Here is a 286,039-nt window from a genome sequence, read left to right on the forward strand (position 1 = left end):
ACAAGATAGGCTCGGTCTGGGAAGGCTAAAACCTTTGAAAAAGTTATGCTGTAAGCTTCAGTGAAGTGCCCTAAATCCAAACCCACATTAGCAAATTTGGGTCAGAAGTACTCTAAGCATAGTTTATTCATGTTAAGAAATAGATATTAAAATCCTCTGAATTATCCTGGCTGCTTTCTACAAAGGCCCCGAATTCAAAATGCTATTATGGGAGCGTGTGCCAATTCCGTCCTTAATTAACCCATTAAGCCTTGTCCTGCCATCAATGGATTATATAAATATAACCAAGAGCAAACCTACCCTGCTGACAAGAGGAAGTCTTGCTACTATTACTCCACTCGTGTTCTGGTTTGGTGTTTCCACAGCCATTGCTCTCTTCTGGAAGACGAGCACTTCCTATGTTTATGACTTTGGGCTGGATCCTAAAGTAGTGAAAACTGTCATAAAGTCTGCTGATTCCAGTTGAGTTACAACCCTGATTTATAGGCAGCTCTGATTTATAGGCTATTGACCTTTTTGACTGGGAAATTAGGTCCCAAGTGTATCAGTTGAAAAATAGTATTAACAATTCTGTGAAATCAAGACCTGAAATAAAACTTCATCTTCCTAATCTCTTACAGAGAGCAGCATAATTCCAATTAAATGTCTCTGAAGAACTAAGAAATACTGTTTAAGGTTGCAAATGTCGTTTAATTGTGCTTTCTGTTCCTCTGGGAGAATTCCAGCTGAACAAGAGCCTTGTGAGAAAGCTCAAGCAACTGATCACTTTAACCGCATTATAACAAAATTGAGCATCTGAATGTCTCATTTCGTTGCATTGCTTCCCTTACAAATGCTTGTGTTTAAGATGTCAATGCTGCACCTAGACTATAAAGGGAGAGAGTTCTGAGATAAAACAAGAGTTTTAGGAAAGCAAAACAAAAGAGTCATTTATCTCTCAGATTGGGACCATTTGCCATGCTCCTGCTGCTATGAGAAACATTCTTCACACCAGGTCTTCTCATGAGATTATCCACAGGGAGAGGAAAGTGGTTCCCACGGTGCCAAAAAGTCAAAACATCCATCAAGCATCAAAACAACCCTCTCTGAGGCCTGTTGGGATGCCTTTCTTGGGAATCCCATGATGGTGAGAGTGAGGTTGGAGGGGAGGAGAAGGAGATGTGGAAAAGAAATTACTTTTTTCATAGAAAATCTCCTTTCTTGGAAGCATACATATAGAATGCAATATGCCATTCGTCCTAATGTTTACCTTTTTATCATAAAAGAAGCCTGATGCTTGCAGCCAGGAATTTTCAAATCTAAACACTATAGGCAAGCTGCTGAAGCAGCGCTGTGTGAGTAGCCTGCTGCTAGGGCTGCAGCTGCTGGAACTGATGCTTGGAGAACTCTTGAACGTGTGGCACTGTCTTTCTGTGCTTCCCCATGTGCCTGTTCAGCTTTGTGATGGCCAGCTAACTTTAGTATCACAAATCTACTTGTGGGTGTGTAACCTCAGTTACAGCTTTGTCTAAGATTTCATGTTGCCTTGGAAATGTTTAGCTTATGAAAATTGTAAGCGTGTTTCAGCAGGCAAAGTGGATTCCAGCACCTTAGGAGACATTTGACCTACCTCACCAGTTTTGCACTTGTGCTGCTCTTGTAAAAAGGCTGTTGGTAGGGTTATATTTACTATTCAGGTACCCGCAGTTGTACTGGAATTTTTACAGTCATACAAATGAATGAAGATTGAAATCCGTTTTCTTGGTGATCTCCTCTGTAAGCTCACAAGAGCTGAGATATCTTACTTGTTTGCCATAACGCAAAGGTCATGAAAAAAGCTCATGGTCTGTGTAAAGAAGTTGTACTATGTAGAAAAGGCTAATAAGGCCTAAGGGCTTGCTGCTCAGTGTGGAGTTCAGCCACCTGAGGTTTACAACACTGAGCTTAAGATACAAACTCCATATCCTGTACTGCAGCGCGATTGCTTGAATATCCCCCACTTTCATTCTCTTGAAGACTGCTTCTTGTTGCAAATGTGCTGTCATAGCTGGGAGCATTTAACCTTTATTTACTAGTAACAGACCTCACTACTTTGATTTGCATGTATGAATCATTACAGGATGAGCATTGCTCTGCTTGCCGCAAAGATCCCTTAAACCAGGCCTTCAGCTATAGCTGGTGCCAGCTGACTTAACTCCAGCATGAAGCTTCCCTTGAGCCTCATTCACTGAGGAGCTGGCCTCACCTGCTTTCTGCCACAGTAGACTATGGTTATGACTGCAATACCTTGATGAGAGGGAATTCTTTCTTGCTTCCAAATTATGCATCTGTGTTGTAAAAAAAGGTATGTGCCCAAGAGCACTTTTTTATTTTATTCGTGGAGGCTCCACAGAACAGTTATCAGCTGTACATTAAGGAAAAAAGTGATTTCTGCAAACAGTGCAGTGATGACTCTTATCTCCATGTTGTTAGAGAGAGGATTACTAGTGCCAAGATGCACCACTCACCTGTTTTAAATGTGTCTATGAACATGAGGTTCCTTTGTTTTGTATTACTCATTCCAGAAACAGAAATGGGATTACCCAAAAGGGACTTGATGCTCCAATGACTCTATAAAAAATTCCTTTCTCAGCTTGCAACTTCCTTGAAATGGTTGCTTTGCCAAATATTTTACAATCCCGAGTGCTCCACTACAATTTCCTTTGCAGCACGGTGCATTTCCACCCTGCTCAATACTAGAGATCTTATTGCACTACTACTCTATATTTGCGTTGTCTTCTTGTAGCAATGCTGTGTTGACCGTGGGAATCTTGCCGGAGCCCTGAGTGAGCTGAATGGACTTTGTAATATGACTGTGAATATCAATAATGTTAATAATCATGCAGATGCTGGCTTGGTCTCAGGCAGTGCAGAGAGGTGTCCCCACCTGCTTTGTGGAATGATGTTTACTGATTGATGCTTACTTTTGTCTGTGAGACTCAGCTGTTTCGTTGTGCCAGCTATAAAGCTGATGCTTACGCTGTTCTTCTCTTTAAAGAAATGATCATTAACAATACTTAAGATCCATAGCACTCTATTGTAAATGTTGATAGGTCTAGAGGTAATTTTCACTTCCTATTAATGTCAGGCATAAACCTGAGGAGTTCATTAACTGAATTTATGCAGTTTGCTGCTGATGACAAGAAAAATATTAAAGCTTTAGTTAACACCTTTTTTCATGGGTACAGAACAGGCTGAGCTTTTTTTGATTTGCTTATTTGAACTTTCAAGTCACTGCATATATATATATAAAGTTTGCGTGTGTGTATTATGTGGTCTTAATGAATATTAACAATGTTATTTTCTGTATATTTGGATTGACTTTAACTGTGAAAGGCAGAGAAGGCCTTGTTCTGAGTTTTGGCACTAGTTGCCAGATGCTTGTTAGACGAATTGTGAGAAGCTTCAGGTCCCAGTTCTGATACCTCAAGTATTCAAAAGTGCCAAAAGCCAAGCGCCGCACGGAGGGCAGAAGAATCCCCAGCAATACAAGCTGGGTACAGACTGGTTGTGGAGCATCTTTGCACTTCGAGAGCCCAGGTCTGGAGTGCCCTGGCAGCTAATGGCAGCCTGGGCAGCCCCTGCGAGCGCACATCCTGCAGGTCCAGCAAAGGAGTCATTCTCCTTTAGCAGGCACTTGTGAGGCCACAGCTGGAGCACTGTGTCCAGTTGGGGGCCCCTAGATGGGTTTGTTTACCCTTAAAGAGAAAACCACTGGGGAATCTAATTTCCATCTTCTACTACCAGAAGGGTCATCATAGAGAAGACTGAGCCATGCTTCCCTCAGAGGGACACAGCAAAAGGACAAGAAGCAATCCTCAAAAGCTACCGCATTGGAAACTCCAAATGGACAAAATGGGGGGGGGGGGGAATCCTGCTGAAGCTGGTCAAGCATCAAGCATTAGATCAGGCGTCCAGAGAAGTCATGGGATCTCCATCCTTGGAGATCTTCATAACTCAACCGGCAAAGGCCATGGGGAACCTGATCTAGTTTGGAAATTAGCCCTACTTTGAGCAGAGGGTTGGACTAGAGACTTCCATGTGTCCCTTCCAACTTCAATTTTTCTATGATTTTGTTGAGTGTCCAATTTCTAAGCAATTTCTTGGCATTTTCTGGACCTGCACAGAATGATGTACATGGCACTGGGATAAGACCCCTGGATGATGTTATAATTTCATCCCTCACTAGCAGCAGTAGTGATGCACCAGCAACACTAAACTGAAGAAAGATCATAAGAGCAATCTCAGCCCAGGGTAGTCAAGGATTTGTAAAAAAGGGTCTTGTCTTTCAACTACAGGTTTTCTTCTTCCTGCAATGCTGTGTTCTCTGAGCTTGACTTTGAACTTGCTATTCCTAAGGCAATTAACCAGCCTTTTGAGTTGTCCCCATTGTGTACGCCCAGTGTGGAAAGATAAAGGACAATAGCTTGAAATGAAATTTACTGATTTATATTAGCTTGAGGCCTTTTTCTCTGCAAACCTAATGCTGTTAGTAGGTCAAGGAGACAACAAGCAGTTGAAACTAAAGGCCATTTTATGTGGCCTAATCAGAGGATTATATTGGGAGAACACGCACTTGGCATGAAAATAAAACAGCAATTGGAGAATTTTGTCCCCGGAAAATTCCAAGCCTTCCATCTGAACCAATGCATTTTTGCATACATGATTTCCAGTATCATAAACATCTGGCGAATTGAGGCTTGCTCAGAATTCATCAGTATGGAAAATGCAAAGACTATCGCTGGTTTATTAAAAAAAAAAAAAAGTTAAAAATTCTAGAGTGATATTTCATTTGAAGGATTTGGGTGGGGGGGAATGCTCAGTAAATTATTTCTAACCCATTTTGGAAAATAAAATATTTTAATATTTTTTTAATTAAAACTATATTTTTCACTAAAAAATTGCCAGCTTTGATAGTTTTTTCCCTACGTTATTTGGGAGTTTAAAGCATTTTTTAAAATAAATTTTCAATTACATACTGTCTGCAAGCTCTCTCAAGAATACAAATCTTGTGCCATTTAATAAAGCACTAATACAGAATGTATTGAAATAAAATGTTTATTTACCTATAGCATCTGACAACAGAATTCACTTGGGTAAAATTTCAGTGCGATTTATCCCCTGAGCTTCAGTAAATATTGTTGCAGCTGCATGCTTTGGGCCATTGAACAGAAAAGAAGAGAGAGACATTAATTGTATCTTTTAACATGGCCAAGACACACATTTACTAGATTACAGTAATCAAATAGTGTACTACTTTTTTTTTCTTAAAAAAAAAAAAAGGAGGCTGTCTACCAAAAAATGCTTGGGTAGGGCATTGTGCACCAGATATTTTCCTTCTCAAAGACCTTGTCATCCTTTATACCAGTTGTCACACTGTCAGTTCTAAGATTTGACTAATGTGTAAGAAAATGGGGACAATAAGTAGCAGAAATAAATTCTGCACCCAGGTAATGACGTTTGGGGGGAGGGTTTTGGCCACAGATACAGTGAGGATTTCAGAAAGGGATGAATACTAATATGACTACATCTGCTTGTTTACATCCAGAATGTGTAGTTAAAGCAGGACTGATCAGACCTATTTTTCAGGAGCTAGCTGACTCAAACTAGTGGATTTGATGTAGTTTTGTCTTTGGCCATTTCTATAGCCATTTAATTTGGGAAGGTGATATCCCAAAACATTTCTACCTCTTTGAGCTCGCTCTTTGCCTGCTTGTAATTCTTTCCTTTAGTCATGTCCAGCTAAGGTAGTAGTGGCTGGAAGCCAGAGGAACAGATTAAATTACTTGGCATATTGACCAACGTTCAACATCTTTAAATATACAGACATTGTACGTTCTAATAACCTTCTGGCTTTGCCATAGTGCGATCCTAGTTTTTATCATTTGCTAGGCCTTTTCGCTGGTTTTATGTCACTTACTACAACAATGCAGAATTTATATTTAAAAAGTTAAGGAGTCTGGCTAATTCTTTGCTTCTTTCCTCCCTTTCACTTCAAAAGACAATCCTGAAAAAAAAAATAGTTGCTTTCTTCTCTGTGTCTGTGGCATGGTATTTGTGTTTAAAGATAATAGTTTCTGGATCCTCGGCTGGCAGCTGATGGTTAAATCTTCACCAGGGGAGGAACGGCTTGGCTGATGGGACTTTGTAGGTATGCATCATGCAGTGTTATCTGCTGGAGGGAAGGACTTGGGGAGATCAAACACTTTTCAAAGCATGCTTTCTAGAAACGTTTATAGCACTGGGACTTGTGCATATGTTCTTGCAAGGTTATAAAATATAAACTTTATAAGCTTGATTCTGCTGTCATTTATGGCACTGCACCACTGCTGACATCTTGGGGGAAAAACAGGTGCAAGCTGGCATGAATAAGAATAGAATCAGCTCCCATGTCTGTTCCCAAAGCTCTTGCCATTGTATATCTTGAAACTTTCTCAATGAACTAAGCCTCATGTTGTCTATTAGTACGTGCCTTGTCCACTTAAAGCTCAAATTTTCAGGAACTCTTCCTCTGTAAGGCAAAGAGGCACTCACCTGGGCTGGAAACTCTGAATATGAAAGGTGGTATTCAACTCTCCTAACTTTTGCCATCTAAAAGGTAGATGACAAATCATTGAGGCTTTCTCTGTGATGAAAATCATTGAGTGGCTTCCATACAAGGAACTACTTAGTAGCTTAGGATTCTTCAGCCTGGAAAATAGGACAGCTGGTTCAGCCTGAGACAGCTGATTGATGTGAGAGTAAATGTCCATAAAATCGCAGGCTGGGTGAGCACGGTTGATTGCTCAGTATCTTCCAACACACGACCTAGGGGGGCATCAAATGAAAAAACCAAGTGGCTGATTCAAAACAAACAGAAGAAGGTGGCTCTTCACAGCATGTGCGGTTAGCTGGGTAATTCTTTGCCACAGCAGTCGCGGTAGCTAAAAGTCAGCGTGGGTTCAAGAAGAGGATAAGTTTATGGAAGGAGAAATTTTACATATGTGTAAAACTACATTTTTCTCAGGTAATTTGTAGCTGCAAATTGTTGAAGGCTGAAACAGTATTTCAGAGAGTAGCATGTATAGGTTCCTTATTTTTATACTCTGAGTGTTTTCTTTTGGCCAGTATGGCAAATACAGTGGGGCTGGGTGGACCATTGGTCTGATGTTTTATGCCTGTGCTTGTATTCTTGACAGGGCTGTGGCCTGTTGTATTTACTACCAGTCAGATAGGTATGTTATAGTAGTCTCGTTACGAAGACACTGAGTCAGAGCTATCATACTCTTTTTCTCATCAGGTAAAGTAGATGGTGTATGAGCAAACATGCAATTGAACTTTTCTCTCCAGTCCTATTCTAAGATATTTAATCTACTTACTTATAAAAAAAGAAGTATTTGTTCATCCTTTATATACATGCCTGTATGATATAGTAAAGAACAGAATATATTTCCAAGGACTTGATGAGGCCTGATAATAGGAAGTTGATATAAGTGGAATTCAGATCACAAAAGAGGTAAGGGTTGGGGGGGGGGGCATAACTAAACAATTAAATGACTAACTTATAAATATATTGGATCTTCTATTAATTAAATTTTAAAATCAAGAGTGGACATTTTTTAAAAAGATGCACTGCTACTCAACTGGAAGTTAAATATTCGATGTAGGGGTTTTTTGTAATGCAGACTTCCTTGTGTGAGGGCAAAGAGATTCTTTGACTTCTGTCAGACCTTTTTTGGCTTTAAAAATCAATGAAACAAGTACTAAGAGGTAAAATTAATTTCAGTTCTCAGGAAGGAAATAGAGGCACAAGAAGATCAAGTGATGCATCCAAGTTTGTGTTGGGATGGAGACTAGCCTTCCTGACAGTTAACTTAGTGCTTTGATGGCTAGACTAGGTATCCTCTTGTGAAGAGCTTTACAATTCTATAAGTAGCTCTACAATGAAGACTTGACTAAAAAACTTATATTCAGCTCCTCAGAGAATATAAGTAAGCATAACATCCTCAGTACAGATGCACAGATTTATACCAACCAAAGAGCCAGTTTACAAAACCTGTCAAGGACAGTGTGGGGAAAAAAGAAGGCATACTTCTAAATCTTGTAATTGTTTCCTGTGTTAATTTGTAAGAAGGTGATGCACACAAGTAATCTAGCACTAAGCTGAGACAGCATTATCTCAGATTTTGTTAGCTAATCTCCCATCTGTAAAACATGCTTTGTTCGGATTATCTACAGGGTGCACATTTCTCAGTGAATTTGTTTTCTTTGGGTAATGGGAATATATTCAAGGAAATTAATTTGCAAACAGATACAGTCGCTGCCGGATGAATGGATTCTCTCTTGGCACTTGAGGTGTGGTGCTGTTGGTATCTGGACTGCTGGCATGCGCAGGAGTCTTTGGATTGCTTGCCAGAAATTCTCCTGTAATGTTCTCAGGAAACGTATGTGACAACTTTGTAGTCTGGAGAGTAGGTAGGAAACTTCTGCCTGCTACCTCGGAGCTTAACTAGTTTGAGTTAGAGGAGGGGGGAGAAAAAAATCACACAATAGCATGTTTCTTTTAATGCAACTGCAGGCAGTAGCATATGTGTGACTGCCAGCAGTGATTTGTCCCCATCGCGCTTCTCCCATTTCAAGTCTTTCCATGGTCCTGCTGCGGAAATGCACAGTAGAGCTGGTTATGACCCAGTTGTTTTTATTTGACAGCATTGGCTCCAGTATGGGGGGTTTTTTTCATGTTTATACTCTAGGCAAACTGGAGACTGTGCATCCCTCACAGTGTGGGGCTGAACACAAACAGTTGCCAGACATTTTGCTGCCTGAAGGAAGGAGTAAAAAGCCACCTCAGGATCCCAGAGATTCACATAGCTGTGACTTGTGTACAACATCAAAATAAAAATCAGAAGTGAAGTGGAAAAGGGGACAGTCTGTTACAGTTGTAGCAAGTAGGGAAGTAATACAAAGAATGAGATTAAAAAAAAAAAAAAAATCTTAGAAAAATGAAGGATTGGATACATTTATGAGCAGAAAAGTGACTCTAAAAACATGACTTCCTGAAGATCCTTTCTCTTGTTTTTTCAAGCTCTAGCTGTTCTTTTTACTGACTTATCTTTTTGGTTGTTGCTGTACTGGCGGAGAAGAGATTGGGAAGTTCATTCCTATTTTTAGCTCTGTGGAAGTGGTATTCCTGATGCAAAACAAAGAGCATCAGGGCTCTGGCTTCTGTCAGAAGGTTCTTGTTCTTGTTTAGGGCTCGGCTTTACTGAAGACAGGACTGAGAAAAGTTTGTCTCAGAGTAAGGGCCTGATGGCAGACTTGAGGGCAGGATTCCTCTTGCCCAGCTGAGGTGCCTTAAAAAATGTATCTAGGATAAGCTATTTATCCAAGCTCCCTCTGTGGTTGCTTCAGAGAGAAAGGCATCTCCAAAAGGCATTTATTTCCACCTTAAGATAAAGGTCTTGGTTAGCAAGATGACTAATTTCCAGAAAGTACCTATATCTGTCCTCTGGCAAAAATAGGAGGCCTGACAACTAGATTAAGCTAAATTAGTCTAGTTACTAGACTGCTAAGGTTAGGCGAGATGAATCCCACCATTAGCCAGAAGCATAGAGCATAACTCAATTTATAGCTCCCTGGTTTGGGGTTTTTTTTTTTCCTGTTGGGTAGACAGTAGCAAAACTTGTCTAATGAAAGAGTGAAGGCTTCTGAAATAGACGTATGGGTAGTCCTTTAATTTTTGTTTCAGCATCTTTTGTATAAGAGAAAAATAAAGATCTTGGACTCTATTTCTCAGCTGGGTCAGATGCTGAGGTGGTAGATGCCATGGAGAAGTCCCGAGTGGTCGTCATGTTGAGGCGCAGAGGCACCAGGAAGAACTGTCAAGTAAGACAGATTCCACTATGCTAGAGAGCAAAAGCCTGAGGCGGGGAGACCAGCTGGAGACACTATGGAAATCTGGAAAAAACTCTTATTAGAACAGATTCCTCAGAGTCCAAAGATGACAAATCCTCTCTACTAGGAACTAACAGAGCTAGGATATAGCCTAAGTTAAATCTTTTGGGTTTGTATACATATACTTATATAAATATGTTTGTTTCTATAGTTGTCTGAAGGTAAAGAACAAACATTAATCTTAAGGCTTAAGAAAAATTATTTTACCAAAAGACATTTTATTCTGTTTGGTTGGATAAAATGACCTTACCACCTAGTCTGGGGTCAATTTTTGAACTTGTATAAATCAACATACTTCAGTGAAAGTCATTCTTGCGCCTTCCTCCTTCATTTTCACAATTCTTTAGTCTCATACCAGTACTGAAAAAGGTAGAATGACATCTCATGTCCTTGAGAGATTTAAGGCCTTATGTTTAGCTATATCTAAAGAAAAATATATTCCAGGGGACCCAATTACAATATCTTTATCCCTGCAATACAATTAAAGCATGACTCCATTTCTGCCGTGTAGAAGGGACCTAAATTCTGCCTTCAACCATGCTAAAGCCTCTTTATTCAAGGTTATAGCATGGTTTGGGAATATGATTGAGGCTTTTTACACAGTAGAAAGGATTGTCCTTTAACTGTATTCAGGTCATGTTTGAAGCTGCCCACACAACAGAGTCTGTGACCTTCATGGGAGCACACTGGTAGGGTAGAGATCCCCTTTGACAAAACTGTTCTGTAATGTCATGGTTTAATTGCAAGGGTCACTTTGTTTGCCAATAAACTTGAAGGCCGATGGGGAGCCAGTGATGACGTGCTGTATGTGAGGTGACAATGAGTATAGCTCCTTGAACTGAGTCTGTTATAAAGATCTTGCAGCGTAATGTGAGTGATGAGGTTCAGGGACAAGCAAAAAGTTTGTAAATGTGTATCTAATTAACCAGCAGCCAAAAAAGAAAAGTTTGCGTAGTCTGAGCTCCTCTACAGAGGGAATGGATGTGGATTAGACAGTCAGGAGAACTGAAGTCTTTTATCTAGTAAGAGGCAGGCCTGTGCAAGTATGTTCATACTACAGAGTTTGAGGGCAAAACAATACAGATTTTGTGATGTTAAAACCTTTCATGAAGCTATACCAGTTGGGGTTTTATAAATTCTTCAATAGGGTGAAGAATACTTTAAAAGTATGGCAGATAATGAAGGAAGTTTTTGTTCTGACACTTTCTGAACAGTCTCATATTTTAAAAAGCTTTTTCCATGTTTTCCTTCAGTTCCATTAAAAAACTTATAAGTGTGTTTTAAATAGTGTAATATACGAGAGTGAGAGGAATGTATTGCCTCAAAATGAAAAATTTCATTTCACCTGAATACTCCTTAGCTCTTCTATTTGCCCCAAAATTAATTTAAATTGTAAAATTCCCAATCACATGCTTAAGCACATTATTTAAATTAAAGAAACTTTATTTGAATAACCCGCAACTGTATTTACTACAATTAATTAATTAAGTACATAGCCAGCAGCTATAGCTCTCACTTGAAGCATTCCTAGCCATCTTGACTGATCTGTCAGATTTCATACCTAATGCTGTGGGAAGTTTCATCAGTTTCTGTTTTTGAAGAAGAAGTAGAGTTACTTTCCTATAACACCAGTGTCACAGAAAATTGATTAGTTTACTTGAAAATGTGACCTCTCTAGCTTGTTAGTGGATTTCTTAGGAACTTCCCTAGCACAAGCAGCCAAAGATCAGGAGGTATGTTAGGATTGCCTGGGTCTTTCCACTTTGGTGCTGGCACATATATTCATTCACTTTTGTACATCACAGGTACGCACACAAAAATATCATTTAATTGAACAGAAAAGAAAAGGCTAATGCTCTTCAGCCCCTTCCACACAAAACTTATGTCCTGCTGCAACTTTATTCTTAAGCAAAGAATAAACAAAACTAAATGTACAATGCTACATCACTAAGATCATCTTAATGGTATCTGACAACCTGCCAAAAGGCAAGGAAGAGGGACAGGACAACAGACTGCAAAACTGCACAATAACTAGTGCTGATCTGCCAAAAAATATGTTCAGCCCTTCTGGGAAAAGGTTTGGATTAGCACAAAAGTGATGCTGTTGTGCTTTCCATGAGTTGTCTCCAGAGAGTTGGTGGGATTTGCATGTGATGAGAAATAGCCTCAGATTATCCTGCCAGGGAAGGAAAAAGGGATAGAAGGCTTGGCTGAAGTATTGAAAATTAATAAGGTCCCTGTAAAAATTAATCAGTCCTGCCTCTTCATTCTGTCTCCTAACATGAGGAATAAAGTACATTTTACTGAACTGCAGTACTGCAAATATAGGAGGCCAAACAGAGCTGAACAGTATTTAGCTGCATATGTCGGTCACCAAATATCATGATCAGGAAAGCTTGTCATATTAAATAATGGGGAAGGAGTTTCAGTAGAGCAACTTCATGAATTTTATAGTAAATATTTATGCCAGTGCAAGCGGAATTGGTAAGAACAGTAACCCTCAGTGCCAGGCTGAGCAAAGATCAGGGTGTGCTGAACAAAGAAGCCCTCGGCCTGCTTCGTCTCGCCCATGTGGAGTCAGTAGCCCCTGGCTATGGTGGTCACACCAGCCCACTGCTCTGCCTCTGCTCTCCACATGCTCTGCGCTCCCTGCCAGCAGCCAGGAAAGCCTGTGAGGCTGCCCCGATGGTCACAGAGATCTCTGCTTTCCCCAGCTCCCACTTTTCCGTGCTAAAATGTGAAGCAGATAATGGACTTGTGTAGTGGCAGAGCTTTCACTGCAGCTGATGAATATACTCCTGCTCCCAGGAAGGAGAACGCTGAGCGGGGCTGGTTCCTGTCAGAGGTGAACACTACAGAACATTTTTTCAGTATTGCTTTCCTTCAAGAAACATACAGTGATTCTCACATGCTAACTGCTAAACTACATCTTAAAAAAAAAAAAAACAAAACCAAAAAAACCAAAAAAACACTACACACACACAAAAAAAAAAAACAACAAAGAAACAAAAAAAACCCCACCCAACAAACAAATTAAAACTATTAATAATATTTATTTCTTCTCCAGGATGAGACAGGAGGGGGGAAAGGGGGAAGGGATGAAGGGTTGGTGGGTTTTTTTCCTTTAAGGTACTGTGAACAGCAAGGAATGGAGCTATTTACAATCTTAAATGAATGTGCAGCTGTGTACAGTAGTAACTGGTAATAGACAAGAGACTATAAAGGGTGATGGGCTGGGGAAGGTGATGAGGGAAGAGAGCTTGGAGCATTGTGAGTGGAGAGAGGTGTTTTGGGAGCCCTGATGGAAACATTGGAATAAGGAAGAAGAATTGTATTGGAAAGGAGAAAGGTGGAAAGATAATGAGAATTTGGGAAGCAGGAAGGTAGTTAAACCTGCTCAGGGCAGCAAGAAGTAGAACGGAAAGTGAGAAGAGGAAATGAGATTGAAAAGCTTTCACTGATGCATGGCAGGCAGAGCACATAAGAAACTGAAAGGATAAAAATGAGGAAAACAAGATGATTACATGAATTTCTGATAAAGCTGAATGGCGAATATATATATTTCTTATATTTTGCTTATACACGTGTATGTGTATGTGCATGTGTGTGTGTGTGTTAAATGCAATAAGGCATTCCCTGTCTTTGAAATATTTCCTTCGTGGTAAGGGTCCCCCTTCTAGGGCTATAGATCGTGATAAGAAAAGCTATATAGAATAGACACTTCATGGCTGACTCCATCCCTTTACCTCTCCCTGCTATTCAACATCTTTCATTTCTGATGATAGTTTTGGCAGATTTGCATGATCATTATAGCTTCTGGATTTTTCATGTGTGTGCCAGTGCAAACCACTCCATGCTATATAGGGATAACTGGCTCTGACAGCCTCCAGTGAGGGTTTCTTTTCTCTCTCCATATCCTCAGTATGTAAATTAGATCGCTGTTAGATGTCTACAGATGGTGTGCAATTGAGGTAGATTACTTATGGACAAACAGTTCCTCCTTGGAACTATTGTCAACTTTAAGCCCCTTTAAAGAACATAGGGAGTTTGGAGAAAAAAATAGTATCCAAATTCAGGTCACTTTTCATTTTGGTTTTGCCAAGAAAAAAAAAAAAAACAGACAAGAAAATTGTACTGACAAAAACAGTCCTGGTTTGCTCAATCTGTATTGGGTTCTGAAAATAGATGGAGCATTCAGAGCTCTCCCATGCACCAACAGCAGGCAAAGTTCATTCATATCAGATTTTTCTCTCTTCTTCTCCCCTTTGGGCAGTATAATGTAAAAGCCAAGTAAATAGAAATAAAACTTTAAAAAGTCTGCAAAAATCCCCAGCAGTATTTTAGCAACCTTCATATACATCTCAAATCTGAAAATTTCTTTCTAAGCACTAAATGGATATTTGAGTCCTACAACCAACTTGCAATAGAAAAGAAACAACTGTTATGTCCTGGTAAAGGCTGTGACAAAGATGCAGAATCTTCACAAGAAGTCAGTGATATTTTGGGCTATATGATCAACTCTGCTCTTCAGAGTTCAAATGTGAAATGCATACTATCATTAGATCAGAAATCTAGTTGAGATATCCCTGCTCCAGTAACCTTTGAATCATTAGCTGTCTGCTCCACTGTGTCTTCAGACAATACCCCAACTTGATAACCTGGTTTCCCTTACCTTACTTTAGTCTTATTCTTTTTTTTTATATACATAGGCTTATATATTTCTATTTTATATACTTTGTTTAGAAACTTTGGCTACATAGTTTATTCATAAGTAATCACATCTTAACAGAAGAAATCTGAACTGATATGCCAAATGCTTCTTACACAGTCACACCCCAACGTAAATTATTTTATAGGCATAAAATTATGCTAAAGCAATGTTAGCAGCGTAAAGTCACTCACTCAGAATTGAGGGGGTACCAAAAATTATGTTACCCTCAACTTTATTTAGTCTTGTGAATTAACTGCTCTGTGTAGTGATATCCTTTCACAACATTATCACCAAGCGGAGTTTCCATAGGACTCCTGCTCCACTTGCACATAGGCTGCAGTGTGCCCTGGGAACGAGTTGGAACTCCATAGTGGACTTGCCTATTTTCTCCCAGCATCCTTGCTCATTTGTTGTGGGAAATCAGAGGTATGAGCTGAATGAAATAGGGGGCCAAAGAAAGATGAGATAGTCTTGTGATTAAGGAAGCTGAAGGGCCCCTAGAGATTTTAATGTAGTCCCACTTCTACCCAGAGTTCCAGCAAAATATTTGGCAAGTCACCAGAAATATTTGTATCTCTTGGTATGCTTCTCACTCTTTTGGGATGGTGGTGTTTTAAATTTTGGTCCTGGAATCCTATCAGTAGAAGAGCTGCTATCTGGCTAGTAGGAGTTAGCCTGCAGAACACTGCATGCTTCTTACTTTGATCTCGTCGAAACTCATTCTCCCACTTATGGAATACTACTCTGTACTCACAGAAGTGTTGAGAATGATTATTTATGAAACGCTAAAAAAAAAAAAAAACAAAACTATGGCAAAGCTGACATAGGAAAAGGCCTAAAGAATTCATTGTTCAATTAAAATTTGGGTCTCGTTAAGTACAAGTTGCTCGTTCACGATTTTCAAAGCAAAAGTGCGGCATCTGCAGAATCGGTGTTCTCTATGACAAAATATCCATTACTCCAACATTTTTCAATTGTTTCTCAGGGAAAATCTAAACAATATATCCCTTCAGCTTTAAACTGCAAAATGTGGAATGCTGTCTTAAAGGAATTGTAATTTGGGGCTGCATATGGTCCTATGCTAATAAATTAAGCAGTTGCCGGGAATGTTCCCAGACACTAAAATGTTATTGTCAGTATCATAAAATTGTAAAAATATTTCTTGGCATGACTTTGGCCTCGGCCAATCAGCACTTTTCCCAGACAATTACATGGGTCAGGGACCATCCCAAGTACGCAGTCAGCGTGTGGCTATCCTGTTTTGAAGGATAAGAGAGTTTAACAGCATGCTTGTATGCCATTCTGTGTCTGTTGGTCTCAGTTACAGACAGTAAGCTTGGCCCAGTCAGTTTACAAGTATAAATGTACCAATGAGAACCAGGGTCCCAAGCCAGATTACCTATCCAAAAATATCATTCATTTTTTTCTTCTGCCTAAGCACGTTGTTTTGTTATGGATATATGGAGTATCCCATGGAAAATACCACTTATTCAGAGGGTGTGGAACTTGAACATGACTCTCATGACATGGCAAACCACTGCAGGGTAACATGTTTTAATGTAGGTATTTTTTTTTCTGAGGGTTGAGGAAAAAGGGAGGCAAGACCAATTTGTGTAAACAGGTCCCACTGAAACATTTTGCTGCTAGGGCCCTGAAATGATTCATGAGCTGAAAATATTTGAAACTTCTGATTTACAAAGAATAATGATATTTAAATATTTAGTTATGATGTAGGATGGAAAATATTTTTGAAATATCAGCATTTCCTCTTTGTTCTTATTCTCCTGTAAAGAAAGATTTTCTGCACATAAGAGTGCATGAAGTAGGCTGTATCCAGTGTGATTTGGACTCCATAAAGACTTTCCACCCTGCTTTTTTTTCATTTTATAGTTGCGAGGTAAACATTGCGCAGGAGTGGGTAAGGGATGTGCAGCTACCTGTCTGCACACGACAAAGGGCAGTGATGGTCAAGGGTATGGAGATGTTCTGCTGCACACAGCCCCTGGATTGGGGTGTGTAAAATAAATTTTACCCCCTGAGGAAAAATTTATGTTTGTAAAATCTAGTAAGAGGATTGCCCGTGAAACCACAGCCAAAAGAGGAAGTTTTCAGTGACATTTCCCTTAGGAGCAAAATTGCAGAGAAGCCTACCCACTAGTGCAAAGGGAAGAGCGCAGGCAGTGTCCCTGGTTCCCACACAAAGAAATGTTCATTATTCCCACCACCTGTGACATCCATGACAAGGAATATGAGGAATAAGCTTTCATCTTCTTTCTTCCCATGAAGTCCAAAGGACTTCATCTGATTTGCAAGGGGGGGGGAAGCCACATGGCCTCTTGGGAAGCTCTGTTCAGTAACTGTAGTCATTTGTTTGGAAATCTTGCCTTATCTTCACCATTTCTGCGTGCTCAGTTATTCTCATCGCTTGATGAGGGATGCGGCATTCTCACCCTTGCTTTATCTTCTTTCTTGTGACTTCATGTTCTTCCTTAGTTTGCCCTCCAAGAGGAAGCCATCCCTTGAAGCAACCCTTCAAGCTAACTTCCCTTGTTGGTGTCCACCATAACAGCCATCCTCTTCCTCTCTTTGCTCCCTCAGTATTGCTCCCAGCAGCTGTCCTTTCAAGATTGTCTTCCCTTCATATATTCGCTTGGGCAGAATTTTTTCACAGCTGCCACCCATTCCTCAGCCTCACAATCCTTTTCACCCATGCTTTGTGTTGGTCCTCACTGTTCTCATTGCTGGTGGCTATCCTTGGCATTTGTCCTTCCTCCCGCCTTCCTCAGCACTGACCCCTCAGACTGCCCATTACATTTGTAGTTCCCCATGGTCCCCTCCTCCATTGCCAAGGTCATATTCCTCAGCAGACCTTTCCCTGCAAACTGATGCAGTTTTCGAACAAGCTTGCGCAAGCTCTCATCAAGCTCGCCTGTCCTTTCTGGTACCTGATACCATAATCGCAAGATGATGCTGGGCTGCAGCTGGGCATGAGCAGATGCTATCAAAGCACTGTGGGGTCATCTGCCATGACAAAATATGCTGGAGAGAGAAGTTCTTCCTCATTGGACAGGCACCGGCAGCCTCTTCCCTGGTTCGGATATCCCACCCGGTGCAAGTGACAGATGGGACTCACTGAGTGAGGCAACTATTACACGCCCTTTTCTGTCCTTATGTCTTCAGATGCTATGGACAGAAACAAAATAGATTATAAGGTATGACTCAGGCTTTGTTTGCTCTATGCTGTCCAGCCCAGACCTAGAAGTTTGCAAGTGCTATAAAGCATGATAATCTTTCCTTCTTTCTTTTGCTTTCCCTACCCAACTAAGGGACAGACTGTGGGCACTGAGACATTTGCGGGAGGCATTCATGAGTTATTTTTACTCTCAGTCATGTCTTCTATTGGAGACATACCATGGACATATATAGAAATTAGAACCTTTGCCAAAAGAATTTCATTCTTGGGAAAAAGACGCATCTTCCCTCCTGCGTGAATAGGCCTATTAATTTTTCAATTGCTGTTTCTAAGCACATATAATTTAGAATATTTTTTTTTAAAATATCTATTACTTGAAATTAGACTTTATCCTGCCGTTCTGACCAAAAAACCTGTAGATGTCACACACTTGTCCGAAACCCACACAGCTCTCTGACATCTTGTGCTCACTTCTCTGGTTAGGTTGGTACTTCACACATTGCAGTGCAGCATCAGAGCCTGTGCCCGGCCGCGCACCCCAGTGCGCCTGCTGTAACAGGCCAGCCCAACTTCATCTGATCCATCATCTAGCTGAGCTTGGCTCATGAGGCCACACAGCAGGAAGGAGATCTCAGCTGAGGAAGGGTGCCACTGAGGGAGGCCTTACGCTGGAAGACTCCCCCACTGAAGTCAAAGTCCCCAGCTGCTGTCCTGCCAGGTAACTGGACTTGCCAGGCATGTCCCTGGCACACAGGACTGTCTCACAGGTGAAGTATGAAGAACTTTAGAGAGCTGAAGTTAATCATCTCCAGACTGGAGGAAATGCAAGGTGCTGCTGTCTCAGGCCTGAACTACGAAATAAACTTTTTCATTAGCACCAAAAAGAGACTCTGCTCAACGGTATCCCACTGTGACCGCGTGCTGCTACCAGCCAAGTGGTGTGGGCTGAAATCACAATTGGTAGGTCTCCATTAGTAATTTACTGTAGAACATTGTTGTTCATTAAAATGATCCCTTTTGTCCCCGGAGAAATAAAAGATATCTTCCCCCTGGCGTTCCTCAGTTGTTAACTAACATAAGGGAATTCAGGCCTTTGCCAGGGCCAGCCTGAGCTTTTCTCAAAGGCAACATGTAAAAGTTGCCTGATCTAAATGGTGCAAAGTCCTTGGTTTTGGGACAAAGGGCAGTCCTGCACATTAGCAGAGCAGCTGATACAGTCTCTGGTATTTATGTTAAAGAAAAGGAGCTGTCTTATGAATGTGTGTGTAGGATTATAGATATCAGCAACTTATGCTGGTCTATGAATAGTAGAGTATTAATTGCTGTGCTGCTTTTTTCTAGTCTATATCCTGGGGCTTTCATGAGTAAGGCTGTGGAAACAAAAGGTGCCTTCTTACTATCCTAACTGGTATGCTTAGACAGGTTTCCAGGTATCAAAGTCTTCTTGTGTTACTCTCTTTTCATCTTCATATAATGAAGTACACGAGAAGAAAGCTGGTGTGTTAAAAAGCCACCAGCCACCACCCAAACTGAGGTCACTTGGCCATACGCTTAAATCAAGAAGTTCTACAACGAAGTGAAGTTTGCTTGTGCCCCCTTATTTCAGCTCAGTGGTGAGCAGGGACTTTGAGATGATCTTTCATTGCCAGACCACTTGCTGGTTTTCCTGCAGAACCCTGCTTGTCCAAAACAGACAAGGAAAATCCCCCCTGGTCCAGCAGCTCGTGATCTTGTTTCTGGCACCCTAAAGCTGTTTTCAGCATTTCACTTCTCCACTTTGCATTATTTTAATGTAATGCTTTTGCACGTTAGGAAGATTCCCCACCTCTTCTTACAGAGCACTATCACTCCAGGTTTGAGGAACAGCAAGCCCCCCACCCCGAAAAGGTCTTTAAAATGTAACCTTAAGTCTAATTTACTGTTTCTGTCCAAGATCCTGGAAAATTGCACTTCGGCTGTAGTCACACCTCAGTGGGAACGCCAGTTTCAATCCATTTCAGAGAGGGCTTTGGAACCCTTTCGGAGCCCCAAAACTGCTTTGCCAGCTGTTTCCTCCCTGCTGGAAAGCTGTGACCATCTCTCACCCGTAATTCTCTTGGACTCCTCCGCTGCTTTTGACGTGGGGGCTGGGCAACTTCGCTCTGATCGTTTGGTGACTCACGCAGATCTGGTGCTGCTCTTTGCAGATCTGGTGCTGTTCGCGAAGGGAAGGGTTTTGAATGTCAGCCTTCTCCGTCATGTTTTTGTCTAAGAGTTCACGCATTTGGGAATGTCATCACTGTAGTTATTTAAACTCTTTGGGGTGAGCATCTATTCTTGGGCCCCATGCTGTATAATAACTTTAAATATGCTGCTTTGGGGTGTTGTTTTCAATTGCTGCACTTTCTTGTGTCGGTGCTATGTAGCTGCAGCTCAGTAATTCTGCCTCTTACCGACAATGCAACCTCGGTGAGAGACTGTGGCCTGGGATCTCTCTCGGGGGAGACCTTGCAGAGGTCACACACGAATTACAGCCGAGCATCAACAAAACCCAAGTTGCCATTCTGAGTCCCTGTAAATACTCATCGTGATTATATATTATCACCCACTCTATCCTTTCAAAGGACGTGAATGTATTTTCAAGCATTTATCAATTAAGCCTCAAAATATCTCATTGAGATACTGCAAATTAGGTGATAAAGGGATCAATTTACCTAACACTGATATGCACTTACTTCAGAAATCAAATAGCACATCACAGCTACTCAACAATGCATATTTAAATCCCTGAATGATGGACTATAGCCACAAATGAGGAAATTAACTCCTGCACTGCAGCGCCGTCTGGTTCATTTAGCAACAGCCTCAGCCAAGAGTTTTTGTACGTGAACTCTCTGTGGGAGAAAGGACCCACTGAGTACAGGAACCCCCAAGTGTAGGCATGTGAAATGCGTGGGAGACAAAGCCTCAGGCTGTGTAGGAATGTGAAATATATGGGAGAAATAGCTTTATTTCTGCCAGTCTTATCTCTGGTGGATGAGTACACCCCAGATCTACCTGTCAATTGGTTACCTAAAGTCTCCTCTCTGAAAACTGCCTTCCTCTTTCAATGTTAAGACTACAATGATTGAAAAATTGTGCTACCTTAGATTGCATTGTTCCTTCTTTGATTCCTCTAAAATCAGCAGTAAGCTAGATTTCAACTGAAAACTTATAAATAGAAGTATATACAAGATACTGGGAGGTATACATGTATAGTTTATAGAGATATATACACATATGCATACTCCTATACATAATATAAATATAGACACATATACGTATGTACATATATATTTTATGCATTTATATATGAATGATTTGGCATATATTTTGCTCCACAAGGGAGGTACATTTACGTCCTGTACACTGAGTGGAGTACTCAAGTGTTTGAATTTGGCATTGTTGATCTCTTTTCTTGAGGTTGCCAGAAATCAAGGGAAAACGTGGCAAAGAGGGGACAAATGGTTTTGTTTATGGAGCAAGAAGAAAAAACTTGCTGCTTTTAAATTTTAAACTGTCATTGGGGAGGGGAGCAGAGAAAGTACTCTCACTTCAGAAAATGTCAAAATTTAAGAGCCTGGCAGCCAGAGCTAGTAGGATGTTTTCTTTTGCTGCGGTAACAAGGTATTCTAGGGTTCCAGTTTCCCACTGTTTGCAGAAAAAATCTGTAGCAAAACACCTACAGAAGCTGTGAGCTTCAAGAAAAGCTAGACGTGGTCTTCTCAGGACTTTCAAGCTTTGTGCAGAAAGCACAATGACCATACTTTTATGATGCTTCACAGGAGGGCCATCCTACATTTGTAAACCCAAGAAACCCAGGCCTCACAGCAACTGTTTAGACGAGCTGGCAAAAAGTCAGGCAGATTTCTGACAGAAATCCTTTCTGTGACTTATTGGCAGCTCATTAAATGGTATTTCTGAGAGATATTTCTGTTTCAAAGAATTGACAACTTCTGACGCAGGCATGTTTCATTGGAAAATTCCCAACTGCTTTCCCATTTTCTTCTTGACAATTATGATAATATGACAATTTCCTGGTTTAGAGCCCTGATCGTCTTTGCACCAGGGTGAATCAGGAGTAATGTTATTGAAGTCATTGGTTTTACACTAGCAGAAAATTGTTATAGAGGGAAACTGAGGCTCTACTCTCACTTTAGACTCCTGGATGAATGTCTACAAGGTATTCTTTCTATCATTTAGAACTATTGGTAAATATGGTCTTTAAAAAAGCATAATTTAGAAATCAGATTTCATGTTCTGTGACTTTGGAGTCTCATTACAACAATTCTTCCTTGATTCTCTGCTAATTGATCAGTAGGTTCTTGTTTATGCATAGTGCAACTGCTACCATAGATTTTTGGCTAGGTCTAGGCCAGCATACTGCTTTATCTGCATCTTGGTGACAATGCTGCTTCAAAAGTCATTTTAATTGCGTGTCTGCCTAACCATCTTCCTAAGCATCTTCCCAACTTGACTGCATTTATGTTAATACCCTGAATACCAGGAAAAGGAGCTCTATTATTTGTATTTCTTAGGTCAGAGAAGAAAAATATGCTCTTTTTTAGGTGATCCATCGCTCACTGATGCTGATAGCAATCAGGTTATTGACTGCTGAGCAGTGAAGACCTCTTGCTTGTCACTGTCATGGTTCCTTTCTTTTGTATTACTGAAATGCTCAGTGAAGCAGAGACTGGGTCTTCAGCCCAGTGCTTATGCTGTGCACGTGGGGTGTCAAAAGCCAAGGGGTTAGGCTTCTGTGCAGCAGAAAGTGGGGTGGCTTTCCCCTGAGAAGTTCAGATGCAGGCACCTGGAGCAGAGGACTAGAGCATCATAACCCAATGACTTGGGCATTCATCTTGGAGGTCAGTGACTTCAGATCAAACCTCTGGCTTGAACCAGAAAGAACAATGATATTTTTCCCTGGCTCCTAAGTGTATTCATTAGCCACCAAGTTATTGGTTGGTTTTTGAAAAAAAAAAAAAAAAAATTACATCCTTCGTTGACAAGAAGTTCTACGTTCAGTCTGAAAAATCAGTCCTCTCAACACTTAAAAAACCAATAATTTTTTTTAAACTTTAAAAATTATAACATTTAAAAAGAATAAACTTAGAGCTTGCTTTTTTTTTTTTTTTTTAAATCTGAAATTTCCCAGCTGGTTCTGCTCCACTCAAAACACACACATCCGGGAGGGGTAAGGTCTGAACAATCCTCTCCCAAAACCAAAGGTAACACCAGGTTGTCTTGCATTTCTCAGGCTCTGCTATATTTTCTTCTGGGGTAGAAATTTTTTAATTTTTTTCAGCTGTGGGCTAAGTTTTTTTATACCAAACACCAGTCTCAAATGGATAGGCCTATAACTGTTTGGCCACTGTGCAGAACATCATGGTGGAAAAAAATGATGCAGTAAATCCTCCTGGAGATTTTGAAACAAATAGATTTGAAAGGTCCCCTGTTCTCTTGCAGGGTTTAGGTCCAATATAGTGCATTATAGAAGAGCACAGTAGAAGAAATAGGTTGCTTTGGTCCTGTGTGAAAAATCTACCCAGAATGGATATGTGTAATAAGGCTGCTAACAATTTATTCACCATTAAGTCTTTGTATTCCAACTTAAGGTTTCTTATTAACTGATGCCAAGTCCTGGAGATAAGATTTCCCCTCTCCTTTCATTTTTCACTGTGAATACCTGATAATCTGGTGCTTTACAGAAACCTGTCTGGGTCCCCAACCTTGGACAGCTTTTGTGCTCCACTGTCAATTCCTCTGAGTGTTATACCTGTTATGCATGAATGCTGTAATTTTATAGCATGACCTGCAGACAGGAACAGAGGCAACTGGAACCTATTAGACCTTGAACTTCATTTTCTGAGGACCTGCAGCTCCTGTTGAAGTGGTGCGTGTTGGCAATTTCTGAAAATGAGACCCCCCTCCCCCACCTTTTCATAAGAAATTTTGACAAAAGCCTCTGGGGCTGAAGTATTGTTGCAGGAAGGCTGATAGTTAATAAACCTTGTCAACCCTGCCTCATTCTTCTAATCACATCTTACAGTGTGTTTTGGTTTAGTTTTTAATCTCATCCGTTCTCTCCTCTCTCACTCTGCCTGTATTTTTAGCTTTATGACTGAAAGCCCTTGATCGGAAATGCATACACATGCATCACTTGCAGAAAGGTGAAATGTGCTTCTACCACTATTTTTTTAATTTACAGTACATACTACTTTTTTCTTTCCAGGAAAGCTTCACTGTAAAACATTGCCCTGTCTTCACGAGTGGAAAACAAAGCTTATTTGTCATAGACACGCAAATGTTTCCAAAAGCAGATTGTTTCTTTTAATAAGGAACAGACGCACCCAATTTTGTCTAACTGCTGCTCAGGACGCAGCCAGCATGAGTCCTGGGAAGTTGGAGGATTGAGTTCTGTGGTTTAGAAAGTCCACTAGCAGAAATCAATACAGCTGCAATCAATCCAATGACGTTAATTACTATTAGATGTAAATCAGGAGTTCATATTCTCAGTCCCCTTCTTTAAACCCTGGGAAATCTTCCTTATATTAATCAAAGTTAATATAAGAAAGTAACCTGTGTGTCTTTATATACACACTTAGTTGAGATAACAGTTTCACCTGAGTTTTATTAATAAGTCTCATAAATAGAACACTTGCAAAATACAGGGCTGAACTTACAGGCAGCATTGCACATGCAGTAATAGATTCTGTAATTTTAAAATGTGATAAAGAAATACCTGTAGACAACTGATTTAATACAAAATAGTAAGATCTATGAAAGCTAGAGGATTTCTTGATTATGCAATGCATTTATGAGTGTGTCAGATCACTGTCAGTGCTTGAGCTCCAGAACAGCTCAGTGGAGTTCTTTTGCAATGCCTACAAGAAAGGTGTATTTCTTTAGCTTCAGCTGCAGCAGATTTTGTTTTCCACTTTGGTCAGCCTGTGGCAAGCCAGCCGAAATAACAACTACTGCAAATGTCTGCATCATTGACGTTATCTTTGGACATCTATAATCAAACTCATGACTTTAGACAGAATAGTAAATGAGTTTAGCAGTTTAATATAGATGCTGCAAATCTGTACCCTGCTGAGCTGTTTGGTCCTGCCTGAGGGCCCCGAGTCCAGTGAGTGCTCACAGCCACCGTGCTATGGGACAAAACAAGCTTTACTTGCTGCCTTATTCAAGAGCCACCATGCAGTTGGAATAAAAAGGTCACGCTAAAGTGAAAGGGTCAGGCTAAATGCGCATGTAAATTACTCTTTCCCTGAACAACAGGCTTAAGCCAATAAGAAGTTTCCCTACATGTGTGTTCTTTGGTGCCACTAAAAATCAAGCTATTAATCTGTCTCTGAAAAAAACAGCTGTTGATCTTCTACTCAGTTGAATAACTAGTTCATACAGATGTCGAGATGAAAAAGACAAAAATATGAGCGGCAAAGTCAGCACAACTTGGGTGGAAAATATAGGGAGAACCAAGGGCAATTGTGGAAATGTTGCAGAGCGGTTTGCTAGAGCATGAAGCAAAAAAATGGTCTATCTTTTCATATTCACTGTTGAATGTACACAGAGACATTAAAAGATCTGATGGCTGCAATCTGCTCTAACCTTTTATCTCCAAGGAGTGATCTAATAACTCACTCTTGGCTGTACCAGTTATGAGTTATCACTTTGCTCACTCGTGAAGATGAATGTAAATGTCTTTATTGCTCTCAGCCATCCTGCATTCTGTAATTCTCTCTGTGTGTGAATAAATAAGCTATGTTATTAAATTAATAATGAAATTTGGCTTCACTTAAGTTACAGCAGGGGTTGTATTTTTCTTTTTCCCTCTTTTTATTAGTAAATGAGAATTTGTAGCTGCATGAGTGTTAATCATGAACTACTAAGTGCCTACCCGCATCCTGTCTGTATGCTGATGCAAATGAGCTGATAGGAAATTATATATTGTAGATTATAACTTTTTTGAGAAAAGTAAAAGCCTGTATTTCATACAGGAAAGGAAACTAAATCTCGATTGCACTTCTGCAGCAAGTATACAGCAGAGGCTTTTTCCTGTAAAAAATAAAACTGTTAAACCATTAAATATGGGTTTTAGTATAGTACCAGTAAATTCCACAAAAGTGGTCATTACAGCATTTAATGACTGATTTGATGTAACATTAGCACATTAGCACACTCAAGAGTTTGCTTGGGGTCATTAAATAAGTGTGTTATTAGCTGTTGATAATAACCAGTCTTACGTGCATTATTTGATAATATATACCTTGCGTATATCTCATATGCAGCTAAGCATAAAGGCAAGACTCAGTGGAAAACAGATCGCCTAATTCTATCAATTTTTCATACTTCATAAATCGAATTTTAACACTGTAGTGATTCTGGTGCATACTGTAATTAGGAAAGACAATCAGTCTTTCTATATTTAAAACGTGTCTCTGTTCCTGGAGTTTGAAACGGAGGATTATATTCCAAATATATTGCTGGTGAAGAGGTAGTCCTTTCCCCCACGCTAGCACCTTCCCGCTGTCGCCCTCACCCCAAAACACTTCACTGAAGAAGGAAAAATGTAACTGTTTTGACTGTTAGCCAGAAAGTCCTCTCCTTTCAGAGCAAACTCACTTTTTCTGCATCAGGCATGTTGTTCTTGCATAGAAATTAATTCCTGTGCAAGCCCAGCTCTCAGTCGAAGAGGTAACATGAGGCAACACGTCTGAGCACCTCCGTGCAGCCCCGGCGCAGGGAGGGCGAGGGGGCTGAGGCGGGGGGCTCGGGGCGCAGAGAGGCTGCCCGGGGCGGTGGGAAGCTCCCCGAGCGCTCCGCTGGCTTCCACGGCTGCTCCTCACAGCTGAAGTCCCCCGCTTCGTCCCCCGGCTGCTTGGTTTTGGCAGGAGAAAGCCCCTTTCGCCACGTGGGAAGGCTCTTCTGCGCGCACCTGGGGAGGCAGAGGCGAAGGGGAGGCTCCTTTCGAGGGACCTTGTTTTACTCCTGCCTTTTTGAGGAGGAGGCTCCTGTTTTGCAAACTGCTTATACTGGATGAAGCCCGGCTGGTTAATTTCTGCAGTTTTTCCCCAAGGCCATGTTACTGCATAGTTCTCCCACGGGGTTTACTTGCGTGGCTCGTTCCAGTTTCAGAGAGATGACTGATTCTGCTGAAGGTACCGGTGCATAAAATTGGAGTGCCGGGAGGACCAGTGACATCTCTAGGATGAGAATGGACTTTTAAAGTGCTATCAGAATGATTCTTTCACTTAACAGACAACTTTCCGCAATACCTCTGCTCAACTTTTGCACTAATATCAGGCCATGAAGCTTGCAACAAACAGTCTAGCAACAAAGACAAATAAGTTTCAGCTACTGAAGTCTTAATATTACGACAGGTGTAAGAAATAAACATAAACATCTACAGAGTTTATGTATTTACAGTCTAAAGTAGCAAGGCATAATCTGTCTTAAATGCATACACCTTTAAACTGTCCCCATTCAATGCAGTGGCAAAACTTTCTCTGATGTCAGTGGTATAGGATCAGGTCCCGTGTTTTAATACCGCTGCAGCACCTAGCTTGTCTTTAGGATTGTAAAAAATGGCATTTAAGAGTTTTAGCGTAACTTGTCAAGAGAAGAGACTGGCATTCCCAGTGTGCTGTACTCCTCCTGTCGAAAGCGGGTTGTCTCCTTTGCGCTGCATCCTGAGCCAGCTCAAGGTTTTTCGGAGCTGTGGGGAAGATCAGTTTGTGCTGTGAGGTGTGGGGGGAGCTGGAGAGGAGGTTGGGGTTAAGCTGCTGCTCCCAGGAGAAGTAAGGGTGAGGGAATGACAACTGAGAGAGAGCTGGGGCAGGAGTGAGACCTGTTGCTCCCACTGCGAGTGAGGGGAGAATGGGTTTCTGTGAGGAGATGCCCCATGCCCACCAATACCCTTGACTTGACTGTCACAGCAGGACAAGCCTATTTTCCAGCGCAGTGATGACCACTCTCACCAAAGGTGTTTCACTCTTTTGGATAATTGCCTGCTCAGCCCGCTCCGCAAGCTGACCCTGTATCATATCTGCATGGTTTCTGCCAAGACTGCCTTCTTTCCTTTACAGTTGTCACCCCACAGCCAAATGTATCTAGAGCTTTAGGTATTTGGTTGTCATTTTTCTTCCAAAAGCTCTTTGATGCACAGCTGCAGTTACACTGCTCTGCGTGTCAGACTTTCTGAACATGCAGGGAGAGATTAAACAAAGAGTGACCCCATGGAAGAAATGCACCCCTTAACAAGAAACTCAGTGAACAAAGTGGAGCCTACTTTCCCACAGCATCAGATCTCATGGTCAGCTTCCTCCGCATCTAATAAGGCGTGGGTGCCACCTGAAGATGTCTCTTCAATGGAAGGAGCCATTTTTCAATCAAATGTTTCTGCCTTGTTGAATTCCAGTGTTGAATAAAAGGGGAAGTTACCTTGTAACTTTCCCCTCTGTGGGGATGCTGATAGAATCATTCTTCTCCCAGCCACCTGTTTTCATGTAACTTGCAGGAGCTTAATATCTTTGACAGCAGTTTCAACTTGATTTGACAGACCAGTGGTTTCAGAAAGTACTGGGGAGACGGACACAGAGCACACGCTCAGGTGAATGTGTAACCTCTGCTTCCATGGGGAACCAAGCGAAGGAGCACTCCTACAATAACAAGACTATTGTTTACCAAAACAAAAGTATAAGCTCATATAAAGCAGAATGAAACAAACATGCAGAACACCAAGGAAACAAAACCTTTCTCTTCTTCTTACAGAAGTGCTCAGGGTCGGTCTAGCGCTGCACTTTTTTAAGCCAATGAAAGTTTTAGGGCTTGTGAAATAGTTTTAACCAGCACGTTTTTGTTGTTTTTCTAATTTGTTTCTTTATGAAATGTCCATTTTCTTCTTTTCTTTTTTTTAAGGGAAAAGTGAAGACGGTGTCAACAACACATTAACTAATTCAAAATTCAAACTACGTTTTGAGATTCCCCAAATACTGAGGCTTTTTTCAGCAGCCAAAAGCTGAAGGGGAGAGAATTTTTCGGTTTGAAGAATTTTAGAAACTATTACTTTTAATTAAAAAGCAGGAGATTTGAGAGAAAATGAGAGCATTTTCACAAATACATAAAATAACTCCCAGTCAATTCTAACTTTTAAATGTATTTAAATGGGAGCAGAGAGTAAACCTGAGCACATTTTAAAATGGCCCTAAATGCAATTTAGGATTTTCTAGAATGGCCGTATCAGCAAAGCTGGTATGCAGAGCGTAGCAAGTTGATGTTCACAGACCAGGAGTTTGCAGGAGTGTAATGAGGGACGCCCTGCACGGGGGGCATGAAAGAGGCCAATGTTGAGTTTTATGGTACGCCTTTCTAGTTTGATAATACTGAGCAGCTTGTCGCTGTTGCGTACTCAACACTGGGTGCACAAGTCTTCAGCAGTTTTGTTAGTAGGCCATGCTGTTGTACCATTGCTTCAAACATACAAAACGTACTCTGTTGTCTGTCACACTGTTTGACCAAACTGGAAGTTACATAGTTAACGGCCTAAATGCTTAGCTGTGGTCTCCACTTTAACCAGCCACTGTATTTTATCTTTAGTGCACTGTGCTGTGTTAGCAACAGCGTTTCTATTAAGTTAATTTGGGTTTGAGTGGTTTCCGTTCATACTTGTGCAGTCTGGCTAATATCTCCATGAGCTGGTCTTTGATTAATCTTGTCAAATACATCCTACCACCAGTGCATACCAAGTTCTCATAAAGTACTGACATATATTTGTCAGCAGATTCAAGTATTTTCTGTGCACATAGGCAGAATTTGGATCTCCTTGAGGTCATTTCATAATAGGAATGTAAAAAAAGCCCGTAAAGATGAAAACTGCAATTGCATACCGCCTATTAGAAAGAAAAAATAGCTGAAATATATGATGACCTTCAGTATCTAGACTGCAGATTAAGTAAATTTCCCAGCACATGAAAGAAATCATCTCTACTAATAACCAGAATACGGTTCTCCAAAATGTAAACACCACTGCTGGTCTGCTGGGGCAGAGTATAAAACAAAGGAGAGAAAGTAATTATGAGAGTAGTTACCCTTGTTTGTCAAAAATATCATACACTGAACTAGAATACAGTAGGTTGACATGATTGTTTTCTGGACGAGGCTGATGCCCAGCATCGGTGCACGTGGGTTCTCCGTCACAGAAAGAGCAGTGCTGGCTGCAGATCACCAAGTCCATCCAGCTCACTTCTATTCAAAGCCAGATGATGCCAGCACTAGATCGGGTCAGCTGTTGCTTTGTCTAGCTAAGCCTTGCAAAACTCCAGGGGCAGAGATTCAGCAGCCTCTCCTGCTAGCCTCTTCCTCTCCTGCACTACTCTCCTGGTGAAGAAGGTTTTTCTCCTAAACTGTCCTAATCCAACCCTCCCAGCCACAGTCTGTGACTGCCACCTCTTATTATACCATCTGCTGACAATGAGAGAAGTTTGGGTCAGACATCTTTGCTCCTTCTTTTCAAGTACGCACAGGCTCCTACCATATTGCTTCTTACCCTCTTCTTCACCAGACTTCATACCAGCTCCCTCCATCTCTCCTTGTAGGGCACATGCCCATGGCTCCTGCTCATCATGGTAGCTCTCTCAGGACTCTCTCCAATTTCTCCACATCCCTTTCAAGCTGGGAGGCCCAGGACTGGATGCAGCATGCCAGGGCAACCTCACCAATGCTGAGCAGAGGGGGATGAGAGCCTTCCTCAGCCTGCTAGCCACCCTCCTCCTAAAGCAGCCCAGTGTCTGGTTTGCAGTGACAGTACTTCATTGGCTCATGCTCCACTTGACATCCACCGTAACCCCCAAGTCATTGTCTTTGTCCCTTCTCTCTGCTACTAACTTGTTGCTTGCTCTTTTTTGAGTCATTAATTCTATTTGCATGTGCTCCTTACCCATGCTGTTTCAGGGACTCTGTCAATTTGAAGTGAGAGCTCTGTGTAATCTCCAGGAGACTGTCTCACACTGTATGTTTGCACAGCACTCAATACAGTGGGGTCCCATAAGCTTGCTTATATTTATACTTGCTCATAAAATGGAAAGGTTTTATTTTCTATTGCTATTTTAATATACACATTAAATAAACTATAAGTTATCTCCCTATTTTAGGACACCAACAGTAAGAACCATACTGTGAGGGATGAGCATGATAAGAGTGTGAGGAATACAACAGATTCTTGTCCTGTTTTGAATAGACTTGAATCTGTGTAAATGTCCAAAGATTCAGTAATGGTGGAGTCTACTTCATTGACCTGGAAGTCAACTAATCACAGTCTAAGTTTACATTAGTAAAATACTGCCCAGGGCTGTTTCTGAGCACTGGAAAGCAATGATCTGTACTCTTGAGTTGTTAGGACATTTCCTTACATGCTTTTGCCTAGTATCCAATCCTCCCAAACAATTCCCAGCCAAATTTTGGGAGCTGGAATTTACCAGAAGCTATTCCTAACAGGTAATTTGTGGTCACTATGTCTTAGAGACTAAGAGAATTTAGTAGCATAAATCTGTAACATGTCATGTAGCCTAGGCACATTCAGTGCCTAGGCACAATCCTGAGCATGTTTAATTTACTAGTAGACACAGCCATACATGCCTGCCCTGTGGGATTATGTGGAACTCAAGTTCTGTATTCATACAACAGCAGTAATTAAGAAATAAATAACTTTTCTTCCATGACTGAAAAAGGTGAGTAAGGCCCATATTACTTGGAATGAAGCACAGATCAATAAAGTTATGCCAAACAAAATAAAACCTGTTAAGACATAGCAGAAATCATACCACTTACCATAATAAGCTTTATTCCTATCTCCATAATAGTAAAAAAGGATTCCCATGATTTAGAAATAAAGGAAATGTGCTGCTCTTTGCAAAACATATTTTTATGTCAGCTCATCTCTTTCATCAGCCTTTCTTCCTAAAAAAAAAAAAAAAGAAAGAAAAGAAAAAAGAGCCTGTCTGGAAAATTTTGAGCTATTTATGGCCTTTGAGCACCGGACATCTCTCCATCTCACTCACTCCCTGGTTCCCTCCATCCTGCTTCCCCCTTCACCACACCTTGTCCATACCGTTGCTGTCGAGGGCAGACAGCCTCCAAGCTCTCCCTTCTCTTTCCTTCTCTGCACCGACCGTGGCTCCCTGACTGCTTCCGCAACAGCACATTTTGAGTGGCTGAGAAGGGGGTTGCTCCGTCCTCTCTGAAGTCAGATCGTTCAAATTAGGAAGGGACCAACTGTGCATCAAGTGTCACTGTAGCAGTGCTGGGGTTGCAGAGCTCAGCCTCCTGCTGCTGCAGTGACAACAACGAGCTTTTTAGGCTCCATTATAGTTTTCTGTGAGCATATACAGCCATCTACCAAACTACATCACCTCACAGGATTTTCACCTCTCTTTTCTTCTTCTACTTTTTTTTTTCCATTTCTTTCAAATCATTTTTACAAAAATACATAGTAATGTGGATGACATTGACGTTTTTTAAGGGTTTATGACTCAGAAAAAATATCCATAGTCGATGTTTCTTCTCTTGACATAGCTATAAGAAATAGCTCAGCTCCTGAAAGGTGGAGAGGCACCATGTTAGCATCCAAGAAGGAATCACATGTAGATGGGGGGATGTGTGCTGGTGTGGGCAGAGGGGAATTGGAACATGTAGAGCAGGAGGAAGGAAGTGAAAAAGCAGCAGTAAGACACTGTCACAGAGGCAGGTGCACAAATGGAAGAAAACAGCACTCTGAACACAGTCTAGTGACAAAAGTCCAAGAAAAAAAATCTACAGAATTTATTTTGGCTGTGGTGTGACCTGAGAGGAGCTCAGAAGCGTGAACTGTCTCCTGTGGCGTGATTTGCCCCATCACCCTACTCGTGAACAGGGCTCTGAGCAGTTTTTGTAAATCAAAGAGATTGAATCACAGTTACCCAATTCTACAAAACACTTAAGCCAAATTAATACATTCAGTGGAAATTCAGTTAATCTCTGCACTGAACAGCTACAGTTCCCTCTATTCTATTTCCCAACTATAATGAGTCAGTGTAACCCCTGACTAAAATGGAGCACAGGAGATGTAGTCAAGCCAGACACACCAACACATCCAAGAGAATAGGACTGCGTGATTTAGAATTACAATTTGCACAAACCTCTGCGGCAGCTCAGAGAAGCAGAGTTAAGTTGTCACTCCATGCAAAAACCGAGATCCCTAACATATTTAAATGAAAGAAAACTTGCGGAGTTCCTCACTTCCACTTTTAGTCTCTATTTTGACTTTTCATTGTAATTCAGGATGGAAACGGTATCCAAGCATTGGAATGGCCTGCAGAAAGGGCTCATATTCCAGCCTCCCTACTGCCTAGTGTTATCCTACCCGGTGCTAGAGCAGCTGCAGCTTGGGCAATGAGTAGCCCAGAGTGCTAATAACCAAGTCCTTTCCCACTTAACTGAATGTCTAAAAGTGATAATTCAGTGGTTCTGGTTAAATACTTTAAATTACTTTATATTTGCTCTCAAAGAGGCTTTAAAAGAAGATTAATGATGTATTCTGTGTATGCATTATCTTTAGTAAAGATAATGTGGCATGTGTTAGTAGTACCGTTCAGGACTGTTGTCACATTCCAACTTGCTTCAGCGGGTGTTGTCAGAGCTGTGCGAATGTTAGCAGACAGGTTGTCGAGCCAAGAATTTACTTCTAGACTTTATTATTTTTCTTTTCATTCGTGGTTTATCATTTTTGAAAGAGCAGTATTTGCTTCTTCCATCAGTCAAAGTTCTCTTTCTTTTTTTTTTTTTTTTTTTAGTTTCAGGAAGCTTCTTTATTGGACTTTGATGAGATCAGACTTTCTTCAGAGCCCTTAAATTGGTTGTCAAGGTAGTGTCTTATTCAGTAATATGCAAATGCACAACTTCAGTCTTGCTTTCAGTGTGCACGTATATAAATTTTTTTTTCAAGCACCTCTCTAATAATCTAGAAACACCAGCCAGCATAGTTTATCAGAAAAACTGATTAAGTAACCTATCTAGTATACTTCAAGTATTAAAAACTAAGTCACACTCAATCAAAGCCTCTTAGAGGAAGTTACTTCACTCATTTTAGTGCAAAGAAAACCGATCCCATCCATGTCAAGGAAAAAAATGTGTAATATTGTGTTTCAAAATCAGAATAAAAGTGATTTTTTTTTTCTTTTTTTTTCCCCCCGATAGAGCCATGTAAACAGTATTGTAGCTCACCAGCTCACAGTGCAGGGCCCAGAATGGTATTGATGAAGTTAATGGGTTTTCAATAGACCCTCAGAGATTACCCTCTGGAGTTCACTAGGTGAATTACTAAAATTGTATGACTGTCAGCACTTTTGAGCTGAAAGCGCAGTGTATTTAGATGCAGTGTAATAGTTTTAAATAGTACATTATGTATCAATACAATACCAAAATGGAAACAGGAGAAAAAAACCACTAGTGATAATACCCTGTAGGATATACTTTTACATTTCGATCTGAGAGACATCATTTGGCTTTTTGAAAATGCTATAATGTCTTCATTTATGAAGGTTCTCTCTGACAGTAGCAGCTAATCTGCATCTGGGCATAGATGTGGCTGATAGTTTCATAGTTTGCATGAAGTCATGGTGATGATTAGTCAACATAAAGTTTGGCGGTGTTTTGTCTTCTGGGGAGGTTCATGAGAAAGGTACCAATGGGAAAGCCTTAAGCATAAAAAGGAAATATCAAAAAGATATTTTAAGTGGTGTCATGTAGGAGACAACAGACATAGAAAAAAAGCACATTAACAAACACTGGCAATGTTGCATCCACCATTGTTAGCAGTTACAGGAACTGAAAGGCACAAATTAATTAGGTATTGAGTTCTTCCAATTTCCGTTAAGAACAACCATTGATTTTTGCTCTGCTCCTTACTGACAGTAACTTTGTAGAGAAGATAACAAAGGGCTACCACATTTGCCTTCTTTCTGCTCCCGTTCTCAAGAGAGGGTTTAGCCAAATAAATCTGGGGTATATTTGCCTACCATCGTAGCCAAGGCTGTGCTGATTGAACATCTTGGGGGGAGGTGGGGTGAGAACCTCACGCCCCGAGTCTGGGCAAGTAAAGAAGGGAAGAGGCAGACGTAGCACACCTGAGCATCAGTGACAGTGCTTGCTGGAGGGGAAAATTAAGCACTGGTCTGGGAACAAGCTATAATTTTAAGAGCCTGTTCTACGGAGTCTAACTTACTACCTCTAGCATAGACCTGCACACAGCAGGCACAGCACTCATTCTGTACTTTTTCTAGGATGGATGTTCAGTTTTGAAGCTAAGATATTAAAATCTTGCATTGTGTCTTCAGTGAATAGGGAAAGCGTGCTTTTGCACTGAACTAGCTTTCCCACATAAAATCCTGCAAAGGACAATGCAAAAGAGTAGAGATGTAAGTTCGTATTTCATCACTGCTATCTACATGCTATGAGGAGGAAACAATTTAATGTTGGATTACTGCTTTGAGAATGATGGGGGGAATTCTTAGCACTGTAACCCTGTTAAAAGGTGGGGGAAATTACACAAAAAGGAGGGAAAAAGGCGTAGAGGAATTCATATAGTAGATGTTGGTTTTGAGATTAAATTAAATCTGAAATTTCTGATATTTTCAAAAGCAAATATTTTCTAAAATATTTTCTAAAATATTTCTGATTTCTGAAAAATTTCTGATATTTTCTAAAAACATGCACGTATGAGGTTTGAATCTAGACCTGTTGTAAATATTTTGTTTTCGGCCCTCAAAATCTGCCATTCCGCTCTTATACAGCATATTGAATTATATCATTTCTTGTTTATTTTTCTTGATATCTAAATTCTCCTAGAGAAACAATCTTACCATCATATAAAATATGTATCTCAAGCTGGGCTAGATTCTGATGCTCTGCTTCATGCCAGTAAGAGTTCATATGCACTTAGTGCACTAATAAAGACAAAAGACCTCCTAAAATAATAAGGGATTAGAATCCAGCTCAGGGCAAGCCCTTCATCCCTCCTTGCATAAAAGCCACCAACACTCAGTATGTTCCAGCAAAACTCATATGAAACACTATTCTCAAGTCCAGTTCGTTAGCTAGATAATTAAGAGACTGAAAACATAGTTTCTATAGATCTGAGGACACCAGGGACAGCTTGGTTCCCAATATTTTTCTCAACTGGTTTCGATACGTGGGCTTTAATGACTGAATCAATGTGTTGCAGGAAGGGCATCAAGATTTTAAAATATTGCTGTATCATACTTAATTTGCAATGCTTTTCCTTTTCTGTCAGCACAGTTAAGATGACATCGTGCGGTGATTTAGCCAAGAACAAAATGTTTTCAGGCCATTCCCCATGAGTTTTTTTATGTAAGGAATAATAAAAGTTCACTCATCATTTTTTATATATAAATACATCTACTTCATATTGCGTAGAAAGATCTGTAAAGGGCTCTGGCACTCGGATTTCTTCTATTTTTACAAAAGAAAACATATCTATAATTAAGCTTATGTCATAAAGGATTTTCTTATTGAATTTTCCTTTTGACATGATTGATTTCTGTATTGACTCTACGAAATGGAAACCAGTAAGTAGAATCTGACATAAAAGAAATATTTGGGCTCTACAGTCATGTCATTTACTACAATAAGAGCTACACCAGAATACAAATTGCCACCAGCTTCTTCTGCATATGCAAATGCATTTTTTTCCTCAGGGTCATAGTTGCATCCTGTCTGAGAAGGGCAAATAAACACAGCCGGTGATTCACCTGTCGCTGCCGTGGGGGTGGATGGGAGGGAATTTGTACATAATTAGGATAACTGGCACAGAATTTTGGCCTGGAAAACATTAGTGTATAATGTGTCAGAAAAGCTAAAGCCTCCCTCTGCTCTTTCACATGGAATAAACATGAGAATAACCTGCAGGTGAGTGGATTTCTGTGCCAACCTGAAATAAGCGTTGGCTCTGCTCCTGTCTCTATTATTCACTGCTCCAGATGACCAGCGATACTGATGTTGTTGTTCATCTGTGTTGAGCAGCAGTACTACTGTGTGTCAGATGCGCTATAGGTCATAAAATTGCAGTGTGATGGTGGTGATGTTCCAAGTGAATTTTTACCTACTGTATAATTTCATAAAACAATAAACACAAATCTCCTGTGTTCATCCTGTAGCATAGTTAATTTGCAGAGCATCAGGTGAAAAATCACTGCAAGTTGCTCGCCTAATAATAATAACGGTCAGCCAGAATTGCTAATAAATCAGGCTTAGACACTCTAAGACATTCTATCTAGATTATTTATTTTTTCATTACAGGGCTTGATTTTGCAATTTATTATTCCTTTTATTATTTACGTTCTACTGATACCCACGTTTTGGTCTGTTACGGCCCAAACTCAGCAGAAGACGCACATCCCTGCCCCAGGGATCCCACACCAGCTATCACGACCCAGTCCATGCTTCGTTCAGTGGCAAATCCTGCACAGGGATGGCAGCTCCAGGCATCTCCCCCCAGCCTGTTCCCGTGGGCGCCTGGCACGGGGACCACACACGGGTGCAGAGGTCCGGAGGAGCGGGTCCAAACACTGTGCCGTGTCTGGGGGCAGCGAGGCTGCCGCTGGTGGGGCAGGAGTTTGACTCCAAAGGACGCTTCTCTAATAGACGTCTCCTGGCAGAGTGGCGGTGGCTGGGTTCGAATAGGCATTTTTCAGCTGAGAAAATCACGGCAAGATGTGGAGCGAAATGCCAGTCATTTCTGTATCTCTGAATTCATAATGTGCGGAATAAAACGTTAACATGTAACATTTGACTGTTGGAAAAGATGAAAAGAGGCTATTTTCAAATTCCCCAAATGACATGAGTTCTGCAATTAGAAGTAAAGGAACTTCAAAGTCTCCCAAAAATGCTACAATAAGTGTTGTAATGCCTCCAGGGGAGAAAAGCAATAAAGCTGTCATGAGACATGGATCTTGCTTTGCCTTCCATTTTGTTTCTGGGCTGAGCAGTCATCCGTACAGCACGTAAGTGCATATACAGTTACAGCTTGCCTCAGTCTTGGATGTCGTAGGGACCTTCCCTCTCTCTTCCTCTGTCTACTACTATTGGAAATAAAATCGGCAGAGCTGCTTTAACTAACAGCCTGAGGTTTAGAAAGCAAGCTGGGATAGACTGTGGAGGGCATAATCTACAAAATGTCTTTGGAGATTCACTCCCCCAACCCTGATCTGACAGTACTCAAAATCGCTGATTTTCCCAATGTGCTTAAGCTCATGTATTTTTCTGGGCTTTCTGTGCAGATGGAATGAATGGAAATAATTGAGTTGTGAGGAAAGCCTTTCATTTTGGTGCACCAAGAGGCTTGTAATAAGAACATTAGCACACTTATTAAAATGTCTTGTTTGTTCATGCCCCGAGTTTTAGACAGGGGTATTGCATTTTCATTTTTTTAAAAAGAAATCTAAATAAAAAGCTAATAGCCAATTTCTGAGCATGGCTGACTAGATGGGAATTTGCTAACATTAATATATTCTCATTAGAGAAATTTTATCGTGCTCCGGTCAACAGAGAAGACATTTGGCCACAGATAACAGTCAGTTTAAAAGCAGGACCAGCTCCAGCGGCCGAGGTGGCTGTTTCCCACTGCACTGCCAGCAGTTTCTGCTGAGAAACCTGCCTTCGCCAATCCTGGGTGAACCACCGGAGCCAAGAGGCAGCATGTGAGCCACCGTGTCATACCCGCTTTCCTGCCAGAGTTGGGGATGTGACCAGCAGATCCCCAGCCCCGCTGGCTGCTGGTTGTCATTTAGGCACCCCGAGGTGGCTGTGGCCTTCACCAGACCTGTCTGGAGCCTGCCCCGGACCCGTTCCCAAGGAGCAGGAAGACAGAAGGACTCTTTTTCATGGTTTTCTTCTCATCCTCGTGTTACACCGCTGCATGCAGTGGGGTCCTGCCTTAGGATGCCACCCATGTGCAGACCTACCAGTGAACAACAGATTGCAGTGTTCTCATTTGGAGCTTGCAGGCCAACTGCTTTCTACAGCCTTTCTCTTTGTAGATTAATTGTGTGACTGGAATGTCTCCACAGCCACTGCATGAGAAAAACCGAGTTAAAACTCAGTGCCAGCCTGGCTCGTAGCTAAGCAGAGGACCCTACTGCTTATTAATGGGTTTCCACAAGGACTCGACATGTAATGCTGAGCTCCAAGGGACCATGGCACTGCAATCCGGATGATACATTGCAGCCTTGCAACAGGCGGGAGATAATAATTGGGTACACCCTCCCCATGAGGGAGACAGCTGCAAAGATCCAAACCTTGAAGTCACAGCAGCTTTTCCACGGTTAGCAAAGATTATGTAAACCCTGAGCCAAAGCCCCTAACATCTATTTTATTTCGAACAGAAGGCTGAAATCTGAATGGTGAAACATTCAAGATTCAGCAACCATAAATACAGGGATGACATGAACAGTAAAATTAATAGCAGGACCCCATACGAGTGCTGGTACCTTGTAAAATAACAAAACCAACAGTAAAAACTGCTCCATATACATACACATTTCTGATTAAAGCACCTAGAAAAGAAAGAAGAAAGGCAGTCTGGGTTGCCCGAGCCACAGAAAGACATTTTGGCACTTGAATCTCCTCCTTCCAGCTGGGCTGCTGCCGGGGGCTTGGAGATGCTCTCCTTGGCGGAGGGAAGAGGCCCTCAGTGCTTGGGGCATGTGTGCCCCATTTCGGGTCCCCCTTCCCCAACTCTCCTGTAGAGTGGTCCATGCAGCAATCCCTCTACCTGCCTCTGCCGTGGCCTGGCTCAAGGGGAAGGGCTCTGCCGTCTCCTCAGGACGTTCCTTAAGTATCTGTTCAAAGTTAAGTTTGCAAGTAGTTTCTTCATAGACTGGAAACTCTGACAGTTTTGTGTACGAGTAATTACACAATAGCTTTATGCTTTGCATGGCCTCTAAGCACTTCCATAATTAAAATAAATGCATACATATTTTTACTGTAAATGTTGAAAATCTGCAAAGTAAAAATATAAGTGAACCTAATGTACTGCATAAATTTGGAAATATATGCCATCATGTCAAAGTATAAATAAAAGCATCTATGCAAAGTGCAAAGACTATTGGAAATTCTGAGCAATGATGTTCAGATATAGCTGAACAACAGTTTAAATTATATTATTTACAGGAAGTTTTTCCCCTAGCATCAAGACAAGAAATGTAAACCCATCAAGGAAACCATAAATATTTTGGATTTGCATCTAGTAAATCATGACAGAGCTGAAATATTATAACAGTTTCTCAAGTCGGATGATTTACTCTGTTGGGGACAAAATAATATTTCCCGAGTTGTTTATGCTAGGCAGCTGTTTTGGAAAGTCACTGAGAGAGCAAAGGTTATGTTGCTTTTCACTTGCTTTACAGTTGATGAGGAATTTGTTAAAAATGGCCCTCCTTCTGTCTAGTGGCTATATTTAGTACTGGAGTATAAAAACAAAAAGAAAGAGGGAAAATTTAGAGAAGTTCTGCAAACTGCAGGGTGAAGAATTTCCCCAAGATAATCACAGATATCTGCAGAAAACCCTTTCAGATGTTTATTACCCTTTTGTAAGGGGATTGCAATGCTTCTATGCACTGTGCATTTCTGTGTAACACTTCATTTGATATGTCTTAAGTGCCTCAGCTGCCATTATTCAGCAGGCTTCATTTACCTCAGCGGAGCTAAGCCAGTTTACATCAAACAAGGATCTAGCACACAATTCTCAGAGTTGTTTAAGAAATGCATAGCCCTTTTCTGTGGGGTTAGTAGAAGCAAAAAACTTCCCTAAGGATTTAACGTTACGTATTTCTGTTGGCAAACCACCACGTAAGTATTTAAATAACTGTTGGCACAAAACACTAATTAAAAAAAACAAACAATAGCAATTAAAAAAAACCCAGATATACAGGCACAGACATACACACAGCTTCAAAAAAAACAAAATATAAAATATATAAAACCTAGGCATACAGAAACATGGATGAAAAACCCCTCCTCCAAACTGACAGAGTGACTTTATCCTATGATACTAGGAGTATGATGGACATCGGGCTGTAAACAGAAAATGTTCCAGGTGTAGGGAATCTGTGCCCCTCCCTCTCCCAGCTTTTGCTATCAGGGAACTAGCCTCTATCATTTGATACATGGAGTTTTATGGTAGCTCCTTTTCGTCTTTCTATTGCTGGGTTGTGAAAGCTAGCAAGGCAAAAAAAAAAAAAAAAAAGTGCTGATGTTGGTGATGATAACTTATTAAAAAAAAGGAAGCATATTAACATTTCAAACATGTTAAATGAAGGGAAAACAAAGCCACAAAGATCTCTGGGTAAATCCACAGCTGATGTTAAGCAACAGAGTGTTACTGAGGTGCATGACGTCTTCTAGTTCAAAGAGAAATTAATTCAGTGAGGCTCTGTAGTTTTATGTCATGTAGGTCAGACTGGATGAGCACTGTGGTACCCTGTGGTTTTATATATAGACTGTAGAAAGTGGCCAAGCTTATGTCCTTTCTTTAAGTAGCATCATGTATTCCCACCGCTGAAACAGATTCCTGGGCTAAATGGACCATTGATCTGACCAAGATATTCCTTATGTTTTTATAATCTTATCTATAAATCTCCACCAACTGATAGCAGGAGAAGTTCCAGCCTATGCTTATGTTATGAAATATTTATCAATCTGTCTACCTAGACTGTATCCTTCCTCTTGTATTCCACTTCTTCCTTTGCCTACTTTTATTTGTTCTGTTCTTCAGTTAAGTTATAAGTTCCCCAAGGAAGGGCATATCTTCCAAGTGCTTCCTGCAGTGTGACTAATATATTTTTCAGCAATACAAAAAAGAGAGTAATAAAAATATTGCATTCTCCAGGGCCACCTATTTTACTTCCCATATTGCAGAATTTTTTAATTCTGAGTCAGGGAAACCAGTGGTAAAATGTACATGTCAGAAGAAGTAACTACAAGCAGCATAACCATCACAGTTGTGCTAGGGGATGGTTTGGCAGATTGATGCCTTTAGCTCCAACAGGTCGGGGCCTCAAAATTCGCTTTCCTCTCTCGGAGGCAAATTCAGAAGGTGCCTGCCTCTAGTTGATGGAAAACATGATAATCAACAGTTTTTGTTTATATTAAAGTCAATATGGCTTTCAAGTGATCCAAGCCTACTTGGCAGACAGTCTACGTGCAATAGCCAGCTGGAGAAAACTCCAGCCTAGACCACTGACAGAAAACACCCAAAACACTGCAAGTGGATCTCTGTCAATGGCATTACCAGTACTCATATGCCATTAACAGAGGCTAAAGATGTGTAAAATAGAGAAGGAATGGAACAGTTAATTAACAAGGCGGAAGTTATATTTAGTGACCTGTGTAAGCCCTAGATTTTCTGGACTAGAAAAAAAATGAGAATCATTATTAAAAAATTGGAACACTCTTAGAAAGCTTTTCCTGCAAATATCTCAAAACCTGTCTTGCATACGTAGGCAACACTCCGTGAGCAGTGTGTTGCTGGTACGACCCGCACTGCAGGAGCCCGTGTTGCCTCCGAGAACCACCCCGGCAGGGCACTGTGCAACCACAGAGCAACAAGGGGCGGCAGCTCACATCTGCGGGAGCTGCAAGTGTGCCAGGCAACGTGGGGCCCAGGAACTGGGCTGTAAAAGTGGAGCTGACGGAGAAAGTGGTGGCTGCTGAGCGAGCGTCTTGCTCTATCTGAGATACGACACATCCATAAGCACAGTCATTCCCTGCACATGTGTGCCGTACAGGCAATACCATAGCCACAATTTGCCAGTCTTTTGCTTAGACGTGACTTGCAAACTCTAATGATTATCTCAAATTAGGGTTTGGGGTTGGGATCTTCCTGGGTAAGCATGCTGAGTTACAGAAGCTGAAGACTTCCTCCAGGCAAGCCCCAGGGGGGTAGTGTGAGATGTTACCCTCCCGTTTCCCACCCTCCTCCCATGACTCATTACAAGCCTGGTAAAGCAATCAGCAGAAGGCTTGACACCACAGTGTAGCGCAACAGCTCAAAAGACCAAGGTTTTTTTAATGAGGTTTGAGCTGAGAAAGCAGGGAAGGGGTGCAGCTGGCATACCGGTACACATCTGATGTAGCAGGAGGGCAGGAGACTTTAGCAGAGAGAGTCTGGGTAATAACCCTGCAAACCACTCCAGCTCAGTTTGCCAGAGCTCACCTGTCAGAATCCCAGACACCATTTGCTTTCTACGGTGCCTAATATTTGCTGAACCAAGTCAACTATTTGCAGTAGAGTTCTGAGAGCCAGGATTTGCCCGGAGGTTTTAAAAACTGATAATCCAATATTAGATAGGATAAAATTAAATTAGGGAAATACAGTCTCATGCTTCAGGGCATGTGCCAACTTAAAGCCAAAACAGGTAGGTAGGAAGCAAGCTGAGCTGTGAGCACGTTAAGCCATAAATATCATATACCTTCTCCTGAAGCACCTACTACTGGGTGTTGTCTGAGACAGGAGCCTGGACGAGAGACATGAAGTCTGGTCTTATAGCTACTTTTCTCATCATTTTTGGAGTAGTCACATGATGTTAGACTAGATCTTTTTTGCTGTTTCTTGACTTCTTATAGGTTATGTAGAATCGTGTAAACAATTGCACTATACTCTGATAAAAATGCAACATAAGAAATAATCATGTAAGCAATTTCCAGAAAGAGCCATATAGTGATGTGCTGACAAACTACTGTGTATTTGAGTGTTCCCACAGTAAATACAACATTTGGCACTTACAGCTATTGCAATGCTAATCTGTGTCCCGAGGTAATTACAGTAAGCCCAAAAAAGGTGCCGTACAAAACCATTTTGATCCTTATTCATCATGAGTGCCCAAATAGCTTTGTGCGTGAAAGTAGCATGAAGAAAGATGAACAAAGGACTTCCAAATAAGTATGAATGAGGGTCTTTTTATGTCCAGTTTCCTAGTTATTTGGAAGGGCCTTGCCATACAATACAGCACTGGATCTCTCCTACAGTTTCTGCTGTAATAATACAGAAGCTGCATACATCTATATATGAATATCATTCAGGCAATATTCCTTGAATGTAGTGTGGGTTTTGCCCCTTGGTGATACAACACATGAGAAAGAGCTCCACAATTCAAAAACAGCTGAAAGGCTATTTAGCACATATTATCTGTCTTGATTTCTATGGAACACTTATTTCAAACAAAATTAGGGGAATCAATTTCTTTTTCCCTGGAGTAGCTTCTAAAATTATAGGATTTTTTCACAATCTGTACTTTCTCCCTCCACCTCTATTTTTGTTCACCTGTTGAGGTGAACAGATAAGTAAAAATTAAAATGGATCTGGGCTATACTGGTTTTCTACAAACATGACAGTAAAGTAAGTAGTCACCTGAGCAAGTGTCCAAAAACTGTGATATCATCCATGAACTGCAGAAATAGATCTCTTCAAAAGCATATAAGAACCTACATCATATTTTCACAGACACCTAAGAGCTGGAAGAAATACCCAGCTCTACTCCAAGTCAGTTCAGGACTCATATAACTAGGTTAACAAGACACTGGTTCTAAATTTGGTCACTAGGATTGAACTCAACACCATGCTTAAATAGGTGACTTCCAGATGGAAATAGCTCACTTCTGCCATGCCTGAAGAAAACACACAGTTGGTCTGCACCTGCATAAATTTACCCTCTGTCTGAACATTGATGAAATTAATGCTCTAAGTTTACTTGTGATGATAAGAGTACAGATGTTAATTTTGCCTTGCAAGTGCAACCAGTCACTGATTTGGAAAGAAAGAAAGAAATGTAATAAAGTCGTAACTCCCAACCAGCCCCTCCAGGAAACTGTTGCCCACTTAGAGCATCTTAATGCACCAACAGCTGATCTGCCATTTGCCACACAAAGCGGTGGAGATCTCCCCTGGCAGAAACTGCAGTGGGTGCAAAAGGGCAGCTGGAAGTGACACCAGTGGAGGGAGGGAGGGAGGGAACTGCCGATAGGCAAGCTGTAACAAAGGAGGGAGCTTCTACTCCAGCATCAACCCATGTGCTTTAGGAAGGTCCTGCCATCTCCCTTTTTCTTACCTCTTTCATCTCACTTCTTCTATTGTGCTAAACATCTAATAACAGTTTATGCAGTCATTCTCTGAGGGACAGAGTAATGTGGGCAGGGACTGCAAGAAAGAACACCAAGCCTTTAATAAAAAGCTGTAATAAACCAGTTACCAAGTCCTAAATTCAAGTTAACTTTGTACTAGGTACTGGAATTAAAAAAGTAGTCAATTTTTTTTTTTTTCCAAAGTGTTACCCAACTAAGGGAAAAAGAAAAAAAAGAAAAAAAGGCAAGTCTAAAATAAGTTCTCCAGACTCCATTTTTCCCATATAAGAGGAAACAAGCCTATCCAAAAGAGAGTAAGCCCAATTTCTGCTGAACTTCATAACTTTAATAAGCAATCTTCCTTTAAAATCAATACAGAACCAATGTAGCAATATGAGGAGTTTAGTATTACAATATAATATAATAGCTGAAATACTACCATCTGCAGTCTTCCTTGACACCAAAAGTCACGTTTATGAAAGATTTTACTCCCACTCTCCTTTTACCTGATCCACATTTCTCAATTCTGCTTTGAGAGATTTGGCGAAAATGTATTACAAGGAATGCCTAACATCTAGGTTCAGATTAGATGATTTTTATCTCCCAATAAAAAGTGTTAGCTAATAAAACCTGTTCTCACACCCCCCAAGAACTGTGTTCCATTATTCATTTGGAAAAGAAAAAATATTGAATGACTTCATGTCCACATGAAGTAGAAACCCACTTTGTCCAGTGGCAGAATGACTGTCTCCTGAAGACTGAACTCAGTGAAGCAGTTTTTCTATGTTAAGGAAATGTTTTCTCTGTTAAATTTCTACAAAATGTCAAAACGTGACAACATCCATAACTAAAAAGTCCAACAAAATTTGTAAATTAAATTAAAATTATTTGTTCTAATGTTGTGAAATGTTTAGGTTGGTTTTGACCTTTTTGAAGTACTTTATATGTTTGGCTGCCCTTTAACTTAAATTAAGTTAAATTTTAAATTGAGGACATTTTGAACCAAGAAGTAGAATACATCATTAAGGTAATGTTGAAACAGATATTATATTAAATGGCCAATTCACTCATTCATTCACTTACTTGCTTTGGCTCTGAAAAATTGGAAGTGAGTCGACAAACTTTTTCATTGAAAAGCCCCTGTATTGAAAGGCTGTAGATGACGAAACTAATGTATAAATGAGTTTGAAGTTCCAATTCAGATACTGATTGACCTGCTCTTAGTTGTTGACGAACTCTGAAATGTAATGCTTAAGTTTCACATACCTGGTTACATAAAAATCCTAATGCTGGCACTTTACCCCATTATTGGAGAAAAAATTCCAACACGTAGAAGTTTTCTAATTACTCTGTCTTATGTCTCCCACTATGAATCTGTCGTTTTGATCCAATTACAAAAAAAAAAAAAAGTTAAAAAGTTGTAGACATTTACTTTGTTCATTTCACTAAAACCTGTTGAAACTTATGTCTTCACATTAATATTACTGTAAGGTTCTTCCATTGTTCCCATAATCAAGCAGACTCTAAACTCTCTGCAAATATTATCTTATGCTTATTTAGGCATCAGTCCCTTGGCCAGCAGGTCTATTCATATGGCAGAAATACTTTACAAATACTTTACAAATCCTTTGCAGGATTAAGGTCTCAGTCAATAAATAAGTAGTGGCTATGTAGTATAAGTAGTGTCCTAGGTTGTATAGTACTCAGTAAAATGAAGTTGTTGTCCTTTGGGAAGCATCAGAGACTTCCACATATCAATTCATAAAATAAATAGAACACTAAGAAAGTGACCCAAAGAGCACAAAGTAAATTCCAGTACTTTAGAAAGGTAGGATTAGTTTCTTTGGTGAAGCTAACTTCTTTTACTGTGAGAGTCTCATTCAAATACTCAAAATGGAGCTTACATAATTTCATCCTGGGTTTGTTTCTGTCAAAGTCCATACTCCTGATGGACAGTCCAGGAATATTTAAGAACAGTGTTTATTTCTATATGTATGATATTTTCAGCAGTCTTCAGAATGTTTGATCTTATTCTTGTAGTAATCCTTTCCCCATTTAGCCATCCAACATTTCCTTTGTTTCTTTTGCTCCTTCCACATCTTTAGAGTTTGGGGCCTGGCTCATAAAAAGCATTTTGGTAGCTGATTCCCATCAGAGTAATATTTAACTTGTTGATTTCAGCTGAGGAATCTGGCCTTTTTGCCACAGACAGGAAGATAATTAATTATGTGCATTAGCATTTTCTACAGTTTGGACTGGCTGCTGGTTGGGACAGAAAGTTGTTTTTGTTCTCTGACATACTAGGGCATTTCTGAACACTTTGAAAGATGATATTCCTTGTACTTCCAATAGTCAACAATTCGAAGGGTATGTGTGTAATTAATAGTGTCAGAAACAGGGACAGACATATGGTTGATTTTTTCTTCCTATGGAAATCAAAGCTTTAATATTTCATTTCAGAAAGAAGATGCCAGACCAAAGGAATGCCCTCTGCTTGTTGCCTTGATAGTCAGGAGACATGAATAATATTATTGATATGCAAACACAAAGAGCTGGAGGCTTATAACTCTGTTTCTGTGTGATTAAAGACCTGCAGGAGGTACTTGGTGCCAATAGGCACAGGATGTTTATGATATAAGGGAGTCATAAATGAGCCTGCAACAACTTTGGGGCTCAATTTCCCTGCAAGTGCCTCTTTTGTCTTCCCCCCATATGATTCCATCCTTTTGGATCCCTTGCTTCACATACTGTGCCACAGTCAGAGTGTACATTTTAATCACTGAAATTTTTAGTCTCCCATGAGAAATCTTACCTTTTCTTTCTACCAGCAATCCTTCTAAAGAAGAGGAAGTTCTTCCTCTACTCCTGCCTTTCCTTTCCCTAAGATATCAGTGCCATGCAAGTGAGCATGCGTAGGGCAGGCTCAGTCCTACCATCCCTCCCCCTGCTCCCAGAGTGTTCATGAACTTCAAAAGAGCCTGGAAGTGGCAAACTGGGAAGCCTTGGATATTTACATTTTGCTTGGGTGAGGTTTTCCTTCACTCCTCAGCACAGCCACCGATGTAGCCCTGCTGATGTCTCACAGAGCACTGGGTGTGAATCACTCAGATGGCTCCTGAGCTGGTAGCAGCAGCCTGTTGTAGCCTGGGAGCATCCCAGATACCACTGGGTCTTCAATCACACATAATGACTAAAAGTTGCTGCCACGAGGCCAGACTGAGAGAAACCTCAAATGAATTATTTGGCTGCAATTTACAACATATAAATATACCTGTCTATTTTCTGAGCTTAAGAAAAGTAGACTAGCACTTGTGTTCTCTGCAGAAAATAATCAACAAGTAATAATTTGATTAGATAGAGGTGCTGTGATGATAGGAAACAAAAACAGAGTCTCTTTACTTTTCCCTTTGACAGTGTTTTCATTTGTCCTTGCTCCTTTTGCTCTTCTCAAATTGCACAAAATGGTAATAGTAATGCTCATTGGTAAAGTATTTTACGGATTAACAGTGCTGAGTATTGCCCTCATTTAATAAGGGTATAGGCCAGGACATGTCAGCTATGATACAGCACAGTAATTGTGCCACAGTCACCTTTAAACTCCCCTGACTTTAGTCTGCATTATGCTCCTAACCTCAGAAATGTAGTGCAATGACTTTGGAGTCATCCAGTCTCTATTTCTTATAATTCCATTACTCAATGTATAAACAACTGTATCAAATCAGAAATCCTAGTATAGTTGCCCTGCTGGAGTAATTTAACCTTTCTCTTAGACAAGTATATTAAAACATCGGTAAAACTACCCTTGTTCCTATGCCTTTTAACCAGGTCTCTTTTTTCCTCTTTTGATTTTCTTGCTGTGGTAAGGTTGACATCAAAAACCTTCCACTTATGAAGCCCAATTGGAAGTGCTCCATAGGTTATCTTGATAAAGCTGCTGGGTCACTGTTTTGGTCATTTCACTTGTTCCAAGAAGCAAAAGCCTCATAAATCTTTGGTGACATAATCACCATCTTGCAGCATGTGATGGCCACGGGTTGGACCCCACTTAATTGCCTTTGTGCTTCACCATTGGTCGCTGTGGAGGAGATAATGGATTTATTTAAAAAAAATAAAGTAAAAATTCCCAAATTAAAACTTTTAAATTCCATTCCTGCTAGACTGCAAAAGCAGCAACATTCCCTGAGATGAATAGCAGAAGACAGTGTAACAAATTAATACAAATGAAGTCATTCCTGAGTGACTCCATCTGCTTTGGAAATGAGGCTCGGACTTTCCAAAATGTGGCCATGATCCAGGTAATTAGGCCTGACTCCAAATGAAGCCACACAGGTAACTTATAGCTTCATTAACTCTCCTCGGGAAGGCAGGCATCCAAAAACTAACCTTAATAGAGCAGCATATGATCCATTGACAATCTGTTTGATATTAAAAAATGAACTTTGTTTTTACTATGTTACATGAGTATTAGGCCAATAACATATGCAGAGCAAAATGTTAGGGATTGGACATGTTCTTGTATCTTGCGTTACACGCCAGTCACTATATCCAGAGAACTGGGATCGTAATTTTTTGTTTACAAAGTTTAATCAAAATACATTAATAATCTACAAAACCTAAGCAAGGCACATAAGGTGTCTGCAAGTGTCTTTCCTCTGTAATCAACAGGAGGATTATTAGGTAATAACAAATGTTATTCATCTTCATAATGGCTAAATGACAGCCTGCTTAAAAATAACAAATGACTACTCTTCATTGACTATTACAGGGTGAATATGACCTTCACGTACTTTAAGCAAACAAGTCCTCTTTTCAAAGACTTCCCTAGTTCTTTAATTGATAATGATGAGATGCTTTATCTTTGCTGAGAAAAAAAAAAAGCTCTACTTATGCCATTTATTTTAGGCTTGGAGGCATTTTATATAGCCCTCTCTGTCAGAAAAGATGCGGAGATATAATACCGATTTTTTCATCAATAATAAATTAATGCATAATTAAAGTGGTTAGTGAGGTGCATAATGAACTCCTGTGAGATGTTTCCCCTTAATGTTTATCAGTCTTCTGTGTGATTTTTTCTGTTGACGTGGTGCTGCTTTAATGCAACAGAACTGGAGAAAATTGGGCTGAAAGAAACCTCAAGAAGTTGTCTCGCACATCTGTCCATCCCGAGACAAGAACAGCGATGCCTCAGCCACCCCTGGCAGAAGTGTCTCTTATTGCTTCTTGAAAACCTCCAGTGTTGACAATTCCTCTCCCAGGAAAACCAGTTCCAATCCTTGCTGCTAGAAATATTTTCATAACATCTAACTTGAATCTCCCTCGTTGCTATTTAAGCCCAAGTGTCTTGCAGAGTAGGCCCTGGAGTTTCCAGACTGAAGCTCTTCTATAGATTTAATCTTACCTTTTAAGCAAGGTTCTTTGAGCCTGAAAAGAGTAAAGCATGTGCAACAGCTTACATATATCAGTAGTCAGACTGATGAGGATGGAACCCTAAATAAGTGCTGCCTAATAAAGTAAAAACAGTCATTCTCCCTAGCAGAATTTTTGTACAAAGGCTTTCTTTGGCATTTAGGTTGTTTTGTCAATTTAGACTGCTCTGATCCCTCCAAATGATATTTTACAGAAGTTCTGGCATTTTAGAAATACTGACAGCCAGAAAGGTATCTGTGCCTCCTGCTAAAGTAATGCACAGTAGTTATACCTTCTAGTAAGGTAAAATAGGGCACTCTTTTGTGAACACTGGGTATAGACAAAGCAAAAAACAGAGTAACTATTATGCTTGCTTCTGCAATTTGAAAGATGTTGCTGCGTTTGCCAAGTCACAGCCATATTTGACTCATTTGCCATAGAATTTACACCCACAGGATTTGGGATGAGGTGGAATTAACAGCTTTCTCCTACCTCTTGTTTCTCTCACAGTACGATGGGTGTTGCAAATAAAACGTCATTTGCCAGATATACTCAAAGCAGAGAAAAAGTGATAGTAGCATTGGTGGAGATCATTTTACTGATCTTAGACAATCATTTGGAGTGAAGAGTGCTGTGCATTAGAAGGAACCTTTTAATCATGCTCCATAAAAAGCAATCCAATATTGAAACAAGTGCAATATTGGCTTTGCTTAGTCTCATATTAATTATAGCAGAGCATAATGCTCTGTGTTAAAATTTTTGTTGTTCATTTTAAGGAAAAACAGCGATCTGGATCATTCCAACTCGGTCTGGTTTGCTCTAGTGTCTGGCTTTTCCTGCAAATCGGTGTGTAATTATTTATCACTGACTTTTCTTTATTCAGGCACAAAATGCAGGCATTGATTTGTTTTTTTTTTTAACATACTTATTGAATTATCTCCATAAATCAGCTAATAATTGAATAAATACTGTCACAAACACAAGTAAATTGTATCTTTCTCATTTTCCTGGGCCACAAGTATGCCAAAATGCAAACCTGTGTTAGAGATGTGCGCACACACACGCACACATGAATAGAATGTTTCTTATAAATATATACATTAAAAATTTATTCTGATCATCTTCCCTTTTGACAGATATGACAAAAATTAGCTGAAGACCATTCATTAGATGTTATTAGTAACTTTCTGATTATCTGGTTCAAGCTAACTAGGCATGGCAAAGGCAGGCAGATGGTTTGATGTTCTCAGACAACACATGGTCAAAAGCCAACTATTGTTTGCTTTAAAAGGAACATACCAGTTGTGCCTTCAGCCTTCAAGAGGTGATTTATTTAAGTTATCAGCATTGCCTCCTATAACAACAGCACTTTCCTGTTTGTGCCAAATTTGAGAAAATCAGGAGACTGAGGAAGAACAAGGTGAAAGAGTATTACCTGAAAAGATATTCCCTTCTGGGCTTTCTTATTCCAACTCACCCTCCTTCTCTGGAATATTTGCCATCAAATTACTTGTGTTTTCTATATTTCTTGCCTTTGTCATGATTTTATGCCCATTTGTCTTCTATGTGAAATTACAGAATTATCAATGTGTTTTTAATGTGAAAGCTCTGCCTTTCTTGTTAGAATGGTGAATTACAGAGTGGCAGGTAATATTGAACAGGAGCCTGTTTTCCTAACCTTACACCAAGGCAGAATTTCAGTCATTTGTTAAATAAGCTGATAACACTATCAACTTAATGCTAATCACCTCTCCACGTATTATTTATTGGATGCAAGATGACTATAGGACAAAGACTAAAGCAATGTTAGTAACTACAGGGTCACAAGCTGAAGACTAGCTCACCAGACTTCATTTACTGGTTTGTGCAGACGGTACCATATTTTGAAGAGCCCTAACAGAGCCAGGGGTTTGCATTCCTGGTGACCAGCCAGGGTCTGGAGTATGTCCCCCTGTATTTGCTGCTTCTAAGCCCAGGAAAAACAGGTTCTGTCTCAGGTGAGATGTTATTCAGTGAAAGTTACTGGCAGAGTAACCTAATATAGTGTTGATTAGCAACAGAAAATCAGTATTAAGGTTAGAAATGACCGCAGTGTCATGGATAGCCAAAACGTGGGGAGCTCGTGGTCCGTGTATATATGGGCACAGGCGAGGCAGTTTCCTTGGGGCTCTTTCCAGCAGGACTCAGGCAGGTACGGGATGCCTGCGTGACCTTGCCGTGGCTGCAGGTTGAGCAGTGATGCACCCGATGTGCCTAGACAGGGAAGTGAAGAGGCAAGACAGCTTCAGGAAACAAGGGAGCCTTGGCTTCGCCTGCCAGCTCCCCGGGGAGGAGATGTGCAGCACTGGGAGAGCAGTGAGTGGCGTGCATTAACGCCGAAACACAGCGGGTAGGAGCCAGGCAGAAGGAACGCTGCCTCTGTCTCTCTGTGACTCGAGTTTGTTTCTTTTTTGCACAGGGCTGGTGACAGTCACACTTGAGCTCTCAGCAGACAAGTAATTCTGCTCACTGATATTCCCCTCCAGTTTCCTGCCGCAACATTTTTTTCCTGGTGCTTTACAGCCGGCTAGGCAGGGACCAGTTTTCTCTCCAGAAGGAGCTGCATTTTGGTAAAGGATGCAGCATATGTTGTAAGTTGAAATCAATGATGCACTAGGAAGTGAGGAAATGGCACTACATAAATCAGTCAGCTATCGATATTATGCTTGTTGCTTAATAGTGTAATTTTAAAAGAAAGTTGTCTGCAGACATTTACCTTTAGTGTCTAGGTAATTGTTTAAACCAGAAGGTTGTAAGAGGGGGCTTGAGCTTTTCCAAGTTCAGCTGAGTCTTCAGCATTTTTTGCAAGGCTTATAGAGGTAGGCAGGGAAGTATTCGTTCCTTTATTTTAGGAGCTGGGATTCATGCAAGATTTTGTATTAGAGAATGGTGTCTTTCCATATTGTAAATCAGAAGGGTTCAAGTGATTTCTGTGGCTAGATGACAAATCATATTTGGACCCAGTGAGAAAGAAAACATAGGTCCAAGTACAACCAAGTCACAAGAATTTGAGCAAAGTTTGATGAGTACCTTCTATATGAAAAGCCATATGTATACTATTATAATGGAAATATCATCATGAATTGCAGTTCTTAACACAAGTACTTAAATGAGCATAGAAAGCTGATGAAAAGATTCCTAGTCTCATTGAACCAAATCTTGTTGATTATATGTATTCTTGATTCCGTCCTTTGGGAGCATTTCTGAAATGAGCCCTACAGAAACATGTCTGTGTGTTGCTTATCTTCAGTCAACATCTATAAAAGCCATAGATTTTTATCCCCAGAGATACCTGGCATTTTAAAAAAGGAAGAATGCACAGGTTCTTACCAATACCAGTGCATGTGATAAAAATCGCAGGAGTTGGGATTTTGTTTATTAGCAGCCTTCCTAGAGATAATCAGCCCAAGAGAACTATATTACATAGAACCCATTTAAAGACAGATCTATTGAAAAATATTTTTTAAATGAGTGAAAAAGTATTACAATAAATTTCCAATGTACATTCTTCATTACTTACCTCCTGAAGCAGATTTTTAAATGGACCTCTATTAAGCAGGCACAGTAAGGTATGGGAGTAAATGTCTGATTTAAATGTCTGGTTTGTCAACACAGTTCTTGTTTGCATCTACAAATCAGATAGATATCTATTATCCTTATTTATGCCTAGCATTTAAGGGTAATTCAGAAAATGAGGCCCATCTGAAGTTTTCTCTACATTTACATGCCTTGTAGTCTTTCCCATGTCTTTTCATAGACATGGGGCCAGTGCAAGGAGCTAAAATCTAATGTTCTATGATAAAATCAGCCTCAAGAGGCAAGACAAAAGGTAGAGATTATTGTTATATTAGCCCATGCTGACTGGCAGTACAAAATGTCCCACAGATCTTTCAAAAGCTTCCAGACAGGTGGATTTAGGGGTGTTGTCTAAAGATTTTTTTTTTTTTTTAAAGAGTAATTTGGTCTGTCCATTACCTATGAATTGTCTAAGGAGGGGTTATTCACATTGCAGATAGTCTATGCTCCAAGCTCTATGATCCCTAGCTGTCTCCACCCAGCAGGCTAGGTCTGGAAGTAGTATTAGGCAGACTAAGTCGACTAACCTGCTTAAGTCATTGCTAGCCTAAAGACCTCTATCCTCCATGGCAGCAACATCACTGTCCTTTCTTGTTTCTCCTGTTACTTCACTGTATAACTCTGAAACCTCACACTAAAATTGTGGGGGAGGTTGCTTTATCCAAGTTAACACACTCCCATTTTCCCTCCCACATTAGCCTGGATAATGAAGAGTTACCTCCGATACCTTCAGGTGCCACAGAAAAAGCACCAGATGCTGGACACTATTTGGGCAAATCAAAGAATGTTTCCTCCAGGGCAAAGACGAAACACTCCATTGTAACATCTGTACAAAACAACTTGCCTTTTTATTCTGGAAAATAAACCCTATGATATTGAAATAATAGTTACCGGTTTTTTACTTCGATCTCGCAACAGAACAGTAACTTTGCAAGTCCATACTCAAGACCAAGTACACAAAAGCAACATCTTTTCAATTCACTTTGTGCTTCTCTTCCATGGAAACAGCACCATCGATGTCATCCTCCTCTCCTTCCCCCCACCACTGCAAATAGCGTTTTCTGATTTTGTGACCAGAACGTGGCAGTCCTCTATGACCTTCCTCCATCAAGTCTGGGATCTCTGCCCAACATGTAGGAAATGTTGTACTAGAAATACTGTACCGGTTCTGGCTGTACCCAGTCTGTTCAGCCATGTGCACAGAGGAGTAACTACAGAAGAGCACTCAGAGCTTTCTTAGGGCTACTGACAAGAACTGGGTGGACAAAACTCTCTATATGTACATCACACATCAGGGCCATCCCTCATCTTTCAATATGGAGCTTGGGCAAATGGCTTCATCTGATTTCTTAAACAGCCTTGATGGACATATAGCTATGCATGGTTTAGAACTAGACCTGTTTAACCTGCCTATAAAATGTAATCTTTTTTTCTGGAGAGTGACCCAGAAGACCCTAATTAAGATGCTCTAGTCAGATACACAGTCAGTGGAAGCTGTCCTCAGCTCAAGTGAGGCAATGACCTTTGATTCTTGGAGCCAAAGGTCAGTTTTTGCTGATGGCTGTGTAGCCCTTTCTATACAGGAATAAGAAGACTCCTGGTAGCATAGGACAGGTGGCAAAAGAGGATGTAAGGAGGAAGCCCATGACTATGTAAAATTCCAGGGAAGCCAAGGAGGCAGCAAGCAGGGGCAAATGTTTGTGCATATGGAGCTAATGCATGCAATACTGCTAATCCCTGCCAATGCAGGTCTGCACAGAGTTCCACAATGGACCCAAGAGGCAGCTAACGTTGTTTTCTGGCATCTTTTACAAGTTACATAGTAAGGAGAAAAACTGTGGGCAATAGCTGATCTATTGCATCATTATGTGCCACAAGGTTTTGCCTCCTGTCTAGTCAGTGGTGTTATCACACGAGCTCAAGGCAAAACTTAACTAATCCATTTGCATAAGAAAAATTCATCCCAGGGACCCCCCCCGTGAAATACTGGAACAGGTGCTGTGGTATTTCTCATTAAAAATATAAGTAGTTGGGCATTCAGGTACTGTTAAAAATTACCTTTAAATACAACATTCTGAAAGTCAGTAATGGGCTGGGAAAAAAGGCAAAGCTAATTAAATTAAATTGCAGCACTTTTTTTTTCTTAAAGTACTTGTTTAATATTAAATGAGTTATTTAAAAATAACTATGGACAACAAATGGATAAAAAAAGATCAGGTGGACTGAAAATTAAAAATGAAACTTAAATATTCATAGTTTTTCTTCTCAGTGTTAGATTTGGTCAGAAACTTTTTACTGCAGCATTTCCTGTCAGAAAATGGTATTTCATCAGAACAAAACAATCTCTGTGGAATATGTCGATTATGACAAAATGGGGGGGAGGGCCAGTAAATGAATCCTTTTAGTGGTATCAAAACATTCTATTTTGAAGTGTTTCTGAACATTATCAGCATGGTGTTTCTTTTAATTATAATAATTTTATAGTCCAGTTTGAAAGTGAAGATTGGAATAAGACATTCAAGCACTCTAAAATGGGTCTTTCCAGCCTTTCTAAAAGCATTTTTTAAATTTTATTTTATTTCACTTCCTTTGTCTTCAAAATTACATTTTGGAAAATTATGTTACAATTTAGGACAAAAATGTCTCAGCTCATAATTCATAAAGGAGTGAAGTTTCAAATTTCACAGGGCTTTACTTAACATCCATTCATATCTTTTGCCCCATTATTTACTTCAGGTGGATTCACACTTGTCTCAGGAGATGACATAAAGGAGACCAAAGATGTTGTGTATTCTTTTTCTTTGAAAGGTTCATCTTTCAAATGAAAACTTCTTCATATAAGAGATTTCCTCCCCTTCTTTTCTCACTGATTCCCCATTCCTGCACCATCCCCACCCCATCTGACCCTTGTAATCTAAATCAGAGCACAAAAGTAATTTGAAGGTTTAACCAGAACACCAAAGTTCTTTGTTTTTTTTAAATCTATTTATTTAAAGTAGCAGTTTTTAATGCAGATCATTTTGATGATTATGCTTGTAATATAACTGTAAAAAAGGTGTTGGTGCAAGCTGCCAGTCCTTGCAGGAGAGGCAGAAACCAGTGGTGGTGGGCAGGAGGGAGCAAAAACAATGAGGAAAGAAAAGAGAAACAGGCTGCTCTTCTGGCAGCCTCAATACTACAGAAAACAAGTTGTAGACTTCTGCAAAGGTTCAGATCCATCCACAAGAATGAGCCATGGAGTCACCTGGTCTTTACTTATTTTGACCAACTTGTTTAAAACGAGATAATCCCATTCAGTACACACAGGCATTAATGGAGTCATTTCATCTGCTGTAGTGATTTATCTTTGCACTGAATGTAACAATGAAGTTGGTTAAACTCTGAATGCTCCTGACTGTAATCTAAGCTTCCAGTATTTCCAAGATGTCTGTATACACTGTTTACACATAAAATATACCCCTATACTACACATGACATCAATATCATGGTTAAAAATAGTCAAGCTGTCTCATTTTACAGATGATTGAATAGACACCTAAGTGGGTTGGGATTTCGTATGAGGACTCTCATCTCAGAGGTCAAGGGTTCAAATGTATTCCAAATCAATACTAACTGAGAGTTATTACCTTTGGGTGGCCTATGTAAAATGAATGGTGGTTCTAGCCTAATTTCTAGTTGACAGATGTCTGTGCCATCAAAAAAATCCCATCATTACATTTGGCATTCTTCACATAAGCCTCAATGTAGAAGCCAAAGACAGGCTGGGCACAGAGGTGGAATTAATCTCTTATGAAAGGACTATAGTTGGTCCTTCCAAAACAGAGATAAAACAGATTAATCAGGCAGTTTGAGGAATACTGAAGTGTTAGTGCTTGCAGTTTGCTCCTTCCTGTGAATAAAGAAAGGGCAGAATGTTCATATGTTTTAATCCATCATCTTTTCACAAGCCCCAAATTCACTTTTGCGGGCAAAAAGATGTAAGCGGCTTATTTGTGCTACCAAGTTAAGATTGTGTCAGCGTCTCCCTTATAAGCCCCACCAAGCCATAAAAATTTAATCTGGGCTAAAAGTAGGCAGAGACATTCTCAGCCCTGAAGTATGTTTTAAACCACATTAAAAAATATGTGTTAGGCCATTTATAAGTTAAAATACTTAAGGCCAAATAACAATAATAAAAAAGTCCTTTCATCTAAGTGTGGAATGCAAAGAGGAAATCGACTGTCAAATATTATATGGTTTAAAAAATATTCCTGTGTCTGTGCATCAAATGAGGAAACTTTGACACGTCTTTCTGATTAAGTCTGAGGATACTTGAGAGGTTCTTCTTGCTTGAACTGCTGGGAATATGCTATCAGTAGGTCCTGGAGATGGACCACAGAGAGCTTTAAAAAATGTGAGTGATAACATTTTGAAATCACTGCAGAACTTTACTGCCACAAAGCAAAAATATGTAGATTTGGCTTACTCCCAATGGGAAGATGAGCTGCATAGTTTTGTGCAGCTTGAAGGCGTTAAATTCGCCTAGTGGGAAGACCAGTTAAAAGAGAATTACAGCAGTTTAAGCATGAAAAATAAGAGTATGCTGCACATCAGCACTCTCAGTTCTCAAGCAGATATTGTGAACCTTAATTCTTGCTGCATTTCTCAACTGAAAAAGCTAACTGATGATTTTAAGAAAAAAAAAGTCTTCTTATTTGTGCATAATAAAAACACAAGATTTTTCTACATTCAGATGCCCCCTTCATCCTTCAAGATATCATGAGCCTGAAAAGGGGGAGATCTTGGCACCAAAAAGCTTACCAGATAAATGCTTTTAAATGGGATGTAAAGGGCTGGATCCTAAGTCCACCAGGGCTGACCCTAAGCTCCGGACCCTGTGATGCTTCTCATTTGCCATGGCACTTTGCTGCTGTGCCTTGATGCCAGAAGAACGGGACCTGATACGAACCATGCTCGGAAGGCAACCCAGGCACGCAGAGAGCTGCTGTCGTCTCTAAACTGGTCCCAGCATAGGCAACTAGGAACGAAGGAACCCGGAGCTTGATGTGGACAGCATCTCGCCTGCAGTTTAGGTTTTGTCCAGATCAAATGGACATCAGGCACAAAACAGTTTTGAGCCATGTGACCCAGGAAAAAAAACATCTCACCAAAACCATTAAACAGTACAAAAGCTCCTTAGTTGTCCCCATTAAAAATGCTTCTGGTTTGTGTGTGTTTAAAGAGAAAAAAAAGCCTATACAAGGCACTTCAGGGAGCAATGTCACATTTCTAGGAAATGTACTGGATTAGCTAATATATTTTTTCTATCTCTAAATTGCATGGAGCTAAACTGTAGGTAAAAATAACAATCTGGGAATACGGGTTGTTGATAGGAGACTTAGTACAGAAATACCGATATTCCACTCACAGTTTCCAGAGATCATACAGTCTTAAATAACAACTGATATCCCAAAATAAAAGATTTAAGTGAATATCTGTAGTGGATCAAATAATCCTTAGACAAGCTACCTAAGTAGTCAGTAAAAGGAAGAAGGGTACTTCAGCCTGATTTATCTCCTAGCTCAAGCGCTACTTGTAGAGGCCTCTTTCTTGGTGATTGCGCGGTGAAATGCTCATGATTGTGTTGGTGCCCGGTCTGTGAGAGCTGGGGTCTGGCCGATCGCTTAAAGAAGGGCTGGTGTGGAGGAGAGAAATGATGTCTCTTAGCTCCCTGAGCAAACAAAGGGTTTACAGAGACGAACAGCTTTTTTGTATCACATAATTAAGCCATATGTATGCATTTACATGTGTATTTGAATTACACGTGTATAGTGTACGTGTACACTGCATACATGTATTTTATACGTATGTATAAAATGGCAGCAGCGGCGGCGGTGGCGGGCGGCTCTGCAGGGTCGGCGGCGGCTGTGAGGGGAGAGGCGGGGCTGCCCCGGGCCGGACCCAGCCGGTTCCCGCCGGTTCCCGCCGGCTCCAGCGGCCCCACCGCCGGGCACAGCTGAGCCCCTCAGCCTCGGGGAAAGAAAGCCTGGGGAAGAAAGGGCAAAAGGGCTGAGGGAAACGGGGTGAGAAACAGCCCTGCCAGCCCCGAGGGGAGAGCGGGAGGAGGGCAGGAGGTGCTCCGGGCCCCCCTCCCCGGCAGAGATGGCCCTGCGGCCCCGGGAGAGACCCCCCCCCCGCTGGGGCAGGGGTTTCCCTGCAGCCCCGGGGAAGGCCCCAGGCTGGAGCAGGGAACAGCCGGAGGAGGCAGGAGCGGCAGCGGGGAGCCGCCGGGGGCTGCCCCCACACACCCGTCCCCCTGCGCCCCTCGGGGGAGAGGAGGTCGAGGAGTCGCGGATGGAGGAGTGAAGGGGAAGCTAGGAAAAGGGGTGAGGGGAAGGTGGCTTAGTTTTTGTCTTTTTTTCTCAACATATTACTTTTTTTTATATTTGGCAATAAATTAAATAAATTTTCCCCAAGTCGGGTCTGTTTTGCCCATGATGGTGATTGATAAGTGATGTCCCTGTCTTTATCTTGACCCACGAGCTTCTCCATCTTACTTTCTCCTCCTGTCCTGCTGGGGAAGGGGGGTGAGAGAGCAGCTGGGTGGGCATCTGGCAGCCAGCCAAGGTCGACCCACCACGATCTCACAGCGGAAAATGAATTGCCAGGGCACCAGCGTGTACCTTGTTGACTGTAGTATTTAACCACAGACGAAAAAGCTGCTTATTGTCTCAAATTACCTATGAGAATTTGATTACGGTACAACATTCAGCATTTATGAGCCAGAGAGGCATCAGTTGCAGAACATCAACAGCTCCCTGAAAAGGGAGCTCTTCTGAAACCTGCTGAATAACATGGGAGGAAACAGGAAAGTTCTTGCCTGACACTGTCACAGAGGCACTGCTCTGAGCAGGCAGTTTTTTCAACCCAGAGTGAGAGGTATCAGGTGAAGACTTGCTCTTGTTCCTCTGTGACTGTCCACAAGAAGACAGCTACAAAAAAAGCAGTGCTTCTTGCCTGGCAGGCTGTGGAGTGTAGTGTACATCGATTGGGCAAGAAGAATATGCTTCTCTGGCAAGGTGGGAACTCTAGCAGGAAGTACTACTTAGGTTTATTATTTTATTTTTAGAAAATACAAGGATTTACCAGCATTCAGTGTTCTGTTTTTGTAGTGTCCTGATGTGCACACAGCTAGTGGGATATATCTCTCTCCTCTCCAATTGTTCTTCTATATTGTGAAGGCGCGAGGAGGTTCCATATGCCAGATTCCTGCTCTCTTAAGACATCAGGGATAAAAGCAGATTTGCAATGTAATTGATAATTGAGTCTTAGTCCTCTCTGTTACAGGGAGTGCATAGCTCTTTGAATTTATCTCCACCCAAGGAAAACTTCTTTTTTTCTTTTTTTTTTTTATGTCAAAAAAGCTAGGTCTGATACGTTGCCCAGTCTAACTGAAGGCAACAATATGCTTGCTAAGATAACAGACCCTGTGTACCTTCTGTTCACTGTGATTTATAACTTTTTCATTTGGAAAGATCTGACTGCTCCAGAGAAACTGAAAAAACACATCTTACGCCCCAACCCTAAGTAGTTCAACTGCCTAATGAAGTTTTTTTTATAAAGGGTTGGTATAGCAAGGTGTTTAACTGTGTCAGTCAGGGTTAACTTGTTTCCAGTTATATTTGCTCAATTGAAGAGGAGTTCTACAAAAAAAAAAAAAAACACTCCAGAATCTGGATTGCTCACAGGCCCAGCTCCATCTTGGTTCTCTGAGACACCTCCAGAAGAAACCCTGTCTCATTACATTCATTATCTCCTCCTGCAGCTAATGAAGGGGGCAGAATGAGGGAGAAGCAATTCCAGAGAACAGCTCCCATCCTCCTCTCCTTCCCCATTAACTATAAGAAGAAGCATGAAGACACAAAGTTCCTTTTGAAGGTGTTTCAGTTAAGCAGGATGAATCCAGTAAGCCGGAGTCAGGAACTCATAAACTCTTGCTGATATAATGAACAACATGAATAGCAAAGGCTGGAGCCAATCATCCTGAAGCAGTTTGAGTACTGAGCGAGCTCTGAAAGCCCCATAGTTCCAGAAGTAAAAGGTAATCAAAATATATGTTGTGCTGAGTGGAGGAAGAGGAAAAAGCAAAAATGAGTCCTGAGATTGCCTGGAATTGTGAAAAACAAGAAGAGAGATGGCTTTTCAGTCTATCTGCAAACAGCATCCACAGGTGCATTAAGAAGAGAGACAATCAGAAGGTAACTGGTTTTGACAGTGGCTAGTCCACAGGCATAACATTTTATTCTGCTGAAAACAAGAATGCCTGGGCTGTTAGGAACAGATGCCAGAGTCTCTGGGGAATTACATATATGCAAAGTGACAGTTAAGGCAAAACAACCCCCCTGACTGATGTGAGTTGGGGGCCCTAGGGCCACCACTACTTTGTAAAAAGAAACTGTACCTACCCATGCCAGTAAATGCTGGCTGTGAATTGCCATGGTATCACCAGAGGTAGTGGTTATCCGCAGTTGCCTGAAATTGTCAACCCAGACAGCAGTGTCACCTTCTCAGAGTCACAGGGAGGAGAGAGGCTGGGGCTGCCTGAGGTCAGCCAGAACCCTCTGAGGGGTCCTCAGCCAGGCAGTGAGCCCGGCAGGCTGAGACAGAGGGGACTTCCAGGACACAGATGTCAGAGTCATATCGTAAGGTTTACTGCCTCCCTAGGCAAGTGACATTGAAGTTGGAGGGGAAGTCTGTGATCTTGAGCAACAGTGCAGCACGCTGTCTGAGCCCCTGGTGTAGGTGTTAGTCTGGCTGCAATCGTGTAGAGCTGCGTGTTAAAAGTATTGTAGCTGGGCGTTATAATGGTAAACGCTTTTGTTATAAGGGAAGAAAAGCTGGGGAGTGTGCTCAGCTCCCAAGACAGAGCTTGTGCAGAGTACTGAGGATCTGATGAAGTTATGCAGAGGTGTTTGATTCTGGCCACAGACCTAGGAGTTAGCGCTCTCAGGAGTCTTAAACACTGAATGTCTAATCAACGTCTCACCCTGCTAGCAGATGGTGGTCCAGAGTGCCCCCTCCATCTCTGCAGAGCAGGGAGTGAGCACGCTAGGCAGCATTTGGATGTTGGGGGCCCAGACGAGCACAGGGATGGAGAAGGGAAGAGCAGCATATAAACACATACATAAGGAGATTCCACACTGCTGTTTGGGGACTGAAATGAAAAAATTGTGCAAATATACCTGACCATCAGATTTGAAAGATACTAAACATGAATCAGGAGCCAAAGGGAGAAAAGTTACTTCAGATGAGAAGATACAAGGGCATTTGCAAATGGCAAAGGCCAAGGAACAGGACTTCAGTAAAGCAGGTGCTATATAACAAGGCATATCATTTTAGACACTGTCTCTCACCTGTTTTCTTCAAACTTGCCCTTAAGTCATTGCATGGTGCAGAAAAAGCTCAGAAAGCTGTTCTGGGTTCTCAAAGGTAACTACCAGCAATTTTGCCTGTTTGTTTGTTTCTGTTTCGTTTTGTTTTATTTGACATAACTCACCAGCTGATGTTTACAAACAAGGTAGCAACCCTGAGGTTCAGTGATGAAAAGGTCAAGATTAAGACCACCATGTCTGTGAATTGAGTTAATAATGGGGAAGAGCTGTAATAAAGGTGCAATTTCAGTGAAACAAAAGATTGTGAATATGACATTTTCAGTGAGTAGAAAATCAGCTTAACATTGTGAGATTCGGACAGGAAGGGAATAATTGAAAGTTTTGCTATTTAGATTAAAAAGTAAGGGTTTGAGCCACCAGCAACACTGGCAGCATGGTGGTCTGTTAGAAACCTCTCCTTTTTAGTATATCTAGGTAACTACAATTACTACAGCTCCATTCTTTTTAACATGAAGTAGTGGTCAGATATTGTTCTCAGCCAAGTTGGATGTACACCTGAAGTAACTATACTGACATGTAAGAGCTAATCTGGGGTTAGGTCCATCACAGCTGATAGCAGCATGTTGCACTTGGTTGTGTTTTCACCTGCTGGTGGGAATGGCAGGAGCATCTGCAATGGGTAGCTTTCTGGCGGTGCAAGGTCCCAAATGTGGATGTTAAGACAATGATTTCTGGTTTACCTTCTGCTCAGCAGTGGCTTTAGATAGAGGAATAAGGTGCAAATGTCATTAGCACTGCTGGAGGGGAGAATGCTCTGATTCTGGTGTGGTGGGAGTTATTATGCAGGTTTCCTCTCCCTCTTATCCTCGTCAAGGCTACGTTCAGTCTCACAATATCTCACTGCTGGAATATGATAGTGTCCAGCAGTGGTTTATGTGATGCAGCCAGTAACTGGTTTTTTATAACTCTCTTTCTATCATTGGAGAGTGAGAAAACCTGTATTTGGCTTCTTTATTTTGTGTCTATTTGGCTATGTCTTTATATTACATGGCTTAAAGAAGTCTGCCTCTCCAGAAAGGACCTGGGGTGTAGCTTGGTGTGCTTACATCAAGCTTACGTGATGTCCTTGACACAGTTTAGATGTTGCAGGAATTTATTGCTTGGTTTATGATTCAAAGGCTGTTGAAGTCAATATAAAGAGCCCCACTGACTCTGAATCAGGCACTTATATTGCCCTTTACACTCATGCAACAACAGAGTCCTTCAGGATACCTGGACATGAGAATCCAGAAGGGAAGGCTCTTTGGAGAGATCTCAATACAAATTTGAATAAACTAATCCAAGCCAGAGGTAAACATTTGGGTAATAATGTGTTGTCTGATTAAAACAGGTGGAAAGGATGTAATCCATACAACACATAGCCTCTGCTGAACTCTAGATAGATGAATCCTCGAAAACCTATGTGTCATAGTGGCCAGCTCAGTGAAAACATCTGCTGAGTGAAAAACTTTAGCCAAAAAGTAAGCACACAAAATTTAAAAAAAAAAAAAAAAAAAAAAAAAAGCATAAAACCAAAACTGTCTGCATTAAGAAATGTCAAGAGAATAAACCTGAAAATACTTTACTGGTGTTGTAGATATTGGTAGCATGCCTTCACCTTCAGTATTATTTCTGGTTCTGGTGGTCTCCACCTCAGAAATGATCTGACCAAGTATGTCAGTTCCAATGTTGCTATAATAGTGACATGTTTTATTACACCTATTGAAGTTTATTTATGTCAGAGAATCCAGAAGCCTCGGTTATCCTCTGCTGATGAGGTTTTACACCAGTCAACAGCAAGGCTCTAGCAACAGAAATAGATGGAAATAGGAATTTCTCCCTGATGTTTACAACGTCTGCCCCATGCACTGAGCTTTAAATCTCATCTTTACTCAGAATATTGTTTGAACGGCTGTTTGTGCTCCAGGGAATGACTAAGAGCTTTTTTATTTTCTCCTCTTTTTGTGCTACATTTTTTAAAAGTTTTATTTCCTGCAGTTTATCAGCCAAATTCCAAATGTTTCACAAGCTGGAATATTTCAGGTAGCTCTCACCTATTCAGAAGTGTATGTTAGTATATCTCATTTAGACAGAGGGTCACAGCCTGTCCTTACTTACAGCCTATGGGGCTGACGTGATCAATCTTAAGTCCTGATTTCTCTTTTCCTCAAGAAACACCTTGGCCTTGACCAGATCTGCCCTCTGAGATAAGCTGTGAGATGCAGGTATGCTCTGCCTTGCACCGCATGGACCCCATCTCTCCACCATCCATGCTATCTGACCACATCTCCTTTCCTTCCAGAAGGTGCACAGCTGGATGCCAGAGCTGAATGTAGACACAACCACTTGAGACCTGTGACAAAATTCACATGGGACTCTGTCAGTTGGTTTCAGTATTAAAATCAATCAGCTAAGGCCTCATAGTATGAATTCTCTGACTTTAAGATTTCTTTTGATTCCTTACATGCAAAAACAATTGGTCTCCAAGGTGCTTCTACATAAGAGTTTTGGTTCAGATGAGGAATGAGTTTTTTAAGCAAATTTCTCAGTTGTCACCCCTACTCTGCTCTGTTTCATATTTGTATTGAAAACATGCAACTTCTGGATGAAAATAAACCAAAAGATACACTCTAGGTGCACGCCGATATGCTCCAAACACTAACAGTCATTCAGTTCACAGGATCAGACTAGACCTAGTCCAAAGTAAACCCTTCCAAAATGGGTACACTGTTCATGCCGGATCCTCTGTGTCAGCTGTTTCACTCTACAGATCCCCTCCCATTGTGCAGCACTATTTGCTAATGTAGACCTAGCCTAAGAGGATATTAATGCAAAGCTATTCCAGGTCGCATTAAACTGTCTCAGACAAGTGGCATGTATTTGGCAATTGAAGGGCGTAATAATGTACTAGGATAAATGCTCCAGAGTTATGTAAATTCTGGCATTTGATTTTCTGGTACTTTATTTCAAAACAATCGGGATGTGGACAGTATCAACATAGTTGTAGTGATGTTTGTGAATACTAATAATAATAATAGGAAAACCTTGTATATTGAAACACAATAAACACTCTGATTTAGAGTCTCCTGTTTCATATAACCTTTAAAGGAGTTCCCCCCAAAAATATTAACATGAAGCACTTTCCAGAGGACTTTATCCTACCCTCAGAAAAGTGCAATGAGACACCTCTGTGGCATCTCATGTGAGCCCATGGCCTCCATGAGAGCAGAGATGCCCGCCATCTACTGCTTGCTGCAGGAGTAGGTGGGGGCTTCGCTCCTCAGAAACAGGCAGCTAAATCTCAGTGAATTTGACGACAATGTCCTGTAACATCTGCCGGTGTCCTCAGCTAAGTTCTCCCACATTTTCAGTCCTCTCAGTACCCAAACTCATGGGGAAGTTTCTGTGAGAAGAAACAGTGTTCTTCCACCGGTCTCTGGGAACACTCTACCAGTGAAGTGACTTAGTCTTTCATACACATGCTATATCTACCAAACCACATTCAGCCCCCACAGACCTTGGCGTTCACTAAACTCTGTGCTAAGAATGGACATTCTTGTGTTCTTCATTTTGCGCTAGCCTGATAAGCGTAACTGGTCAAAATATAGAGAAGCCTTCCTTTCAGTTGGTAGGCTTTTGAGTCTGTGATGTTTGGGATGAAAAAAATTAAAACCATCATAGACAGGAAAGCTGGGGAGAGGCACTAGAAGGCTTATACTGTGGAAGTAGCAGAGTTCATAACAAGGTAACCAGAAGAGAAGGAAAAAAACACAATAAAACCACAGAGATGGGCACTGCACCATAAGTCACACATGTTCATCTGTGGGCAACTGTTAAGACCCATAGGATCTTCAAAATTGGAACCTACGTTTAGGTGTGACTCACTTGCTCCTAGCCCTGTGATCCTCAGGATGCCAGGTATAAATGTGATGTGGAGGATAACGATGTCTCTGCTCCTATGTCTTGTGGGCAGGTGAAAGAACATGCGGAGAGACAGTTCCTCAGCTTATTTACTGAGAACTTGAAATGAGCAGAAAATTCAGGAATGGAGAAATTCTTTGCTTATTCCTATTCAGAGATTAGAGAACTCAGTAGAGAAAGTGTCTCCTCTATATCAACTTCCTTCTGAGTTTCCACTGACAATATTGTGGCAGCCACCATAGCTACAAACAAAAGCAAAATTGGCTGGGGAATCGAGCCAAACTGAGAGCAAGAGAAAGACTTCTATTCTCCAATATTCCTGGCAGAGTGGCTGCTTCCCACGGAAAGACTGAACAGCTGGGAGCACTGTTGAGTGTAAGATGACCAAGGACGACTCCTCAGTCAAGGATGACTTAAACTGTCCTCCTAGTGAGACACCTTGCAAACTGCAGAGGTTGAGAGCAGACAGTAGTGAATTCTTATGATGCTTCTCCTGCCTATTCTTGCAACAAAACAGAAATCATCAGAGATGTGTTAATTGCAGGACCCTCAAAGCAAAACTAGATAATATTTCCTAAGGGAAGAGGGTGCCAACAAACCATGAATAATGTTTACTGCATGGGAATTGGGATATAATAAATTAGCCTTGCCTTTTGCATGTTCATACTAGCACATGAAAAAAAGGCAATGGACTACAAGTAAAGTTACTCTGGGAGTGAGATTCGCTGGTCATTCAGGAAGGTATAATAATACCCAATTTTTCTGCCTCTTGCATGTCCCCTTCTCCTTACGGTTTCCTCAGTCTTGTAAGCCCATTTGTTATTTGTGAATAGGGAAATATTCCCTGGTAAGGGCACTTGGGAAACATCGAGTGGTGCCTGTTAGATTTAAGAAGGCGGGGGGGGGGGGGGGGGGGGGGGGGAAGATACCAAATAAAATTGTTTTGATAAGCTTTTGAAAACTACATTTTTCTTAGCTGTGCAAAAGGGACAAGGATATTTTGCAATGCCTGTTGAGGATCAGATCCTACAAATTGGCATCTACCTGCAAACGGATTTCTATAAAAGAATGCTACAGTATGCTGCTTACTCTTTTAAAGGAAGGGGACAATAGCACTTCCTAGAAGCTCTAATTTGCAAAAATTTCTGCAAGTGTGGAAGGAAAAAGGCTGATGTATATACTGTTGTGATTTATTTTTGTTTGTCGTGAGGAACGGAAAGAAACTTTTCCAGTTCCAAAGTCAAAGAAGCTTCTCATTAGAGTGTGTGTGTAGCACAGAGGTGAAGAAGAAATTCCGTGTTGCAGGTATGAAAAAAGTTGGATGTTTCAGTTAATTTTTTGTGGAAGGCAAGATCTTAAATGGTCCAAGCCACTTGGCCTAGCTTGCTGCTTAGTAAGGCAGGAAGGCAGGCAGGAAAGTAGGATACCAGGCAGGGTAGAAGGAAGGCAGGGTAGAAGGAAGGCAGTCAGGCAGGAATTAAGATAGGCAGGCAGGACAGAAGATAGGCAGAAAGGAGGGGAACTGGAGAGGGAGGTGCTGATCTCTTCTCCCTGGTATCCAGTGATAGGACACATGGGAATGGTTCAGAGCTGCGCCAGGGGAGGTTTAGACTGGACATTAGGAAGCATTTCTTTACTGAGAGGGTGGTCAAACACCAGAACAGGCTTCCTGGAGAGGTGGTCAATGCCCCAAGCCTGTCAGTGTTCAAGAGGCATTTGGACACTGCCCTTAAGAACATGCTTTAACTTGGTCAGCCCTGAATTGGTCAGGCAGTTGGACTAGAGGTATGTCCCTTCCAACTGAAATAGTCTATTCTAAAGGAAGGAAGGGAGGAAGCAAGAAAGGAAGGAGGGCATAAACTCAAAATCTTGCATTCACTTTGCTGTATCAAGTCAATTGTTTAAATTTTCTTCACATTCATATGCCTTCACATTCATGTGTGATATTTACCGGTCTAGCTGGATTTCATTTACAGGTTTTAGTATCCTTAATAAACTTTATTATTGCAACAAAAACAACAACTGCCAATGTCATAGACTCCCGACAGCCAAGAACTGATATCTCAGCTCAGTGAAGTTTTGTTAAATCCTGAGTAATTTGAGGCATGAAAGGATATGAGTGAATAAGCACCCATATTACTACAGAGTGGTTCTCATGCATTTGAACTGAAACATGGTTTTGATGTCTGTACCAGATCTGTTTGCAACTGCAGGAGTGTAAATGCGTGAAGGACATTTTTATCTAGTGCATTCAGTCTGGCACCTTTTGTCAAAACAGAACTCAAACACTCATGTGTCAGCCAAAACGGGTGTTTGGCTGTTAATGGAGCTGAAGTGAAAGTTTGAACATTGTGTAGGATGAAAGATGAGCTTGAGGAAAGTCTAGAGAATGAATTTAAGAGAATAAATACTCCAGGCCCATGTAAGCCTCTCAATGTTGTCCAATTCAAGGAAAATTACAAAGACAAAGCCAAGCCTCTGGCAGTCTCCGTCCCCATGTCTTCCTCTCTGCTAACCTCCAGTAGGGCTAAATGTAGGCAAATAGAGAAGGCCAATATACTGAAGAGAGTAGGGATATTCATTACTAGCCAGTGTGCTGTCATGTTTCAGTTGGAGCTCAGACAAAATTCTCCAGTGCAATTTGCTGAATTTTCTTTTTTGCTTCTGAGGACTGCCTGTCCATATCCTTTCCCTTCCCCATCCCCATCAGCGACACCTATCCTGCAGGCTGGCAGGCAAATGTGGTGTGAGGAAAGAAACACTGAAATTCCTGGCAGCTGTCTAGCACCCAGCTCTTTCCTCAGGAGTAGCTTTATTTTATACAGGTTTCAGGTAACTGATCTGGCAGAAAACAAGTGAAAACTGAATAATTTATTCTGATTTGACAAAATGCAAAGTATTTCTTGGGTGAATTTAAGATAAAATAAAAATCTGTGGTCTACTCATGTCATATAACAGCCCCTACACTCAGAATAAATGATAACGTATCAGCTAGTGCATCCATTTGACAGTCTGAAGTCCTTAATCTTCAGCCCTTATGCTTCTCTGATTGCCCCTTCTCTGATTCTTAATACCTCCTCCTGAGTCCTAGTACCAGGAATTATCTGGAGTAATTCTGCTTCAATTACAGCCAATTGTCCACAATCTGAGTTTCTGATATGCTTCATACAAAATTATTGTCAGACTGGTACATTAAGTCTGTGGTTGTGTACCTTTCCTTTAAAAAAAAAACAGAAAGAAGACTTATTTGCAAATTGACAAATTATGCAAGTTTGTCCACGATTGCCAAGGCAAATTAAAAGAAAAAACATCGTAATGTACACCACCAGTCTGTGGAGGACGATGCTGAATTTGCCAAAATGGGATAAAACCTTGGGGTGTTATCTGAATCATCAACGAAGCTTGGATGATCAGCTAGTGCCAGTAATTACAAAACAAAACACCCCCCACCACACACACACTGTATTTCAGCTTCAGATTTCAAGGAAATTCTGATCCTTTCTTCCGAGTGTGTCTCTGGTTCCTGTGATCCAGATCAGTTATTTATCAGCTCCCAACTGGGTTAACAAAATTCCCTGTACCTAAAACAATGTATCAGCTCCAGCAGCCACAGAAGTCATCTTTCTGCTGCCTCCAGAGCCTGATCACTGTCTAGAAATATTCCAAATCTCTTTTCTAAGTGAAGTTTTTCTATTATAGTGACATGGTAAGGGTTAGATCCCTAGTTATCTAAAGAGCAGTCCAAAACCCTAAAACCAATAGTGAGTATCTACAGGCTAGAGTAAGGATACATGGATCTGAGAAGAGGTTTGACTCTCCCAAATTTGGAGTTATCAGCATACCATAGCATCCAGTTCTGTCTCCCTTTCTCTTGTTAGGAAGTGCCTTAGGACATGAATGAGCTCACATCCCTTTCCATGCTACTGAAGGAAAACTGTTGCATCCACATAGCCATGGGTTGGAAACAGCATCGACTGGAAAAACTGTTTTCAAGAGACTTCAGAACAAGACTTCCAGATACGTGATCAGGCTACGATCAGATAGCATAAAAAGATGCTGACACCCTGCTAGATACTTCTGACCTGCAGCAGACATCCAAACCCCAGCTGCATTAGCCAGATGTGTGACCTGCTCTCTGCAGGAGGTTTTGCACTCGTAGCAGGGAAGGCAGGGAGCACAAGATGCACAGTGCTTCAGCCATCACAGGTCACACTCCTGCATTATTAGCAGAAGTCAAAGGGGCAAGCAGATTTGTATTAACATGCCAGAGTGTGACATGGGACAGCTGAGATATGGGCACATTTTTGCTGCCCTCTGCAGTCTTCTGTCCTAGGCAGCTGCCTGCACTCTCTCTTGGGTAGCAATAGCCCTGACAAGAACTGCAGAAAAAAGGCTCTGGAAAAGAAAGTATAACAATTCTGAACTAGAAGCCTAGTTGTTTTTTTTTTTTTCTGTGAAGGAGGCAAGATTAGGGACTGTATCCTTCTGCAGTGAAAATGTATAAGTAATATTATTTCTTAGAAATACATATGATGTAGAATAAAAGGAATTACATTTTGCATTGCAGTCTTTTGTATACATATGCTACTGTCTCTACTGCCTGATTTTACTGGTTGTCTTCTACACCACAGCTATTACTGACAGCATATAACCTTGCTATTTTGGTAGTGTGTCCAAGGCAACCCTACTTCTGTATGTGTAATATGGAGCCACTCTAGGTATGTGTAGGAAGTCTAGCCAACCTGGGCAATTGCAGAGCTGTTGCATATGTGAAGATCAATTCTGCACTGCTGGAGCAACACAGCTCCCCCTCAGCCCCCCACTGTGCTACTGTTTTCAGAGCTACACACACTGACAGGGAAATATGAACATAAATGCTGCAAAAGCAAAAATGAAGGGGCTGTGGGACCTGTGCTGTCTGAACAAATATAAGAGCCCCCAAGTTTCAAATGAAATGGAGTGACACAGTCTTGTAAAAAAACTACCGTCAGGGAGAGAGAGAAATATATTAGGCTGCTTGTAGGTCATTGTTAATTAAAAAAGCATCTGATTATCATTAACATAAATTGTCACTGAAGGAAATGGGCCCTTCATTGCAGGAGACAAACTGGCTGAGTTAGCTTAAATTGTCTGGAGTACATGTACCATGTGATGGAACCAGTGAAGAAACTGAAAGCAAATTATAAATTTGCATGTAGGTAACTAATTCAGAAAACAGTTACGCTGATGTTGAACTTCAGTGGTTTGTTGAATTGCAATAGATCCAGTATAGGGTTGAGCTAAAGCTGTAGGAGCAGCAAATTTACTATCGCTGAAAACAACATCCCTACATTTCCAAAAGCTAACAAACAAAAAAAAGCAATGTAAAAATTCCAAAACTCTTGATATTTAAAGGTATATCTTAAGAAAATAAAATCTTAGCACCTACATTAACTTATATCTCTCCACCTGCCAGACAGTTCTGCGCCAAACACTATGATAGTTTAATCTAGTAATTCTTTCCTACAGATAATTCTACCTAGTTAGAATTTGACTTGGAGGTATTTGGTCTTCCTCTTGCTCCAGAATTCATTCTGCTTTGCTCTTGGATTGCCAGTGGCTATACCAAGAATAGCCCTGTGACTGACACAGCCTCCGAAGCACTTGGAAAATTACATCTGTTTGAAACTCCACATTTTGGAGAACTTCAGAACTGAAAATGTCTTTTGGTTTTTTTCCTTATTGTGTGGAAGAAAGAAACTTGAAAAATCATCTGGGAGAAGGAAAAATACTAAATCAGGGAAGAAAAGCTGTAAAAGCTACTCAAATCTTTTGTTTAGTTTCTGCGATACACTCTATGTTTACAACACTGTACAGTTGGGGGAGACCTGTCTCGATATGAACCTTTTCCATAATTTTGAATTTGCTCTTACTACATCTACAGGCAGTTTAGCAGCTGGAGTTTTGGGGTTACTTTAATAAGTTACCTTATTAAGTAATGTTATTGAATACTCTGACTTTTCTTACAGTCTCTTCATTTTATCTTGTGTGAGTGTTGCTACATAACTTAGCAACTAGTAGACTGGTGACATTTGCCATCAGAATACATAGCATTAGAGGGTAGCACTGCAAAAATTGTAGTTTACAAGTACTTGTCTCAAGCAATGTAACTCAGTGATTCCACAAAGTTGGTTTGTGTCATCAGAAAACAAAAAGAGCTACCAAGACATATACACACACAGATGTACGAGATAAGCACTAAGTTAATGTACATTATTTGTAATATCATTTGCAGGTAGTAAACTTGTGGAAATCAGCATCATTCTCCTGACTTTGTTGGAGCTAAAATGATTTACATGAACCATGCATTTGTCCCATCTCACATAAATGTATTTCTCAGGGTACCATATCCCTTTTCTAAAGTAGTGTATTTGGAGATCAGTTCCTGTGGAAAGTGCTGTATCATTAAACATTAATTAAACCATTTACATTATGCTAAATTAATAGCTGGTAGAGTTTAGTAAAGAGTGATGTCTCTTCTACAGATATTTTAAAAATAAATGTCTTATTTCATTTATAAGTCGTTGGGCATTTTTTAATCTTTTATCTTTTAATTTTCTTTCTTAATAGTCTTTCATTTTCGAACAAACACAAATCTTACCTTCAAATGTGCAGTGCTGTTTTGGACTGGGACTATTTCAGCATTTCTGAAACCATTTGAAAATGTCCAGACCTGTCTCCTCTTTATTGTTGCTAAAAATGTCTGCTGAATTTGAAAGTAGGTTGAGCTCTCTGGTAACTTTCTTTTTTATGATTTTTCAGCTCTGACTATGAAAACCAGTAAGGTGCTTCCTGAAAATGTTCTCTTTGCTCCTCTTAGATGTATCTCTGGCAGGTACCCTTCCTCCGCAGAAGGTGACTGGGGTCTTCTCTCCAGCTCTTGGACCCAAAGGTGCTATTGAGGGCAAAATCCTCTGTGCCATTGACAGTTTATGGTGGTTTGTTTACCTTAAAACTCTGAACTTGGTTTTTGTGGTAGGGAGGTTACCAGACCTGGAAACTGAAGGTGTGTGTCATTTCCAGCAAACAGACCACAGCTGGAATTATGGCCTAAGGACATACTATCTTTGACAGAATGGGCCCTGGTCTAGGCAGGGTCCTAAAAAAAGCACTCAAGATGCAGGTTTGTTGACTAACAGTTACTATTTTGAAGGCTTTGGATATTAAGTGCATGCTTCTCATATTAATATTGCTTCACAGGAAAAAAACATATTCTGGGTGGTTAATACTCCTGTATCTGTCCATTGTGACTTGTCTTCAAAGGAACTTGCTCTTCAAACAGTTCTCTATATTCACCTAAAAAACTCAGACCCTGCCAACGTACCCTAAAATTATAAAAGTAGTCCCTTCCTGGATTTAAAGGAGGGCACTTTTTTATTTTTCATTCCCCAATGCCTTGATCCCTGAGTTAAAGAAGAAAACCTATTTTGTTTTTGTTGCAGATATTCAATGATACTAAAATATGAATGTGTAAAAAAGGCTCAATTGGGTACACATTCTTTGGGGAAAATGTTTGTTGACATCAACAAGATTTTTTGCTTGAGTAAGGTCCGCAGGATTTGGTCTGATAGGTGTCATGAGGTTTTCTGCCTCAGTTGTGCTGTGATGACAGATACTGACAGATACGGTGACAGTAGTAGTGGATCAGACTTTTTTTTTTTTAAGCCTGTAAACCCAGCTCACACGTGGGCATTCTGGAAAGCCCACTTCTTACGCTGGGCAGGTACATTTATTTATGCAAAACAAAGTTATGGTTGCCTTTAAGCATGTAAATTAGCATCTTATGCATCTGCTTGTGAACACATGCCTCAGAATTAGCTAACATGCCCTGAACACAGATTTTTACTATATTCCAGAGAAAGTAATGTCTTCAAAGGAAAATGAAGAGACTTTTTGTTGACTTCGCTGTTATTCTATCTATTCTAGGAAAACTGAGGACGTATTTCATTTATGAAAAGCTACTTCAACCAGCTTAGCAATCAAGTTAGAGGCACCTCAACAGTAACATACTGCCTTTGTCATTTTTCGTACATTTCTGTATTTTATGTACTGCACTGATATGGAGCTTTTCTTGGAGAGTTTTCTTTCGAATTACTAAATAGTTGAACAGACTGTCACTAGAAAATGCCTCGGAACTTTTATGAGCATACTTTTATTGTAAATATTCATTTACAGTGGAGCTATTCCAGTAGCAGAGCTTAAGAAAGAGTGCCATGAAGATTCTTAGCTACAATAATCTGTAATTTGTGGGGTTTATTTAGTAAAACGCTCAGTCACAGATGGCAAATTTTAGTCAGAATTAATAAACATATAAGCGTGTTGATTTGCAGTATTATTTTAGCTTGTTTGCCTCTTCTGTGTATCCATAAAATCTTTGAAAACCTTAAGCTTTATCACTGTCTTTTAGAAAAAACATAATTATGGTACAAAATTAGTTTCCTCTCGCTCTGTCTGTTGGGATCTCAGTGCATTTCCAGTTAATATGCAAATAACTGTTTTCCTGCTAAACTTGTCCCCCTCCTTGAAGACAGGAAGAGCATGCCAGAAGACCACAAAAGTTACTATGGTTAAATACATCACCCCAGACCTGCATGAATAGCTCTGGTCTGTCTTTGAGCGCTACGTATGCCAACTAAGACTGTGCTCTGGCATGGCGTGTTTCAAACCATTGCCGAAATTTTGCGTTAGGGGGACATATGGGGTCTGTTCCTGGGGGTGGCGCGACCCTGCAGCCCTGCTTGCTGCAATGGGACTCAACAGCTCTGCCTCTCTCTGCTCCATAGCCCTCTGAGCTCGCGGGGGTGAATGAGCCCGTCCACTTCCCCATTCATTCACACGGGTGAGCTCGAGGCCCAAGGCAGTAACTGGGGCCTTTGGCTTTCTTCACTGCAAGCTTCCCCTTTTCATTAGGCTTGAGATGGTAACTGAAATTTATTAGCCTAAACTGGGCTGGGACTGATGAGATTTACAGTGATATATAGAAGAAACGCCGAGTTGGAGAAAAAGGGATGAAAAATGGAAATGATAAAGTTGTATTGGTAGCTTGTTGAGGTAATTGAAATGCCTTGTTATGTTGTATTGTGATGGGTTCAAATAAAATATAGGTGCAATTTGTCTAGATCATGCCTGTAGCACACTACAAAATAGATTTCTCTCTTCTAGTGTTAAGGACATGTTCAATTTTTGCCTGTCAGTGGGGATTGCAAAGGGGTGAGATGAGACTAAAACTTCTCCTTATTGATGTAGTTGACAGTTTGGCATTGTTCACACTACACTGCTTACAGCAGGGCAGTGAGCGTTCTTCAAACCACCCAGGGGGATTTCTGCAGAGAAGTCCAACGCACCCATTTTTGTCCCCCAGCGATCTCCCGTGCTCTGTTCTCCACTCAGAGAAAACCGAACAGCTTTGGTGCAGAGCTTTGCCCTCAGAGCCACCGCTGAGGCTCCAGGGGCACCGAGGGATGTCTGCGCTCTTCACCGACATGTATCCACACACTGTGAGACCATTTGCCCTTGGCTGGACAGGACTTGCAGGTGACTCTGTTCAGGAGATCCCTGAGCTCTTTGCCTCTGGCCCTCAGCACAACCAAAGTCCAGAAGCAACGCATGCAAAAAACAGTGAAGGAGCACAGCTAATGAGATCCTCTGAAATGCAACAAAATTACTAAGAGGTTATTACGTAGATTTCAAGAGGAAAAAGATGCTATGTTTCTCCAAAAATGAGGTGGATTTCTGAAGCTCAAGTCAAGCACCCATAGAAAATCCTAAATCTTACCTGAATCTGGACAAGAGACTGAGGACCCTGTCTGGCTTATCTTTCATTTATTCCCTATTTAGTCCTAAAGTCCACTCAGAAAACACGGACGCCAAGCCATTCCCTGCAACAGCAGTGATCACAAGGAAGAGGCAAATATAAAGCTGGCAGGTCACCTGCTAACTCTTTTTGTTATCTGTGGAAGCAAGACACAGGAGTGACAGGGTATACCTACTGCAAGTCCAAGGGTTCTAACTGCTTTCTAGCAGACTACTTCTAGCACAGCTTAAACCCTGTGGCTGAAAATTACTTTCCGTAAACTTCCTCAATACTTGTAGGCTGCAATTTGATTACTTCAGGTGGTCAGGAGAAGATTTTGACTAAATGTATTCCCAGTGCAGTAGTGAAAACATGTCAGATGCTATTAATAATGCAGAGGAGTAACCAGGTTCCCAGATAGGTATTTTATAATTACATAAGTAGCAGCATTGTAACAGTCACAGTGATCTAAGACTGTAACAGAAGCTAAGTTTGTGAGGAGAAATAATATCTTTTATGAAGCCAGCTTGAGTACCTCGGGAAAAAAACAGACCACTTTTTGCTCTGGGAAGGGCTTGTGTGCCTGATCTGTCTTTCCATTCTAATCAGTTGGTCTAATAAAAAATATTACCTGTGTCTACAAACCTTGCCTTGCAAATATATGTGACTTGAATCAATAACTAGATCTTCTTTGCACAATAGATAATCATATGGTAATTCACTGCCAGAGAGTTTATGTCAGTAGTGACATGTAAGCTGCACACAAGATCTTTTTAAATATAACCATATTACATGCATTTTGAAAAATACTTTGTGTTTGAAAAAAAAAAGTAATTTTATTCCTATGAATGGAACCTATAATGTGCTTGTGCAATGGAATTCATCTTTCTCTATCACTGTAGTATCTTTCTCTCTTTCTCCATAATGCCCTTCATTCTTTGCTTTGTGCTAAGGATATGTATTGACTTTGCAGAATCACTGTAGCAAGCTGTAAATGATGTATTCAAAGAAAAATCACTGCCCAGTTCCCATAGAGAGAACATGAACAGTGCTGGGCAATCAGAATTATGCTGCATTTTGTATTGTGACATTCAGTGCAATCAGGCAAAGCAGCCCAAGCACAGACGTCACTGTCTTAAGTTCTGACAATAGAAGCCTGTTCCTTTTAATATTCATATAGAGAGATCTGAGGTGTTTTTCCTTCTTCACCTTATTCCTTTCCCATTAGCCCCTGTCATCATGCATGGGGAGAAGACAATCCTTCATTACCTACAGTTCTCTCACTGCACACGAGGGTGTAGCTAGCAATTTGACAATTGCTTGTATACCAGCCATCATACTACCTGTGGTTTGTCCATAGCACACACATCATAACCTGCGACGGAGATAGCACAGCAAACAATTCAATCCTTTTGCCTAACTGGTGCAGTTAGAGATATTCAGAATTGTTTTACTAAATGGCTGGAAGAGCAGAAAATCTGCTTGTCAGCATTCCATAAGAAATGTTGTTGGAGAAAAAATTGTTAAAAGTAAGTAAAATTGTAATAATACAGTTGCATGTATTTTGCATTTGGAAATTCCACATGCCATATGATAAAAGTAAGCAAACTGAAATGGTGCGGAGGCCAGGACAAGGCCAAGGTGCCACAGCAATTCCTTGGCAGCTCCCTCTGAGACCTTCAGCCATGCATGCCTCATGGTGCCCTCCGTCTGGCGTGAAATTTTCAGATGTGGGTAGGACTCTGCGAGCTTTTTTGCTGCTGTCTTGAAACCAAATAAGGTTTCAAACTAAACTAATAAAGCCCAGAGCTTTAAAGTTGACTACTACTACTCTTGGAATTCCCTGGCACTTCTGTGAAGTTCTAAAGCCTCAGTGTGAAGAAAAAGCTAATGCATCTGTCAGGAGAAAAGGCAGTGTTTTCCTCAGTGGCTCCAGACCACAAATTACTCTCCTGAAGATACTGATGGAGTAGACCATGGTGATGGTCTTTTTGGCAGAAATAGTCCATGTTCAATTCAGTCCATGTTCAATTCAGTATATTCCCTAAGGACAGCCGTTGAGAAAGAAGATGCCGAATCCTACATCCCTTCAAAGAAACAAGAGTAAAACAAGACTAAAATGATAAACTGAGGATTAGGTTTAAGACAATATGGAAGAGACAAACAAAGGTTTTATTTTAAAGAGCAGGAGATACTCTGAAACAAGGCTGGGCTGCCAGATGGCCAGTAAGTTTGAATATATGTTTGAATACAGTTTTATTTAACTAAGATAGAAGAAAAAGTGACTAAGAAGAAAGCCTTGTCAGATTGGCCTTCCCCTACCCTACATAAGCAACATAGAAGCTAAGTCACTGCATTAAGTGACTGAGTAAGGCAAAACAAGGAAAGAAGCAAAGACACACAGTTCTGAGGGAGGAGACCTGTACAAAGTTTGCCGGACAGTGGTAAGCTCAGGTAAACCCCTGAAAAGGATGAAAACTCAGGCCCTTGTCCTGAGCTAGGCCTGGGGACTCATCACAGGTTACTTGGAAGAAAAGGAGAGTGGAGGCAAAAAGGCAGGCATGTGACTGAGAAGGTAGTGTCTTGGAGCCTGTTGAATGGCACGTTCCACGGTACATGCATATATGGGTCTCTTTGCTTCTGCTGTGCTATTGTCATTTTAAGTTCTCCAGTGGATTTTGTGTGCACGCACACTTTTTAAACAGACTGTATAGCATTTAGGAGTTTCACCATTGTAGCATGTGACATTCTGAGCTTTCTTGGATAGAAGTAGAGCTGGTATTCTTGCCTGTGGACATGACAACTTGAAAGCTATTCCTATTACTGGTTTAGTAACATTTTACAAAGGTGGATGTGAATTTTATGACCGTACGTAGTCCCTTCACCATTCTTGTTGTTATATATGCATTGTCTTTATATGTTACTTCTTCAGCAATGTGCAGGTTTGTTTTATTGCTTTGGAAACTTCTTGCTTTTGGGTAATGGCCTCATTTTATCATTTGGGATGTGGAATTCTTTTTTAGTTAATATTCACCTTTTCCCTTTCTCAAATAGACTCTGTAGTGCCCTTAAAAATTGTTGTATTTTGAAAAGCCATGATTTATTGCACAATAAAAACCAATACAGTTTAGGTCATGATTAACTGCAAAAGCAAATCAATGGTTAAATGAGCACCCAGTATTTGAAAAAGCCATGAAGGTGCTACAAAATCTACATCGTATCGACTCATGCAATGCTTCCTGGTGCAAATATCTGGTTCTAGTATTTGTAAAGAATGAGTGTTTCATGTTAGCCATCCGTAAAGTGATACCGCAACACAGCCCACATCTGCAAAATCCAAAAACTTTTTTTTTTTTGTCGGAAGAATCACGAACAGAGCTGGCTGAAGTGAGGCAGAGGTATAAGACAGAAACATAAAAGCTGCTGTATGACATGAAATGACAACACAAAAGTGGAAAATAGTTGTTTTTCAGCTTTCTCCTCTCTTGTTCCTTCACCTCTGTCATTTAGGTAACTTGTAACTCATTCCTCATTTCAGTCCTGCAAGACAGAAAACTGTATGAACACATAAGCAATATCCATATATAATGCTGCTTCTTCCAAGTTTTCCTTGTAGGAGAGCAGTGTAAATAGCTTGCAGCATACAATATTCTCTTGTTCAAACAGTGATAGCAAAATGTTTCTTTCATCTGTTGGAAAGCCTCTAAATTTTAAAACCACTCAGCATGCTGCATTCTTTAGTATTTTTTACTCTGTTTTGTATGGTTATAGCATTATGTATAGTATGGTGGCAGGGAGAACATCAAGTATTGGAGAGAAAAGATTCAGTCCTTTCATGTAAGGACATTTAATCACAACTGTGCTTAATAAAATGTTCTATATTCAAGAATTGATTTTTATGGTTCATGTAAGGTATGAGAGTTAGGGTCAGTTTCTTTAGTTTAAAATTGTAAGTTTATTTTTTGGTTTTGAGGAATTAGGCAAGATACGTCTTCACCCACCTGTTCTGTACATAATATGTGCATTCTGCATGTGAACGTTTGAAAACACCTCTCATTTTTCCTGAAAAAGCCTGGTGGTTGAAACCATGTAATGTTGAGACAGGTGAGTGGATGGACACATTCTTTGCAATGTACTCTCAACTGTGATTTCAGAGGCATGGAAGAGCACTGTTCAGATTGTATGATTCAGCCCTGTGCTAGGGGGGGAGCACGAGACACTCAGTGAAAATTAAGTTCCTCCTATTTTACTGTATGTCACACAACAGCTCTTAGAAAAGATAAGTCACAGGCACATTACTGAAAAGTGTCCCTGCGAAGGAAGACTACACATGAGGCAGAAATTAGAGTATGCAGCCACATCTGCTTTAGTAAACACAATGTTTGGATAACCCGTTCGGCTGTATATGTGAAACTGAGGAGCTTGTGTATTAAATGTGTGGAATTTTTCCAGTGCTCGCTCTGTATATCATAGAATTCTTTTGGGTTTTCTGTGTCATATATGAGTGCTGCATTATGTACTATATATTAATCCTAAATTATAACCTTAAACAATAGACAGTATCTGCATTTTATCTTCATGGTGCTGTGGTATAAGCAATAATCAAAGAGCATCCACTGCAGTCGCCATTCCATTAAAGCTGTCATATATATTTCATTCTAATTTTTTTTCCCTTACTGCACTCCAACTTGGGGGAAAAAAACCAAACTCACAGACTACACTCAACCTGAGATGCAAACTTTTCAAGTGGCATCTGTTTAGCCTTTTAAATTATAATCAGACATATTCTGAGTATACTATATAGTGAAGCAGAGAAATAGAGATGTGTGCATACACTGCAGGAAGCAAGTATTGTGAATAAAATCCTAGTTTAGAAAAAATTACACCCTGATTCAGTAACCACCTCAATTCTAGGGAGAGGTCATTGCTCTTGTAATCAGACTCCCAGCAATAATGGTGTACTGATAACTTTCCAGGATGTTATTACAAGTATTCTCTCCTAATATAGGGGAAAAGTGGTACTGAGGGGCATGTTTTGCCTTATCATTATCAGAAACGTGCTGAGTCTCTGATGCTGACCAGCGATGCTGACGAGAGCCATTTCTGCTTCCTTGGAATGTTGCACTAAAAATGTTCAATCAGCCTGAGGAGGCCAAAGATGAACATGCAATAGAGGAAACTGGGAGAACATTGTATTGCTTCCCAACACATCAAAGTATTCATTTATCATAGCTCTAATTCATCATTTGTATTGGGCACTTTGCCAGCATGCAAACTTCCAACAACTTCTCTCCAGAGATTTGAATGCCCTTTTTCTTTTGTAATGCGGAAATCACTATGTTATCGTTAATACGAAAAATGTGGGGCCAGAAAACTAGCCAGTGTGACCTTAGTTCTGCAAATAATCATTAGTGCAAATCTGGAGAGAAAGAAAAAACCAAAAACCAACCAAATCTTGACTGTATAATCTGAATCTTCATCTCAAGATCTAATTGTTGAGGGACTGGCAGCGTCCCAAGGAATGGATAATGAGATTTAGAGTCTCCTACTGCCAGTCACTGGCTTGGCCACAGACTGCTGGGGCACAGCTCTGCTCTGAGTTTAGTGGAGTTGCTTCAGATTTACCAATTTAACTGAGACTGGGAATGGGCTCTGTGCTGGCAGCGAAAAGAAGTTATCACTACAGGGAGCTATTACAGAGGTAATAACCTTCTCGTACCCAAGCGGACAAGTTTCCCTATCTCTTTCACACGTACGTGTCATCAAAGTTGGTACAAGTTTGCTACCTTCCCACACTGTGCAAAAGATGAAGGCTAGCACAGGGACAGTACAAGAAATATCTGCCCTCCTAGTTACTTCGGGTCGAGATTGAGGCGAATTGGTAGGCAGAGAGGATGCCTTGTCCTGCTGCTGCCTTTGCTGCTGTTGTTCTGTGGGTAGGGAGTATTTCAGCAAGTCTGGCAGCTTTTATGAACACTAAAATGATCTTTAACAGTGGATGTAAAACCCCTTTAGTATTTGGTTGTTTTTCCAAAGTCTTACACAAACCCTCCAGGAAACTGTACTGTTTACCCCCATAAAAGTAGCTCTGACATTAGTCTCAGGACGTTTATTAACTAAAATTCAGCCTTCTAAAGAAATTCAGCTTTCATCTCCGTACCCTTTCTGTTAAATAAAGCAACGCTTCGTCTCTCCAGCGTTACTTTTGGTCTACCCCAGCAGCCCATTTTCTCCCAGCCCGCGTGGTGCGTTTGGAAATCCCCCCCGAGATGTAGAAAGCCCTGCAGAGAGGGGAGACACGGGGGGCTGCTTTTCCCACAGCCGGGGAGCTGCCCGGGGCCCCGGGGGCAGCAGCTGGGGGGGGATTCCCGGGGAAGGGGAGCGGGGGCGGCAAGGGCGAAGGAGAGGGGAGGTTAGACCAAGAGGGGTAAAGGGCAGCGGAGCAGGGGGAGAAGGGGAGACGGGAGGAGAGCGGGGGAGCAGAACGAAAGAAAAGAGTCAAGAAGAAGAAGAAAGAAGAAGGAAAACTCCTCCTCCTCCGCCCCCCCCAGCCTCCCTCCGCAGCCAGAGCCAGCAGCGAGCGGCAGCGCTGCGCGAAGGCGCCCGGCGCGGCCCCTGCGGAAGGAGCGGCGGGGGGGGGCGGCGATGTGAGGGGCGCACCCGGCGGAGGAGGGAAGTCCCATCGCCGGGAAGGCAGCCGGGAGCTCCTCCACGCTGCAAGGTAAACCCGTCCTATCCTTCGGGGACTTTTTCCTCTGCTCTTTTCCTTTTCCCCCTCTTTCATTCCCCTTTTTCTTTCCTTTTCTTTATTTGTGTTGCTCTTGTTTCTTTCTTCTTTTTTCCCCTTTCCTTTTTTCTTAATTTTTTTTTCTTGCTTCTCTTTTTCTTTTTTTTTTTTTTATTTATCCTTTTTTTTTTTTTTTTCTCTTCCTCCTCCTCCTTTCCCCGGCCCCCTCGCCGCCCAGCCGCAATCGGAGGGCGAGGAAGAGGCGGTGAGGGACGGAGCAAGCCCACACCGGGTCGCTCTGGAGTTTGCCTGGGACAATCTTCCCCCCCGCCCTGCAGGTGCACTGCCGCGCCGGGCCGGGCCGGGGGGTGTCCCGGTGTCCCGGCTCGCTGTCGGGATCCGGGAGCAAGTCGGAGAGACGGAGGGAGGGGGGGGCAAAAGGAGCCGCCCGGGGCACGGAGCGGCTCCCGCCAACTTTCCCGGGGCGGAGGCGGCGGGGAGTCGCCGCGGGGGGGGGTGTCTGCAGAAAGTGGAAAACCTATCGGAAAAAAAAAAAGGGGGGGGGGGGGCTGCACAGCAGGAGCTGGAAACTTCCCCCCCCCCGGCCCCCCCCGCAGCCCCCTCGCCTCGCCGGGGCTCCCGAGGAAGAAGCGCTTCCCCCCCCCCACCGCCTCCCCGGGGGGGTCCGGGGGCTCCGCGACTCGGCGGGCGCTGCGGGAGCGGCGCGGAGGGGGTGCGGGGGGGACACAAATGGTAAAAGATACGGAAGGAAGAGACCCAGGGGCTGGGACATAAATCAGGCAGAATATATGGGGAGTTGATGAGAATAGGTCTTTTCACCCTTAAAAAAAAAAATAGCCACTTTGGAAGAGAAAAAGGAGGCTGATTATTGGCATCCAGCTCTGAAACCCAGGCAGCTGATGCTGAGGGGAGCCAAAGGGAGCAGTTCTTCTTGGTTTAAAAACAGCAAGACAGTCTCTGCCAAAGATTGCTGTAAACACTGAATAAAGATTTCATTGTGGCTTGGTGTGACTGGAATAATTAGGCAGTTAATTGTTCATTCTGATCTTAAAGTGAAGTAATCAGTAGTGCACAGTTGGAAAAATACGGGGGAAAGGGAGGAAAAATAGCAATAGGAAAATGATAGGAAAATGTATCACTTTTTCCTCTTCTGCAGGTTTTCTTTTTTTTTTTTTTTTTTTTTTTTTTTTTTTTTTTTTTTTTTTTTCCCCTTGGTGAGACTGGGAGCACGTGGGTCCCGGTCTATTTAGATAGAGAACACCTTTGTAAAGCTGGGGTGTAATTGTGCTTTTACTGCCACTGTGTCAACATCATTTCGGTCTGGACAAAATCAAATTATGAGACTTAAAGAAATCCTATTTTATGGAAATGAAATCTGAAGATGCCTGGAGAATGAACATCTTAACTAGATTGACTAATACCAATTAATGCATTTTACTTATGTGTGCACTTTATTGCCAACTCAGCAGGGATGAAAGCTAATGGTGCCAGCTTTTGTGCTGCTCTAAGACATTTTTCAAGCAGGCACACAAGGTTTTAATGGTAAACTGTTTTGAGTTTTTAACACTGTGATTGTGTCCCCGTTCAACTCGAGTTCCTTGCAGTGGTGACTCCTTCATGGTAATCTAATGAAATGATCTCTTGTTACGCTGTATTAACTATTCCCTGTGACACAGCAGGAAAATACAACCTGTGTGTATTTGTACTGGAGATGGTTATAAGTTGTCAAGCAAGATGCACGTACAAGGAATAGAATATGACTTACTGATATTAACTGGAAGATGGCACCATAGGCAAAAAATGTTTTTCTTTCCTATATAGCATGTTTTTTTGTATATATAAATTCATGATAAAGAAGCATAATAGGTGGATTAATTATCAGAAAGGATGGCAGGATGTTCTATTTAAAACAAAGAAAACTTACGAAGTAGTTCATAGTCATTTGAGCAAAGTAAACGGATTACCCAAAGTCTAACTGTACACGAAACAGACTCATCTTTCATATAACTTCCTTGACTTTCAAGTAGTTATATGAAAGATTAATTTGGCTCGGAGACATCCATGTAGCCTGCCCATCCATCATAAATAAATAAATAAATGTGCTGGAATTGGGCAAGGTTTAAAAAGAAGTTCAGTTAAGTGTAATTTTCTGTCACTGCACATGCAGAAAGCTAGGAGCTACCCATTACCGAAAAAACAAAGAGAGAGCTTTCATTCAACGCTGAAAAGTGAAGCAATTTGTTATATTTTGTTGAAGTTGAGTTTTTCGAAGGTTTTGACCTGCACTTTGTGAGATTTTTGTGGAAAGCCAAGTGGAGAAAACATGAGGCATGTTGTCTGTCTAACAGTATAAAACTAATATAAAACACTGCAGTCTTTGCTCAGGTCACAGAGTTTAGAAGAGCAAGGACAGAATGGTGACTCCAGACTTTTGTCCAAAATGGTGGTATAAAAACCTCGTAACAATTGGGTATGTAAGGGCCAATGTTAAGATCCACTTTACAAGCATTTTTATTAAGCTGTTGAATGTGCTCTGTCCTACCACAGTGATACTCAGTATTCTGTCTATGAAGAGTATTCCTGATTTAATTCCAAGCTATACTGAAAAGACTTCTTCAAGGCATTTTACTTACTAGTACAGTCTAGAGGGGATGTTACTAACTTTATTTGCACCTATCTAGTCTGAGAAACCTAAGGATGTTCTACTCTTCTTACAGAAATCCAAAAAGTGTAGCGATCGAGTGATCGCGTAAGAGACACTGCTCAAGTTGCTGCTTGCGATGTTCTGAGGGAATGTTTCTAAAAATCTGCATAGTGTACCCCTTACACAAATACCACGTTAAACTCTAGAATAATTTGAAAACCAATAGCAAGATTTTGAGAGAAGTCTGAAGTGCTTTTACCTCCATTTTCAAATACAAAATTTACCAAGCGGCTTCTCATTTCTGTAATAAAATGCATCAAAACCACGCTCTAGCCACCACAGTAAGTTTGGGAACAGGTCTTCCTTGCATTGTTATAACATGTTTAGCAAAATACACAGAGGATTATACACTTCTATTCAAGGAAAACATTTGCCATCAAATTGTAGTTAAACCCTGAATACTATCTTATACCTAAAAGTTGTTTGACATGCACAGTACATCTTCGTAATAAAATTGCATTGTCACAGACATAATTGTTATTCATAACAAGTAGTCTCACAAACAGATTCCATCCCTGTAAGTATTGAGTCTCAGTCAGGCCAATTATGACTAAATTACTGCATGTTCTCTGCTGTATCAACTAATTAAAGGGTAATTAATAAAATGATAATTTCATTCCATGGCAATGTCTACATCTGGTTGTCATAGCAGAGATTGTTTGACATATGGTTAAATGGTCAGATACTACATTGTATGAATGCAACATTTGCACAGAACACCTGGCAAGCTAGAGGAATTTTAACCCTTAAGACATGAATTTCAAGAATCTGTGTCAATGTGCTGTTAGACCAGTTTGCTCATTCTCTCCACCTAGTCTTACACGTTTAAGAAAATTTAGTTCTCCAAGTTAATTTAAGTAACTCTCTTGGGGTGGGGGAAGAGTGGGAAGAGGACTTGGGATATTAGATTGGAAATGAAAGATAAAATAGTACTGACTTGTCTTTGTGGGAAATAACATAGGTGGGTCTAAATTAATTTCTGAGAGGAGACTCTCCATTGGTTCTCGTGTTACTGGGAGCTTCCCCTTTAAGGAAAATCAGGCTGGAATTAGCATGGAGACAAAATTATCTTTTTTTCCGAGATACAATTGTATGCCAGGATTAAGACTGAGGTTGTGGTCACAACAGCATGGAAAAATCTGCATTGCAGCCTTCCCACACTGTACCTGTCATATGTAGATAAAACAAAACTTAGCTCCTCAAGGACAGTAACCATAAAATTCACACATGCTAAAGAAATGAAACAATCTTTTATCAAGTCAACAGATGAAATGAATAAACAATTCTACTGTAGATACCTGATGTGCAAACTAATGTATGCACATACTCTGAAATATCAGTGGTTGAAATTTTCAGGGCAGCCCATACATATGACTTTATACATAGCTTAAGAGAATATATCTTAAGCCCCAGACTTGCCTTGAAAAATTTCAACCACTGCTGTTTCAAAGTATGCAAAAGGCTGTATTTCTGTCCTTTAAAAGCATAAACTGTAAGTAGTGATACTTCAGCATGGGTTAAATGACAGTTTCTTATCTGTAGTGGGTCAAGCTGAATCCCTCATAAAACTAAGAACAAGAAATGAAGTAACAGGCATAATGTTTTCCTTCTCTTTAGGAAAAAAAGAAAAGCATAAAAAGGGGAAAATAGCTAGTGCTTTTTCACAAATAGAGCAAAGTAAAAAGGATGCAGTAAACTGCAGGAAGACATGAAAGTCTGTCTTTTCCCATGCAAACGATCCTCAATGAACAGTTCCCCCAGTGAATAGTCAGGGTCGCTCATCACCTCGCGCGGTCAGGTGCAGAGCGTGGCCAGGGATGGTTATAAAGCGCTGTTTGTCTGTCTCTCTGAGAGCCTGAGTCCTGCTTCTTGAGAATTTCCAAGCGCACGGATCCATCTCATTTTCATTCTGCTCATGTAACTCATTAACACCTGGAAAATCTTTTATAGCATTTAACTGCATCAGATGCACTGTCCGGCACATGTTTTCTTAATAGGGCTTTCACTGTGGTATTGTCAAAGAGCCCTTATGTCACAGCTGGGAACATGAATCTGTCATGTCAGTACTGTACCTTGTTTTAGACAGTAATAGTGTATGAGTGTGTTTTATGGAGGAGCCGAACATGCCCATATACTGCGTTGGCAGGGAAGAATGTGCAGCTTGTTCTCCTAAATAAAGATTCAGGCTGGTGGTAGTAGAGTACTTTGTACCATTTAAACACTGCTGCCTCTAAGGCATTGCACTTCAGGAAAGGGAAGTTTGAGGCAAGCAAGACGTGTCTTAGTATTTTAGTGGTGTAATGCTGCTAGTTAACGATATGTCATCATTTACATTTCATTGGGAAAAAATTGCCAGAGGTTTCTAATTCAGCAGAAACAACTTAACTAGAAGTTGATATGAAAGTCCTTACCCTGGGAATATTTGTTTTTAAAACAAGTTTGATTTAAATATATTTGGCAATATAAGAAGAAGGGGAAGAGAAGTAAATGCTTCTTAATTCCTTATGCTTTTTGTGCCCATTGGATCACTGTAAAACCCAGTTTTAAATAGATTACTTTGTAGCTCTGTAATCAGAATGCCTTGGGTAATTAAAAAAAGGATAGAACTGTGAAAACTGACTGCAACGCATGTGTAAGACCTACTTTTTTCACAGAATTTTTAACATAGCTACATACATTTCATCTGAAAGTTAAACGCTTAAAATTCACCAGCTACAATGCTACCAAGCGTGTCATGATGGTATTCCAAAAGATGGAGCCCACCTTTGAAAAGAGTTTGCAGACTTGAGAAACGGTAACTGTTGTGAAGGAGTTGACTCGGGTCCTCATTTAAAGAATGAATGGATGAAAGAAGCATTTCATGCAGTCACAGGAGGTTCCAATTTTTAAACTAATTGTTTTGCTTTGAAAAGCATAAGTATAGTTTATATGCTAAGAAATAAATTAAAGGGATTTCAGATGCTCGAGGTGAAGGTATGCTGTCAAATGCATTCTGTATGTTTAAAATGTTTGTCTCTGTTGGTTTTGTAATAGTTCTTCAAAAGCCTGAGCATGCAGGGGTTGATACCCCAAATGGTAACCAGTCCAAGCTTAAGCCAGAATCAGTGAAACACTGAGGTGTTCAGGTTACAGTACTGCCTTCTGAATTTCTCTCTTGATTTTCTCCTTTTTGCCATTTGTGTCGTCTCCTGGTTTTTCTGACAGTGACAGTGTTGAGGTACTCTCATGGGACCATGCCCTTAGTTCACGTCCATGTCTTCACCAAAGAGGGAAGGAACAGGGCTGGTTAGGGCTGCTGTGGGGCCTCTGGGGAGAACATGTGGATTTGTTTCTCAGTAGGGCCTTTCTGTAAATTATTTCACTTTTTTCAGAAGGACTGAAGCCCTTCATGCTTCTATGTAGATACCCAGTGGAGCAAGCACTCACCAAACTGTGTAGGGTTTGCCCTGCTGCACTATGCAGCACCCCACAATGTAGCCCAAGAGGTGCTAACCATTTTCAAGTTGAGAGCACACCAGGGCTGAATTCTTCTACACAATTCCTTTTTAGACTCCTACAGAAGCAAATCAAAGATAAAAAATGAGTCTATGTAGTTGTGGTGGTTTGACCCTGGCTGGATACCAGGTGCCCACCAAAGCTGCTCTATCACTCCCCTCCTCAGCTGGACAGGGGAGAGAAGATGTAATGAAAGGCTCGTGGGTCAAGGACAGGGAGCGATCACTTAGCAATTACCATCACAGGCAAAACAGACTCGACTTGGGGAAATTAGTTTCATTTATTACCAAACAAATCAGAGTAGGATAATGAGAAAATAAAAACTAAATCTTAAAATACCTTCCCCCCTCTCTTCCCTTCTTCCCAGGCTTAACTTCACTCCTTAATTCTCTACCTCCCTCCCACGGGAGACAGTTCTCCATGAACTTCTCCAACATGGGTCCTTCACACAGGCTGCAGTTCTTTGTGAACTGCTCCAGCGTGGGTCCCTTCCCATGGGCTGCAGTCCTTCAGGCACAGCCTGCTCCAGCGTGGGTCCCCCACGGGGTCACAAGTCCTGCCAGAAAACCTGCTCCAGCATGGGCTCCTCACTCCATGGGGCTGCAGGTCTTCCCAGAGCCTGCTCCAGCGCGGGCTTCCCACGGGGTCACAGCCTCCTTTGGGCATCCCCCTACTCCGGCGTGGGGTCCTCCCCAGGCTGCAGGTGGAGATCTGCTCCACCGTGGACCTCCCTGGGCTGCAGGGGGACAGCCTGCCTCACCATGGTCTTCCCCACGGGAATCTCTGCTCCGGCGCCTGGAGCACCTCCTCCCCCTCCTTCCACACTGACCTGGGGGTCTGCAGTGTTGTTTCTCTCACATGTTCTCACTCCTCTCTCCAGCTGCAGTTGCGCAGGTTTTTTTCCCTTCCTAAATACATCATCCCAGAGGCGCTACCACTGTCACTGATGGGCTCGGCCTTGGCCAGCAGTGGGTCCGTCTTGGAACCGGCTGGCATTGGCTCTGTTGGACGTAGGGGAAGCTTCTAGCAGCTTCTCACAGAAGCCACCCCTGTAGCACCCCCACTACCAAAACCTTGCCACACAAACCCAATACGGTAATTAACCTTTCTACATGCCTAGGTATTGCGAGACACGGTTACGAGCCCTTGTAATATGTAACTTAGTTACAGCAAAGCAGGTTAAGGATTGAGTGAAAGGCTTAACTATGAATTTCTTTGCTTGTATGAGTTTAATTTAGAATTGCAATCATGCTGTAACATAAATCAAAATAGCAGTAGTAGATGACTAGTTGGCAAATCCCTTAAGAATAATATAGGTACCTCACTAGATTATTATATATGGAGTGCCTTCTGTGTGCTTAGCCCGTTGCTGAAATTAGTCTATTTTTTAATTTTAAGATACTTTTGAAGAGAAGTGCTTTAACAAGTGAAGTTCTGCTGACTCTCAGTGAGAATTAAGAGACTGACTTCTGGAAAGGGGAGCTTCCTAAATGAAAAGAAGCATTTCCCTGCAAAAAGTATTTGAAGTTTTGCCCTGAGCGTCCTCCAATCCGTGCATAATCTGGAGGGCATTAACCATTCAGGTACATATTATGTATTGCTTGACCTGCAGGTATAATATATTAAGGCTTCACAAAAAAAATATATGGTTTTAAGGAACAGATTGAAGAAATAAGATGGAAATCAGCATGCCCTATGAGGGCCAGACAAATGCCTCCCCAGAAAGGGAAGTTTAGGAATAGTGTGTATCAGTGGTGCATGTCTGTTTTAGTTGGACCCTCAGTTTCTTTCAGTGTCAGAGGAGGGCTGCATGTATCAACCAACTACCGTATCTCCTGAGAGGAACCACTGCACTTGCCTGTTTGGTTCGTGCTTCCCATATGGATTTGCTGTAGTCTTGTGTCTCCTTCAGAAAGCGATATGGAGATGGGCAGGCACCATGCAAACAATTAGGGCTGCCTGCTCCTCATGAACGCCTCTAAGGCAAGGGGGAATGAGCACAGGCTGGTAAATTTATTCTGATAGCAAGCCTAAACATCGTCTTTTCTGGGCATCCCATGGACACGCGGGGGAGATCCTGGCAAATGACTAGTGCACGTCCTTGATAATGACAAGGGGAAGAGCTGCTAGGCCTATTGGAAAGGCAGCAGTCAACTATTGACATTATCAGACTAGCGCCTGTAGCCCACGGCCCTGCGCACCTTACGTCCCTGTGACCGTCCTTGGGAGGAAGGGCCGCGAGGAGCAGACACATTGCCCTGGTAGAACAGGCTCCACACTAAGCACTTGTAGCGGAGGAGGCACATAGGCACGGTGCTGTAAGGAAGAGCTGAAATCAGCCTTCAAGCAGTTGACAAGACAGGATCTGTCAAACCAGCCTTCAAGAGGACAGAGAGCATGTTGAGAGAAAACGATGATAATAGCAACAAAACCTGGCGGAGACTGAACAGAGGAAGAAGCTGCAGGAGGGCAAGAAAACAGAGGATTTGTATAGTGAGGCAGAGAGAAAGAAATGACAAATGTCTTCATAAAATAACAGAGACAAAAAAGGACAGATCTGATCGGTGGCAGGTATAGAATTTGGCTCTGGCTTGGAGACGGACTAATACAAAAAAGAAGACAAATAACTGTTTCCCCAAGCTTGTGAATGAGCATGGCAGAAAGCAGAGCAGTTTGTGGTAACAGATAGAGATTGGAATAACAGCAGCTGGATCCCACAAGAAATCTCCAGGGTGAGTACAGGATATTGGAGGGGGTTTGTAAAAAAATCAGACTCCTAGATTAGCATGTGGAGTTTCAGGTTATATCTCATCAATATGCCAAGAGAAAGGCATCTGTCAGCAATGTGTCGTAGATATTAGGGTTATATACATAGTGGAACCATTATGTAGAAATGCTGGACTGAATCATGGCTAAATCTTTCTTGTGTAGTATAGACTTTGGAAAGGTTAATCCTCATTAGGGTGAGTTCAGGGGCATTGCTAAGGGTGCTGTGTTAAATAAACTGTGGTTGAGGATCCACTCTTTTAGGTGGGCTAGTTGTGCTGACTCTTGCACATGGTACATCTCAACGTGAAGTCAAGGACTAAGGAACTGGATGTTAGATTCAAATGTGTAGAAGAGAAATGGAAAAAAAAAAAAAAGGAAAAAGAAAAAAGAGCAGCTCAACACTGAGTTGTCAGTCTGCCTGTCTGTTCTCCTTGCCTGTTTGCCCCAGTTCTTCAAGTGCCCTCTTGCTTGCTGTCATGCTGCTCTGGGGCAGCGGAACGAGCTCCCGTTAAGACTCATCTGTGTTATGATGACTGCTAAATATGTGCCTATTAGTGAGGCAATGAATGAACCATGGCTAACAGTAGTGATACCCAGTATAGCCATTAACTGTTCCTTACTAACTATTTGCTATCTCCATCCCATTCGTTTCTCACCTTTGGGAGAAGGCACTCCGTTGCGTTATCTCTGTAATCCCTTACTGGGTTGTATAGGTGTTTTTGCAGAATAAACATATGTAATGATGTGTGGCAGGTAGTTGTTTATTTTTTACTATAAATTCCTAGCCTCAAAAAATGCATTTTGATTAAAATCTGTTGCCGCTTTAATCCTGTTGCCAATCAACCTTTTGACTACAAGGTCCTTGTTTTGTTGAAACAGCAATAATTGTAGTATCAAAAATAACTTATAGGGTGTTCTACTTGTTTTCTTCTTCATGTATCAATTTAGTAAAACACCAGTAAAATGCATATAAATAACCATTTGAAATAGTTTTTTATGTGATTTGTTCTCTTTCTTTTCTAAGATACGAGTGCTTCAGTGTTAATACCTTTGCAGTGGGCAAAAAGTGATTGTCCCCGCAGTGCATGGCTAAGATTTTTGAAGCTACTGTAGGATCTGGACACTTAAGTTCCCATTATTTTTAATGATTGCTGAGCATCAAAATTCCCATGTAGTTACAGTTACCTACCAAATTGTTCTCAAAGAGTTGGTGGACCAAAACTGGTTTTATTCTGAAATAAATTAACTTCTTTTCTCCAGGAACTTATCAAGTTATTTATTGAAGAAGCAATTACCAAATGTCATAACATATTTGACTTACTAGCTGTAAATATCCAATCTATCAACCTTTACGTGCATTTAAAAGTGTTTTTAAGTCCACTGGTCTTTCTTTAACCTCTTTAGGAACTATCAAGAGGGGACTGAACCACTTAACTTCTGATTTAAAATATCATCCTATGCAGGATGATTGTTTTATTGGAAGATGCCCTGCATTGCAGGGCTCCAGGAGAGTTAGAAGAAAGTCTGTTTTCTATGTTAATGATTGGTGTCATCTCTGGCTAAAGAGATATCTTTGGTTCTGTATGCTCACGGGCTGTTTGAGACACATGTCTGAAATCATTGCTTTGATGAACTTCTTTCTATGATAATTTACTCATCAGGGTACCATTTCACAATGTCAATCTGTTACTTGAAGAACATTTACATGATGTAGTGAAGTAGAATACAAATTTGAGCGATATTTTATACAGAGATTTTTCTTTTCTGATTTGCTTTACTGCATAGATAGAGACCACTCAAAAAGCATCCCCCTGCTGCATAACCCTACTGCCGATAGTAACTTCAGTAACAATCATACAGTTCTCCTTTAATGCTAGCAATCTCCGTAAGGATAAGAAAGACAGGGTAATGTAATGCTGCATAATCTGAATGTTCAGCATTAGAAAAATCTCTCATCAATGAAAAAAAGGTAGAGTTTTTTTGAGAGCTCAATACTAGATGAAAGTATTTAGAATGGAGATAATATCAGCAAACTGCAAAGGAGGATATGTTTGAAAGTTCTGGCCATATTGACCAATAAACAATTTATGGAGAGAACACAAACAAACCGTTAGAATATTTTAAGACCGTAGCTTCTGACAAGTATACTTTATTTATGACTTTGCAGTACAATCTTCTCCAGTATGTTTACAGGAAGTGAAAAAAGAGGGAAAGGGGGAAGAGGCAGCATTCCCAGTGTTTTATCCTCTTGTCCTCTGCCATGTGTGGGGTATTGTCAACATCAGTAAGATAACCTCAATATTCCTGTCTCAAAAAACCCTGGAGCTAGAAAAATCACAGATGTGACATGTTAAATGTTTAAGGAAAAGCAGAGGAAAGAATGCTGCTGCTTTATCTGAAACTTGTACAATACTGGTGCCAATAAATGAGAGCCGCAGGCACAGCCAAGTGAGGCTGGGTGAAAAAGGAAGCAGGGATGGGGTGGGAGAAGCATCCAGCCTTAGCACAAGTTCTGCCACTGTTAGGTACCCTATTGGCAAAGCCAAAGGTTCACGATCTGAGGGGATTATATGTCTAGATAAGGGCAATGTTTGAATTTGGCTCTGAATCTCCCAATACTATAGGGATTTTGTTGCTTTTGTCCACACAGTGGATCTGGGTGCTTGACGGGTTTAGGCTTCTGAGACCAAAGCACCAGGCAAAGGTAGAACTTCTATTAGTGGTTATAATTTGTGGTTTAGAAGTGCCTGCAGGTGCTAGGTATGATGCAGACTCCTGTGCTGTACAAACACATAGGACATAGTGCTGCATCAAAGTGCTTGCAATCCAAATACCAGAGCTGGGAGATCACAGTTCTATTTTGCCAAAGCTTAGATTTCAAAATCATCGTGTTGTAGAAGGAAACCAAAGCTTTTAGAAAATGCTCAAGACAAAAGAGCTATCAGAGCATTCACATTTAGGAATGACTAGGTCAAGATTTTGATTTGTGTCTCAGAAATTCACAAGATAGAGCCCTGATCTGAGAAATCTTTCCCTGGAAAATGTTGAAGCTTGTATGTTTGTGGTAAAAAAAAAAAAAAAAAAAAAACTGCTTTTTTTACTTGAAAGAGAATGTATCTAGAAAATCAAAATGTTGCTGAACAAGTTCTGACCAGTGGACTAAAAACACAAGGCAGAGTGATGGTAGGGCAAGCCCAGAGAACAGCATGGGCCATCAAGGAGCAAGGTGGGGGAGAAGCCAAACACTGGAGTCAGCCCCCCGCTTCCCAGTCCCGTACCACCAATTTGCCATCCCAATTCACCAGACATTTTCCTCTTTTCAACCTAGGCCAGAGGGTTGCAAGCCCTGGGGTCAGGAAGACAGCAGCGCTCTTTGCTTTTGATGCCCACCATTAATGCCAAAGCACTAAGGGGTGCCAGCATAAGCCCTGCTGTAACAGGTGTCCCTTTTGACATCTTGACATCTTGGGACGAGGCCGTCACACCACCCCATAGCCAAGGAGGGGTCCCTTTTTGGGGAGACCCTCTGCCAGCTGAGCACCACTTCCTGGGGCAGCACTACTTCCAGCCCACCACTGGAGAAACACTGGTGTGGAGAACCTGGAGCAGAAATAAACACTTCAGGGGGGCCTTAACAATATCTTTCTGCTTTAAAGGATGCTCTGACAGTGTTGGTTAACTAGACAAGTGTGCCTCTAACAAACCTATCGAGCTTGATAAATGGTTCTCTATCAATATCCTAATTTTGCTGGATCTGACGAGCAGCTTTTGGAGTTCAGAGGCAGAAAAAGACTGCTTGAAAGATGGCTCTTACAAGAAGCTAATTGCATGCGGGGTTTTCAGAAATATTAGGTCAGTTCCTGTTCAAAAGTTGGGTGTCTGTTCTTCTTTAGTGGCAACAAAATTAATTCTTCTGGGCTTGGGGAAAAAAAGGAGTACTTTGATTTTTACCAGTTAATGTATTGGCGATTCTTACTTCAAATAACATTTTTAAGTTTTAAAACATTCCACAAAGGAAGAGATATCATTTCAAGGATGAACGCTGGTGTAAAATAATTCCAACAAAATTGATTGTGTTATAGGCACTATGTTTATATGACTTTTGTAAAATACTGCTTTTTTAATGCTAATATTTCAGCAGTAGAAAAGAAATATTGCAGTTGAGTTCTCTTCTGGACACATACATTAAAATACCATTTACACCAGTACAGCAATGAAAACAATGTGATTTAAGTGGGGAGAGATCTTTCTCCATAGACCATATTCTAGTTTTAATTACACCCTATCTATCTTAAAGATCCAGGATTTACTATCTCAGGACAGACTCGTGTCTGGGAAAATGACCCATGTTAGTATTTCAAAGAAAGATGTAAAATATCTTTACAACATGGCATGTGTCTATGTTATTCTGCTCTTTAATACACTAATGCAAGCTCACTGGTTTCCATGGGATTATGCTGGTGAAATTAGAATGAGGTTTCACTCAAAGAGGGTCTGAGTTTTGTTCATAGTAAGCAATTGATTTTTGATTGCTTGATGGTGTCTGATTTTTTTTAATTAATTTATTGTTATTGTTGTGTTACAGTGATGACCCCCCCCCCTCTTTGGCTTGGTCATTCTATCCATCATGATAGACCTTGTACAGATTCCCGATGACATCTCTACCTTATTAAGAGTTTTATAGAAAAGTGTTTATTTCTAATATGCTTCTTGATTCCCAGGTGTAAAATAATTTTTAAAACCACCATTACTATGAAAGTAATGATGAAAAGGGTTCCTTATAAATAGTACTTTTAAAACTTGCAGTTGTGAGAAAGATTAATCTGAAATGCTTGTCAAAGTCCTTCCTTATCTACACGTCATGCTGAGACTGTAGCTTGATACTAGTGTTCTTACCTGGTATTCTGCCTTGATAGTCCCACTCAAAGGATTCAAAAGGCAAGCTGTAATAAAACAACCAGGTTTGATCACAAAAGTGTCAAATTAAGTATTTTCCTGTTGTTCATTAAATTTGAAAATATTCATAGGGAAAATAGACCTTTTGGCAAAATGCTCCGCATAGGAAAATCTGGCTGACATATATATTTTGTATTTGGGATGAGATTTTGCAGTGGTGTGAAGAATCTTGAGAACAGCAGCACCATGAGACTGCCATGCCTCATGGGGCTCTAAGCCTGACTGGGGAGAAGGATCCGTGGGGTAGATAGAGACAAGTGGGTCAAGAATATCAGCTCCCAGTTGTGGCCATTTAGGTGGAGTCAAGGAGCAATGTCACCACATCCCTCCTGCCCCCCAACACTAAACATTTTATTTCCAAAACTTCAAGATGACCCATTTCATAACATAGAAGTTAATAATTTTGCTTCTTTAAACTGGTTTTTAAAAAATTTATGGAGAGATAAATTACATTATTTTGGATTTTTAGCCTGACTTGGGAGAAATGCCAAATACTATAACTTCTTGCAAGATGGAAATTTGGGGTTTTAATCTGATATAAAAATTGTATGATCATAGTAAATATTCTGTCTTAAATCTCTTGTAAAAGGAAAAATAATCGGTACTGCTACATTTCTCTTCAAATGATCCTTAGCTAATCTAGACTTTATAGTTGGAGTGAGGTTGCAACCATCACTCTGTGTGTGTGTGTGTGTGTGTGTGCTTGACTGGAGAAATCCTGGTCATCTGAACCTATACTCCAAAGTTTCCTTCATGCAGAAAAATATTTTCAATATTAAATCCCTCCAATATCCTATAAAACTGAACTCTGGGAAATGTGTCAATTAAAAATATAATGGAAGAGAGAATGAGTAACCCCCAAGAGAATCGCCTTCATGAATGCAAAAAGTTTTGAGGGTTTGGGAATCAGCCCTTTCCAGTGAGATGAGTCCTTCCAGTGGGATGAGGAGCAGGAAATTCCAAAGATTCCTTGGCTTCAGGAAAATGAAAGTGACGATCTCTTAATGCAGGGTGAGAGGTCCTGCCCTGTCCTTTTTATCCACTGAAGAATCATCCAACTAATGTGTTAGTGCTATTTTTTCTGCTGATAATATAAATTAGATCCTTACGCTGCAGTTCTGCCATATACCCATCTTCTTTTCATAGCCTTCTGTTTCCCTATCTTACTTGATAATGACCCTAAAGTGGCCTTGCTATTATGCGTGGTTTTAGCCTGAGCTCATCCATAGTATTGAACTGTAGAAGTACTGTTTTGTGCAACCTGTAGAAAGACAAAGACACAAAGCTAGAAAAGTGGCATCTACCTTCCGTTGTGTACTTCCTTCCTGACCTATAGTGAAGGCATGTAATGTGCTTTAAATGTTTCCTGAACATCCTTGCACCTCTAGTAGCGCATTTGTCCACTTACATGTTTCAAAATGTACATTGATATCCTCTTTTCTATGCTTCTCTAGTGACTGTTTGGAGATGACCTCTAGATGACATGACATTAATCAGGAAAGACGAGAAAAAAAGCCAGCGATCGATAGAGTAGGTTTTACTATGTATTGTCCCAGCATGTAATATACCAAAGCAACGGGCTCTTTCAAAATGTTGTGGCAGGTAGGCATGTGCTCAAAGCTGGACTTGAACCACTTTCACACATGAAAGAGATGCAATTCCAGGGCATTATCATCCCCAGCTCCCTGTGACAGACTGTGAAGTTTGCACCTTTCTAACAGCCAGTGGGAAGCTGCACTTTCGGGGAAGCCAGACTGAGACCTTGGCACTCGCTCCCTCAGAAACTAATGACCATTGCAAACCCTGCCACCTTCTCCTTCACAAGCAAGGTGCTGCTTTTTTTTCCTTCCTAACATATGGCAGCGTGTACATTTAAAACAACAAAAACAAAGTCCTGCCAAAACAAAACACTACACTGCATACCCAGTTTTCCCTTGGGAGTAGGATGAGAGGGAGAATGAACCACACGTGGCAGATGTTGGTCGTTTACTGCTCTACAGGAAGGCGCTCGGATGCCGAAGTGACGTACGACCCCGTGGGGAGCAGAGCAAAACAACTTCCATGCCCCCCTCCTCAGCAGCGTGAGAAACAGGGCCGATGTATGGGTGGAAGCAGTCAACCTAAAAAGATGACCAGGAACGAGTGCCAACACTAAGCAGCCTTAGTCATTCCACTAGGTAAAATCCTTGCTTTGGAGGATTTAAGTAGGACAGAACCCCACGCTGGGTTTCTTTTTGGCCATGGGTTCCACTCCCGTGTGCACATGCGTGTGTGCGAGCATCGCCCAGTCTAACCCAGGCAGTGTACGCTGCAAAAGTTCAAAGCTTTTGGATTCCTCTTCATTGCTTTTTTTAGGGGCTGCCTCTGATCTTTGCTTTTCATCCCTGGATTTATTTGGAAGCATTTCTGCCCCGTTTCTTCATGTGGCAGGTTGCATGCAGGTTCGTTTTTCTGGCATTCAGTGACCATCCATATTGCTTTGTACATAGTTTACATCTTCACAGGTCGTAATGAAACCGAGACTTGAAGGAATAACTGGATAAGCAGGCCTCTCTCTCCAGCTGTCATGTCTAGTTGTGGCAGAAAACTGGTGTTTCATTGTAAAAGATGTTAATTTCAATCTGAGCTGTGGCTGTGTTGAGAGGAGCATAAAAGGAATTCTTGATTATCTGTATCAGTACCGTTGTCCCCGGGGACAGGCTCTGAATCTTCAGATCACATATGGCAAGAGTGCTGTGATAAAATATGCATCAATAAAACTTTGCAATTTATGATAATAAAGGAGTGGAAAGTTTTATACACTGTGATAATTATTCTTGACTGGTATTTTTTCCTTCCTTTCATTCTTCTGTACGCCTTTATTTTCAAGCCTTTTCTACGTGTTGTAGCAATGTTTGCATCATTGAAACTGTGGGTTCACAAACTGGGGGGCTCACCTTGTTTCTAGGTCCCTTGACCTTCTGTAGGCATCAGTCCGCTTCTGAAGCAGCAGGAATTTGCCCTTTTTGGGGATGGCTCCGCAATACTGTGACTCTTCACTCTTCTTCCTCTTCTGTGCATGCACATGCACTACATCCAGCATGAATTTCGGCGTAGCTTCTGAAAGGGATCAAATTATATTCCTCTGATCTTTCTTTGCATATCTCATTACTGTAATCGATGAGAGATGCATACATTTGCATGAAGGTAGCATTTATCCCATATTGCATGTCACCTGCATTGTTTTAAATGTATTTCATCTAAATAGAGTTTTTATTCTTTTGAAATAGGAAAAATAATGATATGTTTACACTCCCAGGAAGTAAACAGTGGACTATTAAATACAACCAATATATTATCTGTGACCTTATTTTTTTTCCTCAGCTCATTATATCTTTGGCGGCCATAGTATGAGAGACCCTGTCTTCTGCTTCAGCACACTTGATAGCAATTAATCATATAGCTTGAATCGTATGGCCTGACAGTACAAACTGCTTGCATGCTTGGGTTCTGGCTGACTTCAAAGGGACTTCCACATGTCGTGTTTACAGGCAGCTCTCCTTTACTGAACACCCTCACTGACATGTTTGCACAGCGTCTAGCGCAGTGGGATCTCAGGCTTTACTGGGACATCTAAGCCCTGCTGTAACACAAATAGTCATTAGTACCGTCTGTCTCGTGTTTTCCTTTTTTTTTTCTTTTCTCAGTATTTCACATCAGTTGGCCTAACAGAAATAAATCAGCCACTTTTATCCTTTTCCAGACTTATTTCTCCACAATTAAATACAAGCTGGGAAACTACTTATGGGAGACAGTTTAGCCATTAAGCTATCTATCTCAAGAACGTTTTCTTTACTCATGCTCACTTGACTAAATTGTGTGCTCCTGCGCAATGGTAGCAAAATACTTATCTTGAAGCACTTTGCTTATTTCCTATCGACTTCAATCACACTTAATCACCTGCCTGAGGTTCAGCATGTGCTGAAGGGCTTTGCATGTTTGGGGACCAAGGCCCCTCTTAGGAAATCCATACCTATTCAGTCCTGCATGTTCAACCTTTCCCCAGGTTTCTGCAGGTGCTTGAATTTCATCAGAAGCAATGAGATTTAGATCATTTGTGTAAGCACTTAAGTGGACTTTGACATCTTTAAAAGTTCTGCTGAATCTGGGCCTACCTGATTAAAAGAACCCAAACGTTTAGCAAAAAGAACAGATCGATTTATAATAGGAAGTACTTTCCTTTTTTGTACAGCTGCAGTTGAAAAGACAAAATGTAATACTATTAGTTCCACTTTAAGGAGTGATGAGAGATTTAGGTTACAAAAATAATCATTTCTAATTATACAGACATAAGGAGGAGTGGACGATAAGGCCAGCAGTGGGGAAAAAAAAAAAGGGTCTTGCGTGGGTTTTTTCTACCTCTGCATTTGTGTGAATTAATAGGAAATTACAGACTATTAGAAAGTTGATTGAATTTTGTTTCTTAACTTTGCTGTTTTTCATTAGGGTGATCCTAAAAGCAGGTGGCTTTCAATTAGTTTTGTTGACAGTGCTGGCTAATGTTGTAATGATCCTTGGGAGAGGGAAAGAAAAGAGATTTATTGCAGTAGGGATAAGCTAGGCCAGGCAAAGAGACAGAGTACATAACCACTAATTAACTCATGTAGTCATTAAAAAAAAAAACCAAAGAAGAAGAGGAGGAAGGAAAAACAACATGCAACCTGAAAGAGGATTGTAAAGCATTTCTGCACTGCGGATCAGACCCTTGAGCTTTTGTTACACTGTGCATATCATATTAGATGGTATATATGAGCCAATTGCATATAAATCACATTCTCCCAATGTTGCAAGTTCTTGTCACAGAGCATATTTAATTTAACATTGTAATATTTATTTTCTAAAGTTGTAAGTAGGCCAAAACATACCCAGTAAAATGAGCATTCTGCCACAGCACTCTGCCTGGCCTACAATCCAGTAGAAAATTAACCCTAATTCATCTTCATAGTGACCCTATGCCAAATAGCTATTTCAGATGCTCCATTCCTGCCCTTCACTGACTTTGTAAAGTGAAGCTGTAGCAATTTTGCCTAATTCAGTTTGGATTTTTAATTACATCCATTCCATTCATTTGTTTCCACTTAAAACCATCATGTTGCGCTTGGGCGACTTGTAAGCAAGCTTTGCTTGGTCTTAGTATCCTTTAGGGACAGGCTTAAGCCAGAAGGCCCGTATGTCTGTTGAAACCATGTCAAAGGGGAACTGCTATCTCAGATTCGAACTCGAAGGCTTTGTTTTCTGGCACAAAGGGTCAAAGTCTGCCTAGTTATTTCCATGTGTCCCTTCCCTCCCCTTCCCTCACTCCCATCAGGATTATTTTAAATTCACATTATGGATGAGCATTTGTGTGCATACACACAGTTCACTGGAAAACAGAGGCCCTTTATTGTTCAAAGCTCCTCTAGAAGTGATTTGTTTCGGACATTCCTCTCACAACCGTTTGTACATCTCTAAGGCCAGCAAGATTTCAGTCAATCTGCTAGCAAAGTCTGTTTTCAGACACCGTGTGGAGAAACCTGAGAAGCTTCAAGCGTTTTTAGTGTCTGGGGCTTTTTCATTCTTGATAAGAATTAGTAGCAATTGATTAAGAACATGTGTGCTTATTTCACCCATTATTTGAGCGATTAATACTGTGTTTTGCACTACATCGCAATACAGCTGGTTCTTCTGCTCCTCCCAAGATTAAGAGATTGTAGCTGATTTCTGTAATGTTTTCTGTAGTGTTTTCTACATTTGTAGAACTGGGCATATTTGGACTCCAACGAGGCTGCGAAGTGAGAAGGCTGCAGAAAGGACACTGAGATAAGGCAATCTGAGTGTTCTCACTGAATTCCTGCCAGGCGCAGATGAAAATGTTTCGTGACAAAGTCTATCAAATTGCATTTATCTTGTGAATGCAAATTATTCCTAAGAAGTTACGGCATGGGAGGAAAAGGTGAAATTTATTTAAATTAATATTAATTTTTTTAAAAAACCCTGGATTTATCAGTCAGGTGACTTCTGGTTTTGACATTACGAAAGTAAAGCTTAGCTGTCGTTTCTTAGCTCTAGCACAGCTCTGCTTATGAAGAAAAATTGGACCATATGGGAGCATATGGAAAAACCAGAAGGTTAATATTTGCGGGAAAGTACCTCCTACAGGTGGCATTATAATTAACCTTGCGGGTCCTGAGCGCACACACGTCAGTCAAGCGTGCACGCGTGCCGCGTCCCCGCGTGGGACAGGAGCAGGTTCCCGTGCCAGCACCGCCGGGAGCCGCCCGGCCACCCCAGGGGCTCGGGGCTGGTCCCAGGCGGGGGGTGAGGCTGCCGTGGAGCCCCCCGGGATCCCCTTCCCCGCCGGGGAGCCGCGGGCGGCAGCGATCCCCCACGTCCCCCACGCAGCCAGCGGCCGAGGTGGAGGGGGGCCGCTCGGGGCAGGGCCCGGGACCCCCCAAAGCTGAGACGGTGTGCTGTGCTGTCTCACAAACCCTGTTGAAATAGCGGTGGGGAAGCTGCTTTGTCGCACCCCGCGACTCCTCGCTCCCCCTCGGCCTGGCACGATCCCTGTGCCCGGGGTCTTGCCAGCTGGGAGAGGAGGGGGAAGCTGTGCCGCAGTCTGCTCGGCCCCGCTTCTCCTTGTTGCCTGGGCTATTATGAAAGGGCTGGTAAGACCCATCTTATTACAGGGTTTTGGCACCCTCCTTCCCATATCTGGGGCGGGAGCTGGGTGTCTCTGCATAAGACACAACCCTGTGGCCACCTCTTCTGCAGCCCCACGGGCAGCTGAAAGCACGCTGGCTGTGCCCTGGACATCTTAGCATAGGGAGGGCAAGTAAAAATGAGGAGTAGCCATATACGCAGAGGGTCGCGTGTCTGGGACGTGGGCGTATCTGTTGGGGGAATAACTGGTGCGAATGCGTTTGGGGCCGTAAGCTGAAGAGGGAGGATAGGGAAAGGCGGGATCAAGCTTGGGCAAACAGCTGGACCCATGCTTTTCCCCACAGCATGTCGGTGCCAAACACATTTGACCAAGAATTACTGGGGAGGGTGCAGAAACGTGAGTAACTGGATAAGTACATCTTAAATAACAAGAACCACCACAATCAAAACGTATTCACCTTTGAAAAGACTTGAAGCTTTTGCATAGCTTTAATAAATGCAATTTGCAGAAACAGTGCAGTGTTTTAAAATAAACGATGCTCACAGAGTCACAAGCTATGATTTATCTTTAAGCATCCTCACGCAGTGTGGTTTATTAAATTTCAACCTGAGCTCTCAACTGTTCAGTTAATGTAGATAATTAATTTGATTATCATTCAATCAGGCTGTTTTGTGACTGACTGAAACATCCCCATATTGTGCTACAAATATTTCAGTTAGCTTGTATGAAGAAATCATAAAATTCCTTTTTTTGTTTGTTGGCTTGTTTGTTTTATTTTACTTTTGTCCTCACTATCTTTCTTTCTGGCAGGGAGTTGTTCTGAAGTACATAGTGTGGGATTACTAATGCCTGCCCTAATGCTTTAATGCTTTTTTTTGAGCACACAGTCAGTATTCGTTCTTAGCTATGCATGCATCTTCTAGTCACATTAGGTGATCTCTTTTTCCTTCCTTTTTCTTCATGCAGAAGATAAAGGAGGAGGAAAAGTGTGGACATCGTGTGTATTACATTGCAGTTCTTAATGACTATACGCGTATTACTTTAAAAAAAAAAAGTAATACTAATTTTAAAAAGCTGTCTGGCTACAGTATAGAGGATGAAAAGTATTATGCATTAGTACATTAGATTCTATTACGCTTCTTGGTTGCAAAGTTATATACTAAGTACATTAGTTTAGAATTAGAACAGAATGTAAGTACCTAAATATAGTAGTAGATGTTCTCACCCTATTTACTTCTTGTGACAAAATAAGTGGAGTTTGTTTTTACTAGCATCCATTAGATGTACTCCGCTGTAAAACTTCCACTGTGTTCTTGAGATGGAGGTAATTTTATGTGGTGTCATCTCACCAAGCACTGTAGGCAGTCTGCGCAGCGTGCATTCCGGAGGACACCTACTCCAGCCTCTTACTGGGAAGGTGCTTACCGCACCTCTGACTCGCAAAGGGACCTTTGTAAGAAGAGGCAGTAGCCGTTGTTGGGCCAGATGATAAAGTTGGGCAAGCTTTTGGACCCATAACTTCGATTCAGCTATATCAGCCTGACTAATGAAGGATATTAATTCTGCTCACAAGACGGTGCATGACACCAGTACTACTCTCGCTTACTATACACTGCACTCTTCTGACGAGTTCCTGCAACGACACTGAAATCCCTCTCTGAGGAGCTGGTACAGATATGGCAGGGTTAGGAAGGCAGAGCAGAAAAAAAAAATAAAATAGGGCTTTTTTAAGTGATGTGGTCCTTTTTCCCTTCCAAGAGCAATTGCAGACTTTGAATCTAGGGTGTTCAAAATAATTTTTTTCCAGGATAGAAATTCCACCTTGAACTTCTAATAATAGCTTAGCATGGATTGTTGATTTCACTTATGAAAAAGCTCTGTAAAATTGTGTTCAGTCTTGCTGCAAGCCTTCAGGAGTATTTCTTCCCAATTTATGGAGTGCGTTGCAGTGGATGCTAGTAAAAACCAATTATTTCATGAAAGTGACTGGTAGGCTGCAAGGAAAAGAAAGTCCTTTCTCATCTGGCTAAATGAGATAGATACCCTAACTTGTTCATTGTACCAGCACAGGTAACCTATCGCAGTCCAGACCAATGGGCATTGTTCACTGCAGAAGGATAACAGTGGGAGCCTGGAGCAATTGCATTTCTTATTTTCAGTGCCCTTTGCCTCTCCCCTGCTCTGGACTGGGAATGCCTTGAAAAGGTTATGGGGAAAGACTGTGAGAGTGGAAGTGTAGAGATGTCTCTTCTGACGGCAGACTTCAGTCATTGCTGATGCTAGTCTTCAAACATGAAATATTTGCTTATAAAAGTAGAATTGAAAATTTTCAAACATATCTTAAGCATCAGGTCTGAATCCAACTCCACTGAGTTTAATGAGAATTCCACTGAAATAGTAGGCTCATTAATGCATATAGGAAAGGGTAGACAATATCAGTAGACCCTGGAGGAAAACGAGCTACCCTACATCCTACACTACTATTATTTATTATTAAGGACCATTTCCAAGGAGTGCTGCGTACTGGGATGACACACTCCACAGAAACGTGTAGCAGAGAGCTTCGACCTCTAAGCACCAGGTCTAGGTCCCAGTGGAAAGCTTTTTCGAAGAATTATGAGCTTTTTATTTTTCCTTCTTCTATTTGACCTGGCCAACAAATAGTCACAGATCCTCTTGTCAAGTTCTGTATGACACGGGGTGGATGAGGTGCATTCTTTTTCCCAAAAGCTCTGTATCCCACATATAGAGTACACAAACGTAGTATTTTTTTCTCCACATTTTTTACACTATTGACAGTAAATTTTATTTAAAGTGTCATTAAAGTATTGTGCCTTATATTATTTTGGTTTTAATGAAGACATAGGAACTGCTTTTAATAAGTACTATAGATCAATTTAAAATAACACTGCTTTTGAATTGCTGCAGAGGGCGCAATCTTGTTCTTGTATCTTCACTTAGTTTTCCATTGCAGTACTGTATTACTGTTGTTTAAATTCAGATAGCATTCAGACTGTTGTGGGTGCTGGAGAAACAAATGAAAAAAGCAAGGTTGAGAACCTGAGTCGATGCTATGTTCAGACAACGTATACTGGAAAGAGAGGAGTTAAGGCAGAAATAGGTCATGGTAATGGTATTGTAATATCGGTAAGGTAGTTCTTGATAACATAATGGCTTTTCTCTTGAAGGTAGGCACCTGAGAATAAATAGATTACAGTTATTTGCCCATTAACCTCAGTGTTATTAGACGCCAATGAGCAATTGGAATTGAGCCTTCAGGAGTTATCTGACTGTAAACTAGAGGATATCTTAGGAAGGCATTTCTTGTACAGGCCATGGAGACAGCTTTGGGGGACCAGAGCATGTGCAGTCCCAGGCTAGTAGTCAAATAGGAACAGTGCAGATGCAGAAAATGGGAAGTCATATAGGAAAGCAGAACACTTTAGGATCTTTTAAAGCAAAAGGTGACTCTTGATCGCAACATACCTTGAGCGTTGGTACTTTTGCCTAGTGAAATATGTTGTTAACTGAGACCAAAATGTTTGATTTGAGGGCTGAACTAAAACCCCTACATTACAGGCAGATTTTCAAGAAAAATAGAAGATGTGGCTACTTGTCCTGGTAGCTAAAATCAGCCTTTATACACTCTGCTTGCTACTGCAGAATTAATGGACATGCACATATCTTGCTAGGCTACTTTGAACTATATTAAAAGACAGATGTTTTATTAATCTAATTCTGGTTAGACTACTTTGAACAAAGTTGTAAAGGAAATACTAAAATATTTTTCCTGAGATTATAATAATTTACCTAAGTAACATTAGTAAAGCAATAGATAATGGTGACAAATTACCATGGAGTATTTTAGGCAGTGGAGATCAGGCTTACAAGAATACTGAATGAAGTCATTAGGGACTACAAAGGTAAAGTAAATTCCTGACTCTTAGATGCTGAGGTCTATCCCATAGTGAGATGCAAGAGCTCATCAGCATTTTGTTTCACATGACTTCCAAGTGAGAAGTAAGCAGAGAAACAGTTGGTATCACGAAATTTAACAAGTTGCTCCAGAAGCAGTGCAATTAAAAAAGCCCGGAGTCCTAGAGATTTGTTTTCTATAGTCATAGATGCCTGTCCCTCCCTGGAGTAGCCTTATTGCCTCTGTTCTGGCTTCTGTAGTCTGAGCCCGTCTGACAACATCTCAGGTTTGCCTCCCTGTGTCCCATAAGTGTCCCCACAAAACTCCAGACTCTTTCAAGGCCCCAGGGATCTGCTCCATGACAAGGTCCAAGCCACCCATGTGCTAGCTGGCCAGCCACATCTGCAGGCTGCCCAGCATGGGCCAAGCCCCAAAACACAATTAACTGGGTAGAACTTGCTATAGGTTTTCTCTCCGTGGGACATTCATTTGGGTCTTTCTTCTCTTTGTTGCAATTTTATATAGTAAGTGTAGGGCCCTAATGATTTCTGGTGCTGTCAGCTCTGAATTAAGCCAGCTGAAACTGGCCAAAATAACTGAAACTGAAATAAGCGAACAGGTTTCGAACTAATTATGGGCAGCCTGGATGGACAGGCATAGATAGAGAGCTCTGTCTTAAGGAGCGGGCTGTGAGTGCGTGAGCTCGCAGGGCCCCAGCTTTGAAAAGGCCCTGGAGACCCATCAGTCAGTGCTGGGATTGTGCTTGATAATAGAGATGATCCTGTATTATGCAGTCCTGTATAGATGATCCAATCCCAGATCTCAGATGGGAAAACCTTTTGAGGGGACAGGTATTTTCTGTATTTTTGTGGCAACAAGAAGCTCAGCACCCCGGACTGCTGCACGTCCAGAAACTGACTGCTGTTTGCTTGCAGATAAGTCGGACATGGGCTGTAAATCTGATGTACTGGACTGCATCTGCAGGGAGGTTATACCTCCCATGGGCAGCATGCCTGCCCAGACCCTGCTCCACAGGCACTGGAGAATCAATCCAGAATCGCCGAGGTCCCCAGTCCGCACTGTCCTTCAACGTTTGTGTGGTGGCTCTGCCACAGGCAGAGGGATGGCAAAATTGTGTCATTTCTTTATGACTGTGCTTGAAATGGTGCAGTCACTGAAAGGGATTATATTCCCAGAAGGACAAGAGAGCGGAGAGACATCAGCAAGGCAGGAAAAACCCTGCCTAAACTGCAGATGAATATTCCTGTTTATTGTTGTAAAATTGAGTGAATTCAGGACTGGCCAGTTTAAAAATGAATATGATGCAACTCTCTCTCGTATGCAGTAAAACTGAGACGTAAGCCTAACCCTGTTTTTCATTAGCACCCCATCCTTTGGCACTGTCTCTATTCAGTTAAGGACATGCTTAAGAAAAGATTCACGTTTCTGCCTTGGTAAATTTAATGGTGCTGAAGTCCATCCCACTGCAGGACAGCAGTTAAGTACCTGCTTAACTTTCTGAAAGTCCCTAAGTACCTGCTGTAATCCATTCCTGAAGCAGATGACCATCTCAAGTACAAAGACATCTGCTTAGAAATGAACATGCGTTGAACTGTTCATTTCATTACAGGTATTTAGGAGTCTAATTGTTATGCAGTTAACAGGGTAATACACTACTATTTAAAAATTTATTAATAGCTATTGGATAACAATATAACTAATGCTTACCTGCAATTAAAATCTGTGTTGATTAGGGTTGCACTATACATTGGTGCTGCTGGAAAAGCTTTTGTAATGAAATGTGTGCGTTGCCAAAACTTGAACAATCCTATAGGCTGTTATCCCTCTTCCAAAAACTGGCAAAATAGTAAACAGGAAAGCAAAACCTCTCTAATGGGCTCATTCAATTATGAAATACTGTGGAGAAGGTGCGGGAGGAGGAGAAGAAGAAGAAATTCTTTCTAACCCTTGCAGTAATTAGTTTTTTGGCCCAGAGATGAAACCCAAAGCCCCTGACTTGGATTTAATGCTTGTTTAAATAGCAATTGCTTTTGTGTCCTAGAAATAATGCAACCCACATAATGCCCATAATCCAAAACCAACAGAAAATTTTTCAGGCTTCTCACCTTAGCCTGTCCCTTTTAGTGACCATCGCTTTCCTTGTTTCTAGGAACTTGCCTTACCCTTCAACTGAACAGCCAAGTTCTGTCTCCAGAAAACATAGGGCTGAGTCATTAACTTCTTGGAGTCAATGACTGAATGCACCCTTGCTTGGGTGGGAGGAGGCTCACAATGAGCTGGTGAACAAAGCTTTTCCATTTATGTACTAAAGTCAAAGAATAGGGTATTCAGCTGATCTAATTACCTGTCCAAACAAGGCAAACCAAGTAGAAAAAGAAGACCATGGGTCAGATTTGGATCTGTGTTACACTGCTGAAAACTTCAGGGTAATCAGTAATGCTACCTCATATTTAAATTTGGCTCTGTGTCCACTTAGCACATTAGTCTGAGTCTCAGAATCTGTAATCAGCAACCTGCAATTAACTCACTGTATTTTTACCGTTCTGATTAATCATAACACTCCATATTATTATTAATGCAAACGGTTACCATAAAATATTTCTTCATTAGTTCTGGCTGGTCGACTTTTTGTTTTTTCTCTTTCCTACTGGAAAAAAATAATTAGCCAGGAATAATACAATTAAGAATGTTTTAAATCAGTTCTGTTGACTTGCTTTGTCTAATCAGTCGTATGTTCCTCAGTCTCCTTTAAGTTTTATCAGAGGAGCTTCTTCTGCACCAGTGCTTCTTCAAGGACTGTTGTGTGAGCTGCCTGTCCTCCCCCGGTGACGGTGCGACGTACGTATCAGTGGGGGCAGTGCCATGTAAGGCCTTGACCTTTAATTGGGATGAGCGAGTTAGCTGGACGGTGCTTGCATTTGAATTGCAGCCAACACTATTAGGCAACCCCAACCTGAGCTACATCCTCCCCTCGTAATGCGTCCATCTGGCATCATCAGGCAATACCGCTTTGCAAAATGTCACGGTGTTACAAACCCAGCGTGCGATGGGCAGGAGCAGCCAGCTGGAAAGACAAAGGATTGTCCTTCTCCTTCCCCGTCCTTATGGATGGGCTGCCAGGGCAGAGAGATTGATTTCGCTGGAGACGGGTGCACTTCTGGTACTGGGAGGGGCACCAAGCCCTGAGCTAGGGCTTTTCTAGAACAGTATTGTAAATTTACACTAAGATGATGGCATGAAATTGCAGCATCTATATTCATAGAGTGCAGACTCCATCCAGCAAACTTTCACTTGGTTAGTTGTGATTTAATTGCTTCCCTTCCCTCTCCCCTTCTCCTTTTACCTTTTCTCCTTCCCCTTCCCTCCCCTCCCCTTCTCTTGTATTTTCCTTTTTTTCCCCTATAAGACAAAACCAAGTGTTCAGTACATCTATGTGGGTAACTAAATTATTAGAGATTGCTAGAAAACATAAAGCCTTTTACCTAATGGCCAAGGGTTCAAACACAAACTACACAAAGGTCAGAAAATTGTGGTAGCCTTTGTGCGATGTGTTTTGTCATTAGTTTTTTCATTAGTGAAGAGTTAACTGGTGAAATCTACTGGCCAAACTACCTTCTCAGTCACTGTGAAGGTGAAGGGTGCTGGCAAGACCACATAGGTGAGCACAACCATCTTCTGTAGAGTCATGGAAAACATCAGTCTCTAGGACAGAACACAACACCCCCTTGACAGCTTCTCAGTGATCCTGGCCGAGTCTGGCTCCTCATCAGTCCAGAAGGAAAAAGCCAAAAGGGAAGGTATGGCTCGTTCTCTGTGATTGGGAGTGTGACGTACAAGAGGACAAAAGCAGGAATGGGATTTGTTTGATGCCACCTCATGCCACCATTTGGGAAGATTTGCTCTGGAGAGCATTCAGTAATTCTTCAGACCAATTCTGGGGCAGCAGCTATGGCCTGGGAAGTATTTTCTTCATATGTAGGCAAAGTTGTTTTGCTGTTGCTCTCCTGGGCTCCTAGGATTTAAATAAGACATTGCCCTTGGGTATTATTTGAATACCAACAAAACCAGCATTTGATTTCCAGGAATTGAAGCTCTATTACTGCTCAGGCAGCCTCCTGTCTCTTACCTCTACAGTTTCTAAGTAGGGCAAAATCCTAGCTCTGTTAATGTCTGGAAGAACCTAGGGAAGAGTTGTGTTTTGAGCCTATGCAATACCTTGAAAGCTTGGGGGCAAGTTTTGTTCTCATTAAACTGAGCTAAAGCTGGGTTGCTTTACATTCATGGTTGTTACTGGTTTATTTCCTTGTACTTTGGTTCCTTCAGTCCTCTCGTTAGTTAAGTCAGACCTCTCTTCCTGGGAAAATGGGGGGCTAAAAGGTCAGCCCAAGCTTCCATCTCCCCAAATCAATGTATCAGTTTGATAGAAGGCATCAGAGGAGGAAGATTTAAGAATCAATTGTGTGACTGAAATGAAATGGGTTAAGGCTTTATTTCTGAGAAAAAAATGCCCAAAAGTATAATTTTTCCCCATCACCAGAGTAGACAGAGACATTATTATGCCGATGACATATCAGGATGGGAAGTTTGTAACTGGAGGCTTGCTGCAGCCAAGCTAAAAAATCTAGTTATTTAAGCAATTGCCAGTGGAGAGAGAAGCCGAAGTAAGCAGTAACATTTTCAGCCAAGGCAAATTAGCCCTCGTGGTACCTGAACATGAGAATACCTGCTCTACCACAGTGCTGTTGTGGTCTGGTGCAGTGAGGCAGAGACAGGTGCAATAGAGGTAAATCCTTGATTAGGGATAACACAGGAGATGGCCAAAACCTCTGGGTGTAGTGAGACAACCAGCATTAATGCTTTGGCTTTCCTCTCAAAACATCTTTTCTTTTTAATTCCAGAAAGAGTTCTTAACACTGAAGTGTCCTGCTGGGCCTCATGGTAAACTTGATTGCAGAAGACCAGCTAAGCTGAACAGAGATTAGCTTGCCTCTATAGTCACTTGGCTCTCTTTCATTATATTCTGTGCTTTACTGTTTCCTGCCTTAATTTTTTTCTTCAGTAGCTTTAAGCTTATTAATTTCTGGCTTGAGGCTTGATCTTTTCCATCTCCTTCTCTTTGACTCTGGCTTCTTTTCTCTTTGCTTCAGGCCTGACTAGTTTGTTCTTTTAATGTTTTCTTTAACACTTCACTCGCAAAGGGGGGTTTTCCACACACTCAGGGGTGCAGTGCTGGTTGGGGGTGGTGATTTCACAGTGTTTGATATTGTCTGTTTCCGAACCCCAAGTCCTCCATCACTGCTGCTCCCCGTTCCTCACCTCCCCAGACTGTGCTCAGCGTCCTACTGTTTTCTTCTGCCATCCTATAGCAGCTGGTCCCAGCTTCCCCAGTGGAAGGGCTCGTAGGCAGTCCTGCCACCGGCCACAGGGGAGGAGACTGGCTTTTTTCTAGGAAGTCTTGGTACTGCACAACGCTCGCTGAAAGCAGCCTCTCCATCCCAGCCATGCTCATTTATCAGCAAAGGAAAGCTTCCTTGTCTGGTGTAGGGGACAGGGGAAGGGGACTATGAGACCCATTAACTCCTGCTCCTTTAATTCTTCACGTTATTTTGGTCTTTTCCATAGCAATGTTAATGGTTGGGTTTTCTTCTCACCAGTCCTGCAGAGACAGTCCCCTCTCCCATTTTGTCTCCATGGGATCTGTTCCTCCTTGCTGTCACAGCTCTTTCATTTTGCCTTTCAGCCCAGTTTCTCCACAGAAGACACCTGTAAAAGGCGATATTATTTTTTTATTATTACTTTAACTTTCTTTGACCTGCTAGGTTTTTTTTCTTGTTCCCTCTCTCATTTAGAGCCTTTCTTTTTGCAACCATTCTCTTAGCAAGTTTTCGCTCTTTTGTCATCTTTTACACTTGCAGCAGCCAGGAAACAGCCTGAAGCTTAGGGTGAGGTGCAATTCCTCTTCTTCCAGACATGAGATTTAGGTAGTTTGGAGACCACCTCAAGCATGCTCCATACAGAAGATAGGAGCTTGGAGAAACAGTGCAGCCTTGCTAGTTGGAAGGGGTCAGGTTAATAATAACCTGAAAATGACACAGAAGAGAAGCAGATTTCAGAGCATGACTGTCTACTGCTCTGCACTTCTGTATAGTACATGATACCAGAAATAAAACCAGTTTTGAATGCTTTCTCTTCACAGTAACTTTGTAGTACTTTAAATGGCTGCCCAAAGCTGAGGGCCTTGGAAAGGCAGGTGAAGCCCCTTTTAGTACCTCTCCGAAGAGAAGTGCCTGGCTACAGCTCTTCTCCTTGCCCTCTGCACTTTCATATATTTCCCCCCTGAACCTCCAGACATCTCCACTGGCGCATCTTTTCCAATTCCTGTGAATGTGCTAGCACTGCCCTTGGTATTTGCCACATACTTCCCTATATTCTCCTGTCAGGTGATCATAGATGGTCTCACTAATTTCCATGGTGCAGTGAGCATCAGAAGGGAAAATCTTCTGTTCTTTGTGCAAAAAGAGCTTCTTAATCGTGCCTCTCATTTAGGGGAAAAGGCTGCCTGCTTCTGCTTTTTTTCCATTTTTCGCACTTTCTTTTTTCCCCCCTTTTAGGAGTGCCCTTTATTACGAGAGTGACTTGTATCAGCAATGTAATTCTTCCAGCAAACTCACTCTGCTAATTTCAAGAGTCTGTTGGTGCTGTTTTGTTCTTGTCATGTCAGATGCAGTAATCCAGTTTGCATTCACGATTAGATTAGGAAAGACATGAAATACCTGCATTTGCAAAATTAGTGTGGATATTTACCAGTTGGCAGCTTGCTCTCTTACTTCCTCCTCACCTCACTGCTGGAAGCCCTTAATCCACTACTCAGATGTACAAGTTGATGCCTTGCTGTGAATCAAGAAAATGTCTTTCTGCATTGTTAATTTCTGTGGCATGATCTCGCCTCATGTTGTCTTCATAGACACGTGCCATAGCATAACCTGATGAGATGTAACCTGTACTCTAATAGGCAGCAGGGCGTCAGTATGCTGACGATGCCTCCCAGCAGCCTGTCTTCAGAGAGCCTTTCAAAAGGGAAAAAAAAGAGAAAAAAGGCAGGTTGGCTCACCTAGCTCCTATGGAAAGGTGCACAAAACCAACACTACATGGTGAGATATGTGTCATTAAGAGCCTGATGCTCTCTGTGGAAAATAACTGTCAGGGACCACTTTTGGTTTGTTCACCCCCTTTAGCGTGTCCCCAGGACCCGCAGGGCAGTGAACAGATAAAGAGCACAGAGCAACATCTGAGCCTACAGCTTCCCAGAGCCTGTTTCCAGAGCAGTGAGTGTTAACTAGGTGCTGGAGAAAATGATTTGGAGGCTCAGGAGTCCCCTAAATCCAGCACTCAAACTCCACCTGGGTTTAAATTGACTCTTTTCCCTTTTGACATAAACAAGGTTCCCTGAACCTTGTTCCCTGTGTGTCATTCCTCTGCTGAAACCTTAAAGATGAAAGTTCTGCCGAGTGTACAAGTTGGCCATTTTTACTATTAAAATGCAGATACCTTTCAACTTCCCAGCACTTTTGTAGGAACATTCACAATAGAAATGTGTCGTGGTCGAGACGGACAAACGACAAGTACGTATTCTTATAGTACGAGCAAAGAAGGGGGTTTTTTTATTACCACAAGCTAGTAAATTTTTATCTATTATACTTATTACCTTGTACATATGGCTGTCCCTTATTGGTCAGAAAGTTGTCAGAAGTTGTTTTTCTCACCCCTCATTGGGTGGCTTTTTTCAGGTTCTTTATCACAACTGCAAACGGTTAACACATTTCTTAAACTTAGTTTCCCAGGCATTCTTCTCCTCCTTTCTTGTTCTCTCACGGGAACACTGTAATCTTGTCAAGGTCAATATCCTCCCCAGGCCCCTCGGTCCAGTCAAGGTCCTCCACAGAAATGAGTGTGCCTGGCCATGAAACTCCACTTTATACTGGGAGCTAATTCCTGCAGTTTAATTTCTAGCTCCCATTTCCCACACACATGATCCCTCCTTCCTCCAGCCCCTAAAACTCTCCTAGCTCAAATTCAGATTCTTTTAGCATGCTCCTCCGTGGCTAGACAAGAGTCCAAAAGCAAGAGCAAGAAATAAAGGCATGCTTCACATCCAGACCTCAGTTTTGTTTGCAGTCAGCAAAGAATGAATAGATGGGCCACGCAGCATTAGCCAAGGGCTGCTGAGGTGTTTGTTCTTCAGCACCAGGCAGGGACATGTATTTCTAAGGCAATAAGTCCCTTGTGAGAAAACACTGCTGCTAACTCCTTTAGGTTTAATCTTCTGGGATGCTAGGGTGAGCCCCATGATGTATTATGACACTGTCATCCCAGAGTTACAAACCTGTGTGCTGTTCTGCCAAGGAAATGTTTTTCCAAATACGCGGAAAGCTGCCAACTAGCTATTTGTGCAGCTTTGTAAATTCTAGGTAATTTTCTTCTTGGAAAAGTGGAAAGAGAGTAGGGGAAAACAATAAAGAAAAATAATCTACAATTCCCCAGAAATTACCTAGAATCATCCCTCAGGAAGAGCACCAGGGGATGCATCAGGGGATGCTCTTTCCTCTCCTGCCCACAAAGCTGTTCACGTGCCGCCGCTGCCCCGTGGCATTTTCACCCCTTGCCCCAACCTCCGCAGCCTCCCTCTCTGCTCACTCTTTCCCTTCGCCCGTCAGTCACGCCTCTCCCGGCACGCTTTCCCAAGGAGCGGGCTGCTCCTCGCTGACTGCCAGAAGCCGCCTCTCCTGTGTCTTGCCCCTGCTGCCACCCCCAGATCAGCTGCCTGGAGAGATGCGCTTCCAGCCTGCCGCAGCATTTCGGGGCCGGCATCGGGGAAGGAGAGCAGCCTTTCCTGGGGACAGGCTTTTCGCAGCCGAGGATTTGTCCGGCCAGATCAGGGCAGTTGGCTGGTATTTCCCAGGGCGAAAGCCTCGGTGCCCCGAGCAGCCGGGACGTAAGACGCTCAAATGTCAGCAGCTGTGTCGCCTCCCTGGTGCACGCCGGCTCGGAGGAGAAAAATGCCATTTTCCTGCCCGTGGTGGCCTTGCCAGGGGACGAGAGAAGGGTGGGAGCTGGTGTAAGGTGTGGAGACAAGGGCTGCAGCGCTCGGGCCCCCACGAGTCACCTCTGTCTCAAAGGGTGTGGGGTCAGCCCCGATTTGGGTGAGGCAGGGTGAGCCCGGGCACCCAGGGCTCTCCTTTGCTCGAAGCGAGAGAAGCAGCCAGGCTGCAGCTGCCTTCGGTACAGGCAGCGCGTGTGTTCTCTCCCCGAATACATCCCCGTGCTGGGGGACACCGCTTGCCTCTGAGTTTCCAGAAGCTCTCTGGGTCGCCCCGTGAGAGCATCCTTGTGCAAGGTGCCACTCCGCTACGGCCAGGTCATCCGGAACGGAAAGATTCAGAGACAGAGGAGTCTGGCCCGAGCTGCGGCTGAGCAGAGAGGGTGAGGGAGTGATGAAGTTTAAGCAAAACCAAAAATAAAAGCCTCTCTCGATTTTCGTATAACTGTGTTGACATATGAAAGCTTAGCGACAGTTTATTTAAAGCGACTCTGTTACCTATTAAATTGCAAAAGACCAAGTCCTTTGGTATTCATGAAGAAGAATTCATGAATTCCATAACAGTTAACTTTAAAAGCACAGCAATATGCTGAATGCTGATTACTGAGCTGTGTAAAAAAAGGGCAAAAAAAAGAATCAGAGCAGTTATTTTATTCTGTTATTTTCATTCTAAGTTGATTTCATTACTTCAGCGGGTGCAGTGCTAACAGCTGTAACCCTATACTGCTGTCATGAACTGCATTTCTCTGGCTCCACAGTCCCCATGTCTCTCTGCAGTTTGCCCACAACACCACAAAAGAGCACACTTGGTTGCCGAGAAGGGCTTGCAAGAGCGAAGGATGGGAAAAAAAAGGTGGGAGTGGGAGTGCCAGGCACAAAGTTAATAGTTAAAGCGTGTGTTTGTAATGTATCAGTGGTATGCTGGATTATTCACGTTCCTGCTCCATAACTTGAAATTGAGGGTGGTAAAAACAAGATGTTCAAAACTGATCTAGATGATTTCTCAGGGGGTGTTGTATAAATGCGACCACCATCACCAGTGAGAATAAAGCAAACAGCAGGAAAAAAAGTAAGCAGCCTGGTCTTTGGTGAATTCACTCTGAGTCTTATGTGTCAGGAACCATTGTACTTATCATCTGAAATCCGACTCCCAGCCTTATCCCGGCTCTCCATCAGCCCTTGGACTGCAGTGAGCAAACTTCTTCTGAAGGATTGTCGGTTTGTAGCCAGCGCAGGCAACGCGTCTCCGTCAGGAACAGTAATGCATGTCGACAAGTGCACATTAATTTTAGATTATTCATCCTGACAAGGCTGTTGATTTGGAGGTTTGCTGCAACTGTTGGTTTAAACAGGCACAGAAGGAAGCTGGAGGCATGAACAAAACTCAAAAGGGGACTTCTGGGAGGGGAGCTAATATCCTGATGAAAAGTCTTCCTAAATTTGTCTAGAGCTCAGCTTTGAGCTTCGAAAGCTGAAGTGAAATAGAGATGTATTTCAAGGTCTAGCAGCACAGGAGAGGTAACCATGGCAATTTAACCTATTCAGGCTGAGATAGGAAGAAGCAGGATCGAGTTCCTTCGGTCCTTTTATACAGAAAAAGCTTCAGGTATGATATAGGATGAAGGAAATGTTGTCAGCAAATGAATAAAGGAAATTAAATAAAATCCATGAAGCGGGAGGCTGTCCTGTGCTCCAGAGCTGCTGGGGAGGTGTCCGACTCAGCCAGTCCTCACAGCTAGGGCTGACAAAGATGCTGTGTTAGATTTTACACCCAATAAAGTTAATGATAAACCCCCCTGACTTCAAAGAAGAAAGGATTTCGCTTTATATCACCACGATGAGCTCCGTGAGGGACTTCTCTCACAGAAGCGTATGGAGAGATGCAGCTCACCTGCGTGTGGTTCAGAAGGGCCTTCGTCTCGGAGGAAAACAACAGAGTAGACCAGAGGAGTTTTCTTCAGCATGTGCAAAACATCCACATCTGCTGTCTGCTGTGCAAAAGAGGTGTAACTGCCTCGCTGCCCACCAGACTCCTGTACCCCTGTGCACCCAGGGCTGTGAAGCACTTCAGCGAGTTGCTATTGTGTCAAGTGGTGGTGAAGCAAATGCATTCATAAGACTTTTGGAACAACTTCATGGATCATCCATTTTCATGGATCACAGGTCATTTAAAAAGAAAAAGACAACAAGCAGTTGATAAAATTCTTGAGCTCCTATTCACACTCATTAATATTTATCTCTCTGAGTTGTTACCCTGAAACCAATAAAACTGAGTGAGTAAACTCCAGTCAGCGTGTTCAAGGGACATGCAACATGTCACAGAGTAAAATTGTCTGCCATCCTCATGGGCAAAAGGAGAATCTATATAAGAAAAGAAAAAGAGGAGGGGGAGAGACTGTGTATTCAGGTTCCATTATTATTTAAAAGATGCAGGCAAATATAAAAAATACAGGTGGGTTTGATAGCATCAGTGTGCCTTGCTCTTACAGTGGTGAGGAATTTCACAGCTGCGGGGCAGGAGGCTGATTCTGTACCTGCTACCATCAAGCATCACTCTTTGCCTTTCTCTGAAGACTACATTTTTAATGTGCATTACACAACTACAAGCAACACTTCTTTAACATTATCTTTTGATAACCACAGCTTAATGGTCTTCAAATTCACATAGTCAGACAATAGTTCTTGTCATGCATAAACTTTTCTATTATTAAAATAAAATTCCAGTAAAAAAATAACTTCTTTGAGATTTCCACACAGAGAGTACAAAGAGCTAAAACTGCCATCCTGCTTGAAACTTCAACAACAAGCAGACTCCATTCCAGAGGTTTAAGTGTTTGATGTTCTCCTTAAGGAACGATTTAGCCCATGGACTGTTAGTATTCACAGTAATGGTTATTTTGGTGAATATGGACCTGAGCATTCCAGGTATTCAAGGCTTCAGACCCAGGTTTCATTTGTTCTTATTAAAGCACCACCTTCTTGTACTGGGGGTGGCAGGAAGAGATGTTGAGGCGGTGCATGGACTTTGCTACTAAGGTTAGTAAATGCTAGCACTGTGAAGTCTAGCAGAAATGACAACCAGGTCTCAAGAGAGTGATCCTTCTGTAATTTTGGTTTTGAGTACCAAAACTAACAAAGTGGCAGTTTAGTGCTATTGGCTAACGATTACAGGGTGTTTTCCCAGAGGGTGTGTCTCTGCCTGTTTAGCATAGTCCTCACCTGGAGCACCCATGCTATTTAAGCTCTGCTCGTCTCTGTAGCAGGACCAGTGCCAGGTGGTGGGGTGGAGAAAGAGACAATTTCATGGTTAAAATGGTTAAGCAAGAGTCATCTCCCTCTGGCTGTGGAATTAACGTCAGAGGCAGAACGTAAACTGGTCCGTGAACCTTGATACAGAGCCAGCTTGTCGGAAGGGTTGAGAAGGAAGACTTAGGCTTCAGGTGCATATAGGTTGCTGCTGGGAAACATCGGTGGCTCGCAGTCACGTGCAGCTGAATGCTCTGCGAGGGCAAGGTTGTCTCCAGCCATGTGGGCTTTCAGAGCAAGGTGGGTGCAGTTATCCCAACAGAGGATGAGTGACCCAAGTGAGTAATTGACTAAATAGCATGAAATCTGGCAATACTCAGTCATCTGAATTCAGGTGAAAAATGTAGGCTGAGTTACTGAACCTGCTGCTGCTCCCTGCAGCAATGCTAAGCTGGGAAGCCGTAACACTCTTTCCTTCATGCTAGGCTTACCAGCCACTTGCAGCTGGATGGGTCCAAGGCAGAGGGCCCTAATTTAGCCTGACTTCTTAACCTAAGGAAACTGCTTGTGGCAGAATGTGATATTTTTTTTTTTTTTGCCTGAGCACATTTGCCCCACTGCCTTACCTTTATTTTCCTTTCACACACACAGAACTTTGTGTCCCACCGTTGTTTCCCTTTCCTTCCTCTCCTGTCTACCCCAGTGCACATCCTGCATGCACAGGTATAGGCAAGGGATGTCCAAGACGGCGCTATGACCTGCAGTTTATCCCCTACTTGGAAAGGGCAGGCAATTCCCCCTCAGACTGCAGCAGACTCTGGAGAGGGTTACGTGGCATGTTTGATTATACAAAGAAAATCTTGTTTTGAGTCCCAATCAATTACAGCTAACTCATTTCAAAAGATTATGGGTCGTGAGTGCGGTGGCACTGCAGGGTGGAAGTGAGGTTTGTGGGCCCTTCCTTTGCTCCCAAGGAAAGCTAAAGGGGGAAAAAACAGACCAGAGCTGTGAGTGGAAGAGGATTTTTTCAAGGATGGCCCTTGAAATCAGATAAACACTGAGTAAAATCTGAATAAGAAACTCTTCACCCATCACCATTCTGTGCTCTCAGATGCCTTACTAACTCTTTTACGTACCAATGCTTACAGGGTTTTTCTTCTTCCTTTAGCCATAGCTGTTTCGCTAAGATTAAATAACAAACTCTAGGATTTTCTAATATTTGAGTGTGTTGTAATTTTAGTGGTCATCCTTAATCTTTTTTTCCCTAGCACAGCTCTTCCTCTCATCAGCTTAATATTTAAACTGGATTCATTTTTAATGCCTTAATATGCAAACACATTTATGTCAAAATTGATTCAATATTTAAACTTGTTCAGTTTCAAACAAATTTTATGCTTCAGCTGCTTCAACTTGTAGATTATTTCAAACGTGGAATTGATTCCAAAATTAAGCAGGTTTAAATGTTCAGTCAATTTATTTTAAACTATGTGTGTGTTTTAGAGACCTATATTGAGAAATAATAATTCTTTTTTTACTGGTGCTTTTGCAGTTCATAGTGTGTCAGCAGTTTGAAAGTACATATCTGCACATACGGCTGTTCATAACTTGCCTAAAGTTTAACCAAGTCTCCTGTATGACTTAGAAAATGGCAAATACCCTGTGCTAAATATGATATATAGACCAGCTAACCTCAGAAACGTATTTTTGTCTGTCTTCAAAAATGTTCTTTGAAAATTACGGTGAAAATGTATAGAGAGGCAGAGAGATACATTTAAATATATAAAATAATGCCCTTCCAAAATATGCCATTTCCAAACATAACTGTGGATCTAGGCTGTATTTGTGGAACAGCTTGGACAGACAGAAATGGGATGTGGCAGTGTGTTAGCTAAAAGGGAAGGGGGTTTGCAATTGCCATTGATGTCCACTGATGTCCATCCTGGCAATCTCAGTCAATTCTCTCTTCCATATGAGAACCTGGATATGCTGAACCCTGAAAAAGGGTACTGGCTATTTCAGGAAGCAGCATCTTTGCTCTGCATCCTAGCACTGTTGTTCCACTGTGTAAAACAGACAAATATTATTTGGAGTGGAAATTGAAAGCAGGTTTCCAGACTCTCAGGTGAGTACCCTAACCACAGAGCTTTAAAGTCACTCTCATTTCTCTTGTACCCATGGATGCTTAATTATTTATGCAAAGTGGCATAAAATAAACATGAGAGATTAAAGGCGACGCATAACCAAATTTCTTACGACCCTCTGGCTTTGGAAGTCCAATCTGAAATCCCTTCTTTCCCTGTTTCAAAGCAGAGATTTGAATTCTGTTTTCCTACTTCCTCAAGTACATGTAGAATGCTCCAAAGCATATTATTAGAGATTTTATTTTTATTGATTGCTTTTTTTAAAAAAAAAAAAAAAAAAAGCTCTGGCAGCACTGAAATCTCTCTTCAGTGAAAGTGAAGAGAACAGGAGGAGGAAGAGTGACGTGGGATGTTTGATTTTTGTCTATTTCAGTGGTGAGGAGTGGAAAAAGTAAATGTGGCTTGAAGTAGTTCTCTTTTTGTTTTGGTTTGGCTGTCGAGAAAAACCCTCTCAGGAAGACTTAATGTTTTGTAGCTGCCTTTTTTATATAATAGTAGAAGAACAAAATCTCCAGTTTTTCAGCTGGCATGACTTTCTTTGTAATCTTATAAGAGGGAAAAAGTACTGAATGGTTGCAGAGATCTTTGTGATTTGATGCACAGGTGATGTGTTTTTATGGTAGATGGGGAAAGACTTTTTTTGTTGTTGTCTGGTTTGCATGAATGACCAGAGGTGCTCTGCTTCTGTTGTTATTGATCTGGTATTTTTAATGAGTATTAAAAGAAAAAAGGTTAGGTTATTTTCAGATGACTGCTTGCAACATTGTTGGTGCTTTTTAGTAAGACCTCTCCTCGCAGCGGTTATTTTCTGTCCTTCAGAGAGTGCTAATTTTGCACATGCTGTTAATACATTGCAATCCAAAGCAAAAAAACCTCACGTAAATTACTTCTCAGGTTGGTTATAATGTGCGAAAGTAGAAATTAGTTAGATTTTTGGCTATTTTTCAAGACTCCTATAATTTAAAAATAGTTTTGCTCTTCAAAATGAAATGTTGTGTAACATCAGTTAATGATGTAGACGAGCTCTTTTTTTTGTTCTCTTCAAATTAAAATTTCTGAGTTGTGAACATCTGAATGTTGGCTAGAGCACACATATTAGCTGCTTTCATTTCAGAACCATTTAATATACACAGAAGTATTATCACCACAATGTCTTCACGTTAAGAACTGATAGGCTATATATACCTGCCAACATCACCTGTAGAAACAAGAAGTAGGTTTCACATTTGCATAACTTTCTATATTTGCATAAACTCAGGTTTACAATATCAGACACATTTTATTTAAAGTTATACTTTAACAAAACCATAGGTAGCAGAAGATGATTGCATGGGTTTATCAAGAGCTTAGTGGGTTTCAGAAGATACTACACACAGACAGACGTGCATGCACACACTCCTACTGAATGAAAAGTTACTATGTCATGTTTGCATATGTCTTTCTATCGGTTTGTAATTTATTGTCAGTTCAGGTACTGCTGAGCGTTTTTTTTCCAGTGAGGGACAACAGCAGTCAGCCAATGAAAATATTTGGGTGCTCAGCAGCAGCAGAATCTGGGAGGAGAGTGAGCAATGCACCCCAGCCAGTCAGGATCTGGGCAGATGATAAAAGCAACCTGAGGCTACATCTATCCTAGTTAATTAAACATGTCTAGGACTGCTTTCCAGCACTGAGGTCAGTATGCATGAAACAGCCCATGAGACTGGAGACTGTTCTGACAATCTTGAAAGACAGACAACCACCGTCCACTGCCCAGGCATCATTATTTAATTTACTAAGGTAAAGATAGCCTAACAGCTCGCATCCAGAGCTAACTTTCTCAGGGCATACCCAAAACCCCAACGGTAGCATGTGGTGCTAGGCTGACTTACTGCTTGTTTCAAGAAGCAATATGAAGGCTCTTGGATTAGTAGGTGCCGTTCCCCTGCAGCTCCCTTCCCAGTGGATGCAGCAGTGCCGCCCCTGGTTGCAGCTGGAGCGTGCCCAGAGTCCCTGCACTGCACCGTCCTGCGCCCCAGCTTTCCTGGGCATCACATGCAGGAGCAGCTCAGCTCATCCAGGGTGCAGGCATGGCCTTATTTTTGCGTTTCAGTTCCCCACGTTGGAGGCTGATGGGGAGTCAGCTCTACAGTATCAAAGGCAGGCCTCCCAGGTGCAGCCAGGAAAAGGAGGAGCAGAGCATGGTCCAGGAATGAATGGGTGGGCTGGACTTCTAAAGACGTGGAGCTCTGTCCCTCTGGCGGAACAGGCAGCCATTGGAAACCCTGCCTGGGACCTGGTGAGGAGTAGCAGCCTTAGCGTCATGCCCACAGTCTGCTTTGCTGAACAGAAGGATGGTGATACTCGGTCCGCTGGTGAGAAAATGTAATTAAGATGCAATCTGAAGGGAGACTGGAAAAGTTAGCTGGGTGTGAGCACTGTGAGAAATTAGGAAATGGAAAATTTGCTAACAAATCATTGTCTGATTTTATGTAAAATACCCTCTGTGCCTCCTGGGACACAGCCTGGCGTGAAGGGAGAAACAGCTGAATTCTGTGTTGGTTTCAATGGGTTAACGGGTCTAGAGGCTTAATGGTGTTAACACGACCTTGTCACTGCAGAACATTAGACAATTAAATACATTCATGGTTTTGACAGAGAAATCTCAGTCTGCTTAATACCATGGTAAACAAGTAGCTTAAAAATCTATCATCCTTTATTAAAGATGCAGAATAAGAAAAGAAAAAGATTAATGCATCTGACAAACAGTGAAGTAACTTCTTTTTAGCAATATACCACATTTCTTTAGACTTTAGCTGTAGAGAGACATTTGGCAACCATTTGGCTGATATTAGAGATGATAGTAATTGTTCTTGTTAAAGAAAAGGCAAAATGTCATCTGAGCTGGCTTAGAACTGTTTTGCCATGTCTTGGTTCCCTGAAGACAAAAAAAGCACAAAATGTGCACCAAAGAAGGAGCAAAGAGCATCAAGGACAGAAAAAAATTGGCTTTGGCCTCTGAGACTGGCTCTTACTTGCAACGGTGCTTCTAAAGAATGGCAGGCACCACACATGCTCCTCTTGGCCCTTTCAAGAGCTGGTGTCTTTGGACTGGCATTGGGCTGATTTGCTGGTAGCTCCCTTTTTGATGGTATGCTCAGTGTAGCAACAAAAGCTGCCATCTTGGCCAAGCACATCAAATGCACACAAAAAGACACAGGCACATCAAAAAGCACGCAAATGTATGTATAGGGACATCCAAATCATGCAAAAAGAGTATGGAAAAAGAACAAATAGGGATGGAGATGGAAAAGAGCATAAAAAGAAGAGAGAGAACTAGGAATTTACTCATTATACAATAGATCTTCTCTAGAAGTTGTCCTGAGGCAAAAGAGGTGTTGGTATCCTTTAGAACCCTCTGACACTTCCTCGGTTCAATCCCATCGTCTTCCAGGATCAGGCAAAGTAAGGTCCTGCAGTGTTAGGGTGCATCCTGTGATCGGAGGAGGTGTCCCCATCACACACACTACTATCTGCTTACTTGTATTCTTGGCCTTAGTGTCTAATTATATTTCCTTCCAATCAGCTTTCCAAATATAGCCCTCCCAAAGGAAATGGTAGGTGGAGTAGCATGTCCACTCTTTATTTGGTAAGCTTCTTTCCCAGCACACCGTTTTTATACTATTGATTTCTGGTCTTATTTTCTCATGCCTGTTGCTCAGACTTCAGCAGAGTTCCCAGTCTTATCTGTTGGACATCTAATTGTTCTCTGTGACTACTGCTGACTCGTATAGTCAATTTTGTGCAACAGACTGAATTGGATGCCTGTTACTTCAGAAAACGTAGTTTCTCACTCACAGCTGCTCAATTACTGTATAAAAGACTGTAAAGAAAAACAGCCCTACCAGATCTGAATATTCACAAGTTGCAATCCAACATGCACACAGTCATAATGGGTCTATAGAGGTTTAGCAGGAGCAGCCAGTGATACATGAATCTGTTCTAAACTGTAGCTAGATACATGAATTATCAAGTAAATAAAATGTATACTTGTATACTTCCAGGACTCAAAGCTTGGGAGCTCTGAGTCCATGTACTCTCTTTATGGCTTATCTGCATTGATGTAAGATCCAGAAGGCAGATCAGCTGCAACACTACGTCCATATTTCTCAAAGAAAGCTACCGTGACCCAGAAGATATCAAAGAATTAGACTGAGATGAGCATGGCAAATGTTAAAAGCCGTCTGTCCTAACTTGCAATATATATTTATGAAATGCACAATGCATTAGGTGATATGGGCTGCTATTTCATTAACGACATGTTTTGAAAAGAGATTTTTCTGTCTTTTAAATAGCTCTTGTAAGAATAAAGAATATCATTACATCAAAGGAAATATTCATATAACCCAAAAGATCTGACATAAGCCCTCAAATGCCAGGCAACCCATAGATGATATTAGAATTCTGTGTCTACCTCTAGCCATAATGCAAATCAGTAAAAAGTTCCAACAAAATGTCATCTTTTATGCTATAATTCTGTGACAAAAGGACCTGAAGGCAGACAAAGTGAGTATGCCCAGCTGATCACTTTTCACAACGGTAACATTGTCATTGAAATATTTTTTAAATGCCATGATTTGTTACCTCATAAGGCAGGGTTTGATACCTCTTGGAGACACATCCATGCACTAAGAAAGCTTGAGATTCGCTTCCCCCCCCCCCCCCCCCCCCCCCCCCCGGAGACTGCCTTGGGACATTCTGCCCTGTGGGACCCTTCCTTACCTCCTTGACACTATTAAACCCTCCTGCCACTATTACTTCTGCTCACGGGGGCAGTTTTGTACTTCTTACATTGCCAGTCAGCTCCTCTAGCAAGGGTATGGAGGTGGCGTTGAGTTTGGGATGCAGTCATGTCTTCTCAGCCTCTGGCTGTGTTAGGAGTCAAGACTGTATTTATGCTAGCAATTTGCTTTGGAGCAGCAGTGCAGCATTGAAGCAAACGTGCAAATTATCACCATGCACTGCATACTGGTTGAAAAATCTACACCGTTCCTAAAAAGACAGAGCAAGGACAAGAAATACAAGGCTGCTATTCACACGTAGTGGGCAAGCAGAACACAGCCTACAGTACTTTGGATGCAGTTCCTTATTTCTTTATGTTTATTTAGATTAACTTCAATTGTATGAGAGAAAAGAATAATCTTGAATTCAGTTTTTGCTCTTCTTTCAAAATGAGAGAACACATACCACCTGTAATGGAAATTCTAATAAGCTAATAATAAGTTATCAGGTTTCTTTCTAACCATCAGATTTTATGGGCTTGAGAGTTAAGTAATGAAGAAGGATCAATATAGACAAAAGAAATCAATATGCCTTGCATGCACTGTTTCCTAAGTTCAGAACAAACTCTCAGAACTGTAGCCATATATTTTGAAAGCTGTAGAAAATCAGCCATGCAAAAAATGCTCTAAAAACAAACAGGAACATAAAATTCTCCTTCCCCCCACCGCCCTCTGCCAAAAAAAAATAAAACGCCCATGCATTTGCTTCCCTTGCTTCAGTCAGAAAAAAGCAGAGATGATTCAGGGACCAGTGATGAAAGTTACTACAGGCACAAAAAGACTTCCATATGAAGAGATAGTGAAAATCATGAAGCCATTTAGTCTGGAGATTAAACAAATAGCACAAAGCATGGTAGAGGTATACCAAGTAGCGAATACTATAGAGGAGGCAACTTGGGAACTCCTAATTACCTTTTCTGTATAACATATAACTAACTGCTAAGATGAGATATATTTTACCCAAAAGCATGGTGAAATGTGATATTCATTGCCACTAGCTATCACTGAGGCCAAGAGTCTGGTAAAAAATGTTAAAAGGTTAGAAATGCGTACGTACATTGAGACTCTATTGTTACCCTGGGTCAGCTTAAAAATATAGCAGATCATAAAGCCATGTTCTTCCAAGAGGAAGCCAAACACTAACATGCTCTTTGACATCCAGTTTGTTCTGCTGTTGCGTGTTACAGAGTTTTTGCACGTCCTCTGAAACCCCAGTCACCAGCCACTGGCAGCGGCGGGAGCCTGGGAGAGGGGTGTCAGTGCTCTGCGCTGGCTTAGCAGCGTTTGTACATCTCTGTAATGGAAATGAAGCAGGGCTTCGGGGTCAGGAGGCCACCCCTGCCTGAACGCAGGATCAATTATACCTCCAGTTTAGCCTGCGTTTAAAGATGTTTGGGAACAGAGGTACAAGAGCCTCCCCGTGCAACCTGCCGCCGTGCTTGATGAGCCTTGTCCTTGCAAGGTCTCCCTCGCGTCTGACCTGATTCTTCCTCGCTGGCAGGGAGGCCTCCTGCGTCGCCTGTCCACCCTGGGCCCGAGAGCCTGTGCCTTTCTTCTTCAACACATGCTTTTATGTGTTTGATGACTGTTACGATGCTGCCTCCTTAGTTCTTTCTTCTTCGGCTAATTAACTGCAGGCTTTCCTCTGAAGTCACGTTTTCCAGACCTCTAATCTGCCTCGGTGCTTGCCTCTGCCCTCTCTCCGGTTGAGCCACACGCTGGCTGAAGCGTAGTGCCCGAACCTGAACGCGACCCCACGTGAAGCCTTCTCAGTGCCGAGTGTAATGAGAAGGGCTGTTTCAGATGTGTTGCTTTTTCCCTGTTCATACATCCCATTACAGCATTTCCTTCTCTCGTAGCTGCAGGACGTGTTTGAGTCTTGTTGGGGGTGTGATCCATTACAACCTCTGAGCTTTTTCTCCCTAGAACTGCAAGTTGCAAATTATTTCCCCCAGGACACATACAGCTGATTAACCCAAAGAAAGTATATACATCACTTTTCCCTTCTCAAATTGCATCCAGTGTAAAGTAAGAAATGGGGTACCCATTTTGAATGACTAAATTTTGTAATATACCATGTGAACAGGATAATATAAAGAGCATAATGGGTCACTTAAAGAGCTCTTCTTCCTTCGTTTGCTAAGTGTAATTTAGCTTCCATTATTTATTACAATAGCAAATCATCTACTTGCAACATCCCGTGCTGAAGTCTGAATTCTCTACGACTGGGAATCTCAGGACCACATTTAGCAGCATTGAAGAATTTGGTCGTGTGGGGGTTTGCAAAACAGAAATCCTTTTGCAGTTTTCACGGAAGTCAGCAATAGTGTCATGGAAATATGTGATCTGACTAGTTAACTTCCTTCAGGAGTTGATGATTATTGATCTTCTAGGAAAGATAAACTACAGAAATGTATCAAATCATTAAGTGACTGGTTTGACCCAAATATGAGCAAAGCTTTTGTCACTGATGTTACAGTGATGTATAGAACAATAAATGTAAATTCTCAGATATGTTAATCTCATGTTAGATGCTGAGACTAAAAAACAAACATTCAAAATGTAATGAAGAGACTATCAAGAGAATAATTTGTTAATTATTAGTTTAATGTCTTGAACTAAAATTTTCAGAAGTTGTCACACCTTTTTTTTTATAATTTCCAAATTTGATTCTTTTTGCTAATTCTATAGAGAGAAGTTTTCAAATAGCCATAGAGAAGAGGTACCTAAATTGCACCTTTTCTTTCCAAATGACACAATTGTGTAAGCCATGAAGAGTGTCAGATTTTCTCAGGCAGATACGCTGGCAAAAGTTCTGGTATAACCACTGCTGTATTGACATTCAGCTGCCTACATAAATAACTCGTTTTCCTTTTTTCATGGAAGCTTTTATAGCAACGTCCCGGCAGAAGGACTGGGGTTCATACAGCCTTTTCTGGCCTGTGAGGGTTAAAGCTTTCCAACCCCAATGAAGAGACAAGCCCAAAGATAACCAAGCACTCACTGACTTTCAGTGCTAATCAGCCTGGTAATTAGCTCCCAGGACCCCTTCAAAACTCCCAGCCGCACATCTTGCCTCCGTGCCTTTGCTTCTCAGTCGGCTCTGATCATTTTCTGGCTCCAGCCTCGGAGGAAGAGCAGGAGCTCCTGCCTCCCACCTCCTGCCTCCCGCCATGGGTACGGGCGAAGCAGCTGGAGTCGGGCAGCTATTGCCTGGCCAAGAAAAGACAGAAAGCCAACCCTTCTTAGGTTGGATTAGTTTCTTCTTCCCAGAAGAAAAGTGGAGAGCCAAAGAGGAGCCATATCCCATTCTGAGTCATTCACTCGTTCATCTGTTCTTACGTCAGCACAGATAACATGCCCATCCTCAGTGTAGGCAGATGGCTACGTTTCTGTTTAGGTTTTAAATTTGGGGAAATTTTTTATCGGGTCTCAAGATTTGAGCCCATACTTGGCAGGGTATGTTGCTGCTGCCGTTCATAGCTAGGGATTGTGCTCAGCAGTGAGGGAGAGAGGGTGTGACTGGACAGAGAGATTCTTCTCTTTTTCTGCTTTATTCTCAGTTTCTGCTAATCTAGTGGCATTGATCTGCTGCTATTAATAAAAGCAATTGTTTATCTCACTCATCTGCAGACTCCTAATACCCTTGCAAACAAAACAGTGCTGTTTGCTTTATTTTCTATGAAAGCGTTTTCCCTCTCCATACTCACTTACAGATGAAGGCTATTAACATACCACAGCTATCTGATCACAATCAAGACCTTGCAACTTGATTTTACTTAATAGATCTTTAAGCACGGGAAAGTGTTGTTATTTATTCAAAGTGAGTCAAGTCTTGCTTTGAACATAAAGGTTCTTTCTAATTCTGCAGTTCCTTCTTTGTTTATTTAAAGTTCAAAAGGAGAAAAACAAAACAAAACTAACCTTTACTTTCCTTTGCATTTAAAGCAATACAACTTGCAAAACAGAAATCCCCACAAAACCAGTCCTGACATATTACTTAGTCAGACGTTAGGCCTGCATTTAAAGAAAATACCTGTGATTCTCTGGGCTAGACAGGCTTTCAGAAGTAATACATCCTGGCTGTTAAAGAGTCAGATGCCCCTCTGGGCGGAAAAAGATTGTCATGTGCCAGCACTGAAATATCATCTCTGGGTAAATAGCACAGAGCTGTTGACAAGCTTTGGGTGTATTTATCTTCACAGCCTCCTTGGGAATCCGGATGATTCCCTTACCCCCATTTTCTGCCTTCATACAAGGAAAGTAGCAAATGTTAGCCATAAGCAACCTGAAGAGGAGGTGTGTTATTTTCCAAAGGTCTCCATGGCCATGCTTTGTTCTTATCTTCAGGCTGCGTGTGATCCTCTGAATGCACAGGGATGGAAGGGAATGGACGCCAATTGCTCACAAACACTTTCCTTGGTTACTCTCAGAAGCTATCATGGGAAGAACCAGGCAACACATTTTAATCCGCAGTTCACTTAAAATCCTTCCTGGCCTTGTGTATGAGAAAAGGGCTTGTGAACACTTGGAGTGAAGATCCTGAATTATCGTTCCAAGAGGCTGACGGTCCTCTGTCAGGGATTCCTCTTACACCAGGAGAAAAGTATCTAATAAGGCATTCAGTAGCCCAAAGGCAGGGGAAGAAGGGGATTTTTTTCCATTCGTATGTAACTTTACTCTGAAAAATTACCACATTAAAAGAGCATCTTCTTGCTCAGGGTGTCTAACAAAGCTCTGAGTTTCTTCTGCTTTTGCCTTTATTTTGCCCTGCAGAATCGATGCAAATAGGCAGACAGAAGTTGAGGTTTCTATTCTGTCATCACATGCATCATCCTCAGAAGTGTTTACAGAGAGCTAATTAGTCACAACCTGCCTAGTTGCAGTGAGGCCAATAGAACTGCACGAGGTTCAACAGCGGCACAGTTTGGCCAATTAGCCGTTCGTGCTTGGTAGCTGTGTAAAAGACATTGCCAGTCCGGATCTACGTATGGTTTGCAAGGTCTGCAGTCAGGAAACAAATATGCACTTTACTCTCAACCTGAATGTATTTTATGCAGAAAATCAACATGAAATAATAAATAGACACCCACAATGTTATTTTTGCTGTAGCAGAACTTCCTAGGGTAACACTGCATTTTAACACTCCTGATTATGCTGTGGGACATAGAGGTCTTGGAGGTCTTTACATGTAGATGCCTTTTTACTTTTTTTTTTTTTTGGCTGAATTTAATCATGGAATTATATCTACCATAGTATACATAAGCTTCATGTTTAATTCATTAGGTCCCCAAGGAAATCTGCAGGTTCTACACAAAGCCATGAAAATCTGCCTTTTCCATGCAGACACCCTATTGTCAGGGCCACCTCAACACCTCTCCACAGCTAACATCTCGTGATTAGAGGGAAACAATATTAGGCCTCAGCTGTGATGTGGCCGGTGTTTAAAGCTCCTCACTTCAGCCATTCAGAGTAATATTAAAATGTGCAATCCCTGGTAATTGAGACCAGAATTAAGGGCAGACCTGTAAAGCACAGACAACTTGGGAATGGCAATAATAATTGTGAGTCCCCCCAAAACATGAACTACTGAATATCCAGCGGTGGCACAGGCACTGCAGGATGCAGAAGAGGGAGGGAAAAGAGACCATTTGGGCAAAAGCAAACTAAATCTATTTCAATCAGAGCGAGCTGCCACTTCAGGCCAAAGCTGAGGAGCAGAAATAGCACTTGGCATCCCTTGTCCTCGTGGCAGGATGTGTGCCAGAATGGTCCCTGGCACCTGCCCGTTTCACCTGCACTTCAGGGCTCAGCTCAGCCTGCACCTTCACCTTCACCCCACTCTGGGCATTCAGCTGGGTCCTGGAGGGGTCCCAGAGCACCCCAGGGACCTGGAGGGCTCTACACCTCTGAACTTGCACACCCGGGCCATGACAAACACAGCCACCCGGGACCTCCCCAGGGTGCGGGGGGAAAGGGAGGCTGCTAAAAAGACCCAGACCAACAGGGAGGCAGGCAGTGAGGAGAAAGAGGAATTGTGGACAAAACAGACCAGGAGGAGAGGAGAACTGAAGACAAGGGAACTGGTCACTGGCTACCCCAGACCTGTTTCTCATTTTACCAGTGCCTCCTTGCATCGCAGTCTACTGAAACTCATTTGCAGCTCTGTCCCTTCCCAGATACGCCACAGCTAAACCTCTTTAAGGCTGAACCACTCTGTAAGACTTCAGAAAAAAATGAATGAGTAGAGTGTTCCCCATTGCTACTTTGCTTAAAAAAAACACCTACAATGACTTCAGTCTTGTGACAGTCATTCCTTCCTCAGCTGGCTCCTTTGAGTTCTTTTCTCACCCACTTCTGTTCCCCTTTCTGCTTCTTTTATGAGATATTTTTGGTAGAGAGGCCATGAAAAGGAAAGGCAATAAATACAGTGTGTTCAACCATTGCCAAAAGCTGGAGACACTTCACAGAGACAGAGGGATGTAGGGTTTACTGTGTAATCCCAAACATGTGAAAACTGAAACAGGTCATTGTGGAGCTCAGATCACAAGATGCATTGCTACAGGCTGTTTGGGTTTTCTGTCCTGTCAGTCAAAAGAAATCTTTATTATGTTATTGCTAATTAAAAAAAAAAAAAAGCCAGGATGTCATGTCTTAATAATCTAGTGTGCTGGATTGGAAGCAAATTCATTTCATTGCGCAGGACCAATTTATGATAGCCTTAAATAAGCTTTCTTTAACAGGTGTTGCTGTTGCAAATTGCATGCCTCAGTTTACTTGCTAAGGAATACAATTAAGCCAACGTAAAGCTGGTTGTGACTCATATAATGAAATGAAAACAGTATCATCATCATTAAACAGCAAATAAAGCTATTGATTCTTTGCATTAAGCTGTCAGGTTTAGTTCAATTGCATTTTTTTCTCCTTTCGGTCCTTAATTATGCAGTTCATGCTGAATCCTCATATTAATGCAGAGAATGGAGCGATGCCTTACCTTCTTACCCTAGTATCTAAAACATGAGCCTGCTGAGCCCCAGTATATCTTTGTTGGACTTCATTAAAGCCAAACATTCACAGCTTCTGATAAAGGCAGGTATTTCAGTCCTGAGACCAGGCTGCTAACACATGGCCTGTAATGCCGGAGCAAAGGAGAGGAGGGCAGAAAAAACCCTGCAGCAGTCAAAATGGGAAAGAGACGTCCTGAACGACTTTGTGATCTGGTCAAAGGGGTAGTGGGGAGCAAAGCATGAAGGATGGAGAGGTGGGTGAGGGAGAGGGACATCTCCTCTGAGTCCTTTTTATCAGCAGCAGGTACAGAGAGCATTGAAAAGGAGTACACGGACACTGGGAGCCCTTCATTATAAGACGTGCTGTGCCCTAGATGTACTGTTGGTGTGGGTTGGGCTGTAGGTTGCTTACAATGGCAGGGACATGTTGTACCATTTCTGGTGAACAGAGCAATCTGAATATTGAGAAGAGAGGGGGAGGTTTTGTTGATGTTTTTTAAACAACAACCATACAGATCAGCTAAATAGCGTATTCACTGGATCTTGTTCAAGCAGCACTTTTCCCTGCTTGTGGCCGTTTTGCAATACATGTATTCATGCTGAGGGCTACCTTATTCTGTGAGCTATTCATAAGTACTTTCTTAATATACATACATCAATGGCAAATTTGGTCCTGGCTGAGTAGCTGTGTTAGGAACTGTCTAGACCGATGCTTTTTTTTCCACTTCTGACTTTCTGATGAATATGGCCCATGACTTTTAGACCGGTACTGTTCTCTTGCCTCAGACCTTCCAAAGTGATGTCCCTCAGCTCCAGCTATCGCAACAGAGACTTCCACGGGAGGGAGCACTCATTGACTTCAGTCCCACTCATTGCAAGCCAAGGAGTCAGAGCGTGCAGCAGACAGCGAACACTATTGTAAAATAGTGATGTGACTGAGTGATGTTTCTCTTCTGCCCAGATTCACAGGGATTTCCAACACAGTTATGGGAGTATGTGAATCCCCTTTATAAGAACTGGTGAACCATTTTTTCTGCTCCTCCAGATGAGCATATCATAGAAGGAGGAGATTAGAATAAATCTTCTGGCATAAATTCAAGCAAACCGTACCCACCAACATCTTAATTAAAGACAGAAGGTATCAGATCAAGTGAATTGTGAAAATGTTGACTGTGGGCAAAAAACATGAGGAAAGAACCTTGTAGTGTTAGTTTCCTTGCGAGGTCCTAGGCTCTGTGCTTCTCATGTTCTCTGCAACAGCTGCTTAGACCTTGGAAAAAATCTACCTTCTCTCCTTCTACCCCACTTTGTTTCTCACAAGAAAGAGCCAATTGAAATATTAGGAAAGTTGCTGCTGAAGTACAGTTGTTTTTTAACAGAGTATTGCAACTCTCAGGAAAGCTATGATCGTCTGATTGCTACTTAAGTTTATTTTTTTGGGTGCCCTACACCACTTTATGTAAGGATCCTCAGAGCAGTGGAACCGTCTCCACCTGCAACAGAGCTCAGAGAATTGTCTGGTGATATGTAGCCATGAACAAACTGCAGAGAAAAATTAAGGTTGGTTGAGACTCCTTCAGGCTTCTGAGGACACCACCTCTGAATCTCACAAAACTAAGTTTCAGCCTCAGGTTCATAATGATCTGAGGTTACTTTTCCCTGAAAAGATGAATATTCATATTTTTTATCAGTTGTCATCACCGCTGTTTTAAGCTTCACCAACAGTCTAAAAGAATGTGGCATAAAATGCTTCTAAATTCCATTTCATATCCTGTACAGGTCTGTGTGGGCATTGTGGAGCCTGCTTCCATTCTCTAAACATATTTTTTATTCTGTCTATCATGCTGAAAATGCAAAACAGAAAAGAAATACTGATTTGGGATCCGTCTTTTGAATGAAGGAGATTTAGATCTATGTAGGCTTGACTTTACTGCAGGATGATAATAATGCAGAAGAGTTTGATGAAATTAATACAAGTGGTTCCATCACCCCAGTGGTTTCCTGCAAAAGCACACAGATATAATTAAGCTCATATTCCTCTCCTATATGGGCAGGATATTTCTTACTCTATAGATATTTCCTTGAACATCTGTGAGAAAAAAAGAAAACAGCTGTAACAACAAAAAAACCCCGATGTTTCAAACTGCTTTATAGCTTTAAGGTCTCTCCTTTTGCTTGTTACACAGTCTCCTATTCTCCAATTTTCAGCTCCTCCCCCATTTTTTTTTTCTGCTGCAGTATGCTATAGGCTGAATTAAATGAAAGCAATTATTTGCAAACTTATAGATGCAAGTGATAAAGCCAGCAACATCAAATGAGAATTTCCCTAAGTAGGTTTGTTTGCAGCTTGTTTACTGCTGCTTGCAGCTGTTTCAGATGCTCTTTTCCCATCATCTGCCTGGAAACGGCTGCAGTGGAGTGAGACAGTCCTGTGAGAGGTGGAGCACCCCAAATTCCCTGCTCCATCGGAGGAGCCCTCACCCACCGTGGCTGCAGAAGGTGCTTGGCTGCTTGTGAGGCAGAGCCTCCAGGCGATAGCACTGGAAGCAGCAAATTGTGTTGGGTTTTTTTTTCCCCCCATCTGATTCTCCAACTCAGTGAATCATTAATATGGTTTAGAATGGAAATGAAAATGCCACAAAAGAGCATCTCATTGCAGGATGTCTGTAAAGATATATAAAAGGATCTTTTCATGGGTAATTATTCAAACCACTTCATATAACTGTCACCATTAAAAGGTCACTAACTTTTACCACACAGGGATTGCTGAAGATGCAGTGTTGACGCCATCTTCTAAAACTAGGGGAAGTACTCTAATGTCACTCATTGTCATCTGTGATACTGCCTGGTTTTATCTTAACTCAACTGAACTCAACCCAACTCAAGTCAACTCATCTTTATTATGCTAGTAGAGAGGATCAAGGTGACCGCTGTGACTGGCAGTGTACAAGCTCATAACAAATAGCAGTTCTTTCCCTGAAGAACTTTCACTCACAAAATGATAGACAGACCATATCTCAGGCACGTCATCTTTTTACTGGTAATAATTGCAATTACAACCTACAATGTTCTTGCTATATTTCATTTCAGATTTTAATTGCATACTATCATTCTCATTCCAAATTAAGATCCCAGTGCATATTTTAAACTGTCTGTAAATACACATTAAAAAGATGACATCCATTACACAACCATGCAAGCAGCATATACGTGGCACATTAAAGGAGAAGATATTTTTGAAGAGCTTGCTCCCGATCCAAATGCATGCATTTACAAAGTTTCTGTGAAAAATAAGTCCTTTGGGTATATCACACATAATCCTCTTCCTTATACACTATAACATCTTCTCTGTCAGATAGGGTTGAAATTGGCTAAATGGATTCCAATTTTATTAGATGAGAACTGACAGGCAGAAAGAAACTACTGTACACCCATTTCTTTGGGAAATCCAGCTAAAAATCCTTTATTCTCAAGGTTGACAATACAAGTGGTATTACTCCCAGCAATGTGATATGCAGCTGTATTTTGGGACTGCAAAAAATAGCAGGCTACACAGATGCTGTCTATCAGAGGCTGCTCTCCTGCTGCCTGAGTAAGTCCTGGGCACCCCTGAGCCCTTTGAACATCTGCAGATCCTAGGGAGGTTGTGTATGGGCACAATGGGTGCCAGCAAACATTGCGTGTCATCCTTATAGTCAGACATCAGTGTCCCCCTTGCACTGTAAGTCAAGTGAACTCTGAGATTCACAAAAGGGAAAAGAAATGAACGTTTATGTCTGCACTGAAGTGGTGCTGAAGGTTTGGGAGTCCAGAGCAAAAAAAGCTGCATAAAAACCTTGTCTTGCCTGGAGTGAGAATTCAAGGGAGATGCAAAAGCCCACCTTAGTGAGATGGTAGGCAGGGCAGAAGTGGCCCCAGAGGGTGGAAGATTAGCACAGAGCTTCCTTCTTTCCTTGGTGAAAAAGAGAAATTTTCCATATGGCTGGCTCTTCAGAACAGCAATTTTGTGCTTGCGCAGTCCAGAGTAGGCTGTGTCTGGTGTTTGCAAGACAGCCCGAGAAACCTGCTATTCTTTAACCTTTCCTTAGTCTTGCCCTCCGTTTATCCTGCCCACCTCCCCAATAGCCAAAAGTAAAGGGGAAAAAAAAAAAAAAAGACAAAAAAAAAGAAAGAAAAATGCTTGAAGATTTAATTTATAGTGGGAAGCCTGGAGGAAAGTGTTTGTTTCAACTGAAAATTACTCCCTCAGATACATGCTATACTATGGGAAAATTCTGTTTCCAATCACATTAACTGGAGATTAAAATGCCCTAAGATGCATGCTAACTTTTTCACAACAAAGTTGTCTGCTAGCGTACCATCCTAAGCATGTCACAGCCTGAAACATGGTCAGTGAATGTGTCTCTGGATGCTTCATTTCGGAGCTGCTAGTGCTGAGGGCCCTTAAATAAGTGCACAATTGTTAATCCAAATATCTAATTACAAACAGCTTTTGGTGTGTCATTCTAGCGCTTGTGCTCAAGTTTCAGCAGCATTGGAGATGGTTTTTTTGGTACGGTAGCCTATGTTTTAATAGATAATGTAGAAATTAGTCCAGTGTTCATTATTAGTGATTATTTCTTACTGGGAACACTTGTTGAATGGGCCTTTCTCCTGCACCAGTAATAGGTGGCTGATTGGTGCTGATTTTATGATGTATAGCATCTTATCTCCTGATGAGACTGGAGCTTACAAGGAGTGCCAGGGACATGCCTTTTTGAAAAGCTGACATGGGCTGCATATTTCATGAACTACTGGAAAATGCAGGCAGGCTGTGTAGTCATCAAACCCCAGAAGATGTACATATCTACAATTTTCCTGTGTAACAAAAATCCTGTCATCTGTTGACATAAAAGACATGAGATAACAGCTCTGCGACCCTGCATAGTTCTTCAGTCTGGACAGATGAGACAAATCTAAATAATTGAGCATGAACTCCTCTGATTTTCTTCATGTTAATGCAGTGCCACATCCAAAACATAAAACGGTTTTGAACTTACTACACTCATCTCCTGCTTGCAGTGATCATGATTGTGTTTTCCAGTCACCATTAATGAAAAGGCCAGCAAGGTAAATGTTGGATTTACACAGGGTACTATAGGTAAGGCTTCCTCGCCTGCCAGCAGCAGCTTCCTGCTCTGCCTTTTCTGCCACGCGTGTTTGGGAAACTGCCGTTTCCCCTTTGATCCAAAGATGTTAGGGTAGCTAAAAATATATACCCATGTACACGTAGGTACACAAGCATCACACATGCATATACACGCACACATTTCCATCCAGCAACAGGACCGCATCCAACACCCTTTCCCACCTCACTGCTTACAGCCTGTAGTCCATCGTTTCACTTCAGCCTTGGGGTTGGTCAGGCTTGCAAGGGAAGAAAATTCCAGCATTAATAACCCTTTACTGAGTGGAAGGCTCCTAGCTGCCTCCCGTTTGAAACCGGGAACAAGCAGTTGTTTAGTGTGTTGTGATTACCACTGCAGAAGATTCCTTTTTACAACTTAATCTTATTTCCTTTTAATAGCGTCTGTTGGTAGAATTTAGAAAAAGCAACACAACACCAGAACACTCACCAACACATTCATAACAACCTAATACCAGTGCTTTATTATTGCTATCCCTATTTTAAATGCCTGCAGTTTGTATTGAATTTACCTGAGATTCAAAACATCATTTCTAACTTACTATCTGATTTTGAGGACTTTTTTCCTTCAGAGCTTTATTTGTTAATGCATTTTTCTATAATTATACCATGATCACTCCTAAGTGCACAGTTTATATTGAACAGAGCCATTAAGCGTTACTGCTGGTAGTTGATTGTTTCACACAGTTGTGCAGAGATCTTTGTATTTAGACCCAAAACAGCTTTATAGAGCAAAAACATATTTAGCTGCAGGAATTTCCAGTCACTATTTTTGTTGACGTCAGTACTTAATCAGGCTGGACAGCCTACAGGGTAATTGTGAAGCCAGTGTTAAGCAGTTTTGTGCTCAGTAGAGATCTCAGTATCCTTGCTGTGTATATGGTGATGTGCTTTAGTGGCTGGCTTTGAATTGTGCTCTAGCTGATGCAAAGACTTCATGGTGCACTATGAGCTATCAACAATGTATATTTCTGAACTCTTTGTTGCTTCCTTCTCTGGACTCATTCCTAGGTGAGGAAGGGATTTTATATTCACAAAATCTGATCTTGATCCTACCTCTTTGGTGAAATTCATTGGAGTTCTGTGCCAAATTTATGTGAAAAACTACAGCTCTTTAACATGTTTATGGCTCAGTGGGGTACACTATAATTTGAGGAAAACATTAGTATGTGTAATAATACTAGTGATGAATAATTAACATACAGTTATAACACCTTTCATCTTTATGGATTTTATATGTGCAAGAATCATTTCAGTTTTCCCCAGATCACATCTGGAATAAAACAGAGCAGCAGTGAAGGAGGATGTACACTCTCAAATAGTCCAGGGTAGGAACTGAAGATGACTGCTGCACACAGATGAAACAACAGAGGGGATTTAGTTAGCCAGAAAGTATTAGCAGGAATCAAGCATCTAGTGGTGGCACTTTGCACAGTGCCTTACACGTGTAATTAACTGAATTGGAATTTGGGAAGGACACAGAAGACTTCACCACAGCCCTTGTTGAAAGGACTGCTGCATCTTTTAATAGCCTCACGTAAGCAAGAGCTTATTTTAATGTCCTGTTCAGAAGAAAGAACATGCCATCTGCAGAATTAGCAAGAAGTATCGGTGGCAAGTGGGCGTTCCTCGGGGATTTCCCACTCACGACATTTTCCAGCCCTTCCCTAGCTTTTAAAAGCCCCAGAAATCATAATGCAGAGTGACGTGAATGCTTAAAAGCTACTGCAGGATGCATCTAGGAAGGGGGCTATTTCTGTTTGGGCACTGTAGGTTTGCTGAATCAGGAAAGGAATTGTTAAGAGTGTACGAAGAGAAAACCTGAGCAGCCGCAGTGGCCTTCCGAGAGATCAGTGCTTTGAGCACAAGGTTAGCAGCCACAAAGGGTGGCTGTTGAGATCAACCGGGTGTCATTTCTGCCTCAGTACATCAAACAGCGAAACAGGTGGTCCTCAACAGACGGGAGAGGGGATTAGGTTCTCCTATCAAGGGAAAGCCAAGCCTCTTTGGCCTGATGTTCAAAAATAATTAATTTAGAGCTGCAGAGGGGAAAGAGATTTTGGATTTATTTGCAACCGAGGCCAGCCCAAAGTGCTGATAAATTAAGTAGTTGCATGGAGCAGCTGGCTGAGACAAGCGGCACAGTCACAGGGGCAGGAGAGCTCCCACCCTTAGGCACCACCTGCTCTTGTGCTGAAGGTTGGGGCTCTCCATCCAGTCGAGATCCCCTGCTCCAGTCCAAGTGGAGGGCCCTATACCTGTACATTCACTGTTGCCTCCAGTTTTTGAAGGGAGAGACCGTGCAAGAAATGATCTGGGCCATCAGTACCGAGGGGAAGGGGGAAAGGGGTGAGCCAGGCACCGGCTCCTCTCCCCCTCGTCTCCTCTGGCATGGCTGGCAAAGCTGCCTCGTTGCAGGGGTACCCCGCACCTCCTCCCAGGGCTGCCAGGATGGAGGAAAGCCCGTGGCCAGGGAGCCCTTCGCTAGGACTGTCCTCCTCCGAGGATGGGGAGCAGCAGGGCAGCCGCCGCCCCACCGGCACAAACCTGCTTTTGGCTACTGCCGCACTCCCTGTGAATGCAGCGAGGCTTCCTAAGCCTTTAACGACAGCCACAGTGAGACAACAAAGGACTAACAGATGTCAATTCTGCCGTGACCGGTTTGGGAAAGTTTCATTCTCTGCCCAGCCACGTGGACGGTTGGCAAGGCATCCCGTGCCTTTTGAAGCGGTCGGTTTTGTTCCTGTTTAAAGTAGCAGGCCGGGCAGATTCAGTGCCACAAGTCAGCAAAGTCAGTCCTGTCTTCCCGACGCTCTGAAGAGAGGTCACCAGTGGGCAGGCAGATGGGTGCTAATTCCTCCTGTGAGCGCTGCCTCTTCTTCGCTTTGTGTTGGCAATCACTTCGCAGGTCATCCGTCACTTCATCCTGATGTGCAATTACTCTTTATCTTTCTGCAAAAGTTTATTTTCTATTTTTGCATTTGTCTATTTATAAAAGGAAAGGACAAATTTTATTCCATATTCTGATTTCTCCAGCATGGCATTAATTAAGGCCAATGACAATCTAGCCCATTTTATAGACATGGAATCCCCTTCACTGACTCCTCCTAAATAAGAAAGGTTTCTAGACTATAAATAATGACTAAAATTGATCATATTTTCTTTGCAGGAATGTAGGTTTTATTGACTTTGCTGTGTTTTCAAGTCGGAAACAGAGAAGCTGAGTTCTGTCTGGGCTCTAAAAATACCCCTTTCAAATGTGAGTGTTTGTCCATTGGATGGTGACTAGCCCATATCTGCCCCGATCAAAAAGAAGAGCTAGTAATGAGGATGTATGGGACTAAAATACTGCAGAGTCTCTGAAGTGCATGCTTCTGAAAAAGTTGAATTCACAGGCTTATGACTATAAAAAAGTCAATTCAGAATGGATTTGCCATTCCAGTTTTGCTGACTGTTCACAATTTTTAGAACTGAAGATCACACTGTAAAACTTGCACTTTGCTAATTTTTTTCTTGAGTACCTAATGGAAAATGAACGTATTATGAATTTTGCATAGCTTCCTCCAGAGACATTTAAAAATGATCTAAAATTATACCATCTCTTTAGGTAATTAGTTTAGTTACGGGCTGTTTAAGAAACACAATTGCTTATTTAAGATTCACAAGTTACAGAAGTTATTAAGGTCAAAGGGTCGCTCTCAGGATTGACATTACAAATTGAAAATGTAACTTTGCATTTTAGTTTTTTTCAATCCATCTGTTTTTCCCCAATGTTTTCACCTCTTTTACTATGTTCTTGCTTTTTGTATGCGATGTTAAAATGAACTCATCTGCATAAAAGATAAAAGCAAGATCCTAGTACTTTATTGTGGCAGGCGAACATTCATCCCAAGTTCTGTACCAAATATTCTACACCTCAACATTGGCATGGCCTCACCTCCAGTGCAGTGTGCAGGTTTGGGCTCCACAATATAAGGATATAAAAATATTAGAATGTGTCCAAAGGAGGGCAATAAATATGGTGAAAGGTCTAGAGGGCATGACTTAAGAGGAGTGGCTGAGGATACCAGGTTTGTTGAGCTTAGAGGAGACTGGGGGATGACCTCATTGCTGTCTACAACTTCCTCATGACGGGGAGCAGAGAGGGAGGTGATGATGTCTTCTCTCTGGTGTCCCATGATAGGGTGCAAGGGCGACTTTACTGATAGATGTTGCATCCAGTTCCAGTAACCTGAAGTTACATCGTCTGGTCTTCATTAATGACTGTATCACAACTTCCTTCTTTGTTTTCTGACATGGAGCAGGAACATGAGAGCTTGACAGGAAAAGAGAAGGAAAGCTGACAACATTAAGCACTGCTGGACTTTTTTTTCACTATTAGTTTCTCACTGATTGTGGGGCTGGAAGAGCCTGACTGAGGCAGAGTGGCAGTTGAGAAGATAGTTTACAGTGAATCATGGCTTTTTAGAGCTTGACTGACAACAGTATGTTGAAAGTTGCTTGACATATTCTCATTTGATAGCAGTAATCATGTTGGCCAAGAGAAGATCCTAACATTTCTCATTGGCATTCAGCAGCCCCAAGAATTAAGGGTCCCTTTCAAATCTGATGGTTCACATTTCTGTCTGTCAGACACTGCCAAAGAATTCATTTCCTTTGCGTGGTTTCGAGTCTGTCTTTGCCTGGAGAAAGCACTTTGAACTCACTTTATCTCATCTGCAAAGGAAGATTACAGCTCTTTGCTATAGAAAATATGTGTCTGATAACTATATTATCTCTTAATACACTCTTTTCAGCCCCAGACTGCCAAATACTCACCGCAGAGACAGGGCAGAACTCTCCTCATTGCACTGTCAAGGGTTAAGACTGTACTTTGTGATGCTTGCCCATAGACTAAGGAAAAGGTGTACGTGGTGGGGGATGAGAAGCGGGAAGGAGCTGTGTATGTGTGGGGGGAATATCCCAAATTCATTGTACACTTCATTTCTCTTTTTCAAAATATGCCGTGCCTGTTGTTTTTACACACTGCAGTCCACTCTACTTCCATGCGCTGGCCAGTCCACTCCAGTATGATCAGAAATACTCCTTTGTTCATCTCTGCCTGTGACAATGGTGACTAGATGGACTGCTCTTAACCTCCCAACTCATTTTTTATTCTTTGTCCGATCAGAAGGATTGACCGAATCCATGTAGCACAACATCACCTAGCTCCTCAAAGCAGTGTCCTGCCGCTGCTGTCTACAACATGACTTCACACAAGCTGTATCCAATCTATTTCTACGCTGCATTGTCACCAGTTAAAATTGGTCTTGTTCTTCCATTTTCAAGCTGAAAAGAGAGAGGAACAGATAAGCCCCAGTTTAATTTGTTCTGGCAATTATTGGAAATCTCCCACGGAGAGAGGAGCCCTTGCCTATCGGTGCGGAATGACATACAGCCATACGGGCCCAGACAAAAGGAGACCCCGCTTTTCTGCAAGTCTATTCAGGCATGTATAGACATATTGGCTGAGGTAGCAGCCCATTCGCATCTTAATGGGGAAAAAAGAGAGATGAGGACCTAAAAAAAAATAGAAAAGTATAAATACTATCAAGTGAGAACTGGCATTGAAGGGTTGAAAACAAACTGTGCACTGGTGAAGAGAGGGGAGGAAACTCTTTTGACTGTCTAGTCCAGCAGATAACTACACTGCTGCTGTATGTGTTTTAGAAGTATCAGAATAATTTTGTTATTACAGATAAAGGTTACTGTAAGATAGATTTGGAAAATGTGAATTGAAGATAAGTGTGTTTTGGACCTGGGGTACAAGCTAAGCTTCTTTTTTTTTTTCCTCTTTCTCTCCCTCTTTTCCTCTCCTTCTATTTCTGTGAATCAGGATTCAACATTAATTCAACCCAAATGAAACTGTTAGGATGAAACACCTTTGAGAAGCATTTTAAAATATAATTTCCTGCAAAATGAGTGTGTAAGTTTATTAAAAAAACCAAAGTGTTAGTCAAAAGGTGAAAGAAATATATTACATGATTATGGAGGAAGAAAGAGGTTATTTAAGAAATAGCTGAAATGGCAGTTCTTTTTAAATTGTCATGTGGATGCTTTTAAAATGCAATGACAATGGCAGCTATTCTTTATGGCTTTTTCCTTATACTCTGCTCCTGAGCTCAGGGAAAAAGTGTTTGTGGAGCAAATCACTTTAAATTCCAGGTAGATTTTTTTCCCTGCCTCTGGATTAATTTTCTCAATTTATCCCTTTAACAATACTTAATAATAATTCTTATGGCCACCTAACTTGTCTACACTGAAAACAGCTGACAGGAATAAATGTCAAAGTTTGGTCACTGACATCCCAGAAATGATTTCTCATTACATTAATAATATGTTACAGAAGAAGAGCTGTAATGTAACTTGGAAAACAGCATACCCCTCCGCCTTGTTTTTAAAGAAACTGTCGGGACTGATCCAAAGCTCACTGCATTGACTGAAAATGTTTTTGCTAGCTTTGCTGAATTTGGAGCTGATGCATTGTTTATAGGGATTATAATCTCTGCTACTGTTGTCTGCAACAAAAATTTTAAAATGTACAAAGCTAACAAAAATCAGCTTTTTTTTTGTTAATGGTGATTAGAGAATATTTTTTTGACTGACCAATGCTCTAGTTAGACAAGTTAAAAAACAAAGTTTAAAAACAAAAACTATGCAGCCAGATAGTTACAAAATGAGTATGTAATTCCAGGGAAATTAGTTCTTATTGCAATTAGTGGCCATTGTGTTTGAGCATTAATAGCCTGGAGCAAACATAATAAACCAGTTCCTAACTGTTGGTAATGACAGATTTCTCAGGGATTATTACTTAATTAACAATAATTTGAAAGGGTGGTTGAGCTGAGATGAAGCATTCATTTCTATGGCATATCTAAACAATACCATATCAAAAGAACACGTAGCCTGCTAAAATTTCTCTTGGTCCTTTGGTTTCATTTGTGAATGTCTGCCTGCCTGCTTGTCTGCGTAAAATATTGGTTTTGCATCTGAGCTGCTTTTTTTGTGGGTCCATATAACGGTAACTTGTTCCCCCTTGGATATTTGCGCATTGTTTTCTCGTCATACGGTGTCTTCCAGATCTATGCAGACGATGATTTTAATTAGAAATGCTAACTTTAGCAGGAAAGTACCTCCCACGCCCACTCTTTCCACCCCCTCCACACCAGAATGGGGCAACTGCTTCCCCAACACATACATTATTCATTCCCAGCCACCTCGACATGAAATGTTTGCTATTGTTCCCACCGTCCACCCATGTAGCTTATGTTGTCCTGGCATCCTTTCTAGTGAATGGCGTCTGTATACCTCACCTCATGGATTTCTGGTCCCATTCACATACTGGTGCATCAGTTGAGAAAGAGGCTAGATTGTCAGAGAAAGAGTGTTCTGATTGGTTTGGGATGATGTCTTTTCTTTTTCCTGGAAGTTGCCGCATACTATAATACAAATGCAACTTGTTCTTTAGAGCGGGTTGTGTTAAAAAGAGGACAGAGCTGCTGAAGCGCCTGTTGCGCATACTGCCCAGAAGCACACAAGAGAAAGGCAGTATACAAACTGAGCTGCTGTAGCAAAGGACAGGAGAACAGAGAAGTGCAAACATAGTGAAAGGTAGGTTGTAATGCTACTCTTTATTTCTCTCGGTGGCATAAAGTATATTTGCTCTATTGCTTCTCGCTGAATGCAGTGGATTGCTCAAAAACAGGGAAGATTTAGAAAGCGTTGTATTTTTGTGTTGATAAGAAACAAATGAACACCCTGTGTTCTCTAAGATGTGGACAAGCTGTCTGAAACAGTGCTTCAGAAATATTAGGTAGCTGTCTGTTGCAGTCATTTGTATCCTATAAAAGGCGTGGGAATAATTCTATTATTTGCTCCTCAACATCTGTTCAAGGAGGCTGTAAGTTTAAACCCATGCATTACTTGAGTGACAGTGACATGGACGTGTTATTCTTAAACAAGTTGTAAAACTCTTCTAATTGAAAAGTTGATTTGTAAAACAGGCATTAGGCACATACATTTCTATTTGTGCTTTCAGAAAATTCCTGTTCAAAGAGCTAATCTGCGTGTCTTGACTGTCTAGTTGGAAGCTTATATTTGGAAGTAGATTAGAATGGCACTTGTGCAGAGCCCAGACTTCTACAATGAATCAAGACTGATTACAGTGACACAGAATTTCACTTTTATTTCAGTAGAATTTAAAAATTTCTTTAGTTTGCACAACATCAAAGGTGTCCTTCTAAATAAATATTTGTGCAGTGCTCTATCTTAGGGCATATCTTATTATGTACAACATAATCAGATTGATATGGTATTGCATCAGAAACAGCACATGTTTTGAAATGTGCCTTGTGGGAAAACAAAATGGGGGATATATAACAATATATGTGTTTCTTTGAAGAGAAAGAAGAGTTACAGTGAATGAAGCTCATGCTAATTAATAATGTTGGACAGACACTATAGCTTTTCTTGAAATACTGAATGAATGTTAAACCAGATATCAAAAGTTTCATTGTCCTTGACATTTTTTTTTCCAATTCACTGTTCACATTTTTCTAGTTTATTCATTTTTTCTTCATAGCAAAATGAATACTGCTACAGAGTCCACCCTCTGAAATTAATGGTGTGGGGGGATTATCATTAAAGAAAAAACTCCTGCATTTTTTTAATGAAAGCTGCAAAGACAGGTGAATGCCGGTTAAAACCCTCTGCAAGCAAAGCACTCCGGCTCTTGTGCATGAGGAAATTCTTGCTTTCCTCCTCCTGCCTCTGACACAGCATGAGGAGCACTGATTATTTTGCTGCTCCATCAGGTCCATCCCTCCAGCTTCCCAGCCAGATGCGTTCCCCACGTAGTGAGGTGCCACTATCGGGGGGGGTCTGTGAGATCTCCAGGGGCCAGAGCAGGTAGGGACCCGCAGCCCTTGGGGCAGCTCCTGGAGAGGAAGGCTTTTCTCTGCCCAAATTTTAAGTGTACAGACTCCTCAGGGTGCTCAGCTTCTGCCCAGGGCTGCCACAAGAGGGTCTTTCATCTCCATTTCAAAACGGCCGGAGAAGGGTGTAACCCAGGCACCCAGTGCTTGCCCACGGCCATTTGTGGGCGCTTCTCAAAGCTGGGATCCCGGGTACCGTCTCTGCCGGCTGGGGCAGGTGGGAGACGCAGGCGGGCAGAGCGGGTGTAGTGGCCAAACCGCAGGACAAGAGGAAGACCTTGTTCCAGCCTGGGCCGGCAGAGCTTGAGGCTGCCTCTGTGCGGAACTGGGACACCCCAGCCCTCCGCATCTCCGTGTCACTCCAGCAGCCTGCAACGCTCTCCCTGTATGAGTTTTGCAAGATGCCACTTCCCTATTTAAATCCTCCTGAAAATGCAGTTGTTTGCTGGGGCTTCCTGAGTCAGTCACATTCACTGGCTTATTACTCTGCCTTCGATATTTAACTAGAAATTAGCAGCAACCGACTTTAATCAGATCTGATCATTTCTTCAGTGCAAGTCAAACTGTGGACTTAAAGGTGGCTCATACCCCCTGCCTTAGAGCTGTCCAAGTACTTAACGATGTGAGCTGCACATGTGTTGGGTTTGCCCTTCCTGGTATTATCAAATGATGCATATTCATGAGCACGTCATATCTTCTAGGGAGAATGGACACTGTGCTTTCCATATGTGTCATATTATATTGCATTACATTATATCATATCACTTCATAGTATAGTATATTACATTATATTATACTATTTTATTTTACATGAGTGAAATATTAAGAAATCCAGTCCCTTTATATTATGCAAGTGGAGATCATTCTGACATTAAAAAGTAGAAAATTTCATTTAAGCTGTATTTTGCTTATTATCATGTGATTGGCAGGAAAAATATTTCTTGAAGGAAAGATATTCTAGTGGCTGGAGAAGAGGTGATAGATATTTGACAGGTAATACTATGAATTTATATTGCACTTCCATCCCAAGGAATGTCACAGTAATATAAATAGTATCTGAATAAAATTTTAGTTTCTTCAGACATATTTTGTGCCTGCAGTTATTCATTGTTGCTAATGAGACAATTAATAGGCTAATGGGCACAAATGATATAATACAGGCATTTAACTCTGCCTTCTGAATGCCAAAGCTACATTTGTAGCTACAAAGTATATAGTTAGGTGTTGTAATTCTTTTATATGTCTTTTATGTACCTCTGCAGAACTGCAGGTCATATCTTCATGGCTCTGTTCACCTGAATATTCTTACTGAAGTCAGCTGGAAGGTGTGAATGAGCAAAGCAAGTAATATTTGCCCTGTTGTCGTGGTTTAACCCCAGCCGGCAGCTAAGCCCCACACAGCCGCTTGCTCACCCCTCCACTGGTGGGATGAGGGAGAGAATCGGAAGGGTAAAAGTGAGAAAACTTGTGGGTTGAGATAAAGACAGTTTAATAAGTAAAGCAAAAGTTGTGCATGCAAGCAAAGCAAAAGAAGGAATTCATTCACCACTTCCCATGGGCAGGCAGGTGTTCAGCCATCTCCAGGAAAGCAGGGCTCCATCAGGCAAAACAGGTACTTGGGAAGACAAAACACTGTAACTCCGAATGTCCCCCCCCTTCCTTCTTCTTCCCCCAGCTTTATATACTGAGGGTGACATCATACGGTCTGGAATACCCCTTTGGCCAGTCGGGGTCAGCTGTCCTGGCTGTGTCCCCTCCCAAGTTCTTGTGCCCCCCCAGCCTCCTCACTGGTGGGGTGGGGTGAGGAGCAGAAAAGGCACTGACTTTGTGCAAGCACTGCTCAGCAGTAAGGAAAACATCCCTGTGTTATCAACACTGTTTCCAGCACAAATCCAAAACACAGCCCCATACTACAAAGAAAATTAACTCTATCGGAGCCAAAACCAGCACACTTGTGCAAAATCTGTACAAATCTAGAGAGCTGGCCAGAAGCTTTTTTTGGGAAAATTTGGTCTTATGAACATTGAAACATGGCAAATCCAAGATCAAATGCAATAACGTAGAGCATTGCCATAAGACTGCATAGGCCAAAAGTGAGAGTCAATGCTAGCTTTAAGTGGATTTAGATAAACAGAAAAATGACTTTGTAGGACATGAAAAAGAACTCTTGTACTCTTACAGTAAGTGTCGATCAATTTTTGAAAGACAGAAATAGCTAAGGTCTCTTTTATATCTCAACTGACATGCAAAGAGGAGTGTCATACTGTGCCCCATGATGTTGTACAGCGCACTATGATGGAGTCACTGGGATTCAAACTTTGTTTTATTGAAAATATGTTCTACTTAATAGGAAGGGTCAGTTAATTATTTTTGCTTGGATACAGACTGTGAACCTATACTCTGAGGCAGGAATCAATGAGAAAAGTGGGTAGGTAGTCCTTATCTTCTCATATAGGGATTTGAAAGGTAATGGGGAATAATGGTCTTTTACAAAGCTGCAGGGAGTTTGGCCTAGTTATCACTTTTGTATGTTAACTTAGACTTTAATAAAGTATCAATTAGCACATGCAGAAACAGAAACCCCTTCTGAATCACTAGAACGTTGTTTGATGGTCATTTTATGAAGTGAGGCGACAGTTCAATGTGGCTAGGGAGATTTCAGAGTAGTTTGCACCACAAAAGTTTTTACGCTGGGATCAAGGGTACGACCCCCCCGCTTGAAGGGGTAGTCTAAAAGAATGCCATTTAAGCATACAAGGCTCTGGATCTGATTTACCTGTCATGAGATTATTGCTGTTATAGAAGTGGGGACCCATGAGGGCAATCAAAGTGCAGCTGGAGTGAATGCTTTATTCCCACACTATGGCAATCACAGTCAAGCACCTTCTGATCATCTCTTTCCTGGAAAGACCAATTTCTTATGATGATCAAGAAAAGCATGAGGTATTTTCTTCACATTTTTTCCTAATTATCATGAGAAGCACTGATCATTCTAGGGTTCATTTGGTATGTTCACATAAGCTTAAAAATATTATCCATGCCTGATAAGGTTTCTCTCTACCACTTAGTAAAACTGACTGGTTGATTTGAGTATTTACACAGTAGAGGCAATTCACAGCATGTGTGGATTCAGCCTAACAGAGGAGGAGGGGAAGAGATGAAAAGACCGAAAGAAATGATAGAAGACTAGAAGTAATGAGCACTCATGCGTTTTGTTTTACATTATAAGGTGTGATTTTATATGCATTTCAGGGTTATAGAAATGTAGGACTTTTCTAAATTCTGTCTTTTGCTTCTAATACAATATCAGAGGTCACCTAAACAACTTCCAATAGACTACTCTCTAGCCTTTTCTAAAAGCTAAAAAAAATTGAGATTTCACAGTTCGTATCAGTCATCTGTTCAAATATTTCACCCACCTTATACTTAGAGGTTTGATTTGCTTGTAACCTAAATTCTTCTTGCTTCAAATTAGGTTTATTGCACCTTCACCTGTCCCTAGAAACTAAGAAGAAATGTAGATCACGCCTCTTCCTATTATACCTGTTAGTATGTATTACACTTTTCTAAAGTCTGCTTTTATGCCCTCCCACAAATCTTCTTTTTCCAGACTCAGCAAATAGAATTTTTTAAACTTTTTCACAAGTCCTGTTTTTCCAGACCTCTGCTCAAATTTCTTGGTGTCTTCCTGGCAGCAGTTTGGGAGTCTGTCCATATCTCCTTTAAGCTGTGATGTGCTGCCTTTCTGTGCTGAAGATGCCAGTAAAAGTGCTTCACATACGCGACCTGAGCAACTTGCCCAGCATCCTGTTGACACAGCACAGAGTGGCATTTTCCTCCTTTGCAACAACCCATGCATCAAAGTGTTGGCTCCTATTCAGTTTGTCGTCAGCTTTTTTCCTACAATGCTGACTCCTAGGCCGTTATTCACCTCTCTATGCCTGGGCATTGGATTTTGCCGTTCCAAGGCTTGTGCTTCCCACTTGTCCTTACTGAATTTTCTGGTATTGATTTCCTACCATTTCTCCAATTTATCAAGATCATTTTGAATTCTAACCCCATCTTCCCAAGTGTTTACAACATCTCCCAGCCTGATGTCATGCTCACATTTTGTAACCGTACTGCATCATCCAAACTGTTAGCATAAAAATTGAATAGTACTGGTCATGAAGCAAAATCCTGCAGGACCACTTGCTGTTGACTCCCAGTTTGACACTGAGCTACTGACAGTGGTTCTTTGAATTGTTTTCCAGTCTGTCTTACTCTCATTTCACCTGGGCCATATTGCCCTATGTTGCCTTTGACTACGAGTTGTGGAGTTGTGTGAAACATTTTACGAAGGTCAAGATGTATTGAATTTTTCTCATCTCGCATCTGCTAGGCCAGTTATCTTACCAAAGAGAGGAAAATTAGCCTGTTTTGTTGTCAACTTGTTCTTCACAAATCCGTGTTGGCTATTCCTTAGCACCTCATTATCCCCTAGATGCTGAAGAATTGGTTGTTCGTTCCAGTAACTTTTGACATATTGAAGTTGGAATAAAGGCTCTGTAATTTACTGGTTCTTCTTCCCCACTGCCCCCTCCCCCTTTAAATATAGGTATCATGGGTTTCCTCTGCCAGTACTCTAGGAACTCATTCATCTTCTATAATTGCATGAAGAGAATCACTAATGTTTTGGCTATTGCTTTAGCTGGGTTCCTAAGTACCTGAAGGTAAATTCTGTGCGGACTGATTAATTCGACAAGAGATTTCAAAAATGTAGGTTACATGGCTTAAGAGAAGACAGAACATAACATCTAAATATCCCCTCATTTTTCACTGGACACTAGACCAGGGTTTTGGCTGAGATCAAGCTAAGTTGGTAAAGTAAAAATGGATCCATCCGATTTCTTTATGCTTCCCCCAAATTTAAAAAGAGAAAATGTAGTAAAAGGCTGAAAATCTGGGAGAAATTGAAGGTGATATTTATGCTGCCACATTTTTTAAAGAGACAAAATGATTCTTCAGTCAAAACGAAGAAATCAAAACTCATGCTTCAGTGCATAAACCAATCACAAGGGTCAGCTAGGAATTCTTCTCAGCATTTTCAGCATCTCACAAGAGTACAGTCTTAATTTTTTATGATTAACTAAAGATTATGTATCAAGCAATGTGACATTAATGACCTCAACACTGAGCACTGGTGCATATTCCCATTGTTCTTTATTTTCCACTTCTCCTTCCCCTCTCTGAAACTTCAAATACAAAATATTTAATGGTTCAAATTTCTCCCACAAAGAGAAAGAAACAAAATTACATCAAGGCTGGATTTTTCAGCTTAACCTGGAAGCAAATTTTCCTTGAGCAACCCATTGAGTTTCCTTGAGCAACTTTCAGGCAAGTTATTTAAGTTTGCATGCACGTGTCTTTCAAGTCTCATACATTTTCCCAGCAACCCATAGCTCAACATCTCAGAAAAATACCACTTTTTCTCCTTTTCTTACACATTCTCTGGTTAGGATTTCACTTGTGTCAGACTAGAAGCCTACTCCGTTTCTACTTGGGAAGTACTATCTTTCCAGCTTCTTGGTATAATCCTCTTTGCTGCTATTAATCACAGCTATTCTGATGTCAAGTTTCTTTTGTCAGAATTTCCTTCATTTCTGAACTATCACCTCCAAATCATAATGACAGGGAGTTTAACTATTTGGAAGTACCAGTTATTGGCAATATCCAAAGGCAAAAATCTCAACATTAGAGTAGAGATCTGGTTTGGCAGGGCAATCCTGATATCTCGAAAATGTACAGTGCAGAACTTGCTAATAAAAATGCAGATCCACAAGTAAGAAAGAATAGATTTAGCAGGTACGTAAGAAAAATCTTTTTGCTGCAATGCACACACAGGTGACTAACAGCAAAGCTGCAATCTCGTTTGAGAAGGTCTTCCACAATGTATTTTAATTTGCTTTCCTTTAAGCCCTCCTGCATTTTCTGCATTTCCTTGCTCTCTTTTGGTTGCATATTTGTCAATCTGTGTCTGAATTCTTGAGAAATTAGAAAGGATCGTGACTACCGACAGTGGGAGAAATGGGCCTTGATGTCCCATGCTGTCTGTAGGGTCTTCCTGTGTTTATGTGCTGTGGTCAGGGTCATTAATTCTTCATACACTGGCTGATGTCTCCCTACCTAAAAAAAAGGTACACTTAGATATTAAAGAGGCCCCAAATGACCTGCCGGTGACTACCAGTGAAGAGCAGTGAATGGAAGCCATACCTTACTCTCAGGTCCATACTCAGAGTTTGCACTGGTGTGCACCACTGGATCACTAAGAAGGCTTTCAGCAGTGGGGTGGTCCCTAGAATTTATATATGGATAAAATTTTCCTATAAGGTTATTAACAAACGAGCAAAGAGGAGCAGAACTACAAAGCCTGGTTTGTTATTGTTATGTCTTTTCCCCATAACTCTTCCTTCATGCACACAATAATTCCAGGTCCTTCCAGCTCCCTTGCCATACCAGCTAAAACACCTCAGTTACTACTCTGGAACTGCATGCGAGATGATCACTTGGTCAAAGAGATTGTATAACTGCCTATCCTTTCCTCACTGGGAGCATTAATCTGGGTCTCCATTCCCTACTGTACCTGCTGATTCCCAGGGAGGAGATAGAAATACAGTAATCCTTGGGATCTCTACCTGTCTTTCACAATATTAATGGAATATCAATGCAATTATATCACTGCATAAACTCATTTCCTTGGGAAGTCAGACTCAAAACACCTGCAGAAGATCCTTCCCTGTGAAGAAGGACAGCAACCAGATGGCTCACAGCAGATAATGGAAGGGTGGGAATTTTGGCCAAGAATACCTCAGCTCTTACAAAAGCTGTTATTACATCAACATTACAAATTGAATACTAAGACAGATGGAGTGCAGGGTTTTGGAGTCTCCTCTGAAAGATTCACCTGTAACAAACTGCCAAGCCAAGAATTTTCCAGCAAGACGAAGCCTAAGAAATCTTTTGTATTCTAGTAAATGCTAGTTCTTCTTAGCCATTAAGAAATCCAGTCAGAGGAACCGCTTCATCTAGGATACTCGCTTTCTGAAATGGGAGAGACTGGCAAAGCTGGGAACATGTCCCAGCAGTGGATTATGAAGATGGAAAATAGAGTCCTCTTCATGAGGGGTGTGGTTAGTGCAGGTCACATTTACGGAGGACCATTAGATAATACCTCACATACATACACTCCCTGTGGAGAATGCAACAATTGAGTCTGAAGACCAAAATCTGGAGGCTGGCATGCAAACATCTGAGGTTGTTTTTCAGGCTTTACGAACCTTATTCTTGCTGTATTGGAACAGTTCTGGGACAAATGAGATCAGCACATCTTTATTCCTTCTTACTTTATTCTTTCAGCTTGAAAGTGTCCTGTGAAGGCTAGGGACTCATATTCTGTATTTCTAGAACCACTCTGAAGCTAGGTGGTAAGAACAAGGTAGACTCTTAACAGTTCAGATAGAGAAAGAGGCTGTAAGACTTCTGTTTCTTTTGCTGGTTTGATTTCATAGACAGCAGCTTGAGGTTGGCTTGAAAATGTTCATTCTGTTGGTTAGCTGTATGTCTTCAGGCTCAGACAAGACAATCAGAGAGGTCAAGACAAGGTACAGATGCCAGTGTTGTACAGCTGAAGCAATGTCAGAGTCAAGAAATATGAATTAGAGGAAAGATTTTTCACCTCTTAGAGCACCTACAGCTGTTTTGTAGGTTAAAGATGATCCTTTCTCTATGAATACAGCCACAATTAAAAACAAACAAACAAACAAACAAAACAAAACCACTATGTGTCAGTGGGTGCATACAATTATTATGAAAGATGGCCAAATATTGTTTTCTTGGTAGGAACAAGAAATTACCCATTCACTTCTTTGTCTTCAACAGTTGCTTTTGGAAGTGGGTTGGTTTGGGTCCATTTCTAATATGTCAAAATGCTGTATGAAATGCCAAGTTAAGCAGGAACATAGTCATAATGAAAGTAGGAAGTTGTCTTCCCCAGTGACAGGACATAGGCCCTTACCTATCATTATTTTTCATCTTCATGCATGGGAAGAAATATTACCTCTATCTGCTCCAGGCAGGACAGCTGCTTCTCATATCTGTCTCCAGATAGGAGATAACACTTTTTCCATCTTTGGCATTTAAGGGGTTCAGAGAGCCTTATCATCTATCCAGCAGCCATGGGATAAGAAAGAGTCCAGTTTTCACGGCTACGTGGAAATATGTCATATTCTGGGGACTAGCATACCCAAAATGCAATGTTTTGTAGCTAGAGAACATGATCTGCTACCATAGCCACCATGCAGCACAGGCAGGGACACCTCAGATTTAAAATGCATTCCCAGTGTACAACAGGAATGGGTGTTATCCCATTGCAGGGGAATGGCAGATCAGGCAAGGCGTCTGCTCAGGGTCTGGAAGAGGGGAGGGACATGGGCAGAAGGAAGCAAATGAAAAATAGAGGGAAGGCCTAAGTACATTTTTCTCAAAGAGGATTATAACAGTTGTGAGTAGGTCCTGTTCAGGGCATAAGAACTCCAGTGCCTAGGGCAGCAGGCTGCATTCCTGAGCTTTATTCCTGCTGGCCTCTCAGCTTGCAGAGCTTCAGTTGTCACAGCAGTATTCACGGTCTTATCTTCTTATTGCCTTCGCAGAAACCCTGGCTTTCCAACATGCACCAGATCTTCACCCCACACCTGACCCATCCTTCTCCTTCCTCCTTTTTTATAGCACGGGAAATTCCACACTTCCCACCCAGCCCTCTCATTGTTGGCAGGAAATTACAGATTTTGCCTATACTGCTTAGGAGCCTTGAGACAGGTCTGAGCAAAGGCTCCTGGTACAGCTGCAAAGCCAGCAAGAGAGGTCACGCTTTGGGGGACAGGAGGGACTTTATATTTTAAAAAAAAAAAGAGATGTGCTTGAGAGGGTTATCACATGAACATCATATTTACACGAACATCAAGTCACAATTTAGAGTCAGTTGTACAGGGTTTTTCTTGACAGCGTGGCAAAAGTAATCAGAAGACTGTGAGAACTAAAAGGAGTTTTTCCTTAATAGTGAAAGCTTAATTAGTATGATTTTCACATGTATTCTATATTTTTGCACATCCTTGATTGAAGAGCGATTGTTTTCATGTATTCTATATTTTTGCACATCCTTGATTGAAGAGGGGTTGTTTTATCTGGCATTTATTTGGATTTTCCAATGTATTTGCAATGCCTCACTTAGTTCCTATTGAGGCTGACTTCAGCAGAGTTAGTTAGACCAGCATGGAGCTTTTGAAACCCTCTTGTACTTCTGTCCTGCTCTTTTGCGGTATTATTTACAGTACCTCACACTGAGTAAAAGCTGGGGATCAGATCCTCCCCTGATGCAAGTTATCAGCATCATTTTATTTGGAAATGTTTACTTTGTGATTGTGTGTCTGTGTTTCATTCTTTTTGATCTTTTTATGCGTCTATAGCCACAGGCTGGGATTTATATGATGGGACTCCCTCTGTTGTTCTGTGGGATTTTTCACTCTGCAGGCACTCTGTAGCTTTGAAGGACTTCAGATCTTGAGCAAAATGAGTTCACTGATGTGTCCCAGGAGAGATTGTTGAGTGGTCTGTAGATGTAATTTTATGACAATGGATTGTATTCTGAGTTAATGTTTATGCGCCATATGGTATGTTGTCAAGTTTCATTGTATTTATGAAGATTTCAATAAAATGAAGTAAAAATAAAAACACATGTTCAGGCCCAGTCTATTTTCAAGAAAAGTAACAAATGCCTCTAGATTTTTCCTTTTAATTTAAGCTTGCCCAGTAAGTATAGCAATAGGTAATAATGACAGTAGGACTGGCCTGGGCCAGAGATAAAACATATGAAGCTCTGGAAGCAGTACAAAAACATTTAGGACTATAATCAGACAGTCTGTTTAGAGGTACCTAACTTAGGTACTGCAAGCATTAGGATTTCTAAAATGAGACAAGTATTGCATAAATTGCTTAGGAGATTTTAGATGCTGTCTCAGTGGAGCCTCCATCCCTGGCGGCTGGTGTTAGGCACCTGTTGCGGGTGGTCTGCCTCGTGCCGAATACAGCCTACACTTTCTCACTGACTGGCGCTCCTGCAGGGTTATTGCAAGGGCATTTTATGACAAAGCCCTGAGCAACTGAGGGTACAGGAAACCTAAGTAATCTGTGAAAACATAAAAGAATAATCCATTTAATGGGGAGTAAAAAACTGCGCAATACTTACACCCCCACCTTGGATTTAAAATATCACAAGAAATTCAGGGAACAAAGTGAATAGCTCACTTGGAGAATTCTTTTCACTCAAATTTAATTTCTTCCTACTGTGGTCATTACTGAATTGTTTGGTTTCTTTTGGTAAAATAATGGGGGGAAACTCTTTAAATGTGTCATTAAACACAGAAATAATTTGCCATTAACATATTCCTAGTGCAGTGTACGTGCTGCTAAGAAACATTCACATATCTATACTAGAAATATCACATGTATTTGTGTATTTATGTACAAAGAAATTGGAGGAGGGAGTTTAAAAGTGATTACCTCTTTCTTCCCCACTTTGTCAGTGTAATATGTCTCCTGCAAATGAATTGTCCCTGCTCAGGCAATGTGCCTGCATGGGATCCACTAAGGTCTGTAGCATTCTACATGAATGCTGGGTCTACATGGCAAAATCCATTGGAAGGACCAGGCATAAAAGATATAAGCATGTAATTAATTTTATGAATGCAGATAGTCCACTGACTTTCTGGGAGACAGTTTGCTCAATGTGACAAATACACTAAGCATGTGTATAAACATTTTCAAGTCTGAGCTTTTTGACTATAAAATCCTTGGCATTTATGCAAATATGTATGGAGCACAATATATTTCAATCCCAGTGGAACTCTCTGGATGCCCATATGGTCATCCAAACTATTAATATTTTTATCCTTTCTTTGGAAGTGCTGTTTTCGTCAGAATTAGAAGATAAATGGGTCACTTGCAAGAAAAGCTAGAAGTTGGTGCTGGCAGATATTTCTTTTTCCTTTTCATCTTTGCCCAGAATTAGATATTCAATTAAGAATAGTTTAATGTACAAATATGTGTTGGGGGGGGTGTCTTTAAAATTGGAGCATGAAAAGTAGCTCATACTTAGAATTGCCTACTTTAATTCATAATATGGGCTAAAAGAGAAATTTGTATTATTTGCATTGGTGAAAAGTGCATTATTGTGACTCTTTTGTGTGGAACAATTAGTTAGTTTCTTTGTACCATGTATAGACCACCAGTTGCACAGGGTTCGGTCAGACCTTCATGGGTCTTTACGAAGCCAAAAGCCATATTTGTAACTGTTGAGTGACAGTTAAAAGAACTTTCAGCAATGTTTGCAAGGGAAGAACAGAGAAAGTAACCTAAACAACTGAACTGATAGTCAAATATTCATCACAAAAGCAGGGACAAGAAAGGCATTCACTTTGGGTCAGGAATCTTAACTGCACAGATGCAGCTAAGCCTATCACAAAGGAGTACTCAATGTGGGTAACGAACTGGGTTCTGAAACATTTAAATTGTTCTTGAAATATAAAATACCCTCTGCAAAAATTCCACAGGTTTTGGTCATGTAGTCTTCCTGGGTTCGATAATTTTTTTGTGTGAGCAAGGAAAACAAGATTTCCCTCCCTTTACTGCCTTCAAATCCTTTGCACATCCCCATGCTGAGCCATGAACTGTGTTTCTATAATATATTTCATATGACAAGCAGAGGCTTATCAATTCCATCTTTGCAGATGTCCTTAAGAATCCGTTTTGAAAGGCTCCAAGAAACAACTTGCATTAGAGAATATTAAAGGTTCAGTTCTGCCTCACTCAGTCATGCCAACAAGTTCTTTCCTGTATGACTGGTCCCCCTGATCTCCCTGCAAGGAACTACCCAGCCTGAGGCAGAAGAACAGACTCTGCCTCAAAGCCTGCGTCATCCATCTGCATCAAAAACCGCTAAGGTCCACTTAAGGCTAGAGATCCCACCAAGCTAGCACACTCAAAGCATATGGCTATCATCCTAACCAACTGTCGTGTCTACAGTCTGTGTGACCCCATACTTATCCATCACACTCAGCTGGTGAAGAAGCCATCTGCATGAGTCCTCTGAAAGACTCAGTCATCCATGACCTTAACTGTAGCTCAGCCGCCACTTGTGCTACCACACAATTCAAACCCTAAATGTATGTGAGTGCCTTTTGCACTGCTGAGAAATACTTTGCTTGACCAGTAGGTCTTGCAGCTCCAGAGGCCAATAGTACACGCCTGGGGCTGGTGAAGCTCTGGGTAAAGAGCCCCAGAGAGATCAGCAGCACCTCAGGCCAGAAGTTAACAAAGGTCTTTTTCATTCTTTTAATACCAGCTGAGGACCTGAGACAGAAAAAAAAATCTCATTCTCCTTCAGCCTCAGAGATAGAGGAACCATTCTTGATTAAATACTGCTATTAATAGTATTAATTTGCCTTTAGGCCAGAAGCACAATGTGATGAGTTTGAGCCTGCTTGCTCACAGTTTTGGAAAGGCATGAGACACCAGAAACTCTGGTATTAACAAAAAAAAGTTCTGTGCCACCTCAACACTAGCGCTTTCTTCTGTTTCTACAAAAATATATGACTACATCACCGTGGGCTGGCATTAAATGGAGAAATTACTAGTACTCAGGGAAGGAACACCCTTTTACAAGACTTTATATTACTTAATGACAAGTTTCCTGATAGTTGCCATATCCCACAATGAGATTGCATCAGAAATAGGAAATGCTCTTAGGGATGTTGCTCCTGGGGGCCACTGAGTTGCACACTGTTTTCAAGAAAGGTTCCTCATGGAACTGCACTGCGATGCCGAGTGACATTCAAATGACAAAAGCTGTTATCACAGAGAGCCTGAAGCATTTATGTCCCTGATCGTGACCTTTACTTCAGTGCTTCTACTTACTTTGCTTTCTGATGATACAATGCACATGTGCAGAAAAAGCATCCTGATGATCAGATTTCTTTTGCTATTGCCTCATTACAGGCATACTGGTAACTCTGCAAGTTTATTTAACCATGTCTTGATACTACCTTGCCTGAGCACTGTTGGCTGAACTTAATTGCAGGAGACATCTGGCACCATTAGTTTTGAATTTGTGGTTTGGGAGTTCACCTACAAACACAATTCTCGTTGCCACAGGAATTGGTCCATCATGTTGTATCACCTCTTTTGTCACATGAACAAAAATGTAAATGACTTGTACAGTAGATGGAATTTCTTAAAGTAAAAACTCCAGGCAGGACCTTAGCCACTGGATCATAGCCTGCTTCCACTTTCCCTTCCTGCTGCACAGCAGAGGCAGTGCTGAGTTCCCTCAAATCATGTTGAGGGGATGGTGGGAGGCCCTTCCCCACATTTACTTGCCAGCAAAACATGGGTTGTCAGTGATGTCCCCCTGACTTTGCCAAGAAAAACTTGCTGTTGACAACACGCCAAGAGCAAGGTGGATGTACCTATTACGCGAAGAGGACTTCAGCCTCCTTTCGCCAGTCTAAATGTATATCGGCTATTGGGAGATAAGGACTCACAGGACAGAGAGAGGCTGTGGACACATATTTAGCTAACGTCGGTCGCAAGAGCATTCCAGAGGCCTTTAGAAGACCTTGAACAGAATAAACAAGAAGACAAAAAAAAGAAAGATGCCAATTAGAAGAACAGAGGTGCGCATTCCACGATAAAGGGAACTTGGCACAAAGAACCTCAATTCGGCAGTTTATCTTGACCAATTAGACTGAGACAAGTTTCGCGTGTTTTAATTGGTATAACCAATTATGTCCTATGTTTATGCACGTGTACAGAGTTAGTATAACCAATTATATCTTATGTTTGTGCGCGTGTACAGTGTTGATATAACCAATCATATTTTATGCTTGTGCGCGTGTACAGTGACTTTGCAGAATATGTGACTATAAGTATGTGTGTGTTTTAGCAATAAAGGGTCGTCTGTTGTCTGCTCTCAAGATTACAGGCGTCCGTCTACTTCAGTCTCCTCAGAGGCAAGCACTGCACACACAGCTCCTGGACTCCTTTGACTGTGGGTATCCAGCAAGCTAAGCCTTGTCCCTGCCTCTCACAAACAGCTGCCAGCTTCTTCATGAAGTGACAGACACACAGAGATTACTGTGGTCCTTCTGGGCTTGTACTGCTTAGATAAATCCCCATTCTTTGGCTTTGCAGACAATAAGCCCTAGCACATTACATAGCCAATGTCTAAACAACCAGCAGTTCTGTACATTGCTCTGCTTAGAAGAGATTTACCGTGTTCTGTGCTTACAGTTTGTCCTTTCTTTGTTGTATCTATTGAGCCTTAGGTTGTAAACTTTTCAAGGTAAAGGACCTGTTAGTTGTCCGCTGCACTTCACAACTGTATAAACTAGCAGCACTGTGTAGTCATATTCCTTCTGGGCTTTATACTTGGAAACATTATTTTGTGTAGTAATTAGTCTAAGATAGATAGTTATTTTGTCTTTACTTCCCCTGTGGACATCTGTTCCAGGCTTAAGCTGCCTTCTTCAGATTTCCGCCAACTTTTGGATTAAATTCTGAATTTCTGTTTCAGTAGATTTCTAAGTGTACTCAGTCCTCCAGTTCTACCAGCTTGGATGCTGGGGAATTTTCAAACACTCTCTTCTTCTCTGCTGAAAGCATTGCATTGTCTCAGACTTCACTTCAAAATATTATCATGCAACACTCTTTAAAATATTTTTTATGATTTTGAAACCTTTCAAGGATTTCAAGGAAGTTAGAAATATTTGACAGATATCTCCTGCTACATTTTATTTCCACAGGATAAAACAATTAATTAAGCCTAAAGACTTAAGTATAAAACAGCAATAAAATGAAGTGTGAACTACTTGCTTAAGCCTCAGAGCCCCATACGCCTTTCCTAATGAGTCTGGTTTTCTCCTGAAAAAAAGAAAGAAGAGTTCTTAAAAAGGACAGCAAAAATACTAGGCCCACAGAGGATGTATGGAGTGTTTTGACAGAGTAACCTGAGTGCAGGACCGCATCATTAAACGCAGCAAAATGGTGAAGGAAAGGTTTGCTACAATCCACAGCCTGGAGTGAGGTCACCAACTAAACTGACTTCATGGTAACAAAAGATCCCAGACTGATGAGAAAGTGTCCTCTGATAGAGGTCAGCATTCCTCTGCCTAAACAGGTCTTTGAGGCTGGTGGAGGAAAAAATGTGTTAGCTTGACTTGCTTGGACATATCACACAATAGCATGTGACCATCAGCACTGTGAAAGCTTTTGTGGGTCATAAAATGATTAACTGACCATTCAAATTCTAGAAATGTTGCATTTTTAGCAGCAATCAACTCCTCAGAGAGGAGGCAGCAGGGTGTGAAACCTGAATTCAAGGAATGGGGAGGTTTAAAGAGCAATTAAAATTAGAAATAACTTGGAGCTGCTAGAAGTTATATTCAAGGTTTGCAATATAGCAGTAATATCTATATTTATGTAGATGTGTGCGTGCACGTGTGCATAATGACAATGACATAATTTCCAAACAGAAGGAGAAAGATGGTTGCCAAAGTGTTCACCAGCTATTATAATTTTGCAGAGTGAACTGTTTTTAAATATTCTCTAGGGACTTCTGGTCATAAATATTTGTAAAGAGTATGCACTTAACTCATGCCAATCAATACCATAAAGCAACACTACAGCTAAGTTAGCAAAGTAGGGAACTGTTACTTATTGACTAATCCCTGACAATTCTCGTATCTAAGGCTCCAGTTCTGCAGCTTATATGGTAATAGTATTCCTAGTTTCAGAAGGTGTGCCTCCTGATATTATATTTTTATAGAAAAGATTAAATATTTTATAACGTATTTTCCTATTGAGGAAACTCTTTCACCTTGGGGAAAAAAACATCCTCTTATGAATTTCCTTTAACTTTACAGGAGACTGCCATTCTCAGAACCAGGATCTCTCTTGGACATTTCAAAGGACTGCACACGGGACTTACTTTCTTCTCAAGGGACCTAAGATACTGTGTTTTGACTTTTAAGTCAGCCCTAGTAAACGGATGTGGACTTCAGGTAGAATGAGCAATGCAAAGAACTTGCTTGGGACTTGGTGTCTCCTTGTATTTTTGGGGACTGATGGACCTTACCACAACTGTGCTGTCAGGAAGTGCCAGGCCCCTCACTGAAGGGCAAGAAGACAACCTGTCAGACAAGCTGCATCAGCGTATGAAGCGGAGCTGGGTGTGGAACCAGTTCTTCGTTCTGGAGGAGTACACGGGAACTGACCCTCTCTACGTTGGGAAGGTAAGACCCGCACCAGAAAGGTATCTGGCAGGCTATATACACCTGTGTATCTGCAGACCATGGTGAAACAGGGGAAGTTTCTCTAAGTGCCTTCACCTTCTTTCTGGCAGTGAATTTATCCACACTAATTTCACTTCTGCTCCCAAGAGCTTTTGACCAGTGTCACCTTCATTTGGGAAGAATTTCTGTTTCAAGGGGCTGTCAATATATTTGCCTATTTCAAAGAGATCTGCTGCATCAATCGTCATCTGTAATTGAGTTAGTGTTAGAAAATCTGCAGTGATCTTTCCAGGGACTCCTACGATGTCAAGGCAAAGCAAGGTTATATTGACATATGAGGATTAGGAAAGAAAGGAAGAGTTTGTGATCATGTTTCTGTCTGTGATCAAGTCAGCTGGAAGCTGAAATTCACAATCAAATTAAATAGCCAGTTTCTCTTGAAAACTGACATTTCAATTTTTGTTTTCTGCAAATGTCTAGGGTCAGAGTATCTTCTTGCTTACCACAGTCTGACCTCAGATTAATTGGGTGGAATACAGAGAAGTTGCTCCAGATCTAGAAGGGTAGAGGGACAGCTCATTAAATCCAACCATGAAGGGTCCTATTTTTTGATCCCTTATACCCCAAGAACCCTCACATCAGTACAGATATCCCTAAGCTCACTCCATCTACTTGGTAGTATTTTGCATTCACTTTTCTGTAGCTCCTTTAGGAACGAGCTAATGGAAATCAGACCAGTGATGTCTGCCATCACAATCTGCCTCACTATAAGCATCCTCCCTTTTTTGTTTTCTGACTGTTTTTAAAGACTCTGAATTATTTAAAGTATTGATCCTGTTATTCCAAGGATTATAGTCAGCACCAAGTTTGCTTCTAGTCTACACCGAGGTGATAAATCTGGAAAAAGTGGGGAGGGGGAGAGTTAGTGCGCTTAAGTGTTTGAACAATACAGTTAAGATTTTACATGCCTAGAATATCAGATACCACTATGATGAGTACAGAGTAGATATAGGTAGATATGAAAAATTAAGAACTAAGAAAGGAAGTCAGTAAACAATGCCTTCAGATTTCATTGCTTATTTTGACATGATCAAGGCTCCTTCTTTCCTTCCAAGCTATGCATCTGCAGGAAAAAAGAAAAAAAAAAAAAAAAAAAAAGAATCATATATCCAGAGGCCCATTTTGGACTTGTATTTATCATTCTACAACCCCACAGAGCTAAACTGTGCCCTCAGTCACACCAGTATAAATGAAAATGAATCCATGGGCTTCAAAAGACCTCCTCCTGATTTATCCCTGTGTGACTGACAGCAAGATGTGCTCTCCTTCCTCCCACAGCAATGGCATTACTAGTGATTGCCGCCAAATGAGACCTCATTAGTCTTCATTCATCTCTGCACCTAGCTTTTCAGCTCTTGATATCTCTATTGATTAAAGAAATTAATATTTGTTTTCATGCAATTCCCAGCTTTGGAACAAGGGCCAGACATATTATTTCACATACTCAGTTTCATCTGAAACGACTCCAGCCTTGCACTGTGAGCTGAATTTTAGCTAAAACAAGTACTGGAAGAAACCGACTCCTCTTTGTTTCAGACTTGACAGTGTCATTAGGAGCACAAAAGCTCGGCGCGGTTGGCAGCGCTCTCGAGCTCTCTGCCGCTCGGCTCTGCTGAGCGCGGGGACGAAGGGACGACCCTTCGTGGTCTGTCCCCACCACACAAAGGCCCAAGCTGCAGTAAGGGAGCTCTCTCCGGGACCGCCTACGCCGCGGCTGTGTTAGCACGGGGGTGCGCAAGGGCTAATTAGCTCCCACGGTTAACAGGGCCAATTAGCCCTACGCACTGCTGAGCTAACACGGCTGGATCTCTCTGAAGGCCTCCCCACTCTGCACCGCTCCGCGCAGGCCGGACACTGGGGAACTCCGCCGCCGACACGGGCCTCCGGGGGTCAAACATTTCGTGCTCTCCCACCCCTGAGCTGGGTGCGGAGCGGCCAGCCGAGCAGTGGGATGAATGCGGCGGGGGCTGCCGGCGGGAAAGGCTTCCCCTCGCCTCATCCGGCCGACGGCACAGGCTCTCGGGAGGACCTGCGGCCCACCGCGATTCATCGCCCCCGGCCTGCGTCCACGCTGCCCGTGTCTTAGGGATACTTAGGAAAGGGGTCAGCAGGGAGTAGACCGTGGGCCGAATTAATTGTTCTGGCAGGCCAGAAATTTTTCAGCCCGAGTCACCCCGGGCCGACTCAGAGATAGCTCTGGCAGGGCTTGTGCGGAGCGGGGTGGAGGTGCGGGACTCCCAGCCTGCGGCTGCCGCTAGCACCAGCCCTCCAAGCGGCCCTGGGTCCCCGGCCCGGCCGGGCAGAGCCTCTTCTGACCGATACCACCCACAACGCCCCGAAACATCCCGCTCGCCAGGCCTTGCTTTTATCCTTCCGCCCTCTCCAAGGCCGTGTCAGGAGAAAGAGTGCACAGCGTAGGTCCAGCTGTATTTACTTTGTACTTTAAAGGCTTCCCATAAGACAGGGGTCCTTCTGATGCTCTTGTACGGCTGTTTCTGGTTAGCTATGTATGACTGGAGCAACCCAAAAAGCACCTTGACTTGAACCATAGGTCCAGGCTTGCCTAATATGATTTTTCAAGGCTGCTATGAAAAATGTACTTTGCCATGTAGCTGTAAGGCAAGGTGCAAAATATCTTCTGGACAGGGAAATGAAAAGAAACTTCCCGAGGTGAAGTCAGTACAATTTTTGCTTTTCTCCAGTGTTCATGATCCTAATTTAAAGTATTTTAGCTTCAGAGGTTTCCTGGTCCTGTCACAGATAAGTACGAGGCTTCAACTTTCCTAGAGGTAGCCATTATTGGCTAATAGGAAACCAAAGACCCACATTTGCTGCAGCAGGTATTTTCCACATTCATCCAGCAGCCTAAACTGCATCAGTAATTGAACTGGGGACAGACTTCACCACTTTGCTGTGCCGGAGACTCCCTAACCCTGTTTCAAAGGAAAGAGGCATTTGAACCACAGCAGCTGAATGAGTGAATAAAATGCATTCTTTCTACAGACTATCACTGCAGATCAACCAAACTCACTCATGCATCCTCACAAAAATCCCCTGCAGGTGCTACCTCCCTGGAGGTAAAGGGAGAGCACGTCAAGGATGGATTCACAGCCCAGTTAGTGGAGCTGCACAAGTCCTCCCCTGAGCTGCCCTTGGCAGCACCGCTCTCTTCCACGTGCCCTTTGCTGGGAAATGTGTCGTTCAGATGCAGATGTAGCCTCCTTAATCTTTTATACTGTCCTCATCAAAAAAAGCAACCCAGGTTGACACAGTTAACAATTTCTCAGGAGTTACCGGCTTTGTTCCTCCTGTAGTCCATTCCTTAATATGGAGGAGAAAGTACAAATTAATTCCTCCTACTTCTGTGTCAGCCACATGGCAGCACAATTTATTGCACCACCCATAAAACAGAGCCAATTTAAAACTGGATCACCTTTCCAATACAGTGACTTCTACATACACCACAAACTGCAGCATCCTCATATTGGGTTTGGTGTGAGCAGTGGTGTGAGCTTCAGTCCCTTCAGACACCAAATGCTTTCAGATTTATTGCAGTCTGGTATTATTATGTCTTTTATGCTCTTCTTTGCTTTGTCTAGAAAAAAGCAGGTTATACGAGAAGCTGCAAAAGTGCTGCTAGCGTTTCTTACTGCCTAGCCTTGGTAAAAACCCAATGTTTTTAACAAATCACAGTTAGACAGAGATCCTCTTGTACTCCCAAATTCTTATTAGCGTGCCATGTTCATGCCTTGTTTGCTCCCTACACAACTGCATTCCTTCCAAATAGGGCTTTGGACAGAAGGTGTAATTTAACCCATGATTTGGATTCAGTATCTTCTTCTAAGTCTTTTGAATTTCCCGAACACCTTCTGCTATTTTAAAAGATGCTTTCTTTTTTCTTTTTTCTTTTTCTTTCTTTTTTTTCTGTTTATTTCTTTCCCTTTTTCTTTCCCTGTTTATTTTTCTTTTCTTTCCCTTTTTCTTTCCCTTTTTTCTATTTCTTTTCCTGTTTCTATTTCTTTTTCATTTTTCTATGCCTTTGCCTTTGCCTTTGCTTTGACCTTGAATTTGACGTTGACTTCTTTCTTTTTCTTTCCTTTTTCATATTTAATGAGGACTTGTTGATGTTCCAAAACACGTTTTCTTCCATCAAGTCCAGCTCTAATTCCCCAATCAGGTCTAACATCTGTATCTGTCTCAGCAGCTGCATTCTCTCACTGACGCACTGATGCACTAAAACAAATGCCCAAGATGTAGCTTAGTGGTTCTGAATCAATTAGAAAAGCTATAATAGTGTCCTCCTTCTGGAAGCATCCTGTTTACTAGCTCCTACAGTGATAATCTCTGAGTTATGGGTGTTTAGGGTAAATAACGACAACCACTGTCTTTTTTTAAATTAATCACAAGATGGTGTTTCCTGAAGATATGCCAGTTTGCAGTCCTGGTGTCTGCATGTGAATTAATACACATGGCAGTCATCTAAATTTAACTGTTTGCCACTGCCAAATTTTTCTGGGCTTGTTCTTCCTCCATTTAGCTGATACATCACCTGAGAGCTGCCAGCATTCTTCCAAAGTACCGATGTCTCTCAGATGCAGTAGCCACTGCAGAGACCAGTGGCAAAGCAATGAAATTAAATATCAGTGACCTGACAAGGCAGTTGTCAAAATCTGCACCTCCAGCTCTTGCAGCCACTTTGCAGTGCTGCTGCCCTTAACACTCGGTGTCCCAGCAAATATCAAGAGTCGATGAGCAACCTACAAACAGACCTGTCTGCAGGGTGGGACGTGCCGTAGAAAAACATATAGATCCCACCTCAGCTGAAATCAGTCTTACCCTAAAATCAGGAGTAGGCCCAAGTTTTGCATAGGTCATGTGCTGCACGCTGAGAGGCTAGTAAGGAAAACAACCTCCAGAGAATGAGCATCTTCCAACCAGACCCTTCACTGAGGAAATGGTCTTTCAGCTCCCAAGTCAATGGGAACATGTGCCCTAAAACAGCTGAAGAGCTGGTCAACTGGCATTAGAAATGCTTAGGTCAGATAAGCCAATTTGTCCACATCCCTATAAAACTTTTTCCGATGTGATAAGTTATTGTATAGTTTTCAGTGTGTTTTTAAATAGCTCAGAGATGAGATTTCTTCTTTCTTTCTTGAGAGAATAGCCTGTACTCAAATGCATCAAGTTTGACTTCTGCTTTTCCACACAGATTATCCATTTCTATTTGCATTCTTTCTCCAAATCCTATCAATCCTGTGTTCATATATTCGGTTTATTATTCCAAGATTTTTCTCTCCAGTACAAATATTTACTTCTGTTTGGCCCCATCTTCCACAATTATTCCCATATGCCCTTTGAGCTCACCAAAGCATTAAACACACACTTAATTCTGACCATATTTCTTGAGATAATTAGCTCATATATGCATTTTAAAATGTGCTTAACTGAATCCAGCCCCCTTTGACCACTTTTTTTAAAATTATTTATCTATTCTTCATTCATCTCCCAAAATTATAATCACACTGGAAAACTGTATTCACACCTGAACCATTCCTGAAAATCTCATTTTGATTATTGCACCTTAAGTCTATTACCTTCCTGTCTTTTGGGACTGAACCAATACCATCTCTGGGCATTGGTCTTTATGCTCTGTTCCTCAAAAGCATGGAAGTTTGAGCATACTGTTAAGCATCTTCATAGTGTGAGTGAAATTAAGTGATTTGTTTGTCTTTTGATAGTCATTCCAGTATTTCATGGGAACCAGGTGTTTAACAGAATGGTAGTCCCCAGGATGATTTGTTTCTCTGTTTTAGATGATAATTAGCACTGCATTTACTTTTCTTCTGTTCTGTTGCATTCACAGCTATCTGTGGCGGCTCAGAACTAATTAGCAGTCATGCAATAAATCCATTTGCTAATTCCCTAGAAAATCTGGGATGCCTCTCATCTCTATAGTCTGCCATGGACACGATCAAATGTTCCTCGCTGCTTACCTTACCTACTTTTCGACTATAATTCTTTCCTGAAGATGTAAGGGTCCAGCTTACTTTTTATTGCTAAAATTTTCATGAAAAAAAAATTAAAATATTTCTGAATCATGACCATTACTCAGTAGCTCTCCCATCCTGCTTTCCCCTTGATCCCAAACAGATTTGCCTTATCTGCCCCAACATTATGCTACCCCTGGAATATCTGACTCCTCTTAAGCCATGTGAGCAAGCACAGCCTGCAGCTTTGCTGACCTCACCTTATCCCAAGCCTGGCAGTGAGTCCTTCTCAATGGCCACTGCAAGCAGGCAAGAGATAATTATTGTGTGGAGTAAGATTTCAAAAAGGCACAGAGCCTGTTCCTGTTCAGGAGTCTCTGCCTTTTCTTCTGGCACAGCTGTGGGTGCAGAACTGGGGAGACAGGAGAAGGTTTCTAATTGCAACTCTGTGATACAGACTTTAGTGAGTATTTGCCTCTTTCAGTAAAACAAGTTCATTAAAACCAGCTTGGGAGTCCCAACAGTGAGACCAAAATCCTCAGGATGCTCACATGCTTCAAGTTTCTCAGCAGCTGCTTGCCCAGCTCATGGTCTAATTGAATCCCGTTCCTTTCCACAGCTCCACTCTGACATGGACAGGGGAGACGGTTCGATCAAATACATCCTCTCAGGAGAGGGAGCTGGCATTGTGTTTACAATTGATGATACGACAGGGGACATTCATGCCATTCAGCGACTGGACCGGGAAGAAAGATCACAGTACACCCTCAGAGCGCAGGCTCTGGACAGGCGAACAGGCCGGCCGATGGAACCCGAGTCGGAGTTCATCATCAAAATCCAAGACATCAATGACAATGAACCCAAGTTCCTGGATGGACCTTATGTAGCCTCTGTTCCAGAAATGTCACCTGTGGGTAAGGCAGATTTTGTGGAGTCTCTTCCCCCTATATGCAAATTGGAGATGGTCACCAAAACATAAATTCCCTGACTCCTTGGACTCCAGCTTTTGCCCCTTGCGCAAGAGCTGCAGGACAGGAGAGCTTCCCCTGGGGTGCCTGACTGCCGCAGAAGAGGGACAGCGGGCTTTACATCACCGTCAGCTGGGCCCCTCTGAAAGAAAACATGCCAGGGGAAGCAGGAGAGCTGAAAAAAGATGTGATTTGAACATGCCATCCTCAGACAACTTGCAGTATATAACTACCATCCTCCCTTCTCGCCTGCCATCAGATGGTAGCCATTGTAATGACCGTTAGACAACCATTGCCATCCAGAAAATAACACAATTTTAGGAACCTATTCTAGTTCATACCGAGAGCTGAAATAATGTCCAGGAGCCCTTGAAATCATGGAGACATGACAACAATTACTAGCACCTTTGGTCCTTCTAATCCGTGTAAGCCTGCACTAAACACAGTTCAGTGGATCCCAATATTCCGGTACTGTTTGCTGTCCACTTTCAGACAATGGGATCATGTCAAAGACAGTCCTGTTATTGCAATGCAGAAGACAAACAGCAGCCTTCCTACCTACACAAGTCAGGAGAAACCACTTCCATATAACAAATCCAATAGTCACATAAAATACTGTTTTTCTGGACTTTTTTCTTTCTTTTGGAGTTGCTTATTGCTTTTTGGCTCTGTGACATCATTAGAGAGATAATAATACCATATAAATCTCATGTCCTGAAGTTACAGATATGCTTCAACTTCTCATTCTTCGATATTATGTTGACATAAAGCTAGAGACAGGCATCAAATACAAAAGTTCCATTCAGAAATAATGTTTCTTAATGGTAATGGCTAGCTTGAATTCAGCTTTATTTTCCAGTGCGTATCTAATAACACTGGATTTGTTTCTAACACAAAACATTATGTAGAAGGCTAGATACATTCATAAAGGCATTGTCTGACATTTTAAGGAGTCAAAACTCACATATATTTCAAACAGTTATGCCTTACCTTCTCCTTGTTCTTGATAAATTACATCACCTGCAAGCCATTATTAGCTTCAGAGGAAGCAGACCTTGAAAACCAATTGAAGAAAAGAAATATATATGCATCTGTGCGGGTTCCAAAAGGCACTTCAGCAGGGTATAATCTCTAGGCCATTCAATGTAAACTGCAATCCCACAGGGAGATTATTTCAGAGGTACATCCCTTCACGCTCACTATTTGTGTACAACTTCCATCCCTTAGTCAACATACAGCGTTCATATGCCCGCTATAGCAGTTCATGATTTATGTCAGCATAGCTATAGATCTTATTTGAGCTGCCTTTAAATAATACTTAAAATCAAGAAAAGGGGAAGAGAAGCAAGCAGTATATAACTACCAGCTCTCTGCAAACTGTAACGAAGTACTGTTAAATCAGCAACTCTGTAACTGTGGTCCATAGAGTACTTGCTCTTTTATATCTTCTTACAGATGCCTGATGAATTTATGCCTATTAATTCCTTTACTGCTAATGAGATATGAGTATGAGCAATAAGTACAAGCACTATGAGCATCAAATGAAGAAGTTCAGTGTGGGAAAGCTCCTGTTGGGCATTTCAATTTATTTTTGAACTGTGTACTTTTCAGGCCAGCATTTTTTCCCACAAGGTCTTACCTGATGGGTTTTTTTGTCAGGCACCTCTGTTATCCAGGTGACAGCAACAGATGCTGATGACCCAACCTACGGGAACAGCGCAAGAGTAGTGTACAGTATTCTCCAAGGACAACCATATTTTTCTGTGGATTCTCGGACAGGTATGTTATTTCATCACGGAATGAGGCAGTGTTAAAACCGAAAGAAAAAAGTCTCAAGCAGATGGAAAAGGCAAGCAGTTTCTCTGTGGTCAGAGAAACATATTTCTATGGCTTGGAGCCAAGATAGAGCAGCACTGTGAGAGGGTTAAAGCAAGGCTGTGGTAATGAGCTCCAGAAGAAGGACATGCTTTCTGCAGTCATATATTAATCTGAATGACGATATTCTGCAGCTCAGGAGCTGGGTGGGTTTGGTGCTGTAAATACTCTTGTTGGCTTTTATCATTGCAACAATGTCTTCAGCACATCTAGTTGGTAACAAGACTTAGTGGAAAAAAGCAATCTATGAACCAACCAGGACTGCAAAGTGCAAGCTAAAGGATACAGTTATCTGGAGTAGTTTTACCTAAGGGTGTTCTCGTTAATAACCTTAAACTTATCTATAGGACATCCTCTCTGTTTTGCTTGCTTTCTCTCTCTCTTTTTCTGTGTATATCCAAGGTTTATATCCAAAAGAGGAATCTGACAGGTTTTGACAGTTTCTAAAGGGCATCTGCAGTGCTAAGGTCAGAAACTCATGAGATGATAGTCACTGCTGAGCCCTGGGGGACAAAATAGAAAAAACACTGCATAATATACTTCTGAAATTTAGCAGTTTATGGAGTAGGTGGTCTAGCCAAAGACAAACTTGTACGTGGCTGTCCTAGTTTCCGCTGGGATAGAGTTAACTGTTTTCCTAGTAGCTGGTACGGTGCTATGTTTTGAGTTCAGTATGTGAAGAATGTTGATAACACACTGATGTTTTCAGTTGTTGCTAGTAGTGTTTAGACTAACGTCAAGGATTTTTCAGCTTCTCATGCCCAGCCAGCGAGAAAGCTGGAGGGGCACAAGAAGTTGGCACAGGACACAGCCAAGGCACCTGACCCAAACTGGCCAACGGGGTATTCCAGACCAGGTGACGTCCCATCTGGTATAGGAACTGGGAAGTGGGGGCGGGGAGTCGCCGCTCGGGGACTTGCTGGGTGCCGGTCGGCGGGTGGTGAGCAATTGCACTGCGCATCATTTGTACGTTCCAATCCTTTCATTATTGCTGTTGTCATTTTATTAGTGTTATCATTATCATTATTCGTTTCTTCTTTTCCATTCTATTAAACTGTTCTTATCTCAACCCGTGGGTTTTGCTTCTTTTTTCCCAATTTTCTCCCCCATCCCACTGGGTGGGGGGGAGTGAGTGAGCGGCTGCGTGGTGCTTAGTTGCTGGCTGGGGTTAAACCACGACAGTCCATTTTGGCACCCAACGCGGGGCCCGAAGGGTTGAGATAACGACAAACCTGACCAGAGCTCGTTAAAACAAATTTGTTATAAGCATTCATTATATTGGTCTAATAGTCACTGGTCATTACGTTGATTTATGTGTTCTTAGAGTTGTTGCTCTGGTTTTTAAAGTTCTGTTATGTATCACCTCGCTTGCTGTATGTAGTCCCTCTTCTGCTGCTTATCATCCATGGGAGGTGGATTAAGGTTTTCGCTTTGATGTATTGTATAACACTGGTTTATGGTATGATAAAGTCATCAGTTGTGGGATTAATCCGGTATTTGCACTCAGCATTGTCACCTTTATACTTGCGGGAGCCATCTGTGGGAAACTATTAATAATTATACCATTTACCTTTCCTCCTTGGAAAACCAGTCTATGAGTGGGATACCTTTCTTCCCCTCTCCTTTCTCCTTCAGTCCAGTTACAATGGTGTTTGGGAACTTTGAAAAATTTGAATACTCTTGGGATGTTGATACCAGCACGGTCCTAGCCCTATTGCTGGGAATTAGCATGCTCCTGAATGTGGTTCAGCTCTTGTTTAAGGTTAAACAACTATTTAAGAAGATCACCCAGAGGTCTGCCCCGAGGCTGGATAATTATGAGTGGCAGGGTGTGTGGGAAATGTTATTTCCTCAGCTCTTTACAATATAAATAAAACAGTAATGTTCATTTTGTAATGAGGTTATCAACCACAGACAAATGAGGGCATAATCACAGATTGGCTAAGTACTGAATGATTTCTAAGAAAGCAAAGCAGCAATATTCAGTGTCAGATCCAGCACAGATTAACTGCTAGAGTACAACTTAGACAGAAGATAGCCCCTTAAGTCCAAAATCATGCACTTGATTGGTATTTAACCCAGAAGAGGTCTTTCTCTCCATTTATTAATTTCCCAGTCACTTAGACGTGCATGTCTGGACATGTCCAGAGCTGCCTCAGCCTTTACAAGTGGGCAACAGGGCACCCGTTTAGGCTAAGCGCAGTTGCGAGCCAGAAGCTGTTTCCCCATCTCAGGCACAAAACTCTAACCCGCTTCCCCAGTGCAAATCCACCTGCAGGATTTGGTAACCCACAAAATGCAATTGCAGCTCTCACATTCTTCTAAAACGGAGCGAGAGCATAAACAATCACCAGCTCCTTTATATTGATGGGTAGTGATTAAAGCACCAATAGCAGGCAACCCATTTCAATACACTCCACTGCTAGAAGCATTTGGGGTCCTTATCCTTCACCTACCAACACAAGCTCTTGGTTCCAGAAGTGTGCTCCTGTTCCTGTTCTGTCCCTGGCCTCACAGATGCTGAATGAATGTATATGTGACGGCACAACTTCAAAGGAAAGCTGAGAGCCTCCTTCTCCCTTTTTCCAGAATACTTTTACAGCCTGTCCACTATCATATTCCCCTAGAAGGTAAAAAAAGGTGGATTTAAATCCACTCAGTTGGAGTAGGCAAAGGCCCCTGAGTCTCCCACTTCCCAAGAAACCATCTGGCTGTTATAGAAAAGAAAGGACATCACCTCTGCTCTTTACTACTTTTTTTAAGAGAGCAAGCCTCACGCAGTTTGGTGAAAGAAATGGTATCAGCACCTTTATTTTGGGATCTGAGCCTTTCCCATAAGGTTTTAAGGTTCAGCACCATCCTCAGCATTTCCTTGCTGCCCAGTTGTGTGCAGCAGCATCGGAGACTCCCTGCTCAGCATGGCTGCTCCTCTGGGTCCCTTTTGGAGGAGCATGAATCCTGCCCTGGCTGTGAGTCCTGGTGTCCTGGACTGGCCCTCCTCTAGGGACCAGAGGCCCCAAACATAGGCATGGCAGAGCCTGGCTTTTAGGCACTGATGTCTTTTTTTAGATCTAGCCCGTTCTGTATTAAGGCCAAGCCAAGAGTGGCAATTCCTTACAAAGTATTTGTATATGGAGAAAATACTTCCCAAAATGCTAAGCGTTTTCATATCTTATTTATATCCATGGGAGTTGAGGAGCTACAGCACTTCATGGGAGTCACTCAACTTTGCAGGATGAGACTCTTAAGGACTCCATGTAACAAGATTAAAATAATGCACTGCGAATTGTTCGGTACTGGTCACTATTTCTTCCCTTCTACATACAGTGATAATTGCCACCGCAATATCTTTTTACTGCTTTTTTATTAAACCCATACATTGTCTTTCTGCTAAAAATAAAGGCTAAACGCAGATCACTCAAGTTAATAGTGTCCTGATGTGCAAGTACTGCACGTTGAGCCGTGTGACTGGGACGGTGCCTGGGGCTGACACGTATTTGCCCCCCCACGGGAGGGCAGCCCGAGCGCATCCCGGAGCCCTTAGTGCCCTGAAAACTGTCCCCGGCAGCACATGCCCTGGCTGCATCCCCAGCCGCTGCTGCTCTCCTGCTCAGGGACCCTGGGGCTGTCGAGCAGCCTGTAGACCGGCCATGCGCGGCAGGCGTGCCGCAGAGGAGCAAGCTGCCCGCACGCTGTGGGCAAAGAAGTGCTGAAGGCGTGAGGAACGGGTCGTACTGGGAGTACTGGGGGTTTGACAGCTCTGAAACGCAGGCCTCCGCGCCGCCGTCCTGGCAGACGGACGTAGGGAAGGGCGGGATTCGATGCGGGCGGCCGGGGCGAAAGGGAAGGAGGGCGTTCGCCAGCGGCCCTGACGGCCGAGGAAAAAGCGAGAGGAGGTTCCCAACCCTGAGGCAGACACCCGAGAAGCTCGGGCGAGGCGAGGCCGGTGCCGCAGGCGGGAGGCCGGGGGCTGCGGACGCGGATAGCGGCGGGAGCCGCTTCCCCGGCGGCGCCGGCAGCGCTGCCCGGGCCGGCGCCTCGCAGCCTCCATAAGAGAAGTGTTGCTGCCACCTCATGTCCTCTCGCAGTAGTGTTACCCCCAAGGAAAGGGACGCTCCGCAGGGCGGGGGGAGCGGGGCCACCTCCCGCCGCCCCCCCGGGGCGGGAGCAACCTGCCCGAGCCAGCGCTATCTCCCCGAAGTCTGCTCTCGTAGCCCCCGGCGTGGGTCCCCGAGGACCCGAGCGAAGCCCGGGCGCTTACGCCAGGTTGCCTCCAGGACCGAGTGGGTAGGGACGCTCTGGAAAACTCGTCTTGCTCCCTCTTTTAACTAAGCACATCACTCCCACCTTCCGTGCGGACGCAGCACTCTGTTCCCGAAACGCCTTTCCAGCTCCCTTGGAAGGCAACATTTTAATTTTGAACAGACGGCCTGCCCCAGAGCTGATGCATTTTAACTGGGCTTCTTTAAAATTCACGCCTTCTGTTAAGCTGCATTTAATTTGGGTGAGTTTTACTCTGCCAGGAAAGGTGAGACTGATTGCAGAGTCTGGTCTCATTCCTGACATGGGGAATACGACGCAGGAGCAAGAGCACTCCACCTTTTTTGTGTATTCCTTAACTGTCGTTTCTTTTGTTCCCAAACCCCTTTTTCCCCTTCAATTTCAGGCTTAATTAGAACAGCTCTAATGAACATGGACCGAGAAGCAAAAGAATATTACGAAGTGATTATCCAGGCCAAGGATATGGGTGGACAGCTGGGAGGATTAGCTGGAACAACCACAGTCAACATCACCCTCTCTGATGTCAATGACAATCCACCCAGATTTCCACAGAGTGAGTACCTGCTGCGCCAGGACAGGCAGAAAGGGTTGGCTGAGTTGTACAGCTGCTCTTTGCTCTCATTACAGCCGTTTTTCAAACTCAGGATAGTGACAATTAGAGATGGGCAGAATTTCAGATCGATGAAGGAACTTTCCTGCAGAAAAATGTCCAAATGGAGCACTTACCACCTTGTCTTTCAGAAAAGGTGTCTGACCTCCAAAATCATCAAAAACAACACTTTTTAAAGGGTCGAAAATTTACAGAAAAAGGAAAGGAGGAGATCTTTTGTGTTCCTAGACTGCTCATGGCCATTGCCTTTGGCTGCTAATTGCTGTCCTGATCCTCTTTTCATCCTATCGCCAAACGGATGTCTGTCAAATCAGGCACATGTGGTGGTGGTGGAAGTTGAAAGATAATTCATTCAACACCAGCCAGGCCACTGCAGGGGAGCATCTGGTAGCTGTGCTGCCAGTATAGAGTGCGTTGTCATACAGACTGCTCTCCAGGAAAGGTTCACCTAAACCTTGGCAATATATAGTTAAACCCTAAGATATGTAACAGCCACGGTTAATGGAATGCAAAAATAGGCAACTCCATTGTTATCAGAAAAGTTACTTTGTATTTACAAAAGTGAGTCTCAAAGCAAGGTTTGCAATATTTTGCTCTTTCTCTTTAAAATTTTTTAGATCAAATTTATCTACATAATTCTATATTACTGTTAAAAATTCAAAAGAAACTTTTCAGGTTTGATTGAACTAAATCTTTCAAAGGTTATGCTATTTTTTTTAAAAAAGAAAGCTGATTCTTCCGGTGGTGTAGATCAGTCTCAAGCCAGTTTGGTTTTGCCATTTTTCTCATCTAGCTGAGAAATGAAAACTCCTGCAGTTCTTTTTGTTCCTATTCTTCTTCTCCATCTGCTTCTGCATGTTGCACTGCTAAATCAAAGCACTCCACTAAGACCAGCAAGAAGCCTCAACTTCCACTTTTCTTCTTCTGTCAGAGCAACTTGTTGAACATACCATTACCAATCCTGTTTTGAAAGTGGCATGAATTGTATCTGTTTGATATCAAACCCTTGATTAAGAAATATGACAATAGATCAAACCCCATCCTTGGTGTTATTCTGCCTTACAAAGCTCAATAATTGGTGGAGTCAACAGAGAGAGTGCAGCAAGGAAGGGTTGAACATAAAGTATGATGGCAGAGAAGTATTTTAGATACAACATTTATATTTTTAAAACACACTTTTAAAATAGCAGCGCTCTCTTTCCCCAGGCTTGCTGCTAAGCAAATTAGTGATGCACCAAATGTGCTCAAGACAGGGTTTGTAGGGAGAGGTAGTATATTTTAATAGAGTAACTGGTAAATTTGGAGGAAACTGGCAAGCTTCTGAGCTCTCAATCCCTTGTTCAGGGCTGAAAAGAAGTTTGTAACGGATTTGAGAAAGGATTTGTGGTCCTCAAAACTTGTGTGTTTATTCCCTCTGTACAAGCCGATCTAGTAAATGGTGCCTGTCCTATTAAATCTGTTTCATATCTTGCTTTATATCATGGCTGCAACAGCACTGGTGTTAATTGCCCTATTTTTCTAGTTGAAGTTCCCATTTTCAGGTATATTGCTGTTTTGAAAAGAACTCGTTGAACAAACCTGTTGATATGACAAACACCTAAATAAAACTTTCCCAGGCAATCAGTTGAGCTGTGGCTTTTTAAGGGAAATCACACTGCTGTTGCAGCTTTGGGAAAGGTACTAGAGACCCCCTGCAGGCTGTGCAGTATTGTGGTCTGCCCTGATCCACTCTTTGCATCGTTGTGCAGTTTTCGGTTCCTTTTCACAGCCTGTTTTTTGCTCCCCTCTCCCTCTCTGCTGCTTGTGCCAGAGCATTATCAGATGAGTGTGCTGGAGTCCGCTCCCGTCAGCTCCACTGTGGGCCGCGTGGTTGCTAAAGACCTGGATGAAGGCATTAATGCGGAGATGAAGTACAGCCTTGTGGATGGAGATGGACTGGATGTCTTTGATATTAACACTGATCCTAATTACCAAGTTGGCATCATAACTGTAAGAAAGGTAGTAAAGTTTCCTTTTTATAGTAATTTATATGGCTAACGGTCCTGGTTACATTTTATGTGTGCAATATTCCCTTATGCCTGTAGTAACTTGGTTCCCATTACATGACAGTAGCCCCTTTCCTGCTATAAACCACAATTTCTTTAACATTCATTGCTAAAATATGAAAGCAGACTGTGTTCCTAGGAGCAACCTTTAAAAAGTGGGGACAGCATTAGCATAAACATGTCTTTTCCCACCGAAGGAATGTTCTGATTCACTATTTATCTATTTAAATATTCTCTGTAGCTTAATTATTCTACAATGCAAGAAATTAGATCAATATTTGCATTTGAACTGTACACATTTTTCACTCCGGTGTCCCACAAACAATAATAAAGCATGCCTTAGAATTATTTATAAACCAATAAAACCCAGGCAGTTTTTTTTTTAATTGCTGCTTGAAGATCCATAAATGCTAATTAGGCTAGAAGAAGCTGTCTCTAAAATGGCAGCTGTGAAACTGCTTGTACTCTGTACCCCAGGCTATGCAGAAAGGCATCGAGTATTTTGCTTAGACTCCCTGCTATAGGATATTTATTCTACAATCTTACATAAATGCTACAAGTTCAACTCTGTTTCTAGGTTATGAAATTGTAACCATATTTTTGCCTAAGCATATCTAGTGTACTAATAAGGAAGTATGGTCTCCATTTAAATAGCCTGGGACTAAATTGTGCACTAAAATGGAACAACACATGGGAGAGATTTGACCCTGCAAGCCTCTATGCCCTACAGCAAAGCATTTAACCATGTATTTATGGTCACCTTTCTCCAACTCTTGTTCATGCACACTAGTCCCTAAAGTTAAGCATGTTTGCTGGAATGAAATAGATGTTGAATGCAAACTCTAATGTAATTTTTCACTTATTTATTGATGAAAGAAAATAGTTTCTTTGGAGTAAATGTGTCAATAAGCTTGACTTTTGTTATTACGAATACAATTTTACTAGATGTTCACGTATGTCAGGAGAAGTTATAAAAATTTATGGCATCAATCATACCAGATATGTACTGGCATCAGGTACATACTGCTCAAACCACCTGCTGTACATAAATGTTTGTAAAATTCTATATATGACTGTAGCTTTTAGTAATGTTATGATTAGCAGTAGCCAAATATTGGGAAAGTTGTCCTTTGGATCCACTCAAGCAAAAAAAGAAAAAAAAATTCAACTGGTATTGATATAAAAGGATATCAAAATGGGGGGGGGGGGGGGGGGCGGGGAGGAGAGACAATTTCTAAAGCCAGAATGAAATCTTCTTTGAAAGAAAGCAAAACTTTCTCTTTCATTTTTCTAGACAGATTTCCCAGACAAAATAACTAACACTTCTATCATGGACATCAAAAAGTCAGAATTTACAGTTACAGATAAGACCACTGCTTGTGGTGTTGTGGCCGGTTGTCTCAGCCCACTAACCCCACAAAATGTTAAGCACCTCCTGAAGAGCTACAGCTCCTTCAAAGCTCCCTGCCTCTGAGGCTGATACTCACCCCGGTGACGGCGTCCCCGGAGGAGGACAGCCCGGAGGAGACTGTGGTGGGTCACGCAGCCAGCACGGAGCCCAGCGCCCAGGAGAGCCCCGTGCTGCCCTCCTCCCCGGCCACTGCCAGGTCAATCACTTTCTCACAGCAGGTCTTGCTAAAATCCCGCCTGCACGGCACACCTCCTGGTGCCTGTCTCAGCACTGGGGGAAGGCGGACGAAGACGAGGAGAGGTTTCCATGAGTTGCCTTTCCTCTCGGCTGTGTTTTGCAGCATCCTCGGTTCGTAGGAGAAGGCAACCTGCTTGCCCTCTCCATGAGACCGGTGTTGGAAAGAGGTTTGAACGCACCCATGGAAGACAAATCTGATGAGGTGAGGCAGCGGTGCTGAGGCACTGGCACACGAGAGGATCAGGAAGGAAAGCCATGGTTGCTGATGAAGGAGTCCAAAGCAAACTGAGGGTGTCTGAACTCAGGAGCATCAAAAATGTGATGACCTTGCACACTTGTTTGATTTTCTCACTTTTTCTAACTAGGTGATTAAGTCTTTTCCTAATGCAGTTGGGGTTTATAGTTATTAAGTGTTTCTGTGATTTAACTGCTCTTTTTATAACTTAGCTTTTTAGTGTATGTATGTGCAATGTTTCTCACATAGTTTTCTTCACATGAGAAACCATGAGATATAATGGCCTCTTTCTTAGTATATGTTTAGGCAGCCTAGCATTGCACTTTCCTTGCCAGATGGACAATAAGTGTTCCTTGGTCATGTAAATATATTTTATTGCTATTTTTTACAATGCATAAATATGCAACTGGTAGACCATAATGACTCTGCAGTAATGGGTAATATGTTTGTAGATCTAGCTAAATCCTTGCTGACAAGTGCTATGCCCGCAGTAGTCGCTGATTTACCAAGTGGAACTAAGGGCAGCAGAAGCAAGTTTCAGATCATCTGTTTGTACCTGCTGCCACAGGTTGCACAGTTCATACTGTATTACTGCAGAGATCTCCAGTAACACTGGACCATCATCTCCCCAGCACAAGAAAACCAGTTCCCATTCCAGTCTTCATTCCTCACCCCCATGTACTAAATGCTAAGTGAGTTTTAGTTTTAGAATTTCAAGAACTCCGGTCTTTCATCAGGCATTCCTATGCAGGACATCAGTACTGGTAATTTTACTGTGAAAGCGTGAGCTTTTTTATGTCACTGCAATGTTTCCACTTCTGAAGAAAGAAGCTGTTGTGGCAGTAGGCAATTACTGAAGACTCCACTGAATTCAGGGGGTGTTTTGAGGCCCATAGTACATACTCCTGCCATGCCTGAGCATGTGAAACTTCTGCTGATGTTGCTTAAACTAATAGACATCTCATGGCTGCAGAATTGGCCAGCTGCACTATCACGCAGCGTGGAAAAGAGATGGGTTATGACTGGCCAAGGAGGACTTCACTGCTACAGTAATGATCTTTGCACCTTTGGCTTCCAGTTGCTTTGGCATCCTCCTTCTTTATTTTGCTGCCCATCTCCTTGCCCCAGTCTGGTGGTAGGTCTTCAAAAAGAAAGAGGTGAATAGGAAAAGCAAAGGTGTTGGATGGGAACAGCAGTGATCTTACTGTAGTCTAAATGAACCAAGGCTGTGCATGATAGTTCCACACATGATGCTCAAATCCCTATGTACGAATAAAGCCACATTTTGAAAGCCATTCATGTAACAAAAAGGAGTATGTCCCACTGGCCGACCCTGAGAATCAGGCCATTTCTTTTCTGGTACAAAGTTTGTCTTGCTCAGGATCTGTGCCAGCTAAGGGGATTCAGTTGTGTTGGTTTTCAGCATTAAAACTCCTCAGATTATACAAGTAAAGAGTTGTGACCATTTAACCATAGTGAGATTGCTTGTAGCTTCTAACTGCAGCTTAAGAAGTATGACTGTGTCCTCTGTAAGGTGTACTTCATCTGGTGAAAATTTTTTGTATATGTTGGACTGGTCCTTCCATACTGTCATTCTGGTTTGTCAGATGCTTTTACTGATCTCTTATTGAGACTGGGAAATTGCACATTAAATATGGAATTCTCCATTTAGTTCTAATTGGGTTTTGGAGAGGCCCTATTCTCTTCAGGGATCTGTGAAAAGAAGAGGGAAGGGAAATGAAAAATTTATTTATTGAAAAGTTCAGTGTCAGCATGAATTATTTCTATATCCATGTTCACCATGTAAGTAGTTTTATCTAGATAGGAAATAAAATTCATGAAACTACTAACAGAGGAAGCTGCCCCCTCTTTATCCATTATCTCAGGAAAGAAAAGAATAAAAGCCATTCCCACTCCTTGTTTCAAATAATACTTGAGTATTTCATACAAAGTGGAAGAGCTCCCACAGGAAGAGGTCAGACTACCTCATAATGCTTTGAAATTAAACTATTCTCTAGGCAGGGAGGAGATTCAAATCCTAGCACTCAGCACACTTGGATTGTGAACATGTGTTTAAGACACTTACTGAGAGGAGAAAAGCCCCACTTCTAGGAAGGATGGATTACTGATAAAAACTGGTACAGGATCCTGCAAGAGAGGCTGACCCTGTCCCCCGCTCCCACCGGAGCCCTTTAGCAGCTTGGCAGACAGGGCTCTCTGGAGACAAGACTCTGATCTGCTCAGGGAGAAAAGAGGATGCTAACTAGGACCTCCACCTCATGTGTGAGCATCCTTGTCGCTGCCACCAGGACCCCTTTTTGAGGAACCGACTCTTTGCATCTTTACCTTATTTTCAGGTGCTCCCGTACTGTCTGTTTCTGCCTGTATTTTCCTCAGAGTGGCATGAAACACACTGGGTGAATCACAATGCAATGGTGGTGTGGCTGCTTTAATTTTCATTTCAGCAAGAAGAATGAAAGAATATGTATTCTGCAATGATCTGCAAATATTTTTCCTGGCTTTTTCAGTTCAACTGTTAAATTAAAAAAAAAAAAAAAGTGTAGACAGTGCCATTTCTAATACTACTGTCACTCAATGCTTTGTCTCCATCTGCAAATATTTACCTTTGTTACCCTTATGATTAAAAATCATAGTAAAGATTTATTTTTAAAAAGAAGCATCAGTTTATATTAGAGGGCATCTTTTACTTCTGAAAATTAAAATTATATGGCCTAAATCGTATGGCTCAGTGTGCCTAATGCCAGATATTTTTTTTCTCTTCAGCCTTTAAGTTTTGAGAGCAAGAAAAGCTACACCTTGAAAGTGGAGGGTGCCAACCCCCACCTGGAAATGCGGTTCCTGAACCTGGGTCCCTTCCGTGACACCACCACCGTCCACATCAGTGTGGAGGATGTAGATGAACCTCCTGTGTTCGAGCCCAGCTTCTACTTTGTGGAAGTGCCCGAGGACGTGGAGATTGGAACCACCATACAGATCATTTCTGCCAAGGACCCCGATGTGACCAACAACTCCATCAGGTCTGTCCTATCTTTGTGTGTTCCCCCAGAAGTGCTCCTGGTACGTCCGGTTGGTGGGGCGGTGATGGGGCTGAAACAGCACTGGTGGGAGGGACTCTCTCTTTTTAGCCAGTAGTAGTCATCAGTGGGTTTAGTCAAACTAGATCTCACACACTGAGGGGCTCTCCTACGACTGCCAAAGCAATGCAGGAGCTCACCCTTGCCTTTTCTGTGGTATGGAGAACGTCTGCATCTGGCATCGCAATGAACTCGTCAGGCACGTCCTGATAGGGTACATTAAAAACAAACCCCAGACTCTCGTGCCTTTACTGGCACAAAACCTGACAGCATCGCTGAGAATCTGCTGCCATACCAAGAGGAAGGTAATCAACTCACTTCTCCTTTCTCCCCCTTCTGTTTCAAAGCCTGCCTTTGTCAACAGCGCAAATACACAGCTACTTTTGGAGTGGATTGAATGCATACTAATAAGTATTAATGAACCACTAAATTATATAATGTCTGGTCAAACCTGCAGAGCTAAATATTCCCATAAGGAGTTAATAAAGGTAAAGGTGTATTTACAGCCATGGGAGCTTTGTAGCTGCAACTCAGCAAGGAGCCAAAGGAGCAGGTCTGTGTGATCACAGCACTCTTTTCCATAGTGGCTGCGAAGCCAGGCCAGTTTATCAGAGAAGACTGTTTTTCTCCAAGGCCAGCCCACATACTAATTTTCACAATCTGCAGAAAGTCAGAGTGACTGCAAGTTAATAATCCCAGCAGGTCGGCTGCTTCTGTCACCCAAGAAACACTTTGGGTGTTGAGCTGCTCTTTGCCTAACCTTGCGTCAGTCCAGCTTCTGAATTGTCTACGTTCGGGAACAGTCCTGGGAAATACAGGAGGGAGTCAAAACATCAAATATTTGGAGTTTTTGAAGGAAGTTAAATCTATATGAGCCACTCTGTGGGCTTCAGTTAGGAGATCTGAGCAGACACAAAGCCTGTTCTTCTTAATGATATTGCTTTCTGTGTTGCTGCTCTAATTATTTTTTTCATCTCTGCTACCTTAATATACCTATCTTTTCTACCTACATTATAAGGTTATCATACTTCTCATGACACCGTCTCAAATTCTTCAATAAAACTAAGTATTATACTGTCTGCAACACAATTTCATTACCCTAAACTTTTTCCACTTGCATCCTATTTTGCTGATTACTGTCTAGCATTATCCAAACAGTGCAGTGCAAACAGCTTTGTGCTAATCTGCTTAAAGTAGTGTAAGAATAATTCTGCGGACTATCAGAGGGTAGAAGTGTTCATTGTTATTTTTAATGAGGTTTTTCTTAGTTTTCTTCAGAGCTTCCCAGTCACTACCCTTGATGAAACAGCACTCTATAAAGCACAGAATGCATCACCAAAGATATATTTAAAAAAAAAAAGTTGCAAATATGCAGAGACTCCTTTGTAACTCTGTTCCTTCCCAAATTTCTTCCTCTTTTTCTTCCCATCTTTCTCCCTTCCCACTTTCCTTTCTTTCCTCCCTCCTTCCCTCCTTCCTCCCCCCCACCTATTATGTACAAATGTAAATGATCGGGGTAGAGAAAACAGGAAAAAAAAGAATAAATACCATTTGTAATGCTGTCTAAAATGCAGATGTTAAGAATCAGTGCTCCTTGCCTCTCATGTGGTCTCCTCCATCCATGCCAAATCTATGCAGTATCAGCCTGGCAATGTTTTAGTCTTGCTCTGCATTCACTTTGCACAGAGCAAGCAAGATAAAAAAAACAAAATCCCAGATATGTATTTTGTTACACAAGCTGAAATCCATCTGAAATTAAAACTGTGACCTGGCCCCTTCTGTTGCTGTTTTTTCATGTATGGAAAAGCCAGGACACATTTCGGAAGGGCCCACTAAACACGGGGGAACTCTCAAATCCTCATTTTCCCAGCATCCAGTATCTGGACTCCCACACTGTGAAATTCTGATGGCTGGAAATACACCATGATTGTTGTTAAGTGATTCAGGAAGATTGCCTAAAGAGTACAGTGGAAATGAGTGTGAAGGAGCAGGTATTATTAACAGAATTTACATGGAGAATCCAGACAAAACTCCACCTGTGCCTCTTGACACTAGTGATTAATACCACACCACTAATCACATGGTCATATTCAATTTCAGATGCTCATTGGCCTTAAACTGTCAGAGAGAAATTCTTTTTATAGCCCTCATACAAGAATAATTATTATAGCAAAATATAGCAACACTCATACTTATTTCCTAAATAAATCAAATACCTCAGAAATCTCTTTATTTAAGAAGAGACGGGAAGTACTGGGAAGGAAAGGGAAGCAAACCTGCCATCTTACACTTTTTGATTTTTCTGAAAAAAAGTGTAAAAGAATTTCCCAACAACACAGCTCAATAGTAATTTATATCCCAGTTTAATAAGTCCCTACATAAAGATCAGGCTGGCATGCTTGTTCCGGTGAATGCATTTCTGCTGGAAGGAGAAAATTCAGAAGAAAGAGCCCTGTTCAGCATTCATTATGACTAATACTTGCAATTCCCATCAACTTCGAAGAAAGAACCAACAAAAATGAGAATATGCCTGGGCTCTGTTCTGGGCTGTGGCATTTACATAGGCGCATGTGTGGCTTTTGCCAAAGGATCTCTTACCATGCTAACATAGTCAGCTAGGAAGGCAACTCATACATCTACTGTAAAGAGCAAGGTGATGCATGTGAAGGGTACTGAGTATTTTACACACCCTGCGAAACGGTCCCTCTGCCCAAGTACAGCAGTGAGACCTGTCAGTCAGCTGCCTCCCTGTCCGAGTTTTCTGGTCTGCAGGTACCACCACACTCCCCTGCTCACGGTTGCGAGAAGCTTGTTCCCAGCATTAAACTGACATGATATTGGCCAGGCAGGTTCGGTAATTATGATGAATCAACCTCACCGAGGGAGCTGTTTTTCTGCCTGGATGATATGAGAAAGCCACTCATCATCCCCCTTGCGCTGACGTGGCTCAATCAGTAGGATGGTCCAGGGTGCAGGTGGAGTTTATTCCCCTGAAGGAGGACAGGATACAAAAGCATGAGGAAGGGAACAGTTCCTCCTCATCAGCCTAGGTGCCCAGAGAATGAGCTGATGTACAGTCATTTTCATCCTGTCTGAATTGTTCCTAAGGAAAGGGCGTAATTATTTTGCTTAGTAAAAGAAATCACATTCCTCACTGACAGATTTTCTCTGTAAAGCAGAGGTTCCTGTGCTGAGCTGTGCCTTGTTTTGAGGCTTCTTCCTCTAAATCTTCCTGTCTTCCAGCTCCATCCAAGTAGTACTCACCGTTAAATGCCGTTAGCACCATGAACTCCTAGTTTTTTGAGCATCTCACTCTGTACCTATAAAAGTCAATGGAGAACATAACTAGGCTGTGGAAGAATGTGGATCTGCTGTGTATGACAGTATTCCCATTGCTGGGGTACTATGTTGGCTATAACACACGGTTTTGACAAGGGTTGCATAATATTTTTAATATGTACTCTTGCAGATACTCAATTGACAGGAGCAGTGATCCGGGACGGTTCTTTTATGTCGACATTACATCAGGAGCACTGATGACTGCAAGACCTCTTGACCGGGAGGACATTTCTTGGCACAACATCACTGTGCTGGCCATGGAGCTGAGTAAGGAGAATGCAGACTGTACATAGATTAAAGAGATAGAATAGACAAAGCAGGCTGAGAGACCTGAATTCAGCAATTCACATGTTCTTATGCACTGTGTGGGAAGCCGTATTAACTGAATTACACTTCTGACATCAACAAGCGAATGCTGCATTTTATTTACTTTTTATGCTCCTTTTCACAGGGTGGTGGGAGGAGTAGAGGCTGGCAATTAAATGCAGAGTGCTGCTTTTTCAATTTGTTAGTATTCCAGGGATTTATTTAAAACTCTTCCTGATGGGTTTCTGCAAGAACTCTATCTCTTCAGAAGGGCTAGGCAGCTAAAGCAGATGTTGTAAAGGCTGTACAGCTGCCAGAGCTGCCAGTCCTACCTGGGAGGATTGAGTGGTGCAGGGACTGGTAGGCAGCAATGATCCTACACTGCTAGGTCACTAGTTGAAGTCTGCTCTGGTTCAGCCGCAAGTTAATGTCATCACCATCTGCTTGCTGCATAAATAATTTGGGCCATAGTGCTTTGGCATATTCTAGTATGCTGAACTTGTTATGCTTTGGAGTTTTACAATGAGCTAAAACACATCTCAGGATTCATCCGTGCCAGGTATTTACGAAGGCTATGAGAACAAGGAGGTGCTGATCATTTCATAGTGTCAGTATGAAAAATTTAGCTAAGTTTGAAATATTAACTTGATGTGAGCTTCATAAAGGAGCTTGGGATATATAAGCAAATAAAATAAAAGGTTCACCCAATCTTCACCTGAAATCTCTTTGGTCCACATAGTTTTTGCTCAGGATCTGTTCATCTGCTGAGGGGCAGCAGCTTTTCAGAAGCTTGCTGCCAATAGCTGCGTCATTCCTCACGTCTGAGAGAGCTCCCTGCACATCCAGGCTGTACCAGACATATGGGGCAGTTTGAGAGAAAAAAGTTTCAAGAAGCTTGCCCAAAATGCAATCAGCCAACTTGAAGTTAGTAGAGGGAATATTTCACAAGAGCCAGGGTGACTCTGCCACATATTTGCAGGCTGTTCCAGCACACCATGCCTTTCTGTCCCCTTTTTAGTACTGAGAGGGGTTGGTGACACGATAGGAACTCACCCCCATCTATTTTGAAGGTAGTTTTATTTTCAGCCACCAATGGCCATTGCAACTCCATGTAAATCCACATACACACATGAGTCTTTAAAAGCTGCCCCTGTAGCAGCACTCAAGGGTGAGAGCAATATGAAGGCATGTCTTCCTTTGACTCATCCTTTGTCAATCCTCTGTCAGTTTTGCTCTGAACATGTGCAGCACAATATTTTAATTCAGTGAATAGTTGCAAAAATGTCATAGTTGTGCACTCCTGAATAAAGCTCCTAGTTTTAAAAGTTAGATCAATATTACTAAGAGTGTAAATGCAGACATTCATCTGCCACAATGACAGGTGCGTTAGCAAGGTATGTATGGATAAGTAGGAAGCTGAAGGATTAAATTATAAATCAGGGAGAAACAATATAGTTTAAGAGTATTATCTCAGTGATACAATGTGACACGTTATGGATACAGTACATTGACCATTTAAGAAAATTCCAGAGTGTAAGGGAATTCTGTATTGTTTATATGAACATATCATTTCTTGCTATAGAGAGAGATCTATTTGGAGATGAATCCACAGAGTGGTATGGCTAAAAAGAAGATGAGAACACTGATTTTTAAGAATTTTCTGGATTTTTGCACTTTTTCTGACCTCTTAATAATGAATTCTTTTTTTTTTCTTTCTTCTTAGAGTTTATCATTAAATAAGGGGAAAAAAAGATGTTTGGGGGCCAAAAAATACAGTAAGAAAAAAAAAATTATTCTGCGGCCACTTAGTTTGGGAATTGTGAAGATATGTGAAATGATGTATGGATTTACTGGCAAAGAAAGCTAATGAACCAGTGGGACAGAAATATCACAAATGATGTCATGCAGAATGTAAAATTTTCATTGCAATTTTAAGCTTCAGTGAAAGCTTTTCTGTACAATTTCATGTGTTATTACATTTTAACACACACACACACCCCCCCCGTACAAAGACACTATTTTTGAGTTCAAGGAACATAAATTCTGAACAAAGCCGTATCTGACCTGCAGAATTACCACTTTCAACAAGCTCTAAACAACAAGCCTATCCTTAAAAGAGTCCCTTCCTAATTTGTGCCACCAGTACCAAGGCTCAACAAACAGTATTGCCCAGTCAAAGGGCAATAAAAAAAATATGGGGCATTGTCTAAAACTTTTGTTATAGAAATAGTCCCATTGGACTGAACCAGGTTGAAGTCTTTAACGGAATTTGTTTGAAAAAGATGTGATTAGATGGGAAGCCAGGATAGATAGAGAGCAGCATTTGCAACTTCATTCCGAGTCACACGACTCACAAGTGACTGCAGTTCCCGATGGGAAAATGTCATGTAACGCGAGTCAGTAGCAAAAAAGCTGCTTTACCTCTTGAGCAGAGCGAGGAGCAGCCCCTTCGCCTTCCTGTATATTGCCTTTCTTTATGTTGTGCCTCCTCCTTCCAGACAACCCCTCGCAGGTGGGCAGCGTCTCTGTGACGGTGAAAGTCCTGGACGTGAATGACAACGCGCCAGAGTTTGCACAGTTTTACGAAGCTTTTGTTTGTGAAAACGCCAAAGCGGGGCAGGTGAGAAATGTTAGTAACACCAGGCGTTGGGGAGGGGATGCTGTCCTACACAGAGACAGCATGCCAGAAAGGGTGAGCGTTGGAAAGACGGCTCAGCTAACCACACGTTTCATGTGAACTCTCGTCAGCAGCTGTTTGTGCTGCTTTCCAAAGTCAAGCACATCTCACCAGGATTAGCATCGTATAAAGCACCTCTTTTTTCTCCTGCAGTAGTTTCCAGGCTCACTGCGCAATACACTTCATGGCTGAAATAAAGCCTTCCTTTGGGCAGGTGCCAGCAGGCAAACACCAAGTGTGTCCTGTAGCAACAACAAAGAGAGGAGAAGTGTTATGAGAAGTGCCACGGAGTCAGCCCGGCCCCCATGCGATAGACAAGGCTTACTGTTAAAAGACCCTATTTATAAGAGCCTTAAGCACCTCCGGACTTACGGGAGCTGGACATAACATACTACATCAGCTTCAAAGGGGTGCCAAACTGAATCTGTTCTGCCATGAACTGGAGGTGACAGTCATAGACAACACAGAACCTCCCGCTCTGCAAACTGTAAAGCAGCACCTCCAAGCAAGTGGTGAAGCCTCTTTGCTCCTCTCCCTTCCAAACCCCATCAAAGCCCTTGAACAAGGTCTGCCTGTGTCACAGATGGACATGAGTTCTCCCTCGCTGGAGGTGGTGCAAGCTCTGCTGCTGATCACTGATGGGGAGGCGACCTGGTGCTTCACCACCCATGGTCCACGGTGGGGACTTGTGTCTCCTAATGAAAAGCTGACTAGCACAGTTTAAACATAGATGCACCACTCATGATTTGCGAAGGAAAAATTATGGTAGAACTATCACTGTGTGTTCGCTGAAGCTTCTCCCAGCTTGCTGTGAAGCAGAATGAAATAGCTACTCACCACTGGGACAACTGTCCTCACAACTGTCATATACAGGATAATTTCATCTCACTAATTTACAGAGGTCCTTAATAGTATAGGGAATAGAAATCACTGCCTAGCCTTGTTCCTGGTTTTGAAGGGTGAGTGTCCTAAATAATAAGCTTTCTGAGAAATGCATGCTAATTTGGACTACTTCCTTCCGTGGAGAAAGCCAAATTCTGTTACCACATTTGAAAAGTTCTGAAATCAGTTTTAAGGTGGTGAATAAGACTTTATGGGTCTGTCATTTGCCTTTGAATCCAAAAATAACTTTTAAATGCAAAAATCCAGATGAAGATTTATTCCTCGTCTAAAAAGATGTCAGAATATTTATTCAGTCAGAGCTATAGCTCACTGTGCTTCAAGCTGATAGACCTACTTTACTAAGCCTCTATAGGTGAGGTGACAAATCTCTTTCTGGATTTAGCATTGTCTTAGTTTCTTTCCATGGTGTTATTTATTGCATATGCGGAGTGTCTGCATGGCTGCCTTTTCTCTCTTTCTTTTCCGCTGACATCTTGGGAAGAATTTAATTGATTTAAAATTAAGAGAGTGATAAAATAATCAACCTGAAGTCCTTTTTCACCTGAAAAATTAAGCTGAAAATAAGTATGGGCTTTCTTACAAGCTCTCTAATGCACAATGAATCTTCTGAACACCCTGGGCCCTCAGAAGAAAAAAGAAACGTGCAACAGAAGATAGGGATGTATGAGAGAAAAGTGTCTGTTATTTGAAGCAAAATGACTACGTTCTCCGTTGTATAAAAGTGATTTGCATGATCATAGCAAAATAAATGAAGCCTGCAAGGTCTTGAGTCTCTTCGTGATTTATCTCTTGTACCTCTGCAAGACAGTTTTATTCAAATGCTGCAGTTGCTTATATTTATATATATATAAATACATTACCTGTTTGTTTATTTACATTATATATATTTTTTGCTTCTCACCTGTTTCTGCTTTGTTCTCATATTCTGTAGCTGATCCAGACAGTGAGCGCCATTGACAAGGATGACCCACAGGAGGGTCAGCACTTCTACTACAGCTTGGCTCCGGAGGCAGCCAACAACCCCAACTTTACTCTAAGGGACAATCAAGGTAATCAGAGTGGACACAGACAGTTAGCTACTCTAATTTCCAATGCCTGAGTTGGACTTGAGAGGCTGTGTCTTACAGTGTGTGATAAGACTGCCATTTCAAATAATAGCAAGTGACACCTGCTCCTTAAAGGCAGTGATAAAATGACATATTACTTAATACACTTGAAGGTTATATGATATTTTCCTCTCTATAAATATTCTCTAGCAATAGGCCCCTTTTTCTTCTTCGAGGAAATGTGCCAGTGTTTTGTGCAAATTCAGGTCTTTTGGTCAGGCTGCAGGCATCTCGGATTACCGGAGTGGAAATTGCATTCGTTCAAAAGGAGATGCTTAAAGGTAGGATAGGATAGCAACTGGAACTAGGAGACAAATCTGAAGGGAATTACATTGCTCTTTTTTTTGTACTCTTCATGTTTTCTCCCAGGCACAGAAAGAGAAGGTTCTTGTACTGTTCCAGTCTTTTCCCCCAAGCACTTTTCTTCTTCCTCTTTGCATATATCCTTGTTTCCCTAGGAAAGAGAGGGAGGTAGGGAGGAGATGCAGAGCCTTAGGGGGGTAACTTGGTGTACAGCTAAAAGTCTGTGTAAGCTGTGCTAAGCAGAAACTGAAACACCAGTGGGAAGACTCATGGCAAAGCACTGGCATTTGAGTATCCTAACCAGTGGAATTTTCTTCTTTTCGAGAAGCTTTGGTGGTTCTGGAGCCTGCAGAAAAGCCCTGCTGTGGCAGGCCTTCGCATGACTGCTGCTGATGATAGAGGATCGCCACAGGCAGACAACTGTGCTGAGGTCAGGTCCACACCAGCCTTCATCAGGAAAGAGGGACAACCTTGAGTGACCTAGTGCAGAGCTTTGAAAGTCAGTATGAAGGGGCTGGATTTCAGTAGGAGTTTATTCTGTAAAGTACCCCATATCAGCATGCGATTCCAGAATAAATGGGGAGAAAGACTGGCCACCTGCAGCATCCGTGGCCAGTCCCCAAGCAGAGTGCCTGTCCCTGCTCCCATACATGCTTCCTTGTCACACTTACTTCCATAAGCCCCTGTCTGTCCCTCTGGAGGCATATGAAAGAGCAACATGGAGACTAATAAAGAAGCCCCTGCCTTCACTAACCAAATATGTCTTAAAACATGCTACTTGCAGAGTCTGGAGCCCTCCTCCACAGCATGCTAATGCTTTTTCATTCCAAAAGCAACTTTTTTCTATTGTGTCTATTGTTTTTCTCTTCAGTGTCCCTGAAGCCTCCCCACACAATTTCTTGCATTGTTATCCCCTTCTCTCTCCCATTGTCTCCCTCTTTTTTATTTTTGAATATATATTGCCAAAATAAATGAACAAATAAAACACAACTATTGCTAAAACATTTGGCAAACTAGGCTCATTTCATCCTCAAGGCATTGTTCTAAAAAAAGAAACTCACAAAATTCCCAGCATCAGATGCACTTTTTCTGTCTAAGGCCATACTTGCGATAATTTATAGTGACAGCAGTGACTGAATGCCTCCTGCTCTCTGTAAAATACCAGTTTTCCAGAGATATATATCACAAGAAGCTTAGGGTAGCATTGGTTACAAATTTGAAATAAAAATGTTAAGTATCAAACCACTGACTACTTGAAATATACACATTAAGGATTAATTTACTGCCTCAGCAATTTAGAGTGCAGTAATCATTTCACTAAAAATAATTTATATTTTCATCTAGGGACCACTAAGGACTATATAAATTATATGGCTTAGTCACAGAGCGGGTAGCTATACTCTATGTCACAGGGTGGCAAGACAAGAGACAGAACCCACCTTGCTAGTCACAGCCTGTGCACGTAAACACGAGACAGCAACACTTCCCAGGCTGTGGGAAGGTGCTATTAAGATTAGCAATTGTGCTGATTACTTGGTTGTCCAATATAGCAGTAAGAGAAAGTGCAAGACATGCAGCCTTCCTGGCAACAATTAAAACCTTGATTTATACCGAGCAACAGATAGATCACAGTTTGCATTCTGATGAGCTGTTTTACATATTTCTTTGGCCCTTGTCATTTTAGTCTCTGAGAACTTCTTCAGTCTATTCATTCTCCACATATCTCTGGCAGACAGAGAAATCCTATTGTTCTCCACTTTATAGACGGGAATCCGGGACAAGGAGAAATTAAGCTACTTACACGCCTGGCTCCCTTTGAGTTCAGGAAAATCAGTGGCAGGTAGACATGTAAGTATCTGCAAAGATCTGGGCCTAAATGTCTTCCGAAGGCCGTAGCGGATATATGTGATAAAGCAGGGAACCGAACTGGGGTCTCCCATCTCTTCCGTTACTGAAGTAGGGCATTGGCAAGCCATCTTCCCCAGCTTCTAATTCCAGGTCAGATTATGCTGAGAAAAAGTTGGCAGAAGAGGCTTGCTGTAAGAAGGGGATGAACAATGAAATAAGTTTAATGCATTTCCAGATTAAACTCTGAGCTGATCTTCTGCTGACCCTTAACTGCTGCCCTCTGTCTTTGGGTACCAGGAACTAATGAAGAGAGCAGCCATTTTAACGGGTGCAAGCATCAGTGTCATACCGCTGCCAGGCCCATCATTGGAAACTTCTGGCAGTCCTCCCCATTGCATTTGAGTTTGTCCTAGGAAAATTTTTAGCTATTTCTTCCTTCCCTAAAACTGTGGTCTACCTCACACTTTGGCAGAATGCAAAAGCAGTGTGCTGAAAATCCCCAAGAAAAAATGTGACCCCTTCCTCAAGCCGGTGGTGTCTGTAATGCCTGCTTCCTTGTGCTCTTTCTCCCACTCCTGGTGAAATATTTCTCTATATTATTCCTAACTATTCATAATTACTACAATTAGTTTTTAAAAACTAACAGAATTTCTGGGCTAATCATCCCCAGTTCTTGTACAGATGCATACAGAAAGACACCAAGCCCTTCTTGTGAGAAGAACGTGGTTAGCTCTCATCTCAGGGTTTGGATCTACACAGTGGTTAATTCCCCTGACCTCTCCACGGAGGTACATCACTTCCAGTGGGGCAGAAAACTGCAGGAAGGAGATGCTCCATGGCTTGCTCTCACAACCACATGAAGACACCAGCCTGCATGCCTGCGGGAAGTACATTTTTCACCTCCTGCTGATCACACAGGTGTGGGACCCACCATCCTGCAATCTTCAGTATCTCTGCCCAGCGTTGTACCTAAGTGCTACCATCCAGCCCTCTGTGAGCCAAAGACACTGTGTTGGAAGCTGTGATGCAAAAATATTGTGTATTCTTATCATGCTTGGTTTTTTTTTTTTTAATATAATGGGGTTTTCATGTCCTCACAAGCCCTATTCTCTTGATGGCTGGGGCTTAGCAGATACCAAATTTGGAAGAAAATTGTGTATTCCGGTTTCTGCCATGCGGCATCACATTCCAGCATGTCCTTCGCACTGCAGTAGCACGTCAAATCACATTGGCTTTTGATGAGTCACACCACAAGCTTTGGCACCAATGTATTGCAGTTGCAGAGTAACAGGTAGAGCGATTCTTTAGGGATGATTTGGATGCCTGCCTAGTACTAAGCAAAACAAAACAAAAGGGCCAAAATGTAATGCCAAGAGTCACCAGGAGAATTTTATCACCAAGAACATTTAAGACCTGGGTGATATGGTCAGCACATCACAGCAAAAATATATATATACATATATATCTTTCAATACTTGATTATAGAAAAGTGGGTTTGGTCTGAAAAAAAGAATTATGGTTAAAAAACACTTGAGATCTCTCACTAGCTGATTTTGCACAGCTTCAGTCAGGTACACTGCTTGTGACTTCTTTTACAAGCAACATATGACCAGCTCAGAATAATGAAGTCTTTTTCCCTCACAAAGAGCAATTTTACATAAAATGAAGGTTTGCTATCACCCGAATAGAATTTGTGACTTCTGTTGTAAGTCAGTTTAAAGAGAGTGAGTCTTTCACCCAAGAAAGAGAAATGCAACCAAATTACTACACTGTTAAGATGACTCAGACATTTCCATTGACACAGCATAAATGCAGGCACTTTGCCACGTTCTGCCCTTTGGGCTGCTTTTTCTCATGCTAAACCAGGCCCAGTGATGAAAAGATGTGGAATTAATAGCTGGGGACCACATACCAGAGGGCACATAAACAGACCAAGGGAGAGAAAGCACTTGCGTGTGCCCCAGGAGAGAGGAGGGGGAGGTTTGCAAGAGGCGAGGGCTCCTGTCAGCAGCACACCCCTTGCCCAGGAGCCATGGGAGCCACAGGGTGCTGCTCTCTGCTCGGTTTTGGGACACGTTCCTGAAAATTATCTACATCTGTCCAGACCCACTGCACACACTCAGTGCTGCGGGGCATATCAAAGGCTGGTGAAATCAGTAAACACTGACACATAATCAGTTTTAAGCAACTTTGGGGATTTCATCTTGCACCTGGTGGTTTTTCCTCAAAGCTCCAGCTCTTGGGATCATGTGATTTAACAAGACACTACAATTTCAGTATATATTCACATACAGACATGCACGCACACTTCAGGATTTTACGCTTTCAGAGTAAAAGCTTGAAATGTCATTGACATGCAAGAAATAAAAGACCCTGAGATTCCTTTTAAAAACACGTCACAAATTCAAACTAATCTCATGAACTGTGGAGCCCAACGTCTCAATACTTATGTGTGCCAGTACTGTCTGATGCCATAAGATTTGCAGCACAAAGTATGGAACTTGGAGCACAATTTCAGTCTAGCAGGCAAGTCTAGCAAGTCTAGTTTGAGTTTGCATATATTCCATAGCTGGCTGTATATAATTCTCTGATTTCACTCCTAAAAGCCATCAAATCATTTCTGATGTTCAGACTACAACAGACGATACAGCTGATTTATCTGCATGCAACCTGAGTCTCTGCACTGAAGAAAATCACCCAAGATTTAAATTTTAGCAGTGAATTGACAGGAAAATAATAATGAAATGGAACAATCCCTTGTTGATATTTTGTGGTTTTCACAGTCTACTTGTGATCAGCAGGTTTCTTGCTGTTTCCAGGTAGCAGTCCCATTGTGCCAATCCACCTGGGAGTAGCTGATCGGCATCCTGCATTTCCAGGCGTAGCAAATGCACACCAGTAACAACCTGGAGATGCAGATGGCCAGACTGTGACCTCCTTTGAACCAAGGGAACAGGAAACAAAGTCAAGTAATAAAAGAAACTGCATGAAGCTCAGCTCCCAAGAATCCCACAGCATCACTGCACGGGGTCAGGGCTTGTAGGTCTGCCAAAGAGAAAAAGTACCTGTGTTCCCCATTTATCTTTGCTGGCCCAAGATTTGCAGACATGTTTGCAAGAAGGGCAAATTTTCCTGCAGGTTCCTTTAGATTCCCTGGAGGCCCAGATCACATTGGAGACACTCAGTCTTGCGCTTTCCAGAAGTCTCTGAGGCCAAAAAGCTTGAAAGTCAGCACAGACAAAATCATCACTGGTGTCCAAAGATTTTGCCTTAGCATTCCTGAGATAAGAACAAAGAACAAATTCCTGAATCAAATTTCTTTCTGATTAGGAAACTTGGCACACAGTCAGAGGAATTTGAGGGAGGGGGTAGACAGGAATTCAAATGCCACTGGGCAATTCTGTCATTTGAAAAAACATGCTGAATATGGAAGGAAAAGACCCCAAAGGTAGGAATTTCCCTTGAAATGACCAACAGCAACTGGCTGTTAGATCACTCTCTTACTATTTTGTTTCAGCAGCATCATTTTGATTCCTTTTGATTTAAGTTCTTATAAAAAACAGGCGGTCACGATAAATGAAGCAGAATGGTCAAATCAAAGCAGAATAATTCTGACAATGATGACATAAAGCATTCTGACTTTTTTCAATGGCAAAAGTGCCAATGAAATTGCATGTATTTCACTGAGAAATGTTTAGTTGCAAATTTTCAACTTGCTGCTGGTTTAGGATAGCAAGCTGTATTTTTTTCCTTTGTCTTCTCATTGCCTCAAGTAGATGACCATGCCATGTATCAAAAAACATAAAGAGTACCTTAACATGTCCACAGGGATTATACACCAGCATCTTCAAAATGGTGGCAGTGCTTGAGAGTGAGGTCTAGAAAAGCTGCTGAGCATGAACAAACAGGGACAACAAGTTGCCTTCAACTGCTTATTTCTGTCTTGCCTTCTGAAAGCTCTTTTAGCTAAATCTGAAGGCTGTGAGTTTGCTCTGGGCACTTTATGTCAGAAGGGATAAAGGCAACTCCTAAGGTGTGTATGCCTTGCAGGTTTGGAGCTATGGCCTGAGAAGCTACTGGAATAGGGGAGGCAGTGGCAAAATGCTGATTAGTGACAAACTGATAAAAACCAAAGAAAAAAAGAGAGAAGACAAATGGATGTGGGTCTAGGGCTGATTCTTTTAACCTTCCTTCTCTGCTGAATGTATTTGCTCCGCATATAAGCTCTTCTCTCCATTTATTTTCTACTCTTAGACAATACGGCATGGATTTTGACAAGGCGCTCTGGCTTCAGACAACATGAGCAGAACACCTTTTACCTCCCCATCCTGATCAGCGACAACGGCCGCCCCGTGCTGAGCAGCACGGGCACACTGACTGTGCACGTGTGCAGCTGCGATGATGACGGCATGGTGATGTCCTGCAACGCAGAAACCTACGTCCTCCCTGTCAGCCTGAGCAGAGGAGCACTCATTGCGATCCTCGCCTGCATCTTTGTCCTGCTAGGTAAACCCTTGGCTGCTTCTTGAGAGGGGACAAACTCTTCAGTTCTGGCCAGGGGGCTGCTGATCCACGAAAGGTGAAGGACACACACACACATCTATGTATATGTATATATTATATGTAGACACACACGTACTTAAGGGGCCAAATCAAGGACTAGGTGGTGTAGTCAGCTGCATATGGCTTCAGACTCCATGGTGTAGGAATGAGGGAAAACTATGGCCTGCAAATATTTCTTCCAGATGCCTAAAGTGCCAGGGTGTCTGGTATGGCCCTGTTTTCCTGGAAGGGGTATGCGAGGAGGAAGTACTGAGAGCTGCAGCAGGGGAGAGGTTACTTTCTCATCTTCAGCAGTTTCTGACCATATGGTCCCACAGGAAACAGGAGTGGTAAGCCCAGTTCCACCTCTTGTCTTTTGGCAGGAGATATCCTCACCTCCCTCCTTTGTCCTTGAGACACTACCTTTAAATGGTGCCTGTGCTGCTGTAAAGGAGCCGAGCATCTTGCATGTGTTCTGTCTCCACAAATAAATTTCATCCTTTACTTACCCAGACCATCTATGTCCCCTGTTAGCTATTGGTATCAAAAGAACTTCAGTTCCCTCATTTACTCTCTTGAGTCATGAGATACTAGTTCAAAACACACATTCCCTGAAATTTCAGGGGACCCAGTTTGAGGAGCAGTGGAGTAAGATACAGGAAAAATTCTTTAAAAGTGCCTCAATTCTGGCTCTTCAAAAGAGCCTAGACACCTCAGTTCAAAATTTCAGCATTCAAAACCTATGCTGAGTTCTAGCCCTGGAAATACAGTCACCAGGTGATGGCACGTTTTCAATAGTAAAGGGCTCTGGTGCCTGTATGACAACTTCTCCCCATACTAAGCAGCATGGAGAGGATGAGGAGCGCCAGCCCTACAGCACTGCAGGAGGCTTGCAGATAAACAAAAAAATGCTTTGGAGCAGACTAAGGGGCTAGCTCTGCATTTTGCTGTGTAGGCAGACATATCACCATGGTGTCTTAGCAGCATCCATCTATGTCATATGCAGCACCCAGCCCAAGAGGCATCCCCAAAGCAGGCTGCAAAACCCAGTTACACAGCAGGAAAAAAATATCTCTATGGAGCTGGGCGCCGCTGCAGATAGATAAACTGTGACTGATAACTGATCTGGCTAGCTTGGAAGTAGCTCAAGTATCGCTATAGTGCATTGCAAGCACCGCTGGATATACATGTCCTAAGTGTCACCAAGAGTTAAGAATTAAGGTGAGAAAAGGGACAGATTAGCAGGACCTCAAGCTACTAATTTTGACTGGGGGGTGGGGGATTTCTACACACCTCTACCTGCAAACACCACAGCTCTTTAAATCCAAGGGGCTGGCTGGGCTCACCAAGGGGAAAAGAGGGCAGCAGAGAATCTGAAGCCCTTGCAAGATCTGCCCCCTTGCTGATGGCCCCGTGTCTCGGTTGCCTCCTGCAGTGCTGGTGCTCCTCATCCTCTCCATGCGGCGCCAGCGGAAGCAGCCATACATCATCGACGAGGAGGAGAACATCCACGAGAACATCGTCAGGTACGACGACGAGGGCGGCGGGGAGCAGGACACGGAGGCCTTCGATATCGCTGCCATGTGGAACCCACGGGAGGCCCAGCTGGTGGTGAAAAACCGGCAGGACATGCTCCCTGAAATAGAGAGCCTCTCCCGATACGTGCCTCAGGCGTGCGTCATGGACAACAACGTCCACAACTACGTGCTCGCCAAGCTGTATGAAGCTGACATGGACCTGTGGGCACCTCCCTTTGACTCCCTCCAGACGTACATGTTTGAAGGGAATGGCTCGGTGGCGGAGTCGCTCAGCTCCCTACAGTCGGTGACGACAGACTCAGACCAGAGCTACGACTACCTGACGGACTGGGGGCCGCGCTTCAAAAAGCTGGCCGAGATGTACGGCGCCACGGACAGCAGCGGGGCTCTGTGGTAATGGACAAGGAATGGCATAGGGTTTTCCATGTGAAACAGTGTCCAGTTAGGTCCATTCTCATCAGACGCTTCCAAGGACATGGGTGAGGCCTCCTAAAAAATAGCAATACGGTGCTTGGATGAGAATGGGAAGAAGGGTGCGAATGAAGGTCTCTCTGGATCAGCTTTACTCAGTTACATTAAGTCACGTTTTTGAAACAGTGAGAAGCAGAAGGAAGTTTTTTTCCTGGTTTTTACAGCAAAATTGGAAAGCTCCACGCCTGGAATATAATGACATTACTCTCTTTCTCTCTCTCCCTTTCTCGCTCCCTTGTACACGGCAGCTTACTGAGCTCTATACGTCTGGGTTCAAAGATCTGTAAACTCCAACTGTAATCTCCGACTCACTGAAAAATGGCCAGCACAGAAAAGTTGTTCCCCGCCGATTATTTTCTCCCCATTAAAAAGGAAAAACAATTGCTTGCTAACAAGAGAGAAAAAAAAAATTCCCACAAAGCAGAAAATTGAAACTGGAAACTCAGAGAGCTCTTTGTAAACTAAACCTCCTCTCTCTGTTGCTAACAGAGTCCTTTTTTAATCCTTTAGAAACAAGGCTGAGGGTTTTTTTTCCACCTGGCTGAGAGGGCTGGGGAAGAGGCTTTGAATTTCTGCTCTAGTTTAATGGCTGATCTATGAGTCATTGGCGTTAACACTAATCTGTCTCCTATCAAGTTTGTGTAAATTTATTCTCGGCTCTTTAAAACCATGACTCCACTAAACTGCTCAGAACAAAACCAGAAAATCTGCCTCTTTTGCACTGTAGATGTCTCTTCCATGTGCCAAATGTGAAGATTAGATTCTACCAATGAAAGCCAAATAAATTTAAAAAAAAGAAAAAGCTATATTTGGTAACTACATGGGTTAGATGGGCTTTCCTAATCTGTGTGAGGTCAATCCAAGGGATGTTTACATACTGTAGATAACCTACTTGAACAAATGCAGTATTATAGACCAATAAATGGATGTAAGAAAATTACATGTATAAGTTTTGTATATTTGTTAATTTTGGTAATAAATATGATGTACTGCATACAGTACAGTACCTTAGCACCTCTTTTAATAAAAGTTAAACAGAAGGGAAAGTCTGATGGCAATTTATTGACTGCTTTGCACACAGCAGTTAGTGGTTATCTGTGGCTTTACATGCCTTAAGCATCAAGAAAAAATAGTTCATGAGCATTGTGTCAGGGAGACAAGCCTTCACTTTGCAGGTTCAAACAGATTGTCTGCTTCTTTTATCGTTGTTCACTTGGACATATTCCTTAGCAATGAATCAGCCCAGGTGCAGCCCACCAGACTAGTTACTTTTCTATTCCAACCATGCTGAAGTCAAAAGAAAGTCTTGGCTGATTTTTTTGAAACTTTATGGCTGGGGCATTGAGAAGCTTGGAAACCAGTTACACAGCCCTGACAAAATCTCATGCCTTCAGAGACATGACAGACTATAACATGCAATATCCATTTATGGTCATTCTTACTCTGCAATCAAAGTTTTGAGCCTGGATCTTATCTTGTTTGATGTGTAAATGGGAAGGGCCAGGGAAATTACACTAACACAAGTTTCATGGAAGGTGGCAAAAGGCTTCTGAAAGCAGAACAGTCTGTAATGGCATTTTCAGGTTTCTTTCTAGCTAAGGACTCTCCCCATCTCAAATTGCCCAGAAAATAGATGTGCAGACACAACCACCCAGTTACCACACTTTTACCATGTGCGCACTGTGCTCAGTTTCTGTTGCAGGTGTGCACAAAACACTGCTGTCTCTACTTTGCCTAATCTTAGGCTGTACCAATTTAAGACAGGACCATTGTTTCCACAGACTCATACAAAGTCATGCACCCCTGGAGAGCCAGGCAGCCAGCAAAGAAAAAAAAGTTTTAGTGACTTCTCAAACATTTGTTCATCTGATGTGATGAAAATCTGTGCCTTCACAAACATGATATGCCATGGGTTCTGCTTATTACCTGAACCTGCCTTACACCATTGCAGAAAGAGCACTGAAAACTATGTAATAATGATTCTTTTACTCATCCTGTAGCACTTACCCCCACATATCATATTGATTTTATAACACTAGAAAAAGAACTGCAACCACCATGATCAAGGAAGTGGTACACAAGAAGCAAAACTGCTGTTGAGAGACTTCTGAGAGCTTCCTCACCTCCTGACGCAACAGCAATCACAGAGCATAGGGCAGGAAAGAAGATAGAGAGGACATCTATTCCACTACTTCCCTGTCTGAATTAATCCTCAGTTTTATACATTTTAAGCAGAAGCCTGTTTACTCTTAAAACCCTCAACTGTTAAGGCTCTGTAACCTTTCTAGGCAATCTTCCACTGCATCAATATATTCAGCGCTGAAAGCCTTCCCTGGCAAGTATAAGGCAAGTATCCCTTGCTGCCATACAAGCCTGCAATGCCCATAGATTACTTTGTCCCTCTGCAGAGCTACTGTTTGATATTTTCAGACCATTACTGTCTCTCCTTTTAGTCACAGTCTACAGTAACAAAGAGCCTCTGGATAGTTCCTCATGTCCTGATACCGCAATGGTTTACTTCTCCCATTGTAGGCAGAGTGGGAGGAAGGGGAGCAGAAATGCAGTCCAGCATCATATTGCCTTCAACTTGAAGATACCTACTGCATTTACCAAGGGTTTTCCCAGGACAAGCTGCTCCAAGGTCTAGTTTCACTCTGCAGAAGCCCCCAGCAGTGGCCTCTGCAAGACAGGCTATGCAGCCGCTGAGACCATCTTCCCCAGTTGTGTATCACCTGGTAGGGAAGGACCAACAGCACTCTCGTTAGGTGCTTGGACTCGCACCACAGGGGAGCCTGCAGGGAGAGCAGGCTCTGAACCCACCTTCCTAAGCTGCATGTCACCGTTAGGCTATTTGATTATCCTCAGGTTTGCCTCAGCTTGTGAGCACAGTCAATAGCTGGACAGCTTGGTGCTGTGACACTTCGCAGCTGGTGTTTAGTAAGCACTTGGCACCCCAGCTTTTTTTTTCCATTTTATGGAAGAGGTGACAGTGTTTTTGCAGTCTGTGAAATCTCTAAGCAAACAACCAACACTTGCATCTATCACCCTCCCACAAACAAAACTGAAGAACGCTCTGGTTTTACTGATGAGGTATAAAAAAGGATCCATTTATGGACACATCAGGGCTCAGCAGGCCTGTCCCGAAGTAGAAGAGGGGAGAAGACTCTAAGCCCAAAGGAAACATATGGTGCCACAGGCTGGGAGTGAAACAAACTTGCTGATCATGCAGGTCCTCAGTCTCCTACCCTGGGGCTCCTCAAGGCCAGGCCTGGCAGTTCATGAGCATTTGCAGCACTACATAAAACCTGCTAGTGGTTTACAGCCAGTGAGTTCAGCCTGCCATGGTGGAGGGACTGGACTTCACCACACCAGCAGACACCTCAGTGACAGCCCTAGTCTTGCATGGGACCCACACTCTACCCACTGCCCTGCTGTAAGGGCAGAAATGTCAGAGGGCCAGGACAAGATCCCGTATGGCCTCACCAGTGTCCCCAGTCCGCCTGTGCTCCAAGGCTGGTCTGAGTGCATAGAGCTTTTATCACTATTCATTTAATTTTGTTCCTTTGATGACATCTTTTTTCCCACAGCTGCCAGTTCTCAGGAAAAAAACAAAAGGACTTACCATCCAGGAACAACGCCCTAGACTCAGCTGTGGCTGAAAATAAATGGTTCAGAGGAAAAAATAACAGAGGGTATAAGTCATTTGACTAATTCCAGCCACTTAAAAATTGAGCATATGGCCTAAGCAACCCATCTAAGCGCTCTCTCTCTAACAGAGCTAGACAAAGAGTGATTCATTCCCCCTGTCTTGGCCATCTGTATGATGCTATGGCCCTCTGGAGGTGCTTCTCTCTCAGTTAATGGCCTGGCCTCTGGGGATTTATCCATGTGGTTCAGTCTGGCCCTAGGCATGACGTTCTTAAGCCCCCTGCTCTACATTTGGTTTTATGAGTGACCATGGGCAAACACTACAGTCTCTGATGTTTTCCTTTTCCCTTCCCTACCACCCACCTGTGTCTTCTCTAGGTAGATTGCATGACCTGCCATCTCTTATACTGCATTGGTCATCATGTCTAGGCACTGAGTAGCACTTTAAGCTGTCTGTCAAGAGCCCAGATCTCTTCAGAGCAAAATGCAGAACTCAAGAATACATAAAAAGAGTTAACATCATTCTTTCTGGCATAAATTTTCTTGCAACGCTGCGTTTCATTTGCTGCTGCATTGCCCATTTATCCAGCTTTATTAGGTCCCTCTTGATTTTGTCATTTCTCCTCCAGCTTTTATTGCTCTTAATCATTTTATGCCACCGTCACATTTGCTGCCTACAATCCCCTTTTAGACAATTCATTAAAACCAATAGTGACAGAGATCCTTGGGGGACCCAAAAGTTATATTTTGGTCACCTTGAAATATGATTTACTAGCCTCTACTTGGGTTTTGCTTTGTGCAACTGTCATATAGTGCAAACTAGAACCTGCTTCATTGCCTGCTGCCTGACCATAGCCCCCAGGAGCCATCAATCCAGAGGGACAGATGGGTCCCAGAGGCCTGCCCTGCATATGCACCACATCTTACCTCCTGGCCATGAGTAAGAGAAATGAGGCACACAAAAGAGGCACAAATGATGCCTGACAGACTCCAGAAAAGTTCTGACATAGACAAATTCAAAGTTGAGGAGATTCAGTTGCTTTTGCCTTTGTGCTGCCAGGGTCTTATTACTAAGGTGCTGTCAGATGTGATCACTTGGTTTATGCTAGCTTAGCTGTCAGCTAGACCAAACCCAGGAGAGGCTGCTGCTCCCCAGGAGAGAAGGTGTGTTCAGTAACAAATGAGGGTGGCATGTGAGGAAATCCATACTGTTGCAAGCTAAATATGTTGCTGCTCTCCCTCCTCCTGTCTGGCAGAATGTGAGGCAGCCCATTGCATCCTGCTCAAGAAACAGGCCTTAATGTATTCTCTTCACATGCAGCTGGTGTAAACAGGGAGTGGGTCTGTCCAAGACATCCTAAATTGTGCCTACTGAGACCTGCAGCACTCAGAAGAGGAGGAGCTGCCTTTCACTCAGTAGTGCACTGTATCTCTCAGGGCAATGCATATGCCATAAGAGTGCTCCAAGAAAGCCACAGCTACAAAACAGCTGTATCACCTAAGGGATTCGTTCTCATGCATAGAGGTCAGTGATTTGCCTCTCATTTGGACTGTAATGCAGTAATAATCTGTAGCAGTGCATCCTCTTTAAACAGCCAGAGGAAAATTAGCAAGGACAGCAGTGAACTTGAGGTGGAGTCAGAGCCATGATCCAAGGAAAGCAATAGGGGCTGGGGAGTCTCACTGCCAAACCTAGGCTTTAGGGACAGATTTTCAGTTTTGCTTTCCTATACCAACCTTCTAAAGATCCTGTCCCCAATGGCATGCAAGATATTTTACTCTTGGCCTCAGAGGTGGCAAATCAGGCCACCTGCATCACCGGCTCTGAGCAGAAGCAGCAGTGCAATGCTGATACTGTATTTCCCAAGAGACATTAGAGTAACATGGTGGACGAAGTGGAACAGTGACACTTTACAATGACTTTAAAAAATCATGTGGGTTTTTTTTTAGGAGCTGATGCAGGAGACAGTACACTGTGTGTTTCAGACCTCAGTTGTTATTAAGCCCAGAATTAAGGAATGGGCCTCTTGGGGAATATGAATTTTCAAACTAGCATCTTAATATCTATAGGCCAGTCACACAATGACTGACCTTATAATTTTTTCTCAAAGGTGCATGAGCTACAACATTTAATACTAGAGGCAGAAGTGCTTGCCATGCCATATAACAAAATAATAATAATAATAATGACAATGTCTGTCATAATGGGGGGTCAGATTTTGTTCCTGTTTTGTGGGAAGGGTGAAGGTTCCCAGACTTACCACGGGACTTGGGAAGCTGAACCCCTAGTTAAAGGCTCACTATTTCCAGGCGTTCATCCTGCCAAGCAAACGTGGTTTGAATAGGAGATTTTGCCTTTTTCACCATGTCTAGAAAAAGAAAAATCTGGAAAACGTCATTTGGATGCTGTTTGGAGCATGCAGAGAGCCTGGAGCAGTGTGCAATGCCCTGTTCCTCCCAGCACAGCTTAATCCTCTTGGGCTCCACTGACACCAGCCCTTCAGCACAAGGGCCACCCCTCCCAGATGGGAAAGACAATGGAAGGGAAAGAGAGATCGTCTTGAAACCAGTAGTGGAGATAACCCACGGCCAAGGGAACCTGTCCTCCCCTCTTGCTCCCACTCTCCTTGCTGTCACTCTTATAGGTACAGCAAAACCTCTCTGCACCTCTTGTTACCCCTTTACAATGGGAAGAGGTTTCACTGCCATGATCACTGCAGAGCATCAGAGCCACTGCTGGTCCCCAGTGGGTCTCTAAGTGCCCAAGACTGCCTTAACCTGGTCATCATTCAAATCAGTTATGATGGAGAAATCAGAAACCACAAGAATCCCCTTTTTCCTTCAGGTGTAGAGGCATTTGCCCCTGGATAGCCTGCAATGTAGTTCAGAACAGGAGAATTTTTACAGCCTCATAACCTTCATGTTGCCTTCCTGAGATATAACATGTATCACCATGAACATACAGGAAAAGTGTTTCCAAGCACAGAGGAGAAAAGCTGCTCTTCTCCAAAGCAGTAGTGCTAACACAGGGTGGGTTGTCTGGGCTTATTTTGTCTTCTTTTTCAATGGATTCTTCTTGGAGCAGCCAAAGGGAGACAATCTGTCCAGAAAGGCAATTTCTTTTTGAAGGACCTCAACCAAATATTCTGTAAGGTCATAGGTATCACAGATGGAAAAGGTAGAAAAAAAAGAGGTACAAAGCAAACAAGTGACCTTTTAATCGTAACAGAAACGGAGCCCCAGCCTGCCTATGAACTCTTCCAACCTTGGAGCATCCTTTTGGTTTAGAAAACTCGTGTTTACTTTCAGTTTCGAGCCACATTCTCAAAAAGAAAACTAACTAGCTGAGGTACGTATTTCCAACAGCCTCAATCTTGTGCCTACTGACCATGGTCTTGCATTCAGGATGTCCACTAAAAGTAAGGAAAAACATGCATATTTTGCCTATAGCTTGTATGCTCTTGTCCTGAGATTGCAAAGTGTTTTGCAAACCTCAGTTAAGTCAGGCCCGCATATCTGGTACAAAATCGTCATAGGGGTTTTTACAGACAAATAAATGGAATAAATGGAAGCAGAGAGAAGTTAAAAAACAATATGAAGGTTTCACAGGAAATCATTGTAGAAAAGGTAATCTGTCCCAACAGTCTGTTGATCTAAGCAGACTTCCTCTTATGACTTCATAAATTATGCCTATGGCATAGGTGGCAGGTGGGCAATAGAATTTTGAGCTGTAACTCAGGTGCAAAGTTATTTTTTACTGATAATATAAACCTGTCTATGGGTTAAATGAGAAATATAGTCCCACAACAGAAAATTATCTCTGCTACTAATCCAGGGAAACTTCATTTCATGATTCCTGTATATTTGAAACTCTCAATTACTATTCAGCCAGCTGTCCAACCAGTAAAGAAATCAAAAGTCAATGTTGCATTTACAACTCTAAACAGATGAGTAGGATAAAAATGTGTGAAAGCTCTTATTAAATCTTATCATCCAGAGTTAATTGTAAAGTATTTCCTAAACTGTTAGAGTAGTGAACAACCACAACATAAATTATGTGTAATTTTGAGAAATTAGAGATGATGTTAGCATTTTAGAAACATCACTCACAGTGAGAGCTCCAAACTGACCAATTTGTAAGATACTGAGCCTCCTTCATTTTCCCTGAAAAATTTCAGCCATCTCATGGATCTCCTTGATAAATGAACAACATATTCAAAGATGTGGTAAACTGTTGACTTTGCTTAGAACAACACCAAGTAAAGCAAGCATTTTCTGTCTGCATTCTTTGATGGGGGCTAGGCTCAGTGCCTTCCCAGCCCTGACTTCATTTGCAGATTGGTGCAAGAGAAACTACTGTCAGTAAGGAAGATGGCTCCATCCCACAGGTGGAGTTAGACTGTATAAACCACTGCAGCAGCCACCCTGACAACATGTCTGGTGAAGGAGAAGGGAAGGCTGAAAGCCTTCCCCAATGATCCCAGTATCATATTTTTATATTTGGGCTCACAGAAAGCAAGGCATCTCCCACCAATGCTTTGGTGAACAGCCATAACCCTGTATAAACCACATATCACCAAATGTGCTTTCCTAGCTCATTGCTAACAAGCAACACCAAGGCACGACAAGACTTGGGGTCTGGTTTTGACTCTGATGTTGATGCTACATGTGAGTATGACAAATTTTCACGGTCTTTCTGTGCTGTGGCTTTCCACCCGACATACCACAAGGATAACCATCTTTGCTACCCACTCTAAAGTAGCATAACAACGTGAAGAGTTTTAGGATTTATTTAAGCAGACTGCTAAGCATTTTAGGGCCCCAGGCACATGCTAGATAGGATATAAAGCCACATATTTCTTTTCAAAAAGCACATACCCTTCTAGCTCTGGGAAAAGAGGAAAAGGAGGATGACTCATAAGTAGCAGATGTTCGTAGCATCTCTTAACGCTCTACTGGAAGGCACTCAGAGATTGTAGTGATGCAGGCTGCCTTAAAGCCCACCTACAACAGACTTGAGCAAAATGCTGTAGCAAGCCAGATCCTAATCCATTCCCTTTGTCTCACTTTATCAGCTGTAGTCACAATATTTTGCTTCTTTGTCAGACCTTCTCTCCAAAAACATCAAAGGACACAGTAAATATGAATTACTGAAGCAGCACAGGATCCTTGATGTGTATGGTGACTCTGTTATCAGTAGCCCTTGGAGAGTATTACATGTTAATACTATTGCTAAAGAAAATCAGCTGAGTGTCTTGGTATAGCCCGGCAGGATTTGAGACCAATAATGCAGCAGATCCCATTTTTCCAGAAAAATGCAGAACAGATCTAAAAATTAAATGTCTAAGCTGTTTCTATAGACAATAGAGACAAAGCAGCAAGAAAACCATATTGCCTTAGACACCCTTCTCAGGAGAGGCAGAGTTGCCCCTGGAGGAGTGTTTCTCCCTCCCCAGGCCATCAGCTGCTGGGCACACAGGAGGTGTCCACGTAGGCCAGAGGTGCCCAGGGGACTGCTGAGGGCATCCTGGCTTCTGACTGCACATCTCCAACAGGGGTGAAGAGAGGTTTCACTGGGACATTAGTGCGAGAGACACTAGTGATGAGTAAAATCTCAGAGGAACCCAAATTGCCAGGCTGGGTACCTGTAGTGCTGCAAACGCTGCTTCACAAGGGTGTACAGCCCAGAAAGGAGGTGAGCGAGACCTGCCACTGCCGGTGGATATACCTGCTGTCAGCACCAATTACCACCACCTCTGCTGCTCAAACTGACATGTGGCAAAAACAAGCTGGCCAACCTGTCTTTTAAAAAAAAGATGTTTGTACTGAAGAGAAGACGTGAGAACGTGGCACTGGTTTTGTACACAGCTGTGGTAAACTTTCTTTAGACTTGTAACAAGTAATTTATTCTATTAGTATCAGATCCCTGTCCGCAAAACAGAGATAATGATCTCCACCTTAGCTACTCTGCCTGTAAGGCCAGGGAGCATGTCTCATTTTGTGCGTAGATAATGGCTACTGCAATGTATCAGAATTATAACAAGAAAAATTATGCTATTTAGCTACTTTTGCTGGAGCATCCTCCCTGCCAGCTTCTGCCTGCAACTCATTGTCCTGTCTCTGCAAGTAAATACTATGATAGCGTCTAAAAGCAAAACACAGCTGTAGTGAAATATCCGATCATCTTGCAGCCATTAAACAAACAGAATGCCGGCTCTTTCCTTTTGTTTAAAATATCATTACTGGGAACAAGTCATCTCTCTCGCTGCCTTTGCGCTTCAGTGCACATTTTAGGCTTTTAAACCTGACCTAGTTTTGGCTGGAAAGTTTCACAGAGAGAACCTACAGACAGCATCACCACGCACGTTATTTTCCCGCTAATCAATACATTATAAAAGCTGGAGCGTCCCCCCCTTTGCTGAAAATGAGGCAAGGGATCAGGAGCCACAGTATGGTCAGGCTCTAATGCAACTTCTTGCGAGCCAACTGCACCATTGCACATGCCAGCTTCCTGCCTCCCCTCGACCCTTTTGACTTCCCTCCTGCTCCACATAGCTAATGAAGTCCACCCCGACCCTACAACGGCTCCAACGGCACCGCTCTGAAAACAGGAAAAGCTTCGCTTTCCCTGCAACAAGCAATCGGGGTTGACCTGCTGCAGTAGTGTTTGTGGAGCCTGGTGACGTTTTTAAGGTGCTTGGATGAGCTGAGTTTATAACTGAAGTCTTTTGTAGCTGGAAGCTCCTGCCTTCAGAGCTCGTTTGTTGGTTTTTTTAACTGTGCTCAGGATTTCCCTCAGTGCTCAGCTGCTTCAAGCATGACTGATAAGGGGGTCCTGTTGCGCAGGGGACGGGCAAGACAGAGTTCATGGTGAATAATAACTACTTTGCATTCATGATAGCCCTGGCAAAGTGTAATTACTTCCTGAGGCTTGTGCTGGAGTGGGTGGGCTCCATCTAGAAAGACCGACATCAGAGGGGGTCAAAATGCATCTGATTGTGAACCGAGACCCCATGGAGGCTGCACGTATCCCAAACTGTCATCGGGTGAAACCGGCCTCTCCCTGTTGCTTCATGCAGGCCTGTGGGACCCAGGCAATGGGTCAGCCAAGCACAAGGGTGCATGACTAAGATGTGCAGGTGGACTTGTATTAAGGGGCAGTGCAGCTCACATGAGAAGCGGGGATGTAGCGTCTCAAGGCTGGGGAGTGTGCAGATCCAAGAGCAGCAGGAAGCAGGAGGGAAGCTGTTGTGTGATCATGAGATCTGGGGCACATTGGACAGAAGGCACTATTTAAAAGGGCTAGGAATCAGACAGAGGAGAGAAGCTGGAGGTATTCGGCTGTGAGGATGTTCAGTTTATCCCTGCAAAGAATACATTCAGAACATGAGGACAGGACAATAATAGGAAAGCATTGATCCCACTTCACATCCTTTTAGCTGAAAAGGGGCAGACAGTGAAGTAAGGACCATGCTAGAAATGCCTGAACAAAGACCTGAAGATGCACAGAAACTGATGGCTGCAGCAGCTACTTAATGCTGGAATTTTTGATGCAGGTGAGGAGGTTACACAGTCATGCAAAGCCATGGACCAAGAGAAAAAGGGCCCCCTATTCTTATACCTGTGCTTGCTAATTTGAACATTTCCAGAAGCCCTTCTCTGGTACGTGTTCAATAATGAAGCTAAAAGTTGCACAACAACAACAAAAATCATTGATCTATACTTTTAGTGTCATTAATACCAAGTATCCAGATGAAGGGTAAATCATACTGGAATTAGAAGGAGGCTTGGAGGATAGTTAATCCTGCTGTACCCCTGTGGTTGCTTTTGTAGGGGGGAACAGTTATATCGGTTACAAGCGTTCAAAAAAACACAAGTCAGCTGTCCCCAAATTATTAAACTTTCTTTGCTTCATTGTAATACGTTTTTCTTTTAAGAAAAAATTGCATTTTGTTTTTAACAATTTGCCACTAACACTGGCAACTTTGGAGCTCACATCCCAGTCATGAAAACCTTGCCTCTCTAAATGATGGAAAAGCTGAGCTGCTTTTTTAGGAGGCTGGTTTTCTAATGAAAACACACAAATTCCTTGAATTTTGTGATTAAATCCCCAAAGCCAGCAACACTGACCAGGACTCCTGGAGTCAGGTTTTTATTATAAAAGAAGGAACTGATTTTCTTACTATCTCAAACCTAAAGTTAATCCCTTGACAGGAGGGAAGGGCACATGGAAAGAGAAATAAGACAGGCACAGGCTCATCACCCGCTTTGTGGCGCTGATGCATTCTGAGAGGCGATGGGTTTCAGGGGCATAGTGCCAGGAAGCCCAGGCTGAGTCAGCGTCACTCCAGACGGCTGCATGACATCACACCCCACTGCACTAACAGGACACAGAGAGAAATTGGCATCGTTTGTTGGACCAATGTCCAGCCTTCATGACAACAAGTCCTGAGGCGTAATGTAGTATATGCCATAATGAGACACATTTCATTTGGGACTCTTAATTGTTCTGCAAGTGAGCGAGGTCTCCAGGCCATAGGACAGACCTATGTGAATAAGCTCCTGAAAGATGTATGAGACATTAGGCACCCAGCAGCTAGAAACATCTTCGTCACACAGCATAGAGACTTGCATGGAATTACATAGGGTCTATAGACTTCATTGTCTGGCAGCAGCTGCTTATTGGCAATCCACATGTGTGCTAGAGCAGCACAGAGGTATTTACGGGATGCAGTCCATGCTAATATTACCTATAGTGTCCTTGCTTTCCTGTCTGTGTCTGAAGTCTGCAAAGCCTTTCTGCAAAATGTATTAACATCCTCCCCATCTCAATACAGCACACTTTGTTTCTTTGCTTGTTTCATTTCATGAACTTACAGGCTGCCTTTAAAAAGCAGCCATCAAATGCTCAAGCAATATAAGGGAGAAAAGGAAAAAAAAAAGAAAAAGAAAACCTGAGGGATGAAACAGATTTCAATTTCCGATTTCTGAGAGGCTAATATAAAATGTAAAGGAGTGGGATGGAAGCGTTTGAAAATTTCATTTTTAAAAATGCCCTGGCAGTCTCTTCCCAGCAGCATTGGTGGGGCTGGATGGCACATTTGTAGGTGAATCAGAGAAAAAAAGAAAAAAAAGTCCTCAGAGAGTTTCCCCAACACTCCCGTCGCAGAGCCCTCTGCATCCCTGGCTTCAGCGGGCAGCACCGGTGCGCCTGCTTCCCGGCGGGTCCTGCCGAGACACACTGGCACCCAGCAGCGGCACCCGTGGTGTTCAGCAGGTGACATCGCTGTTAGAGTTTACAAGTCCCAGTGCATGAACAAACAACTAAATTGTGCCAGAAACTGTGGCCGTAAAGTCAGAATTACACCATCAGCCTAGCTACACAGCTTCCAATTCAGGCAAAAGGGTCTCCAAGTCCTCCACAGGGTCTCTCCAAAAGCAGGGAAATGATGAGATGGCCTAAAGCTAGCATAGCCCTCGCCCTTTCAGACACAGAGTGTTTTACTGGGTTTGGGAACAAGTTTCACTCCCAGGTTTCCACAGTCCCTGGAACCATTCCTCATCTCCACAAATAGGCGTAAGTGAGCACAACCCCAGAAATGCCCTCAGGTACCATCAGGTTAAACCAGGCTACCCACAACTCGATCAAACCAAAACAATGCTGGCCAAGCGCTTACGTTATTCTTCGTAAGCCACTGAGAACCCCACCAGCTTCCACTGGAAAGGACCACCTGGCATTTGGCAGACACACTTTGGTCCTCACAGCAGTGTAACAGCCCAAAACGCAGTACTTCCACAGACTGAGCAAATGGCTGTGTTCCAGTAAGCTCCAATAGCTGTACAGGGTTTTGCAACAGACCCTGTAGATCATCTTTAAAGGCAGTGTGATAACTTTCACAAAGACAAGCACCAAAACTTGGAGAGGAAAATAGGCAGCCACTATGAAACACATGGGATCCTTTCTATTTAATTGCCCAGTATGGTAGATGTGTTCAAATGAGGTGCTGTCATCATATGTGTAATTTAAAAATACAGGGCATGAAGATGAAGATCAATCCCGCTTTACTCTAAAGAATAGGTTCATAAATGAATTATGAGGTTTCTTAAATGATTTATAGCTGTTATAACCATTTTACAGATGAGTAATACATTTTATAAGTCCATCAACAGAAGATTTAATAGATAGGCAATCAATCAGCCTGTATGATAACTAATTAACCATATATTAAAACATCTTTCAGTGCCCTATTAACCCTTAATGCTCTCGTCATGAACATACCCTCAGCACAACCCCAAGTACAAGTTACAAAAGCCAGCTGACCTACCCATTCCCTCGAAGCTGTTAATCTCTGGCTCTTAACCTGCAGCTCACGGGCAAAGGAGCACAGCTAACCCGGCAGCCCACCCCTGAACGTCAACAGGCTCCTGCTCTTCTGGAGCAGCGGGAAATGCAGCATCTCCCATCTCATTACCTGGATTTCCAATAGCAAACATTTCTGACAGGGCTTTCTATCATGCGTACCGTGACTCTGGGACGCTGATATTCCTTCTTTGCTCTTTAATGTTAATATTTCGCCTCTACCAAAGGCCAGCTAGGAGGCATAAGAGCACCCTGCTGCTCACTTAAAGAAACAGACTGAGGAAATGTACTTTTCAGCACTCCTGTTAGACAACTCTCTACTCCATTTCCCACACATGGTAAGCAAAACACTTTATCCTCATCCACTAAAATATGTATCAGAGAAAAGATCACACTCAGCACCCACTGACTCAGGACCATGTCCTTTTAAAAAATAATTTACTCTCTGCTCCAAGTCCTACACTGAGCAATGGCTAATTCTGTGTATGGTTAGTCCACTTCTGTTTTATCCATCAAGGGAAGAGATTGGTGCCAATGCTTCTATAAGAAAAGCAAATGTAATCAAACCCTCAGGCCTGTTTAGATCCATATGAAATGTCTGCACTAAGTTCAGCCACTGCAACCCTCAGCTGGTTAAGATTGTGCTGAACTCACCTGCCAAAGGGCCGCAGGCTTTGTGAAGGAACGTGCTTCCTAATCAGTTCTCCAGATTCAGAAAGTATTTGTAAACATTTGAAAAGTCACATATGCAATTTTAAACACACACACACCCCCCCACCAAAAAAAAAAAAAAAAAAATTACAATCCTTCCCTCACACGAGCTTTCAGAGGCCCCATGGGTTACTGGATGCTCCTGTCCCATAGAAAAAGTTCACATTAATTAGCTGCAATCTGGCTGCACAGGACTTTCATTCTTCTCAAACTAGTAACCCCTGCTTCATAGCAGTGCTAGAGCAGAATACCGCAATACCAAACTGTACTTGTCCCAGCAGGAGAAGCATAGTGCCCATGTATGCTACACGGCATTGTGGGGTATAAACATTTTCGCACTTGTATATTCAAATGGCAACAGCAGAGTGCCTGTTCTCCACTGCAGAATCAGCTTCCTCTAGGGTCTTATCTTTGGATGGATCTGTCACTCAGTGAAAAAAACCACATTCACCGTCATCTGCTTTTTGTGATGATCTGTACACACACACACGCAGAAGGGAAAAAAAAACCAACAAAACCAACCTCTGTCACTGTAATGTATCCATGCTCAAAAGAAATCACCATCTAGTCATTGCCGCAGACTGGGGTGGTGCCAGTGTTATTTTTTACTGCACTAGATGTGCAACTCAGCTTCCCCATCCCACCGTGTATTGCTGCCAGTCCGATTACTCAGACTCACATCACAGGGGCTGTACAGAAGTTTTTAAAAAATTAAGAAGAAAGGGTAAAACAGTGCCACAAAGAAGTGAGCCAAAGGCACCCAGGTTTTAGAGTGGCTGGATTCTCTTCATGTAGGACACCTTATCTTCCCAGCCAGCAACCTGTAGGAAAGGCAAATGGTTGTATATGGTACAAAGAGACAGACTACCCTGATGGTGAGCAAGCTGACAAACTTGGAAGACAAGTATGCAGCGTTGAGAAGGAGCAGGTCACAGCCAAGGGGCTGTTTCCTCTCAGCCAGGAGGACAAGGACAAGCCAGAGCAGCCTCTTCAGTGGAAAATGAAGTTAACAGGTTTGGGGGGGTTATTTCTTTTTTTTTAATACACTGTGGTCTTACATGCTTTGTGGCTTTGGGTGATCCTTGCAGAATTTTTCAGGTCATGGAGCCTGTGGCTTTGTCTCTGCAGCCAGGCGCTGGTTGGATCTGGTAACATGGTGATGGTGACAGCCCCTGCTCTCACTGAAATCAGCACATATATTTTAAGGGCACACGTTTGGCCCTTAGATTTTAAAAGCTAGAGGACCTTTCACGGCATATCCCTGCTACTGTGTACAACAATTTCTTCCCCAGAATTCCTTTAAAAATCCTTTAACTGCCACTTTATTCAGAAAGATTTCACCTAGCTGACAAATAGCACACATGTGACATCCCTCAAGTTAGTTTTCAGGGAAGGACACAAAACCCCAAAAATTAGCTCTTCAGCTGGCTCCAACTGCTGTAGCTCTTTTACCTTGAGGGGAGCTGCACCTCTTTGCCCATAGTTAGCTTTACATCAAAGTCCAGACTGTCAGCATCACCAGGTTATAAGTAGAAGAACAAAATCACAGACAGCCTTTCCAATCCCATGCAGTGATCCATTCAGTTATTACCTTTGCAGTTCAGCACTTTTTGAGGCAAGTAGTTAAAAATAATGGGAATTAATATAACCATAAATTGCTGGAAGAAAAAATACAGCTGAACCTAAAAGGAAAAACAGTTTTCCTAGTGAGACAGAGCAGAGCTTATAAGCAAAACTTTGACACTTTCAGGCCTTTCTGATTGTACTGGGCAGGGATGATCTTGAATGCCTGGTGCTTTTTATTTTTGCTTTCACAACCAAAATTAAACTAGCCACACAGCAAACCCTCCAAAACCAAGACATTTGATTTTGCAAAACCAGAGCCAAGGTTTTGTGCCCTGCTCTAACAAGCTCCTCTAATTCCTCTGTGAGAAGAGTCTCTCACACAAATTCCCTGTTGCATTCAGGCATTATACACATCCTTTCTAATCCTTCTTTCTCTTATTGGGCTTCTATTTTGAGCAGGTTCCTTAGCACTAAGGCAGGCATATAGTGCTGTTACTGCCATACCCTTAATTATCCCTTTTTTTCTTTTTAACTCATAAGCACTAATTGAGTCATGATCTCTTTGCAAATGTGACTTAACCTGCTGTTCTCCTGCTTGCTCAGGCACTGCAAATAAAAAAATAATGGCACTGGTAATTAACTGAGGCCTGGCAATATAACTTGCCTCTCAGCCCGTGATGGGTAAAAGTTCAATTGAAAAGTAAGGTGTATACATGCATATTAAGTGAACCAGAACTAAGCACCAACCAGACATACAAGAAAAGCACGAGCCGAAAAGAACCGAACTTTAGATATCAAGCTGAAGAAATTAGACATAGATGAGCTTTAATTTTCCAAAGACCAAGAGAATTATTAGTCACTAGGTAGGCAGACAGACAACACGCACATACATTTCAGTTGCATGTGTCAGGTAGCATCAGCCTACAGAGGAATGCTTTTTACCTCGGAGAACATTTTTGAAAACTTGTAATCAGGTATTCATAGGACACCTTAGCATTGCCTGGCAGGAAAGAAAACAAGAGAAATCAAGAGATACAAGGTACAGAGCTGCAGTTCAGTTTGAAGCAAGCCAAACTGAAAAGGGTGCTGCTTTGGATCCGCTCTCAGTGGTGTGAAGCCTTTGTAGTCAGAGGGAAGCACCAGGCTGCACAGAGGCTGCTCCTCTGCTCATGAGAGAGACAAAGCATGCTCAGAGCAGAAAAATACTTCTAACTGGGGAACACAAACAAGCAAGGATGCAAGGGGCAAGAAAAACTCTTCCAGCTTTCTTACTGGGGAAACCAAACCCCTGGGGTAATGCAGATGATGAACATTGTAACTCACCATGAACTGGAGAACAGACACGGTATAAGCTCAATATTTTTTGCCCTCACTCTTGATTTTCTTTGCTGTTCCCCTGCAACTATTTCCCTCCTTTCCCCTTACTCTTACACTATTCATGGGCCAGTTTGAAAGCCTTCATGCAGCCAATTTAATACCTCTGAATCTCCATCAGTTATAATCACAGCTGTGGAGTCTAGTGGATGAAGAGGCTGCCTCATATTTCAAAGTTTAATGAGTTCCATTCCTGTTAATATTACACTTCTATTAAAATTCATGGTCATTTTTTCCATTAATTTCATTTATAAATTAATTCCTTCTAATTTTCTAAAGCATTACATGACCAGTGACTTATGTAGGTCACCCCAAATGAGTGTCAGTAAAACCTTTATAATGCAACATCTTGTATTCTTTACATCTTGATCGTGACCCTCCCACAATTTATAATTGGGATTCACAAGGTAGGGAGGAAGAAAAGAGACAATCTTCATAGTTTATGTTCAGAGAATGGTGAAAAATTAAGGTGATCCAGATGACAGAAAGAGCTCTTGTACAGAGGGAATGCTATGCCTACGAACTAAGAGAGCTCTGCTTCGCTTAGTAACAGAGAATAATAAATGGGCAGAAAGAGTAAAAAGCCTGGATGTTACACTGTCTTCTCTTTTCTTCTGTTTCTGCTCAAAGACTGATCAGCATGCCAGAAGCCAATCATGTCCTACAGATAAGTGAAATAAGAAACTAAGAATATTGAAAAGCATCAATCTAAGGCTGCACACAGCGCAAGAACACCTGAAGCAAAACTGCTGAAAGTTTACCAGGATGTTTTTGAAGAACTAGGGTATCGTAGAAAATACATCACATACATAAAAATGATTCAGTCAGTACAGCGCATGCCTACCAAATTCTGTGAGAAAACAGGAGAAGCAATAAAGTAAACAAAATAAAGAAGGCACAGAGTCCACAAGTGCCAAGAGGCAACATGACAGTCATTGAAAGGCTGGGCTTTTGTACAAACTCAGCAACTGAAAGTTCTAAAGAGTCATCATTGCCCAAAGCTTAACTGGAAAAGAAAGATTGCAAACGCATCCCAATGTTTGATATCAAAGTTACATTTGCAGTGAAGCATTTTGGGGAAGTGTCATGTTCCAGTCTCAGCAGTTCTGACCTACAGCTTTCACCAGGACGTGCAGTGACCTGTGAGCACTGACACAGGAGAGGCAGCTAGCGTCCCGCCAGCCGGTACACCATGCTGCAGCTGGCCGGCCGATGAACTGCGGTCAAAACGTGAGAGCTGCTTCATTGAAGCTTTTTCACAAGGAGGCCCAGTAAAACTGGGTAATTTACTACCCAAGCACGGTAACTTGTTAGTTAGCAGTCTCTGAAGTGGCTTCAGGCCCTGGCAATGTGGTCTGATAAGAACATCAGTATGACGACTTACTGGTGCAAGTAATCGTTGCAGAACTTCTTTGTGCTCTCCAAATAGACAATAACCCATGACAAGTCACAAAGGCCTGCCTTACAAAAGCACAGCGAAGCGTAACGCACAGGGCCGTACTTCCTTCGCTCTCACACTCATTCATCATCCCACTGCTGCAGTTTAACACAGTACAGGGACTTTTCAAGAATTCAAAGTTAGTCTTGGATATCATTTTTGATGCTGCACTTGAGTTAGTTGAAACAAAACAGTGTGAAAAACATTTTTTTCCTGCTTCAAAGTATTTGCACTGTGATATCAGTGCATTGCTATGCACACCCTACTTTACACTTATTAAAAAGATTCCCGAGGAGCTGCTCACAATTTACAGGGAGGAATTCATTTTTTAGCTGCACAAGTGAAAGCTGCAGACACTAGCTGGCAGCTCTCAGAGCTCATTATACATTGCTTCCTCAGCAAAAAAATAGTTCTATATGTAAACCTGCAAATTTCGGATCACCAAACTCTAGTCATATAGTTATTATCAGATTAACTCATCTAGATGGAAGTAGCAGCCCTTAAAACACCCAAAGATATCATTATTTTGTTCCAGGGAAAGCTAAATTGCATTCAGATCTCAGAGGATGTCCAAATCATTTGCAAAACTGGGATTGCCTGAGCTCCAAGGAAACATACAGTATTATAAAGCCAATGTAAAGAAGGTTTTATAACTCTGATGTTTCCAAGATCAGGTGGTAGTATCAAATACTAAGTGTGCTCACTGCTCCCTAGTGTAGCTGGAAAAACAGAGGAAATGCAATCTCTGGCTCTGCTTTTGGTCTAGAGGAATTCAGGGACTGCGAAGCACTAAGCACACTGCTTACTGCAGTGCCAGAAGGAACTCAGATGCTAGGATGACATATGGCCCTGTACAGAATAGAATAACAACACTTTATGGACATACAAATAAGATAAGATCCCTCTCTCAGTCTAATTATTTGAAAACTTTGGATTCTCCAAACACAAATGCATTGCCCTCCACTGCACACGCAACTGCTTTAAAAAGCAATTATTATTCACAGACAGGAACCTGAACAGTTTGGGAAGAAAAGAATTAGAACAGTTGTTGAAGAACTGAATTTATTATCTTGTTAGGAAAAGAAAAAGAGAGAAAAAGAAAAAGAGAGAATGAGACCATATAAATATAGCACATGTATGTTTCAGTATTCAAATTCAAGTCCAAGAACTATCAAGTATTTATGGTAATGTTAACCACTGTCTTAAGTAGCCACTGATTAGTACACAGCTAATTAACACAGCTCTTCTTTTTCCTTGTCTGGACAAGTTTTTAATGACTGAAAATACTATGTTCAGTTTCATATGATCTGGAACATTCACTTTTAGGATCTTTTTGAAACCTAATTTAGCAAAATAAATGATGTTATCCTCTGACTCAGTCAAAAGATCTAATGTGTGGTTCAAGCAGAGATTAATAACACCTGCTCCTCATGTGGCAGTAAGAGTTATTCACTTTTCAAACCTCAGTTAGAAGTTACTGCTTCTACCTCTGCCCCACAGTGGGGCAGACATAAATGCACAATACCCTGTGGTAAAGGCTGCTTTTACTTAATTTTCAGTCTTAGCAGCGATGCAGAGCAACCAAATATTAATAGGACTTACTAATAGAGAGCAAAAAGCTGGATCAGGGCCCCACAGCTCCACCCAAGCACTTTCTGAAATAGTCATTCAGAGGGGTTTTGGCTGCCTGAACATAGGCATGAAGTGCCATTTTAGATGCCCTTAAGTACGTGAGGCACCCACATAGGGCTGGCACACATGACATGAGACTGGAAATCCACAACCTTCTGGAGAAGCAGATGGAGTGCAGGAGATCGAGGGCATCTGAAAGGGCACTATGACACCTCTGTTTTGAAAACTGGTCTCATTCCCCATCTTTTAAACCTCCTTTCAAATGCAATTTACTCAGAGCACATTCACTTGCTGTTTGTGTGTGTGATTCACATCATGCACTGACTGCATCACATTAATTAAAACTGTTCTATCTGCCCTGATTTTGTCCTACAGCAATTTTTAGTCCAGATGAAACAGTCCTGTGAAAAGATCTTTTGGCTCTACTATGAAAGAATTAACAACTTCATCCACTGCTTTTCCAAGGAGAAAAATTTAGAAGACTCATTCTTACAGGTGCATAGAGAGCTTGAAGGCACATGACACTGCCAATAACCTTTCTGTTTTTTTCCCTTTTAAGTCATCATCTTGAATTCCATTCAGCTTGAGAGGATGGCATGGCTCAGTCCTGAATTAATTTCTCACAGTCAGGGCTATGTGCTGGAATAGACTGGAAAAAATAGAATCCAGAACAAGTTTTTCCTTAAACAAATTGACACTATCACTACCAACACCAGGAGGACCAGGCATAGAAGAGGCCGGGGTGAGCCTGCGCTTCTCCGTGCCACCTGACAGCCAGGTACTAGCAAGGGCAAGAAAGGACAGGCTTTCTGATGTAAGGATTCATGCTAAGCGTGTGCTCTGGACACTCCAGAAAGTCACTGTGTCTACACGTGCCTGACCCACAGGCATGGTGACTCTAAAACTGTTTCCCCTTCTCGCTCTTCCCCAGTAAACTGCATTTGGTGGAAGAGCAATACAGTGACTCACACTGTGTGTTCTCTAGTTCATGTCACCCTCCGTGTATTCCACCATTTCCAGCACACAGCTGCTCTTCATAATTAATAAGAAATAACACCAGAATGCTTAGCTGAGCTAAACTCTTTGCAAGTTGCCCATCAGCCCTGTTTACTTTCATTTAGTGTCATCGTTACACCAGAAATACTTCTGCTCCAAAGAGATGGGACACACACAGGAAAGGAAAGGCAGCACTCGGGCTTCCTTGTCCTGAATTTGCCTCAGGGCAAGGCACCGTTTCTGCTGTGCGTTAAGGGCTGTACCACCGCACACTGGTTAAGAGCTCTGCTCTGCCCGCACTCAAGGGAAGTAGCAAAGCCGCAAACACAAGATCAGCATTTTTAAAACATAACTTGAATCATCATTTCTGGTTTTAATTCCAAGGGAAAAAGCTACGAAGCATTAAACAGCACACTCAGACAGGGAACACAGATAGTACAGTAACCCGAAAAATTCATGTTCAGTAACAGTTAAAGTGCCCTTACTGGAGGTACTGATGCAGTCAGTTCTATGTCCCATCAGCTCAGCTGGCTGCAGTCAAAAGGAAAAGAGGATATCTACATAAAATAACTAAATATAAATATAAAATATAAATCATTAAATGGATCCTAAAATAATTTCTTTGCTAATCAGAAAGCATAAGATGCCTGGTGGTACACAGTGAGAGGGGGCAACATCTGCAAATGAAAGACAAATGGCAAGAGTTCTGTGATTCTTTTTAATTTTCCTTTTCTAACTTCAATTGCTGAGACAATGCTATTTGGTGAGACAGGTCCTCGGAACCTCAGCACACAGAGGTACCCATGTTTTGCCTTGACTCCTGTTCCAGCCTCCTTTCCATCTCACTCGTCCTGTTCCAACATCCTTTCCATCAACTCAGACCTCTTGCATTATTATTATTATCATTATCATTATTATTACAATAATGTTGTCATTACATAATGTACATTCTTTCCTTGAATACTGCTCTCTCTTGATAGGAAAAAATTAACTATTCACTTTTTCAATGAAAAAAACAGATCATCTGCTGAACTTTTTGACAAATTATTAAAAATTATTTAAATTCTTCATGAGAAAAACTTCAACCAGTTTCCAGGTGGTTCCTCCTAGTATTTCATCTACACTACAGTTTCCTCAATGTTGGGAATCAGTTTTTTAACACAAGTATAATTTGGTTGATTGGTTCTTATATTATGTGCAAATAGCACTGCTCTAAATATCCATTTTCTAACCAAAAGCAGACAGATTCGCAGGGGAGAATCCCCTGCACAGAAGCAATTAATAAAAGGCAAACATTATGGTTGCTTTTATTGGCTTCAACAGCAGCTGGTAGGTGCTTGTCTTTCTGATAATCAGGCAACTCACTGAAAAATAAGATGGAAAGAACAAACTTCAGTAATTCACTTGTTAAGCTTTAACTGAGGTGGTGTATCAAAAGAACATAAAAGTCTTCTTCCGTTCCCAAAACAATGTTGTCTTTGAAGTTGTAACTCAACCCTGCTCCACCCTGTGAAAAATTGTATTTACCTATTCTAGCTTCATTTTTTCCTCATGCAGAGGGCAAAAACAGGATTTTTTTCTTATTTCTTGCATTACTACTCATATCGCTGCAGTGTGTGGCAAACTCTGGCTCTTGGGCTGGTGTCACAGCATGGAAGTGACCTTGACAGGAGGTTCCTAAGTTTCAATTGCAATTTAGCTCTAATGAGGGCTAAGATATTACCAGCTACTGCAATTTCACATCTTCAGAAACAAAATGATCATGCAGGTGAGCATATTGAATGCTGACAATCATTGCCATTCTGGTGATTAAGAAGCTCTTAAAGCAGTAAAGACTCACTTAAGAGGTATTTAAAAAAAAAAAAAAAAAAAAAAATCAAACCCCACTGCAGCTTGTTTGTTTCCTGACAGCACAGTCTTGTCTTATGATGCCTTCTCTAAGGAAGAGAGGACGTGTCTGTTCAACTGTAATTCACAGTAGGCTTTTCCCAGCTGATACAGGGAGCTATAAAGTGCCTTCTGCTTCACTTTCTTACCTCCTCAGACAATACCTCATGGCAAACAGGTGCATAAGAATCTGAAACACAGGAAGGGCCATATCTTCCTGCAGAAAAGGGAGCACAAAAGAGGAAGAAAGCACGCAAAGAGATGAGCATCCTCTAATGATGAGCATTTCCAGCAGTCATTCAGTGGGAGCTTACCCAGTTACTTACTGTCTCTTTTAGTTTGCATTGGTTGTACAAAGTTAATTCCTTCCTACCATGCAAGAGGAGTTTAACTCTCCTAATGAGACTGGGAAGTTATTTCAGATGAGTAAGAAAAGACAGGCACTCAGCAAAGCCGGCAGTCATTTAGTGTGGCTTATTATATCCCCACAGTACTATGAGGAAGTTTAGGCTCCAGTTCACAAACCAGCAATGTGATGCAAAGATGCTGTGAAGTCATTTATCAAGGGCTATGCATCAAACCAGTGCCTGAGCCTAGAAGCACAGAAGGGTCCGAACTCACGTCTGTCTTCTCACTCTGCTGGGAAGGATCTGCACCCCTAATCGCAGCTCACCTCAGTGGGAGATGATGATGCCAGAGCCAGTGTGAAGGTCAGCCCGTGAATGGTTGCTAAAGGTCTATCCAACTACACACACAGTCGGTGGAGTAAAAGAAATGCTGTGAGACGCCTCCCCCTGCTCTGAAAGTGAGGAAAATGTTGTTCTTTAAGTCCCTGTACTAAGACAGCATGGGTCTATTCATCAGCCGCAGGGAGCCTAGTCTGTATTTAGGAAATGGTATTTATAATGCAGTACTATACTCAATGTCAGCTCCCAGAGGACAGTCTGTGCTGTCTCTGTTGCTCTAGTGGAAATGAACAGCTGCTTTCTAGATTTCCTAAAGCCCTGGTGCAAAATAAATCCTTCACTCTCCACTTAATTTTAAAGAGCAACGTCGGCTGGGCAGGGAATATATGTGGGAGAGGAGCAAAAGCAAGTATTGAATTGTTTTATATCATTTTGCATTTGTATTATCTGTAAAGTTACCATTTAAACTACAAAACTGACAAAACTAAAAGCACCATCACGGATGCGAGAGAGTAACTGCCACAAGGCACAAACATCACCTCCCTCTTCCCCTCCCCAAGCTATAGTCACCCTTCCCTATTCCACAAAGTCTTTACTAAAATGAAGGGAAAGAAAAATGAATCTGTAAAATTAAACACATTTCATCCAAGAGAAAGAATGAAATTCAGAGCAAACAATATATAGATTTGCTTCAGTTCCTATAAGCTAGCCTTCACAGGACTAAGGTCAAGACAGACTTCTTGTTTCCATTTCACTTCTTATTTTTAGCAAGTTTATACACCTCTGCTGACTTAATATACTGCAGGCTGAAATCCAGTTTACAAAGCAGGAGAGCCAATTGTTTAATCTGAAGAGGTCACAAAACCAGTCTTAGGGTTACCTTACATTATTTTCATTTCTGGCCATGTGGGACTTTAAAATTTGGTCTTTTAAAAGCTGAGACAAGTCTTTGCATTCTTCCATTAAAAAACTGGAGGGGGCAGCTCTTTGATCTTTTCGTCCCCTTACTATTTGTCCTACATGTTTTTAAGCTTTCCTCAGAGTCCTCTTTTTGAGCACATACCCTTAGTAGAAAGAAGTGTTGGTATCCAAGCTAAGGCACACTGGGGAAGACAGCAAGAGCAAGCATGCTTTCTTGTGCTCTTATTTATTGGGAGGTGATTTCTAACGTATTTTAGTGTTTATACCACCCATCTACCTTCTCAATCATCACTGACTGCTTCAGCTCACACAAGCGTATAGTTATTGTGCTGCCCTTTACATTCAGACAGTTTTACTAATGGATAGCATGTCTGATTGATAGAAAGTTGCCTGGTGCCTGAACTTCACCTGGAGTTTAGTAGCATGCTGCTCTATCTCCAAATGCAATTACTGTTTAACAGAGTATGTCTCATTTCTCATTTCCTAACTAGAAAGACGACAAAGTAAATAAATAGTAATGTGTATACTTTTATACACCCACTTTGCTCTCTCATATACATGTCTGCATTTACACACATGCACGCAGATACACAGAACTCACATGCACGAGCTGTAGATTATATGTATTCACATATACATCAATTTAATATCCTCTCCTCTTTAATCAATTATCCATGATAATCCATTGTATTCCCCCAGGTACTTAGTCATCAAAGCCACTTTAAACCTCTTCTTGAAGATCAAATGGCTCTTTAATCCATTTATTTACAGTTTACTGAGTTATAGAAAATTAATCAGGATCATAAGTTAGCTACTGCAGCAAGCCTCTTCTGAAGCCTGCTATCATTACAAACAGTAATTCTCAGAGACCCAACGGGATGGGGGAAGAAAGGAACAAATCTCCTGACGTCTGTTCCTCCCATCAGCCACTGTCAATGACTGCCTCTCTCTGATCCTTGTTTGATCAAACTGTACCCCATCAAATCCATTTAAATGAATTAGCACTACTAAGGTAACAGAAGAGCTAATTGGTCTTAAACTTTGTAGTTAAGTTCTTCATATCGTGTCTTCTGGTGTCTAGCAGGCTGAGCTAGAGTTTTTTTCTTCTGAAGTTCATTGGGCACAATAACGTGTCTGTGAGAAAGTATGTGAATTACACCAGAGAGACCACATTTCTTTGAACTCTGCTAAAGTTTCTCTTTATTGTTCCATGTATTCATCCAAATGTTCCCTTCCTCACACACAGTTCTGTAGAGTAGGCAGCCTACCAATGAATATTTAATGGACAGACTTCTGGATATTATCAGTACTGAACCACTATAATCATTCATTGACTAGACAAGGTTCCACAAGTTTGGGGCCCAACAGTAATTATTACACTTTCACACGTGAGCCGTGCATATTCACACCAGTTCTTCTATACAGCAGTAGAGAAACTTAACCAGCAAAAGTGATACACTGTGAGCACCTGAATGAATTTCTTACTAATTCTGCAAAACCCTATAATATTATTAATAGTTACATTCACATACACATGCAAACACAGATAGAGCAATCCCTGAAATGCTGTCACTGCTCTTAAAAATTGCAAGAGCAGAGAGAAGTAACAAAACATAGTTGTTAAGATGAGGAAGTGATCATTGTGCCATTGCCAACTGGTTCTGCTGGAGGTGTTGAAGTAGACCCAATGTTATTTCACAAAATAGAATTGACCAGGCTGGGAGGAGAAATAACTTCCCATTCTTCCTTTCCCCACAAATTCAGTGGCACAAATTACTGAGACTTCAGTTTTGCTGCTACTCCAAAGAAGATATTACAATCATGACCTACATTTTCCAAACGTATATAGGGCAATAAAATAGATACACTAAAGCTTTTCTGATACTGTAATCAATCCACATGAGGAGATACCACATAAAGCTTTTCTTCATCACAGCAGATGTTACTGACATAGGAAGACTTAAGAGTAAGGAGGAAGGAAACTGGAGGAGGAACAAAAAGATTTCATAGCTAAAGAAACTGAAAGTCAACCTGAAGAACAGCATCCAATCTCTATCTCTGCTGCTGGATTTCCTTTTGATGCTATTGGCTTTAATCTTCATGTCTTGGTCTGCAGTCAGTAAAAAGTGGATGATATTATCCCCTTCACTTAAAAGATGTTGTGAATTCTTTAGTATTTGAAAGCTAGAAGGTTATTCCAGCACAAGCACCTTAGAAAAGCCCAAGGCAAAATGAAGAAGTCCATGTTTATGGGAGAGCATAAAAGCCCATATCAAGGAAGAGTGGAAAAAAATATTTTAAAAGATACTTAGTGAATGAGCACCGATCGTCCTGTGTGCTGAGTGAAACAGGAGGCCCGTGGAAAAACCATGACCAAATAGCAAACAAAAAGCATATTGCATGGAAAGGAACCAAATTAAGGCTTCAGCTGAGCATGAATTCCAGCATTTCTTTGTTTCCGGGTACTTGGCATTGCATCTTTAATACTATCTTTTTAAAATCATTTCATGTCATTTAGCTACCCTCTCATCTATCAGAGATTATGGATGCTTTTATCCCAGAGATGTTCTTGTTCTCACAGAAAATGAGTCTCCAGTGACTTCAATTCAGAATATAGTCTGTTGGCAAAATAAAAATGGGTAACAATGAAACGATTTATTTTTCTGCAAGGAAGCCACAGCCTGGGCTCTTCGAGATTAAAGAGTGGCTGGAGCGAATAGCCAAAACATCGAACAAGTTTAGCGGGGGTTAAAATTCTGTTGGAGGACAAGAAAGTTATAAAAAAAGTTATCACCTGCTTCAAAGTGGCTTTATATTCCTGGGATGGCTGTGCTGTGCTCATTAGTTCTGCAATAGTACAATGTTACAAGAGAGCTTTCTCTTCAGTTGCCTTGTTCTTACAGAGAAATAACAGAGGTCTGGATGTACCCACTCCCTCCCTTGATGGAAAATGGCAAATCACCTCTGAGAGCCCGGGAACAGGTAGATAAATATACGAAGCTGCCTCTTCTTCAGAGGTAAAATCTCTGTGAAAAGATTAGATGAACTGGAAAGGCTCCCTTCTAACTACCCACGAATGCCATCCAGAGAAGGATGGAAGAAGCTATTGCTGGCCTCTCAGGCTTGTCTTTGCTGGACGTTAATACCCTAAAAGAAACATTTTCATTTCATTGATCAGCCTGAAAGAGCATTGGGAAGGGGAAAAAGAACCCTAATAACTTGGCATCACAGAATAATAAAAAGCCTGAAATGAAATTACTAGTAACAGAACAGGCACTGGGAACGCTCTCAGTCCCAGCAGACCCAGCTTCTTTTCAGAGTGGTCCACCTTGTACCGCTTCCTTCGGTCAGTAAATTGGGGCCAGTGACTCTCCACTGGTTTCTCCAGAGCTCAGCCAGCTTCTTCCCAGAGAAGCAAGAACACCAGAGACCTGTTACTCATCTTCTCACTGGTAGAAAATCAGCAACAATTCTGATCCACAGTGTCCAGAGATTAAATGCAAAAATAATGTTAGGAAAAATTATTTACTCAAATAAAGTTATGGTCCACCTATTGTTTCCGGTCCTGTATTTCATTTAGCATTTTTCAGCATCAGCAAGGTTTCCAGTAATCCAGTTTGTCATTAGTCTTTATGCTACTGCCACTGTAACCACCATCCTTATCTCAACACCAGATACTTCTAATACTTGGTTTTGAGGTAATCTCATTGGAAAAAAAAAAAAATATATGGCAGTCCAAAGGAAGCACAAATCTCAGAAAATCAAAGGTGAGCCACTGCTTCTATATCAAGAATTTTGGATTAAATGTGAAGTGCTCACATCCCAATTCTTCTTTTACTCCTTGAATGATATTTTAAAATCTATAATACCACATAAGAACATCCAAAAGAGAAAGACAGGAAAATCAATTTTTATGGGAGGAACAGCAGTTAGTGATTGTGCTTTCATTCCTTCCTGGGGACCAATACCTAACTTTGCTATAATAAATTCTCCCATTTTACATCTCCCTCTATCAGTGTTTACATGACATGACATTTCTCATATATCTGCCATGCCACAATTCCTATAATCATATTCAACACAATGTTTATTGCATACAGTGCTTTACATAGTGCATACACCACCTCATAAAATATTGGAAGATAGAATAAAACAATGCTGAATTGTTTAGCATTTCTCTTCTGCAACACCTCCCACATAAAGCACATGAAAAGAGGCCACAGTGGAACTGAAGCTGGTCATCATTTCTTTCACATTTTCCAAGGAGGAAAATTAAAACCTGTTTTTTCTGCTTACCCTACCCTCTCCCTCAGTGATGTGTTATACTCATACTTCCACACTACCACATACAAGAAGATCCCCTGCATTTCTCTTGTCACCAGGTCCCAGTATGCCAACTCCTTGCTGAGAATATTTACATTTCTGGAAACCCCTGAATTAGCTGGATTATCTTCTGAGCAGATCCCCTCAATGGATGGTGGACACTAATGGGCTCTCTTCTCTCTTGCTCATCCTTACGCTCACAGCTCCTCCCACTTCTGAGCCATGAACCTACACCATGAATATCCAAAATTATAGAGGGAATCCTGAGAATGGGCAATGCAGACCTACGCCCGGATGCAATGATAGCACCCGTCAGGGCTGGCACTGCAAAGGGTCATTCATGTCTTCAACCAGGTCCTACCTCCATGCACTTTTAGAGTCTGTTCACTTCACCCAAAAATTCTGAGGGTGAGCAAAAGCTAAAAGAAGTGTGCAGTTTTCACCCATCGGCACTCTCATTCCTGATTCCAAAACACCACCTGTATTTTTCAGGTCTACAAACATGGTAAGTCAAACACTACAGAGCATTTCTTTTCTCTCCTGACAAAAGCTATTAAATCATTCACTCATTTTTACCTTCATTGTGACCTTTACCCTTGTTTCTCATCTTTCGTCTCTATACAACCTCTTTGATGCTCTTTTCCACCCCTTCAAACCACGACACAACATTGCACAGCAAAACAAAGACACTGCCAGAATGGTGTCTCTCCAAGAAGCCGTTTTTCAGGACCACATGCCTGCCCTCTTGCCAGACATGTGATTCCCACCACCACCAGTGCAAGCTCTGCTGCAAAGTGACTGCAGTCCCTGGCTTACAAGCTCTCCACCAGCCTGGGGAGGTTCTGGTGGTTTTACACTGCAATTTTGTTTAGTTTGTTGGGAGTGCAGATTTATTTCACTTGTTTGTCTTTTAATATGAAAGGACTGTTTTTCCAGTATTTTTTGCTGTTGTTCTGCAGTCAAAAGTATAACTCTCTGATAAGATTGAGCTAAGACACCACAGATACACGTTTTCTAAGTGACACTGCAAGATCACAAGAGTCAGAAGACTTCACTGAACCATTCTGACTGCCAGGCTGTGGAAAAGGAGGAAGATGTCATTTCTCAGTTGAGTACATAACATCTGATTGAGCTATAGCATCTGTCTAGGAAAAAAACCTGTGACAGATTGCAGAATATACATCATATTATGTTTGTTACTTTAATGCATTGAATAAAGTACATAAATAATAACCAGGATGTTTTCTTTCAGGATTTTCTTTAAAAATTAGCTATTTATAGCTGTTCTAAGTGCACCACTTGCTAATAGTCCACGGGTATGTACGTTCTTGGAATATAGTTCTTATTCAAGTAAATACAGTAATTTTCTCATTTCAACCTTCAGTATCACTTAGACTCTCAGCTTAAAAACAAGAATAAATCCTGTCCAGAAAGCTGAATGGGGTCCTCTTGGGGTCCTCTAGCTGGAACAGTATTGTCCTAGCAGACAGCCAGCTGTTGTAACAAAATCATTGACTTTTAATGACTTTTTGCCATAGTAATCCCACAGTGATTCGAGGCATAAAAAATATCCAGAAAATGCTAAGAAAGAGGAAAGGTAACACTAACTGTTAAGTAAACATGAAAGAAAGTGAACTCTCAGACAAAGAACTGAAGGACGCTGACTTAATCTACTGAATGTCAGCAGAAATTGTTTCAGGAGGATGAAGGGAGCACTGCATCCAGGTAGGTATTGATTTCCATGGACCTGCGGTTCTCCTGCACTGTTTAAAGTCATGTATCTGTGCTTGGGAAGTTCCTTTGCAAATTTTGTGTTCCTTGTTTCAACTGCCACGAAGCTCCCAGGGGTTAAATTGTAAGTCAGGATGTATATACTTTAGGATGTATCAACACTGTCTTTGAGATGCAGGGAAGGGACTAGAAAAAAAGATGTGCCCCTGAAAGAGCATTTGAGGAGCTCCACATCATGAAGAGAGGACTGAATTAGCTTGAAGAAGATGGCTCTACTACAGAATTTAAACACTAGGTCCAAATAACACAATCTGGTCACCGTCCACTAGGGAGGCTCAGCCAGACCATGACAAAATTCACAGGCAGCAGATCACAGAAAATCCTCTCTTTGATGACAGATGATGAAAGGACATGCAGATATTTCTAGATGAATTATGCCTGAAGTAGAAAATAGAGACAAGGAAGATAAGGCAACGGATCCCGAGATTAGGAATCAAAGGGCCTGCAATTCTCATGGCTTTGGCACTGTGTCACCTTAAGAATATTTTCAAGTGACTCTATATTAATTTCACTCAGCTTCCCCTAAATATTAAATATGAACTATAAAATATAAATCATCAAAGCTAGATGCATTTTCTCTTTTTTAAAAGACAGAGCAATGGAATATAGTAATATGGTAATTGTTTACAATGCAAATTTTAAACAAATTTGCAATGTTTTATAGGTAGTTTAGAGCCCCAGACTAAAGAGCTCCCAAGCGTACACACCTTTTGAGTTGCAGACTCAAAGGAGAGCAAGCCTTTCCCATCCTGCAGAAAAGATCACATTTACAGTATTTGTGGTCTGAGTGTCCTCTTAACACTAATCTCTTCTTACAAATACTTTTATCAATTATTCAGAATCAAATATTAAATAGTCACTGCATATAAAATTTGGTAAGTGACATAATAAAATAAAGTACAGAGTGTCATGCCCTCCTGTCAGAACAACCTATGCCTTACACAGTTGGAGGACTGGGGTAAAAAAAAAAAATCTTATGGCCACAGCGAAAAACAATTCCATGCACACTCCCATGCTGTAATAAAAGCAGTTGATGAGATGCCTTGATCCATAAAGAATAGAGTCATTAGGAGGAAAAGGAGGTGACATTGCCTCTATATTTCATGCACTTTATAGTAATTCCAGACAAACATACGCAGTTCTTTTGCCTGGTTTTCCTGAAGGTTGTTGAAAAATGGGTGCAAAAAATAAAAACTATCAAAAAAAAAATCTGAGAGCTTTACAGGAACAAAGGCATTGAATGCAATGCCTTTAACAACAAATACAGAAGTAATTGCAATGGTGAGGAAGAGGCATCCTGAAAAGAAAATATCAGCAATCCCTTAAAAAAGAAGAGAAAGGTACAATACTGACCAGTAGCTGAAGAGAAATTTAAACAAGAAATTAGGTACAAGATTTGTTGTTTGTTTCTTTTTATAGTGATGGTGAATAACCATTTTATTTTTCTCAGAATGTTAGGAGGACTGGATGACTGTTAGGACTATGCATGTTAGTTATCTTCAAAGATCATCAAAAGGAGCAGCCAGGGCCAGGACAATTCTTTTGCAGAGGAGAGGTGGGGGTAGTAATGGCTTTCTGCAGAGTCTCACCCCATCTGACAGAGGTGGTTAGTACTTGGTGGCCTCATAGACATTCCCAGATGATACATGGGGGTCAGGAGCACACAGCAGGAAGAAATCCCAGAGGTGGCTGTGGCCTTTTACACACCTCCCTTTCATGATCTTTCCTTAACAGATTTACAGCCCTTCTGAATTCACCAGGCAGAGAAGATGCCTCCCAGGCATCTGTCTGTTTACAGGGTAGCAATCAGATTTCCACCACATAGAAGGTAAGAGCTTCAGTGAAGGTTTGGAAACTGTTGATTCCATTCTGCTTCTACCAGCTGGTCTTTGGGAATAAAAACACCAGGTGAAACTGGGTGAGCCATCTCCTTCTAGCCTTTTACCTCTTAGACTCACCAGTACCTTTTGGAGCCCTCCTTTTATTTCTTCCTTACAGAATTTCAAAATGCTGTGTTACTTGTCTATACAAATAGACAAATTTATATTTGTCTTAATTACACTTTATTCTATTACATCAGTAGAAAGGATACATAGTGTCATGACATGTTGTAAGCTGTCATAATAAATTGATGTGTCATGTGATAGGACATTATAATCTCAAAATATCTATTCATTTGTGTAATCTTTCAAGATGGTTGACAGGGGAAAGTTTAGAGCAGACATCTAGGAGTCAAGAAACAAAGAAGAAATAAGAACATTCTTTTACCACAGAGCGTTTAAGGCATCTCTCTACATTAAAACACCTAAAGCTAAGAAAGTGTGTAGAAACACAACAGAACTAGAAGCATGTGATGCTGGCTACAAGCATCTCTCTTTACTGTTTGGGCAAATTCCTCAGGTGACAATAATTTTAAATTCTTATTATCTTTTTGAATGAAGTATCAGAAAGTGCCAAGGAAGTACAGTGACACAAGAGAGGCCTTGTAACACTGGTCACACAAGGAAACAAATCGGGCCGCAGTGGCCTCCACGTCTTTATGATCTGCGGATCCAGAAAGCCCCTCTCCAGACCCCAAAGTTTTCTCACAGGATGCCTGGAATCTGCCTCGCAACTTCAATTCACAAATCACTCCCAGGGCTCAGTTGCTCGATTTGCCATATTGTATCAAGCTTTCCTCGGCCCCCTTTGAGGCAGATTAGAGGAAAAGGAGCAAGACAATGGAAAAAGAAAAGATGAAAGAGTCTGTGTTCACTGAAGTATTCATGCCTTCACCCAAGAGCAAGTTTATTGAGCCCTACTATTAGCAAACACCTATGAAACCCTCTGGCAAAGGGTATTTTCCCCATCTTACTCTAGTTCTATTCAAAGTAGAGTTTCACAGAACTCAAGGCAAGAGAGGACGACTACGTTCTCTCCTGTATTGAAGCAGCACCTGTACCAAAGCTAAAGATTTTAGCTAGAAGGATGTTTTTCAGTCTGCAGAGTGTTACTGTGAAAGCACAGGTGAAGTCAAAGAGCTACCTGTGCTTGAGATTTCTACAGGATGACCCTGTCAGCCTAAGTATGTGGGGAAAAGATTAAAGCTTGCAAGTTCTCAGCCCATCTGACAGAGAGATTATGCCTTGCTCAAAACACAGTGATCAATATGACCCCAAGTAGGCAAGCAAGAGACACCAGCCAGACGGCTTAGGAAAATCATGCTCTGTGTCAACCCAGCCAATCTTCCAGCTGCTTCAGGAGGAAAGGAAAAAAGTAGGATAGAGTTGGCTGGCTGTACACTGAGAAAACAGAAGTCCTTCCTGACCAATGCAAGCAAACAGCTGCTGTCCTGAAACATAAACTATGATTCAAATCAGTCTAAAAGACAGTGAGCTGCAGGGTAGCTACAAATATTAGGATTATGTTGAAGATAATGCAGGCAACACATTGTTCTCAAAACTCAAGAAAAGGATAAATATGGGAAATCTGCAAACTGCTAAACCAGCAGAACCTCTACATCTAGTGTCGTGGTTTAACCCCAGCCAGCAACTAAGCACCACGCAGCCGCTCACTCACTGACCCCCACCCAGTGGGATGGGGCAGAGAATCGGGAAAAAGAAGCAAAACCCACGGGTTGAGATAAGAACGGTTTAATAGAACAGAAAAGAAGAAACGAATAATGATAATGATAACACTAATAAAACGACAACAGCAATAATGAAAGGATTGGAATGTACAAATGATGCGCAGTGCAATTGCTCACCACCCACCGACCGGCACCCAGCAAGTCCCCGAGCGGCGACTCCCCGCCCCCACTTCCCAGTTCCTATACTGGATGGGACGTCACATGGTCTGGAATACCCCGTTGGCCAGTTTGGGTCAGGTGCCCTGGCTGTGTCCTGTGCCAACTTCTTGTGCCCCTCCAGCTTTCTCGCTGGCTGGGCATGAGAAGCTGAAAAATCCTTGACATTAGTCTAAACACTACTAGCAGCAACTGAAAACATCAGTGTGTTATCAACATTCTTTGCTTACTGAACTCAAAACATAGCACCGTACCAGCTACTAGGAAGACAGTTAACTCTATCCCAGCGGAAACTAGGACATCCAGCCACTTCCCAAATATGCAGACTAGCTTTTTTCCTCAGAAATTACTTTAATTCATGTTTAAAAAAAAAAAAAAAAAAAAAAAAAAACACCAAAAAAACCCAACCAAAAAAAACCTAACAAAAAACAAACCACAGCTTCACTTTGAAAAGTCATAAAGAATAGTGAGTCTACCACTTTTCATGGCAGCTTTTATAATAATTTCTAAGGCTCACTGCTAAGCAATTGCCTTTTACTTCAAGATAAAACTTATCTAATTTCATCTTTGAATCTTTTTACACCTTTGTTAGCAAAGTTGCAATGCTCTCCTACCCTGAGATCAGCTATTTCCCGTCAATAAGTACCTACATCCAGTGATAAGATCACTTCACAATTTCATTTTGATTAATGGAGAAGCTACTACTGCTATCAGTTACTCTTGCATTTTACTGCAAAAATAATTGATTTTTTAAGACACCAGCTAAAACAAGGAATACAATAAAAAACTGTTTCAGATCCAGTCAAACAGATATTTTCCAGGCAACCACAAGCATCAACACATTTTACTTAAGGAAACCCAAACCATTTTGTTCAATCTAAGACAACTGCCTGGTGCAATTTTTTGTGTTATTTAACCATTTCAATGTTTTTCTGGGATTTCTTGTTTGTTTTTAAGACAGTGGCTAAAGATACACTGATCTCAAACAAGAAAGATTCACAGGCTTGTGTTGAAATGTTGAACCAATCTGTTTCAGTATTTCCAGAATGCTGAAATGTTTTTTCTTTTTTTTGCATTTTTAAATTTCCCCTTCCTCTGCATTTTTCAAAACAATGGGGGGTGTGGAGGGACCACTATAGGGAATTTGTCCACTTTCCCGAATTTCCTCTTCCTCTCTTAAATGTCATTTTTCTGAAAATGGTCTGTGATCAGTGTCCTCACACTCTTTGAAGATAATAGGGAATTTAACACATCTACAGTGTCTGACTGGAATATCATAAATAATCCTGGCACCACCCACTAAGAAAGTATGAGTGCAAAATATCAATTAGCTGGCTTATAAAGACAGCACTGGCCATCCTGGCAGTGAATGTGGGAAAAACAGTATGTGATCATGTAATCAAAGGCTGGATCACAAAGCCCATGCACAAGGGGATTGAGTTAAGCCTGCACAGGCAAATACCTTAATTCTGTCATTTATAAACTCAACTGGCATTTCCTGAACACTTGACTTTGCAATCTGAATAGCATTAATTAATTTAGGGGTTGTGTGTAACTAATGATGACTAATATGACAGACCCATAATCATCTACCTATCATGGTGGGAAAGATGGATGCTTAGATAGCCAAGTTTTTCACACAATTTCATCTGAATAACAAATAAAGCAGAGCCTGAGTCTGTTCTGAAGCCTGGAGTTAATAACGTTGGATAGCAGTCTGCATGTCCTTGTAACTTACACAATAGCACACACCTACCCACCACATTGCCAAACACAAAAAGGAGTATAGGTTTCACACCTTGATGATACCTTACGCTACCCATGAATTCTTATCTTAAATACAGTGATTGCCCCCTAAGAAAGACCATTGCAGTTTTTCAGTGCTGTACCACCCTGTTCAGGGTGCAGTGATTCCTTGTCGTCATCCACCAGTATGGATCCACCAGACATGAGGTTAACACTAGTGGGAGAATAATTTTCTTTTGGTGTGAACACTTTTATTTTTCAGTGTTCTCATTTTTATTTTTTCAGCATTTTATTCTTCTCTTTCTTCCCTCCCCCCCCCCCCCCCAAATCCCTGTTTAGAAGGATCTGAATGTTGCTTTTATGCTAACTTGGTCCTTACTTTGCCCAATACATTTTTGAAGCTGGCAGCAGTTCCATCTGTTAACAACAGCAGGAGAGAAAGGTAAGTAAAAAATAATGGCCTGACAATCACTGCTGCACAAGAAAGATTATGGGCCCCAACCAGAGCCTAAAGCAGTAATGGGAAATTGGCCTTAATAGACTTCTTCTTGCACTGCAAAGTAAAAGCCAATAGGGCTAGAGGGACTTTCTTAAAGAATATTATCTTCCAACGCTTCATGTTAACATCCTTAGATAGTGAAAAACAGGGGAAATGAGATGACAGTGATCTTTGGAACATCCTAAGAGATATGTTAACAAGTACTAAAGACATGCACAAAACGTAACCTGGTATATTTCAAACATTAAGGGTCTCGAATTACCATAAAGAACCATGGCAACAACAGGCAATTAATTCACACTTATTCAGATTACCATAGAAACTGGACCAACATACCAGAAATTATCTATAATTTCTCACTCCAAACATTCAAGCACAGTCTATAATTTCCATAGTAATTGACTGCTTGTAATAACCACAGAAATATTGTAAAATCTCTACGAAACACTATAAAATCTTGACATAAAGAAGGCCAAACATAATTTTAAAAAACTGCACAGCTTTTGCCTGTATTATAATATACCACACGGGAGCCAAAAAACTTTTCATCTTCCAACATGGTACTGCAGGAGAAATTAACGCTATTCTGTCAGATGAAAAGAAAAATGCACTTACATCACGACAAATCACAACAAAAAGCTGCCAAGGCAGAGCAGAGCTGCAGTATGCAGAGCACAGGCTCTGTGAAGCATTGCCTTGCTCTTTTTTTCAAGAAGTCTCCCTTAGCCCAGAGTTGAGCAGCCATTTTGTTGCTGAAGCTTGTTGTAGATTTTTTCCAGATTACCTACTGTTAAGGAAAGCTGAAAGAAAAAAAAAAAAAAAAGAGAGACCTCCAATCCTGAAAGACATTCTTTTCTTTCAAAATCTATTGCTTTTGCAGGTAGCTCAGCAACAAGGCTCTATGTGAACACTCCGTGTGCTCAGGAGGATTGTCCTTGACTCCTTGTGTATGTTCATAGCTTTTTCAAATCCCTAAATACTGAAAATTCTACTGAAAATATTGTTGACCCTACTATAAGAAATGGGTACCTGATTAGATCCAGTATGACTAATCCTATATAAAACATACTTGGGTACTATTTACATGGGATTTTCAGTAGTTTCAAGCATTGCCAGCAAAACCATTAAAACATAATTGAAACTAATCAACACTACTAATAAGGGGGGCGAGTTACTGATTCAGTGGAGGTTTCAAGGCATCAGACAGGCAGGACTGGAGCAAAAGTGAATGCAAATTATTGACTGAGCAAGCTGCAACAAGGAAGAACAGCGCAGAAGAGAAACTGCCTTTTCCCTTTTGACTCTAGAGGAAGACTAAGGATAACAGCTCTCCCCATGCTAAAACTGATCTCTGAAAACTTCTCCTCACTACCTCCATCAGCCCACAAGTCCATTACTTATTTTGCATTACACATGACATACTTCAAAGAACATGTAAATCAATGGAAACATTCCCATTAACTCCAATTGCCCTTGAATCAATCCTTCAGGGCAGTTTCACACCAGTTGAGCTTCATAGTTTTTGACTGAGTTACTCCTAATTTACACTGGTAGTAGAGATTTCTGTCGGTGAATGTGAGAAGCCTTGTACATATCTTTTCACACAACAGATAATGAAAAGACAAATAAACATTTGTTGTCTGTGGGGAAATCAGAAAAGCGATCATCTTGTGATGAACATTCCCAAAACATATTGTGAAAGACTCTTCTCTTAAAAATGTGACCAACTTGAAAGGAAAAGATCAGAGTTTACCAATGTCAGGGTCTTGCTGGACAAAGACTTAGTGATAATTAGTGAAAGTGACTGAAATATTCAGAACTTGGAGCCCTGGCTTGGATAAATATCCACTTTCAACCTTTTGCGTAATTCCTCAGAATTTCCAAGTGTTACCAATTGGGAAGTAAAACTTACAAAAGAAAGCCTTGTATGCAATGTTTTCCTATGCCACTGGCATAATAATGTTTAAAAGATCAATTAGCCCATTCTTTTTTTTTTTTCTTTTTCTTTTTTTTTTTCCTTCTTGGAGTGTCTAAATTCAGGAAGTTCACAGAAAGAAAGGATGCAAAACATCTATTTCAAACTCTATTGAACATCAACAAAGTTTAGTTCTTATTTTTTTAGCAAACCTGGTAGACAATCATACCAAAACAACCGCATTGTCTGATACAATTAAACATCAGGTATCCTCAATTATAGATGAGGTACTGAATGACTTGGTGTAAGTCACTTAGCTTGACTCTGTCATTATAACATACATTAGATGTTGCAAGGATATTGTAAATCATTTGTCACTGATTCTTGAAAAGCACTAATTCTTGGCTGAAATTGCTAGAGCGTGATATAGCACTGTACTTTTCATTGTACTTGAATGAGTTTTGGTTTGGGGTTTCCTTTTTCATCCCCCACATCATATTTTTCAGGAAACTCAATACTGTCAGGAAGGTACAAATTTCTCCGGGCTGCAAATGCACCACATAAAATATTTAAAGTGAAATCTGGGCTTGGTGACAGTCATAAAGTTAATCTAGCTCTGCTTTTCAGCCTTTACAACCACTTGAGCACATCACAACCCAGAAGATAAACTGCTCTCAAAAAGGCTGTGCAATTTGACAGGTAACTTAAAATTCAAGGCCTTCACAAGAACCACCTACACAAAGCGTCGGCTGTGACTTCAGCTGTGCAACTCGTGGCACCTTCTGCCAGCTGTCTGGTCCATGTGCACATCCCAGGCACACCCAGACCCTCACAGCCGTAGCCGAGAGGCCAGGACACAGCAGGGGCTTGCAGCAGGCATCCAGCCCACACCAAACAGGCATAGATGTTGTGGCCACCTGGGCTTCCTCCTGACAAGGCAGCTGAGATTCATAGCCACCTTCTCCAGCAACAAGTGCCTATTCCCTTTTGTGAAAGGGACCTTATGAAACATTTACAGACAGTAGATTAGAGGTGGTGTGGTTGTAAGGCAGCTGAAGAGCAGATGCTCAGTATGGGCAAATTATCACAGCCTAGTGAAATTTTTGACCCTCTGGCAAGGATCAAATAAGGAGCTGCTCCCAAAATTTAAGATTCAGAGACGCAGTTCAGTGTGGTATAAATACATGTGTTTTTATACACCAGTGTTTCCACTGAAGCTATTATGTCAGAGTATTAATTGTTTCAGTTTGATGTGTTGATGTCCTTAAGCACCTAAGCAGAACTACTCACATGCTTTACATTACATATACAAGTTGAATTTTTGCTGACTCAGTGCCAGGTCCTGGATGAAGCTGATGCTTGAGAAAGACCATCAGTCCTGTTGAAAAGGCCTAGTGTCATCTCCAGAAGAGGGCAGTGCTGACTTAAACTAGAAGGACACGGGCCCTCTGAAAGTCTTGGCTTGCAAAGGGCAGGAAATTTCTTAAAGCAAAAACTCCCAGTCAGAATGTTGCAAAGATGTGTAAAAAGTACCGCACTACACAGGACCAGCCAGTAGAGCAGTGCTGAGTGAGACACCAACTTTTGCAACATTTATCAACAACGTTCATATTTTGTCTCAGGCAGAAGCTGGGTCTGCTTCTCACAACCTTTCTGTCTTTAAAAAGCCCTAGACAAGTTAGATGAATGGCTGTTTCTAGGAAAAGGAAAGTGATTGATAGCAGTTGTTAACTCTCATTTGATCTTGTTGAGCCCAGTCTGCCTGTTCCTTTTATCAGAGGCATAAGGAAGGGCTTCGCGCTCAGAGTGACCCAGATATTACTGCCCCAGAGGCATAGAGAAACTTGTGGGAAGGAGCTCTCAGTTCAGATCCTCCTCTTACCTGGGTAACTCACACATAAAACCAGCAAAGAAACCGCACATGTATAAAACTGACATTACTTAGAGAACCGAGGCCCTGGGACCAAGAACTATAAGAGGACTGTTTGCTTTCAAGCAACAGAAAGAGATACGAGTTGTGGGAATGCTACAGAAGTAACCGCCATACAAGGGTAAATAACAGACTTAAAGGTCAGCCTGCCCTTAGCAGATCCTCCAACTTTCCCGACAACCACCTGTCCTCGTTAAGCAGAAGCAGTGGGATTGTGAGGAACCGAATGTGCTCCGGGTGCTATGGAAGAGGCAGCCAGAGGAAGGAGGTGTTGGGCCACACGCGAGGCTGGGGTGATGGGTTCACACTCTGGATGGCTCAAGGCTGTTGTTGGCCTCAGCTGTGAGCAATTCCCGAATAATGCCTGGTCCTGTGGGTAAGGCAAACTCAGAAAACACCTTAAGAGAATGGAGTGATTCAAGCCCCAGCCAGAGCCGAAACTCATGGGAAATGGAAAGAAAGACAGGAGACTACTGCCAAGGATTTAAACAGAGGCTCGTTATGTATCAGCAAGAAATGGGTGCCAGCAAAGTGGAGAGCAATCAGAAGATAGCTTTGTCTCTGACAAGCTCCATTCCTGACAGGCTTTGACTCTGATCATTTGACGTTTTAAAGAGCTTCTAGTTATTTCAGGTACAGGAGGTTATGAAATGCAATTATAGGAGCTGGAGGAGGCCTGCACACCAGATAAAAACCTGGCAGAGATGCTTTCAAGCAAGAGGCAGGGAAACCGAAAGCTTTGTGAACGTTTTAATGCAAAGAACAGGAGCACTTTTCCAGTCATGCTTGTGCCTCGGGACTGAGCACAGGGAAACAAACTTCTGGAGGAGCTGTGAAAACACAGGAACTCAACCCAAAGCAAAGTTGAGTTTAGGCAACATGGACGAGGGCTTCACGCTGTGAACATGATAGAAATAATAAGATACTACTCAAAATAAAACTGGAAAACAAAGGCCACACAAAGCTCAACGTCAGGGCAGTGTGGGGGCCAGCAGCATCCTGGGGCTGGGCGCCGGGAGCATTGGGTGCTCCCCTGGGTGGGTCACGGCAGGGCCCAGCAGCCAGGGCCCGGCAGCCAGGGCCCGTCCCACCGCCCCGGCCGGGAGCAGGGCAGCCGGGGGGGCACCGGGGCAGCCCCGGGCATCGGGCACAACCTGGGGAGGGGAACGGGCCGAGGCCAGGCCACGACGTGGGCCCGTGGGTGGGGGGTCAGGCCCCGTGAGGGGAACTGGGGTCAGAGACAGCAAGGCCTGATAGCACCCTCAGGGCCCTGACACTCAGTGAAAACATGCAAAATTCAAGAAAATGAGAAGCCCTACAACACACGAAGCTACGACCCTCAGAGTTAATGAAAACCACAACCTTGGACAAGGACCAGAACCTGGTGGGGAGCGTTGGGGAGGGGGAGATGAACTACAACAGATCATAAACATATTGGAAGAGGTAGTGATGTGTGTCCAGCGTGGATAAGAAGGCTGGTAGCGTGGACAAGAGGGCTGCTGCTACCCAGTGAAATGCTCTCCACAAAGCAATTGCAGAGTAACAGGAGATTAACAGCAGTAACAGAAGCTGTCCATTTAGAAAGAGAAGGCATATTTACTAGTTTCAAATTTTGGCACATGCACAAGTAAGTGGAGTGTCAGAAAAACAGCCTGATCTGCCAAGTGAATGAACTAGCTAAGAGAACAACACAGTAGTCTGCCATTAAGACAGTGGTAGTGTGTGGGGAATAAGTGTTTTCTTCCAGCTCTAACATCAATGGGAAAACAAGAACAGTTTTGTGTCGGCATTACTGCACTTTCCATTTCCAGCTTTGAGAAATAGGCAGGACTAGCAGAAAGTGAGCCCTCATACAGCATCACTGCTCATTTCTTACATCTGTGTTTTCATAGTGAAGGTCAGTGCTACCCAGTACTGTGGACTTCCACACAGCACTCCTCTCCACCTGATCTCAACAGGATCGAAAGCTATTAGCAATTTGTAGTCTACCACTAAATGATTGAGCCCTAAGGCAACAAATAAAACTTTGACTTTTTTTTTTTTCCCCGTAGCTGCACTGCTAGCTGACTCTTAGGAGGTTTTGAGTTTTGCCCCTTATAAATATAAACCACTAGGTATCTAAAAGGCCTTTCTGTGTGCAAGATCATTGCCTTCAAAAAGCTTTATAGTATCCAGTACTTCAGTACAACTCTCCAAAAGAGGATCTAGGTATTCCTCCACTCCCTCAAGTTAACAGTGTTCAGAAGCAGGCCTGTGACTAGCACTTGCAGGGCATTTTCCTTTGAAGGAAATAGGGGAACTTTCACTGCCACAGAGTATGGATCAGTCTCATATACAGGAAAATATAGGCAAAGGAGAGGGAGATGAAAGAAGAGGGATTTATAAAGGGACAGTAAAGAGACTTACTATCTGTCTTCAGTCTATCAAAGAGACGATAATAGCACTGCCCCCATCCCAGATTCCCCTGGCAACACTTACTGCTTTTGTAATCACACTTGCCTTTAAAATTATTTTTCCTCCTTCACTGTTGTGGGAAAAATCCACATAAGCATCAAGGAAATCATTTGACAGTACATCAGGGAAAAAGTGAAATTATTCCATGCAAAAGTGCTTTGAAATAAACAAAAGGAATGTAATAAAAGAACTGCAATCTCTTGGATAATCTGTAACATTAATAGGCACAGTCATGCAGACAGAAGTGTGATTTTTTTAATCTGGCACCGTGCATCAGTGTATCTGAGAGCCTAAATTATCTCCTTAATCCACATACAAAACACTGTTTTCATTAAAATGATCTATTACCTAACTTTTTTCTTTTTTTCTTTACCTTATCATATTCCTTCTTTACTTAAAGGCTAGGCATTCCACTTGTTCTTTATAGAGACAAACTAATTGAGCTAAAAACTGAAATCTCTGCACTTGCAACACAGCCGGCGTGTTATTTCTCTGATTTAATTAAATCAATTCAGGACAGTTTCTTAAAAAAACATATCTGGGATTCTTTAATGAGAACATTACAGTACTGGCATCGTACTGTAAGGGTGAACTTCATCTGGCTCCTGAGTGATTCTCAGGGCAGGACACTGCTACAAAGCTACAGCCAAAAGCAGGTTTTTCTAAATTAGCTCTTGGAAAACCTTGCCTATGCTTCATCTGGACTTCCAACTTTCAAGAATTGGAGAGAGGCGGATATATGTACTGTGGATTTAAAAATGAACCAGCCTAAATCCATTTATTCTGCTACTAAAGCCAGTAAGAAGGCAACTAGTGATAATGCAGTAGTCACAAGCAAGCAGGCTTTATCATTTTGAATTGGAGGCTGACTGACAGAGGAAATATGTTGCTGGATAATTCACAAGGGCATGATTAATGCAAGACTTTGAGCAGATTTATCATGTGACAGACCCTGATGGGAAAAAGCAGTGGGTGGGAAGGGGTATATTGAATACAGTGAAGAAAAAGAGGAAATGCAGCACAACATTAGCCAGGATCACTCTCTTTGATTTCATTTTAGCAATAGTTGGACATAAAAATCCCAGCCAGAGCACATAGCTTCGTGTAGCAAGCAGTCAGCTATTAGGTGCTAGTCTGTCATGACCTGACTGTCTTATATAATGACAATTAAGTTGCTGTGCTAAATGACTGCTGCTGACTAAATGCCACAGGTGCTATTCTGATTTACATCCATCATGTGAAGAGTGTGGCTTAATGCAGATGCTGATGGTATTTACAGATTAGCAGCTGGGTGTGATGGAAAGGCAGCAGAACCTCAGTAGTCAGTAGCTGGACTGCTTTAGTCACAGAGGATACACTCTGACCAGGCAATCCTTTTAAACGCATCTCCTTTTACTGAGGGGGGAGATCCCCATACCAGTGAAAATAAATGGCTGACATGGGGCCAAGCAGTCTCTGGCTACTACTTCCATCTCTTTTCTGCCCTGCACCAGTGCCATCAGCACCCAGCACTGCAAGGGACATAGCAACTGAAGTCATGAGGAGAAGGGGCACAAAAAGGGAACCTCAAAGCTGCAGAAAAAGGTTTCCACTCATCTTTGCTGTGGGTTTTCATTCTCCCCAGTGAATTCCTCTTCCCACAACCCCTTAAGGAAAGCATCTGATATGTGGTTAGTGTTGCAAATGTATCAGCATAGCTTGCACGTCAGGCACACTCCATACTTCTGCCTGCTAGACAGAAGTCAGATCTTGAGTCTGGGGGAACCCCTGCAGACAGTGCATGTAACTGCTGCAGAACAAAAGCAAGAGACAGGACACAGAGAAAGCAGGAGGCTCTGGTTTAAACCTCCTCTATAATTTGGTAGCAGAATCTGTGACAGCTCTTGCTGTGTTTAAAATTGCACTATCTCAATCACTTATAAAATGTAAAAGAGGCCCATATTAAGCTCTGGTGTGAGAAGTTCCTACAGCCGGCAGCAGGGAAGATTTCTCAAGGACGTATCCCTCTGGGCTTGCCCTGCTCCTTACAATATTTTCCTAAGAGTCTGCCACTGGCCACTGTCAGAGTTGGGGATACTGACCCCCAGGGACTTTTCTTCTGATCCAGCACAGCCACTCCTGACATTCCAGCAAAACAGCGGCTGTCTCCCCTGCCCTTCCCACACTGCTGCCTGGGAAGGTATGCTCCTTCTGAGAAGAGAGACTTTGCATTTCACCCAGGTGACAATAAGCTTCATGAAGCTGGGACAGCAACTGTGGCAGCACTATACCCTGCCTGACAGACTGGGTCTTTTAATTTTTTTTTTTTTTTTTTTCATCCTGGCTTTACTGCTTCTACAGTATGTCAGGAAGAGTAGAACAGGTTAAAAGCCAATGTAAATGACACAAAAGAAAACGAGTCAAAAGTCAAGCCTTCCCCTATAGTCAGATGCTCTATAGTTAAAAATGCTGGAGTACAGCAACTCACCTCACAGCACTGGTTGAGGATCACTAGCACAAAGAGGCAGAGAAGTACCCTCGTACCTCTGCAATCAGTTTCTTCCACCATTGGCTCACTGTTGATAAAAAAAACTAAATGCCAAGACGTTAGAAGAGAAGACTTGATCTGACAGTGCAGATAAGAGAGGATCTTAAATTCCACACAGAGCATAGCTAGCAACATGCTGAGGTAACAGTTATGCCCAATACTTCAGCATCATACATCATAACTACCCCAAGGGTGAAAACCACTACAGCAGAAAACATATCACAGGGGCCCTGAATTTCTGTTTCTTGAGGGTATCTATAATGCCATAGTCAGCATTCCTGGGCTGACAAGAACAATAAAGGTTGGTAGGCTACCTCATTCTTGTCAATGAGAAAAAAAAAACAAAAAAAAAAAAAAAAAAAAAAACCAAAAAAAAAAAAAAAAAAAAAAAAAAAAAAAAAAAAAAAAAAAACGAAGAACAGCATGAGCTACAGGGATAGATTTATGTCCCCAGCCAAGAGGCAACTGTAGGAAGACTGCTTGAACAGCTGGCCCAGCAATGAGAAAACAACTGACCTTCAAAGATAACTCTCCAATTATCATTCAGTATCTTTTCCTCCATCCTGAACGAGTCATCTGTATTTTCTCAAGTAGCTGTGTTCATTCTACAGTTATAGTCATATTTTTCTTCTTAATTCCATTTCCCAGCTCATTTTAAATGATTTCTAGTGGGTGGGAAGAGCAAATATAAACAGGTAAGCATTTTCAGAGTCTAAATAGTTGCTTCACCTGCAACTCTCAGCTAGAGTTTGCGCAGAGTAAAAGGTCTGTATCAGTCAACCCCAACATCCAACCTTAATCTTCATATATTATTGAGTTTATCCTTGTCTATTGCTGTGTCAGAAACTGCTCATATGTGAGGAAGAAAATGAGCAGAGCCCTGTTATATTATTTACAAGCTGTCAAAAAGACGTATAAAGCTTTATACACAAATAAAGAAGAAAGTGCCTGCCCTTGAGATTTTAATCTAATCTTGAAGAGACACTGCCAGTGGTCTCAGTTTCACATGAGCAGCATCACCATGTGTACAGACTGGTGGTACACGTGGTATACATTATTTTATTGACTATCATACAAGGCCTAGTGTTTTCAAATCAGCATTTCCACATGCACATTTTCAGATATCAGCCTACAAACTGCACCTGATAACCCACATAAATAATGGAAGTTCTTTATAAACAGTGTCTCTGTGCTTGACACATTTAAAAAAAAATCTTTAACAGATTTTTAATAGCTTTTTGGTTGAAAGAAATTAAGCTATTTGTGTTGGTCTGTTCTGTTACCTATTTTCATGGTTATCTGACAGTACCAATAATGATGCTCTTCTTCAGGGGTTATAATTTCTAAATGACATTCATTGACCTTACCGTAAAAAGATAGAATGACTTTTTGAATTCACAGGGATTAACCTGTGGTACTCAACACACAGCCAGCTTTCTGCACAGCCTTAAATTGTTCTTAAGCAGTCTCTGAATGCCACTGGATTAATGTGATCAGGAACAGGATCTGAGGCTGGGGAATTCTGAGGGAAGTATAGCACAGGTTAAGAAACCAAGCATCAGCGATGTACAAGAAAGATGGTCAAGTATCAGCTACCAAAATTATCAGAGAAAGTGGAAGCCCTATGTTACAAGAGGACACCAGGATTGCCTTGTTTCACCTAGAAAAGAAGAAAGAGAAAAAGAGGTTGGCACGCGTCAGAGCTGGTTTTTATGAACACATGAAATATTGTGAACATGAGATAGGGAAAAGAACTATTCAAGCCAAAGAGGCAGAGGATAACGACATGTAATGAATAAACTTTGCCTGCAAATTAGGCCTGGCAATGCAATTTGATTCACGACCAACCTTCTAATGGGAGACAGAAGAAAGCAAGCAGGAAGATCTAACTACTTTTAAATGAAGATTGATTAGTCTGTGGAAGAGACTGTAGGATGTGTTTGCACCCCAAAAGTAGGAGTTGATGATCTGGGGCAGGAGAGAGTCTTCTGTGACCCTACGCAGTTTGAGCCATAGGGACTGGGATGGAATTTGAGTGCTGTGTTATGACACAGAGCTGTAAACCAAAAACCATGCCTGACACAGCAGTGATGGTTTGTGACCCAGCATGCACTTGGCTGTGAACAAGGGGTTAAATCCAGCTCTGCTCTTCCTTCCACTTGTATCCTGTTCAGAAGAGCTAATGGACTGGCCAGAAGGTAGGAGAATGCCACTGAGAAGGTCAAGCTCCAGAGGCAGGCTCATGGGACTGGGCTGACTCGAATGCCAGGGGATTTTCTACTGTAATTTCTATTTCTTGTCAGAAACAGTTGAGCAAAACACCTTGCTGACAGGCTCTATGTTTTCCTGCTAAATCACTCCTCATGCCATTGTGAATGGATTCAGGAACTCAGACGTACACCTCAGCAGTTTCTCTCTTCAATTAAAACTTATCAGAGAGAGCAAAGGGCTGTACAGCTAAGTGTCAACAATACATCAACATCTACAGGAAAGATGTACAACAACATGGGCCCATTCTCTGCAACTCAGCAGGGCTGGGAACAGTATGCTTAGAAGTTTCTCTCCTCTTCACACAGAAATATAAGACCCTAGATTGGTGCTGTTGCTATTTAAAAGTCCCCAAGATAAGTAGCTTGCCACTGTGTACAAGTGGGGACAAGAGAGATTCCACAGGAGATGGAAAAGCGTGTCTCTATTTATAATGTTCCATGAAACAAGATTGTTTTACCCAGAGCAAAGCAAGACTAAACTGCTGAGTTCGCTGGGGCAAAGTCAATCTCTTTGCATCAATGAAGGCTGAACAAATGTAAAGGTGACTTCTAGCTTTCACACTTAGAGGGTAATCTGTTACACTTCCCCAATCACTATTACTGTTTAAAGGTAAAATCTGCGGGCTATACATGTTGTGACCCTTATCTGTTTTATATGGCATTTCAAACCCAGAACAACAGCTGTCTATATTATCTGGCTTTACAGAACTAGCCACAGAAGTTGTTTCTGCTTTCTCTGGCTCTTTGGGATATAGATCACGTATTAACAAGGATTAGCATCTCATTAGCTGGAGTTGATATTGTCCCTACAGGTATTCCACTCAGATGTTACCATGGTACCCTTGTCTTGGTATGAGCAACCAGAGTACCTGGGGTCTCATGAGTGATTTCCCACAAAGCAGACTTGCCTCACAACCCTTGACCAGCTATTTATACACTGAGCCACTGCATCATAATCCACAGTGTTATTTCACCCTTACTTACCACTGCATATCTGCTCAGGTTTCCTCCAAAACAATCTGCTCTGGCCCGTTCATCAGTTACCAAGCTCTGCCCCCATACAGCAGTGGTCACTGGTAGAGACACGTAAGAATTTTTACCTAAGATATTAGTGGGCAGCTAGCTATTACAATTCAGCCCTGCTGAGAACTGGTGAACATCAGTGCAGGCTGTCAGTCAGCACAGCAAACACCAATGCTCCAGACTGCACCCTCAGCCATTAAAACTGATGGGAAACAGGAGGCTATGACAAAATTTTACAGTGAAAAAAACCCAGGCTCTTCTGTGTAGTACCTGCACCACCACAATAGACACCAGATCCAGAGTAGCGCTTGTGATTCACAGCAATGTAATTCTGTTTAGTAAGCAATGAAGTCCAGGAAAAGAAAGTGAGACTACTGCTCAACTAATTTGCTAGGGGGTGGTTAGAAGGCACCAGTACATTTGACGTAACCGAAGAGGGACACGGGACCCTTGTGGCTTGTGGACCCCAGGGGAAACAGACGCAGGCAGCAGGACAGGGCACAATTCAGTGGAAGATCCGCATTTCTTCAAGGAGATGGGGTCATACTGCAGTTAGGGTGAGGTCCTGGAATGGATTGTGAAGAAGATCCAGGAATCAGTGTTTGTTGGATCAGCAAAACTAGTAATAATGAAATGAAGGGCTACTTATACTTACTCTTTACATTAAGCCATGCAGCAATGGTGATGGGCATGTCATCTAGCTCTTGTCCGAAGGAGAAAGGACAACTCATACACAATAGCACCCTCCACTGGGACAGTGATGCTTAGCAGATCTGTAGCTGTAAGTATGGGTTCATTGCACATGAAGTGGGAGAGAAGCAAGGCAGACACTCTCCACCTCTTTCGATCAGTTACCTGATCTTTGGGCTTGCCCCTCCAAAGGCACTGCTCTGGCTTATGAAGGAGGCTGGGATGTAACTCACTGGAGAAGCCAAGATTAGTACTTCCCACAAAGTATGGGAACTGGGGCAGACTTCTCCCTACCCTTTCTTCACTTCTTGGCTTCTCTTCAGCATAAAAGGTTTAGTCAAGCCACTCCTGCCTTAGCATTATGACCACTCATGGACTGTTGTAAACAGAAGCAAGTTTCTGCTCAGCAAATATCTGTTGCTCTTGAGAGGCTGCTGGGTAGCTTCCTACCAGATGGTTACAATGCAAAGAGAGGAAACGGACTTTCCTCCCTTTTCCTCCCCTTCATTACAAAATAATATAACCCCCTGCAGTTGTAGTTCCTTCTGTGGGGCTGGGACATTGGCAGAAATAGCTGCCCAGCAGAAAGAAAAGTCTTCAAAGGCCCACCTGGTAAGAAATAGACACTTGTCTAGATTTAAAGAGTAGGAACAGCCTTTAGTTGGTTAAACACAGAGATACATACATTTCCAAAGAGAGGTCGTGAACAAAAATGTCATACCCCTAAAGTACTCTGACAAGGCCTTGAAAGGAGTTATTTGGATGCAGGCAAGATGCCAAAGAAAGTGGTCTCCTGACATGAAGCAAGTTCTGATGAGTCAGGAAAGCTATAAGGTCACATGAAAGCAGTGATGAAAGCATCCAGAGATGGCTCTGGTGGAGGCAGAACTCAGCAAAAGCCCTGCAGGGAACACAGCATGCTGCTAACTGTTTTACTGTGAGAAGCAGATAGCAGATCATGGCCTTGAATATCTTTCCAAGCAAGCCCAAAGCGCCCTCAACCCACCAACTGACCACAAGAATGGAAATCTTATTTTTTTTTTTACTGATATTCCTTAGACACCTCTGATTTTCCCTGATGGGAGAGCAACCCTCCTTTCAAAACAAATTACAGTAAATTTCACTTGTATGAAAACAAAAGTGTCAGCAAGACTCCAGCTGTGGTTTTGGACTTCCCATATTCAGTGTATGAAAACATGTAAGAAAACAATAATAGCTGTATTTTCTTAAATACTTTTAGGCAGACCATTGTTTGGGGGAGAGTTGAAAGAACACCATGATTCAGTACTGGTAGTGTCACGGCATATAAATACAATTCTCACCGAGAGCATAACAATCACTTTGTTTTGATGTGCACAGCTGAGCAAGAAGTCATCACCAAAATAAACCTGATTCAAACACGCCAGAAATGTTTTTGTTTCCTTTCTTTTTGCTCTTGGGTCATATTCACTGCTGGTACGAGAGAGTATAATTGCACTGAATTCTATGGCATGCAATCTGCATAGACCAGAGATTGATATAACTATAAATACCCATTTTCAAAATATCTGTCGGTTTCTCTTTTTAGCCTTTTTTAACTCTGCCTAAATATTTTTCATTGTTCATTATTTTGTTTACAGTCATGTGATGAAAACCATGAGAAGTAGATAAGCATAACTCTACCTCTTTGTGGGAAAGAATGTGAGTTTTTATTTGCATGTTTGAATAAAAGCTCTGCTTGGAAAGACAGAGAGTGACTCAAACTTCTTATCATAGAGGTCAAGGAACTTTTGAGGTGTAAAGTCTAGTGTATATAATTAGCAGGGAGCAACAAGGCATTTGGGTAGAAACCTCCTAATGTCACAATGCAAGCCTAGATGCTTGCAAAACCCCACTTTCCATCCCTTCTCCCAACAACAGCAAAATCCCCACTGAAGTAACGATAGCTTGACAGTTCATGGACAGACCTTAGCTTTGTTTATTTTTAAAGCCTCCTCACATGGGAAGGAAGATATTCCCTGTCAGGCAATGCTTCTTCATAATTCTTTTTCTAGTATCATTAAGCAAATACTGCAAATCACTGCTTCTGCTGTGAATTTGCTTACTCCCCTTCCCCACTTTTGCACACTAGCAATGATGTAATGTATTCAGAAATTTCCTATACATACATTAACTCTCCTGGTTTCCTTAGAGGTATGAGTTTCTCCCTCTCCTACACTGTGGTACAATCTTAGGATAAGCACTGGTGGTATTGGCATAGGAGTGATGACTTGCCACAGAACTGCTCAGGGAAGGATATGGTCACCACAGTGGAAAACAATATTCAGTATTCAGGTGGTACTCAGAAACTTGCAGTCTCTTCACTACTAAAGAAGATACACTTTAAAAGTTGGCATTTGCTATCCTCAATAAAATGTTAGGGAAGACAAAGCTCCTGTAGTTTTCACTTGCAGGCAAGTTAGAAGTTTACCCCACAGGTATGTCATAAAATGCTGAGTTCACCTTGCTACCACAGGATAAGAAATACAAATGTCTTGTTTCAACTAGGGTTTTACAGCATAAGTATCCCACGTTAGCTATCCATTTGGAAAAGTCCACCTTTTTAGCTACAAAACTAATACCAAAGTTTGCACTCTCAGTACCCAGACAGTCTACTTGCATTGCGACATCAAACAAAACACAGTAACAGACAGAGGGAATGCTATAATTTGTGGTCAATCATACTGAACAAAGGTTGTAATGTCTTCCCACCAGCTTAAATAAAGGTCTAATTCAATATATGACCCATACTTACACACAAGCCCACCCATGATTTATGAGTGTGGTTTTGGACACAAATGGCATGTGTTCAGCTGCCAGTTCTGCTGCACATCTGCGTGCCTATGTGGATCACCACCAGCAGTGGCCAATGGGTTATCCACATCGTAAATACTCCTTAGGTCCCTTCACCCCCTCTTTACACAAAGTAACTTCATCCTAATCACAGTTGGCTCAGGTGGCATTTTCAAGTCCTCCTCTAGACTGCAGAAAGCTCCTTTTTTTATTTTTAAATGAAATTTTAATTCTTAGGTAATCAAACTCCAAGACCAAACTTTAAAGAACAATGTTGCTAACCCAAAGGCATAATATAAACCAGCAGAGACAGCAAATCCATCGCTACAGAATCAAGGCTTAGCTAACTTTAGATTATCTTCTGACAAGTGATTTCTTTATTGTTCTCATAAAAGTGACTTCTAAATTAATGAAAAATACCCTGAGTGTTTATCCTATTGAGCTCCTTCTCCTGCTGCCTGAAAAAAAAAAATTAATCATTGTTTAATTAATTATTTAGTCATGTCCCTTTTGCAAAGAAATATCTTCCTGCAAGTGGTTCTCCTCACCACAGACTTAAACAAAATCAGCACTCCCGTCTCTTTTGATTTAATAGGAGATTACAAGCTAAATACCACTTCAATATTACATACTAAACAAACACAGAAAGAAAAGCTCATCCAGGGGAAAACAGCAAGTTGGGAAGATCTGGTCTTATTTGCCTCCTACTGTCATCAAGGAGAACACTTGAGACTTAGAATGGCAGGCCTGTCAGCACCATGGGATGTAACTCTCATTAAAAGGAAATACTATTTTTAAAATATAACACAGATGACTTAGCAGAATTCTAAACAGATCTACAATAAAGCACAGTCAGTCCACACATAAATAGAAATGGCCAAGGGCAGAATGACTGATGAAATAACACGATTAGGCAAAAAGTGAGGCTTTTCTGTTTTGTTTTGATTCTTTCTGTAGATAAATATTGATTAATGTAACACAAAAGCATTGCAACCGCATCCCCACTAAAGGTGAGTGACTGAAATTGATGTCACAACTTTTCTCATTGTTATATTTCTTGGCTCAGGTGCACCTTGAGAAAAGTCTTTCCTGAGTGTACTTAGAAGCTGTTCTGAAGTCACCAAATTGATGAGTAACAGCAGTGCCAGGTCTTGACTATGAACGAAGAGGATATGACAAGAGATTTCTGTTATTGCAGTGGTGCTTAGGTGACAAGCCTTGTGGAACAAGTACATTTGAGGGACATTTGGGGCAGGCAAAACAATTCAACCAAGCAGTGAACTTGGATGACAATAATTCACGTTAAAACCTGTCAGCATCCAAAAATACAATACTGTCTGAGAAATGAAGCTATCAGCCTCATTCTCATGTTCGTCCTCTTTAGAAGCATGAACTCTGCCTCTCTTCTGAAAGGCAGCAGAGCAGCTCCTGGAAGAACAGAGCACGCAGTGGGACACAAACCATCTCCTCACTCATTGCAATTTTCAGTTGCTTTTGCCGTTGTTTTCCTTCCCTAATCTCACATAAAAGAGCAAGTCCCTTCCCCTCCCTGCGGCTGCCCTGCCACTCACACCCCAGATGAAGCAGGGGGGCTCTGCAGAAGAGACCACCTAGCATGTGGGGCAGAGTAGAAATTGCCCCATCCCAGGCAACTACCTACCTTAAGATCTAGCCCTGTTTTTTTCCTGCCTCTTCACATCTCTTCCCACTGCTCATCCATGACTCCAGGTTTCTCCTGTGTGACACAACCAGCTCTGCAGCACAGGAGCTTTCTGACCAGGCTCCACCTCAGCACCAGGCTGTCAGGAGTTCATAATACTGCTAAGAAATGTCCCAGGACATTTCACATCACTGCTCCCTGCTTGGAGGAGGACATGTGAGCACCAGGCCATGCTAATCCTTACTACCTCTTCCTGACAGGAATGCTGCAAGGCTGGGATGCCTCCAGTTCTGAGGATGAAAATCTGGGTTTTGAGACTCTCTCCCATTGCAACAACCAGACATGCTGCCCCAAGGCCTGACCCTTCATGCCTCCACTTCACCCTCAGTCAGAAAGCCCTGAGCATTTTTTCCTCTTTCTCAGAGCTCAAGGCTGGGGGGGCAGGGCTTTACTTTTCATCAAGCTCAGAACAGGGGATACCTGTGGTGGGTGAACAGAGCTGAAAGTTTTAACACCCTCACGGTTCTGAAAAGCCAGGCATTACCATTCATAAGAAGCCAGGGGTCCAGAGACAAAGCTGTATTTTGACCAGACACCTCTGAGCACTGCCTCTGACCCTCCTGTTCCCAGATTTGGGTAACACACCATTATTACTCCCATTTTTTCCACATGGAAGTCCATATTCACCGCATCCCACAGTGAACAGAGTAATGATCCCTACCAGTCAACTTCAGAAAGTCAAGATGTGCTTTGCTCCCCATCTCCTAAGGCTCTCCACCTCTCCCCCTTGTTTATTCACCATAAGCACCAGCTGTTTAGTGCAACCCATGGAGGATGTCTCAGCAGCAGGAGCTCTCACCTGAAGGAGATCTGAAGAGTGGGGTGGGGAGGGTGAAGAGGAATCAGGTTACTCAGAAAAATCCCTTTCCTTTGTTTTCTGAAATCTAGCATGGAAAAAAACAAATCAATACTGAGTTTCAATTGAAAATAGAAAGCTTTTTATTTGAAACACTTTCTTTCAGATTGACTGGGGAAATAATATTTTCTATAACTAATAAGGTCTATATACTTTATATACACTTTAAAGGGAATATATTAACTAATAAGTTTTTTTTTTAATTATTTTATAAAAGGTATTTTAATATCAGCAAATTATAATGTCAAACGTAGCTGTTAATTGTTAAACTGGTGCATATATCCAAGGTTATTTCTGTTCCTCAACATAATATTGTGTTAGTGCATTAAGATAAAATATGCTGGTTTATTTATTTTTGAAAGTTTTTCCCTAGAAATGTGTATTTCTTTTATCCTTCCAGGATGGCTGTATACCATTTCTGATTCTTAAAAATTTGTAGACTCGTGTTTACAGAATAACAACCCAATATTAATTCTAATTTCAGCATTTCATTTTTCTGCTTATTTTAGAGCTATATTGAGAGAAAAAAATGCACAAATGTACCTTAGTATGCAGATCAGCTTCATCTGCAACCCAATGTACTAACTTCATTTGTATGCATTAATTTTATTTGTTGTTTCAAACATTATTTGTTATTTCATAAATATATATAAATGTAGAAACCGTGTGTTAACTTAATTACAGTGAACATCTTTCTCATCCTTAAAAAAAATAATAAAAAAAAAAATCTAGGGTCCCAGGGAGAGAGGGAAGGGGAGGCACAGGAGGGCCAGGGTGAGGGCAGGTGGCAAAGACATCTCAGGAGGTTGGACAGAAGGGGAGGAAGAATGGAGAAACGGGGCTGCAAGGAGGGCCAAACTGCTGCTGACGCTTTCAGAGGTCGGAAGAAGGGTGGGGGAAAGGAAGGAGTGAACTCAGCTGCTCCCCCACGACGGCACCATGGCGTACGCCCTGGCTCAGAAAGGACAGCAGCAGCAGCAGGCCCAGCACCGTGCTAGGCCGGGGACAAGCAGCCGTGGACTGCCCAAGCACGAAGCACTGCTGGGAGCGCCAGCCTTCTCCTCCTCTGGGCACGACGGGAGCGGAGTGCCTCGCTGGGCCCTCCTGCCCCACGCAGCAGGCAGCATAAGCACCACAAACCGCTCTCCAGCCTCATCTCCCCTGGCCGTGGGGGAGAATCAACCCCCAGGGCTCCTCTCTGGTGACTCACCAGCACTGGTCCTCTGAACCACTCCAGCAGTTTTGACCTAAGGCGCCATAACAGGGATAGCACTAAGTTAGGACCTACCGCGTCCAGTTCTGGGATCCCCAGTCCAAGAGAAATACGGACATGCCGGAGAGAGTCCAGTGAAGGGCCGCTGAGGTGATGAAGGGACGGGAGCACCTCTCCTGCAAGGAAAGTCAGAGAGCTGGGGCTGTTCGGCCTGGAGAAGAGCAGGCTCGGGGGATCTCACGAATGTGTATAAATACCTGAAGGCAGGGTACAAAGAGGACGGAGCCAGGCTCTTCTCAGCGGTGCCCAGGGACTGGCCCAGAGGCAATGGGCACAAACTGAAACGCAGGAGGTTCCCTCTGAACATCAGCAAACACTTTTTCTACTGTGAGGGTGACTGAGCACTGGCACAGGTTCCACAGAGGAGTTGTGGAGTCTCCAGCCTCAGAGATACTCAAAGGCTGCCTGGCCAACCTCCAGCCAGGGGCAGTGGGAGAGAAGGTAAAATTCACCGGCTAGTGTCATCGTAGCTGGTGGTCCCATTTCACTTATGGTTTTTGGACTGCTATTCCGGCATTGAAACCACTGACAAACACAGGTGCTTCATGTCAGCCACACTTAAGCCACCTAATAAATTAGCTCCTTCTGCTGAGAGAACAAGCCCCCGCAGCTGGCATGCCCAATCTTCCAGCAAATGTTTCATCATTACTTTTAAAATATACCTTCCAGTTCATAATAATAAATGGAATAGGCTTTCAAAATTGAGGTAGCTGAGGAAAATAAACCCTCATATGTTAAATGCATACAAGTATTTGGCCCCCTCTAAGACAGAAGTAACACTACAGACAGTATAGAAAAACCTTTGGATATTTTTGTATCTTAGTATACTGGAAATCTTGGTCAAAAAAGTACAGTGCTTTTCCCAGAAAATTTATCATTAAGACCTGAAAAAAAGAAAGCCATCTTTTCTTTTATAGGTGATTTTTAATTTAATTTTCAATCCATACAAAATTGGATTATATAAGCATTTTTTTTTTACATTAACACAGTCTAAAACATACCAAAAATATTAAAGGGAGTATGACATTGTAAAAAGAATACTTTTTTGGGGGGGCGGGGGGACAAAAAAAACCACCCACAGGAAGTTGGCACCCACCCAGTGAAAGGTTAAAGTCTTGCCATTTGAGGAATTTTTATTGTTTATACACACATGTATTCCTTTGGCTAGGGCGGTACACCTAAATGGCTCGCTTCCTCTCTCTGTGCTCGAGGCCTAATAATACAAATAGAATTAGAAGTAAATACCATTTTCATGCTTGTTTCTCATCTCTGGCAAGTCTATAAAGTATTCTCTAGATAAATTTTCAGGGCTAAAATAGTTTCGCACACTTTGCAATAAGTCTAGATGGGCTGCAGAAATAGTTATATTCAAATGTCATTTAATTACAGAAAATACACACTTCCTATCGAGACTCCATACCAATAGGCTGTGGCCCATCTTTTTACCTTAATGGGAAAATCCCAGCATTCAGACATTAGATATTCTCAGACCAGACCCTTCCCATGGCAGTGGGCTTGCAAGGTGCCTTCAGACCACACATCAGTATTTCTAGGGGCTGCCTTGAGCAGAGGGAGGGAGGGGGTTACACACCATGCCTGCAAAGGATGGATCATGTTGGCTCTTTGTACTTTGCTCCTTGCATTTACATAGAACCCAGCCACACTTCCAGATGGGAATAAATTGGTTGCTGGTGCAGCATTGTTTTTGAAAAGGTAATGACACCTGCTGCAGTCTCCCAGGCCACTGAGAAGCAGGGCTGACACCAGCATTTCATTACCACTGTCAGAATCGCAGTGAGTGACAGCCAGAAAATCATTAAGTATTTCAGCAGGATGGTGGTAGAGCTCTGATTAATATTTAAGCACCTATGTTTGCAGAAGCAACATTTTTATTTACTTTAAAAATACTTCTGATTACAGTGTAGTCCAGCATTCAGAAGGCAAAATATAGCTATGTGGCATTTATGAATAATCCTATGCTTTGTTTTGTTGAGAGATTTTTCATAACCATATGAAAGCATCTCAGCAATTCACACTGTAATTGAACTGGAACTGCTGGATTAAGACAATTTTCCTTTTTCAATGCCTACCTGCTGAACCAATTTACTTCAGGACTTATCTCTTAATGGAATACTATGGAAATAGAAAATTTTCTGATTGCAACTATTGGCTGCAGGTGCTGGAACAGCAGGAGACCGCACTCAGCCCATGAGTTTCTTCTGTTTCTGACTCTTATTGTCACAAAACATACCAACCATGAAAAAAAAAAAAAAAAAAAAAAATCGCTCCTACAATCTTGAATTATATCTCTGTCTGCAGCAACAACAAAAAAAAAAATCCGAGGTGCAGGTATAGAAAGGTATTGAAAGCAAAGTTATTTCCTTGGTTTGGGTATGAGTTCCTGAATTCAAACAAGCTGAAATGAACCCTCCTTAAAATAGTAAATGGTCTGAGCCCAAGTGTGGAAAATTGTAGACCTGAAGTATTGGTCTGGAAAAAAATACATGAGCTGCTGAGGGGACACTGGAGCACAGCTTAGAACAAGCAGAGCTCTTCCTCACTGGTACCTGTGCAGTAAATCTCTTATGCTATTGACTGTTTCAGAAACCTTGGGAGTCTTTCCTGGCGAGCCGTAGGAGTTACAGAAAGTGACCTTAAAGAAGAATCACAATGACAAATTTTCAGCACCAGTGCCAAGATGGTTGCACTTCTAGTCACTGTCAAAACCACAAAAAGCAAGGAAATTACTTCTTCGAATCAGTGCTGAGATTAGCTATGTTATGGATAAAATCCTAGAGATTAAAATCCAGTGAAATCTAATGGACATCCTGGTGCCAAGTCAGGTCAATGTCAGGTAAGATCTGTGTGCATCTAAGAAAGAATCATTTTAAGAGTGTTGCAAGCTCATACATTTATTTTGTAATTGGAAAGGACTCAGAGTTCAGTGACCCTAGATGAACTGGGATGAGGTAACACATTAAACCCCAATTGCTGCTGATGAGCGGTATTTTTAACCAAACCTTGGAGATGTCATTTCTGATGTGGGACTACAAGGATCTCCCTCCAAAATTAATGGAATTACATATCCATGCTCTGAAGAAAGACTGTGCAGTTGATATGTGGGAATAGACTTGGTGCAAAACCACACATCTTCTTGTGTATCAATAGGAAGGTGTTCATTTACATCAGCTGAATTTTGGACTGAAGGTCTGCAAAGTAATTTCACAAACGGGTTTGAAAGATGAACCTCCTTAATAAAAGGGTGGATTTACTTATCATGGTTTTTATCTGCATTACTTTCTTGCTACTAGTAAATCTGTCAGATGAGTTTTCAAAGTACTCTCTAAATTCATCCCTCCAGGAACCCAGAGATGATTTCATGTATCTTAAAGCACTGTGCATTACTACTGAAGTGGTAGATGAAGCTATAAACAAAATTCAAACAATTTTGAAAATACTGTTATTTATCTTAAAGCTATCACTATAGCACAGGAGAGAATGTTTCTACTGAACCACACATGGCATCATGCAAAGTTTTTATAATAAAAAGAGTTAAATGGCTACCAGTGAGTATAAAGCAGAATACTGTGGATCAGCTCTTGATGGAAATATAAAGCAGAATGAGTTTTGTGCTCGAAAACATTCCATGAATGAGTCCAACATAGTCATTTCATTTGATAAAGGAGATGTCAGTCTGTAATTCATAAGGCACTTCACTTCTGTGAGCATTAAAACCTGAGCCAGCTTAAAAGATTGCATATATTAAGGTCCTGGTCCCTTAGTCAGGCAAAATAAAATATTTTGCCTTTGTCAAGGAAAAGCGTTGCCTTGAAGCCTTCAAGATTGGATTGTAAGGGGGAAATATTGCCTTCTCCTCAGGCAGTAAAAGCCTGGCATTCAGTGAGGCAGTACGCTTCTGAAGTATGAATATCACAGGATTTCTGGGCAAGGAGTAAGCAAAGCCATTTTGGAGATGAATCTGCACACTGACTGGAGTCTGAGAAGGGGACTCTCCTCAGTCACAGTGCAAAGTCCACTTTAACTGTAAGATTCCGCTTTGCCTAAGTATCCTTTTGAAACTCTCTTTTGAAACGTAGTTCATAAGGAATGTTCACACACGACTAACAGCATGGGGTTGCTGCCTTCATGGACCCTTGAAATGTAATCACTCAAAACTATAAAATAGCTTCTGCTGAGGAGAATGGATTTGCCTGAGGGGAGATGATTTGCACACCAGGGTCACCTATCAACACCCCAAGCCAGCACGGGCTTAAACCCTTCAGAAGTAGCTGTGGTGTCCCCTATTGGCAATCTATTGAGTGGCCAAAAGAGGTATCTACCTCTATATCTGGTCAGAGCGTGTGAGCACAAATGCTTTTGCCTTTATCCTCAGAGAAATTAGGGAGCAAGCACTCAAAGAAAAGCAAAGGTGCTGTTCCACCTGACCCCAACCATATAAACCTGTGCAAAAAAAAAACCCCTTAAAATTTACAGACTACATGTGGATGTGTAAAATAGTGAAACCATCTTTAACAAACATACAAAAAATTAGCTACAAGTTCTAGCTTTCTAGGAAAAGCTAGGTCTTTCTGACCACAGAGACAGGTTTTACATCACTGAAAGTGCTTCTTGCTCCACTACATCCATTGACTTGCAGGGACCAACAGAGCTGGTACAGAGCCAATACAGACTGCTACTGAACTGGAAGCCACCTCCTGCATGTTCAGTTTCGAAAAAAAATTAAGTGGGAAGGACGATTCCACAGAAAAAATATATTATTTCTGCTGCCCCCCAAAGATAGATACCTCTATACTGAAGAAGGCTGAGCAGCAAATAATCAAGATACAAATCAGCATTTAGCCAACAGGGAGATAAAGAGCAGTCCGCTTACCCAGGACTTTCTGGGCCAACTTGCACGCAGTATCCCAACCTCTGTGAGTGCGAACAGGGCACTTCCAAGTCTGCTGTAAGGACAAAACAGATCTCTTGGAGGAAAAAAATATGAGGTGCTTACCTACTGTGGCATGAGGCCTACACAGGGAGGTCAGCTGCAGCAATCTCAGTATTTGACGCCCATGGGTTTAAACAATACTGTTTGTAAAAGAAACTCAACAAGCAGCCATCTACTCCCAAGCTGTCCTGCAAGGCTGAGGACACACAGTCAAGGCCTTCATATTGTAGGATGACTCTACTGTTCCGAAATACACAGATTAGTTTATTTTTGTAACTGTACTGAGCATTAACTGTAACACAACAAACATTTCTATGATTAATAGTACTTCAGATAATAGTGTATACTAAAAATAGAACATGTTGAGAAAGACACAAGGAACTCTGCTATGTGATTTGTTCCTGTGTTTCATCATTCACCTGTTAGAAGCAGTTTTAGACAGTTAAAATGACAATGAGGAACAAGACTGCAGAGTGCTAGCCTCAAGTATGTCGTAGTCTTACCAGAGAAGGTAAAATCTGGGCTTGAAGAAAAAACAAGCTTCAGTCTTAGCTAAAGTGCAGCTACTTTCCTTCCATCACCAGTTTTGAAAACACTAAAGGATTTCGCCTTCTGCTCCCCAGAGTGCCCTACTCCAGGTAATTGTGTTCATATTGAAATTGAGTCCTAGTGGGGAAAACCCTACAAGCTATGAAAAGCCTCTGACATCATTGTATTATTTTTAAAACTTTTTTCCATGATTTAGCTACAATATACCAAGTCTACTGTGATCTGGTTTTCTCCACAACTTTTCAGTAAATTACTCCTGTACCACAATAGCTACTTAGCAGGATATAAACTGAGTAAATCCCATACATAAACCCTTTTTTCTAATGGTTTTCCAAAGCCATTGAGTGCAGTATTTTCTTTATCACTAAAACTGAATGCATTGCTATCCCCAAAGGGTTTAAGTGGAAATAATAAATAAGAATAATTCCCCTGATTTTATAACAGTAGATGACTTAAAAGGATCACAACATGATTTGTTGTTTAGTGGGTATTACAGACCAGATTTAAACAGTGTTATAATCAATGGAAATCTTTCTTTTGGGCTTAAATTGGCTCTGTATCAAGACACACAGAGATTCCCTCCTTCTCCCCAGTACATCAGAACTCTCTCAGGTGAAACATGTGAGCCCTGTTACACCAGTTGCTGTAGTTTCCCCGTTTAAAGAAGGGAGATGGAAGTGGCACAACTCAAGCAGTACAGTGCTGTAAAGTCACAGGTGCCTACCCTCTGGGAAAAGGGCACACAGAAATGGAGAAAATGTGTATATCCCTCATACACAAACTGTTTTAAAAAAGCTGCTATCAGGCTGTAAAACCAAGCAGCCAAAACAGCCCATGGCAGAACCGGGAGTGCTTGTGCATCCTCACAGTGGGTTTCGTCAGCCCAGTGCCACCGTGTTTGCAGCACTGCTCTGCACCCCAGTGGGGCCAGCTCCATCCACACAGCTCGGAGTTCTCTGCCCGCTGCTCCTCCCTGCACTTCCAGGTCAAGGCTTCGACCCAGGCAGCTCATGTCTGCCTGCACCTCCCGGTGCGTGCGATTACTGCGAGAGCAATGGCTGCACAGCCAGGCTACCTCCACAAGGCTCCTTCTTTATACAGACACCGCTTGAACTGAATCGGCAGCTCTTTCACTTTGGTGCGTGGCCAGCGTTGGGTTCAGCCCAGCAGGCAAGAAAAAGTGGTTGTATGAAATGCCCTGAACCCCAAATAAGCTGTCCTCTGTTCTGACTTCATTCCTCACATCTTTCACTTCGTGCTTGTATCCTCTTCCCACTTACCTCCCGCTGCCAAAATGCTTCTTTGCCCTACCTCCCTCTGGCCAAGACTTCTCCTACAGCATCAAGATCAGAAAACCCTGGTACACGAATTCCTCCACATCTTCCTCTGTGAAGATGAAATTACTGGATTTCACTTTGGAGTAGAATACATGATAAAAGGCCAAGCCCGAGACCAGGACACTTTCTTCCCTACGATTAACTTCCTGTGTACCAGGGAAAGAGCACCTCCATCCCACACCCATCTGGGAGGAAAGCTTCCCAGACTCCACTCTAAATTCCAAAACCAGAGAACAGCTAAGTAAGTGTAATACCTATTTCGTGTTCCCCTTAAACATTCAGCCACTGATTGCATCTTTCTACCTTATATCTAGAATTTCAAATGCTTCTTCCCAGTCTTAACTGTATCACTCCTCATAAACAAGTAAATAATAGCAATGGGGGAATACAGTTCTGAAATTAGATTCCCCCCACCCCTCTAAGAGAAACTGTAATATAGAAATGAGTGTGTATTGTACAGAATGTGACTGGTCATTTCATGCCAGAAATGATCACATTATATTCATTAACCACAGGACAATGATGCCTCAAGGTTAGTGCCCAAGGTCTAGGAGTTTAGAATTTAGGTGACAGCAAATGCACGAGCCATGAAAAAGACCACACTCGCTTAAGCACTGTTTAACATGCTGCCTATGTCTGCATGGCAGCAATGATGGCATTATGTCCAAATCCTGTGATAACATCCACATCTGAAACTGAAATCCTACATTTAAATAAGACAGTGATGAAAGTTATAGACTGCATGACAAAGCAGCATCCGCAATCTCAGTCCTAAACTCTGAGCTGATGGGAGAGGGACCTGAATGCTAAAGGAACGAGGAGAGTATCTATCACTTTTATATCCTACATTCATGACACAGAGGGAAGATACTATATCTGAACAAATAATACAGAATGATCCTGATCTCTGAATACTTTGTGATTGAAAGGAGCGAGCGTAATACATTCACAGAGCTGAAGGCCACAAAAAGCAGTAATTAATCGATCCAGTATGCCTCTCTATTTTAAAAGTGACTAATGCTCACCTGCCTAGTCTTGTACTGGAACCAGTATCTTGTTCTTGAAGTACACTTTCCAAAGAGGTGACATGAACATCGGGAGGATGGGGGGGAAAGTCTGTGGGGTTTTTGTTGTGTTGTTACGCAGAGCTCCTAGTTTAAAATCTGTGCTTTGTTTGCTGTCTCCACTAGTGTAATTTTAGCTTCCAGCTACAAGATCATGTCACACGCTTGTCTAGACCTCATTACTCTCTCTCCTTGAAGGAACTTCTGCACTGTAAACCTGTCACCTCTTGATTCTCATTGCTGATAAAATAAACTGAGATACTTAAGTCTTGTTTCAACACCAGATTCCCAAGCCCTCAAAAAACATTCACTCTCACTTCCTTTATGTTTCCGTTTAGTTTTCCAAAATCCTTTTGAAATGGCAGACACCAAAAGACTCTGTAATAATCTCACTGTGGCCAGACATGGAATAAGTCACAAACTATCACATAATCAGTAAGTTAGTCACAACTATTATCTATATTTCACCACTCCTAATGTAAAAACAACTCCTGCTTCCTTTATATCCTCCTTTTCTCTCCTTCCTCACCTGCTTTGAAAGAGGTTCTAATTTTCAAATTCCAGTGGTTTTTCGAGACTAGTACTCCACTCCACCAAAGCCTGTTTATGCCTTTAACCACAACTTACTAAAATAAAAAGTCCCAATTTTCAACAGTGTTAAGACACCACAATTTTGACACCTGTTTCACTTGTTTGTGTTTGTTAGCCACTTCCATCTTTCACTTATTTCTGTAACAGAACAATCTTTGCTCTTTATCAGCCAATTGTATTACTCTGGCCTTATATTCATATTGGCAAACTGTACCAGGTGCTAGGAAAGCTCACAAGTTTTTCTGATCACACTTCCAACGACAGTTTTCTTCTAGATCTCAAATTTAAACTCATTTTCCTGAATATTATACTGTCACGAGCTGGGATGTTCTGCATGACAACAATAACTACTGTATGTAATAAAGCACTTGATAATCTCTATTATGGTATCTATCGAGACTCATTATGTCTCAAAATAAAGTCTTAGCCCTCACAGTAGTATTTTGCAGCTCTATAAATCTTGATGTTGATATCAGCAGTAGTCAATGGGCTTGACTGAGGCCTTGATTGCATGGATACAGAATATGACTGAAATTGAAAGAAAGCTGAGTAAATCTGGAAAAACAGGCAGCACACTGGGGCAATATTTTCACATTAATACGTGGAAGACAAAAATCAGACTGATCTTTGGTTATTCCCTTTTGGTGATGTGTGTCAAAATTAGGCACATATCTGGATTTGGAATATTGGTCTAAATGAACAACACAGACTTTAGATAATAACGTGAAGTTGAAAAGTTGAATTCTACCATTGAGGAGTGAATTTTCCCATTAATTATAATGATCTGAATAATGCACAGTCTGGAACCTCTTGAATCAGCAAAATTAGAGTGGCAGCTTTTTTATGGTTTACAACATTTCCAGTGTCCAGCTCATCCCTCTCTTTTCACACCTGAATACCACCTCTGTTCTGTTGGGCGCATTTTTTGTGAAAGTTGTCTGTAGCAAACTCTCCTTTCCAAAAATCTCCCTCATGAGCCTAAAAACTGAAACTGGTACGCCCCATGCAACAGAAGGAAGCAAAGACATAAGATCAGTTAGAAGAGAGACTTGAGAGAAGCAGCTGACCCCTCTCAAGACCAAGAGCTCCTTGCCATTTTCTACTGACTTTGCTAAGCAAGCAGGACAAAGCAATTCAAATATAAGATCTCATTTATAATGTCATCCTCCAGGTCAGTCTCAGACAAACAGTGCAAAGCAAAAGCACTTTTCTCTTCAATGAATCATGTTGTGGGTTTTGAATATGGAATGCGAATGAGCTTGTTGCTGAGGGAGAGCAATGGGCAGGAGCCTGAACTGTCAACAAATGGAGAAGTAGGCATGAAAAATGAGGTTGGTTGAGAGCTTGGTGAATGGAGGATGAATGGTCAGCAGGATGAGAATGAACAAAAGTGAGAGATCACTTGGCAAAGAAGTGGCATTATTTTCTACAAAAAGCCAAGATGAATATCTGAAGAGCAATCTACGATCTCTTCTCCCCAACAATCACAAACTAGGTGGGCTTAAATTATTAAGTTGCAGAAAGCTGCATCTAAGGCGAATATTACTATGGGGAGAAGGTGCAACTGCCACCATTTTGGGTTAGCCAAGGTGAAACACTCTAATGGGCAGACATCTCAAGGGCTTGGAGGCTCAGCAGTTTCTGAAAATAGGATCCATTTAACACGTCCCAGTCAGAGCACCAAAACAATGAGGCTTTGTTGCTGCTGACAGACAGAAACAATCAGTCAGGGATAAAGGAACAAACACAAACAAAGTGATCCTCTCATTTCCACAAAGAAAGCCATTTTTAGGTGCAGAATTCAACATAAGTGGCGTGCAGCCAGATTTCAGTAGATGAGTGCATGAACAAGTGTGTGCACACAGGTAGCCACTCTGATCCTGGAGGAATTTCCACCTAACTTCGCTAAGAACAGAAATGGCTAATTCTGTGGCCTGAACCCTTCTGATTCTCTAAGCAGCTGCATTGGTTTGACCTGTGAAGTACAGTGCTGCTAGAGGTGAGAAATTATATCATCATCTGGCCCTGAGGATTTTGTGAACCCATCTGACTCTGAAAGAACCAAAGATATAAACATTTTCCAATCTCTGACCATACAACTGATCCTTGTAAAGCTGTCAGTGCAGAAGACTGACAGACAGCAGTTGAAAGGTCATAAAATCAATACACAGAAAGTCAGCTCACGGAAAAGCTAATAGGAGAGTAACTGCCCTTTGGCTCAAAACAGGAGAGAAAGGTACACATCCCTGATGGTTTCTAGGTGGCAGCTTCTCTGCTGCTTTGAAAGGCCAGAGGGTTGTCTTTGTTTTTCTACATACAGCTTATTTTTGCAAGCAGTCCGATCTGCAGACACCATAATAAGAAAAGTTCTTAGATCTGGAAGTAAACACTCTCTCTCCTGGATGATTTATGATTAAGGAATGAGAGACGTGTTATCTGATCCTTGAGCTTTCTGGATGGGCCATAAGCATAGCTCCTCTGTGCAAACTACAAAAGGAGCAGAGCTCGGGTGCCTGTGGCTGAAAACAAGCTGTGCGGCTCTAGCTGGCAGGGACAAAACTATACAGGCTGCAAGCAGAGCCCGAATAAGCCCTGTAGCCCAGCAGTGCTTTGGAGAAGCCCGATGTTAATTCACTCCCACCCCACAGCCGTGGATGCTTTCAGGACTCTGCCCAAACCGTTCCAAGGAAAAAACACGGCTCCATAGCACTTTTCCAATTGACAATCTCTGTTCTGGGAAACATCAGTGGAAGGAAGCCCACCCTCTAGCTTATGGGTATTTTTCAGTCTGGACCTGGACCGTTTTGCATGGTGGCCAAAACTCCATGGGCAGGACTATGCTGGAAATGATGTATTTTCTTCTCCTGCATGAGGTGGCAACCATAAGCACAGAAAAATGAACTGTCGCAGTGCAGGTGAGGGGAAAAAAGTGAAAGACCCACAGAGAGGATACAAAAGATATAACACATAACTTGCTATACTGTAAGAAGAAATCCCAGCAATTTAGTTTAGGTTACATGCACATGAGCATAACGCAAGGGGCATTTACTCCAGTACCCTTTTCCCAGCAACCTCCCTGCCTCCAAGCCCCACAGCCTAACTTTTTTTACCTGGTAAGGCCCTAGCATAAGGTCTCCCACAGAATGTTTTACACATTTTCAGGATCCAGCTCCAAGTTGTGCAACGTATCTGGGCATAAAAATTATTCCTCTGCAGTGTTTCCAGGGCTCTTGAGGGGTTATGGAGTATAAGTGTGAAAATGTGGTGCTCTAGCAGCAGCTGTACTTTGGCGAAGCTTGAGAGAAAGAAGTCTAAGAAGTGTTGCAGCAAAAAAGGAAGGTCCCATTAATCCACAGAACAACCAGAAATGGGCAAGAGTCTCACCTGCATTCAGCTGGAAGTGAAGACACACTGGAAACTACCCCAGTTGCTCTGTTAACTGGGTAATGAGTTCAGCAGTGTCCAATTGTGTTTGCTTCCCTCAAACACTTAGTCCAAGGAATAGCAGCAAAAGCAACCATCTTTCTTAAGAGTGTAGTGGCAACAAATCCATTTTTTATTTTGAACTTAAAAAAAAACAAAACAGCAAAAAGAAACCAGGTCCATGTGGTGTCCGTTGATCCACAGTTCACCTACCCCTGAATAATTTCCTGATGACTACTGAGCAAAGAAGTATGATTGAGAATACACTGGTGTACTCACAGACAATATGTGGTCTACTATAATGTCTGCCCAGCTTTGTTGTAAAGCATTCCTCCAGTTTTTCACATGCATGTATTACATCAGTTTATAATACAGATCGGTTTGCATAGCACATTCACATCAAATTATTTGCAAGATGAAAGAGATAAGGAGATGGTCTTTTAACATTAGAGTACTGGTATCTAGCAATTTGGAGTCACATCACATGAGAAGGTATATCTGTATGTGTGCATACATGAAAGAGTGAAAGAGCAGAGAGAGAATGCTCCTTGCAAAACTGAAAAGCTCCTGTTGAGATGAGTTGCATTGAAGAGTAAAATCTCCAACCTTATTATTTTAGATGAAAGGTTTTTGCAAGCTTTTCGCTATGAGTTTTTTATAACCTTACAAAAACGTTCTATGCTCCCAAGGCTTCTCAGAGAATGCCATGTGAAATTTTACAACATATATATCATTACAGATAAACACACACATATATATGCACACATACACACACATATACATTTATATATATACACATGTATATTTATAAAACATGCTTCAGCTTGCACTATTTCTGAATTTACACACAGATTTGGGGTAAATGTGAAGGAACACCTAACTGCCTTTTTTTTATTTTAGTTTCACACAAACACTTTTGAGGAGTAATTGTTATCAACAAACTTACCCAATTCTGACATGATACCACCATCATACTTGCTGTTTGACTAAAACCATACAGGCATAAAAGAGGAACAGTTCACTAACACCAATACCTACATTACCAAAGTAAAGGACAAAACCATGTTTGTCTGAAATTTTTACTTTTGTTTCCCTTTGAACTTATCAACCATTAAATAATTTCCAAAGCAACAAAAGGGTTGTTTTAATTACATTAATATACAGTTTTGATTTTGATACATTAATATACAATTCAATTTTGTAGCAGTTTTCATACAAAACATATTCTGAAATGTCTTTCTGCATTAAATAATGCATGGCAATATTTTAAACAAGTTTTAAGCAGTTCATTTTGAATTCAGCCATGTATTCTCAAGTGATCAAGGTCAGAGCCTTCATTTAAAAACAAGACCTGAACATATTTTTAAAAAGGTATTTTAAGATAGTTGCTGCACAAGGTCTGCAGGAGGTGTAATCTGAAGGGTTGGTAGTTGTTTGGGTTTTGGTTTTTTTTTTTTTTAGGCTTGCAGAAGCAGCCTGTGCTACATCTCAAAAAATACAGCATTATAGAACTTAAAGGCAGCAGGAATTGTTAGAGCATCTAGCCTGATCCAGTCTCATTTCCCAGTTTCATCCAAATATCCTGATGTTACAGGTACGTGTCACTCCTCCAAAAGCCAAATTATGGGCCACCTGCAGAAAGCAGGAAAGAGGTATCATCTCCATCTAACAGCTCTCCAGTGTCTGAGCCTGTTTGGCAGATGTGTGCAGGTGACCCCACCAGCTGAACCTCTCTGCCCATAAAAAGATGGAACACCAACACCCATCTGACCCTGGAGGGAAATTTTCTGGCTGCCCTCAGCTTTGTTGATTACCAGGGCCCAAAGCATGTGAGCAGGGCTGGGTCATCAGGCATCTCAGAGGATGCTCGGCACCAGCAGCGACCTGCTCCATTCAATATTCTGCCTACAAGCACTGAAAAATGGCATGTGTTTATCTGTGAGGTCAGAAAGCAGTGCTACTATTAGCTTCCCTAGTGTGTTCAGGTGCCTGCATATGCTAATGAAGTCACCTCCTGACCGCCAAACAGGCCAGTGGAGGAAGGTGAAGTCTTCACCCTCCCCTCAGAGCTGGCTCTCCACATAGGCAAAGTAATAATTTTTCTTAGGGCAGCAGATTGTCAACCACAGGAAAACACCTACAGCCCGATTTCCTACTTTGCTTCTGCCGGACTCCTGGTAAACCAAGCCAGCTGCTGGGGTAGAGGAGGACGAGGGCAGGATCCTGATTTAAGGACTACTGCACCGGCAGTTGTCTCCACCCTTTGCTCCAGCTGTAGCATGCCCAACACTCCAGCCCTGCTCCTTTTGCCCAGACACACTGCTGGCAGACGTAGGACTTGCCCGTTCTGGGAAGAAAGATAAACAAGAGCCTCCCTTGCATGGCGCAGCAGGAGGCTGACGCAGAGCTGCTCGCAGGAGGCCGGGGAGAGGCACGGGGATCCAAGCCTAAAGGAAAGCTGGACATTGGGAAGGGAGGTTGCTCTTGGACCTGACACCAAAACGGCCCCGGGGGAACAGCACATCAAGGAGAGTAGCCAAAGCAGGGCTGGCAGGAGAGCTGTGACACAGGACGAGGCTGGGGGGGTCTAACCAAGGGGTAGGTGTGGTTTCACCTGTGGAGAAGAGCAAAGCCAGAGCAGCCATGTTAACAGCTGCTGCCCCAGCAAAACCAGCCGTGACAGGAGGGGACTTGGTCCTGCTGGGCTACCGCCACTCTGCTGCGCACCTCCGCAACGCAGCCTTGGGACTGGGCGTCTGCCTGCAGGCTGCCTTCAGCAACCCCATGCCAGTGGGGATCTGCATTCATTTAACAGCAGACAACTGTTTTGTTTTCAACAAGGTCCCTTTCAATACATCCCAGGGGAATCTGGCCTTGTTTCAGGCTACATTTTGCTTATTCTAGCTCTTCCTGGAGAGGGAACTCCTAACTAAGCCATTGTAAATTTGTTTTCTTGCCTAGGTACATTAGTACTTCAAACCCAGGCAAAGACAATAATAGGTTAAGTATAGCCTTAAGATTTAACAGCTGAACTCCACCCAAGTGCTTTTATTTTACTGTGCTACTCAGACCTTATCCATCCCTTGGTCTCTGTGTAGACTTCTCTCTTATCAATATTTGAATATACACAGAAAAAAGAAAAGGCAAACAAAACAAACATAATTGGAGACAAGAATCTCAGGGTGTAAGTAGAGGAAAACACTTAATTTTAGATAAGTGCTTGGCACAGTGTGCTAATCTGCTGTTCAGTAATACTTACTCATGCTGAGAGTATTTTACTCACCATTAGCCCCAGCGCTTCAAAGACCTCTCCTTACAAGGCATCTTGCTCTGTGAGAATAGAGGTGGCAGAACTGGGCCTTCGTGATTTATCCACCCTCCTTGCAGAGCCACCACAAAAAGCTGCATAAGTTGCATTGTTCTCCTTATGTAGGCATGACTGGGACTGGTCAAAAGTGATACATTAGTGCAATTAATGTGCCCATCTGCACCTGTGACCAATTAATTAGGCTGGGGACACGGCTGAGCTGAACAGTAGCTTGGGAGCTGCTTGCATGCCACAGACAATTGTCCTGGCTTTCTAACCAGGGCAGCAATGGATGAAAACATTGGTTTGCTTACTTTTTTATTTATTTGTGTGTTTTGATTCCCCTGAATATGTCCTAAACTACAGCCTTTTTTTTTTTTCAGTTTCTTCCCAAATACAGGTAGGACACAGAGCTGACTCACTGACTCTGAAGGAGACATCTCATTTGTTGAAATCTGGGGATTCTGATCTGTCCTGGACACACCAGACTTGAAGACAACATTGAGTATTCAGATGCCTGAGTAGCAAAAGCTGTATATAAGGCTGATGAAAGGCTCAAATTAATTGTATGAATTAGGAGACCTGATATTCTGTTGTAAAAGTGTCAGAGTGAAAAACCACTGCATGTTCATTGTCAGCCATGCCACTGTATTTATTCTACTAATACTTTTTCAGATGTGCCAGGGAACACAACCAACACCCTTCTGCTCAGTGAGGTTTCCTGAAGGATTAATTTAACCCATTGTATTTTGCAATCAACCCCTGCCCTGGCAGCCTTCCGACTGTTGCTCCACAGCTCTCAGCCTCTGACGGGTGATAGAAGCACGTAGAGAAAAAAAACGTGATAACCCCAGATCAGGATAATGCTGGCAATAATCTGTGTTGACTAAACCTAGCTCAGGGTGTGTATTTGCCTAACGCTGACAGCAAAGAAAATCAGCTAGTCAGTATATGCCTTCCAGTTAGGACTTTACAAGCTCATTTGCAGCCGCTCCTCTGACCTGTTTGCTTTGTTCTCCCTTCCCTAGTGCCATAGAGAGCCTTATGCTACATCTTCAAACACAGACCGCACGGCCTAAAATACCAACAAAACATCGCAGCCTTACTGCTCCTACCACAAGGTCAACTTGCAAGCATGCCCGTTCAGAGGAGCAGAGGGAACTCACTCTGACATAGCCACAAGGGAAATGAATAACAGGCTCTTAGCTGGGTAAATTGTTACAATATCATCATCAAGTCCAGCAAAATAAGAAAGCAAAGCAATGAACAGCATCAAGGTTAGGAAGGCTGTATTCAGCCTTTCAACACGCAAAGCAGTATACTTACCTGGGTGAAGCTTAAAAATGCCACAGATAACAAACAGCCAGCAGCAAATCAGTCCTTCAGACAGCAGGAGAAACTTCTGAAAAGCGGTCATTAATTTGGCTACTGTGATGAATTCCACCGTGGTGAAGGCAACAACCCACTTCACCGCTTCACAGATTCATTGCCTAGGAGGCCGTGAGGAACACTGTGATAATTTAACCTGTCTTCCTGCATAAGACTTCAGCTACCAGCAATCTTTTATAATGCCTTCAGCTGGCGGTAAAGGGGTGGTTTTGATGAGACAACATCTTTCATACCTTTGTGTGCAGCTGTTGCCTCACTCCCCTTCTCCTGGGGAGCCTCCTCCCACCTTCCCACACGGGCAACAGAGAGAGAAAGCCCAGCAGTAGAATGGCTACAACTGTCCCTATTTTGCTTTACTTTCATACTCAGAAAAGTATAGAAACCAAAAGGCACCATCAGCAGAGCAAACCTGCACTGCACACCCTCCCTACACACCCCATACAATAACTATTACACAAATAGCTGAGCAGGTTACGGCTGGCCGGACGCTCATCCACATTAAACGGTGCCATATATGACTCCCACGTTGTAGACGCAGCCCTTGATTGCAGCAAGGTAGCCTAGGGCAGACACAAGTGCAGGATTCAGCGGAGCCTGGATCTCCTAATGGTTATCCGACCCCCAGGTAAGCCTAGGTCAGTCTTTTTATTTCTTTCTCCCTTCTCATTCTCCATCTGTTTGAATTAGTAACTGCTGAAACACAGTTTCTGCTCCCCAGATGTGTTTTTAGTGCTTAGCACTCTTTAAGCTATTCTAGTTAGCTTGACAACATAAGAAAGGCTTTTACTCACTCAAGCGATACATCAAGTCTTTGAACAAATCTCCCTTATGAGAATTACACCACTAAAACCATCAAATTCCCTTTTTTTCAGCTTTACTCAGAAGTCCTATTTGGCATTACTGAATTTAAAGATACTGGAAATGCCCATTATGCCTGTCTGTTGATGGCATAGGGGAAGAAAAAACATTGCTGTTTGAGAATGTTTCCATCTAGCCTGGGAATTAACAGCTATACTGGATCCTGAGATTTCCTCTTCTGTTAGACTGGGATCTACTGAGGATCAGTATTTCATGCCACATTATAAGTCTCCATCAGGCCTTTTCTCCCTTAACTACTTGAATTTTTCACTGGTGAAACTGCTTCTTTCACTCTCTACCTGTTCTGTTTGGCTAAGAGCTTTCCTGACTCTCAATAAAATTTCCTCTCTCCTGCATAGATCACATCCCCACCGCTCTCTCAGTACTCCGACTAAGTTGGCATAACTAAGGCAAATTCAGGGCAATTGTTGTCTGCCTGTATCTAGTTTTGATGTAGGCTACTCTTATCACAGGCTTGAAGAAGACAAGCTTGTGGGCACAAAAACTCATGGTTTTTCCTCAGTTTACCACTTCACCTGACAAACCTGATTTATATTCTTAATTCATCCCAGCTAGAACAACCATATTTACTAAGCTATCATAAATGACAGAGCACTGTATGGTTTTGCCTTGCTTTTGATATTAAAAAACAATGAAACACCTCATCTTCAGGCATTTCCCTTCTTTGAGGATGCTCCTGTACAGTTCTGCCAGTTGGTATTTGTCCTGTCATAGTGAAATTGGGTGACCCAAGCTTAATTGCTTGAAGTCACTAAATGCAAAGCGATGTCATAGAAGTTCTGTCATGGCACTACTCATTAAGAGATTCAGCCTCTTGCAACTGCAAAACTCCACTTGCCCTAGGCTATATACAGGCAACAAGTACCACCATAATTCATCACTCAAGACTAAAATATATATATATATAAAATGCTAAAGGAGGCAGCATTTCAAAAGAAAAGTAACTACATGAAGAAAAGCAAAAATAAAATCTAATTTCCTGTGCACTGCTGTCTCACTGTTCACTGCAAGCTCCAGTTTAAGTTTTTCTTCCACTTGAGTCATTTATTGGGGAGCATCTCCCATGTGGTCTTTCTAATTTCTAATAAGATTCAAGTCCACACTGTAGCTTTTTCATATGTTTGGCACATGCAGGATTTGTCTCTCTCTTCTATCTAGTCTTCTACTCACACATCGTCAAAACAGAAATTTAATTATCTTTTCGATGGCTATCACTGTGTTAAATTTGGTTTGAAAGGTCAGTGGAAAGGGACACACAGACACAGAGCATGAGTGTGCAGGTCTCAATTCCATAGGACACCAGGCTTAAAAATGGGAGGTTTACAAGGAAAACGAGCTACACTTCTGCTCACAGCAATACACTCATTTGAAACACCAGAGATTGCTGAATATAAAAAATTATCTATATCTATTGGTCCTCACCCTGGGTGTTGTAAATCCTCAGAGCTCCTCTGAAGTCATTGGATTTACATTCATTAATACCAGTAGTCCATTAATATAACATTTATTAGGATGTGTGTCAGTTAAGGAGGTAAGAGAGTATCTAAACCTACACACATGAGCATAGGCATGCATGTGCATGAGAATGTGTACACTCAGATATCACAGAGCATTCACAGGGAGATGTCACAACAGCTCCCACCACAAAGGACAGAGATTTGCACTCAAGTTAAGGCCAAAGTTGTATCAAACTTGCAGTGGTAAAGTTGCCCAGGAAAAGAAGGGGAGTGCAACTCATTCATTTTTCTCCCTCTCTTTCACAAGCTCATAAAAGCAGCTTTCTGATGGACCACTTGAAAGTCACCTCCACCCATCTGAAACTTGGCTGAGGATCTCAGTCCTCCTTTATTACTGCGCAACTCTATTAAAGCTCTCAGTGGAACCGATGAGTGAATGTCCCAGCCAATTTTACTTTTTGTATTAAAAAAGAAAAGCACACACTAGTCTATTAAAAATCATTTTGAAGAATTTTAATCATAGCAAATGTGTCTGAACAGTTCTCATAAAATCAGTGCTTCCACACATACAAAGGACAAGACTCCAGAGACTGGCCTACAAAAATACCATGTATTAAAACGGGGCAGGGGGGAAGGAAGTGGTTAGAAACTCAGCAGTGTTTGACAGGCCTTCTAGGATAGACAAAGCAAGCAAAGAATGCTTCTCCAGACATTCAGTTTTATTGACAGCATTTTGATTTCACCTTTATAAAGTCAATATTTGGCAAGGTTTTGACACAGCAGCCCAGTAGCTCATGTATCTGTAGGGGCTGGTTAGCCCTTCACAAGAAAAGAAGGGGGAAGTCATCTCAAACCAAGTTATATGTGTTCTTGCTCCTGAAACACATCACGGACTTCAGTTCACAGCCACTGAACAGTGCCAGCCTGCTTGTTTAGCTAGAATATAATTAACAAGGGGCGGGGAGGGAGCCTAGGGAGGGCAAGGGACCATGTAAAACAGAGTGTAAAACAAGGAGCAGAGGCGGTGGTAGAGCTGTAGGAGAGCCATGTAATACCTGCACGCCCGAGGCTAGACTCAACCTTCCAGCTTCTGGTGCAACTATCAACGACCCTGAAAGTCCAGAAGGAGAGGGAAGAGGACATCGGCACTACCAGGCAGAGGGAGGCCTTTCTGCCTTCGATACTTAAAATAAGAGCCAAACCTTCATTCAGCTCTTGTTTTAATTAATGTACTAAGTACATGAATATGTACACACATCTTCAAGGTTGGCACTGAGATAGAGAACTAGCTCTCACTTCAAAGCTGTGCTGAGGACACTTCAGCTGACATAAAGATTGTTCCGTATTTTTCCTTTGCCTTTTTGTTTTTACACCTGGCAAAGTTTATTTGCCTTCACAAAAAAACCCCACCCATCCAACCATCCCCACTCCTTCCTATCTCCCTTAGAATACAGAAACCTTTGCTAATAGGGATAGTGCAAAGACAGGCCCTGTGGGATGGGCTTTTTAGGTCTGCTTTAGATTACAGCCCTATTGCAATGCCTTTGGAGCAATTAGGGATACTGTAGCTGAAGTAATCTAAACTGATATCAGCTGCAAGTAGCTCAAAATACACATTGGGAAGCTGACAAGCAGCTCCCCTAGAGAATACGTGTATGTGTGCAGAGTCGGTCCTGCCCTCTCTGCAGCAGCCCTGTGCCACACCAGCCCGCCGGTCTCGAACCACAGGGACTGCAGCAGGGAGAATGCCTCGTTGCAAGGACTGCCACTGCTCCCTCTTCGCTTTCCAGCAACCACCGACCACATCTGCTGACTCCCAGGACTTAAAAATATTTTTCTTCTCAGAGGTCCTCTGCTTAGCAAGGTTTAGCCTCCAAAACAGGAAACCTATTGGGATTCATTTGGAGCATAGCTGAAATTCAGGGGCACCTCTGCTTTCTCCCAACAGAGTTTAAATAGATACAGAACAGATGGTATAAACGTGGCCTGAATGAAGAACAGCCTTACTCTTCTTTTTGTTTTTCCTAGTGCCTGTTTTTGTTTTTCCAAAACAAATGTAAGCAACATGAGGGTGGGGGCAGAGGGGGGAGGATGAGAAACACTTTTTAGAGCCTACCACAAAAGAGCTTCTGAGCAGCACGCTAACCCTCAGCGCAGCAACAGCCGCAGCACCATGCCATGAGGCAGCCTACTTTGGGACCACCTTTCTCACCTGAAGCTAAATAGAAGGGCAGGTTCTCCAGTTTGCAGGATACTGGGTGACTGGCAGAGCTCTACATCTGTGACAACTTAGAAAGCTGAAGGAATCTTACAGAAAGGTTCTCACATTTCTTCTAAACCTTAAAAGTCATATCTACAGCAGAGGAACCGTAAGACCCCACACTCTAACCAGAAATGTTATGCTGGACCATTCCAGCTAGGATAGTATTCACAGTGTGTCCTTACGGGGCCATTGTCTCAACAGAGATTTGTGGTGGGTCACATCCATGTTTCACCCGGTTCAACACCCACCCATGGACACCTCCTCCCCTTGGGCCACTAAGCAAGCACAGGGTGGGCAGACTGTGCAGGGACAATTTAACCAAATTCCCGTCTTCCTTCGGCAAAAGTCAGGTCACTGACCTAATCAAGGATTTAACAATCTTTTAAGGAGACAGATAGTTTGCCCTCAAAATTGGTAAATATCTCCTTATCAAAGGCTGCTTGCTTTAGATCTATAAAATGAGCACTGCCACTGCGGATGGGACATATGACAGAGATCCTTAGAGGCCGAGTCCACTAATGGCTTTAAATGAGGCATAAGACCCGAGTTTGATCTCAGAGAACTGACAGTCACAACTAATTCCACATATAGTGCTCTGTGTGCTTGACATCCAGAAAGTCCAGGCTCTGCACATTTCAGCAGGCGTTTTAAACTTAATAGGCAGCACGTGACATTTCATTAAGATTTTGGTGCTATTGCAGTTTTCAGCTGTTAGGAGGTTTATGAGGTATTACAAAACAGAAGCACATACATATATTTTGAAACTCGGCAGACCTAATCCAAGCCATGAATATGGATTTTCTTCTTATCTCCCTCCCCCACGAAAGGAAGTGGAATAACAAAATTAATGTCACTGATCCACTGAACAAAACCCCCAAAAAGCTGCTAATGAATAGACCTTATCTTAAAAATCAGATTGTACAAATAATTTCTAGTCTCTCAGTTATCTTCTCTTGTTTTGCTATTGCTTTTTTTCAAAAATATTAGGGCTATAGTAAAGACACAATAATCAAAAGTTCTTATTTAGAGAAGACCTATTATAATAACAGCAGACAAAGAGGTATTGCAAATAAGACACCGTATGGATCCCTGGAGATGTTGCTATTTCTGTGGAGACTTGTTACCATTTTCATCACCGAAAATGGAGTAGAAATTTGCAGTCACTCATACATACAAAGGTAAGTTTCTTCTTGCCAATATGCAGGGAAACAGGATGGCCAAACAACAGGCTGAAGAAGAGGAAACAGGAGATGGCACGCTCCTAAGGAAGCAGGACAAAGTACTTTTTAAGCTTCTTGTTATAAAGGACAAAAGAAAGAACCCAATCCCAAAGACGCCAGGCATCAGCAATAACAAACACAGACAGTATCTGGGGTATTAAAAAATACCCTCATTTATCCAGTACTCCTGACAACATTTCTCTCAATCCCAGAGGTTTGCTGAAGTTGCAAGCATGCTTGCTCTGCCTGGATGGCTGCCGAAAGACATTCAGTGTTGCAATTCTTTGTTTATCACAAAACCATGCTCCTTGCTGGTAACATTTTACAACTCTTATCATGCTGTTCGATCCTGCTGCAACTGTCCAACTCTTGTCTTCTCTAAACCGGAGGAAGTCAGAAAGGAAAAGAAAGAACACCCTATGTATCCATTGCAGTTAGCCAGTTTAGCAAATATAATCATTAAGCAGGGATTCAGTTGTATCAATCTGTAGGTTTAGCAAATCCCTCAGCATTTCAGCACAGCAGGAAAGAAGCGATTAGAATTCAATTTCTCTCTCCTGAGTTTTTAAAATCATCATCGCTCTGGATTCCTAGGGTGGGTTTTGGTGTGGGTTTGAACTGCAAGCTTTTTTTTTTTCCACCATGAGTTAAGAATTCTCAGCTATGTACAATGAGCAATTAAAAATAGGAGCTACAGAAATACAGGTTTCTACATTCAAGTGCTTGAAAACAGCTGCCTTGAGGTATTAGAGAGTCTCTGCTAGCCGATATGCTTTCAAATTTCAAAATAAAACCTTCCCCAAAGCAAAGCTTATTACGCCAAATGTTCTTTAAGAATCATGCAGACTAGCCAAGTATCAAGAAACAAACACCTAAGTGTGAAGTCCACCTCTATTCAAGAAAGTATTTAATTATGTGTGACCAAATCCCTTCATCTTCCTTCGTTTTAACACTTTAGTGCTTTCTCAGTTAGCATATTTTCCTAAATCATCTCCTAAATATTTCAATACATTTCTTAAGCAAATCCTTGAGAAACATCTGTGACTATTATTCCAAATAATTTAAGCAAGAAATTATTCGTTTGCAGTTCAATCAGCAAATTGGCCATGCTTGGGAACTGAGCTCCCTTTTATTCTTGTAGTCAGCCACACGTGTCTACCATGTGACATGCTGCTTTGAAAGTATTGTAAGATCCACCACTGTTCTTAAATTCTTCCAAGTGAGATCACACACTTTACAATGACAACCTGAATTCAAACCAACTTGCAGCGGAAGACTTTTTCAGATCTTGAAGCAGTTCAAGATCTCTCAAGCAGATGCAAACCCCAGTGATTCAGACCTGGTCAGTGCATGCAGGCACCCATAGGGCAACGCTTACAAAACTGATCAGCACAGTGACAATACACACACATCTTTTTGTAATGCTCAAGATAGGCAAGTAAATAACCTTCAGCATGAAACTACTCAGGTTTCTCAGTTCTTTTATTTACTCCATCTTGAAAATCAAGCCAGAAAGCTACAGACCCCTAACCTAATCCTACTATTTCTTTTGAGTGCAATAGCTGTACCAAATAGCCACTTCTTTTGTTTTCAGCTTCTTGGACCTAATAGGTTCAATAAATCCTGTCTTTAGCTGTTTGGCATTACCAACGTTGTCAACTTCACTATTTGTCCTGGGAGATGGCCACCTGCTTTTCTACGTTCAGTCAACACACATGCAAATAAACCAAGTTTTTATTTTAAACAATGTGACACATCTGCACGCACCAAGAATTCAAGGGTTTGCTTTTTTATCCCAACTTCTTCCCACTGAATTCCTGTTCAGCTTGTGTCTGAGTCCTGAGCTTCAGTGATGATTCAGCACCCTAAAAAAATTCTGCACACCCATCAAATTTTTCAGTTAAGTGGAAAACTGCACTTTTGAAATAGGCAGCTTCCCAGCTCAAAGGTGTTGAAGAAAAAGCAAGATCTGGAGTTTCACTGCCATTCTTGAGATACAATTTGACAGCAATGACATATGCAGGCCACTGCAAAACATGCCCAGTAGATGTTTTTGCACATACAGATCTGAATTTCTAGGCTACTGCCTAATTGTTTGCTCATTTCCAGGTGTCCTCCTTCTGCACCCTTTCTTCACTGTTTCAAACCAGTTCAGGGCAAGTCTGTATGTTGCCTTCAAGCTTTCAGGAGCGCTTTATGCAGCTCTGTTTCGAAAGACCTCCAGCTGAACTTAGATTCCTGACAAACTAAAAGCCCAGGCATCTGGCCGTTGCCTTTTGGGTAGACATCCCAGCCTGGAGACACAGAGAACTGATGCGGCTCCTCACCTGAACCCCAGGCGAGATGTCACCTGTGGAGCAGCGAGTCCCATCCAGCAGCAGTAGGAGTTGGTTTGCAGGAGACAGCTCAGAGGGGGTAGCAATTCATTCCACACAAAATCCAGGTAGCGATACCTAGGCTTCATACTACCAAGCTATCTCAGCACCTCATCATCCGAGCACCATAAAGTACGTGACCCTCCTGAGATGTACGAGCCTGAGGCCCTTTTACTAATCCTCTTGGCCTCTCTCTACTACACATAAGCATGTGCTGTGTGCATATCCCCCCCACCGAGCATGGAAACATGTCCCTGTGCTTGTATGTGTAGGGGCTCCATGCATGCCCATGAGTCCCCATTTCATCCCCATGCTTAGGTGCTTCACTGCAATATAGATGAGGAGAGTGAAAACAGACTTCTGTAGATCTGAAGGGGTCTGTGGGATGGATAGGAGGGATAGGAAATCTTTTCTTCTGGCTGTGGATCTTACCTAATCCCTCTGAATTGCCCCCGATGTTCAGGAACACGCTTAGCACAAAAATTACAGGAATTATTTAAAACTAAAATAAAAATGTATTGAAACATAAGGAAATGCTTGAAAAATGCATTTTCCTAACATTTATTAAGCACTAAATTTCACTGAACTTGGAAGATAATTTTTTTCATTAGAGATGCTCAGGGCAACTTAAGGAATGTCTGTAAAATCGTTCAACTTGACGATGAAGCAAGCAGCTTTGCTGGTTGACACGAGCATGCAAGAGGTAAAGTGACAAAGAGAAAGAACACAACAGCCCCAGCTGTCAGGCCTATGGACAGTGTACAGCACCGGAAAGGTCACTAACATGCTGTAAATCCATTGCAGCATTTCCAGACAATCTTGTCCTACTGAAGCTCTTACACAAAAACCTTTCCTTCAGGGCCAGCAGATCCTTCAACTGCCTCCCAGATGATGCTGGGACTCATTTGCTGCCAGGTACTTTCTTCCCTCCCTCCTCCCTCCACCTGCCCATAGAAAAAGTCTGGAAAAAACAAATCTCAAGGCACGCTTTCTGCGCAAGTAGGATAAGGAAGCATTTCAATCCCAACATTTACTTGAGATGTGTTCACTTGACACGCGAATGTCTCCCGCAGTACTCACGGAAGTGTCTCATCCCAGCAGGCCACGTTCCCTGGGAGCAGTTTAGCTGTGGATGGTGGGTACAGCCCCTTTCTATGACTGAGAGGAGGCAACATCCTCTGCTATGTGGCAATGCTGTGAAAA

The 286,039-nt window shown here is 41.9% G+C and overlaps 1 protein-coding gene and 1 long non-coding RNA gene across 2 annotated transcripts; one reads left to right on the plus strand and one right to left on the minus strand.

Moving 5' to 3' along the window:
• Nucleotides 1-83,847: 83,847 nt before the first annotated feature.
• Nucleotides 83,848-165,083, minus strand: LOC115353095. The gene is made up of 3 exons (XR_003927418.1): nucleotides 164,993-165,083; nucleotides 92,022-92,028; nucleotides 83,848-83,942 (listed from the first exon to the last, which is right to left on the minus strand). It is a non-coding gene; the product is annotated as an uncharacterized LOC115353095 (long non-coding RNA).
• Nucleotides 165,084-165,111: 28 nt separating this feature from the next.
• Nucleotides 165,112-204,237, plus strand: CDH20 (cadherin 20). The gene is given in 12 exon segments (XM_030042070.1): nucleotides 165,112-165,155; nucleotides 165,157-165,363; nucleotides 172,030-172,324; nucleotides 174,038-174,157; nucleotides 178,920-179,087; nucleotides 180,955-181,142; nucleotides 185,857-186,110; nucleotides 189,637-189,773; nucleotides 192,311-192,432; nucleotides 194,324-194,441; nucleotides 200,904-201,155; nucleotides 202,627-204,237. Coding segments are annotated over 12 exon segments (2,397 nt in total). The 5' UTR covers nucleotides 165,112-165,119; the 3' UTR covers nucleotides 203,127-204,237.
• The last annotated feature ends 81,802 nt before the right edge of the window (nucleotides 204,238-286,039 follow it).

Source organism: Aquila chrysaetos, chromosome 18, assembly GCF_900496995.4.
Source record: "Aquila chrysaetos chrysaetos chromosome 18, bAquChr1.4, whole genome shotgun sequence".
Classification (NCBI taxonomy): Eukaryota; Metazoa; Chordata; class Aves; order Accipitriformes; family Accipitridae; genus Aquila; species Aquila chrysaetos.